Source organism: Anolis sagrei, chromosome 6, assembly GCF_037176765.1.
Source record: "Anolis sagrei isolate rAnoSag1 chromosome 6, rAnoSag1.mat, whole genome shotgun sequence".
In the NCBI taxonomy this organism is placed as follows: Eukaryota; Metazoa; Chordata; class Lepidosauria; order Squamata; family Dactyloidae; genus Anolis; species Anolis sagrei.
Window position 1 is genome coordinate 27,598,950 of NC_090026.1, and position 274,188 is coordinate 27,873,137.

At 43.6% G+C, this 274,188-nt stretch overlaps 4 protein-coding genes across 8 annotated transcripts; 2 read left to right on the plus strand and 2 right to left on the minus strand.

Moving 5' to 3' along the window:
• Nucleotides 1-12,543: 12,543 nt before the first annotated feature.
• Nucleotides 12,544-24,372, plus strand: LOC132778078 (E3 SUMO-protein ligase ZBED1-like). Its single transcript, XM_060780701.2, has 6 exons — nt 12,544-12,645; nt 15,760-15,825; nt 17,928-18,190; nt 18,952-19,016; nt 20,604-20,761; nt 22,218-24,372. The coding sequence occupies exons 1-6, from the start codon at nt 12,618-12,620 to the stop codon at nt 24,296-24,298; spliced, it is 2,661 nt and encodes an 886-aa protein (XP_060636684.2). The 5' UTR covers nt 12,544-12,617; the 3' UTR covers nt 24,299-24,372.
• A 7,001-nt stretch (nt 24,373-31,373) lies between these two features.
• CLEC11A (C-type lectin domain containing 11A) lies at nt 31,374-66,300 on the minus strand. Its single transcript, XM_060780706.2, has 4 exons — nt 65,981-66,300; nt 55,938-56,151; nt 42,814-43,005; nt 31,374-34,779 (listed from the first exon to the last, which is right to left on the minus strand). Exons 1-4 carry the CDS (start codon nt 66,080-66,082, stop codon nt 34,379-34,381), a joined length of 909 nt encoding a protein of 302 aa, XP_060636689.2. The 5' UTR covers nt 66,083-66,300; the 3' UTR covers nt 31,374-34,378.
• Nucleotides 62,382-220,285, plus strand: SHANK1 (SH3 and multiple ankyrin repeat domains 1). 5 transcript variants are annotated; one of them, XM_060780704.2, is made up of 23 exons: nt 62,382-62,469; nt 115,813-116,055; nt 131,801-132,004; nt 134,991-135,062; nt 136,432-136,567; nt 136,671-136,822; nt 138,040-138,207; nt 138,440-138,556; nt 141,836-141,913; nt 143,269-143,335; nt 144,496-144,781; nt 146,193-146,359; nt 152,226-152,339; nt 158,955-159,030; nt 189,482-189,564; nt 191,146-191,270; nt 194,527-194,662; nt 198,198-198,284; nt 201,301-201,357; nt 203,906-204,021; nt 205,265-205,367; nt 205,937-208,412; nt 213,281-220,285. In XM_060780704.2, the coding sequence occupies exons 2-23, from the start codon at nt 115,846-115,848 to the stop codon at nt 213,846-213,848; spliced, it is 5,598 nt and encodes a 1,865-aa protein (XP_060636687.2). In that variant the 5' UTR covers nt 62,382-62,469; nt 115,813-115,845; the 3' UTR covers nt 213,849-220,285. The 5 variants fall into 5 exon arrangements, 3 of the variants coding, with proteins under 3 accessions (XP_060636687.2, XP_060636686.2, XP_060636688.2); XR_009631735.2 differs by lacking the exon at nt 62,382-62,469 and adding an exon at nt 77,787-78,125 and having other exon boundaries at nt 205,937-208,490; nt 213,281-213,368; XR_010910150.1 differs by lacking the exon at nt 62,382-62,469 and adding an exon at nt 77,787-78,125 and having other exon boundaries at nt 205,937-208,495; nt 213,281-213,360.
• Nucleotides 220,286-227,094: 6,809 nt separating this feature from the next.
• On the minus strand, nt 227,095-235,998 carry C6H19orf81 (chromosome 6 C19orf81 homolog). The gene is made up of 5 exons (XM_067469500.1): nt 235,884-235,998; nt 233,428-233,518; nt 231,108-231,228; nt 229,166-229,305; nt 227,095-227,302 (listed from the first exon to the last, which is right to left on the minus strand). The coding sequence occupies exons 1-5, from the start codon at nt 235,996-235,998 to the stop codon at nt 227,095-227,097; spliced, it is 675 nt and encodes a 224-aa protein (XP_067325601.1).
• Between the last annotated feature and the right edge of the window lie 38,190 nt (nt 235,999-274,188).

Consider the following 274,188-nt stretch of genomic DNA (forward strand, 5'->3'; position numbering starts at 1 on the left):
TTTTCCGTTCCCCTTTAAACTCTTTAAAACTTATAAATCACAACTCTCTCTCTCTCTCTTCTCTCTCTCTCTCTCTCTCTATTGCTTAAAGTGATCTCAAATGGTGTCAATTCTATAGAACAGATACAGCCTGAAGCAGAAGCTGTCTTTAAAGCAGAGGTCTGGTTCACAGGCTCTCAGGCTGTGCATGTGTGTTTGTGTTTGTGTGTGTGTAGGGGCGGGGGGGGGGGGGGGGGCACGACTATAGTGTGAAAAAAAATGAACAAATTCTTATGCACACTGCACAGAAACATGAACGAACAATACAATGTTTAAAATGAAGAACAATTTGAACAATTTGAACCAACATAAACTTGCCAGTATTTCAATGGGAAGTGTGGGCCTGTTTTTGGTGAATTAGGATTGTTGTGGTTGTTTCCCTGCAAGTCGTTTCAGACTTAGTGCAACCCAAAGACTAAAGTTTAGGGCAGGGCCAGATAAATGACCTCGGAAGGCCACATTTGGCCCACAGGCCTTAGTTAGGGGACCTCTACTCTATACATATTTTGAAAAGCAGGATCTGCACAATAAAACTATACCAACTTGTGTCTCTCCAGATTCGCTTCCAAATTGACAAAAAATGCACAAAAGTCTCTTCCATCTGTTAAGGAAAATACATTTCAGGAGGAAACAGAAATTGGCAGGATGCAGCCGAGGTCGGTTCCTGGCAGACCCTCCCAGAGAGGCGGACACACCAGGCCACAGACAACCTCAAGGGCAACCAAAGACAGTTTATTCCATACTATGCATCAATTATAAACTATAAACGAGGGGGATGGGCAAATCGCACTCTCTCGCCCTCAGAGAAAGGCCATAGCAGACCTCTGCTGGAAACCTGCTTGAAAAGAGGCCGGAGTGCCCTACCAAGGGAAAATTTCTCAATGTGATGAGGTGGTTAGAGGATGAGCAATACTCTCTCAGCTTCAGAGGAAGGCCATGGCAAAGCCGTAGAGACTTGCACTTCATAATGACTGTGTGCTAACCGGTTGCTAGCTGGAGCAAATGATAGGGAGTGGGCGACACCCTATTAAAACAGTTCCACTGGCAGCCGATAAGTTTCCAGTCCCAATTCAAAGTGCAGGTTATCACTTACAAAGCCCTAAATGGTTCAGGTCCTGCCTATCTTCGCAACCGCATTTTCCCCTATGAACCGGCATAGATCCTAAGACCCGTCGCAAACTAGCCTCCTGCGGGAGCAAACTGTGCGAGCACGTCCATGATGTCATTTATTTATTTATTTATTTATTTGATGCACTTATTAACCGCCATTCTCAGCCCATAAGGGCGACTCATGGCGGTGTACAGTACACATAAAAGACAATTACAAAAAAGCCAGTTTCAACAACATATAAACTATACAACAATTACAGACTACACTAAACATCCGCTTCGTCTCTTAGTGGAATCATAGCCAGTCTCATATTCCTTGTTCCATTCCAGTTCTCATTACCGTATTGTTTAGCACTTAATTAAATGCCCTCTCGAACAGCCATGTCTTAAGGCTTTTTCGAAAGGACATGAGGGAAGGCGCCTGTCTGATGTGTGCAGGGAGAGTGTTCCACAGCCGGGGGGCCACCACCGAGAAGGCCCTCTCCCTCGTCCCCGCCAGCCGTGCCTGTGAGGCAGGCGGGATCGAGAGAAGGGCCTCCCCAGACGATCTCAAGGTCCTCGTGGGCTCGTAGGCCAAGATGCGGTCAGAAAGGTATTTTGGGCCGGAACCGTTTAGGGCTTTGTAGGCCAAAACCAGCACCTTGAATTGGGTCCGGTAGCAAATCGGCAGCCAGTGGAGCTGGGACAACAAGGGCGTTGTGTGCTCCCTGCCACCCGCTCCAGTTAGTAACATGGCTGTCGCGCGCTGAACCAGCTGAAGCTTCCGGGCCGTCTTCAAGGGCAGCCCCACGTAGAGAGCGTTGCAGTAGTCCAGGCGGGATGTGACAAGAGCGTGTACCACCGTGGCCAAGTCAGACTTCCCGAGATACGGGCGCAGCTGGCGCACGAGCCTGAGCTGTGCAAATGCTCCCCTGGTCACCGCTGAAACCTGGGGGTCCAGGCTCAACGATGAGTCCAGAGTCACACCCAAGCTGCGAACCTGCGCCTTCAAGGGGAGTGCGACCCCGTCCAGCACAGGCTGTAACCCTATACCCCGTTCGGCCTTGCGACTGACCAGGAGTACCTCTGTCTTGTCTGGATTTAGTTTCAGTTTGTTCGCCCTCATCCAGACCGTTACAGCGGCCAGGCACCGGTTCAGGACCTCGACAGCCTCCTTAGTAGCAGGTGGGAAGGAGTGACAGAGTTGGACATCATCTGCGTACAGATGACACCGCACCCCGAAACTCCGGATGATCTCACCCAGCGGCTTCATGTAGATATTAAACAGCATGGGGGACAGTATGGAACCCTGTGGCACCCCACAAGTCAAAGGTTGTAGTGCGGAACAGGAGTCCCCCAATAACACCTTCTGGGTGCGGCCCTCCAGAAATGACTGGAGCCACTGCAGAGCAGTGCCCCCAAGACCCATTTCCGCAAGGCGCCCCAGAAGGATACCGTGGTCGACGGTATCGAAGGCCGCTGAGAGGTCCAGGAGCACCAACAGGGACACACTCCCCCTGTCTAGCTCCCGGCGCAGATCATCCACTAAGGCGACCAAGACCGTCTCGGTACCATGCCCCGGTCTGAAACCAGACTGTGCCGGATCCAGATAATCCGTGTCTCTCAAGAATACCTGGAGTTGTGAGGCCACCACGCTTTCCATGACTTTGCCCAAGAAGGGGAGATTGGAAACAGGCCAAAAGTTGTCTAATTTAGTGGGGTCCAGTGATGGCTTCTTCAACAGCGGCTTTATGATAGCCTGTTTTAGGCTCGCTGGAATCTTGCCTTCCCGAAGGGAGGCATTCACCACCACTGTTACCCACTCAGCCAATCCCCCTCTGGCCTCCCTCAGAAGCCAGGATGGGCAGGGGTCTAGGATGGACGTGGTGGGCCTCATTCCTCCAAGTATCTTGTCCACATCCTCGGGTTTCACAAACTGAAAAGAATCCATCAAAATAGGACAAGCAGGTGCTCTTGTTACATTCTCGAAGTCTGCATCTAACGCGGCGTCCAGCCCAGAACGGATCAAGGCGACTTTGTCTGCAAAGAACCGAGCAAATGCTTCACAGCGCGCGACCGAATTGTCAGGGCTCCCACCTGCAGTGGTGGGAGTTAAAAGACCTCTGACAATCCGAAACAACTCCGCCGGACGGTTCTTTGCAGACGCAATAGTGGCCGCAAAGAAAGTTTTCTTTGCGGCCTTTATTGCCGCGGCATATGCCCTAAGAAAGGACACAAACCGTGCTCGGTTTGACTCGCTCGGATCTGAACGCCACACGCTCTCTAGTTCCCTCTTCCTTCGCTTCATCACTGCCAGCTCCTCAGTAAACCAAGGGGCTGGTTTAGCTCGGCTACTTGAGAGGGGACGTTCCGGAGCAATCATGTCAATAGCCCTGGCCATCTCCCCATTCCAGAGAGCCACCAAGGCTTCGACATGGTCACCTACCGAGGTGGCGGGAAAATCCCCAAGAGCCGTCAGGAATCCATTCGGATCCATCAGCCTCCTGGGGCGGACCATCTTAATAGGTCCTCCACCTTTGCAGAGGTTAGGGGGCGCAGTGAGCCTAAATCTGATCAGGAAGTGGTCGGTCCATGGCAACGGAGAGATGGACAACTCCTCCACACCGCCACCCTGTTCCCATCCCTGGCAGAAAACCAAATCCAATGTGTGTCCAGCACAGTGGGTGGGGCCAGATATTTGTTGGGACAGCCCCATGGTTGCCATGGCAGACATGAAGTCCTGAGCCGCACCTGTGAGGGTCGCCTCGGCATGGATGTTGAAGTCTCCCAGCACAAGGAGCTGTTGAGACTTCAACGCCAGGCTCGAGACCACCCCCGCTAGCTCAGGTAGGGAGACTGTAGTGCAGCGAGGTGGACGGTACACTAACAGAATCCCTATTCTGTCCCGGTCACCCACCCTCAGGTAGACGCTTTCAAAATTTGCGGTCTGCGGGATGGGGCACCTGGTCAGATGGATGGAATCTCTATAGACCACTGCGACCCCGCCTCCCCGCCCTCCGGATCTCGGTTGGTGCTGCATGGAGAAGCCCGGAGGACAAAGCTGGGTCAGATTTACTCCTCCAGCTTCATCCAACCAGGTCTCCGTGATGCACGCCAGATCTGCCCGCTCGTCCAGGATTAGGTCCTGGATCCAGGTCGTTTTTCCGTTGACAGATCTGGCGTTCAACAGCACCACCTTCAGTCCAGAGGGTCCGCTCACCTGGTTACACCAATTTACCTTAGGAGACCCAGTTGGAATTGTTAATGTTTTGGATAAATGGTCCGAATTTGGCCGAATTTGAGGTCTCCTTTTCCCGCATCTCCTCCTTCCCACCACGACCTCTATGGGGGCCCCTCGGCTAGTGGAACACCTCCCCTCCTCCATGCCGCAGTTCCTGACCAGGGTCTTAATCTCTATTTCATCAGATGTTTGAAATGTTGGCGTTTTTTCTTGCCAATTACTTTGGTCTTCTTTGTCCCCCCTCCCCTCCTCATTGTTCTTCACAGGCTCCAGCCCACTTCCTCCCCTGCTTCTTCCACCAGTCAATAGTATCAGAGACAGTATACATAGGAGGGTGGGGGACCACATGGATGGGAACAATACACTTCGGTAGATGGTAAATACAGATGGTAAACGTTCAACCGCAAAATAGGGTGGTCCCTAGAGTGCTAGAGTCTTAAGTGCAACAGTAGTAACAGTAGCAAAATCCACGGCTACAAGGGTAGTTCTTAAAGTGCAGGAACTTAAAGTGCGACAAGATATTAAAGTGCAACAAGCCCAAAACTTGGCCCTCAATGCTACTAAAGTGCGGCAGGGGGACTCGGGGAAGGGACATGAGACTGCGCCTCTCTCTCCGCCTCTTTCTCCGTGCCAGAGTGGTTTTTCCTTTGCTAGGGCAGCATTGCCAGCGTACTCTCGTTGTTGGCAGAATTCAAGTGCAGAGCTTAAACTCTGCACTTTAACCCCAGCCCTGGCCCTGTAACCTGTTTTTTGCAGAAGCCCATGCCCAGCCCTCTCTAATTTTGATCTGCCCACCATATTCCTGGTTCTGGTTATTGAGGTTGGATTTGATTTATTTTAATGGTGTTTTTATACTCTACTGTTTGAATTATTTAATTAGATTGCCATGTGTTTATTATGTTTTTCAATGTGTTTTAACTTAGTTAACTTTGTTGTTATTGGGCTTTGTTCCGCTTGTAAGCTGCCCAAAAGTCCATTCGGGGAGATGGTGGCAGGTCATAAAAACAAAATTGTTTCTGTTGTTGTTGCTGCTGTTGTTGTTATGAGTGTGGCTTAGAGGGCACAACCTCAGGCTCAGAGGAAGGGCCCCATGTCACAATGCCCCCCCCCTGCATCACAGCCAGTGCCCCTAACCCCCCTGCTCCCCAATGAGCCTCACTCTAGGCCTTTCTTATAGAGAGAGAGCAGGATGTCTGGAGAAGTTCCTTGTGTCAGGCGTCCCCTGTGGGCCCCCAGCCCACAAAGGCAGGAGGTTGTGGAGGAGAGGCGGGCCCTCCTCCAAGCACAAAAGGAGAGGGCCCAGGCCCCCCAAAAGCCCCTGCTCCTCAGGGCAAAAGAATTTGTTGCCCTTCCAGGGGGCAAAGAAAGACATGGCACCCCCTGCCTTCAGAAGTAGGGCCCCCTCCAACCTCTCCTGCTCCCCAGGAGGAGGGAGGCGGAGGGGGCCCTGCCCTGCCTGGGCCGCCGCTCGGAAGGAGATCATCGAAGCGGGGCCAGGGCAGGGAGGCGGCGGCCATGCCCACAGGGGCCTTTCTGGGCCCTCCTGGCGGGGAGGGAGGCGGAGGAGGGGGTGCTTCCAGTCATCCTCCTCCCCGTCCCTCCTCCCCACCCAGAAGCCAACACCTGGGGCCCAGAAACCCGCCCCCTCCTGCCACACATCTGCCGGCCCGCTGCCTTACCAACACCGCCCTGGACCCTGTCGTCAGCTCCCTCCAGGCTTTTCAGGTAAGTACACATGCACAGCACCCCCTGCTCTTCCCTTCCCCTTCCGTTGCCCCCCCCCCCCTTGCTGGTGGGGTTTGCCTTTTCACATGGAATGGGAGGGACCTTCCTTGCAGGTTAACTTTGTTGTTATTGGGCTTTGTTCCGTTTGTAAGATGCGCAAAGTCCATGTCACAATGCCCCTTGCCTGCATCACAGCCAGTGCCCCTAACCCCTCTGCCCCCCAGTGAGCCTCACTCTAGGCCTTTGGGAATAGAGAGTGAGGAGGATGGCAGAAGCTTGTCATGCCAGGCGCCCCCTGTGGGCCCCCAGCCCACGTAGGCAGGGGCATGTGGAGGAGAGGCGGGCCCAAAAGGAGGGGGCCCAGGCCCCCCAAAAGCTCCGCCTCCTCAGGAGCAAGGAGTTTGTTCCCCTTTTGGAGCCCCTTCCAGGGGGCATAGGAAGGCATGGGGCCCCCTGCCTCAAGAAGCAGGGGCCCCTCCAACCCCTCCTGCTCCCCAGGAGGAGGGAGGCAGAGGGGGCCCTGCCCTGCCTGGGCCGCCCCTCGGAAGGGGGTAATGGAAGTGGGGCCAGGGCAGAGAGGCGGCGGCCGTGCCCACAGGGGCGTCTCCGGGCCCTCCTGGAGGGGAAGGAGGCGGAGGAGTGGGTGCTTCCCGTCATCATTCTCCCCGCCCCCTCCTCCCCTCTCCCCCAGCCGGAAGCCAACACCTGGGGCCCGGAGACCCGCCGCCTCCTGCCACACATCCGCCGGCCTGTATCAACACCGCCCTTGACCCCGCCGTCAACTCCCACCAGGCTTTTCAGGTAAGTACACATGCACAGCACCCCCTGCTCTTCCCCTCCCCTATACAGCCATGGCAAACCTCTTTCTTTGCTTCTGCTTTTAATAAGGCTGTTCTAGTTTCCATGCGCCGGCAGCCTCCCGAGTCAACTGGGTTAAACTCCACGGCTCTGGCAGCAAGCTTGCAAGTCTGTTTCTTGGTAAACCTCCAATGACTTCTGTCAGACACTCAGGATTGGGCCCATAACCGTATTGTCAGAGTGAGACACCTGGGTCATGCACAGAGTACTTGAGGTTTCCAGATCAATTAACACATTGAAAAACATACATATAATATTTGCAATTATCCTGACAACCCCATGCAGAAGCAGGGCCCCCTCCAACCCCTCCTTCTCCCCAGAAGTGGGGCCAGGCCAGGGAGGCGGTGAATGTGCCCACAGGTGGCACTCCGGGCCCTCCTGTTGGGGAGGCGGAGGAGGGGGTGCTGCCAGTAATCCCCCTCCCTGCCCCCTCCTCCCCGCCCAGCAGCCAACATCTAGGGCCCGGAGACTCACCCCTACCTCCCAGACATCTGCCGGCCCGCCGCCTCTCCAACACTGCCCTGGATGCAAGCCAGGATTCATTCTCGGCTTTTCAGGTAAGCATGCATGCACAACACCACCTCCTCCCCCCCTCTCTCCCCTTGCTGATGGGGTTTGCTTTTTCACATGGAATGGGAAGAACCTTGCTTGGAGGGGCGGGGCTTGGCTCTATGCAAGTGGCAAGGGGAAAAGGGGGAGGAGCCTCACCTAAAGGTGTGGGGCTTCCTTTGAAGCAAGGAACAAGAGAATGGGAAGGGGGGAATCCCTTGGAAGGGGCGGGGCTTTGCTTTATACAAGTGTCAAGGTGAGGGGGCTCCTAACTCATGGAGGGTGGCTGCAGCGTGGAATATTGTGGAATTCTGAATAAAGGATGCTCAGGTTATACACTGCAGATAAAATTGATTTTTTTTTTTGCCTAGATTATGATTCTAGGGACCATGTAAACAGTATACAAATATATATTGTGATATACATATTTTGATAATTAAAATATTTTTGATAATTAAAATCAGAATGTAGAGGGTGGTCAGCTGGTGAAAAGCCCTCTCATGGGAAGGAGTGAGGAGAGAATAGAGTTCACTAGAGGGCACACAAGCACAGAAAAGGGAGGCAGCTGTCACTCTGTGCTCTTTTGACATTACAAGTTATACAAAATATATTAAAATGTCTTTTTTTCTGCAGTTGAACCAGAGGGATCGTCATCGCTCTCCTCCTGAAGAGAACATCCTGCTGGGCTCCTTCTCTGCCAGAGGGGTCGTCATCGTCGCCTCCTTCTCCTCCTGAGGAGAACATCCTGAGGTGCTCCTTCTGCGCTGGAGGGAGGCCTGGCTGCTCCCAGCGCCTTACCATCATCATTCCCCTCCTCCTCCTCCCCCTCCTGAACCAGGCTCGGCTTCTGTGAGAAAAAAAGAAAATACTTGTTCAGGCCTTGGTCAGCTTACGTGTTTCATGTTCTGTTTATGTATGTAAATAAATTTATTTATTTTTTTTAAAAAAGGAGAAACGGAGTCCCCATATTTTATACTGTATATCTTTTTTGTATGTTCCAGGGAGCACTCTTATCGCCAGAGTTGAAGTCTAACACTCAAGCCACTAAACCAGGGGTCCTCAAACTAAGGCCCAAGGGCCACATATGGCCCTCCAAGGTCATTTACCCGGCCCTCGCTCAGGGTCAACCTAAGTCTGAAACGACTTGAAAGCACACACCAACAACAATAATCTTTTCTCATCTGCCAAAAGCTGGTCACACTTCCCATTGAAATACTTATAAGTTTATATTTGTTAAAATTGTTTTTCATTTTAATTATTGTATTGTTTTTAATTGGGGTTTTTTTTTTTTTTTTTTTTTTTGCAGTACAAATAAGATAGGTGCAGTGTGCATAGGAATTCATTGTTTTTTCAAATTATAATCCGGCCCTCCAACAGTTTGAGGGAATGTGACCTGGACGCCTGCACTAAACCATGCTGGCTCATTGTATTGTCCGCTGAGTCCCAAGATGTATCCAGATTTCTTTTTTAAAAAAATTAACCCTTACCATGGGCTTTGCTTATTGCTTCATTTGAACAGCATTATAGAGAGTTTGATACCCTTATTTCAAGGTGATTGCTTGAAATTTTGGAGGCTGAGAGTGAATGCTGAGCAGCTTTCCCTCTTTAGCCTCACAGAACCTTTTCCCACAATCCCTGAACATTGGCCAAAGCCGCTTAGGCTTCTGGGTGTCGAAGTACAATGCTTGCCTCTTTGCTTTGCCAGATCTCCTCTGCTATTGGTCCCAACGTGCTCTTTGGTCGCAGCCAGAAAATGCTTGAACATCATGCACTCCATCAGAGTGGAATGTTTAAAAAAACATTCTGACTCCTGTTCTCACTCATCTATATAAAGTATATGAGAGGATGCTACTAAATCGATTAGGACCTACTATTGAACCCCAGCTTATTGTACAAGAAAGGTTTCAGATCAGGAAAAAACTATAGCCCAAATTCATAATCTGACTGAGCACATCAAGGAAGGATATGAGAAAGGTTGCATTACTGGAACAGTTTTTGTCGACCTTACAGCAGCCTATGACATGGTGAAACGTAGGAAAATGCTGCAGAAAGTCTACCATATTACCCAAGACTATGATTTTACAAAAACTATCCAGACTTCTAGAAAACGTAGCTTCTATGTGGAGTTTCAAGACTGGAAAAGTAGATGGAGGAAGCAAAATAATAGCTTACCCCAAGGCAGCATTCTTGCACCGACCTTGTTTAATATCTTCACTAACGATCAGCCACCACTCACAAAGAGCTTCATATATGCTGATGACCTTTGTCTAACAACACAAACAAAAGACTTTGAAACAGTCGAAATCCAACTTACTAATGCCTTGAAAGATCTCTCCAGCTATTTCAAAGATAACCACCTGAAACCTAATCTTGCCAAGACACAAGTGTGTGCTTTCCACCTACACAACTGCGAAGCCAACAGGAAATTGAAAGTCACCTGGGAAGGTCAAGGTTGTTTTCATCCTAAATATCTTGGTGTGACCTTAGATCGAACACTAGCATATAGGAAACACTGCTTGAACACCAAGCACAAAGTTGCTGCACGCAATAACAGCCTGTGGAAACTTACTGACAGCACATGGGGTACAGACCCAAAATTAGTAAGAACATCAACCCTAGCATTGTCTTACTCAACTACCAAGTATGCCTGCCCTGTTTGGCATAGGTTTGCCCATGCAAAGCAGGTGAACATAGCATTGAATGAAACATGCAGAATAATCACAGGATGTCTTAAACCTACACCTGTTGATAAACTCTACAAGTTAGCTAGCATTGCCCCCCCCCCCCCAAATGTGGAATGGGAAGTTGCTGCTAAATGTGAGAGAGAGAAAGGTTGAACACTGTGAAAGCCACCCACTGCATGGCTACCAGCCTCCTCCCAGTAGACTCAAATCAAGGAAAAGCTTTCTGAGAACTACCACTCCTTTTGGCGTCCCCTCAGCAACACCAAGGGTATCCCTCTGGGCAGCTAAACCAGGAAACCCCAACTGGATGCCCCCCCCCCCCAGCGAGGGTCTTCTTCTAGGGGCAAACCAAGAATGGGCCACTTGGAAGTCCCTGAACAGATTCAGAAGTGGAGTGGGCAGATCAAATGACAACCTGGCAAAATGGCACTACCTAAAAAAAATCCCAAACCTTGTGTGACTGTGGAGCAGAACAGACAACTCTACATCTGTATGCTTGTCCAGTATGCCCTGCCTCATGTACAGAGGAAGAATTGTTGGAGGCTACAGACAATGCCATTTGTTGCGGTTTGTTAGTTTTTATATTGAAATTACACAGCAGTCTTCCCAGCTCCAGGCCCCAAGCTGAAGTACACAGAGTATAAAAGAAAAATGTCTTTACTCTGGAGTAGTTAATACATGTAGCTTTATAAAGAAAAATACAGTAGCCTTGAAAACACATTGTCCATTGCAGAAGGAAAAAAACTTACAAAACAATGCATTAATCTGCTTCTTTCCAGCAAACCTTGTAGCGTAGTTCCATCTCTGATTACTTCATTTCACCCACTACCTGCATCAAGAAAGCTTCACCTGATATACATCCTAATCAGGGAGTGGTTCTTCCTCAACACACACATATAAGCAAGAGATGATTCTTGTCAAGACTTACAAAATCATATATTTAAAATGATGCCATAAAAAGGCAAAGGTAGTCCCCTGACATTAAGTCCAGTCATGTCTGACTCTGGGGTGTGGTGCTCATCTCCATTTCTAAGCCGAAGAGCCAGCGTTGTCCGCGGACACCTCCAACGTCATGTGGCCGGCATGACTGCATGGAGCGCCGTTACCTTCCCACCGGAGCGGTACCTATTGATCTACTCACATGTGCATGTTTTCGAACTGCTAGGTTGGCAGAAGCTTGGGCTGACAGCGGAAGCTCACGCCGCTCCCCGGAATCGAACCTGCGACCTTTCGATCAACAAGCTCAGCAGCTCAGTGCTTTAACCCAGTGCGCCACCGGGGGCTCCTATAAAAAAAATGATGCCATGTTGTTGTTGTTCATTCGTTCAGTCATCTCCGACTCTTCGTGACCTCATGGACCAGCCCACGCCAGAGCTCCCTGTCGGTCGTTACCACCCCCAGCTCCCTCAAGGTCAGTCCAGTCACTTCAAGGATGCCATCCATCCATCTTGCCCTTGGTCGGCCCCTCTTCCTTTTGCCTTCCACTTTCCCCAGCATAATTGTCTTCTCTAGGCTTTCCTGTCTCCTCATGATGTGACCAAAGTACTTCAACTTTGTCTCTAGTATCTTTCCCTCCAGTGAGCATTCGGGCTTTATTTCCTGGAGGATGGACTGGTTGGATCTTCTCGCAGTCCAAGGCACTCTCAGAACTTTCCTCCAACACCACAGCTCAAAAGCATCGATCTTCCTTCGCTCAGCCTTCCCTAAGGTCCAGCTCTCACATCCGTAGGTTACTACAGGGAATACCATGGCTTTGACTAGGCGGATCTTTGTTGCCAGTCTGATGTCTCTACTCTTTACTATTTTATCGAGATTGGACATTGCTCTCCTCCCAAGAAGTAAGCATCTTCTGATTTCCTGGCCACAGTCTGCGTCTGCAGTAATCTTTGCACCTAGAAATACAAAGTCTGTCACGGCCTCCACGGTTTCTCCCTCTATTTTCCAGTTGTCAATCATTCTTGTTGCCATAATCTTGGTTTTTTTTGACGTTTAGCTGCAACCCAAACTCTGGGCATTTAAGCGTTTTGGACTACATCTCCCAAAATCCTTGAGCATTGGTTGAGGCAGCTGAGGCTTCTGGGAGTCGAAGTCCAGTGCACGGCTCTCCGCTTTGACATATCTCCTCTCCTATTGGTCCCGCCCCCTCCCGGCCGAAGAATGCTTGAACAACACGCACTCCATTATCACAGTGGAATGAATCCCGTGAATTCATTGGCTACGACTGTACAAAGCCCCGCCTTTGGGAGTGGCGAGAGAAATTTCCTTGCCTACTAGGTCCCCCTATTGGTTTAAGGTATCACCCCCGGCAAGGCTCTTATTGGCTGCAACGTTGAGCAGATGAGCTCTGATTGGCGGAGTGTTTGGGAAAGGTGTCACTGATGTAGAGAAGGTGTCTGCAGCAGGCTTGGTGTTCAGATGGATGGTGGCCGCGGATGAGAGCGGGGTTTCCTAGCTGGACAGGTGCGCTTTCCAGGGGGGACTGGCTTCTTCCCTCTTTTCTTTCCTTTCATCCGTCGCGACCCCTCCTTCCTTCTCTCCCTCCCACAAAGGCGCCCCGTCGTCCGGAGGAATTGCCGCAGCAGCATCGATCCAGCTCCACCCAAGCAGGGCATTGAAGGGAAGGAAGGAGGGGTGCAATGGGGAGAGATGGGCTATCAGCCATAGCTGCATCCACACTGCAGAATCAATGCGGTTTAACACCGCTTTAACTGCCATTGCTCAATGCTGTGGCATCCTGGGGTTTGTAGTTTGGTTCTTTATTTATCATATTAGGGGGGAAACCAAGGGTACAGTTGTATTGTATTTAAAAAAAACACAAAGTTTGAAAACTTGGCATTCTATTAAATGCATCTGGTGTTGCTATGAGAAGGTCCTCCCTTGTGCATGTGGCAGGGCTCAGACTGAATTGTTGCAAGTAGTCTGTGGTTTGCTCTTCTCCACACTCGCATGCCGTTGACTCCACTTTTCTTAAGGTTGACTCTGCATCTCGTGGTGCCTGTTCAGCGCCAAGTCGCCCACTTTTCTGTATGCCCAGAGGGGAGTCTCTCATCTAATATCAGCCATGGCTTGAGGTTCTGAGTTTTAGCCTGCCACTTTTGGACTCTCGCTTGCTGAGATGTTCCAGTGAATGTCTCTGTATATCTTAGAAAACTAATTCTTGATTTAAGTTGTTGGTGTGCTGGCTGATATCCAAACAAGGGATGGGCCAGAGATTTCACTGTCTTGGTCCTTTCATTACTGGTTGCTACTTCCCAATAGTTTCTCAAGTCGCTCCTGACACGACTAATAATAATAATAATAATAATAATAATGATAATAATAATACTTCCCAACAGATGTCAGGTGGTGCAATACTGGCTAAACAGTGTAATTTCTCCAGTGGTGTAGAGCACAGACACCCCATGATAATACGGCATGACTCATTAAGAGCCACATCCACTGTTTTAGCGTGGTGAGATGCAGGGCCATAGTCAGAAAAAAATATTGAGAGGGGGTTAAAAATGGGGGGGGGGGGGGGAGGTTGAATCCTGCCTCCTAGCTCACACTGAAGCAAAGAGCACAGCAGGGGGTAGAGCAGTCTTCAATAGCCTGCAGCTCCACACTGGGCATGCATACCCAGCAGCAGAGTAGCATAGTGCAAGGGCAGATGTCTTCACTGTATCTGGTTGTGATCCCCAGGTTGTGCCAGTCAGCTTTCGTAGGATATTATGATTTTATCTTGACGATCTGGCTTTATGTATTTATTTGGTTTGTATTTTAATGTATTATGATGTTATTGTGTTATTAGTTTATTTGTGTATGGATTTTCTGTTGTTAGCTGGCCTGAGTCCCTCTTCGGAGGTTGAGAAGACCGGGTTATAAAAGTTCTAAATAAATAACAATAATTGTTTCTAGCACCCACTTTTTGCTTGATATTCAGGCAGTGCTTCTTGTAGGTCAGAGCACGGTCCAGGGTAACTCCTAGGTATTTGGGTGTGCTGCAATGCTCCAGTGGGATTCCTTCCCAGGTAATCCCCAGAGTGTAAAATGCTTGTCTGTTCTTAAGGTTTTGGGGGTTTTTTTGGTCGTGTCAGGAGCAACTTGAGAAACTGCAAGTCGCTTCTGGTGTGAGAGAATTGTCTGTCTGCAAGGACGTTGCCCAGGGGATGCCCAGATGTTTTGATGTTTTACCATCTTTGGCTTCTCTCATGTCCCCGCATGATGTGCTGCAGCTGATAGAGGGAGCTCATCCTTGCTCTCCCCAGATTTGAACCTACAACCTGTTGGTCTTCAGTCCTACTGGCACAGGGTTTAACTGCAAAATTCTGTGCAGCAGCATACAAAAGCCATCAGGGGATGACTAGTCCCAAAAGTTAACTCTGTGTCCAGTAATCATCTTCCCTGGATCTATAATTTGCTGATTGACCTGTACATTGTATATTTTTACCCTGTTTCCCCTTCCGCTCCCTCGCCCCTATTGTGCTTCAGTATTTATATTTATATTTTTAATGTACTAAATGTACCAAGTTTGTATGAAACTGTGACTTATTTCCTGTGCTGGTCTATGACCGAAATAAATGATTTGATTTGAGGGGTTTAACCCATTGCACCACCGGGGCTCCTGTTCTTAAGGTGAAAAGCACATGTCTGTGTTTTAGATGGATTAGGAATCAGCTGGTTTCCCCTGTCATAGGCAGTAAGAGCACCTAGAGCAGGGGTCCTCAAATTTTTTAAACAGGGGGCCAATTCACAGTCCCTCAAACTGTTGGAGGGCCGGATTATAATTTGAAAAAAGTGTGAATAAATTCCTATGCACACGGCACATATCTTATTTGTAGTGCAAATGACATTTAAAAACAATACAATAATTAAAATGAAGAACAATTTAAACAAATATAAACTTATTAGTATTTCAGTGGGAAGTGTGGGCCTGCTTTTGGCTGATGAGATAGGATTGTTATTTTTGTGTCAGACTTAGGTTGACCCTGAGTAAATGACCTTGGAGGGCCATATCCAACCCATTGTTTGAGGACTCCTGGTGTAGAGCTTTGGTGAGGTGAGGCACCAGCACTCTTTGCCAGAAAAGTTTAATACCATGGGACACTACAACTCCCAGAACTCCATAGCATTGAGCCATGGCTGTTGAAGTAGGATCAAACTGCGTTCATTCTTTATTGTGATGGGGGGATCAGCATAGGTGCATAAATGTAGTGTCACATGCAGGGACTTTGCATGCAAAAAGGAGGAAGGGATGCTTACTTCCCAATGGGACTTTGCTGTGTCCTGGGACTGCTCATCTGCAGAGTGTAAGTGCATCCACACTGTAGAATTAATGCAGTTTAACATGACTTTAACTGACATGGGATCATGGGAGTTGTCATTTTCCCAAGGTCTATAGCCGTCTGGTGCCTCAGCAAGCTACAACTCTGCTGCCATATAATCCAATTACTTTCGTAACTGCAGTTTCCAAAATCCTCTCAGATTGTTGGTTTTGCACTCTCTGAAAACCTTCTCAACATTCTGGAGGTGCAAAGCAGTGAGGGAAATGGGAGGATCTAGCCTCGGCTCAAGTAATTCCTTCCTATTGCATTTCAGGCCCATCAATGCAAGCCATGCAAGTAGCTGAGGACGCTCGCACCCATTTGGAGGATGAGCTGCTATGTGAGTAACAGTAAAATGGCATTTTTATCTTGTCACAAATATCAGAAGTCTCTTTCCCTTGGATGTTATCATTCCAGTGCTCACAGATGCCTGGGTGAGCCATTTTTAGCCTGACATGACAATAGATAAGAGAACTGCAAAACTTTTCAGCTGATCACCAGGAGGTGCTTTTTACTCATCACAAGTGAGCAGCTGTGTGACGCTTTTTCATCTTGTCTTTGTATCTTCTTCAGTATGTATTAAGGAGTAATGTATTGTCGAAGGCTTTCATGACCAGAATCACTGGGTTGTTGTGAATTTTTTGGGCTGTATGGCCATGTTCCAGAAGCATTCTCTCCTGATGTTTCGCCTGCATTCATGGTAGGCCTCCTCAGAGGTTATGAGGTCTGTTTGGTCACTAGGAAAATGGGGTTTATATATCTGTGAAATGTCCAGGCTGGGAGAAAGAGCTCTTGTCAGCTTGAGGCAGGTGTGAATGTTGCAATTGGCCACCTTGATTAGCATGTAGTGGCCTTGCAGTTTCAAGGTCATATATTCCATTTCAAAGCAGAAAATGTTGGATTTTCTGCCTTGATATTCTGGAATATAGGGCTGTGTGGAAGGGCTCCCAAGTAGCAGCAGTTAGAACAGACTATGGAATGACACACTGGTTCAAGATTAGGAAAGGAGTATGGCAGGGCTGTATACTCTCACCCAACCTATTCAACTTGTATGCAAAACACATCATGTGACATTTGGGACTTGACAAATCCAAGACTGGAGTTAAAATTGCTGGAAGAAACATTAACAACCTTAGATATGCAGATGATACCACTTTGATGGCTGAAAGTGAGCTGAGGAGCCTTCTAACCAAGGTCAAAGAAGAAAGTGCAAAGGCTGGGTTGCAATTAAGCATAAAAAAACCCAAGATTATGGCAACTGGACTGATCGATAACTGGCAAACAGAGGGAGAAAACGTGAAGGCAATGACAGACTTTGTATTTCTAGTTACGAAGATTACGGCAGACGCAGACTGCAGCCAGGAAATCAGAAGACGTTTGCTTCTTGGGAGGAGAGCAATGACCAATCTCAATAAAATAGTATTTTGCTGTATTTGTGACCTCATGGACCAGCTAACAAAGATCTGCATAGTTAAAGCAGTGGTATTCCCCTTAGTAACCTACGGATGCAAGAGCTGGACCATAAGGAAGGCGGAACGAAAGAAGATAGATGCTTTTGAACTGTGGTATTGGAGGAAAATTCTGAGAGTGTCTTGGACCACAAGAAGATCCAACCAGTCCATACTCCAGGAAATAATGCCCAGCCGCTCACTGGAGGGTAGGATATTAGAGGCAAAGTACTTTGGCCACATAATAAGAAGACAGGAAAGCTTGGAGAAAAAAACGATTCTGGGGAAAAGGGAAGGAAAAAGGAAGAGGAGCCGATCAAGAGCAAGGTGGATGGATGTTTTCCTTGAAGTGACTGACTTGACTCTGAAGGAGTTGGGGGGTGGCCACAGCCAACAGGGAGCTCGTCCATGAGGTCACAAAGGATTGGAAGTGACTGAATGAATAAACAGTGTCAACACTCCTTAATGGTTGGAGTACAGTTTTAGTTTGGTCGGTAGACATGTGAAAGCTCCAAAATCATGTTGGGTTAGTTAGTGAAATTAATACCCTTGTGCTAAAATGTGCTGGTATTTTTGTTTTCATCCTTACATTGTTTAATCCCTCTCACCCCTGAATTTCATAACCATATTTGGCCCTCCTAAATTCATCTACAACTGGCAGATTTGGACTGACTATAATATTGGTACATGTTTTGCTGTATTGTAAATTCTTAATAAATATGTGAAATTGTTTCAGTCTTTAAATTTGGGCTATGGTGTTTTTGTCAGTTGATTTCTTTTGTCTATATCAGTGAAATTTAAAGTTATTTGTTGTGGAAGATTGGCAATTTTATTTAGCGTTTATTTTTCATTCATGGACTATCACTTTGGTCATTCCTAGTACTTGCAAACCTCTCACCACTTGATTCTCACAACTATTTTGTGGAGTGTTTGACTGATCCATGAGGGTCCAGCAGGAGCAGGTCTATAAACACCTCTTTTCTCCTCTCCCCAGTCTGTGAAGAGTGCCGCCTTTATTTCCGAGAGTCCTGCCCACAGCACGGTCCCCCTACTTTTGTGGCCGACTCCCCTGTTCCAGAAAGGGCTCCGTCGCGGGCCTTGCTCTCTCTGCCGGAAGGACTTGTGGTCAAGGATCGTCTCCAAGGAGGCTTTGGCGTCTGGAGCACTCTCCCAGTTCTGCCTCAGGGCTGCATCTTTGGGCCCTATGAAGGTGAAGTGGTCCGAGAACACAGTGACTGCACCCGTTATTCCTGGGCGGTAAGAGACGTTTGTTCTCGGAGAACCTATAACCCTGCAAGGCAGCTTCTGTTACTATCCAGTTGTCTTGGGTAATGTCTTCATGCTGCATGACATTGGTATAGCTATGCCAAGATAGGCTTGGCAACAGGAGGGGAAAAGCCACATGAAAATAGATAGTAGCTCCCCAAAAACTAATGACTCCAGACTCTAAAGTGTGTTCCAGTGATCCTCCTGTCTACCCGATTTCCTGTTTGGGTTCACTTTATATAAAGGGCACCATTTTACTGCACCATTGTTACATAATGGGACATGAGCATCCACAGATTTTTCTATTCATGCCACCATCAGAATTGTTTGAGTTCCATTAAAGACAATAAAAAGGTATATGTACAAGCCTAACATCCTGTTCCTGCTTAAAGTGATTTTTCCAAATCTACTGTAGATGGCGCTTCTTTACCAGTTCTGTCTTTGTTGGTCTTGCTTATCTAGAAACCCAACTAAGAGAGTAGAAAGGGCTTTGGGGGTTGGATGTACAGTCGATAAGCCTAATAGGCAAACTTTTCCAAAACCCAGTTCATGACACATACACAATTTGCTTTCGACCCTGTAACTTAGACTCATCTCTACTCCACTTTTCACATCATTTCCATAATGTTCTGAAACTTCTTAGATGAGGGCGGGGAACAAAGCATGGAATAATTACTTTCTATCAATTTTTCCAAGTTCTGGGAGAAGCTTTGAGATTTTTCCACTTGATGATTGTTTCATCCCCTCTTCAGGTGCGAGACAGTGGCTCTTATTTCTTTATTGATGCATCGGATGATTCCAGATCCAGCTGGATGAAGTGAGTATTTTAAGAGGAAGAGGCCTCACCCACAGCAGTAAAAGAATTTGCACAATTGGAGCTTAATGGTTCAAATGTCACTTTGATAGCCACATGGATATTTTCAGGTGTGGTCCTGAAGGTGCTTCTCAACCTTCCTCATGCCGTGACCCCATAATACAGTCCCTCATGTTGTGGCAACCCCCAACCATAAACTTATTTTCATAGCTAATTCATAACTGTAATTTTGCTACTGTTATGAATTGTAATGTAAATATCTGATATGTAGGATGTATTTTCATTCACTGGATCAAATTTGGCACAAATACCCGATACGCCCAAATTAGAATACTGGTGGGGTGGGGATTTATTTTGTAATTTGGAAGTTTTAGTTGCTGGGATTAATAGTTCACCTATAATCAAAGAGCATTCTGAACTCCACCAACGATGAAATTGAACCAAACTTGGCACACAGAACTCCCATGACCGATATATAATACTGGAAGGGTTTGGTGGGAATTGACCATGAGTTTTGGAGTTGTAGTTCACCTTCATCCAGAGAGCACTGTGGACTCAAACAGTGATGGATCTGGACCAAACTTGGCACAAATATGCACTATGTCCAAATGTGAACACTGGTGGAGTTTGGGGAAAATAGAGCATGACATTTGGGAGTTGTCGTTGCTGGGATTTTTATAGTTCACCTACAACCAAAGAGCATTCTGAACCCCACTGAGAGAATTGGGCCAAACTTCTCACACAGAACCCCCATGACCAACAGAAAATACTGTGTTTTCTGATGGTCTTTGCTGACTCCTCTGACACCCCCTCACGACCTCCCCAGGGGTCCCGACCCCCAAGTTGAGAAATGCTGTTCTAAGGCTAAGATGTTCTCCTTCTAATCTAGTGCCATGGGATTATTCATTATGGGGGGCTAGGGGTTGCATTAGCCCCTCGGGAGGCCTCAGTGGGCCACTCACACCCATTACAGTCACTTCAATAAATAATTATTATTTCAAAATACTATATAGTAAGTTTGGGAGGGGGTGCATTTTAGTAGTTGGAAGGGATAAAATTCACTTCCAATTTTAGAAATAAAACAAAGAAAATGTGTGCCTTGTAGAGGTCATTAAAAAAGGATTTTAACCCCTGGGAACCTTAAAAAGTACACTAAGCACTGGTCACAGTTTGCCCATTCTTGCCCAACAATAGGCAGAATTGCCCTCCTCTCCCTCCTCTAACTTATTTATTTATTTATTTATTTATTTAGCAATTTTGTATACCGGCCTTCTCCCCTCTATCAGGGGACTCGGGCCAGTTTCCAACAATAAAATCACAAAACAATCATTAAAAACATCATATAACATATTCAATTAAAACATTATAACAGCAAAATGCAATCACATAATAACAATGGTCAGTCGTCATAGTGAATTCGTTGTCCATCATTCATAACTTGGACTCTTGTTCAGAAGAATTTCACAGGTGCATGAGGACTGGGGGTTCACCACTCACTTGAGCTGTACAGAGTAGTTACACTACTTGATACATCAGTCAGAAAGTAAAACATATGTCTAAACCCCTGAGTGATTTTTTTCTCCTCTCCAGATACGTGGCATGTGCCTCCACTGAGGATGAGCAGAACCTCACCGTTTTTCAGCACCGAGGCTATATCTACTACCGGGTCTGCCAAACTATACCTGCTGATACAGAACTGCTGGTGTGGATTGGAGAGGAGTATGCCCGCACTCTGGGCTTGCGCTTAGGTAGGCACAAGAAGGGAGGGAGACGATTTTTTATTTATGCTAGCAATCTTTCTTGCCTTCCTTTTCTCCCATCAACCCTGTAGGTTTTGGCCATATCACAGAAAACCACCTTACACCAGGTCAAAGTGTATATTTATTATTTATTAAGTAATTAGTAAAATGTATAGCCCACATGTCCTCCAGTTTGCTGATGACGAGTAACAAGACATCCCTCTTCCCTGTGTTGTGCCTAGAGCGAGATTGTGAGATACATCAGACTGATTTGGTCCAAGATTACCCAGCAAATTTTGGGAGGGAACAGTGGTTCTGAACCTAGATCATCCCAGTCCAGCATGCTAACAAAACCACTAATAGCATATTGGTGCTTCTAGTTGACAATTGGCACCAGGTGATTGCAGGGATGGGAATAACATGACTCTTACATTTGTGTAATTGAATATACATCACAGAATGTGTTTAACAATACATCTCATGTACAAACTAACAACTCTCGTATATTGTCTTTTGGCTCTTCTGCTAGTCACAGCCATAAAAGCAGAACTTGGCCATTTTGCGGACAGAAGTTCAGGGAAGTGTAGCCCACAAAAGTAATTTCCTGGACATAAAGTGGTGGCCATGATGACTGGGTAGTTCCATAACTTGTCCAAAAAGTAACTTTAACAAGTTCTGTGTAAAACATTACATCTTGGAAGCATTGTGTATGAGCTCATTTCTGCACAATATGTACAGGAATATTGCACTTACTTAGCCTGGCCTTTTCTTAGATCTAAAAATCACCCATTAAAAGCCAAACAACCCTCTGAGAGAATAGAAACCATCCTGTAATCACTGTAGTCTCCCAGCATTTCTATGGTTAACCATAGCCTAATACCATCCAGTTGATGTAAGGTTTTATATGTTGTGCCCCATTTAAAAACTGATAAACATCTCTTTGGAACAAATCAGCCAAAAAGCTCATTTTTTTTCTCCAGGCAATGACAAATATTTCTTCTGACTTCGGTAGTAAAGAAAATGCCTGTCCAGTTCTTCTGAACTTAGAGTCAAGAAAGGGAACATGGCTAGTCATATGAGACTATGCATTATGTCCCAGTGGTGCCTTGAGTATTCCTGGAGTTCTGGCATGGTGTCACAAACAAACCAAAAAGAAGAGATGGAAAACTATGGCACCCCCAAATCTGACCATGTAAAGTTTGTGTATCCCTCTTATATAAGTGACCGCAATGAACTTTGGAGCAGAAGCAAGGTTTGCTCAGCCAGCTGCAAATCGCATTTACTTCATTAATATGTAGAACATTGTCTCATAGGCCAGACTTTGTCTGGTATGATAGCGTCTCCTTTAGAGGTGGTGAGCTTTTGGGTGTTTTGACCTACAGCTCCTAACAGAACCAGCCAGCATAAACAATATTAAGGTATTGTGATGCCTCTCATGCATGTGTTGTTCTCTCTCTCCTCCTAGGTGAGCACTTTAAATATGAGTTTGGCGAGAAGGAGCTGTTGATGAAACTCTTCCAAGAGCTTCGCCTGAAGACCCCATCCTCCCCGCCTGTGTCCTATGCCCCTTCCTCACGGACGCAGTACCTGTATGGGGATGCCACTGCTTCAGCCCTACCCCTCCACAAGCCAGGCCTTCCACCACCAGGAGCAAACACCTTTCCCATGCTGGAAGGGACACAGAATCTGGTGGGGTTGGGAAGGGCCCAAAGCCGCTACTGGACCTTCTTTGGCTTCCAGGGAGATGCTTATGGCCGCATCCTCGACAAGAGTAAGATAATTTGCAAGCTCTGCGGGGTCCGGCTGAGCTACAGTGGCAATACCACCAACTTGCGGCAGCATCTCATCTACAAGCACCGTTGTGAATACAACCAACTGGTGGGCACTCAGACCACCACTCTTGATAAAAGGATGGTAGGGATGGGTGAGTTTGGACCTTCTCGGACTCCCATACCTGGCAGGACCACACGAGCTGTGGCAGATTTCATTGTGCTGGACCTAATGCCTGTAGAAGTGGTGGAAGGGGAAGGTTTTGGGCAGATGCTGGGCGTCTTAGATCCCAGCTACAAGCCCCCCAATGCTTCCTCCCTGGCTCATACTGTGCTGAAGGACATGTACACCCAAGTAAAGGGGAAAATCTGGGAGTTGGTGCAGGTCCTGCCCCAATGCTCCCTCAGCCTGGACATATGGTGCCACAGCAGCAACCTCACCTACCTCACACTCACTGTGCACTATGTGGATGACTGCTTTGAACCCCGCACATGGGTCCTTTCGAGCCACCCCATCCCTGAGGAGCCCAGCACTGAAAGCTTGGTTGAGGCCCTTGCTGAGGCAAGTAAGGAGTGGGGGGTGCGTGGGAGTACCTCATACATAGTGGGAGGCTTCAGAGGAGCCGCTATGCAAGAAGCCACAGCAGCTCTTGGCTGGACGGCTCTGCCTTGCATCGGGCAGGCCTTGCGAGCGGCCATGGAAGCTGTGCTGGGTCAGCCAACAGTACAAAGGGCATTAGAGCGGCTTCACCGCTTGGCCTCCTGGGCTCTCACTGGGGCAGGGCGATCTGAGAAACTCTGGATGCAGGAGCCACTCTTGCAGACTCACCTCAGCCGCTTCCTGCGAGACGGAGGCAAATGGCACAGTGTCTATGCAATCTTGCAGGGCCTGATGGAGCACAGTGAACTTCTGGCGGGGCTTGGCCCAGATGGGGAAGCAACCCTGCGTCCTCAGGACTGGGCCGCCCTTCAGGATACTGTCAAAGTCCTCAAACCCATGGCCATTGCTACCTCAACATTTACCAAAGATCCTTTCTCCAGCCTGTCCCTTGTCAAACTCGTGCTAACCAGCCTCCTTTACAAGCACTTGGTAGCCAGTGAATGGGATTCGGCCCTAGCCCTGGAATCCAAAGCAGCAGCCCAAAAAGAGCTGAACCAACAGTTCTCCAATTTGGACGTCAACCAGGCCCTCAATCTGGCCTGTGCTTTGGACCCTCGCTTCCGTGGCCTCGATTTCCTGAGCCATACTGACCGAGTGGAAACACTGCACTTGCTCAAGACGGAATTATTGTGCCTGGCTGAGGCGTCCCCAGGACTGACTGCTGGCCTGCCTGATGCCACCTCTTCCTCCCCGCCTGCAAAGCTGCCCAAGCAGGACACTGGCATCGAGTTCCTGCTGGGAGACCTGTACAGTATGCGCAGTGCCACAGGTATCAGTTCTGCTCATCAGCAGGCCGAGCAAGAGACAGCCAGCTTCCAAACCAGCAAGGCCTCTGCCCTTGGCCAGGAGCCATTGCAATGGTGGAAGACACACCACACTCAGTACCCACTGCTGGCCCAGGCAGCCCGCAAGCTGCTTGGTGTCCCTGCTACCTCCGTCCCTGCCGGTTGGCTCTTCAGCAATGCTGGCGATGCCATCTGTGCAAAGCGCAGAGCCCTGACATCGGAGCATGTGGACATGCTGGTCTTCCTCCATGGCAACCGAGCCATGCTGTATGAAGACTTGCCAATGCCAGGTGGGCAAAGCCTTCAACATATCTGCCAAGAGACTCTTTAGCCACTTGTACCCCAAACACACACAAAGGACATACAGAATAAAAATGGAGAGTCTTGTTTCCCCTTCTAAGAAAATGGCAAGGGTTTCAGAAATCTTTTTTTTTTCCAGACTACAACAAGAATCCCCCCTAGATGACATGATTGGCAGCTTGTGGGACTTGTAGTTCAAAAAAGTGACTTTTCTAAGCTTTCAAATAATTACGTCTGAGAGAGAGACATGGTCTGTGTATTTTGGATTTAGTCTTCCCTGAACCCAGCAGTGGGAGTTATTTCCTTATGTCAAAATAACCTGGAAAGCGGTGGGGGGATGAAGTCTTATCAGCTAATAGTCATTTTGGAGAAGTAGAATGGTCCATCTTCCATACAGAAGGGGAGGCTGAGGAGAAAAAGAGCTTATGATATGATTAGGTGAAAGGGATGTGAAGCTTGAAGTGCAGGAATATTCCATATGTGCAAGGGAGCAGGGTGAACATAACAGAGAGAGTTAATATATGCATGGTGTGTATATTAGAGCCATCCGTTATTCCTTTGTTTGAAAGTGTCTGCACACTGCATAGGACAGGGATGGTTTTGGAAAGGAATGGAAGACGAGAGCATTTGAGGACAGGAATGGTCCACAGATGAGGCAGGGGAGGATATGGAGGAATAGATGCAGGGCTGGTGTACTTCATATGTGCAAGCGGATAGGTGGAGCTCTGACTACATAGAAGAGGTGGCAGCCTAGAGGAACAGAAGTCTATATAAGAATTGAAGAAGCAGCAGAAATAGTGTGGGAGGGCCATTGGAGCTCATCTTCAAGGGAGGGAAAAAACAGCATGGAATACAAGTGGTTCTGAATTTTTATTCATTATATTATAGAAGGCAGAGGTATGGTTTTCCATGTTAAATATGAATGTTCCTCATACTCCCTTTCCTAAATATATATATATGAATATGCGTTACCTCTGGTTAAGAAGAGTACTGATCATTCAACATTGAAAGACCCAGGAAAGCATATAAACATCATACTGTTCTTGTTCTTTGGGATAAGGGTTGATGAGAGAGAAAATAGTATGTATTGTCAAAGGCTTTCATGGCCAGAATCACTGGGTTGTTGTAGGTTTTTCAGAGGAGGATACCTGCCATAGATGCAGGCAAAACGTCAGGAGAGAATGCTTCTAGAACATGGCCATATAGCCCATAAAACCTACAACAACCCAATATCAATCCCCCTTTCCAGATTCTCCTTGTGAATGGGATGAATGTCTCTGTCTTCATTTCTTCTCCACTACCATGCCCTAAGGTACTGTACTCAAGAAACCACTCCAAAAAGTTATGGTGACATCAGGCTCTTCTTGGAAATCTGGGATATTCTTTGGCCATCCTGACTTTACCACTCTGGGCCAGTAAGGCGACAAGAAACCAAAGAAAGCATTAGCCACTGTTTGACTACTCTTTGTGTTCCTTTTCCCAGAGTCTCCTTCATATACATCCCCCCCCCCCCCAATCTTCCCCTTGTTTGCATGTCACTGGAAAATTAAAACCTATAAGGTAAAAGATGAAGAAATGTAATGGAAAATAGGAACAGAATCATCCCCAATATTATCACCCTCTACATAGGAGCGGGACCCCACCCTACTCCAAGACTGCAAGCTTTTGGGGGGCTTTTGTGTTGTAACCTCAAACCTTCAACAAAAAAATAAAAATGCTTTATTTTAAGAAAAAGCTGCCTCTTGTTTTAATTAAGGGTAAGGACAGGGGAATAGGGCAGCTGCGTAGAGATTTATCTACCAGAAAATAACAGAAGATTAACGCCTCGGGGCAGGCATGTAGGTTTCCAGGGAGGAATATGCAGTAGGTCAACAAGGATTTCCGACTCTCTTGGTTGTACAACAATGGCGACAATAAAAGAGATGAATTTGCCTTAGTCGGGGGATCATTTGTGTACAGGGGCTGGGTTCTCAGTTCATTTCTAGTACTGGAAACAATCTAGGTTCAGAGGCAATCTGGTGTTTAATGCAGACCTTTTACTGCTGGTTCAGGATGATAGATCTTGAAGTTTTAGTAAAAACCAAAATGAAGCCAACTGATCTAAATATCCTAGTCCTGCCTGAGGGATTTGAGTTTATTTGATGCTTTAGGCAGGCAAAGAGTTCAAGCAGACTTCTTTTAGAATAACAATGTTTGTTGACTTATAACTCCATGTATTTAATGATACAGGCACATTTCTTTTCAGGGTTAAAAACGTCAAAAATTTAAACTTTCTTCATGAATTATGTTGCTTTACATAGTTCTCTTTAAGAAGAGTTTACTTTCAAAGGAAACACAAGCCTCAACCATTTACTAGCTTCTAGCATTGGCTTCTGCACACTAAAAGGCTCCTACACTCAAGCTGATTCCAAACTCAATGAACGTTCTCTAACAGGCTCAGAGCTCAAACTGACATTTTGAAACCCAACTGACATTTCTGTTCAAACCTGAACATTCCAGTGGTTCTCAACCTGGGGTCCCCAGATGTTTTTGGCCTTCAACTCCCAAAAATCCTAACAGCTGGTCAACTGGCTGGGATTTCTGGGAGTTGTAAGCCAAAAACATCTGGGGACCACAGGTTGAGAACTACAATCTAAACTGTCATGGAGTTAGTCACGTGACCTGCAGTTCCTCCCACTGGTTTAGACACATAGAGGCATGGTAACTGAAAACTACAAATCGACATATACTTCAGTTTATAAAATTACATAGAGTCTCTTTAATCCAACCTTCGCTCATCCAACGGTCTATTATCCTACGCAGTCTGCCTCCTGCCCTGATCCATAGCTGTTTCAATACATTTCTTTTTTAAAAAAAAATATTGGTTTTCTTGGAATACATCAATACTTCAATACTCTTATATTCCATCCTCAATTCGTTACATCAACCATAGGTGTATATATATCTAGTATACTTTTTTTTCACCTCTCTGCCCCCCCCCCCCCCCTCCTTCTGAGCCACTTCCATTTGCATTCTCTTTCCAAAATACCATTTCTTCTTGTGGAGGTAATTTCCCGTCTACTACTTTTAAGCCATTCTCAATAAAATTTTCCCCAAACTTTATCAAAATCGTTTTTCTTCCATACCCCTTTCCTGACTCTTAACCTACATGTCAATGTATAATTTATTGCTATTTTCCATAATTCTTTATACCATTCTTCAATTGATATATTTATTTTACCTTTCCAATTCTTTGCTATCAGTAATCCTGCTGCAGTTAACATGTTATCTATTGCATCTTTCTCTGTTTTTTTTTTTCAATTTCTTAATATATAGTTTGGAAATGGTACTTAACACCAGTAAGAGAGTGTGGATATGCTATTGTGTGTGTTGTTTGCCAGGGGGGAGCTGCTTTTGCGCATGCGCTGTAGTATCTTTTTTGTTTGTTTTTTACTTTTAAGTCCCTTCTGCTGTGTTTTTCAGAATTTTTATGAGTGATGGTCACTCGTTAACCTGATAGATATACTGTGTCCAAATTTGGTGTCAATTTGTCAAGGGGTTTTTGAGTTATGTTAATCCCACAACGAACATTATATTTTTATTTAGTTGTCTCCTGCCACGCATTGCTGTGGCCCAGTCTGGTGATCTGGAAAATAAAGTAACATGAAATTGTTGGTTTCTAATATATGTAATTTCTTTCTGCTTGTGGGTAAGGAGTATTTCTTGCTGTTTGTTTGTCAGTGTTGATGTAGAGATTGTCTGGTTTGCCTTCTCTGGAACAGGCAACATGTTCTGTTTTAGGGGTCCCTTTCAAATCTAGGATACTACATCTCTGTGTGTGTTAATCATATCTATCTATCTATATCTATGGCTGGATGGCTCTTTGTCAGGAGGGCTTTGATTACAATTTCTTGCCCTGGTGAAGGGAGTTGGACTGGATGGCCTTAAGTATTTTCCGTTGGTCATGGGGGTTCTGTGTGGAAAATTTTCCCCAATTCTGTTGTTTGTGGGGTTCAGAATGCTCTTTGGTTGTAGATAAACTATAAATCCCAGTAACTACAAATCCCAAATGTCAAGGACTATGTCCCCCAAACTCCATTTGTGTTTGGGCATATGGAATATTCGTGCCAAGTGTGGTCCAAATCCAACATTGTTTGAGTCCACAGTGCTCTTTAGATGGATGTGAACTTCAGCTCCCAAACTCAAGGTCAATGCCCACCAAATTCTGGTGGAGTTCAGAATGCTGTTTGATTGTAGGTTAACTATAAATCCCAGAAACTACAACTCCCAAATGACAAAATCAATTTTTTGAGTGATGGTCACTCGTTGGCCTCATAGGTGTCTTGTGTCCAGATTTGGTGTGAATTAGTCCAGCGGTTTTTGGGTTATGTTAATCTCACAAACGAACATTACATTTTTATTTATATACTAGCTGTCCCCTGCCACACGTTGTGTGGCCCAGCCTGGTGATCTAGAAAATGAAGTAATTAGAAAGTGTTGGTTTCTAATATATGTAATTTCTTTATGCTTGCGGTAAACGGGATTTCTTGCTGTTTCTTTGTCAGTGTTGATGTGGAGATTGTTTGGTTTGCCTATTCTGGAACAGGGAACACAGAATTGTCCTTCTTTAGGGGTCCCTTTCAAATCTATGATATTATATCTGTGTGTGTGTGAATCATATCTATCTATAGCTATGGCTGGAGGGCCTTGTTGACGTTTTCTTGCCCTGCTGAAGGGAGGTGGACTGGATGGCCTTAAGTATTTTCTGTTGGACATGTGGGTTCTGTGTGGGAAGTTTGCTCCAATTCTGTCATTGGTGGGGTTCAAAATGCTCTTTAATTGTAGGTGAACTATAAATCCCAGTAACTACAACTCCCAATGTCAAGGTCTATTTCCCCCAAACTCAATTTGTCTGCATATTTGGGGATATGGAATATTCGTGCCAAGTTTGGTCCACAGCACTCTCTGGATGTAGGTGAACTACAATTCCCAAATTCAAGGTCAATGCTCATCAATGTGCATGTTGGTCATGGGAGTCCTGTGTGCCGTGTTTGGTTCAATTCCAGCATTGGTGTAATTCAGCATTGGTGTAATTCAGAATGCTCTGAACTATAAGTCCCAGCAACTACAACTCCCAAATGACAAAATCAATTTTTTGAGTGATGGTCACTCCTTGGGTTAGTAGGTGTCTTGTGGCCAAATTTGGTGTCAATTTGCCCAGTGGTTTTTGAGTTATGTCAATCCCAGAAATGAACATTGCATTTTTATTTATATAGAGTAGCCGTCCCCTGCCACGCGTTGCTGTGGCCCAGTCTGTGTGTATGTGTGTGTGTATATACATGTGTCTTATGTGTGTGTGTATGTGTGTATATGTTTGTGTATATGTGTATATAAGTGGTTTTGTGTATGCGTTGTAATGCATTTTTTATTTTTTGGCTTTTTAAGTCTCTTCTATTGTGTTTTTCAGTGTTTTTATGAGTGATGGTCACTTGTTGGCTTCATAGGTGTCTTGTGTCCAAATTTGGTGTCAATTCATATAGTGGCTTTTGAGTTATGTTAATCCCACAAACGAACATTACATTTTTATTTATATAGAATATTTGTCTGTTTTTTGTAATGTGTTGTTTTATCACCTGAAGTATATCTCTTATTTATAGTTTGCAGCTACCATGGCTCTATGTACCTAAACCAGTGGGAGGAGATGCAGGTCACTTGACTTAGGGCCCTTCCGCACAGCCCTATATCCCAGAATATCAAGGCCGAAAATCCCACAATATCTACTTTGAACTGACTTAGCTGAGTCCATACTCAGATAATGTGGGATTTCCTGCCTTGATATTCTGGGACTAGGGCTGTACAGAAGGGCCCTCAATGGCAGTTTAGAATGCTTGGGTCTGAACAGAAATGTCTGTTGAGGTTAGAAATGTCAGTTGAGCTCTAATTTTTTTGACCAGGGACCATTTATCAACATTAGTACCAAAAGGATTACAAATCAGTTTTTGGTCAACTTTAGTTTCGGTGGTGGTGCAGTTGATTAAACCACTGGGCTGATTGCTAGGTCACAGATTCGAATCTGAGCAGGATGAGCTACCACTGTTAGACCCCAGCTTCTGCCAACCTAGCAGTTCACAAACACACAAATGTGAGATCAGCAGGGACCACTCTGGCGGGAAGATAACGGTGCACCATGCAGTCCACATGACTTTGGAGGCATCTATGGACAAAACCGGCTCTTCGGCTTAGAAATGGAGATGAGCACCAACCCCCAGAGTCGGACACGACTGGACTTAATGCCAGGGGAAAACCTTTACCTTTACCTTAGATTCGGTTTGGTTATTTGGGGTGCCGATTCAGAAAACTACATTGGATAGACCACAACAGCTCTAGTTTCTGATACAGAACATATGCCATCCAGTAGTCACCATATTTAATAATCAAGAGCTGATATGATCTTTCCAAGGTGGTGGGGAGGGTCAGCAACAGGGAAGGAGTGGCAGCCGGCGGGAAAGGAGTGGAAATAAAATAAAATAAAAAGGAGGCTCACAGACCAAATTTTTGTCGTTGTGGCCCACTGGTGGTCTGCGGCCCACAGGTTAAGAACCACTGGTATAAAGCAACATAGTTAATGAAGAAACAGTTAAAGTTTATAAGTTTTAAGATACAAACTCTCCAAACGTTTTTGAAGTTTTTAACCCTCAAAAGAAATGTGCCTGTATCATAAAATACATGGAGTTATAAGTAAACAAACACTGTTATTCTGAAAGAAGTCTGCTTGACTCTTTACCTGACTAAAACATCAAACAAACTCAAGGAATACTCCTCTCAAACCCTGCAACCCTTGATCCCCAATAGGGTTTTCTTGGAAAGATTTGTTCGGAAGAGATTTGCCATTCCCTGAGGCTGAGAATGTGTGTCACTCACCCAAAGTGAGTTTCATGGATGAGCAGGGATTCGAACTCTTATCTCCAATGCTCAAGCCACTACACCACACTGGCTCATTGTATTGCCCACTGAGTCCCAAGATGTATTCAGATTTCCTTAAGCCATTTTAACCCTGACAAGGTGGTTTTAGCAATCCATGGGCTTTGGTTCGAGTGAGAAAAATCCACACGCAGTATTAATTACAATTCACGGTTCTTTCTAAACTTTATTTGGCAATGTGAGAAGGAAGGCGAATCTGCCCTGTGCTGGCCAGCAACACAAGACTGCTTACACGCTAGCCTGAAAACCTAAAGTGGAGTGGGCAATCTGCAACCCTATAGATGTGGTTGGACCACAACTACTATTAGTCCTAGCCAGGATGGCCCATTGGATGATGGGAGCTGCAATCTAACAACATCAAGGAGACACATACTTCCCAGCCCTGTCCTAAATGCTGTACTAAGTCAGCCTTGTCTCTTAAGGGTTTAAAAAAGGGGATAATCATCCAGGAGAGAAACATATCAATTCCCTGCATATTTGCCTATATAAGGGGGAGGCAGAGAGTAGACTTTTTTTTAATACCTTGTGGTGTTCAGGGGACAAGATGTCTATCGGTTTTCTACATGATAGGATTTCTGAAAGGGTCCATAAAGTAAAAAGCATCTTAGAATTAAAACCATATGTTTCCTTAATGTGGAAGGCATGCTCATCTTAATGTTAGAAGGCATGATCATCAAGTTTGCAGATGACACCAAATTGGGAGGGATAGCTAATATTCCAGAAGGCAAGAGCAGAATTCAAAAAGATCTTAACAGATTTGAGAGAAGGGCCAAAATTAACAAAATGAATTTCAACAGGGATAAATGTAAGATACTCTCCACTCAGGCAGAAAAAAAATGAAATGCAAAGATCTAGAATGGGGGACGCCTGGCTTGATAGCAGTACGTGTGAAAAAGATCTTGGGAGTCCTCGTGGACAGGAAGGTGAACATGAGCCCACAGTGTCATGCAGCAGCTAAAAAGCCAATGGGATTTTGGCCTGGAGAAATAGTAGTGTCTAAATCCAGGGAAGTCATGCTACCCCTCTATTCTGCTTTGGCCAGACCACATCTGGAATCACACTTGAAGGGAGATGTTGACAAGCTGGAATGGTTCCAGGGGAGGGCAATTAAAATGATCAAGGGCCTGGAGAACAAGCCCTGTGAGGAGCGGCTTAAAGAGCTGGGCATGTTTAGCCTGAAGAAGAGAAGGCTGAGTGGAGACGTGATGGCCATGTATAAATACAGCATGTGAGGGGAAGTCATACAGAAAAGGAGATTCCACCTGAACATTAGGAAGAACTTCCTCACTGTGAGAGCTGTTTAGCAGTGGAACTCTCTGCCCTGGAGTGTGGTGGAGGCTCCTTCTTTGGAGTCTTTTAAATAGAGGCTAGATGGCCATCTGTCAGAGGTACTTTGAATGTAATTTTCCTGCTTCTTGACAGGGGGTTGAACTGGATAGCTCACGAGGTCTCTTCCAACTCTATGATTCTATTATTCTAAGTGATGTGAGTGATCATCAGAAGACTTATCTTGAATGTTTCTTATTCCAAAACAACTGTATTACACTTAATTTTTCCCCAGTACAACTGTTTTTAGCCCGAGCTCTTTTTGGACTATGACATCCAGAAGTGTCCTCTGGTATTCTGGGATTTGTAGTCCAAAACTGGGACTCTTCCATGCCCTAGCTTTCATGGAGACTGATTATCATTAGCAGACAGAGGCACAGATTAAAATTCTCCTCGTTACATCACAGCTCCAATCTGTTTAGGGATCCCAGACTGACTCAATGCTAGATACATACTGGAAAGAAATGAGGCACGCAAGTCCCGTTTTGCCCTTGGTTTGGAGAAGGATAATGGTGTTTTCTCTGCAGCAAAAATAATTCTCTATGTGGACCTTAGCCCCATCATACAATCCAATATGAAACAGACTGCAGGGTCCCCACGGGGTCTAAACAACAGGTTCTGGAGCTTTGAAGTGCATTAAATCGCTTTGGGTAATTTGGTTCCAGATAGATCCTGTTAAACCGTGTGAGTACTGCGAGCATCACCAGGCAACAGAAAAAGCAAAGCCCTGTGGAACTGAATTATTCTTTGCTTGCAACTGTGGGGGGTATATCTTCCTATTGGAAGGGGACTTTATCACAGCTTGGAAAAGCCACTCTTATGGACTACAAGTCCCAGAATCCATCAGTCAAGATAACAAATGGCCATGCTGATGGAAAATTCTGAAACTTGTATTCTAAAAACAACTTTTCCAAGGTCTGTGCTAAATACAACTTAACCTTGTGGTTAGAAGGGCTACCAAATAAGTGGGATATGGTACGATCCCCATATATGAAGGGAGTATATTCCCAGTCAGACTGCAGTTATCTGAACTATGTGTATGACAAACATCATTCAATTATCTTCCTTTTGGTTCAGCATACCATGATCTCTCTAGGAATTTGCTAGGTCCTCCAGTGCAACTTCTGGGACAGCGTACCATTGAGCATACCATTAAATCACTTTGAAGACCTAGCAAATTTTTCCCAAAGCAAGTGTAAAAGAAACCACATATATGAATTCTGTGGTTATAAGGATCACAATGTACTTTTAGACAGGAATGGAGGGAGAGTAACCCTCCAGATATTGCTGAACTCCCATCATGCCTCACTATTGCCTAGCCTGGCTTAGTCTGATCAGAGCTGAAATCCTCCAACCTCTGGAAAGCCACAGGTTCCTCCTCCCTGAAATAAGACAACAAAACAGGACCATTTGCAGCTGCATGTGCCTTTGGGTAGGGCAGAGATCGGGAATGTGCAACTCTCCAGGTTTAGTTGGATTACAACTCCCATAATCGTTGCATGGAACAAAGAAAGTCGCTCTTCACATGCTATGGAGATAACCATGATGTTCTATTTTAGACACAATGGGGAGGTGGAAAATGAAGTCTAATAGCACCTAGAGGGATGTGTATTCCTCTCCACTGGGGAAGAATATTAGGATGCATTGGAAGAAGAAATAGGCACTCATACATACATGCAAAAAATGGGCAAATCTACTGCCTCCCAGAAGTTGTAGCCAATCGCTGCTTAGATGGGCTAATCATCATTATACTGGTAATGGAAGGGCATCCATTCAATGAAGCACACAAGGGCCTGAACCTGACCAGAAGCAGATGCCTCCATCCCTAAAGACGATACTCGCAGATGTAATACATGCGCCGCTCACAGTCATTGTCCCACCATTTCCCGTCATCTGAGCTGAGGGAGACACAGTTCTCACGAGCACCACCGTTGGGTTGAGTCACTAAGTGGTCGCGGTACCAGTCAAAGACGGAGACACGATGCCCGTTCTCAAAGAGCCACAGCCCTTCAGAACGGCGGTCGTGGATGCCCACCCAGGCTGGCCAGTTGTAGGGTTGGAAGGCATCATGGAGGTAGCGGCGGAGGACAGCCAGCTCGGTGGCATCAGCAGGCATTGCCAGGTGGCCTCCTCTGACTTCACAGAGTTTTTGGGCCGCATCGTAGACTTCAAAGTTCTTGAAGATAAGGAAGCATTTGGTCTGAGTGCGTCGGCCCCGCAAGCAACCTGGGAAGGCACAGAGAGGAAAATGATGTCTATTATACATTTTGTTAATGACAGCCAGCCCTCCGCATTCACTGAAGTTAGGGGCACAAGGCCCCTTTGAAAGTGAAAAACTGGAAATAACAAAATTGCTTTATTTATATAAAAAAATCTCTCTAAAAAAATTCTGCATGTTCCAACAGGACTTTGTTGTCAGCTTTCATTGGAAGCTGGCCACAAAATTGCATTGGAAGACTGGGGCCCCTTCTACACTGCCATATAATCCACATTCTCTGCTTTGAACTGGATTATATGAGTCTACACTGCCATATTATCCAGTTCAAAGCAGATAATCTAGAAGAAGCCCTAGACCAGTGGTTCTCAACCCTCCTAATGCCGCAACCCCTTAATACAGTTCTTCATGTTGTGATGACCCCAACCATAAAATTATTTTCATTTCTACTTCATAACTGCAATTTTGCTAATGTTGTGAATTATAATGTAAATATATGATATGTAGGATGTATTTTCATTCACTGGACCAAATTTGGCACAAATATCCGATGTGTCCAAATTTGAATATTGGTGGGGTTGAGGGGGGGGGGGTGATTTTGTCATTTGGGAGCTGTAGTTGCTTGGATTTCTAGTTAACCTACAATCAAAGAGTACTCTGAGCCTAGTCCAGAGTACTGTTTTCTGATGGTCTTTTGTGACCTCTCCAGGGCTCCAGACCCTCAGGTTGAAAAACATTGCTCTAGACATTCATAGAAAAGTCTAGATCAGTGGTTCTCAACCTGGGGTCCCCAGATGTTTTTGGCCTTCAACTCCCAGAAATCCTAACAGCTGGCAAACTGTCTGGGATTTCTGGGAGTTGTAGGCCAAAAACATCTGGGGACCCCAGGTTGAGAACCACTGGTCTAGATCCTCCAGTGTGACCTTTAAGTTGATGACAGAATTACACTACAGGATCTCAAGTTTCCTGGATATAACATTCTTAATCAAATCTGTGAACAATGATATCCACAAAAGTCAAAACCATAAACTATGTAACTATCAACATGCTTGAGGTTTGCTTGAGAAACAATGATTTACTTTATGAACTACAAGCAGCCACTGGCCATGCTGGTTTATGGATTCTGGGACCTGAAATCCAGAAATAACTTTTCCAAACGGCAAGATAAATAGTTCTATGTGGCCAGAGAAGAACTATTGACTAAGTAGAATATTTTAAATAACAAGACAAGGATGGAATTACAGCTCCCATCAGGACTGTCAGCTTTGCTGGCCAAGATTGATGGGAGCTGATGTTTCCTAATATCTGGAGGTGCACAGATTCTGTACCCCAAGAAACACACAACCTCAAATTCATTACAGAAGAGGCAACGGACTTCTTATCTCAGGCTGAATCTACACTGTCATATAAAACTCAAATTATCTAGTTTGACCTTCATTATAAGGCATTATAGACTCATATGATCCAATTCAAAGCAGATATTGTGGATTATCTGCTTTGATAATCTGGATTATATGGCAGTGTAGATCCAGCCTCAGAGGTGGGTGGGGAATACAGTCTATGAGTTGGATGATTCCCCACTTTTGTGCCCCCAAAGTAATAGTAAAGGTAAAGGTTTCCCCTGATGTTACGTCTAGTTGTGTCTGACTCTGGGGGGTGGTTCTGATCTCCATTTCTAAACTGAAGAGCTGACGTTGTCCGTAGATACCTCCTAGGTCATGTGGCTAGCAGGACTGCATAGAATGCCATTACCTTCCCGCCGAGGCAGTACCTATTGCTCTACTCACATTTGCATGTTTTCGAGCTGCTAGGGTGGCAGAAGCTGGGGCTAACAGCAGGAGCTCCCCCAGCTCTTCGGATTCGAACCACTGACCTTTCGGTTAGCAAGCTCAGCAGCTCAGTTGTCTCCTAAATCCCACAAAATCCCCCAAAAATGTTTAGGCCAATTTAGAGGTGATTTTACATTGCAAAAGCAAGATGGCAGGATTCCGCTCCAATCCCTACACAATTGTTTTTAATAAAAAATCCAACAAAAACTGCAATGTAATACCACCTCTAATGCCCTTCTGCAATAGGGGCTGCAAAAACGGTGTGTCTACTTCAATGCTTTTCAGCCTGGTGCCTTTCAGCTGCGCTGGACCATATCACCAATAATTCCCATGGGCTGTGCTAACTAGGAATTATTTGGAAGCTATAGCTTCAAATATCTGGATAGCACTAGACTGGGAGTAGGGCTATAGCTCAGCGTACATGCTTTGCATGTAGATGCAAAGCCTGTTGTTTGGGGGCTGGAAAAACAATCCTTCCTGAAGCCTTGGAGAGCTGTTATACTGAGCTACATGGACCAAGGGTCTGACTCTACGAGGTGACTAATATTTCTCTCACTGTAAAACCCTTTCATTTTTCTCCCATTGCAAGCCAAGCTCGGGTGTTGACTTTAAATACCCTTGATCTTTTAGCTCCTTCTGCCATGCACACAGTACAAAATCCTGGCTCCTTCCAAAAGGATCCCTCCACTACGACTCCTCAGGCTTAAAAGCGCACAGCTCTGAGCTTTCCCTAAAGAAGGGAGGGATTCAACAGCTTTCCAGGAACCCAATTGAGCTCTCAGCATGGCCTCCCATTTTCTTAACAGCTTCTTCCCTTGCAAGCTGAGAGGCAAAACCAGCAGTGATGAGGGAGATGGGATCGATGCGCCTGATACATATTTGAAATAGCGTCTAGGATTTTCTCCATTGCTGTTTCCTCCCAGCCCAGCCTGACTTCCCCCATCAAGCATCCAGTGGATGTGCTGGACTACAAACTCTATTATCCACTGCGAAGATAGTACGTACATAAATATGGCATGCACACACAAACTGTAGAAGTTTTAAAAAAATGTTATTATGCGGAATAAGTAGTTGCCGTCGTCTCTGCCGCCACCAGTGAAACTAAAAGGTTGAATCTACACTGCTATTCAATGCAGTTTCGGAATGCAGACTACTACATTACATGGCAGTATTGTTGTTTACTCGTTAAAATAGTGAATGTGGCTTTTAATGAGACATGCTGCATTATCACAAGATGTCTGCACCCAACACTGCTGGAGAAATTATACTGTTTAGCCAGTATAAACATCCATCAGGAAGTAGCAGCCTATAACGAAAGGATCAAAGCATTGACACCTCCAGCATCTCCGCTCCATCCTCTGTTTGATATCAGCCAGCAAGCCAACACCTTAAATCAAGAAATAGTTTCCTAAAATCTACAGAGATACGCGCAGGAACAGCAAGCAAGAGTCCAAAAGTGGCAGACTAAAACCTGAAACCTCAATCAGTGGCTGATACCAGATGAGAGACTCCCTCCTGGGCACACTGAAGAATGGGCGACCTGGAAGGCGTTGCACAGGCTGCACTCTGGGACCACAAGATGCAGAGCTAATCTTAAGAAATGGGGCTACAAAGTAGAATCCATGACATGTGAATGTGGAGAAGAGCAAATCACAAACCACTTACTACAATGTAACCTGAGCCCTGCCACATGCACAATGGAGGACCTTATTATAGCGATACTAGAGGCACTCCAAGTGGCCAGATTCTGGTCAAAGGACATTTAGCATAATGCTAAGTTTTTAACTTTGTTCATGTTTTTAATTACACTATAACGGTACCCTCAATTTGCTTCTGACACGATAAATAAAAAAGCCCCCAAAAGGTAATTTTCACAGGATCAGGAAAATGGACGTGCAGGGAATGAGTTAAGAGCATGAACACTGTACCAGAACCGTTGCTTCAAAAGGAAAGCATCACACTCCTCGCAGCTGCTTGAAAGATTTGTTCTGTTCATTTATTTATTTATTAAGTTCAAAAGAGATCATACTGCAAATCTGCCAGGCCACATCTGTTTTGTCCCTGTGGAAAGAGGGGCCCTTTTAACTCCCTCCTCCCCAATGGAAAAAAGAACACTTCGGCAAACCATTCCACAATATATAAGGGGGCACACATGCAGCATGTACGAACACACATACATACACAAGACTGAAGCCCCATCTACACAGCCACATAATGTGGGATAGGAAACAGATTAGCCTGAGGTCCCTTCTACACTGCCATATCAAAACAGTTAATCATCTGCTTTGAACTGGATTATAGAGTCTAAACTGCCACAAAGTAGCCCCCAGGTGGCACAGCAGGTTAAACTGCTGAGCTGCTGAACTTGCTGAAAAGTTGGCAGTTCGAATCCGGGGAGTGGAGTGAGTTCCTGCTGTTAGCCCCAGCTTCTGCCAACTTAGCAATTCAAAAACATGCCAATGTGCGTAGATCCATAGATATTGTTTCTGCGGGAAGGTAATGATGCTCCATGCAGTCATGCTGGCCAAATGATCTTGGAGGTGTCTACTGATAACACCGGCTCTTCAGCTTAGAAATGGAGATGAGCACCCCCCCCCCCCCCGAGTCAGACATGACTAAACTTACTGTCAGGGGAAGCCTTTATCTTTACTTTATACTGCCACATAATCCAGTTCAATGAAGCTAATCCGCATTCTGAAACTGCATTATATGGCCATGTAGATCCTGCCTGAAATAGAGCAATGCTCTAGGGCAAGGCTTCTTAAACTGTGAGTAATATCAACATTTGGAGTCCCCAAACCGAATCTCGGGGTCGTAAAAAATATGTGTAGCTTGTGACCTAGTTGCTGTTTTAGACATTCACATGAATCCAGGAGAAAAAATGGAGAGCCAACAGAGTATATTCTGCCACATGAGGCTACAAACCAGCACGGCATGAAAAATGTGGAAGATGCTTCACACCCTACACTATCAAATATTCAGCCAAGATTTAACTCTTTATGTCAAAATGAACAAGTACATCCATCACATTAGTATGCAAATTTGCTCTTTTCTCCCTTGGAAGACGCCTGTGTGTGGATTTTTTTTAATGTGTGGAGGTCAGTGCACACTGATCAACACTCAGTCTTCACAGAGTGAGGTTCCTCGGGTGCGGGTGACATAGTTTACCAAGATGACTGTGGCTTCTCGATCTGTTGCAGCCTTCTTCCGCCTTCACAGCATAGACACTGAGAACCGGGAAGCCCTGGCCCTTGAGCACTCCAGTTGGCGGTCAGCTGTGACCAGCAGTGCTGCAGAATTTGAAGAGGCAAGAATGGAGGGCAAAAGAGAGACACGTGCCAAGAGGAAGGCGCGTCAAGCCAACCCCGACCAAGACTGCCTCCCACCTGGAAACCGATGCCCTCACTGTGGGAGAAGATGCAGATCAAGAATAGGGCTCTACAGCCACCTACGGATCCACCCCCAGGTTACCATTCTTGGAGGACCATCATCCTTGGACTATGAGGGATCGTCTAAGTAAGTAAGTAAGTATGCAAATTTGCTTTCATCTTTGGTCAATGGTAAAATTACATGTATCACATGTTTTAAAATAAATATCTTTTTGATTTAGGTTCAGTAAATGTTTGATTTGTATACCTATTTTATATACCTATATATAATGCCTATAATGCCTATTTTATATGCCTATATATATACATAAAATATGCCTATATATAAAAAATGCCTATATAGCTGGGGTCACATAAACATTTATTGGGTGAAAGGGGGTGGCAAGAAGAAAAATAACAACAAAGCCTGCTCTAGGTCAGAGATGGGAGACTTCCAGCCCTCTTGGTGGTGGCTAGACTGGAACTCCTACCTGTCATCACCAATATAATCATTGGTAAGGGGTCATGGGATTTACAGTCCCATAGTATCCAAAGGGCCATGCTTTTGCTATCTCTGGTTTAGATTAGGGCTGAAGAAACTCCCCACACCACATATTTACATGAGGAAATCGAGGGTATTTATGGGAATTCTTATAAAGGCACCAATCCTGCCTGATCTTTGGAAGCAAAGCAAGGTTAGTTCTGGTTAGTACTAGGATGGGAGACTGGCAATGAAAACCTGCTGATGTAAACAATATTTCAAAGTTGAAGCTCTTTCACATCTCATTGGTGGTTATGCTGGTTTCAGCCCCTTCTACACTGCTCTGTAATCCAGATTAACAAAGATGATAATCCACATTATTTTTGAACTGGATTATAAGAGTCTACACTGCCATATAATCCAGTTCAACACAGATAAACTGGATTTTATATGGCAGTATGGAAGAGGACTCAGTCAAACCACATCTGGAGGTCCACATGTTCCCCATTTCTGCTGCAGTAATTGCTTCATCTGAAAAGCATTATAGAGAGTTTGATGCCCTTATTTCAAGGTCATTTGATCCTTGATTTAAATTTTGGAGGCTGAGAATGAATGCTGAGCAGCTTTCCCTCTTCAGCCTCACAGAACCTTATCCCCTGATGTATCGATTTCCTCTCTCTGAAAAAAATATGAACTCAACCCAAATTATCTTCCCCAGCAACCTCTCTTTCCAAGCCTCTATCCTTCAGTCCCTCTGACTCCCTTGCTTTTGAGCAAGCAACTTCTCTTTAAATGGCTCTTCTGCTTTATCTTTCAGTCTAATAAACTGTTCAAGAGTGAATTTGTTAGAGACATTGCTTTTTCCCCATTCTATTCTTCTCATTTGAGCAGTGTAACATATGAACAATGAACACTTTCAGCAGCGGCAACTTCTGTCATCTTGAGAGCACATCTCGAAATATCTGTATTTGCAGAAATCACTGCAACTGAAGTTCATGAACTCCGCTAGATGAAAAAGAAGACAAAAGTAACACCTAAATTGGTACATGCTTTGCTGCATATCTAATTACTGTGGGGTGCTGTCTGTCGTATTTGTAGTTGCTGTGGTTAATACATCGGATCACGTCTTCTAGTTTAGGAATTCAAAACAGTAAAATGAAAAAAATAAGTGACCATCTTCCACTTGGTTGAGGCTTTATAAGATGGTCACCTGGACCATCTCTAGTTGACCAAAATAAAGCGGACTCAGTGCTTAGCTGCTACAGGGAGTCAATACACCACACATGGTTGGATTCACAACAGACACACTGCATCCAGCCATTAAGGTGAGTCAATGGAAGGTGGGATTTACACTGGATTTCCCAGGAGTTCTGGAGATATGGGCAGATGGATCTGGTTGCGTCCACCCTACTCCAATGTCCATACCGCCAATGGACCTACCATTAGTTCGTCACCATCAAACAGCTCTATGGCAGAGACTTTTAGGATAACAGCAAGTCCTCTTCTCTGAAGCAGAGGTTGGATGGTCATCTGTTGGAAATACTTTGATTATGTGTTCCTACATGGCAGGGGGTTGGACTGGATGACCCTTGTGGTCTTTTCCAACTCTATGATTCTATCTCACCAGGGCACCAAAGCATGTAACCAGAAATGCCACATTGACAGCAACACTCTGCAAGGGAACTACTTCCTGGTGGAAATGTGGTGTCTTTGGCTTGGCCAGCCATGTGACCATCAAAGGGCTCTGTAGGTACTCTTACCATATGTAGTGCTTTAACCCCTGTTTATCAGGAAAGTGTAGACACAGCCCTGGATGAGCAATCAGGAAAGTAGTTATTTAGTAAAGCTGGGAAGATGAAAATATTTACTAGAGTACAACTCCCAGAATCCCCTGACTATGTTGACTGGGATTCTTAGAACTGTGGTTCAAAAGGTAATTTTTTCATACTTTGATTTTTTATTTTTTTTAAAAAAGGATGGAGGCGTCATCAGCCACATGCAGAGCTGTAAACCACACCAATCCTCCACTGCTGACTCCAGAGCCTTCTGACTTAGTGGTCCATTCTCTTCCCACTCTTCTCCTCTCTGTCAGCAACCATAACATGCATAGCACCTCAAAACCTACTGAGTCTAGAGAGCCAGTAAGCACAACTTTGCAGCTCTATCTCCATCCTTCCAAGCAGGCGTCGTATTATCTTCCTCCGCCATCATCTAGGCCAGTAGTTCTCAACCTGTGGATCCCCAGGTGTTTTGGCCTACAACCAGTTTACCAGCTGTTTGGATTTCTGGGAGTTGGAGGCCAAAACATGAGGGGACCCACAGGTTGAGAACCACTGATCTAAGCCAACCCCATCCTCCTTTCCTCACCATCAATGCGTCCAAGCTCTTTCTGGTTGCGTGTGGCGACTTCATTCAAGGAGGCGAGGGATTCGCGGGTCTCAGCCAGGCCACCCTTTAGTTCAGCCAGGCCTTGGGAGAACTGGGAAACTTTCAAGTCCATGTGGTAGAACTGTACGTTGAGGCGGTGGACAGCTGCATCCAAGCTGTTCAGACGCGAGACTGGGGAGGAAAAAGAAGGTACATTGTACATTGTGAATGTTCTTGAATAAGGCGGATGTAGAATTATACACTGTAGAATTATAGCAGCTTGACAGCACTTAACTGCTATGGCCCAATACTATGGAATAAAGAGATTTGTAGCTCGATGAGGTACCAGCACAATTTGGCAGAAAAGACTAAAGACCTGGTAAAATTACAACTCCCATGAGCCATGACAGTTAAAGTGATAAATCCTGAAACAGAAGCAACCTCTAAACCAGAGGTCTGCAAACTTTTTGAGCTGAGGGCCTGTTCACAGTCCGTCAGACCATTGGGGGGATGGGGACGGGGACTATATTTGAAATAAACATGAACAAATTCCCATACACACTGCACACATCTCATTTTATAGTGCAAAGAAACATGAACAAACAATAAAATGTTTAAAATGAAGAACAATTTGAACCAACATAAACTTATCAGCATTTCAATGGAAAGTACAAACCTGTTTTGGCTAATGAGATAGTCACATTAATTAGGATTGTTGTTGTTGTTTCCCTTCAAGTAGTTTCAGACTTTGTGCGACCCTAAGTCTAAAGTTTAGAGCAAGGGCTGGGTAAATTACCTTGGAGTGGCCCACATTCCTTAGTTTAGGGATCTCGGCTCTAAACAGATTTTGCAAAGCAGAATCTACACAATAAGACTGTACCAAACTGTGTCTTTCCAGATGTGTGAGAATTCCCAGTATTACTCAACCAGCTCTACATAACTGAATATTCAGACATAATAGGATTACAATTTCCACAGTCACGCAGCAGGCCTTCTCTGACCAGGACTGATGAGTGTGGCAGTCCAACACTACTTGCAGGTTTCTGCTCACTCTCTGTTACATAAGCTGCATAGAGTTGCGTTTGATAATTAGCAGGAGTATATCCATGATGGGTTTGCATGCACATATGTGTATTTTCATTAGGGATGTAGCCACCAGGGCGCTGTGGTTTGAGCATTGGATCATGACTCTGGAGACTAGAGTTCAAACTCCTGCTCAGCCATGAAACCCACTAGGTAATCTTGAGCAAGTCCCACTCTCTCAGCCTGAGAGGTCAGCAAAGGCAAACCCCCTCTTTACGGATCTTGCCGAGAAACCCCCTTCACATAGATTCACCATATGCTGAAAAGATGACGGCATAAAATAATAATAATAATAATAATAATAATAATAATTTTATTGTTATACCCCGCCACCATCTCCCCTAGGGGACTTGGGGCAGCTTACAAAGGGACAAGCAAAAACATTACAAATAAGACAAGACACAATTAAAATCATCAAATAAAAATAATAAAAACATAACATAATCATAAACATCATCATAACACAATATTGCTGAGAAAAAAGTTATAGATTTTCATTAATTAACAAGATCTTCATTAATTTCAAAAGTTTTCTCCCTCGTGAATGATAGGTTTATTGTGTTTTCGTGAGAGGTGTATTTTCCAGGACTTTTAAATATGTGTGTGTTTTGCAAAATTTTGTTTGCACAAAACTCCTTGCTTCCTGGGCAAAAAGCATTACAGTTGCACAGAACTAGTTGTTTTTGCTGTATATCACTTCCAGAGTTCTGGTGGGCAAAGAAAGGACAAAGAAACAAAAAAAATGGATCATCTGTTCCAATCCAGATCCCACTGTATATGTTAGGACTATTCTACCTATTGACTTCTGGATGGTTAATTGGGAATAAGGAACCCGGAAATCTGACACATCAGAAGAACCTTGAATGTATCAGAGGCTGGAATTGAGTCCATTGCTACATACACCATCCTATTGGAACTGCTTTTATTGCATGCACTGGTATCCTTTAAAAGAAGATTGGATCCTAATAACATAAGGACACTGTGTTCTCCTTCTCTCCCATCACTCCCCTCCACTCTGTATAAACAGTGAATTACCACATCACAAAACCATCGTTCTGGCTGCGGTCAAATATAAATACCAGTATCCTATCTGAGCTTGGGATCAAAATTACCAGAGAGGTGAGGATAGATTCCTTTGGTTGGATTAACAGGAATATGGGGAATGTGCCGGACTCTTTAGGAGTCTGTTTGTCTCTTAGCATCCACATAAACTCTCTCTGTGTAATTCAACAGTGCATTTACAGTGTCAAATTAATGCAGTTTGTCACCACTTTTAACTGCCATGGCTATGGAATCATGAGAATGTAGTTTTTCAAGATCTTTAGCCTTCTCTGCCAAAAAGTGCCGGTGCTGCAACAAACAAAACAAAAAAACCCCCAAACAAACAAACAAACAAAACCCAGCTTTCAGCCAGGGTAGTTAAAGTGGTGTCAAACTGTATTAATTCAACAGTGTGGATTCACCCAAAAGGATTGTTTGTGTAAATATTGAATACTGATGGAGCAAGCATGCTCCTCTGAGGAAGTTCCATCTGCTTTTTTGCACTGGGACTCAACAAAAAAGCTCCTGTTTTGTAGCAGATTTCCTACGAGGCAGGTGAGATGACAATCTTTTGTGATATTAAACATTTTTCTCAGGAGTAGGTGATGGTTTACAGTATCAAAAGCCACTGACAAATCTACGAAGACATCCCCTGTGATCTGATGCCTTTCAAAGCCATCTTCTATGTGCTGTAGGGTTCAGCACTTGTGATATGCAGCTTTTGGCTTTCCTGAAGCCAGTTTGCTGTGGAATCAGACATGGGTCTATTTTTTCCATAACTCTATACGAAATAAGTCTCTCCAGAACTTTGTAAAGATGGCACAACAAGGAGATTGGTCTATAGCTTATTGGAAAATTATCGTCTTTGCTGGGTTTCAAGATGGCTATGACTCTTGCTTTCCTCCTTTTGGGGATCTGACAGGATGCAGTGCAGTTGTTCATCAGCTCTAACAGCCAGCACCTTGCTTTTGGTCCAAAGTTTTTAATTTGTTCCACCCATAGATCATCCAGGCCAGCTGCTTTGCCATTTTTACACGACTTAAATCAAGAAATAATTTTCTAAGATCTACAGTGACACTCGCTGGAACACCTCAGCAAGTGAGAGTCCAAAAGTGGCAGGCTGAAACCCAGAACCTCAATCAATGGCTGGTACCAAATGAGAGACATCCTCCTGGGTACACAGAAAAATGGGTGACTTGGAAGGCGCTGAACAAACTGCACTCTTGCAACACAAAATGCAGAAACAACCTTAAGAAATGGGGCTACAAAGTGGAGTCCACGACATGCGAGTGCGGAGAAGAGCAAACCACAGACCACCTATTACAATGCATCCTGAGCCCTGCCACATGCACAATACCAGAGGCACTCCAAGTGGTCAGCTACTGGTCAAAGGACATTTAATAGAATACCAAGTTTGCAAACTTGGTGGGTTTTTAAAAAATACAATACAATTGTTTGGTTTGCTTCTGATACAATAAATAAATACGATAAATAAATACCCAAAAGGATGGATAAAACAGGCTGCTTCAGGTGTTTGTGGAGAGATCTAGGTGTCTGCAGCTTATAGAGTGTCCATGGCATTGGATGGGCACTGTGACCTAATGAAGTAGAAATCAGAAGAATGGGGGATATGTGCATGACACCACTAACAAGAAAGAGGAAAATGTGAGAGGCTAAAGCCAAGCTAGACATGATGCTCAGCATAGATTTGCATTTAAGATGCAGGCTTTATGAAATGCAAATTACATCAACTTGCAGTGGAGGGAGGGCTTATCACAACTAATTGAATCAGAGAAGGGATGAAGAAGGACTTTAACCCTATCCATTTTTGTTGCACTTCTGAAATATCTCCTCCAAATGTAGTGTTTGGGATGCAAGACTCGAATTTTGGGATAGCACAGTTAAATCCCTGCCCAGCCATGGAAACATATTGGATGACCTTGGGCAGGACATTCTCTTAGGCTCCACCATTTAGCGGCAAGAACAAACCTCCTCTGAATAGATCTAGCCAAGAAAACTCTAGGACAGGATCACTATAATAAGATTCAATAGGAGGGGACACAACAATAACAACAACAATAGTCTCCCATGTTGATAGGGAACTTCTCCCCCTCCAAGAAAACATCACAGCAAAAGAAGAAAGGCTTTAATTCTGTGTGCCTGCTTTGATTGCCTTATTTGTTCGCCGCTGATGAAATATGCCTTTTCATAAGGTGCAAATGAGATGCAAATTAGCAATTGATCCTAGGTGTACAGTCATTTGGCCCTTTTAGTCGGCAGGGAAGATGAAAAGAGATACGGCACAAGCTTCCTCCCCAGCAGAAATGTGCCCTGTAACAAATGGGCAAAGCAGAAATTGATAAAACACATGGGTATTTCCCCCCTTATCTAGCTGTCGGGGGAGATTACCAGCTAGCTTTACAGCAACTGATCTGGTCCAAAGGCAGCATAAAGAAAAGAAAATATTTAAACAAAGGAAGAAATCAAACTGGAATAAATGCCACACTCTCATTTGTATCAAATTGAGTGCTTTCTTCCACGACAGGTCCCACCATTTAGCACATTAGGGCAAGCACTTAGAATCATAGGGCCCTTCCACACAGCCATATAGCCCAGAATATCAAGGCAGATAATCCATAATATCTGCTTTGAACTGGATTATGAGTCCAACCTGCCATATAATCCAATTCAGCACGGATTTTATACAGCTGTGTGGAATGGGCCATAGAATCATAGTTGGAAGAGACCACAAAGGCCATCCAGTCCAACCCCTTGCCATGCATGAACACATAATCAAAACACTCCCAACAGATGGCCATCCAGCCTGTGCTTAAAAACCTTCAGAGAAGGGGACTTCGCCATGCTCCAAAGCAACATATTTCTCTGCCTAACAGTGCTAACAATCAACTTCTTCCTGATGTTTAGGTGGAACCTTTTTTTCCTGCAATTTGAATCCATTGCTCTGTGTCTTCGAAGCACAGAAAACAAACTTGCCCTCTCCTCAATGTGACATGCTTTCAAATATTTAACCATGGCTGTCATGTCTGCTCAGCCTCCTTTTTTTCCAAGCTAAGCATACTCAGCTCCTAAAGCCGTTCCTCGTGGGGCTTGGCTTCCAAACCTTTGAACATTTTGGTCGCTTTCACTGGACACATTCCAGCTAGTCAATATCCTTCTTGAATTGTGATGCCCAGAACTGGACACAGTATTGCAGTTGAGGTCTGACCACATTAGACTAGAGTGGGGCTATGGTTTTCCTTGATCTTGACACTATATTCCTATTGATGCAGTCTAGAATCATATAGCTGCTGCACCACAGTCTTTTTTACATGTTCAGCTTGTGATCTTTTTTTTTTCGTGTTGGAAGTGATTTGATAAACTGCAAGCCGCTTCTGGTGTGAGAGAATTGACAAGGACTTTGCCCAGGGGATGCCAGGATGTTTTACCATTCTGTGGGAGGCTTCTATTATGTCCCCATATGGGAAGCTGGAGCTGACAGGCAGGAGCTCACCCCTCTGTCAACCTTTTGCTCAGCAGTCCTGCCAGCAGAAAGGTTTAACCCAGTGGTTCTCAACCTTCCTAATGCCGTGACCCCTTAATAAAGTCCCTCATGTTGTGGTGACCCCCAACCATAACGTTTTTGTTGCTACTTCATAACAGTCATTTTACTATTGTTATAAATCATAATGTAAATATTATATATGCAAGATGTATTTTCATTCACTGGACCAAACTGGGCACAAATACCCGATGTACCCACAGGTAATTGCTAGTGGGGTTGGGGAAGGATTGATTTTGTAATTTGGGAGTTGTAGTTTCTGGGATTTATAGTTCACCTGTAATCAAAGAACAATCTGAACTCCATCAACGATGGAATTGAACCAAATTTAGCACACAGAACTCCCATGACCAACAGAAAATACTGGAAGGGTCTGGTGGGTATTGACCTTGAGTTTGGGAATTGTAGTTCACCTATATCCAGAGAGCACTGCGGACTCACGCAATGGTGGATCTGGACCAAACTTGGCACAAATATTCAACATGCACAAATGTGAACATTGGTGGAGCCTGGGGTAAATAGACCTTGACTTTTGGGAGTTGTAGTTGCTGGGATTTATAGTTCATTGCAATCAAAGAGCATTCTGAGCTCCACCAATGATGGAATTAAAGCCAAAGTGGCACACAGAACTCCCACAACCAACATAAAATACTGGAAGGGTTTGGTGGGCATTAAACTTGAATTTCAGAGTTGTAGTTCACCTACATCCAGAGAGCACTGTGGACTCAAACAATGATAGATCTGGACCAAACTTGGCATGAATATTCCATGTGCCCAAATATGAACACAGATGGAATTTGGGGGGGGGGGGGGGGGGGAGAGAGAGAGAGACTTTGACATTTGGGAGTTGTATTTAGTGGGATTTATAGTTCACCTACAATCAAAGAGCGTTCTGAACCTCACCAACGATAGAATTTGGGCAAACTTCCCACTCAGTACCCCCACAACCAACAGAAAATACTGTATTTCCTGATGGTCTGTGGCGACCCCTCTGATACCTCCTCGCGACCCCCCCCCCCCAGGGATCCCGACCCCCAGGTTGAGAAACACTGGTTTAACCCATTGCACCACCGGGGGCTCCTATTGAGACTCCTAGATCCCTTCCACATGTACTGTTTTCGAGCCAGGCGTCACCTAAACTATACCTATGCATTGTATTTTTATTGCCCAAGTGTAGGACTGACCATTTCTCCCTGTTTATATTCATTTTGTTAGTTTTGGCCCAGCTCTATAATCTGTTAAGGTCATTTTGAATTCTCATCCTATCCTCTGGTTCAGGAAATACAACACCAAAAAGGCTTTAGCCTGGGTCCAAACGTATTCCTAAACAAACAGCAGTGTTTCATTCTATAGTTCCAGCTCTCCCTTCCTGCACTTCACTCCTTTTTTTCATCCGTTCGAATACAAAACAAAATGGATCCTGCAAGTCTAAAGTCTGCCTCTTCCTGGCCTAGTATGCAGAAGCACATTTCAGGGGCGCAATGACGGTTTTATAATAAGACATATTAATTAGAATTTCCCTTGTATAGCTGCTCGCTGGCCATCCAAGCTGACATTCCTTCAGGAGGCTTTTTAACAAGAAACCCAAGGCTGCTCCTCCCATGCTTTCTCTCCATAAGGCTAATTAAGCCCCCGTAATAGCGTCTGCAGATGGGCCCACGTTGTTCCTCTAGCTTTATTGCTAAACAGAGCATTGCTTGGAAGGTTACTTTTAAACAAGTAATTAGTCGCCATTATAGTTCTGATCATTTTGAAAGCCCTTCTCAATGCAGTTCATTACCATCATATTGTCAGGGTTTTTTTTTTTAAGTAACTGTTCATGTTCCTGTTTCTCAAAAGTTAAAAACAGTTACTTTTTATGAGTTTTCCAGGCTGTATTGCCATTTTCCAGAAGCATTCTCTCGTGACGTTTTGCCTGCATCTATGGCAGGCATTTTCAGAGGTTGTGAGGTCAAGCCTTACAACCTCTGACGATGCCTGCCATAGATGCAGGCAAAATGTCACGAGAGAATGCTTCTGGAACGTGGCCATATGGCCTGGAAAACTCACAGCAACCCAGAGATTCCGGAGTCCTTGGTGGACCAATGGGTTTAACCCTTGTTCCAGCATCACTGAAGGCCAACAGGTCAGAAGTTCAAATTTGAGGAGAGTGCAGACGAGCTCCTTCTGTCAGCTCTAGCTCCCCATGCGTTGCCTCGACACTATAAGAGGGTTGCGCAAGACCAGTCAATCTAATTGCCACATGATTTCAAGGCAATGGTGTAGTAATGGTGAGGCCGTGGACAATATTTTCGTTCTTGCAGACCACTGGTGGTCCACGGACCACAGGTTGGGAACCACTGATCTACACTGTAGGTATAATTCAGTTCAACACCACTTTAACTGTCACTGTGCCATGCTATGGAATCCTGTAAGGTATAGTGGGGTGAGACACCAGCACTCTTTGGCAGATGAAGCTGAAGATGACGCAAAACTACAACTCTCATGACTCTGTAGCATTGAAAGATGACACTTAAAGTGGTATCAAGCTGCGTTACTTCTACAGTGTAAATCAAGCATCCCCGGTGGCGCACTGGGTTAAACCCCTGTGCTAGCAGGACTGAAGAACGACAGGTTGCAGGTTCAAATCCAGGGAGAACGTGGATGAGCTCCCTCTGTCAGCTCCAGCTCCCCATGTGGGGACATGAGAGAAGCCTCCCACAAGGATGGTAAAACATCAAAAACATCTGGGCACCCCCTAGGCAACATCCTTGAAGATGGCCAATTCTCTCACACCAGAAGCAACACGGTTTCTCAAGCCTTCGACAATACATCTTTATTTTTTAGTGTATATACACACGCACATATACACACATATGCACATACACACACATATGTACATATGTACCTACATATATACACACACAAGCACAACCCTTCACTTTTGGTAGGGTTAGAGCAGGCATGGGCAAACTTCAGCCCTCCAGGTGGTTTGGACTTCAACTCCTACAATTCCTAACAGCCAGTAGGCTGTTAGGAATTGTGGGAGTTGAAGTCCAAACACCTGGAGGGCTGAAGTTTGCCCATGCCTGGGTTAGAAGCTCAGGACCATCATGAATATAGAAAAAAATGTAAATAAACAACTCTCTATGACTGGATCTAATCTACACTGCAATTTAAAATCCAGATTATCTGTTTTGAATTGGCTTACATGGCAGTTGTAAACGCATACAATCCAGATGACGTGGATTGTCTGTCTTAATACTCTAGATTATATGGCAATGTAGATGGGACCTAAATCTTCTATGAGCAATTTCCAGTGCAAATTGACCATAAGGGTGCACTGGAGGACCCTAAAGATTCCTAGAGAGAACATTTAAATCAAATCTGTGAATAATCAAATCTGTAAAAAAAAAACCCAAAACACCAAATGTGGAGGGCTGACTGTGGCTGGATCCACACTGCCATATAATCTAGATTATCAAATCAGATTATCTGCTTTGAACTGGATTATATGAGTCTATACTGCCATATAACCCAGTTCAAATCGGATAATCCGGATTTTATTTGGAAGTGTAGATGGGGCCTGTATTACATATCCAACTACAATCAAGAATGTTCAAACAGTCAAGAAAAACTAGGATTTTAAGATTACATAAAGATGGAAGCAACTGATGCTGTGAACAAACCTGACATTGGAAAAGAGTATAATCAAAATTGCCTTTCTTTGTTCATTGCACTCTTGTGATGGCTTCCATTTAAACTCCTCTATTCAATATAGCTGGTGCTACACGTCACCAAAATGTAACTAAAGTGCATGTGTTTCTGTGTCTCACCTTCATGCTGAGAAAAAAAAATACTGAGTTCCAGGAATGAGACATTTCTAGGAGCTGGTAAATGTCTTAGAATCTCTTTTTAGGTGATTATGTTTTCTTTTCCAGGGTTGGGTTGTTGTCGAATCCTTCTACAGAAAGTCAACCAAATTAAACATAGCTCTGCTAAAATTTTATCCTGCACAGTATTCATTTCCTCTCTCAGAGCTTGGCATTGATTCATTATGAAAAACAACAAGGTAGACCTAAGTTACATTTCTACTGTAACATAACATTAAATAACTTTACTTTGTCTGCAATATAACCATAATGTGTTGTCAAAGGCTTTCATGGGTTGAATCACTGGGTTGCTGTGACTTTTCTGGGCTGTATGACCATGTTCCAGAAGCATTCTTTCTTGATGTTTCAGCACATCTATGGCAGGCATTCTCAGAGGTTGAGGGGTCTGTTGGAAACTAGGCAAGTGGGGTTTATATATATGTGGAATATCCAGGCTAGGAGGAAGAACTCTTGTCTGCTTGAGGCAAATGTGAATGTTGCAATTTGCCACCTTGATGAGCATTTAATGGCCTTGCAGCTTGGCTGATTGCTGTCTGGGGGAATCCTTTGTTGGGAGGTGTTAACTTGTCCAGACAAGAATCAACCAGGGCCAGCTAATACCTCCCAACATTCTCCCAGGCAGCAACCAGTCAGGTTTTGAAGCTACAGGGCCATTAAATGCTAATCAAGGTAGCCAATTGCAACATTCACACTTGCCTCAAACAGACAAGAATTCTTTCTCCCACCCTGGACATTCCACAGATATATCAACCTCACTTGTCTAGTTTCCAACAGACCTCACAACCTCTGAGGATGCCTGCCATAGATGTGGGCAAAATGTCAGGAGAGAATGCTTCTGGAACATGGCCATACATCCCAGAAAACTCAAAGCAACCCAATAACCATAATGGTTTTCAGTTATTCTTAGGGTGCACCTACACTTTAGAAATAATGCAGTTTGACATCACTTTATTTGCTATGGCTCAAAGTTATGAAATCCTAGAAGCTGTAGTTTGATGAAGCGCCCGCACTCTTTTGGCACGGGAGGCGAAACTTCATCTTTATGTCAAACTCCAATAACCTATTTAAAAGGTGACCGACCACCCATGGAGGCAATTTACCTCTTATTTTTTCCAGAAAAAAAGTTTGGATGCAGAGACTAAGATGGTCAAAGATCACTAAAACTGTAGGTGAGCCCACCTTTCCCACTAGTCTATACCTTTCTAGGAAATGTCTAGGTCCTCCAAGGTGACTCTAGGGTAGCTTCTGGCAGAAATCGTTCATTTCTGTAGGGTTATTATCCATGGTTTTGTGTAGGTATGGGTGACACATTATATACAGATTATTATTATTATTATTGTTACCTAAGGGGTTAAATTGTGTTCAGTTACAGTGGCCCATAGAACTCAGAAATGGGCATACACAGACTGAATTCAGAAGGATGGCAAGGATGAATACATCCTGAAGTTGCTCAGAACACAGAAAATAGTACATCTTTTCCCAGAGTCCGCCAGCCAAGATGGCCATGGCTATGCTAGCTAGAGACTTCTGGAAGTTGTACTCGAGAAAAGAAACTTTTCTACCCTCCAAATTGATGCTGAAACATTTTGTTGCAGATTCCATTCTAAGTACCTGTTTCTGGGGATGCAATACTACAAGGAAAGGGCTTGCATTTCTTTCTCTTAGCTTCCAAAAGCATTTTACTAAAAATCAAATACTGAAGCAGATGGATCTTTTGGGATGATATAGAAAACCAATCCTGTTGCTCTTAGCATTTTCTCTTAAGGCTGGATCTTCTAAGATGCCTGAAATGTGGGAGACAGACCAAAAAATGCCTGATCTCTTATAACCTCTGTAAATGTTGAACTCCAGGCAGGTGGCAAACTGAATTAAAAAGGCTTTTCAACAAAAAGCTGAGAGTTTAAAGAAATCAGTCAGAAGGAAGGCACTGATGGGAAGGCTGAATGTTGCGTCCTGTCAAGACCAAAGAAATCAAGATTTATGTCGGGAATTGATCTGGGTTCAATGTAATTGCCTTCTGTGCCTGAGGACAAGGGACGAAACAAAGAGCATTCTATGGAAGAGAGCAAAAAAGATTTATCATTTGGAAGCTTGGGATAAAATGTAAGGGAGGGAAGGCTCGAAAAACGGGGATGTGTTGAGCTTCTCCAAACGGCTGCTAAGGGAAGACATAGCAGCACTTTGCAAATCAGTTCATGGCTGAACTGGGATTCAAACTCAAATCTCTGCAGAATAAATCCAAAGATTCTGCAGAGGCCTTCCATCCAAACAAACAAACAACCCACCTCCTATTTTTAAAAGGAGCTGGTGCACAATGTTCATCAAAATGTAGAAATTGGAAGACGAGCCTTGCTAGATCTGGCCAAAACTATGTTTTTTAGGAAGCCTATAGTGTGTATGTAACACAACAACTTGCCCTCTAAAAGAGTGGAATAGCCACAACAAATCTTTAGCCACCTGAGACAACTGTCTTACTCTGACCAGTGGTAGGACTAGCTATGGATTAGACCAGCGTTTCTCAACCTGGGAGTCAGGAATCCTGGGGAGATTGTGAGGGGGTGTCAGAGGTGTTGTGGGGTTCTGTGTGGGAAGTTTGGCTCAATTCTATCGTTGGTGGGGTTTGGAATGCTCTTTGATTGTAAGTGAACTATAAATCCCAGCAACTAAACTCCCAAATGTCAAGGTCTATTTTTCCCAAACTCCACCAGTGTTCACATTTGGACACAGTGCGTATTTGTGCAAAGTTTGGTCCAGATCTATCATTGTTTGAGTCCTCAGTGCTCTCTGGATGTAGGTGAACTACAACTCTAAAACTCAAGGTCAATGCCCACCAAATCCTCCCAGAATTTTCTGTGGGTCATGGAAGTTCTGTGTGCCAAGCTTGGTTCAATTCCATTGAACCAAGGAGTTCAGAATGCTCTTTGATTGTAGTTGAACTAAAAATCCCAGCAACTACAACTTCCAAATGACAAAATCAATCCCTCCACAATCCCGCCAGTATTCAAATTTAGACGTATTGGGTATTTGTGCCAAATTTGGTCCAGTGAATGAAAATACATCCTGCATATCAGATATTTACATTACGATTCATAACAGTAGCAAAATTACAGTTATGAAGTAGCAGCGAAAATAATGTTATGGTTGGGGTCACCACAACATGAGGAAGTGTATGAAGGGGTCAAGCATTAGGAAGGTTGAGAACCACTGGATAAGACAATATCTCCCATTCAGTTATCAGCATACAAACACACCCCTTTAAATGTAGATGGAAAATATACAATATATTTTACACAAAACAATATAATATTATATAATATAATACTAATATTATGAATGATGTATTAGTACAATGCTAATAATGAAGTATGTTGTATGTACATATGACTTGTAAGCCGCTCTGAGTCCCCTTTGGGGTGAGAAGGGCAACATATAAATGTCGTAAATAAATAAATAAATAAATAAAATGCATTGGAGAGGTTTCTTTGAGGCTGTGAATGCTCTGGAACCTTTTTGAATATTATGGATTTACTTTTTGAAAAGAGGCAAACTGGCTATTCTGCTGTACTCACAGACATAGGTGAAACCATCCTCCTCCTCTTGAGCTGGTGACGCTGTTGTTGGGGTCAACAGAGTGGTGCGAGGAGGCATTTCCTCTTCTTCATCCTCCTCCTCTTCCTCAAAAATCTCCTTGCCAGCTGAGTCTTCCTCTGTCTCCTTCAAGGTGACCTCTTGCACAGGCTCCTCTTCTGTCATTTCTGACAACTCCAGGATCTCCTGCAGGTGCTAGATAGAGAGGAATCATAGCAAATCATGAAAGGGGATGGCAGCTGGACAAACGGAGGCATTACCACCAGGGAAATTCATCCAGGACCTCATACCCATAGTGACTGAAGCCTCACTAAAAGCTTGGAAAGCTGAGGTTTGAACTGTGATTCCCTGTATTCCTGAACAGGTCCTGCTGGTTGGTGATTATCCCAAAAACTAACCTTCCCAGCCGTTGCATCTGCATCGCAGAAATCTCTCTCTTGGAATGTATCCACACTATACATTTGCAGTGTTTCAGCACTTATATTGCCATGGTTTTGTCTTATGAACTTTTGGAATCTGTTATTTCCTATGGCACTTAGAATTTAATGATTCAATGCTTCTAAAATAGATCAGTGCACCTCAGGCAAACGGATGCAGAGTAGTGACAATTATTTTCCTTATAATGCACCCTATTTGAACCCATTCGTGACTATTTCTTTCCTGAAAACTCATGGTGGACTGGCAACCAATAACTTGCAGGCAAGCAGTAGTCCATGCACCACCATTTTAGTAGCACTGAGGTAGTGCTTTCTAGTAGAGAACTAGAAAGCACTAAGTACTTCACCAAACTACAAATCCCAGGATTCTGTGGCATTGAGGCATGATCATTAAAGTGTTATCAAATTGTTATATCAGTACAGAACCGATTATCCTTCTCTATTTGTGCCCAAGCAGAAAAATAAATGCTGAATGCTAAAAATCCCCAAACGCCCTCCAAATTCTAGCCCAATAAAGAAACTTCCCAAGCTCTAGACTACTGTCCTTCCTTGTAACACTGTTCTCATCCTTGAAACATGAAAACGGAAGAGAGAGTGACAGGAAGAAAAGCAGGAGTATCAGGATATGTGGACCAAAACAGAACCAGGGACGAGCACCCTGCCGAGCCTCAATTGGTCTGATCAATGTTGTCTCCTGCTACCAGACCTAAATGCTTTCAGGAAAGTGTGAATGAAATTTTTAAATATATCATCATAGGAACCCTGCCAAACAGGCTAGGAGGAAAAGTGAAGAAGCAGGAGTTTATATAATGTTATTTGAGGTCCACTCTGTGCAGAAACAGACCTAGATACTTTGCTGCCTTAGGCAGAGCAGCAAATAGTGCTCTCACTACAACTTTTGTTATTGTATGCTTTCAGATCATTTCTGACTTATGGTGACCCTATCATGTCAAGGGGCTGCGGTGGCGCAGTGCGTTAAACTCTGAGCTGCTGAACTTGCTGTCCAAAAGGTCAGTGGTCCAAATCTGCAGGATCTGGTGAGCTCCTGTCATTAGCCCCAGCTTCTGCCAACCTAGAAGTTTGAAAACATGCAAATGTGAGTAGATCAATAGATACTGCTTCTGGGGAAAGGTAACAGCACGCCATGCAGTCATGCTAGCTACATGGCCTAGGTGGTGTCTATGGACAATGCTGGCTCTTCAGCTTAGAAATGGATATAAGCTCCACTCCTCAGAGTCGGACTCGACTAGACTTAAAGTCAAAGGGAACCTTTCTCTTTTATCATGTGATTTTCTGTGGCTGAGAGTGTATGACTCACCCAAGGTCCTCTAGAAAGCGGGGAATTGAACCAGAGTCAGAGCCCAATGCTCAAACTACGACACCACATTGGCTCCCATTACTACCGCTTACCCAAGTCAAAATGCATGCCAGCTGAGTTCTTTTGGCACACGAGGCAGAAAATCCCATATGGGCCTCTTCCGATCTTTGGCAGTAATAACCATGTAAATAATTGACTGTCTGCTGTCGCTGCTTTTGCATCACATCCCAAATCTGCTTCAGGGGAGGTAGCACCCCCTAAGGCTGTTTTGTGACCCTCCACCCCTTCAGATTTCATGGATTTTGCCCTTGAAAAAATAAAGTGAGTTTCCTCTTCTAGACATTCCCTGGAGCTGCAAATTGGCTGCTAAATAGGTTGCAGCTCTTCATTCTGTTTATTTTAAAAGCCTATTTTTACATTCAATTTTTTAGCCATTTTAAGCAGTTATAACATTTTGTAGATGAAAACAATGAGCCAAGGAAAATCAGAGTGTGGTGAAAATGGCAAAAGTTATTAAGGAAGATGAACAGACAAGCTAGGATCAGATGCAGCAGTTTGATTTTGCCTTGCTTTACTGGGCAGAGCAAGATTCTGCCCCTCTTGTCTTTTCTCTTTCTTGCTAAACTCATTAAGAGAAAATTGCGAGTGCACTGTGAATTCAGGTTGAAGCAAATGAATTAAACTGAGGACAAAAGTCCTGAGGAAGAGAGAGAAACTGACATTTTCAAAGTGGACGAGAAAGTGGAATGGCAGCAGACTACTCCTCATACTAGAGAATGAATCCACTTTAAATCCGGTTTGTGCCTCCTGCAGAATTCTGGGGTTTGTAGTTTAGTGAGGCTGTTAAAGGCTCCTCCCTAAACTACAAACCCCAGAATTTTGCAGGAGGCAGAAACCAGATTTAAAATGGATTCAATCTCTAGTGTGATGAAGTAGTAATTGGGACTATCTCTTCCAAAACAGGATAGTTGGAGAGTATGTATTTAAAGCGGTTTGTTAGAAAACTCTGACTCTTTCACCTAACTACAAATCCTATGATTCTGTAGGACAAAGGCATGCTTTCTGTGGTTTCACCCCAGGAAAACATGACAGCAACTGTTTGAACTCATTTGTGCTACAATGTGAAAAACACTCAGCCCCCACATTACATTTATTTTATTTGTAAGACAATGTTTTGATTCCAACACGCCTTTGGCTCATTTGCTAGCTGACCAGATGCCACTGATGCTGTGTTGTTGTGACAGACGCCTGGAACAAAGCCTGGATTTTGGGATCTTGTTTGATTACGAAAACATATAACTCTTTTAGAATCATAACCAAGTTTTGTGAGTTGGCTTAGCACTTTCAACTGATGGCCAAGTCAATGTTTATGTCTGTGTTTGTATTCTTTTAGTCCGTCATTATTTGTTTGCTTTCTATCTTAGCAAGTATCTAATATTGTGTTTGGGTAGTTCCTAAAATTCTGCCTTTCCATTCTTTCCACAGCTTTTCCCATTTATTTATGTTTTCACACAAGTTCTGGCTGATCAAACTGAAACCAGCTTTTTAGTTTCCTGAGTGGTTGCTGCTTGCGTGAAACGGTTCATTAAGGCTGGATCTACATTGCCCTGTATTCCAGGATCTGATCCTAGATTATCCACTTTGAACCAGTTTACATTAATCTATACTGCCAGATAATCTGAAATAAGAAGATAATCTTAGTTAAGATCCTGGGATATTAGGCAATATATATCCAGCCTAAGTAGAAAGATTTTACATTAGATTGAAAACTCCTCCTAACATTGATTTAAACTTCAGCTGCATCTGTAAGCATATATGTTTTATACACGTTGCATGCCGTACAGTCGGCCCTCCACATTTGGAATCTGACTTTTGTGGATTTGATTATTTGTGGCTTTGATGAATATGTTATATCTAGAAATTTCTTGGTCCTTTATGGGCAACTTCCACCAGAAATCATGCTGATGGATGTAGAGATTCCTAGATAGAATACTTCTCTAGACATTTTTAGGTTCTTGCAACATGAGTCTATCTTCACCTTCCAGATTTGCACTGGAGGACTGAGAATTTCCTAGAGAGATGTTTTCTCAGATTAAAAAATATATATACCGTATGTTTTATTTGCCTATTTCCCTTTTTCATTTGTTGCAAATTGAGTTCAAGATCCAAAGTGGTATGGACTCTGCTCAACAGGGGAGAGAAAGGGATGAAATCTTGTGTGTCGCACTCTAGCACTGAAATACCTTTTCACCCAGCATTTCACTGAAATACCTTTTCACACAGTAATATTATCTAGAAGTGTTTATTAAAGGAAGCAGGTACAAAGGAAAAATGGGCAATTCCAAAAGTGTTAGTAGAATAGAAATCCAAAAGCAGGAAATACAAAATAGCAGTAATCCAAAAATGGCACCATACATAAAGTCAAGAGAACCAGAATCCAAAGCAGTTATCCAAACATAAATCCATAAACCAGGAAACAGAAGCTTTTTCCAAGGCAAACCCTTACAGGAACAAAGACATGAACCAGATCAGGAAACCTGAATCATGAACTTGAGAGCAGAAACAGGAAACAGGAAAACCATCCTTAAGTAATGCTGTCTCCTCTGAGAGGCTTGAAACCAAACTACTTAATTTAGTGTTGGACGGGGTTACACTCCCCCTGAAGCCACAGGTCCGCAGTTTGGGAGTCCTCCTGGACTCATCGCTTACGCTTGAGGCTCAGGCGTCGGCGGTGTCTGGGAGGGCTTTCGCACAATTAAGACTCGTGCGCCAACTGCGACCATACCTCGCGAAGGCTGATCTGGCCGGAGTGGTCCATGCCTTGGTCACCTCTAGGGTGGATTACTGTAATGCGCTCTACATGGGGCTGCCCTTGAAAATGGCTCGGAAATTCCAACTGGTCCAACGAGCAGCAGCCAGGATATTGACTGGCGCTCCTTACAGAGAGAGGTCAACCCTCCTGTTCAAGGAGCTCCACTGGGTGCCGTTTATTTACCGAGCCCAATTTAAGGTGCAGGTGCTTACCTACAAAGCCCTGAACGGTTTCGGACCAGCCTACCTGCGTGATCGCTTCTCCGTCTAAGAACCCACACGCTCTCTTCGGTCATCTGGAGAGGCCCTGCTCGTGATCCCACCTGCGTTGCAGGCGCGTTTGGTGGGGACACGAGACAGGGCCTTTTCCGTGGTGGCCCCCCGGCTCTGGAACGCCCTCCCCAAGGATCTTAGACAGGCAGTCTTCAGAAAGAACTTGAAGACCTGGCTGTTCCGATGTGCCTTTCCCGAATAGGAAACCTCCATTACCAAGTCCTACAAGCACTTTATTAAAGCCAAGACCGCCGCACACTGCACACTGCACTTGTCCATAAGCCTCATTTCCACCTGTCACATCAGCACTTTTAACCTTTGTACCCTTACTCTGGCCTGGCCCAGTTTTATTGTGTCTTAGTGGATTGTTCATTGCTTGTTGTGTTAAATTGCTTTAATTGTTTTAATTTGCCTAGGTTTTGTATTGTTGTATTGTTTGTTGAGGCCTTGGCCTTTGTGAGCCGCATCGAGTCCTGCAGGAGATGCTAGCGGGGTACAAATAAAGTTTAATAATAATAATAATAATAATAATAAGCCCATCCAGACACCCATGACATTTTGCTGAACACACCTGGACTTAAGGTCTTCCCACAGCTTCTGTGAGAATATTTAACTCGTCTGTGTCGTATTCCCTCTGTTCTCAGACCTAATCTAGTTTCTCGGGAAAACTCCCCATCAGCCCAAGGACTTTTAACTTTCCCCTATTGCCTGGGAACCAGCATCGGAATTCAAAACATCCTCCGCCTTGGCTTATCTGTCTTCTATTCTCTCTGATCTGAGGTCTGCAATTTTCTCTGATCACACACAAATCCTTAGGTACTTGCTATACTCCAACATTGTGCTTCCCAATAAGTTCAGGCAAAAGCAAACTACAGCAGCATCTCCTGATTTGTGTGATCTTCCTCATTAATAACTTTTGCCACCTTGGCCTGTTGCTGGGCCATACATGACTGAGGTCATGTGAAATGTTGGAAAGTACACAAGCCTCCAAAGTAAGGACAATGAGGACCATCAAATATGGTGAAGGTTCAACCTTCCCCATCAGACTTAGGCCCTGTCTGAGAACACACCAACATCCTATATTTGGCAGCACTTCTTTGTTTTTTAGCCCATGAAGGGTGGCAGTTACTTTGGGAGAAAAAGTGGCAGCAAGTAGGTGTCAAGCATCAATGGGTTTCTTTATTTCTTTAGTGATCTTATTGTGCTGTTACGTGTGTTCTTGCGCTCTCTCTCTCTCTCTCTCTCTCTCATCTTTTTCCCCATGTTGCTGCTATTTTTAACTGTATTTCAACAGAAAATAATATTCTGCAATTAAGAAACGAAAGGAAATTCCAGTAAATCACATCCCTGCCTGCTTTCACATACACACACTTTCCACAAACTCACTCTAGCCTTGAATCATTCCTCTCTTTGTTCCTGTGGTCTGGTAGAATGTGGCAAACAGCTTGGACCCCTTTGTTTCTAGAGTTAGCAACGTTACTCTTAAAATCTCCAACTCCCAGTATCCCCCAGTCAGCAAAGGAAATCAAGCCGTTGCCTTCCCCTCCCCAATAATTCTGCTTCCCTGAACAGATTTTTCCTTCAGTCTCCAGATTTCTAGCTTTGCAAAAGATAAGACATTGAAAATCATTCGCACATAGAATTCTCCCATTTGCTGAGCTTGCAGTCCCTTGGGTAAGTTTGCCCCTGTTCTGGGGATGCATTACTAAATTGAAATAGATTTGTCTGTAATGAGAATGAGATCTAGAGAAGAAAGAAGCTCAGAAAAAGAGAACTGATAAATTATAACGAACTATGCAGTGGATATGGAGAAGCAATGCCACAATAATTCTATGGTTGGGTTTTCTTTCTTTGTTGTCTGATTTGATTTTGTAACTTTGGCATTGTGTGTTGTTTGTTGAATTAGCATAAAATGAAAATAAAAATAATTTCTAAATGTTCAACTGAAGATATAGGTAACTGCAGTGCTAGAAATTTGGGGATTGAATCTCATTACGGCCAAAGACTACAGTCACCCAACAAAGGATTCCTCCAGGCTGGAAGCAGCCAGGCTTTGAAGCTGCAAGGCTTCAAAGCCTGTTACCTATATCTTCAGTTGAACACGTAGAATTAATGCAGTTTGACACCACTGTAACTGCCATGACTCAATGCTATGGAATCCTGGGGTTTGAAATTCGAAATTTGATGAAACGAGCATTCTTTGGCAGGCAGAGGTAAAGACCGGGTTATTGTGAGTTTTCTGGGCGAAAGAGAAAGAACTCTTGTCAGTTTGAGGCAAGTGTGAGTGTTGCAATTGGCCACCTTGATTAGCATTGAATAGCTAACTAAAGACTCTAAAATCAGGACAGTAAATAAGACAGTTAATAAAGAGCAACACTCAGAAAACAGGGGAATTCCAGACAGGAAACAATCAGAGCCAGCCAACACCTACCAACAAAGGATTCCCCCAGGCAGCAATCAGCCAGGCTTTGAAGCTGCAAGGTTATTCAATGCTAATTAACCATAAGGCTGATGTGGTTCCCAATTAAATGAGTTTGACACCCCTGTTATATTGGATGGGAACAGCACTGTTGGGCAGTGGAACCATCACAACATGAATCTGGGACAAGCATCCAGAGCTTCCACTCATCAGAAGGAGCAGAGGTTCCCCAAGGCAGAGTCTCTTTCATAACTAGACAGTTATGGCACTTTGATGCCACTGTAATTGCCATGGCTCACTCCCATGATCTGTAATTTTGAGAGGTATTTAGAATTCTGTGCCAGACAGCTCTGGTGTCAAGAGACAGGAGAGAAGGCTTATCACATTTTTGAAGGGAAGCAATATACCTTAAGATCTAAAGAGGGGTGGGGAGCAGGACGGGGCCCATATGCTCAGCGTCTAGAATAACTGAACAACAAGACTGGAAATGGGAGCTTTCCCAAGAGATTTCAAGGTAAACACCAGGGATTGCGCAGCGTTTTTCTAGGTGAAAACAAAGTGTGGGACCTTTCAGATCAGAAAAGAGAAAGGAGCGATTACTCCTCAGTTCTCCTGACAAAAGTTTTATGAATGTGTAATCAGAAGGAATGGGGGTGCTTTCTCGTTTACCCAGCATATGGGAAAAAACTACTGACTAGGTGGGTTACCGGTAGGCTGTTAGGAATTGTGGGAGTTGAAGTCCAAACACCTGGAGGGCCGAAGTTTACCCATGCCTTCTCTAGGCACTCCAGCATGCTCTATTATCAATTTATAGTGTTTGTTGACCATAGAATTGTACTGGAGGATCTACAAATGCCTACAAAATCTCAAGATCCTCCAGCAAGCTTCTGTGGCCAACTTCCAGCAGAGTTAGACATAAAGTCACATTGGAGAACATAATAAATTCCTAGAGATAGCATATTACTCCGCTCTGTAAATAATCAAATGCACAAATTCCAAGCCCACAAAAGTGTAAGTCCAACTGTATTTGATGTTTCTAAAACACCTTGGTTTCAGTGGGAAGGTATAGACCAGGCTTGGGCAAACTCCTGTCCTCCGGGTGTTTTGGAATTCAACTCCTAGAATTGAATCCCACAAAGTGGGAGTTGAAGTCCAAAACACCCGGAGGGCCCAAGTTTGCCCACGTCTGGTATAGACAAGCCCTAGATTCAAAGTCTGGAGGAATTACTTTTTTGGGACTCCAACCCATAGCTGGCTAGAAGTTTCTCATCCAGTCATGTTTCAGTGACAACTCTGGGTCAGGTTACCATTCTGCTTAGAGAACAATGGAGGAGCTATTGCAGAAGCAAAACAAGGTGTTATACCAGTGGTTTTCAACCTTCCTAATGCCATGACCCCTTAATACAGTTGATGACCTCCAACCAGAACATTATTTCCGTTGCTACTTCATAACTGTAATTTTGCTACTGTTATGAATTGTAATGTAAATATCTGATATGCAGGATGTATTTTCAATCACTGGACCAAATTTGGCACAAATACCCGATACACCCAAATTTGAATACTAGTGGGGTTGGGGGTGGGGTTATTTTGTCATTTGGGAGTTGTAGTTGCTGGGATTTATAGTTAGCCTACAATCAAAGAGCATTCTGAACTCCACCAATGATGGAATTGAACCAAACTTGGCACATAGAACTCCCATGATCAATAGAAAACACTAAAAGGGTTTGGTGGGTATCGACCTTGAGTTTTGGAGTTGTAGTTCACCTACATCCAGAGAGCATTGTGAACTCAAACAATGATGGATCTGGACCAAACTTGGCACGAATACTCAATATGCCCAAATGTGAACACTGGTGCAGTTTGGGGGAAATAGACCTTGATATTTGGGAGTTGTGCTTGCTGGGATTTATAGTTCACCTACAATCAAAGAGCATTCTGAACCCCATCAACTAGAGAATTGTGTCAAACTTCCCACACAGAATACCTATGACCAACAGAAAATACTGGAGGCATTTGGGAGGAATTGACAGTGATTTAAGGGAGATGTAGTTCACCTATATCCAGAAAGCACTGTGAACCCAAACAATGATGGATCTAGACTAAATTAGGCAGAATTTTGGTGGGAGGATTCACCGTCTGCTTGCAAAAAGGTAGAGAAGAACAGGCAGAGATATATTCAGCCTTCTCTGCCAAAGGTTTCCTAAGGCCATCAGAAATATGTGTTTTCCGATGGTCTTCAGCAACACCTCCGAAGGCCTCCTCGCAACTTCTCCAGGGGTCCCAATCTACATTTTGAGAAATGCTGATCTACACTGTACAATGGATGTCGTTTGACTCCACTTAAATTGCCAGGGCTTTTGGAAGCTGCCGTTTTGTGAAGCACCAACACTCCTTGGCAGAGAAGGTTAGATACCGTGCAAAACTCCAACTCCTAGGATCCCATAGCCTTGAGCCATGGCAGTTAAAAGTGGTGTCAAAGTGAATTTATTCTACAGCAGGCATGGATGTATTTCAGCTCTCTGAATGTTTTGGACTTCAGCTACTGGCTGTTAGGAATTGTGGAAGTTGAAGTCCAAAACACTTGGAGGGCCCAAGTTTGTCCATGGCTGCTATAGATGCATGCCTGGTGTACAGTGTGGGTGCAGCCCCAAAGTGGGGTGCCACCCACACTCCCAACTGTGGTGCCCCATTTCTGCCCCTGGGGCTTGGCAACCAGGCTTCAAGAGCCAGAAAGGCCTAAGGAGCTTTGTCTCTTTTTCTCACCTTGAGCATCAGAGCCTTTCTTTCCTCTTCGGAGCTCAGCTCGTCCCTTTGTCCCTGAGTTGCTGAGGCCAGCAGCAGCCCCAAAAGCAGCAGCTGGATCATGACTCTTTCTCCTCTTTCTCCTTGGATCTTGGGGTCTGGATTTAGGAAGGAAGACAATCTCTCAGATCCTCTGAATTTCCTCAAAATCCCTCTCCGGGAAACACAAATGTCTGTCTTGTTTCCCCTCCCGGCCAAAGTCAGGAAAGAAAGAAACTCTGAGGGAGGGAAGAAAGGAGGACAAGAACTTCAGCCAGCCAGAAGCCAGGAAGTCTAATCTGATCCAGATGTTTGAGAAGCCCAGCCAAAGCCTCACCCAGCCTGGACTGAGCGAACTCCTTGCCTTCTGTGTGGCGTTGTCATCTGGCCAGCTTTCATCTGTTTGACTGGACTGTGATTTATTACTACACACTTCGGTACCACAAATGTTAGCCTCCTTTCTGGGTATATTTGACTTGCTGATTCCAAAATTGCTACCCGTTTTCCCCTATCAGTTCTGCTTTATGAGATATAGAACATATGCCCTACACAGGCAGTCCCTGAGTTACAAACATCTGACTTACAACCAATTCATAGTTACAAACAGGGGTGAGGCAACAGGAAGTGAGATAAATCTTCTAGGAAGGGAAATTTACTCCTGAAAGGGTTATCATGGGGAAAAGGGGTCTCCACTGAAGCTTCCTTACCTATCCTTGTGTCCAAAACAAGCCAGATTTTTCAATATCTAATTATGACAGAGACAGAAAGTGAGGTGAAATTTTCTAAATAGAGGCACAGGCAGCAAAACAAACACCACAGCGGTATTAATCCTTCCCTGTGCTATCCAACTCTCTCTCTCTCTCTCTCACTCTCTCTCTCTCTCTCTCTCTATATATATATATATGGCTGGAGTTATACTTTTAAAAATATCTGTCCCGACTTACATACAAATTTAAGAACAAACCTACAGAACCTATCTTGTTCATAACTTGGGGACTGCTTGTGCCAGTCTTCATCTACATACCTACAGAAAACCATGATAACCATATCTAAGAAGCTACAGTTGATGTGGTCTATCCAATGCAATTTTCTGAATCAACACCCCAAATAACTTCAGGAACACCAAGAATGTATTTTTTCTGCTGCTGCTGCTGCTATTGTTGTTGTTTTCTTACCGACCTCTCCTCAAGCCTCCAGGCAGGGTACAACATAATTAAAATACAGAGATTTCTTTCTTTTTCTTCATGTCAGGAGTGATTTGAGACACTGGAAGTCACTTCTGGTATGAGAGAATTGGCCGTCTGCAAGGATGTTGCCCAGAAGACACCTGGATATTTTACCATCCTGTGGAAGGCTTCTCTCATGTCCCCGCATGAGAAGCTGGAGCTAACAGACAGGAGCTCACCCCGCTCCCTGGATTAAAACAAGGTTAGCAGTCCTACCACTGCACGACCAGCAGTCCTACCACTGCTCCTTAATACATAGATAGAAATATTAAAAAGAAATCTGGACAGTAAATAAAAAACAATACTGAGAAAACAGAGGAATTACAGACAGGAAAATATCAGAACCAGCTAACACCTCCCAACAAAAAATTCCACCAAGCAGGAATCAGCCAGGCTTTGAAGCTGCAAGGCTATTCAGTGCTAATCATAGTGGCCAGTTGCAACATTTACACTTGTCTCCACCGAGCAAGAGTTCTTTCTCCCACTCTGGACATTCCACAGATATATAAATTTCACTTGCCTGGTTTCCAACAGACCCCTCAACCTCTGAGGATGCCTGCCATAGATGTGGGCGAAACATCAGGAGAGGATGCTTCTGGAACATGGCCATACAGCCTGGAAAACTCACAGCAACCCAATTCTGGCCATAAAAGCCTTCAATAACACAATAAAAAGGAAATAATAAGAACAAGCCAGGAGGCGTGATATAGCACTTTTATTTATTTATTTATTTATTTATTTAGGTATGTTAATAAGTTTTTAATGGTGTTAATAGTTTTAGCTGTTTATTTTTAACAGCTTTGATGTTTAATCCTATTGTCTTTAGGTTTCTATAGTATGTTGTATGTTTTTTAAGGTTTTAAATTTTATATTGTACTGTCATTAATGTTTTTAGCGGCTTTGGGTCTCTTTTTAGGGTATTAAAAGGGAATATTAATAATAATAAAAATACCATTAAAACATGTATACCAGTATTAAAAGGCATAAGGTACATCTACACTGTAGAATTAGTGCAGTTTGACCTCACTTTAACTGCCATGGCTTAGTATTATGGAATCATGGGAGTTGTGGTTCAGTAAGGCACCAGTTCACTTTGGGAGAGAAGGGTAAAGACCTCATGAAAAACTACAACTTCCATGGTTCAATGGCAGTTGAAGTGGTGTCAAGAAGCCTTAAACTCTGTATTGTAGATGCACTATCGACATAAAATTAAGACAGATATTAATTTACTCTAACACCCTAGTTAGAAATACCAAAGTTTAAAAGGAAGGATACACTTCTATGAACTCCAATTAATTTTTTTCAATGAGGAAAAATACCTCTCCCCGACTCGAAAAATTAACTTTTTTTCTGATAGGGATCATAGTATAATGGTTTGAGCATTGAACTATTACTCTGGAGACCAGGGTTCGAATGCCAAAGGAGCAGAGAACCCACTGGGTGACCTTGGGCAAGTCACACTCACTCAGCCTCAAAGGAAGGCAGTGGCAAATTCCCCCAACAAATCTTGCCAAGAAGACACCACAATAAGGTTGCCTTGGAGTCATTGACTTGAAGGTACACGTAACAACAATGACTGGGTTTGTTTTAATTGACTTTGAAAATAAATCTTCCCTAAACCCCCATGCAAGAGCTTAGAGAAGAGGCAATGCTTCCATTGACTTGAATTAATTTCTTTCAGGTGGAATTAGATAACTTTTCTCTGAGGACATTGTGATGCGGGAAGTGAAAGCCTTTTCTTCCTGCCATCAGTCCAACACGTGTGGGTGTTTTTTTGTGTTCTTTCCATACAGCACAATGCAGATACAGTGCATTTTATGCCTGTGTCTGTGTCACTCAACAATTGCATATTTGCTCTTCCCTGGAACAAATCACTCCTGTGTTTTCTGTTCTCTTTTTGTTTCTCTCCAAACACATGGCACTCCTGATCCTCTTTTTTCATTCACTGTGAACGATAAGCCTTATCTTTGTGGCTGAACACTGGATTAAATGTACACAGGTCTCAACCCAGAGGGCTTAATCTGTTAGTCTGCCTACCTTCCTGACATTTGATTTAATGTAATAGAGTTATAGTCCAGGAAGGAAAGTGGCACCATTCCTTTTTCTTTTTAATGCAAATATATAGTAAAATCTTCTAAAATGACCCATTCTTCAAATGTGACTTTCGTTGAATGCTTTTCTAGTTATAGAATTATTGTCAACATCATAGAATCATAGAGTTGGAAGAGACCTTGTGGGCCATCCAGTCCAACATCCTGCCAAGAAGCAGGAAAATCGCATTCAAAGCACCCCCGACAGATGGTCATCCAGTCTCTCTTTAAAAGCCTCCAAATAAGGAGCCTCCACCACACTCCAGGGCAGAGAGTTCCACTGCTGAACAGCTCTCACAGTCAGGAAGTTCTTCCTAATGTTCACGTGGAATCTCCTTTCCTGTAGATTGAAACAATTGTTCTGCATCCTAGTCTCCAGGGCAGCAGAAAACAAGCTTGCTCCCTCCTCCCTATGACTTCCCCTCACATATTTATACATGTCCCTCATCATGTCTCCCCTCCACCTTCTCTTCTGCAGGTGAAGCATGCACAGTTAGTTGCTCCTCGTAAGGCTTATTCTCCAAACCCTTGATCATTTTAGTCACCCTCCTCTGGACACATTCCAGCTTGTCAATATCTCCCTTCAATTGTGGTGCCCAGAATTGGACACAGTATTCCAGGTGTGGGCTGATTAAGGCAAAATAGAGGGGTAGAATGACTTTCTTGGATCTAGACCAGCGTTTCTCAACCTGGGGTTGTGACCCCTGGGGGGGTTGCAAGGGGGTTTCAAAGGTATTGCCAAAGACCATCAAAAAACATATATTTCGGATGGTTTTAGGAATCCCTTTGACAGAGAAGGCTGAAGATCTCTCCGCCTGTCCTTCTCTTCCTTTTTGGAAACAGACAGCAAATCCTCCTACCAAAAGTCCTCCTCTGCTGTGATTAGTCGGCCTCTTAGCCTCTCGGCCAAGGGAAGAGCTGTTTCTGAGACTCCAAGTGGGAAGGGGAGAGCAGGCATGTTTGGCGCATGGCAGCATAGTGTTCATGTGCAGGCGAGGGAGCATGTGAGGCTGGAGGGAGGCTCACACCAGCGAGTGCCTTCAAGGCATGGGGGTTCCGTGTGGGAAGTCTGGCCCAATTCTACCATTAGTGAGGCTCAGAATGCTCTTTAATTGTAGGTGAACAATAAATCCCAGTAACTACAACTCCCAAATTTCACAGTCTATTTTTCCCAAGCTCCACCAGTGATCATATTTGTGCATATTGAGTATTTGTGCTAGATTTAGTCCAGATTTATCATTGTTTGAGTCCACAGTGCTCTCTGGATGAACTATTTATTTATTTATTTATTTACCATATTTGTATATCGCCTTTCTCAGCCCAAAGGCAACTCAAGACGGTCTACAGTCGGCAACAATTCAATGCCCCAACACCATAAAATACAATTAAAACCATTAGCATGCAATATAAAACCATACAAAACCAATAAAAGCATATAATAAAAACTACAACTCCAAAACGCAATGTCAATACCCACTAAATCCTTTTAGTGTTTTCTATCAGTCATGAGAGTTCTGTGCGCCAAGTTACTACATCTCCTGATGCTAATGTGTATCTAGCTTTTTTCATTTCTTCCTTTGGTGGTTCTTGGGATGGCCCTTTAGATGACAATGCTTGCAATGTGTTCATGCATAGCAGTGGTTCCCAAACCTTTGGCCCTCCAGTTGTTTTGGACTTCAGCTCCCACAATTCCTAACAGCTGGTAAGCTGGCTTGGATTTCCGGGAGTTGAAGTCCAAAATACCCAGAGGACCAAAGATTGGGAAACACTGATGTATAGGAAAATAGCTGGATGCATTATCATTGATCCCCTTGCTCTCTGACAACCCTTTGTTGGGGGAATGCACAGCTAACAAGGAGGATTGGAGGTGTTTATTGCATGGTTGAAATTCTTTTTTTTAAATACATTTTTATTGATATTATATTTTGCTTTGTGAGCATGGTTGGAATACTATTACATTTTTACTTTTCCCCACACAATACTTGAGAAAGTGGGTTGTGATTTCATAAAATGGTCTTAACAACACCATAGCTTATTAACTAGATGTTGGCTCACAGCTGACAAACTGTCTAGTGTGGGTAAATCATATTCCCAAGTGACAATCCCACCCAGGCTTCCATGGTATTCTCTCTGTCCAGACGGATCCCACAATTGTATATCTGACTCTTTAGTGGAGTCATCCAGACTGAGCCGCAGAAATCCATCCAGCAAACGTTGCCAGGTTTTCAGAATGACAATAAGAGACAGCCAAAATTCATAACTTGAAGGGCTGACACTCAGAAAGTAGTTATTAACAGGCCGGGACTCTTCCTAAATACCAAATGGATGTATTGATTTTGCCGAACATAGTCGTGCATGTCTCTGTGAAATTAACATATTGTCTACATTCATCCATTACATAATTCACACATGCCTGTCTTTATGAAGGGCCTACAGCTAAAAATGCAGAATTGTTTTGGCCTCTTGTTCAAGTCTATATAAAAAGAAAAGCTTTCCAACTCTCAGAGAGGGGGCATCCTTTACAAATAAGGGACAGCTCAATAAGGGGCACTATTCCAAAACACAAATAAAGGGCATCCTTTATCATAAGGAATATCTGGCAGACCTACATCCCGCAGATTTCTTTTTTAATTCTTATGGAAAGCTCCCTCACATATAGGTGTTAAGCATCTGTGCCTTGGTTTGCTGCAATGAACAACCCAGCTATATCTGAAACACACACAAACACACCCCACGCTGCAAAACCAGAGGGAGAGGAGGCAGAAGGCACAATTAAAGGCACAATCAGCTTCATGGAATTAAAATCTGAGATAGGAATATATGATTGCCTATTCCGCCCATGCACAGCTAACATGCTCCTTAAGTAATTAATTGGATGAGTTTATTTATTTCCTTACTCTAATTTCAAAGCATGTAGTTATGTTGCAAATAGATCTAGTTATGTCACAAATTGATTGACACACGCGATAGAGGTTTACATAAAAAAATAAGCATTATACATAGTGGAAGCTATAACTCTCATGTCAGTGGGAACGAGGATCCTTTTCAGGCATTTGGCGTCCTTTGAAGAAATTATCTGAGATGTTGGACCTCTCTAGGCTGTCCTTTAAAGCAGGGATCCTCAATCTTTTAAAGCAGAAAGCTGGTTCATGGTCCCTCAGACCGTTGGGGGCTGGACTATAGTTTGAAAAAAGAGAACAAATTCCTATGCACACTGCACATATCATCTATACCAGTGTTTCTCAACTGGGGAGGTTGAGACCCCGGGGGGGGGGGGGGGTCACATGGGGGTGTCAGGGGTCACCAAAGACCATCGGAAAACACAGTATATTTTGTTGGACATGAGGATTCTGTGTGGGAAATTTGGCCCAATTCTATTTTTGGTGAGGTTCGAATACTGAGCATTGCCAAGCTTGGTCCAGATCCATCATTGTGTGAGTCCACAGTGCTCTCTGCATGTAGGTGAACTACAACTCCAAAACTCAAGGTCAATGCCCACCAAACCCTTTTAGTGTTTTCTGTCAGCCATGAGAGTCCTGTGCGCCAAGTTTGGTTCAATTCCATAGTTCATGGGTCTTCAAACTAAGGCCCGGGGGCTGGATATGGCCCTCCAAGGTCATTTACCTGGCCCTCGCTCAGTGTTAACCTAAGTCTGAAACGACTTGAAAGCACTCAACAACAATGATCCAATCTCATTAGCCAAAAGCAGGCCCACACTTCCCATTGACATACTAATAAGTTTATATTTGTTAAAATTGTTCTTTGTTTTAATTATTGTATTGTTTTAAAGTGTTGGGTTTTTTTGCGCTACAAATAAGATATGTGCAGTGTGCATAGGAATTCATTTGTGTTTTTTTCAAATTATAATCCGGCTCTCCAACAATGTGAGGGACTGTGACCTGGCCCTCTGTTTAAAAAGTTTGAGGACCCCTGCCATAGTTGGTGGAGTTAAGAATGATCTTTGATTGTAGGTTAACTATAAATCCCAGCAACTACAACTCTCAAATGACAAAATTAATCCCCCTCAACCCCACCAGTATTCAAATTTAGGCATTTTGGGTTTTTGAGCCAAATTTGGTCCAGTGGATGAAAATGCATCTTGCATACCTGATATTTATATTACCATTCATAACAGTAGCAAAACTACAGTTATGAAGTAGCAACAAATATAATTTTATGGTTGGGAGTCACCACAACATGAGGAATGGTATTAAGGGGTCGCAACATTAGGAAGGTTGAGAACCACTGATCTATACACATAACAAAAGTGAAAATATGTATGTATGTATGTATGTATGTTGCTGGGGTGTCCACTTACACAGACAGGCTCCCACTTCCACAAATAGGTATAACTCCAACTACTCAGGAGAGATCAATGCCTTCCCTCCAGTGATATTGCAGGTTATAGAGAGTGCCGTAAACACGTACAAGAGCCCTGCCAATGTCCTCCACAAACATCATACTGCCTACCACCCAAGTGAAGGCTTTCATACGGGGACAATTTCATCCTAGATTTTATGTTTTTCCTCCACCACAGACATCCCAGTGTTCCTTACTCTCTCCATTAGTGTGGAATTTGCATGACCCCCACCCACTGCCTCTCCCATAACCTTTTCCTATTCTTTCCTATGGCACACAGCAAACAGAGTAACTGAACATACATAATTTATGAGTTGTAGGTACTGCAATGTATAGTTCACCTGTAATCTAAGAGCACTCTGAATTCCACCAATGATGGAACTGGAGCTAAATTGGCACACAGAACCCTCGTGACCAAAAAAAAATATTGGAGGTCTTTGGAGGGATTTATTGGAGTTGTAGCTCACCTATATCCAAAGCGCACTATGAACCCAAACAATGATGGGTCTGAACCAAACTTGCAATACATACCCAATATGTCCAAATTTGAATGCTAGTGGGTTTTGGGGGGAATTGGCCTGGACATTTTGGAGTTATAGGTACTGGGATTTATAGTTCACCTTCAATCAGTGAACACCCTGAACTCCACCAAAGATGTAATTGGACCAAACTTGGCACACAAAGTCCCCATGAGCAGCAAAAAATATTGGAAGTCTTTGGGAGAAATTCATCTTGATTTGGGGGAGTTGTAGTTCATCTAAATCCAGAGAGCACCAAACATCAATGGATCTGGACCAAACTAGGCACACATAGATATGTTGAAAATTGATTACTGGAGGGGTGGCCAAAGTAGTACATAATAAATTGCAATCTTATATTATCATAATTTATATTTGTATGTTGGTATATATTGGTATATTGGTACCACACATAAATGTATGTATTTCAATACCTCAGGCATCTTAGACAAAGTGCTTCATATCTATGCGTATCTGTGGTGGCTGCCATGTCAACATGGTTCAAGTTTTAGTCCACAATTCAAGCAATCTATAAAGATGTTGTCTAAATACCCTAAAGATGATAGATCCCCTCTAATCTTGGAATGTCAGTAGAGTCAGCCCTGGTTAGTACTCAGATGGGAGGCTGCCAGTGAAAACCAGTTGATGTAAGATGTATTTCATAAGAAGGACCATCTTTATTCCTTGCCTGAGAAAACACAATGTCATTCATGGGGCTGCTGTAAGTTGACAGGTGGCTTGAAGACACACATCTAAGGTGCGAAATGCTATCCCCCAAAATAAATCCAGCACTTTGGATAGATCTTTTAAAGTTCAGACTGAAGCACAGATTCATCTATATTTTACACTTCGTTGTCTTTTTCCGTGCACCAGCAGGCCAGGACTTGTTTTTCTGACCTTTTTTGGAAACAAATTTAATCCTGCTGAGTAACTCCTTTTTAAAAAAAAATGCTTCTTATATGATTTTGTGGATTTTAACTCATTTAGGTATGCATGCTTTCTTGTTTTTACATTTTTGCACATTGGTTATAAACCTGTTTTGGGAACAAAATTGAAGGGCAGTATAAAATAATAAACAGCAGATCTCTCTCCATGAACCAGCCTGAGCTCTTAGATCCTCAGGGGAGGCTCTTCTTCTGCCCTTGACATTAGCACAGGCCCATCTTGTAAGCACAAGGGAGAGAGCCTTCTCCTCTGTGGCCCCCCAACTCTGGAACGCATTGCCTGGTGAGACTATGAAGGTCCCCACCTTAGAAATGTTCAAGAGTGATCTCAAAACCTGGCTTTTCCGGTGCACTTTTGGAGAGTAGCCATATTATCATACACAGTCGCTCCCCCTCAACGGTTTTTGTCCCCACCTGTATGAAGGTCTATATTTATGACCCCGTTTCTTTATGAGTTTCTCCCCCACAAACAATCTGCTCCATCCCTATCTCATCCTGATTTTAGTATTTTTAGTATCTTAGTTTTTATCTTGCACATGCAGCCCGCTCATTGTTATGTTATTTTATTTTTTGTGTCCATGATTTTGCTTTATCGTTTTTTTTAAACTCATATGTTGTATGTATTTTACTGTGTTGTTATTGTGTTCTGGTTTTACTTTTTTGTAATATGCTGTTGGGCTTGGCGTCATGTAAGCTGCCCCAAGTCCCCATTGGGGAGATGGTGGCGGGATATTAAATAAAGTTTATTATTATTATTATTATTATTATTTCCAAAAAATCCCAACAAACAAATACTCAAGGATAGCCATGTGCAGTTATGTATCTCATGCATGCATAAAATGTATCTTGTTTTGGAGCATTGCTCTTATTTATTTATTTATTTATTTACCACTAGCTGTCCCCTGCCATGCATTCCTGTGGCCCAGTCTGTGTGTATGTGTTTTGTGTGTATATATATATATGTATATGTGTATATATGTGTGTATGTGTGTGTTTGTGTATATATGTGGTTTGCACATGCGCTGTAGCGTCTTTTTGCTTTTTTGACCCATTAAGTCCCTTCCGCTGTGTTTTCCAGTTTTTCATGAGTGATGGTCACTCGTTGGCCTGAGAGGTGTCTTGTGTCCAAATTTGGTGTCAATTCGCCCAGTGGTTTCTGAGCTGTGTTAATCCCACAAACAAACATTGCATTTTTATTTATATAGATACTAGCCATCTCCTGCCACACGTTGCTGTGGCCCACATGGGGGTTCTGTGTGGAAGATTTGGCCCAATTCTATCATTGGTGGGGTTCAGAATGCTCTGTGATTGTTGGTGAACTATAAATCCCTGCAACTACAACTCCCAAATGTCAAGATTCTATTTTCCCCAAATTCCACCAGTGTTCACATTTGGGCATATTGCGTATTCTTGTAGAGTTTGGTCCAGATCCATCATTGCTTGAGTCCACAGTGATCTCTGGATGTAGGTGAACTACAACTCCAAATCCAAAGGACACTGCCCACCAAACCCTTCCAGTATTTTCTGTTGGTCATGGGAGAACTGTGTGCCAAGTTTGGTTCAATTCCATCGTTGGTGGGGTTCAGAATGTTCGTTGATTGTAGGTGAACTATAAATCCCAGTGACTACAACTGCCAAATGACAAAATCAATTGTTTGAGTGAAGGACATACATTGAACTGTTAGGTGTCTTGTGTCCAAATTTGGTGTCAATTCGTCCAGTGGTTTTTGAGTTCTGTTAATCCCACAAACGAACATTACATTTTTATTTATATAGATGTATATTCCGCCTTTCTCAGCCCAAAGGTGACTCAAGGTGTCTTACAAATTGGCAGCAATTCGATGCCACAACAAACATAAAATACAGTTTAAAAACACCTAGAGCAGTGGTTCTCAACTTGTGGGTCCCCAGATGTTTTGGCCTTCAACTCCCAGAAATTCTAACCGCTGGTAAACTGGCTGGGGACCCCATCAACCTAGAGCAAGGCTGAAGTTTGCCCATGCCTGATCTAACCTCTGAAGCCTTCCAAGAGGGTCCATGGTTCATTTCAGGAATGTAATTTTAATCAAAGAGCCATAGCCTAGAAAGGAAGGGGGAAAAAACCCCGCAGGATGGAGCTGAGGATGGTGGGCATTGTTGAGGAGGGGGATAGTGTCAGTCTTTCCTTTCTGGAGGTGCTAGTGCTCAAGAGAGGGATGATCAGAAAGGAGGGGCTGGGCTGGGGAGGGATGTCCTTCCAAGGCAAGACGAGGGTGTCAAGCCGGTTCAAAAATGGAGCTCTTTAAGGCTGCAAAGGGCGGTGGGGGCGAGGAGTGGGGCCTGCGTGGGGTGGGAGAAGGGAGGAAGTGAGTGGGGTGGGAGTGGGATGACATATAGCGATGAGGGAATGAGGGAGAGTGGATAGGATGCTTGCTATGTGTGTGTGTATATATGTGTGGATGCTGGACCGCTTTCCCTCCCCCTCCCTTTCCCCACCCTCCCCTCCCCACCACCCACGTGATGCTATGAATGGGAGGCGGGGGGGGGGGGCAACGGTGTGCATTCCTGAACAGCAGGAAGAGAGAGAGGGCGGGGGGGGGGGGATAAAAAGAGCAGGGGAGGGGGAAAGGGAGAGGAGAGTGGGAGGAGCTTGAGAGCATCTTCGTGGGAGGGGAGGAGGAGGGTGAGCAAGGGAGGGAGAGGCTGGGAGGGGCGCATCCTCGGGAGACGGAGACACCCCCTCTTCTCCATCCATCCTTCCATCCTTCCTTCCATCCCTCCTTTTGCCTTTCCACACTACATCGCCCGCCGCTCCTCCCTTTTTCTCCCCCGTGGAAACCGCTGGAGGACCTCGCCTCCCCCTCCCCGCCCACTGCAAGGCGTGGAAGAAGAAGAGGAGGAGGAGGAGGAGGAGGAGGAAGGCCGAGTTTGGGAGGGAGGAAGGGGGGGACCGGGTCCGGAGGGTCCCCCCCGAAGAGGACGAGGCGCTGAGCGGCTCCCACCCGTGGCAGGTACCAAGGGGAGGGGGCGGAGAGAGGAAGGGAAGAGAAAGGGGGGCTCGGGCGTGGAGAGGGGGGTTCCCACAGCCAGGCGAAGGGGCTGCTGCCTCCGCCACAGCCGCCACGCGTAATTTTGGGGGGGAGGAAGCAAGAGAGGAGGCATCAGAGCAGCATGGCCGCGGGAGGGGACCTCGCCGGACCCTGCCACGCCCCCCTCCGCAGGGGACCCCGGTAAGGGCTGCGTGGGGTGTGGGGACGCGGGGGAGACAGGGCTCCCCACTCGGGATCCGCGGGATGGAGCGTGGAAGGGTCAGGACTTTCCCACCGCCTTCCTTTCCTCACCTTGCTCTCCCTCCCTTCATTTCTCTCTCACACTCACCTCTATACAGATATCAATATAGCTATCAATAGATCATAGCTATATTGATAATGGGATTGGGATTCGGGGAAGGAATGTGCTTGCCCGAATCCCTCACCTTTCTCTCCACCTCTCACTCAATTATCCATATACCTATATCTATCTACACCTACATCTCTATCTATAGTGGTGGTTTCTCTATGTGATGGGGCTTCAGGGAAAGAGAGCACATGTCTCTCTCACACAGGATCCACATGTGTATCTATGGTGGTCGTTTCTCTGTGATCGAGGTGGGGGTTCAGGGAAGGAGAGCACATTTCTCTCTCACACAGGATCTACATCTGTATCTATAGTGATAGTTTCTATATATGACCAGGTTATGGGAAGAGAGAGCTCTTTTCCACCTTCTTCTCCCCCTTACCTTTCACTCACACACTCAATTATCCATACCTATATCTATACCTACATCTCTATTTATGATGGTAGTCTATATGATCAGATTATGGGAAAAGAGAGCACTTCCCCACCTTCTTTTCCCCCTTACCTTTCTCATTATCCCACCTTTCCCTCATACACTCAATTATCCATACCTGTATCTACACCTACATCTGTATCTATAGTGGTAGTCTCTCTATATGATCAGGTTATGGGAAAAGAGAGCACTTCCCCACCTTCTTTCTCCCTTACCTTTCTCTTTATCCCATCTTTCTCTCACACACTCAATTATCCATACCTGTATCTACACCTACATCTGTATCTATAGTGGTAGTCTCTATATGATCAGGTTATGGGAAAAGGGAGCACTTCCCCCCCTCCCCCCCTTTATCTTTCTCTTTATCCCACCTTTCCCTCATACACTCAATTATCCATACCTAAATCTACACCCACATCTGTATCTATAGTTTCTCTATGTGATGGGGCTTCAGGGAAGGAGAGCACATGTCCCTCTCACACAGGATCTACATGTGTATCTATAGGGGTCGTTTCTCTGTGATGCAGGTGGGGGTTCATGGAAGGAGAGCACATTTCTCTCCCACACAAGATCTACATCTGTATCTATAGTTGTAGTTTCTATATATCATCAGGTTGGGGGGGGGGGGGGGAAGCACTTTCCCACCTTCTTTTCTCCCTCACTTTTCTCTCCAACCCATCTTTCTCTCATACACTCAATGGTACCTATAGCTACACCTACATCTGTACCGACAGTTTCTCTATGTGATGGGGGTTCATGGAAGGAGAGCACACAGGATCCACATCTGTATCTATGATGGTGGTTTCTATATATTATGAGGGGCAGGAAAAGAGAGCACTTCCCCACCTTCATTTCTCCCTTACCTTTCTAAGCCAACTTTCTCTCATACACTCAATTATCCATACCTAAACTACACCTACATCTGCATCTATAGTTTCTCTATGTATCGATGGTTCAGGGAAGGCACATGTCTCTGTCTCACAGGATCTGCATCTGTGTCTATGGTGGTCGTTTCTCCATGTGATCCGAGTGCGGGAAATGAGCATTTTCCCACCTTCTTTTCTCCCTTGCCTTCCTCTTTACCCCACCTTTCTCTCTCACACTCAATTATCCATACCTATATCTCCACCTACATCTCTATCTATAGTGGTGGTTTCTCCATGTGATTGGGAAAAGAGCACTTTCCCACCTTCTTTTCTCCCTCACCTTTCTCTAATCTACCTTTTCTCTCACACTCAATTATCCACACCTATATCTACAGTTACATCATCTATAGTGGTAGTTTCTCAATGTGATGGGGGTTCATGGAAGGAGAGCACATTTCTCTCCTACACAGCATCTACATCTGTATCTGTAGTGGTAATTTCTGTATGTGATCAGGGTACCGGAAAAGAGAGCACTTTCCTACCTTCTTTTCTCCCTTACCTTTCTCTCTACCCCACTTTTCTCTCACACACTAAATTATCCATACCTATATCTATCTCCACCTACATCTCCATCTATAGTGGTAGTTTCTATATGTGATGGGGGTTTGGGGAAGGAGAGCATCTGTATCTATGGTGGTCGTTTCTCTATGTGATCCGGGTACAGGAAAAGAGCACATTTCTCACCTTCTTTACTCCCTTACCTTTCTCTCTACCCCACCCTTCTCTCACACAATTATCCATACCTATATCTATACCTACATCTCTGTCTATAGTGGTGGTGATTGGGGAAAGAGAGCACTTTCCCACCTTTTTTTCCTCCCCCACCTTTCTTTTTCTCCCCCATTTCTCTCTCTCACACACACTCAAATAGATTGTTTCTATATGTGATGAAGGAAAGGCAAGCAGTAGAGACAGAGAGAGAGAGAGAGAGAAAGGAAGGAAGCGCGGTGCTTCTGGGGCTCAGTGCAGACATGTGTTTCCTCCCCCTCGTGCAAAGAAACTGTGCAAACTGGGGCTGGTGGGGAGCGTGCACTCGCCTCCTTGCACACGCGTGGGAAGCCATGCTGAAGGGCTTCTCATATATATATATATATATATATATATATATATATATATACACACACACACACAGACAGACACACACACATACACACACACGTGTGTGTCTGTGTGTGTGTGCAGTTTTGGTACCTGTGAATCGCAGAAGAAAAGAGGGAGAAAGGACATGGGAGAGAGGGAAGGAGCCAATGGTTGGTGTGGGTTTCATGGTGTGCTTGCCTTTTGCTGGGTATATATACCATGATGTTCACCATTGTGACAGCTCCTCTCCTTGCGAGCTTAATCTGCAGGCAGGAGATTGTGCATGCATCTTTTCTGTGCTCGCAAATCTCATCTTACTGCTTATCCCTCATGTGGATACATCTCTGTAAATTTGCACTAGAGCATGCATGCTTCGCTTTCCCCAGTGGCTGCACATTTTTCCCCCAGTTGTGAATAAGTGACAGATAAGCACCTGTGTGGCCATGCTTTGAGTGTTCACTCTTTTCAAAGTGTATCTGGATCTGGCAGGAAGGCAACTAAGGAATAAACCCATCCACCTCGCAGCCATACACTACACATGTGCAAGGATGCTGCTCTGCATCTCTGGGCGTGCATCATTGATTCCGTTGCACAGGGGCAGAGCCCATTTTCCCTCATTTCCCCCGGAAAGCATGCTCTTAGTCCTTCTGGTTGTGAATTGTGCCCAGTGTGGGAATGTGTGAGTGTGGATGAGCTCTTGAAAAGGTCTAGAAATCATAGTACGCTTGAAGCAAGGCATCCCATTTCCATCTTGGTGGGTGGGGCTTTCATGCTTTCGATGCTCCCTCCTTATGGCCGCTCATCTTTCTTCCCTTGCTCTGCTCCATCCCTTCTTATCACTCCCCTCATTATTTTTCTTTGGATAAAAATTGTCATGGTCCCTTGAAAAATGGTATTGGATTTTGAAGCAGACGGATGGCGGTATTGGATTTTGGAGAGGAGGGATGTATTTTATATTGGATGCATATCTGGGCAGATGAACTGAATGCCTTTGGATTTCTCTCTCTGATGGCATACTTGTCTAGCGTTCACACAATTGAAGTGGTCACCTTGCGGGATGTACATTAATCTGTATGTTCATATACTGCCGTGTGGGCGTAGTCATGAGGTCTGCATGTGCTCGTCCCCCTCACATTATAGAGGGAGGGGTGGCTGTCACAGTCCAGCCAGGCGCAGGCACACAGAGCAAGGTCCCCGAGACACGCTGCCTCTTTGGCACTCATCTGCGGCAAAAGTCATGGCTGGGTTGTAAATTTGCCTCCATGTGGCTTCTTTAGGTGCGCGTGCATGATTTTCCCCACTACGCCCAATAGGCCTTTACTGAAAGAATGCTCTCCTTGGCTGATACTATGCCATAATGGATCTTTTTTGGTTGTCGTTGAACTGAAACATGAGCTAAATGCTGTCTTACAATAAAATTCTCTATGCATTGATCACTGAGTTTACAGTCAAATATTTCTTTTATGTGGATTTCTTTTAATTGGTCAATTTGAATATGCATTTCTGTCTCTTCATTTGCATGAACCACACATAATTCCAGACCTTGTTGTACAGAATGTGTGAATCAGTGCTATATGTAATGCTTTTCAATCTGGATTGGGAAATCTAGATTGAAGTTGCTGCTTGGTGATGGAATTCACTGGTGACCTTGGGTCAATTACTTTCTCTTAGAGTGCATCTACACCTGGCATGGGCAAACTTTGGCCCTCCAGGTGTTTTGGACTTCAACTCCTACAATTCGGAATTGTGGGAGGTAAAGTCCAAAACACCTGGAGGGCCAAAGTTTGCCCATCCCTGATTTTTTTTGTGTGTGTGTCAGGAGTGATTTGAGAAACTGCAAGTTGCTTCTGGTGTGAGAGAATTTGCAAGGATGTTGCAAGGATGTTGCCCAGGGCACGCCCAGGTGTTTTGATGTTTTACCATCCTTGTGGGAGGCTTCTCTCATGTCCCCGCATGGGGAGCTGGAACTGACAGAGAGAGCTCATCCATGCTCTCCCTGGATTCAAACCTGCAACCTGTCGTTCTTCAGTCCTGCCGGCACAGGGGTTTAACCCAGTGCGCCACCGGCGGTTCCATGCTTGATCTACACTGTAGAAATAATGCAGCTTGATACCACTTTAAGTGTCATCGTTCAATGCTACAGAGTCGCGAGAGTTGTAGTTTTGCATCATCTTCAGCTTCATCTGCCTAAGAGTGCTGGTGTCTCACCCCACTATACTTTACGGATTCCATAGCATGGGACAGTGACAGTTAAAGTGGTGTTGAACTGAATTATTTCTACAGTGTAGATCAGTGGTTCCCAACCTATGGTCCATGGACCACCAGTGGTCTGCAAGAATGAAAATATTGTCCATGGCCTCACCATTACTACACCGTTACCTCGAAATCACGTGGCAATTAGATTGACTGGTCTTGCGAAACCCTCTTATAGTGTCGAGGCAACAGAGATGTCAGGAGGGGAGAGACTGACTACCCACAAAAAATTACAACTACCACATCAGCTCTAGATATTAAATATGGTTTTCTGTGGGATGGTGACTACTGGATGGCATATGTTTTGTATCAGAAACTAGAGCTGATATGGTCTATCCAATGCAATTTTCTCAATCAGCACCCCCCAAATAACCAAACCAAATTTAAAGTTGACCAAAAACTGATTTGTAACCCTTTTGGTAGTAATGTTGGAGAGTGGTCCCTGGGCAAGTGGTCCCGGATCAAAAAAAAAGGTTGGGAACCACTGGTGTAGATGCATTCTTCATCTAACCTACCACATATGGCTGTTGTGAAAGTATATTTGGGAAGGATGAGATCCATGTACGCCACCTTCAACTCATCTGGAGGACTGGCAGGATTTGAAGTACAAATTCAATAGGTGTTAACCCACTTCCAATCTTTAAAGGAAGTATCCAACATGCCAAATCTGTTTTGGGAACAATTGTGTACAAGAAGTGTACAATTGTGTGTGTATTTCTTCTGCACTTCTCTTGGTGTGTGTGTGTTGTGTGGGATCTTTCGCTTTCTTGCACAATTAGATTGGGCCCTCATTTTGATTCGTTTTTCTATAACAGAGATAATTTGTGGCATGTGTACAGCACAGCCCATTTGCACGTCAACTTAGGGCTCTTCCAGACAGGCCCTATATCCCAGGATCTGATCCCAGGTTTTGTGCTTTAAACTGGATTATATGAGTTCGCACTGCCAGATAAACTGGGATAAACAGAAAACCTGGGATCGGATCCTGGGATATAGGGCCTGTCTGGAAGGGCCCATAGAATTAAGTCTCAGAGCCTTTTCACATAGCCCTATATCCCAGAATATCAAGGCAGAACATCCCACATTATCTGATTGTGGACTCAGATCACTCACTTCAAAGCAGATATTGTGGGTTTTTCTGCCTTGATATTCTGGGTTATAGGGCTGTGTGGAAGACCCTCACTGACCTGAATGGGTATTTTACTCAGACCCCTTCCATACAGCTGAATAAAATCTCAGGTTATCTGCTTTGAAAAGGAATATATGGCAGTGTGGACTCAGATATCCCAGTTCAAAGTGAAGAGAGAGGGGTCCAGGAAGATAGTTCCACCTTGTCTCCTGTGCAATATAATATAATATAATATAATATAATATAATATAATGTATATACATATAATATTGATAATATTGTAATGTAATACAATATAATACTACTAATAATACAGTATTATAATTATAAATTTTATATTACATGTAATATTACTAATAATTTTACAATATAATGGTATAGTATAATATAGTAATATATAATATTGATATTGTACTATGCTAATAATATAATATATTGTATGTATACAGATCTTGTAAGCTGCTCTGAGTCCCCTTCGGGGTGAGAAGGGTGTCATATAAGTGTCATAAATAAATAAATAAATATTGTGGGATTTTTCTTCCTTGATATTCTGAGTTATATCCCTGTGTGGAAGAGCCCCCACTTACATGGACATACAGTTATAAGGTGCCTAAATCCGACTATATTATCATACAGTTTGAACTATGGGAGTACATTGTTCATCCATTACTATACTTATTTCATTATTTCTTTTTTTTCCAGTAATGATGCACAGAATGGGCTGTCAGGCTGCAATTCCAAAACACACTGAGGGCCCTTCCACACAGCCATATAACCCAGAACATCAAGGCAGAAAATCCCACAATATCTGCTTTGAACTGGGTAATCTGAGTCCACACTGCCATACATTCCAGTTCAAAGCAGATAACGTGGGATTATATTCAGCTGTGTGTAAGGGGCCTAAATTGAGCTGAATTAGACTTGCTCCTGGGGAAACTTGCTTGGGATTCATTGCCAATCAGATTGCCATGATAGAAAATGAGGGCAATGAAATACATGATTTTTTTTTTAAAAAAAGGAAAAAAAACCAAATGTTATGTATTAGGGCAGGGTAACCACAGAAAAATTTGTTTCTAAACTCGATTCGTTTTTAGGGGGTTTTTTGCGTTTCGTTTTTTAAAAGAATTCCGATTTTTTTCTTTAAAAAAGTTCGAAATATACGAAATTTCGTAAATTACGAAACAATTACGAATCGATTCGTTAATGGCGGACGCGATTGCGCAATATGCAAAAAAAACCCCTCCAAATGGGACAGGGGGAACTTCTGAAGCTTCCCTCTCCCTCTGTTGTTGACTGTTGGTGTGATAATTTATTTTTTATCACTGATAAAACAAACAACAACCCTAAAACTTGCACCAGACATATGGAAATAATAACGAAACAATTTCGAAACGATTTCGAAACGATTACGAAATAAATTGAAAAATTGCAGGGTGCATATTCATAAGTAATCAGGCAATACTGGCATGTGTGTGTATGTATGCTCCTGCATGGCTCAATATCAGATCGTAAGCTAATTTAAATACGAATCAATAACGAATTACGAAATTAACGAACGAAACCGCCCAGCCCTATTATGTATAGATGTGAATGTAGAAACAATTGTTATAACTACAATAGGGGAAAAAATGTTATCAGGAGATCTGTGTGCCTGCATGGTCTGGTTTTCTGGTGAAACGTTGCCAATATTTAAATTGGTAAATAAAAATTCAAATGTCAAAAGGAAATCTAATGCTTTTTTGGGCTTGTTTAAACCTATCTGGAAAGAGGACAGTGAAACAGAGGGCTGTCCTTTTATAGTCCTTCAGAGGAGTGTCCTTTGTAAGGCAGGATGCATAGTCCCTCTAACATTGTTCTGGATCCAAAATGCTTTTTAGTAGAGATGTCACAATATCTGATCTTGTTGCATTTTTTTTGCATTCCCACCTGCATTTCTTCATGTACTTGTGTCTTAGAATATTGTGAGACCTTGGAACTGTTTCCTTTCCACATGGAAATATGTACAAGGTTTGATTTGTGATTCTCCCAATCAACACACTTTTTCTTACTGCAGAAAGCCTGTTTGTATCATTCTGACAGTTGTCCAATTTGATTGTTCACTTCTATATTGCCCCTAATTCAAAAATGGGAGGGGGAATTTGGCTTCCTCTTGACCAGCTTTTCTCAACCAGGGGGTCGGGACCCAAGGGGGTGTCAGTGGGGTTGCCAAAGTCCATCAGAAAACTTAAGCGGCTGAGTGGGCAAAGGAAGGGACCTGAGGCTGTTAGGAATTGTGGGAGTTGAAGTCCAAAACACCTGGAGGGCCTAAGTTTGCACTTGCCTGATTTACAGTGTATTTATTTAGAGGTGTATTTTTGTAACATATTTGTTTAGTGCTGTATTTTTTTTAAAGGCATCCAAGGGATGGGATTAGTAGGAGTAATTGTAGTAATAATAATGGTAAATCATCATTATCAATTATTTCAGCTACATTACTTTCAGCAGAGGTCAAACAGATTTCCTCTATTCTATTGTAACGTCTTAAAACTAGTCCTGTATTGTTGTTCAAAAGGCAGGGCTACGTAATAGCCAACTTGGCATTCTATGCACATAATTAAGTCATTCACTGTTCTCTTTTCTGGGGCATTGTAACAAAAAGAATAATGCACAAGCAGTGCTTATTTTTTTGTATTTAGTGAGATGGTTTTGTGTTGCTTTCATGGGCTGTTTCAGAAGACATCTCTGGCAGGGAGCATATTCATTAGTAATCAGGCAATACTGGCATGTGTGTGTATGTATGCCTTCTTAAAGGATGTAGTTTTTTTCGTGTCAGGAGCGACTTGAGAGACTGCAAGTTGCTTCTGGTGTGAGAGAATTGGCCATCTGCAAGGATGTTGCCCAGGGGACACCCAGATGTTTGATGTTATACCATCCTTGTGGGAAGCTTCTCTTATGTCCCCAAATGGGGAGCTGGAGCTGACAGAGGGAACTCAACCCACTCTCCCCGATTTGAACTGCTGACCTGTTGGTCAGCAGTCTGGCTGGCACAAGGAGGCTCCAAGGATATAGCTACTAGGCATCAATAGGAAGACATCACCTCCCCCAACCCCCAATAATAAAAATTCTGCCTCTCAAATTAAATTTGCCATCAAATTTCAAGTATCTGAGGGAGCAATATACTAAAAATCACTCACACCTAGAACTCCTGTAATTGCTGTGTTCATGTTCCCTTGGTAACTATATCTGCCCCTTGTCTTTGGATTCCTAAACTGTATTTCTCAATTCTCAACTCTCAATTCTCAAAGTTTTAGATTGCGCCTACTCTAGAAGTGAAATTTCATTGAAGGTCAGAATATCTTTGGGAAAGGCACCTCTCATTTATTTGCAGTGACACAATGGGTTAAACCACTGAGCTGCTGAACTTACTGATTGGAAAGTTGGCAGTTTGAATCCGCAGGACTGGGTGAGCTCCCACTGTTAGCTCCAGCTTCTGCCAACCTAGCAGTTTGAAAACATGTAAATGTGAGTAGATCAATAGGTACCACCTCAGTGGGAAGGTAACGGCGCTCCATGCAGTCATGCCAACCAAATTACCTAGGAGCTGTCTACGGGCAACACAGGTGCTTTGGCTTAGAAATGGAGATGAGCACCACCTCCCAGAGCCATTGTTTCTAGGCACTGAATGTTTGCCTTTGTGTTTGTGTATGCTGGAATCTGCCCTGAGTCCCCTCAGGGAGATAGGACGGAATATAGGTAAAGGTAAATGTTTCCCCTGACATCAAATCTAGTCGTGTCCAACTCTGAGGGATGGTGCTCATCTCCATTTCTAAGCATTGTCCAAGGTCATGTTGCCAACATGACTGAATGGAATGCCGTTAACTTCCTGAAGAAGTGGTACCTATTGATCTACTAACATTTATATGTTTTCAAACTGCTAGGGGCTAACAGCAGGAGCTCACCCTGCTCCCCAAATCTGAACTGCCAGCTTTTCGATCAGCAGGTTCAGCAGCTCAGCTGTTTAACTCTCTGTGCCACCAGGGGCACCAGGACAGAATATAAATATATTATTTATTTATTTATTTATTAACTACACATGTGGGTGATAATGGATTGTGCATCCAATGAACTGGTTGCATGCTTAATTCTGCACTTCAAATAAACTACTATTAAAACTATCGAATACTATACAAAAATAGATCAATTGCCTCAGATTTTTCTTTTAAAATTTGGAGTAAAATAAGGGGCTGGTGTATTGACATGGGAGACACTGGTTGCTCCAGTGGCTGGGATTGATTTTGTATGTCTGGGGATGACATCAGAGTCAATTGATCTCACCAACATGGGGGGCTCCAATAAATGTGGAATGGACCGATTTCCTATGAATCAGATTAGCAAATATTTCCACACCGACACATGCCTATAAATACTAAAGGCCCTTCCACACAGCCACATAACCAAGAATATATAAAAAAGATAATCCTCAATATCTGTTTTAAACTGGGTTATCTGAATCCACACTGCCATATATCCCAGTTCAAAGTGGAAAATGTGGGATTTTATTCAACTGTGTGGAAGGGGCTTTAGTTGCCATTTACATCAAGATACAGCAAACGTAAGCCAACCCGGGTTTTTTGGCTCCTGAAGCAGAAAATTCCCCGAAATATCTCTCCCCATTCCTGGCAGTATGAATTCAGTAATAAATTAATAACAAACAATTTGCTGCCCTTTCATGGCACCAGAAGGCTGCCACTTGACAATCTGCCTCACTACCTAATGGTTGGGCTCGCAAAACCGCAGTTGTACCAAAGGCATGCTTCATTACTTGTGGGAAAGTGTTTTAACATGAAGGGGAAATGGGATTTACTCCCAGGTAATAAATGCATTCCCAGGGATTTATTCCCATGTAAAAACACACACTGGAATTGGCAGGGAAGTGAGATTTGTTACACATGGGAAGCCTGCATATTTTAAAGAATGAATACTGTCATTTATTAAATGAATGGAAGACAGGGTTCATTATTCGCAAAGGCTATTAATGTGTTATCATTCAGAGTTCTAGGAGTCAGGCAATATTTTCATCATGGGTCTCTGGTGCTAGAAAGCATGCTAAGCGTCAAAATTGGTAGAAATGACATCTCTTGGAAATGACATGTTCTTATACCCATGTTTATAGTAGTATTAAAAATACAGGAGAGAGAGAGTGTGTGAGAGAGAATGTGTCCACATGTGTGTGCATGTATTTGTATTTTTAAGAAAGAATTGACAGATAGGAGAAGATTCCCAACTCTTCTAATGCTTTCTAAGGCTGGATCTACATTGCCAAATAGCGCAGTTTGAACCTCATTATATGGTCACTGTAGACCAGGCATGGGCAAACTTCAGCCCTCCAGGTGTTTTGGAATTCAACTCTCACAATTCTTAACAGCCGGCTCGGGAGTTGAAAACCAAAACATCTGGAAGGCCAAAGTTTGCCCAAGCCTGGTCTACAGTGACCATATAATGCAGTTCAGTGAAGTTCAAACTACATTATGTGGGCCTAGACCAGTGATTCTCAACCTGGGGTTTCCAGATGTTTTGGCCTTCAACTCCCAGAAATCCTAACAGCTGGTAAACTGGCTGGGAGTTGTAGGCCAAAAACATCTGGGGACCCCAGGTTGAGAACCACTGGCCTAGACTAACCATATAATGCAGTTTCACCTTGACATTAAGTCTAGTCATGCCTGACTCTGTGAGGGTGGTGCTCATCTCCATTTCTAAGCCCAAGAACCTGCGTTGTCTGTAGACAACTCCAAGGTCATGTGGCCGGCATGACTGCATGGAGCACCGTTACCTTCCCACTGAAGCAGTGCCTATTGGTCTACTCACATTTGCATGTTTTCGAACTGCAGGCTAAAAGTGTAAAGGTTTCCCCTTGGCATGAAGTCTAGTTATGTCTGACTCTGAGAGGTGGTGCTCATCTCCATTTCTAAGCCAAAGAGCCGGCCTTGTCCATAGACACCTCCAAGGACATGTGGCCGGCATGAGTGCCTGGAGCACCGTTGCCTTCCCGCCCAAGCAATGCCTATTGATCTACCCACACTTTCATGTATTTGAACTGCTAGGTTGGCCAAAGCTGGCTCTAACAGTGGGAGCTCATCCTGCTCCCTGGATTCTAACCGCCGACCTTTCAGTCAGCAAGTTCAGCAGCTCAGCTGTTTAACCCACTGCACCACCAGGGGCTCCATAATAATAAATAAACCCTAACCAATTACACAATCAAAATAAACGCAAGGCAGAGCAGCATATAAACCACTATAATAAAACAATAAACAAATTAAACAATTAGACAATAAAAACCATTTAAATAATTTAAACTGCAGTTAGTGTCCAACACTTTGCATTAATCAGAATATGCCATAAAATCAGTTTAAAAGTTAGTGCAAAGTTCTTACATAATACCATTGTCAAAGACCTGTTTGAATAGTCAAGTTTTCAGCTCCTTCCTGAAGGACGTCGGTTGGGGGCTTGCCTAATATCCCTGGAGAGAAGGCCCTCTCTCTTGTTCCCACCAAATGCGCTTGCAAGGTAGGTGAGGCTGTGAGGAGGACCTCCCCAGCAGATCTTAAGGCCTGCACAGGTTCATAGGGGGAGATGCAGTCACGTAAGTAGATTGGAAAGGACATTTGAATGTTTGAAGAAGTCAGAGTGGTGACAACTAGCCTAAAGCTCGTTCAACTGGAAGCATCTGATAAAATAATTCATACCTTCCAGATCAAAAGCCACCAGTTTTCTAATTTGGCAGCATGTTGAATTGAAGGGTTATATATGATTCTATACAAAAATGACTTGGAGAGATGTAAATCGCACGCACATTTGAGTCAGTGTGATGATTATGGAGAAATATGGATGGGTGTGTAAAAGAGATCAGAGCGACCAAGCCTATATAAACATCTGCAAATGTGTGTATGAATGCATTTTTGAGAACACACTATAGAAAATGAGAACAATTGTGCTCAAGTTCAAGAATCTGCGTGTTTGGATCTGTTTGAATAGCAAGCAAGTTAAGTGTGCAGGTGTCACATTACAGAGAGTTGGACTCATTTGGTCTCATTTCACATCTAAGTGGCACTAGAGGGATATAAAAAGGGCTGAGGAAGAAGCGTGTGCACACTCACACTCTGAACAATTAACATTGTTGGCAGGTCAGCTCTCTCCAGCCTGTCTGGAGAACAGCCCCTCACCATGCGCCGAGTCTTGACAGTGTGCTCCATGTGATTCTCTTTGCATGACTCTTTCTCCCTGCCTGCATACCTTGGTGCAGCTAATCAATACCAGCCTTTGCGTTCTGTAAACTAGCCTGTATATCTTTGCTTGCCCTTCTCTTAGACTCTGTAGTCACAATGTCTTCCTTCCCTTGCATTGGGCTGATGAAGAAAGCAGTGCCCAGCTCAGAAAGGAGAAGAGCAGACAGTATATCAGCTCTTCTTCTTTTCTTCCCTCCCCATTCTCATTGTCATCTCTTTCTCACACCTCTCTGTCTAATTCTATTCTTGGATATAACTCTGATGAACCCCTTTTATGAGAAGTGGGAACTTAGCAGGTTTTTTCTTCCCCCCACAAGCCACCCTTTGTCACCATGGATGGAGTTTCTGGTATGTGTGTGAGTGGAGGGGGAGGCCATCTCTTATCTCTATACCCCCCATTCCCAGGCTGGCATTATTCCGAACAGCGCCTGCGTTGCCTCTCCCCCGCCCAGCTGGGCCTGGCTATTCTTAGCTTCCGAGTCTTTGATTCATGCTTCTGAGAGTATTTCTGCTGGGTGTGCAGAGAGAACAGCTACTGCGGTGTGTGAGGGAGGAGGGAATTGCACATGCTTGGTTCAATGGCATGTGAGAAGGTCCCTGTGCCAGTCTGTGAACATGGACATGTCCCCATTTCTGTCAAGGAGATATCTGGTCCTGCTTGAATGAGAGCATGCATATACATGGAGGTCCTCATATGTTCATAGATATGTCTGAATATGTGTAGCTGGGTGTATGAAATGACTGAGCATGCATGGATGTCCCCTAGCATACATGTGTACTTGTGGGAAGGCTAAACATGCCTGAATGGAGGCTTCAAATTGCAAACATGTGCAGCACTGGTGAGATTATGTATGCGTAGCATCTATTTCATATGCAAATCTAGACCTCTACGCATGTGTCAGAATAAATATATGTATCCTGCAGTGGAGCCTCCGGTGGCGCAGTGGGTTAAGCTGCTGAACTTGCAGACCGAAAGGTCAGTGGTTCGAATATGGGGAACGGGATGAGCTCCTGATGTTAGCCCCAGCTTCTGCCAATCTAGTAGTTCAAAAACATGAGAGTCTGAGTAGATCAATAGGCACCACTCGGGCAGGAAGACAGGGGCGCTCTATGCAGTCATGTCGGCCACATGACCTTGGAGTCATCTATGTACAAGGCCGACTCTTCAGCTTAGAAATGGAGATGAGCGCCACTCTCCAGAGTTGGACACAACTAGACTTAATGTCAAGGGGAAATATTTACCCTTTTATCCTGCAGCATTTCCACATGTGCACACAAATACTTTCATGACCGTGTGCATATGTGTATGAGAGAATAAGGACAGTGGTGCAAAAACTGTGAACATAGATGGTTTATATTTCGGAGATTGTGGGTGGTATGTGAGATTATAGTCACTTGAATCAGTGGCTCGTTGGAAGTAGCGGATGCAGAAGCATTTTCAGACTAGCGCATGGCTGCATATATCTGTTAGAGTATATGCATAATATATGACCACATGAGTGCAAAGAGCCGCTCACCAGCTCTGAGGAGTTTATGCATCTGCATGCCAAAATTCATTCAAGTGTACTAAGACAGTTACAAGCTTGAAGAGACCATGGGCAAGATGTCCTTGTAGGCATAACATTGCTCTGTGCATCAACATAGATGAGAATAATATTCCTGCCTGCAACGGGTGGATGAAAAAGGGCTCTCTTTATCAGCAGAGTTGAGCCCTATTGCTTTTGTCTACTAACATTGGATTTGTGACTGCAAGCTCACCTCTGGGTTGATTTGACACTTGTGTCATTCATGCCCCTTTACAGCTGGGAATAAGAGAACAAAGAGATGGGTGAAGGAGTTAGGAAGAGTACCTGTGTACTCTTTGGTTCCCATACCCCCATGGAGACCAAAATCTGTGCATATGGGTGGGAAATGTGTGACCAGGTTACCTGTGTCTGCTACTATCCAAGTGCTTGAAAACATCAAGGCCTCTACCTGCTCTCCTTTCTGGTGGTTCTTTCTTTATCAAATAAACTCAAATAATGAATCCTTTAAAGGATTCAGGTCTACCCAGCTCTTGGTGTCTTCACAAATGCCCTGTGAAGAAGATTAGGTCAGATCAGTGGTCTTGCAGAGTCCGCAAGGACTAGAATATGGTCTGCGACCTCACTATTACTACACTATTGCAACTAGAGTGACTGGTCTCTCGAAACCCTCTTATAGTGCTGAGACCTATTAAATATGGTTTTCTGTGAGTGAGCAGATGGCAACTCCTGGATGGCATATGTTCTGTATCAGAAACTGAAGTTGATGTAGCTTATCCAATGCAATTTTTTTCATCAGCACCTCAAATAACCAAACCGAACATAAAGTAGACCAAAAACTGATTGTAACCCTTTTGGAGCTAATGTCGGAGAGTAGGCCCTGGTCAAAGTGGTCCCTGGTAAAAAAAACAACAACTTGGGAACCACTGGGTTAGATCAAGAAACAAGCAACATTCAGGTATTCATCTGAACCATGAGGGTGAGAAGTGGGCAGAATGATGTGGTTTACCAGATGTTGATTGTATCTCCCAGCATTCCTTGCCATTGGCTATGCTGGGAAAGGCTTACAAAGCTGCAGTCCATGACATCTGGTGACCTTTTGATTCTCATCCGAGATGCTTAGGGATGGGCCCATACATAGTTTGTGCGCCCACATTCTCTCAGTTCCTAACTTCCTAGCTCCTTCCACACAGATGAATAAAGTTCCACATTATCTGCTTTGAACTGGGATATATAGCAGTGTGGACTCAGACACTCCAATTCAAAGCAGATATTGTGGATTATTTTGCCTTAATATTCTGGGTTATATGACTGTGTGGAAGAACCTCTAGAATGCTTCATGTATATGGGCACACTAGGTCTACAATTGTGCTTATTTTTCTACCTGTGTAAATAGAGTGCCTACATAGACCTCCTTGTTCAGCACAGGAAGATTACGAACTGGGGAGCAAGGTCCAATATGCACAGGGATTCCCATCTCTTCACCCTTTTCTTCTCAAATTCTTCATTCATACAGGGATATTATGCCAGACCAGAGCATTCTAAGTACCTAACAATACTACAGATCCTGGAATTCCAGCAAACAAAACCATTACAAAAAAGTGGTATCTAACAACCATAACTTTTAATCTTAAAAGATGATGCTGTCAAGGTGATGCATGCCATTTGCCAGCAAATATGGAAAACACAAGAATGGCCATCAGACTGGAAAAAATCAACTTATATCCCCATACCAAAAAAGGGAAATGCAAAAGACTGCTCCAACTTCCGTACAGTGGCCCTTATTTCTCATGCCAGTAAGGTAATGCTCAAGATCCTGCAAGGAAGACTCCAGCAATACATGGAGCGAGAGTTGCCAGATGTTCAGGCTGGGTTTAGAAAAGGTAGAGGAACAAGAGACCAAATTGCCAATATCCGCTGGATAATGGAGAAAAGCAGGGAGTTTCAGAAAAACATCTACTTCTGCTTCATTGACTATTCTAAAGCCTTTGACTGTGTGGATCATAATAAATTGTGGCAAGTTCTTGGTGGGATGGGCATCCCAAGCCACCTTGTCTCTCTCCTGAGGAATCTGTACAAGGACCAAGTCGCAACAGTCAGAACTGACCACGGAACAACAGACTGGTTCAAGATTGGGAAAGGCGTACGGCAAGGCTGCATCCTCTCACCCAACCTTTTTAACTTGTATGCAGAACACATCATGCGATGTGCGGGGCTGGATGAATGCAAAGCTGGGGTGAAAATTGCTGGAAGAAACATTAACAACCTCAGATATGCAGATGACACCACTCTGATGGCCGAAAGCGAGGAGGAGCTGAGGAACCTTCTAATCAAGGTGAAAGAAGGAAGCGCAAAAGCCGGGTTGCAGCTAAACGTCAAAAAAACCAAGATTATGGCAACAAGAATGATTGACAACTGGGAAATAGAGGGAGAAACCGTGGAGGCCGTGACAGACTTTGTATTTCTAGGTGCAAAGATTACTGCAGATGCAGACTGTAGCCAGGAAATCAGAAGACGCTTACTTCTTGGGAGGAGAGCAATGTCCAGTCTCGATAAAATAGTGAAGAGTAGAGACATCAGACTGGCAACAAAGATCCGCCTAGTCAAAGCCATGGTATTCCCTGTAGTCACCTACGGATGTGAGAGCTGGACCTTAGGGAAGGCTGAGCGAAGGAAGATCGATGCTTTTGAACTGTGGTGCTGGAGGAAAGTTCTGAGAGTGCCTTGGACTGCGAGAAGATCCAACCAGTCCATCCTCCAGGAAATAAAGCCCGACTGCTCACTGGAGGGAAAGATACTAGAGACAAAGTTGAAGTACTTTGGCCACATCATGAGGAGACAGGAAAGCCTAGAGAAGACAATTATGCTGGGGAAAGTGGAAGGCAAAAGGAAGAGGGGCCGACCAAGGGCAAGATGGATGGATGGCATCCTTGAAGTGACTGGACTGACCTTGAGAGAGCTGGGGGTGGTAACGGCCGACAGGGAGCTCTGGCGTGGGCTGGTCCATGAGGTCACGAAGAGTCGGAGACGACTGAACGAATGAACAACAACAACAACCATAACATTGAAAATGTCTGGCACTCTGACTGGCAGGGTTAAAATGTATAGGTTCAGCATTATCTAGAATCTGAAATACTCCAAAATGTGAAATTGTCCACATAGGTGGCTGAAATAGTGACACTTTTCCTTTCTGATAATTCAGTGTACACAAACTTTGTTACATGCACAACATTATTTTAAAAATGGCAAAATGAAGATTATCTCCATGTGTATAAGTATATGTGATTTTTATATTTCATATATACTTTATATGGTTAAACCCTTGTGCCAGAACTGCTGGCCTGAAGACCTGAAGGTTGGCAGTTCAAATCCGTGACACGGGGTATGCTCCTGTCTGTCAGCCCCAGCATCCTGTGTGGCGACATGAGAGAAGCCTCCAATGGCCTGGTAACACATCCGGGTGTCCCCTGGGCAATGTCTCTGTAGATGGCTGATTCTCTCACACCAGAAGTGACTTGCAGTGTATTCTCAATTTGCTTCTGACATGATAAAAAATGTTTATACTTGAGTCTGATCTCATTATGGAAATGTGAGCATTCCAGAATAAAATAATACATCCATAATCTAAAATACTTCTGGTCCAAAATAATTGGAGTATATTTGCAAAATGGTAGAAGAAGGGTCTGCAAGCAAATCTTTATGTATATGGAAAAGAGTTCAGCAAAGTTTGATGGTACAACCAAGGAACCGAAATGCTCTCACCCAGAAAAGAAATGATCAGGGAGGTGGCAAAACCATCTTTAGAAATTCCCCAGAGCTGGACTTCCTACATGAAATAGAGTGGTAGGCTAGGGGACCAAAAGGCCTGCTCTAACTCTGTGTTTCTCTTCCACAAGGATTTTTTTTTTTTTTTTGCATAAACCCCTTGAAAGCTCAGTTGCTCACAGTCGCTTTATCTCGATTTCCTTAGGATTATCAATGGTATGGAGGCAAATTTTGAAGTTTAGATGCTCTTTATGACAATCCCTGTATTTATGCCCTGAGGTGGGAGGCAATCAAGATGTTATTGCACATGAATAATGTATGATTAGCCGTTTTCCCTTCTACAAGATTTCTTCAAATATAAGGGCCTCAGTAATCTGGTGATAGTTGGTAGCTTCCATGGACTCAATATTTCAGTCCGAATTTTAAAGAAGCTATCCAGTGTGCTGATTGCACCACCTTGAATAGCGCATTTAAATTTTGTGCTAAAACCTTGAAGAGATTTCCAGTCTAAAGCAGATTCATCACCCCACCTTCACTTTTTTTCCATGTCAGGAGTGACTTGAGAAACTACAAGTCGCTTCTGGTGTGCGAGAATTGGCCGTCTGCAAGGACGTTGCCCAGGGGACGCCCGGATGTTTTGATGTTTTACCATCCTTGTGGGAGGCATCTCTCATGTCCCTGCATGGGGAGATGGAGGTGATGGAGGGAGCTCATCCGCACTCTCCCCAGATTTGAACCTGCGACCTATCGGTCTTCAGTCTTGCCGGCACAAGGGTTTAACCAGTTGTGCCAACAGGGACTCCACCAGATTTTTAAAAAATCTGTCAGAAGTGAATTGAGACTATACTACAAATCATTTCTGGTGTGGGAGAATCACCTATCTACAAAGACGTTGCCTGGAGGATGCCTGTCTGTGCATGGGAAGCTGGAGCTGACAGACGGGAGCTCATTCTGTCTTGCGGATTTGAACTGCCGACCTTCAGGTCAGCAGGTCAGCTTTTATCATGCATTTAGTCAGTTTTCACTTTCAAATCATGAAGCCAAAAACAATGCACAACAAATGCAATATATGCAAGTAAGGAAAACCATGTGCTATGAAAATCAAACCTCTTTCAACACCTAATTCCTGTGCAAAAAATTAAAACCTTGAGGAACTCTAGGAGCCAGAAACAGAGTTGCAACCTGAGGGAAATCTGGAGGAGGAGGAGGTTTGGGTTGCACCTATTGTTTTTCAAGCTTGAGATAATGACAATGAAAACCTGCATGCTTTTGATACTTTGTTATTACCTCTTTATTCCACCCACTTTCCTGTTCATTTTAACTTTCAGTCGTGCAGTCAAAGGCTGGCTACCCCACTGTTTGAAACTGTTCAGGGCAAGGTTAGATGTAGAATATTGAGACAGAGTGAGACAGCCTGCGTCACACAGTAGATTTAGAGGTACTATTAAAGAGAAACAAATAGTCTGTTTGTTTTCCAAGTGAAATCCTATTGGGATTTTGCAATTCAGAGATCATTATGAAGTTCGTGTTTAATAAGAAGGCTCACTCTGTGGACAGGATTGCCCTCCAGATGAACTCTAGTTCCCATCAGTCCTGATGAGCCTGCCCAGTAGAGAAACATAATGGATGTAATTCTCCATCAAACTCTGGAGTGGTTAAAGCTCACCATCTTTGCTTGAGAACCAGTGGAGGCACTAAGCTGGTTTAAGTTAACCATCATTTGACCGTAATTTTTACTGGATAAACCAGGATCCATAGTATCATAGTTTGAAGGCAAACTGTGGTTTGCCTCATTTGAATCTACCACTGTATTGTTTGCATAAACTATACATTTTAATTGTTATTACATTTTTATCTTGCCTTTCCTCGGGGAAGCTTAGCATGATTTGCATAGATCTGTTTTCATTACTATTATTATTTATTTACTATATTTGTATTCTGCCCTTCTCAACCCTGAAGGAGACTCGGAATGGCCTTGCAATTGGCAGCAATTTGATGCCATCAAAAAACAATAGAAATTAGATGTGTGCATTAAGACAAAAATCAAAAAGCAATATAAACATTTAAAATCACGTAATCCGAGGACATAGTCAAAGGTCATTCCAGTCGTTATTGCACATAATTCTAATTATTCTGTTATATAGTTATTATTCTGACAATAACCCTCTGATATAGGATCATCTGAGAGAGGGTAACTGACCCAAGAGTCTGACATATTATGGTCTGCTCAACTGAAGGAGGGAGGAAGAGTAACAAAACATACAAAAAGCGGAGAGAAGGTTATGTTTTCTCTATCTCAGCCCTCCATCTGTAATACAGGTTGAGTATGCCTTATCCAAAATGCTTAGGATCAGAAATGTTTGAGAATTTGGGGCTCTTTTTAAGAACAGTATTTGCATTTATGTCCATAAAAAGATATTTAGGTTATGGGACCCAAATCTAAACGCAAAATTAATATATGTTTCACATACACCTTATAAGTGTAACTGAAGGTAATTTAATGCAACATTTTAAATACTTTTGTCCATGAAACAAAGTGTATACAAAGGTATCCCTATTTTAGCCACCCATGTGAAAAATTTTGGAGTATTTCAGATTTTGAAATCCGGATCAGAGATGCTTAACTTGTACTTGGGTTAATGATACTGCCCTACTTCACAAGATTGCTGTAAGGATATAAGAGATGATGTTGCCCCTAACTCATCATCTAGATTGTAAGTGAAGCATGGTGATCACTCCAATGTGTGCTTCAAAAATGCCAGATATTGTTATTGTCTGCCAAAGGCTCCAAGTTTCAGGAGGGATCCTTCATCATTTCTGAATTTTGCATGACTGCCCATCGTTCCGACGTAGCTTCTAGTCCCACACATTCACATATCAAACCTTATTTGTTTGCCCAGCCTCCTGCCTGCCTGCTATTGCTCTCTTCTGCCACAAATCCTAGAAAAGAAACTCGCTGATGTCAAGTTCAGAACACAGAATGCTAATAGAGCCAATTTATGCCACGAAAGCAAATATCCATCAGTTTGATTGTTTGGCGAAACCTGCTTTGAGTGCAACATTTTAATTTTCTAAGTCGAGAATGCTGCGTCGGTGCAAAGAAGGAACAGCTATAGTGGACTGGCAATAAGCCAGAGCTGGCTCAAGGTGGGTGCCCTTTGCATTGTCCTGCTTGTGGTGCTTCTTCCATTCCTAGGAGAGCCATATGTCCCACTTTATGGAAGATGAACCTCAATCTAACAGATTTCTCTATTTGAAGGAATATCCTGTCCAAGTTCTGTTTAAAGATAAATAATCGTAAGGGTGAAAAGGCAGAGTCTTGAAGTTGCTTATCAATCATTTGCCATTGGTCAACAAATTGAGCAAAGGGTTAACACAAGCCATTGGATTACAGCTTCCTCTGCTTTATTCCTGTTTCATTGGGTTTAGTAGTACAATGATGTATTCCTGTTTAACTGAGAGTAGTGATGTCTGAATTTGAGTATGCAAATGTATGCAACACATGAGAATACATGCAAATTTGGACATGTAGCGCAAGGACAAAGAAGACTATAGTGAATTGCATAATGATCGCATGGCAAAGTTTTATACAAACCACTGACCCCCTTTGTCTTCTTTCTGGTTGGTGCCCTACTGAATTGCCTGTATGTCTGGAATGATGTTGGCTTAGAGCAGGGGTCCACAAACATTTTAAACAGAGGGCCAGGTCACAGTCCCTCAAACTGTTGGAGGGCCGGATTATAATTGGGAAAAAAAATGAATGAATTCCTATGCACACTACACATATCTTATTTGTATTGCAAAAACCACTTAAAAACAATACAATAATTAAAATGAAGAACAATTTTAACAAATATAAATTTATTAGTATTTCAATGGGAAATGTGGGCCTGTTTTTAGCTGATGAGATAGGATTGTTGTTGTTGTTGTTGTTGTTGTTGTTGTGTACTTTCAAGTCGTTACAGACTTAGGTTGACCCTAAGCGAGGGCCGGGTAGATGACCTTGGAGGGCCGCATTCAGCCCCCTGGCTTAGAGAGTTCATAGTACAATGTTTCCTCTGTAAACCAAATACCAGAGGTAGCAGATCCATGCACCATCTTTGTCCTTTCCATCTCCCTATAACATCAGACTTTTATACTGCTTCCTCTTATGTCACTGGTCATGTGAATAACTGGCCCACACCTAGTCATTCTATATCTCAGACATAGGATGATATATCTGCTCCCCAGTTATTCCGTGTAGAGAAGCTGTTTAGATTGGTAATCAAATTCCATGACAGCTGGGTAGTGAGTACACTCTGGGCTTATCTTCATTTTAAAGCAGTAGTTCCCAGCCTACTTTAAAATAAAACATGGTTGGCAGCCTCACCATTACTACACCGTTGCAATGAGAGCAATCGGTATCGTGAAACTCTTATAGTGCTGAGGCTTATTTAATATTGTTTTTTGTGGGTGAGCAGATGGCGACTACTGGATGGCACATGTTCTGTATCAGAAACTTGAGCTGATGTGGTCTATCCAATGCAGTTTTCTGAATTAGCACTCCAAATAACCAAACCAAATTTAAAGTTGACCAAAAACCGGATTCGCAACCCTTTTGGTACTAATGTTGGAGAGCATAGTGCCTGGTCAAAGTGGTCTCTGGTCAAGTGGTCCCTGGTCAAAAAAAGGTTGGGAACCACTGTTTTAAAGAAAGTCCTAAAGCCCAAAATAGAACCTTGGATAGTTCCTCTAACAATGCACCAGCAATCTCTTCCCTATGCATCTGACACCAAGGCATTGACCTCACTTGATCAAATAGTGGGGTTGGCTTTAGGTATGTAGAATAAATAGGAGACAGTATATTAAACCAGGAATTCCCTTTGTTTTGGTAGAGAAATCACTCCTGGATGGCAGTCGCCAGCTGCCATACAGAGCCAGCACACCCATGCTGACTGGATGAGATTGCAGCCCATCAAATCTGGAGGGCATCAAATTAAGTAGGGTAGCAGTAATAACAAGATGGGTTGTAGGGCAGCTGGACCATCAGTACAAAATAATGTGGTTGTTATGCTTTTCAGTAAATATTTCTAGTCAAAAATATAGAGTGTACTATAGAGAGAGTGCAAAATTAGATAACAATTAAGAAGCAAATAAAGCAAAACATTCTAATACAATCGCCCTGCCTTAAAGCTATTGCTCAAAGTCTTCAGAAATAATGATACATTTCTATTCATATGTTCTTGGGTTCATTTATTGTTGTTCTTTTTAAAATGTGCTTTATCTGATATCTGTTTCTCTCTACAATGGATGTTATGTGGTCGTGCCTTTGAAAAGTAGAGCTTTTGTATTTAGGAGGGGAAATGAATAACAATTGGATGAAATCCATCATTTCTTAAGTAGACTTCTGCTCCTGCAGTGGAACATTTCCACTCTTTCTCTCCCTCCTGCAAGACCCACTGCCCCCTAAATCCACTCTGAATGGTCTCCTAATACCAGTGGAAACTTAGGGACAAAGAGAGATTATTCCCCTCTTTATTCAGCTGATGGAAGCCTTTTGTTGCCAGAAGGGCACTAGCTGAATTTCCTACTGGAATATTTCAAACAGAAGAAAGAAAATACTATAAGCATAGAATCCTCTGAACCCTTCTGAAGTACTAAAAGAAGGAGCCCTGCAAAACCTATTGGGAGAGACTTTTCAAGTGTTTGTTAGTGGCACCAAAACAGCTTCATCTCTAGTACCCATCTCATAAATCCAGCTGTAACTGGCAAAAGAGTAGGAGTTTGAAGCTGATCTTGGATAGATGTCATGGTTTAGTACTAAAGGGCAATTTCCATGTTCCACTAAGGGACCCACTGTGTCTCAGGAGCGCTCCGATCTTATCACGCTTCTTCATATAGTTGGGCTATTCTCCTGGTTTAGTCCAAATGAAAGTAGTGAGGAAAAGCAACCTGCATATGCTTTCCCTCACATTCTGGGCCCAGCCTGTACCAACTCTGCTGGAAAGAGGATGAATAGGGGCCCTTCCACACAGCCCTATATCCCAGAATACCAAGTCAGAAAATCCCACATTATCTGAGTGTGGACTCATAACCCAGTTCAAAGCTGATATTGTGGGATTTTCTACCTTGATATTCTGGGATATAGGGTTGTGTGGAAGGGCCTTATGATAAACCAGGAGAACAGTCCAACTATATGAAGAAGCGTGATAAGATCGGAGCACTCCTGAGAGAAAGGCAAAGAGAGTACACATAAGGAAGAGAAAGAGATGCACGCCAGAAAGGAACTTGCTCCAGAACTTTAAAAAAACAACAACTGGGAACCAGCACTGAGAAGGCAAATTAATACTGAAAAAGACAGTCCGTGACTTGAAGGTTTTCTTAGGGCTCTTCCACATAGCCATATAAACCTGGAATATTAAGGCAGATAATCCACAATATCTGCTTTGAACTGGATCATCTGAGTCCATACTGCCATATAATCCAGTTCAATGTGGAATTTATACAGCTGTGCGGAAGGGACCTTAGGCTCTTAAGGTCCACCAAGTTGCTTTGCAGAGCATTTGGGGCCATTCTGGTTGGGAATTCTGAGAAGCTTGGAAAAATGAACTTCCCCAAGCTGTAATCTAACAGTACTTTAAACCAAGGTTTCAAATGGGTGATCAGTGCAGTTGATACAGATTTAAAGAAGCCCCAGCACTGGCATTTAGCATCCTTGGGCACCTGCCAGGTGTCTTGGGCCTGCCAGATCCAGTGCCTGAAGCCCACTTCATCTCCCATATATCTATATCTATTTACTACTCAAAGCACCAACAGGGTGGATCTTGGGCTGTGCCAGTGCCTGAAGCCCACCCCATCTCCCATACATCTATATATCTATATCTATTTACTACTCAAAGCACCAACAGGGTGGATCTTGGGCCATGCCAGATCCAGTGCCTGAAGGCCACCCATCTCCCATATATCTATATATCTATATCTATTTACTATTCAAAACACCAACAGTGTGGATCTAGCCAATCTTTTAATAGCCATGCAGTATCATTCTGTGACATGGTAGGAAATTAAAGCTGTGACTAACACCCACCCACCTGGTGTTGTTATGAGGGCTGCTACTGTGGCCAAGTGAGGCCACCAGGTTTTTTGGACCAGTGCCCCTCAAATGCAGAGCCTAGTCCTGGATGGGAATTATGCAAGGGGCTTGTTTAGACCATTCCTTTTTCAAGATCAAATATGGTTGTCTGAAAGTAGCTCTGTCCAGTGTCCATAGACATCTTAAGCCTTTTTATCTTGGCTTATTAGACGCTATCTTGTACATCAATACAGGGTTAAGAGATACACTTCTAAGTTGGATCCAAAATTCATATTAAGGTTGAAAGGCTTGCTCTTGAATATATTCAAATTAAATTAGAAGAGGGACAGTATAATTTAAGAAAGGGTTTTTAAAAATATATCTCACAATAATTGCCAACAATAGTGATGCTTCTGAGGAATATATTTCATTGGGTTAGATGTGGTAATTTTCCTTCTTAAGTGTCTCCTTTACACTGACTAAGGCTTTGCTAAGTTAGCATTTTCTGACAAAAATACCAGTTTTGCCTGCAACAAGGCTAGCAATGGGGAAAATTTCATCTTGCCCCCCAAATCTGTATATTCCTAAGGATTTCATTGCAATTTAGCAGAGGAAAATGGCCACAGAATATGCACATTTTAGAAAATGGATGACTAAAAATGTATCTGTTTCAAGAACACGGAAAGATACTCTATAATGTCTGGGGAAAGTGTGTAAAATGTACATTAATTAGTAACAATGCAGACATTTTGAGAACGAATGCATGAAAAATACATAATTCTGAGCAGGGAGGACAAAATGGGATGGGACAAGGATGCTAATAGGTTTCAGAGCAACACAACCAAAATGGGACTGATAGAATTTTCCCTCCAGGCTGTTAATCTCCCTGACAAGCTCTTAGGAAGAGAACCAAAGTGATGCTTTTCTTTTTTTCTATAGTTATCTGGAACATAAGCCTTTTCTTACAGATATATAATTATTCATTGATTAGTTGATTTCTATTTCCTGGGTACATTCTATCTTAAAAATAAACACACAGGTCAAACATTTGGCATGAAAACTTATTTCTAATTCGTTTTTCTGAACATTTTGAATATTTTTTCAAATTAGGCCCACACCAGCCCTTTGGCACCACAACAGAAACATGGCACTATTTGACCTATGTGCATAAGACACATGACTCCTGTATATTTGACCTATAGCATTAATTGGCATTGGCTTTTAGAAGGAATGTGGATTCCATTCTAACATTGGAATCAAGGTAATACCAAATTTAGCAAGATACAGAGGAAATCCATATCTGCTGGGAATAGAACCTAGTGATCCACAAGAGCTTTGTGCAGAAAAATGTGTTATACTTTAAGATGCAGTAGAAGTCCTAAACATTGTTGATGCAAAAACAGACTAACATAGTAAATGCTCATAGAAACAGATTATTATAGTGTTTTGGCCCTTGCATTTCTCTCTTGGTATAAGTAACTGTGATTAGTAGTTCTTGAAAGCGTATCATACAGGGAAGACCAAATCTGTCTCTCACCAATCTGACCTGGATGTCACAGGGCCCTTTCACACAGCCATATATCCCAGAATATTAAATCAGAAAATCCCACAATATCTGCTTTGAACTGGGATATCTGAGTCCACATTGTCATATATTCCAGTTCAAAACAGATAATGTGGGATTTTATTCAGCTGTGTGGAAGGGGCCATAGTAAGCCAATATTTCACAGGAATCCTGGTTTATGGCATCCTAGCAAAGTTGTATTATACACTGCTCAAATGGATGAATCAGCTATAGCCCTTTAGTCCCTGAGAATAGATGGACCTGTCAATCACCTGCTCTCTGCTTGATTTTTGCCTGACCAACCAGAGGAAAAAACATGATTTTTTGTGCGGATATTTCTTTGATTTGTTGTCGAGGAGACAAACCAGAGAACACAACTCCTGTGCATCATTATAATCTTTGGACTAAAGGACCAGGTTGATCTGTTTCAAAGCAATCTAAACACATGGTTATTTCCACCTATACACATGCACATATGTATCCACTGGGGTGGCTAACAACCTTACAGAAAATGAATAGTAGAAATCACAAATGCCAAGTATATAAAATCACAAGTCTAAAATCTGGAATTATACATTCACTAAATTGGCAAGCATCTGAAATCACACATTCAAATTATGCACTAAAATACTCTAAAAGTAAACAGCAGCGCTCTTGATGTCAGGAGGATGGTGAAGGAGAACTGGAGAAATACAATCTTGTGTTTTGTTGGAGCAATTTTCTGTAATAAAAATTGCAACATTGCTTTATTTGGGAATAAACAGGATTCTGCTGCAGCTGATCCTACAGAAGCCACATATGCCAACCTAAAACAGGCCAGGTAAAACAGCAGCTGCCTTCTGAATCTTTTCTTGAGTATCCATGAACAGTGAAACAGAGAAAAGAGGGGACAGGAGCCCCCAGTGGTGCAATAGGTTAAACCTTTGTGCCGGCAGGATTGTTGACCTGTTGATTCAGTGGCTCAAATCCAGGGAGTGTGATGAGCTCCAATTTGTCAGCTCCAGCTTCTCATACAGGGACATGAGAGAAGCCCCCACAGGATGGTAAAACATCTGGGCATCCACTGGCCAGCATCCTTGCAGATGGCCAATTCTCTCACACCAGAAGCAACTTGCAGTTTCGCAAGTCGCTCCAGATAGGGAAAAACAAAACAAAATATATCCTCCAGCATACTAAGAAAGCACAGAGTTACACCAGGCATGGGCAAACTTTGGCCTTCCATGTGTTTTGGACTTCTACAATTCCTTACAGTCCAAAACACTTGGATAGCCAAAGTTTGCCCATGCTTGAGTTACATGCTTGGCCATCGGAATAGGAATCATGAAAATAATCACCAGATGCATTTTGGAAGAAGCTTTCAAGTGGTCTATAAAAGGTTCATAATCCTTCTTTTACTTATGCAAGGCTTATCTGACTTGATAGTTTCATTTTACATGTGCATATTGTTAATATGTAATATGTAAATAGGAAGTTTGCTGAAACACATTTCACTATTCTTTTTTGTTGTAATAATAATAATAATAATAATAATAATAAAGAAACCATCCACATACTTTTCTATCTCTTGTACAAAATTTTCTATTAAGTAATGCCCAATCTGTGTTGTTTACTAAGGTATACCTATAGTTGAAAATAGTCAGATATATATCAGGTGTCTGTGTATGTGTTTGTATGTGTGTGCAGATGTGTTCATGTTTGCAGACTAAATTGCTTCAATGTAGTTTGGTACCCTGTGGAAAAAAGGTTTTCCACCCATTCCAATGTTGTCTTCTGGCAAGGCTATATAGTAAATGCAACTATGGATATTAATTATAAACTGTAGAATTAATGTAGTTTGATACCACTTTAATTGCCATCAACGGGGGTTGTAGTTTTACAAAGTCTTTAGCCTTCTATGCCAAAGAGTGCTGGTGCATCAACAGACTACAACTCCCAGGATTCCATAGCATTGAGCCAAAGCAATTGAAGTGGTATCAAGATGCATTAATTCCGCTTACTGTAGAATTATGTTTCCTTCTTCTCAGAGTTTTTCCCAGATTGCTCACACTGCTACTCAGCCCATAAGAATGCATGGTCAGTCTTGTTAATGCAGATGTAGTAAGAGAGGAAAGGCTGTTGTTGGTAGAATTTGGAAGGTGGGAGTAGAAATGTACACAGTCACACCTGAGCCTCAAGCTTTCTCGAATCGTTTTCCTTCTTCAGAGGAAAGAAAATGAGAGAAAAGAAGAGGTGGATTGAAAGTGAATGCATAAGTGAATGAATACACGAATGAATCATTCAATAAATGGAGGTCTGCATAAGTAAGTGAGATGAAAGAAAAGAGAATGTGAGATGGTTCTAGACCAGGCATGGGCGAACTTGGGCTCTCCTTCCAGGGGTTTTGGACTTCAACTCCCACAATTCCTAACAGCCTCATGCCCATTCCTTTCCCCCCTCAGCCGCTTAAGCGGCTGAGGGGGAAAAGGAAGGGGCCTGAGGATGTTAGGAATTGTGGGAGTTGAAGTCCAAAACCCCTGGAAGGAGGATCCAAGTTTGCTAATGCCTGATCTAGACTGCAGCCTAGAAATATTACTTTTTTCTCTACAATTCCTAGAATGCACCAACCAAAGGGCATTGCTGCCTGCAGGATGTTTGGGACTATAGTCCAAAATATTAAGACTCCCAAGCTCTGTTCAAGAATCATCCATCTTCAGTTCTAGTCGCAGCTGAGGTCTTGAAGATTCTCAAATGTTGTCACTTTAAGCAGCTTCCACTTTGCATGTAATCATGTCACTGTAATTCTTCTGCTTCTCTCATTATTTGTGGGATAAAGTGGTGAATAGTCACAAGTACAACTTATAAATTGGTTAGTCTTGAACCACAACTCCCAAAATTCCCATCATCCCAGCTATCCCAGCTTATAGTCCAAAAAAATTTCCCAAGTTGGTAATGTATAGGTGCCAACATTTCAACATAAGTGCAGATGCTATATAGCCAGTATTCTCAGTGTGTCACACTGCCTCTCAGTTTCTGGGTATTCTCTGCAAATGAGTAATTTTGCCCTAGCTTGTTTGATTAGACACAGCCAGAGAGTAGAGATGTTTCAACAGATACTAGCAGGGTAGTGAAATGGGAATCTCCAAGCACAGAAGTGGCATATTTTAAAATGTGAGATGCTGATAGAGAGTAATAGTGGGAAGAAGTTAATGCATGCTCTCCATCATGATACCCCGGTGGTGCAATGGGTTAAACCCTTGTTCCAGCAGAACTGAAGACCGACAGGTCAGACGTTCGAATCCGGGGACAGCGTGGATGAGCTCCCTATGTTTTGGATTCCACAGTATACCTATATTTATTGGCTTAACACAGCAGAAGTCTCCCTAGTATGTAAGTGTTCTTTGCATGTAATACATGCCTCCAAGTATAAAGGTAAAAGTAAAGGTTTCTCCTTACTTTAAGTCTAGTTGTGCCCAATTCTGGGAAGTGGTACTCATCTCAATTTCTAAGCCTAAGAGCCAGCATTGTCCGTAGACATCTCCAAGGTCATGTGGCCAGCATGACTGCATGGGACGCTGTTACCTTCAAGTATAAACATGTCATTTAATGCTAAAGTCAGGGTTGTCTGTACCACCATGTTTCCAATTTCTATGTATGGTTATGGCATCAAAAGTAGGTACTGTTGGGCGTTTACCAAGGTCCATACCCTGCAGGAGCTCTGTTGCTAATACATTATTGACTCTGCTGCTAATTCTTCATGATATTGCTGCTTTCTCTGAGCATCCAAAGACTCATCTAAAATCAGAACCAGTAGTTTCCTCTGGCCTGTCTCAAACCCCCTAAACTAACCCTGAGGGACCTTCCACACAGCCCTATATTCCAGAATATCAAGGCAGAAAATCCACAGTATCTGCTTTTAACTGGGTTATCTGAGTCCACATTACCATATATTCCAGTTCAAAGTAGAAAATGTGGGATTTTATTCAGCTGTGTGGAAGGGGCCTTAGTCGTTCTTCCCTTGACATAACATTCAAATGGTGATCTAGTCTACACAGAATAGCGGCAGACACCATGTGGTTATTTACCACAGACAGCAAGTCAGAGAAGGCCAATCTAGATTGGAGTACTTTCAAAGAAATTATATAATTCTGTGCTGTGTGTCTATCTGTGCCTGCTTCTCTCTGTGTGGTCTCTCACTTACAGCAATGTCTTACAGTACTCATAACACTTGAGGTGTTATTCAGATGTATGTATGTGGTAAAATGTATGTGCACATTTTACCACATTTGTATTAAAACCATTTAACACCAGAGTAATTAATGTTTGCCTAAGTGTTTACAGTTAACGTACAGCTCAGTAAATACCAGTGAAGTATGGCATGCATGAGACTCGTGGCCCATCTGGATCACACTGTTGAACCAGTTTTATGAATGTTTGAAAAAGTTTCTCATCCAAGCATGTCAGTATCTCTGGTTTTGGAACCTGCTTTGGAGAGATAGTTCCAAGCCATATTGAGCCATGAAAGGGATCACACACTGAGCTGTTCCCAAGATGGATTCTGAATTCATTGTGCTTGTCCTACAGAAAAAGAAAAAGAAAAGCCAACTTCTGTTAACACTTCAAAACAGGGCACATTTTTGTGCAATTTGCCCTCTGACCTCATCTGCACTTAGTTGGTTTTTCCGGCATTTGATATCTAGTATCCGATTATGGCTATTTCTGATAGATCAGAAGAAAAAGAGCACTTTGACAAAGCTTCATGTCTGTGGTCACAGAGTATGGTTTCCATGTATCTTACCAAACAAAGGATCTCTGTCTTAGTGTTCAAATTCCAGGGTCATACGAAGACATTTTGGTGCTTGAAGCAAATGATAGTAGGGCATGCTTTCCCAGTTCCATGTACTCATGGACACCTGAGCCTTGCTTTAGGACAGATCATATAATAGATTCCTTCTCCAAACCTAAGAGCAGTAGATCTGTTATTGAGACTGGGATTGGGGGGGGGGGGGGAGGTGACTGATTCACGTGACATACATAGCTCTTTTCTCTATACTAGTTCTAAAAATTGTGGTCCCTGTACTGGTGCTGATCCACAAGCCTTTGGCTGTTGGGTCATATAGAATTGAGTTGTGTATTTTATGTTTGTATGGCACAAATACTTTATCAGTCCTGGAACACTCCAAAAAACAATTGTTCCCTAAACCAGATAGCCTGAGAAGTGTTGCTCAATGAAAAGAAAGACCAGGAGATTCAAGAGGAAACAGCTGGAGTGAGTGTCTGAGATAGCTGCCTCACTCTGTCTAATATTAGGGCTGCTCTTGCCCATCTACAACTAAACATCCCAACAATTCCTCTGATTTGAAATGTAAAACCTAGGCTACTAGGCTTTAGAGGACATTACAACGACTTAAATCAAGAAATAATTTTCTAAGATCTACATAGACACTCGCTGGAACACCTCAGCAAGCGAGAGTCCAAAAGTGGCAGGCTCAATCCCAGAACTTCAATCCATGGCTGATACCAAATGAGAAACTCCCCCCTGGGCACACAAAAAACTGGGCGACTTGGAAGGCGCTGAACAGACTGCGCTCTGGCACCACAAGATGCAGAGCCAACCTTAAGAAATGGGGCTACAAAGTGGAATCCACGACATGCGAGTTTGGAGAAGAGCAAACCACTGACCACCTACTACAATGCAACCTGAGCCCTGCCACATGCACAATGGGGGACCTTCTTGCGACAACACCAGAGGCACTCCAAGTTACCAGCTACTGGTCAAAGGACATTTAATCAACTACCAAGTTTGCAAACTCTGTGTTTTGTTTGTTTGTCTGTTTGTTAAAAAATGCAATGTAACTGTTTGGTCTGCTGCTGATACGATAAATAAATACAACAACAAAACAACCTGCCCTAGTTGCAGAGATGGCCAGATGATTCCATGAAAGTCAGTGGTCCTTAACCTGTGAGCCGTGGACCACAGGTGGGCTGCGAGGATGAAAATCTGGTCCGCGAGCCTCCTTTCTCTTTCTTTTCTTTTCTTTTCCAGCTTCTTTTGTGCCACCTGCCACTCCTTCCCTTTCATTGACCATGGCATATGTTCTCTATCAGAAACTAGAGCTGATGTGGTCTAGCCAATACAATTTTCTGAATCAGTACACCAAACCAAATCTAAAGTTGACCAAAAACTGATCTGTAACCATTTGGTACTAATGTTGGAGTGAGGTCCCTGCTCAAAGTGGTCCTTGGTTGAGTGTGTTGTGCTTCAAGCGGAATTCAGTCCCATCCAACAAAGACACAATAACTTTGCACAGTTGCAAAAGGAAAACCAGAAAACTTTACTCTTTTCAGCAGATTCAAACCATAAACTTGCAATGTTACATCAAATACAGATTTTAAGAGTGGACCCTGGTCAAAAAAAGGTTGGGAATAATTGATGTAAGTGATATGATATATCCATTCTGGGATTTGTTAAATGCTATGTAAGATACTGAACCTATCCTGGAAAAAGGATTTGGGGCTTTTGATATCTTCCCATTTTTGTCATTGCTATTTGCTTTCAAGTTTACTTTGATGCATGGTGACCTTACAAATGTCTGGAATACATCCCAGAGTAAATTCACTACACCCCTATTATCGAAACCATCAACAATCCTTGACTGTTTTTTCCCCCTTTGTACTCAATTCATTGTGTCACTTTTAACCTTTAAAGATCTAAATAGCTTGGGGCAATCTTAAGGCCCGTAGTGATGGTTCCTGGACACATGCTGCTCCATTAGCCAGTGGCTGCCACTCTGCAGATGCTTTCCAGGAAAGAAACAATTGTAGATAATGATCACAGGTATGGTGATAGTACCTGGCACATTGTTTTTCAAAAACTGCCTGTCCTCTTCATCTAAGGAACTTCCTGTCTCACTATAAACCAGCCCTATTATTAAATTCTGCTCTCTTGCAGAAGACTGCTTATTGGGAATTTAGGAATGGCAACCTGTGTTGCACCCAAACAGTGGAAAACTATCATTTTAGAATAACCTATTAAAGTAATGAGTTATTACATGAACTGAGTCCACCAACTGGATTCTGACCTGAATAGCTAAATTACTCAATGTTTCGCTCCCAAAGAACAGAAGCATTGGAAGTTGCCTTGTGTCAGGTCAAATTATTTACCCATCTAGCTCAGGATCATATAGTTTCGACAAGGAACAGCCCTCTGGGGTTTCGGACAGCAAATAATTTTCCTCTATTACCTTCAGCCCTAGTGTATATGAAGATGCCAGGGCTTGAACCAGGGCACTTCCTCATACAATCACATGGTTTGCCTTCAGTCTGTGCATCCCCCCAGCTCCTCTTGTCTCTTCAATTTGCATGTCTGAGATATCTAGCAAATGGGATCAGAACAAGTATGGGGCAGGGTCACTTGTGTCCTTTTGGGCTAATTATAGGGCCTTTTGGCAGGTGCCGAAAGTGGGGCAGCCGTCCCAGGGCTGTTCTGCTTTCTGGGACGTCTTGTGCTGCTTCCAGATTGCTTGGGCCCTGGGGCCGCCTGGAATCTGGGACGCAGAGCACAAAAAGTCAGTGAAGGAGACCAGGGTGGGGCGGAAAGGAGCACTTGGCAGATGTGTTTGGGCAACGGCCGAAGGTGAGGAACGAATTCTACCCAGATCATTGGTGAGGGGGCAAATAATTCTGATTCATCTATAAATTAAGAGAGTAGATCAGAGTGAGATGAAGCAATGAGTAGGGCAAAAAGGGGGCAGGAATAGAGAATATAGAGAATCCTTAGCAAGATGCCCTGGACAGGCCAAGGAGGATTGTGTTTTTGTATTGTTGAAGGCTTTCGTGGCTGGAATCACTGGGTTGTTGTAGGTTTTTTGGGCTGTATAGCCATGTTCTAGAAGCATTCTCAGCCTCAAAAACCTACAACAACCCAGATTATGTTTGTATTTATGCAGATTTATAGATGTGCGCATATTCACTGTGTGTGTGTATGTGTGAGAGAAAGAGAACATCTGGGACCACTTGTAAAATAAAAGCTATTTTCCACAAACATCTGGGAAGCATATTTCAATGCTAATGCAAGATATATTACTGCCTGAAGCAAAGAAGGTAATGGCACCCCAGCCCACCCTAAGTAAAGGTATATAACAACCTTGAGCATACACAAGATTGATTTCAAAGGAATGTTTTGTTTATAGGTAGAGTAAACTTATTCCACAGAAGCACATGAAGATGGGGCTTTTTGGACAAGTTCCAAAATTCGCCTGCTAGTATGCCTGCTGGCCATGCTAGTTAGTGCATTCTGGGAACTGTGGTACCCTCAAACCCTTTTCCATGCTCTGCACACGTATTCGTTCTTCTTCATTTTTCCATAAAGCCAAAGGTTTGGTCTTCTCTAACAGGAAATGTTTGATATAGTATGGTAGGGTGAGTGGGCACATGCAGGACTTGTCCAAGAACTTTTACTGCATGAAGCAAATGACAACATGGGAGGCAGAGACCCTTCCATGTACCATCTTTCATCACCTGTCAAAGCAGTGGGCTTGGTAGGGTGAGTGGGTAGGAATGGTTGCTTGAAGGACCATCTGAGCTGTCTAGAAGGCTCTCTCAAGATAAATCTCCTCGGCATCTGTTGCCTGAGATGTTCTAGCTATATCCCTGCTCCATTTTTTGGTACTGCATTCACCCTTAGGAACTTATTTGTCCAGTCTATGTTGCGGAGGCTCAAGTGGCATGGAGGAAGGCAGCTATGGATACCATCATCTTCCTCCCTGAAGTCGCTGCCCCACTCTGACTAATGGTTGGGCAGGCCCTGCTCTCCTAGTTCGCAATTAATCCACCCGCGTCAAAAAAGTGGCATGAGTCTGTAACTATTATATGTGCACCATGGGCAGTCTGATGAAATTGCACACAACGCCTTAGTGTGTAAATCTTGACAAATTATTCTCTACTTAATCGTTTTCATGGAGGGGGCAGGGAGTGGAGGAGGAAGAGAGTGGCAGCAGCAGCTTGCTGATAGTGGTTTTTGAGCATTCGAGCATCATATACGTTGTCTGGGTAATCAGGCCCAATCTCAGCAGATGAAGATGCAGGGATAAGGCGTAGGTTATTGCACATGGATTGAAAAGGAAGCCCAAAATGTCTCCATGTGCCTCCATTTGCATATATCTTCTTTCCCATCTGTTTTTAATATATATAAGGGATGTAGTAAGTGTGTGTGCATATGTATATACAGAAAACAGTGTGTGTGTGTGTATCTCAGAGTATATAAGCTGTAGTCCTCAGCCTGAACTCACTCAGTCCTCTGTAATCCTCACCTGAACTCACATAGCCCTCAGCTCATTTCAAAAGCCATCTACAAGCCATCTTGGCTTTGGGAGATCTTCTTCCATTGCACTTGAGAGCAGCAGGGTAGGTTCAAGTGCAGGCTAAGTGGCACACATACTGTTCTCTTCAACACCCTCATTGCCCTTCTCTGCCTCTCCTGCTTGAGGCGAGTGCCTCATTCCTCCTAATGGAAGATCCTGTCCTAAGCTTCTGGAAGAGCGCTTTGTCCTTTCTAGGAAAGTGAAGTTCCTAGATTTGTTTAATCCTTATTTTTTAAAAAGTGTGTGTGTGTGTGGGGGGGGGGGGGTGTTTTGAAATTAATTTTACACAAAAATAATGAATTTTGCATCAATATACAGGGTTAGTCAAAATGCATAGGCCAATAAGCCATTCAATTGAATGGCTTATTGGCCTATGCATTTTGACTAACCCTGTATATATATTTGTACAAAAAGAATCACTAAAAAGTCCCCAAATCAAAAAAAAATCTTTACAAAATATGCAAAAGCCCTCATTATCTCATCTGGTGATAAGAAGATTCTGCTTGACAATCAACTAGTCAAAGAATTAACATCACTTGCCTGAAATTCTGCTGGTTAGTACCCAACTAGAGTAGACCCATTGTCTCAGTTGTTGAATCAACACAAAGGTCGATTCAATTGAGTGAATGGCCCTACTCTTGTTGGAACTAAATTAGATTTAGGAACTAGTAGTAGTACTTAGACCACAATACCTATCCAGTTGAACCACTAAATGGAGAGGAGGGGAAAAAAAGGTTGGCAGAAAGAAAGAGAGGAAAGTGGCATAGTGGAAGCAGAAAGGGATTGAAGTCCACATGTGCTTGTGTGTCAGTTAACTCTTTGCGTCCGGATGCAAGATGTCGTGAGCTAAACATGAACTTCAGTAACTGTGTATGTTTGTGTATTGTAGTGCTGTGTTCCAGACTCTCAAAACTAATATTTCCTTCACTGCACCCCTTTGTGAGAATAACAATGAATATTTGTCCCTCTTATTTTTAGTGCAGCCAGTGATGGTGCCCAGCACCCCTGACGATGCCCCAGAGCCCCGAAACAAGCGCGGAGGAGGAGGAGCACCTCTCCCAGTGCCCCGAGGGGGAGTCGGGCTCGGAGAGCTCCCACGAGGGGCCCAGCCCTCCGGTCAGCCCCGCTAACCCTACCCACAGTCACCCCATGACAGTACCTGAAGACGCGCACTTCAGTATGATGGTCTTCCGAATTGGTATTCCTGACCTGCACCAAACGGTGAGAAGCTAAGTGGAACCTGCGAGAAAGAGTACATGTGAAAGTGGGTGGGTGCAATCTGAAGAGTCATGGGATTTAAGGGTGGCAAATCTTATCGGGTCCTGACCAATTTCCACCAATTCACTAGAAATTGATGTATACTTTAACTATGCGAAACGACATGACTCATTACAAAATATGATAGTCACGGTAACGTGGAAGATAGTAAGGCCACTTCTACACTGCCATATAAAATCCAGATAGTATGCTTTGAACTCCATTATATGGCAGTGTAGACTCATATTATCCAGTTCAAAGCAGATAATATGGATTATCTATTTTGACAATCTGGATTATATGGCAGTAGAAGGGACCTCTGACTGCACTAGATGGATTTACTCAGTAGACCTGAGCATAATTGTTAATAACAGGATGTCTTGGATGCTTCTTGAATTGTCATAGATCGAAGTCAACTCAATGGCAGTTAATAACAACAGAAATTATTACTTTCTCAGATTTGTACAGGAGGTAAATTGGAAGTGTACAATTTTAAAAAGCTTAAAAACATAGTGAAACTGCACACACAAATATCAGAAAGTGCTCATGGAAACTTAAAAATATCGACTTGGGGACCAATGTGGACTTCACTTTCCACATTTTTCACAGCTTGTGAGCGTTTACTTTGCAACCCCCAGTGGCACAGGTTTTAAACCACTGAGCTGCTGAACTTGCTAACCAAAAGGTCAGCAACTTGAATCCGAGGAATGGGGTGAGCTCCCGCTAGTAGCACCAGCTACTGCCAACTTAGCAATTTGAAAACATGCAAATGTGAGTAGATCAATAGGTACAGCTTCTACAGGAGAGGTAATGGCACTCCATGCAGTCATGCCGGCCACATGACCTAGGAGATGTCTACAGACAATGCTGGCTCTTCGGCTTAGAAATGGAGATGAGCACCAGAGTCGGATGCGACTAGACTTAATGTCAAGGGGAAACCTTACTTTGCAGAGCAGGAGTTGACAATTTTGTGGGAACAGGGGGCACATTTCCACTACTACATTGGCTATGTTTTGTGCTTTGGGGGAACAAGTAAAAAAATTAATAATGAATAGAAAAATAGAGAGGAAATAACTAGAAATGACTTTATCCTGAGGGGATTGCAATCTATAATTCAACATAAGGGTGACTATGGAGGAAGGGAAAAGATATGGAAGCAGAGATAAATGGAAGAGCTTGTGTGTTTCATTTGAGTTAAATTTGCATAGGTTTAGTTATGATACAGTTGCATTTCCAGGTCTTCCTATCAGTGGCCATGCTTGCTTAGGATATTGTGGTCTAAAATGTGGAAAAGCATGGGCTTATGTATATGTCTTGAAGATGATAAATTATTTCTGACATCAGGTAACTTTCCTGGGACACAGCTCCGTGTTCACTCCTTTTTTCCCCTATCTCTGGCACTGTTACAACTGTACAGCATATATTAATTGAGAAATGGACAAGTTAACATGCAGTGAGGTTTGCGGACAGGGTTGTGCTTTGCACTCTGTGACCTTGGCTTCGGATCCTCATTTGTGAAATGCCGTGTGAGCCACAAAGGGAATGAAAGGCGGCGGAGAAGGGGAGGAAACGCTGTCGCTAATGGACTAAAGAAAATGGGGCTTTCCTCCTTAGCTGAGCTCCACCCCACCCCAGCACCACCACCTCAGTCCCTCGAGGGGTAATTAATGCAGAACTGGATTCATCCTTAGCTCAGCACTAAATGGAATTCATTCCTTTCTCCCTTCATTAGCAATAAAACCAGGCCACTCAGCAACACATATATACAGACACTGCTACCAGCACCGGTCCTTTCATCCCGCATTCCTTTGATATGGAGAGCCAGCTGCAGATCTCGGCAAAGTGTACCTCCCTCCTTCCACCTATCAACTTTTTTGAGTAGCTGCATGCATGGCAGCCCCTATCACATTGGATGCTTCAGTGCAAACAGGGCCAATTTGACCACTAGATAGAGTGAAACCATTGTGTTTTAGATGTTTGGTGATGTAGAGTCTAGGCAAAACTGCCTCCTGGCTATTCCTCACAGTTGGAGAACTGTGTGTCCCATATAGTCTATCTCATAACCCTTTGCTGGCCTTCTGGCCTCAGGTCAAATGGATAACTGAAAGTAAAATTCAACTGCCAGTACAGCTACGTTCTCTAAATGAAGCCGCAGAGTGATGGCCCTGTCTCTTACAAGGCTTGGGACCTCATTTAACTGCAAACCTGTGCTGTCATAAATCTGTCCATGCCTTAAAATCAATATTGGATGCTTTCTTTTGACTCTCTCCTCCAAGAATGGCAGCAAAAGAGAAAAGTCTTTTTCAGTTGCTTCCTCTCCTTAATACTCTCCCCAGCAAAGTCTGCTTGGCTTCATTAACATTACCATTTTGACAGCAGGTTATGACAGTTCCCTGCTCCTGAACATTTGACAGGACGTGATCGCCAACATTATGTCAATTCATTATCCCTAAGTTATGCTAGTCTTGGGGAAGGACAGTGTACCTTCACAGTAAAACTACGCTTGCATTATTTTTGTTTTTAAACTCATTAATAGTATATAATGTTCTTGATAATTCATTAAAGAGTGCATCTTAATTTGCGTATGAAGCTCCTGGTGGCACAATGGGTTAAACCCTTGTGCCGGCAGGACTGATGATCGATAGGTCAGTGGTTTGAATCCGGGCAGAGCGCGGATGAGCGCTGTCTTTCAGCTGCAGCTCCCCATGTGGGGACATGAGAGAAGCCTCCCACAAGGATGTTAAACATCAAACTTCTAGGCGTCCTCTGGGCAACGTCCTTGCAGACGGTCAATTCTCTCACACCAGAAGTGACTTGCAGTTTCTCAAGTCGCTCCTGACATGAAAAATAATTGCATATGGTAGGTTTTATTGATGTAGACTGCTAAATCATATCAGATAGATTGATAGATAGGAAGTGGCAGGTTTTAAAATGAACCTGAAATGTAAGTTGCATTCAGTGCATCCTGACTAGCTTCCCCTCCAATCACACCTTGAAGGATTACACTTGTATTTTTAGGTAGATAAAATACATAAAATGTGGACTTTCTATGGTTAGGAACACCACAAACTCTTGGAAAAGGATGGTACAACAAAATATGACCTTTGGTTGTCCCAAGACATTGCACTGACTGGCATCCCTGAAGGAACATTTGTCTCTACTTGGGAATTTAGGTTCTTTTTTAATCTTCTTCAGTGGTGCAGTTATTGTGTCTCAGGGCATCACCTGAAGCGCCAGAGATTTCCCACCTCTGTTCGGGAATGTTAGGAAACTTTACAATGGTAACTACTGTACCTAGCCAGTCCCTGGCTACTGCAAGAAAGCTGGAAGAATCATCTTTCTAAAGGATGTGCTGCTGCTGCTACTAACAGTAGCAGTACTAAGGTAAAGGTAAAGGTTTCCCCTTGACATTAAGTCTACTCACGTCCGACTCTGGAGGGTGGTGCGCATCTCCATTTCTAAGCTGAAGAGCTGGTGTTGTTCTTAGACACCTCCAAGTCATGTGGCTGGCATGACTGCATGAAGCACTGTTACCTTCCAGCAGAAGCAGTACCTATTGATCTACTCACATTTCCATGTTTTCGAACTGCTAGGTTGGCAGAAGCTGAGGCTAACAGCGGGAGTTCATTCCTCAGATTCAAATTGCCAAACTTTTGGTCAGCAAGTTCAGCGGCTCAGCGGTTTAACCCTCTGCACCACCAGGGGCTCCACAGTAGCAGTACTAGTAGTGGTTTAGAAAGCACACCATATATAAGTGCTGAACAAAACTGAGAGTTAATAACAAGTTCTCCCCATAGTTTTACCATCGAAAAACCATGAAAGAAAATTGGCTGAACCATTGTACAAAGTATTTGCTCTTTCTGTGCTTCTGTTTGTGGATAGTTGATACAAAATCTCTTCTTCATTTCTCCTCTCTCATATCTTGTTATTTAAGACACCTTCCCCAATATATGCATAAACTGAGAATTCTCTCCTCTCCCCCAAACACTGCATACCTGGCGTTGAGTGGGAAGAAGTGCTTAAAACATGAATGTCCATGCCACATTAAGTTATTATAAACCTCAACTTTGTTGTCCGGCATCAGTTTGGAGGAGATGGCAGGAGATGACAGCATGTCTCATGTCTCTCCTTGGTCTCCCCCTACCAACATAGTTTCCTGCTTCTTTAAATTCACTACACCCCCCACCCCTTGCATTTTGGGTCCCGTTTCTGTTCACAGGGGCAACCATGGAAACGGTTGCTAGAGATCACAAATTGCCGTGGCCATGGAAACAGGGATGGAGCTGACAGCATGTGCTTGGCTGGTTGTCCCTTCCTCATCCTCACACACCCCCATCTGACCCTGGAAGTCTGTGGGGTGAGGAGAGGAGGAAAAGATTGCTAGGAAAGTCAGAAAGAATGAAGCCAAAGCCCAGAAAGGTGTCTGGAGAACTCTTGGGGAGACATAGGGCCCATCCAGACAGGCCTGAAAATCGTGACCTGTCTCAGTTTTCGGGCCTGTCTGGATGGGCCCTATTGTCTCCCCAAGAGTTCTCCAGACACCTTGCTGGGCTTTGCCTTCTTTCTTTCTGACTCTCCCTGGTTAGTTCTGAATTAAATAGATACCCCATTCAATTCAGGGCTTCTTGAAAGGCCCGGGTCTAATGGGGTATTGGGTCTGTGATGACTCACTAACAGGTAGTCCCAAGAATACCTGGGGGCAAGTCCCCATTGTCATCTCCCTTCTTTGGGCTTCCAAAAGCCCGGAGGAGCAGGATGGTGACTACCCCCTCCCCCACAGCCAGCAACTTACCCTTAAAAATAAAGTAAAACTTACCAGGCCATCAGAATTTTCCTCTTCGTGCAAGGAAGAAAGTTATGGCAGCCAGGTAAGTTTTATTTTATTTTTAGGGGTAAATTAGAGGGCTTTGGGCTGGCATGTAGGAAAGCTCAGGGGTTTTGGGAGGGACTAAGGATGGAAATCTATGCTAAAGCGGGTTTTTTAAACCCGCTTTGGCACGGATTTTGGCACTGACTGAAAGCACCCATAGTGATCCATAGTGACTCAGGAACTGGCATCTATATTCCTTTTAAATATACCTTGTATCTGCTATCTCTGCTTGCCACTGCAATCTTGTACTTCCGAATCCTCAAAATGCATTTTCTGTTCCTCTTGGTTAAATGCATCTCCCAACCATTGCTTTTACATTTTTAGTTCACTGATTCCCTCATGAGTGGCACATGACTTATAATTACCTCCCTCTGGTTTATGCGGTGTCTCATGCAGGTTGCTATACTGACCATTTAATACAGGGCACTTCAAGACAGAGCCAAAATCTGGGTTTAAAATGGCAAGTAAAAAATCCCGGGACCTGACTGGAGGTCACCACACAGAACTGTTAGTCCTGGGATTGGCTCCCCCACCATCCTCACAGGCTTCTTCTGTATCAGAACAAGATGGAGGGCGGACAGGAGATATCCGGAGGAAGGTTTTTTTTTAAATCACTCTGCTATGCACTGCACTGTATATACGCACATATGAATATCGTAATATAAATATGTGGATTCACATGTATACCTATGAAGTCTAGCACATAACTGAGATATTTTTGTTAAAATATACCTTCTATGGGATCTGTCTGTTCCCCCAATTGTTAATTCAACCTCTGTTTAAGATTACAAAGTTTAAAAGAGTTTCAGGGAGCTCTAATTGTTTTCCACCTATGCTTCCCTTGAGCCACCTGTGTGTCCGTTTGACAGCTGGATCAGCTGTTTCGGACTTTCAAAAAGCACATGTGAATGGGAGCTGTCTACACAGGGGGGAGGGAAGGAAAACACATTTCACATGACTGCAGAAATATACAATGATGCAAATATGCACAAACCTTTTAACACGTGTTTTTCATCTGTTACTGTGAATCAGCCAGCGTAGATTTTGAACTATCATTAGCCCCCCACCCCTTTTAACCTGGTAACTTCCGCATTTTGGGACCTGAGTAAAGGGCCATAGTTTGAAATTGGCTTCAAACTGCGGTGGCTAGACAAAAGTGCATGAAAGAAAGCTCTTAATGTACTCTATAGTTTTGTGTAATCACCATCTAGGCCTCAAACTGGTTCCAGAATTTCCTATGTAATTATCTGAACCACAAAACCACTTTCTTCAATACTGACTTTAAACTGCATTAAATGGTCAGTGTAGCTGTGTATGTCTGAGGCCAGAAAATATTTCCATATAGAGGTGGCTTACATTATGTAGCTCATATAAACCAAACCACTGTGACAGCCCAGTATTTAACTGCTGGAGAGAAGTGACAGATGCTCAGTAGCAGCACGTCACAGTGACTTAGAGTTTATATCTAGAGCAGATATGGGAAGGGTGTAGATTGTAAGATACAAACTCCAATTTGGGTCCCTCCCTACTTAGAGCTTTCCCTGTTTGAAATTTAATTTTTTGCTTTAACACTATGCAAAAACATGACAAACACTATCCCATAATCCAGTACAACATGCGCATCCCTGTTGTGAATATCTGAAATCCAAAATACTCCAAAATGCAAAATTGAGTAATGACAGTGACATTTTTGCTTTCTGATGGTTTAATATGAGCAAAAGTTGATGCAGAAATATTAAAATACCATTTATAAAACTACCTTTAGGTTATGTGTATAAAGTGTATGTGAAACATAAATATATTTCATGTTTAGACTGGGGCTCTGTCTCCAATATAAGCCCTATGCGCCCACAAAATACTTCCTTCTTTCATCTACTCCTATTGCCTTAGCATTTTGTATAATGTAGTTGGTTTAGAAATAAAGAGAAAACATTGTAAATGGAACCATCAACATTTATTTTGGTACAGGAACTTATTGGATCTGTACCTAAAGTGATGAATGAAATTGTTTCCTTTCGTACTTGAAATAATTCTGAAATTGGGCTTTATCTCCGACAGCTAAATACTAGGCCTGTGCGGTTTCGTTCGTTAATTCGTTATTTCGTTATTAATTCGTTATTTTTACCACATCCGACGCGATTTCAAAACACATTTTTAAACCCGGAAGGGTTTAAAAATATCGAAACAGCAGCCCCATATATTTTAAGAGCTTCAGCTCGTGTCGTTAATGGGATGGAGGCTGCTGAGTGCTGCTGGTGCCTGGGAGCCAATCCGGCGCTCCCAAGCACCCCAGCAGTAAATGGGGCGGGCGGGGCGAAGGGGCAGCGCGAGCGCACACCCAGTGAGCCAAGCACCGCCCCTGCCTGTTGGGCGCCCGGCCCGCGCGCGCTCACCCTTACAACCGGCCTCCGCGCACCATCCAATCGGCTCCGGCTCCTGCGCCCTCCTCCTCCTCCTCCTCCTCCTCCTCCCAGCTGTGTTGCAGCCAGGAAGTGCCAGGAGGAGGAGGAGGAGGAGGAGGGCGCAGGAGCCGGAGCCGATTGGATGGCGCGCGGAGGCCGGTTGTAAGGGTGAGCGCGCGCGCGCCATCCAATCGGCTCCGGCTCCTGCGCCCTCCTCCTCCTCCTCCTCCTCCCAGCTGTGTTGCAGCCAGGAAGTGCCAGGAGGAGGAGGAGGAGGAGGAGGGCGCAGGAGCCGGAGACGATTGGATGGTGCGCGGAGGCCGGTTGTAAGGGTGAGCGCACGCGCGCCATCCAATCGGCTCCGGCTCCTGCGCCCTCCTCCTCCTCCTCCTGGCACAGCTGGGAGGAGGAGGAGGAGGAGGAGGGCGCAGGAGCCGGAGCCGATTGGATGGCGCGCGCGCGCTCACCCTTACAACCGGCCTCCGCGCGCCATCCAATCGGCTTCCTGCAACACAGCTGGGAGGAGGAGGAGGAAGAGGAGGGCGCAGGAGCCGGAGCCGGAGCGCAGGAGCCGGGGAGGGGATTCCTGCAGCGCCGGCTCTGCCTCCGTGGCCCGCCTGAGACCAACAATACCATCTGATTGCCACAAATTGAAGGCTGCATCCATCCAGGCTCTTTTGCTGTGAGTTTTCAGGGCTGTATGAGTGTATGACCATGTTCCAGAAGCATTCTCTCCTGACATTTTGCCCACATCTATGGCAGGCATCCTCAGAGGTCTGTTGGAAACTAGGCAAATGGAGTTTATCTATGGAATGTCCAGGGTGGGAGAAATGAAAGCCATTCAATGCTAATCAAGGTGACCATTACTGCAACATTCACACTTACAAAATGTTTTGTAAATATTTACGAAATTTCGTAAATAACAAAACATTTTTTTGGAAAGTTTTGTAAATATTTTAAATATCGAAACAAAAAAACACTCCAATTACAAATCGATTTTAGAAACAAATTTTTTCTTGATCAAACAGGCCTACTAAATACGTAAATCCAAGGGCAGCATCCAACATACTCTTGAATTTGTATAAACTTATGCTGAAAAAACTATTCACATTGATAGGTAGACAGAGAGGGAAGCATTGGTCAGATAGCCTTTCCAGCTACTGACAGCTATACGTCTATCAGTTGTACTGAAAAGTCATTCAGTGGCACAGATTCAAGTTTAGTTTTTAATGCAAAGGTGCATTGACTTTCGATGAGATCCTCATACTCTGCCACGGACTTTGAAAACAATTTTTCATGCAAGAGATGCTCTGGAGTTTGTAGGTTGGTGAGGCACGATTCGGGAGGTGAAAGACCTTGTAAAACTACAACCCTCATGATTCCATAGCATTGAGCCATGGAAGTTAACGTGGTGTCAAACTCCATTAATATTGCAGTACTTACTTATTTAGGAGATCCCTCATTGTCCAAGTAAGACTGTCCTCCAAATTCGGTGTACTGGAGGTGGATACGTGGGTGACTGCGGAGCCCTATTCTTGACCTGCATGTTCTCCTGCAGTGAGGGCATCGGTTTCCAGGTGGAAGGCAGTTCCGGTCGGGTTTGGCTTGATGCACCTTCCTCTTGGCACGGTTCTCTCTTAGCCCTCCATTCCTGCCTCTTCAAATTCTACAGCACTGCTGGTCACAGCTGACCTCCAGCTAGAATGCTCAAGGGCCAGGGCTTTCCAGTTCTCGGTGTCAATGGCAAGGTTGACTTTAAGCCCATCTTTAAATCTCTTTTCCTGTCCTCCCAACATTCCATTTTCCATTCTTAAGTTTGGAGTAGTGCAACTGCTTTGGGAGACGGTGATCGGGCATTCGGACAATGTGGCGGTCCAGCGGAGTTGATGGCATAGGAGCATCGCTTCAGTGCTGGTGGTCTTTGGTTCTTCCAGCACGCTGACATTTGTCGGCCTGTCTTCTGAAGAGGCAAAGCTGATGGAATCGTTCCAGGAGTTGCATGTGACATCTGTAGATAGTCCGCGTTTTGTAGGCATATAGCAGGGTTGGAAGGAGAATAGCTTTGCAGTGTAGGTACACCAGGCATTTTGGACTTCAACTCCCACAGTTCCTAATAGTCTCAGGCCCCTTCCTTTCCCCCATCAGCCGCTTAAGCCTAGAAAGACTTCAGAGGCTATATCAGGCATGGGCAAACTTTGGCCTTACTCTAGGTCAGTGGTTCTTAACCTGTGGCTCCCCAGCCAGTTTACCAGCTGTTGGGATTTCTGGGAGTTGAAGGCAAAAACATCTGGGGACCCACAGGCTGAGATCCACTCCTCTAGGTGTTTTGGACCTCAACTCCCACAAGTCCTAACAGCCTCAGGTAGGTCTCTTCCTTTTCCCCCTCAGCTGCTTAAGGACGAGACCTGAGGCTGTTAGGACTTGTGGGAGTTGAAGTCCAAAACACCTGGAGGGCTGAAGTTTTCCCATATCTGAGGTACACCCTAAGACAGTTCATATAGCTTTAATGCCTGTGTAGAAGCAGGAATTTCAGCAGCTGTTGCTTGCCATGCAATCAGGTAATAAGCAACACCTGCTGAAATTCCCACCACTATACAGCCATTAAAAGTAATGGAGCCCTGTCTAGTTTCCTACGTTGAGGCACATTACTAGATTATTTTGATATTTGAAGAAAGAAATCCCATAAACACCACTCTCTCCATCTCTAGAAATTGCAATACAACAACAACAGTTTTTAAAACCACTTCATTGCCTTCACATTACACCATAAATTGTCCGCCTGAGGTGACAATTGGATAGGTCTTGAGTAAATTGGAGATACAGGAGTTATAGGTGCTGGATTGGTCCTATTCTTATCAGGAGTTTGGGACACGCATCCAGGGTCACATTGAACAAAATGAGCAGAAAGGACCACAAACACAACAGGCCTGATGTACCTACATGTTAAAATATGCGCAGCAATAGACATTGCGGCTTCAAAAACCCATCTATGTCCCTCTCCCCCTCATAAGACCATTCTGTCCAGGATCTAAAATTACCCACTGCAGCACTCTGCACAGGACACAGACGTCTCCTCCCCCTCACAAGCCACTATCTAGTTCATTTTAAAGGTGGATGCTGAATTCCTCAGCCGCTCAGTCTTTATAACTCTAGTTTGTCTCAGGTTTTGTTAGAATTCCTGCATTAAAAGAAACGCTCAAAAACAAGGGTTGCTCCAGGCCATCGCTGCAGGAGGCCTTCGGGGGCTTTGCTCCCTCAGGGAAACGTCAGACTCCTTGCCTGCGTTGCAGCTTTCAATTAAAAATACAAAAGCAGATCCTTGTCCCTTTCATTTACAGAGATATGAGGGAAAATATGAAGGCTGTAGTCTTCAGAAAATGTTCCGTAAGAGGTAAACTTTCTATGGCGTGCAAAGATCCTGAAATAACCAAAAAGAGTAGGCATTAACATTGTATAATACCAATATGCAATACCCGTAAATACGGGTATCCAAAATGCTTATCCAAAATGCTTGGCATCCAGAGTGTTTGGGGTTTCATATTTTATTTATTTATTTATTTATTTATTTAGGAATGACTTCCTTATTTATTTACATTGTTTTTATACTTTACCAGCTTGGGACCCGGCGATGCCCGGGTGATATGACAAAGGCATTGTTTGTTTTGGGAGGTTAGGTATTATCACTTAAGTTCTGTCCAGATCCGTCATTGTCTGGGTTCAGTGCTCTCTGGATAAGGGAGAACTTCAACTCCCAGATTCCCAGGGCAATTGCCCCCAAAACCCTGCCAGTATTCAAAGTTGGCCATTTTGGGTCTGTGTGCCAAGTTTAGTCCAGATCCATCGTCGGCTGGGTTTAGTGCTTTCTGGATAAGGGTGAACTATAACTCCCAGATTCCCAAGGCAATCATCTCCAAACCCTATCTGTATGCACAGTTGGCCATATTTTGGTCACGGGGAGTCTGTGTGCCAAGTTTGGTCCAGGTCCTTCATATGTGGGGGTCTCAGTGGTCTGTTGAAGTGGGTTCTGAATCGAGTGAACATACTGCAAATCCTATCATCCGTGGTAAATCCTCCCCCAAACTGCACCAGGACACAAAATACATAATGGGGAGGGCCCGTGTGCCAAGTTTGGTCCAAGTCCGTCATTTGTAGGGGTTGCACTGGCCTATAGAAGTGGCCACACCGCTGCATACATACATACCCACATACATACATACATACATACATACAAACACTGACTTTTCTCCCCAAACCTCTCTAGCATGTTCAGTTGCTGATCAATTCCTCTGTTTCCTGTGTGCCATAGAAAAGAACAGAAAATAGTTAAAGGACCAGTGGGCAGGGTCATGTAAATTCTACACCAATGGAGAGGATAAGAAACACTGGGATTTCTGTGGTGGAGGTAAAACATAAAATCTAGGATGAAATTGTCTCCGTATGAAAGCCTTCACTTGGATCGTGGGCAGTATGATGTTTGTGGAGGAGATTGGCAGGTCTCTTGTACATGTTCATGGCGCTCGATATAACCTGCGATGTCATTGGAGGGAGGGCAACTGGTGTCTCCTGAGAAGTGGAAACTATAGCTGTTTGTGGAGGTGGGGGCTTGTCTGTGTAAGTGGACATTCCAGCCATATACACACATACATATTTTCACTTTTCCCCCCTTTTTTTAAAGAAAAATTTTATTGAATTTTATATAAGATACAGCGAAAGAGTGAGAACAACAAAATATAGGAAAGTAAGAAAAAAGAGAGAGAAGAGAAAAAAATATACAAATAAAAAAATCATGAAAAAAGTCCTTAAAATCCCTTTAAAAATGGAAACTACAAAAATACATCCACACCAAAAAAAATGACTTTCATTCCATCTTCTTGGTTATTGTTTTCTTATTACTCAAAAATATTACTCAAAAATTGTCTCTCTTGTTATTTATTTTCCCAAGTTATCCAGATAGTCATGAAGATCGCCCCAATTTGTTCTTCTTATCATCTTGCCTGTGTTATTCTTTAACAAAAAAGTCAGTTCATCCATGTCCTTTATTTCTCTAATTTTCTCCACCGATTCGTGTATGGGTGGGGCTGAGTCTTGTTTCCATTCTCTAGCAAAGACAATTCTAGCGGCGGCATATTTTCACTTTTATTATGTGTATAGATTTTATTTTCTCCCAATATAGGGACCCAATGCAGATTAACAGCTAACATGACACCATACAAATTAAAAGCAGAGCAAATGCATGCAAAAGTAAATATAATTTTTTAAAAAATATTTTGTGTGACAAAGCATAAAAATTAAAATGCAATTAAGAGCAATTAAATTACAATTAAAAATACAGAGCTCTTTGTATTTTGGAACACAGGTGCTTCTATATGTGTACCTAATAAGATATGGGACCAAAGTGTAAACATAAAATGAATTATGGAACTACTTGATAACGCAATGGAATAACAATTTGACATGGAGACACTCACAATAATGTTTTAAGGCTTTATACAGTTTTTATATTTTTTTATATCATATGCTATTGTTTTTAACAGAATTTCGTGATTGTTTTTACTTGTTATAATTGTTGAGGCATCTGATTGTTGCCAATTTGTGAACCGCTCCGAGTTGCCTCTGGGCATAGACGGGGTGGTATATAAATATAGTAAATAAATAAATATATACCCTGTACTCATAGCCTAAAGGTAATGTTATACAACATTTAAAGTATTTTTGCATGAAATGAAATGTGTGTTCTTTGAACCATTGGAAAGCAAAGGTGCTTCTATCCCAGCCACCCTTTTGGATAATTTCAGATTTTGGAGTATTTCAGATTTTGGAATTCTGGGTAAGGGATGCTCAACCTGTTCTTTAAAACATAAGCGACCTCTACTTTAACTCTCATTATTTTGAAGCTTTCTTGGCTTTGAGCAAGATTCTGTGTATTAATCCATACAATAGTTATCTCAAAATTTTAGTTCATTGATTGTTCGAGTCCGGTTTTAATGAAATTTAAGAGTTTACTTGTTTATGCTTTAAGGTCTTTTTGGTTACTTTAATGGGGGATTAAATAGAAAAGGCTAACTTCTAATAATGAGAGATCATTTTAGTGAACAGTGTAGGATTTCTTAAACTTCCTATCCCTGGAAGGTAGCTGTAGCACATGTTTCATAATACATATCACCCAGTGTGATTGACTGGGATAAATAGCAGCTTAAAAAAGTATTTGAGGAACTGAAGAGAACAGAAGTGCTGGGAAGGGTAAACCGGTGCTAATATTAGATGCTGTATCATAGAAGGCAGTGTGGCGTAGTGGCGAAATTGTGAGATTAGACTAGGGAAACCCAAGTTCAAATCCCACTTAGCCATTAAATTGAGTGACCTTGAGCAAATTACTCAGTCTAATGCAGGGTTAGCCTACTCTTAACCCTGGGCAGACAGAGACACCCATCTCATGCAGTTCATTGTCATAGTTCATTTGGGGGAAATGAGAAGCTTGGTGATCAATTAGCAATGTAAAGCTCGAAAGCGATTGTATTGGCTAAAAGCTGGAAAACCGGAAACTAAACCAAAAGGGGAGCACACCAAAGACTCATCTGAATTTAGGGAAAAGGCTTTGTCTCTGAGTGGCAAGGCATGCTTTTATGAAGTAGGCCATTAACAGTTATATAGCATTTGCTGCCTGCCTTATCTATGGGATCTGATTGTTCAGTGCAAGTACTAGGGTTGCATCAACAGTTGTAATTGTGCCAAGCGTCTTTCCAAATACTCCAACCCTATTAGTATGCCCATGGGAGACTATACACCCATGTTGAAAGGCAACAGCTGCCGCTCTCATGGCCATTTCTCCTAAAACTGTGGGCTTTTCCCCTGTAAAGGGGTTAATCTTCACTGTAAATGAAATTTGACACCACATTAACTGTTAAGACTCAATGCAATGCAATCATGGGGATTGTATTTTGGTGAGACACAAGCACTTTTAGCAGGAAAGACTAACTCATAAAACTGCAGCTCCCTGGATTCCATGGCAATGAATGGTGGCAAACTGCATTAATTCTACAGTGTAGATGCAACTTTAGAGAAGTGAGGTGTTTATATTACATAGGGTTGCCAAAGTGAACACCAGAGAAGGATTCTGTTTCTTTAATGCAGCGTTTCTCAAACTGTGCTCCTCCAAGTGTTTTGGACTTCAGCTCCCAGAAATCCCAGCCAGTTTACCAGCTGTTAGGGATTGTGGGAGCTGAAGTCCACAACATCTGGAGGAGTACAGTTTGAGAAACTCTGCTTTAATGTAAGTGTTAAAAAATACAAATTGAAGGCTACATATGGCCTTGAAGACCCAAAAGAAGACTTCTCCAGCCCCATCCAACTCTTTATTTTAAATTTGGAGGTGAATGATGAGGCTGTATTTTCCCCCAAAGGGGCCAAACGTACTACAAAATGCAACATTTTTGTCATCTTAACTTTGCTAAGTCCCCCTAACCCAGTGGTTCCCAACCTTTGGTCCTCCCAAGTGTTTTGGACTTCAGCCCCCACGATTCATAATAGCTGGTAAGCTGGCTGGGATTTCTGTGAGTTGAAGTCCAAAACACCTGGAGGACCAAAGGTTGGGAACCACTGCCTAAACTCCTCAAAACACACACAGGAAAAAGAGAGAGAAAATCAATCCAGTACGGTTGCAAGAATTATATCCACATCACTTTGGGTTCACTGAAAGAGCTGGAAAATAAAATCTCTACCACCCCCTGTGTAGTTGCCACCTTTACTTTAATAGGTGTATAGAAAAGGCAATTTTAGCAGGTGTTGCTTGTTATTTAGTTGTGTGATAAACAGTGCTTGATGAAATTTCCTCTACAGAACCTTTAAAGGTATAGGAGCCCTTTATAGTTTCCGGGCTGGCAACCCTGTTCCCTGGCTTGCTACCCCAATCTATCCTCCTGTCCTTGATGTGGTGGATAACACTGTTCCATTACTAATGGCAAAATAAGTTTTGATTTACAATCCAGTTGACTTCTGTATGTGAATTAGAGGTGGGGTGGTATCTTGAGTTGGTTAGCCTTCACAGAATTGATATTATTTATTTATTATTTATTTCGGACATTTGTATCCCATCCTATCTAGACCTCCTCTGAGGGATTCAGGGCGGCTAACAACCGGCACACAATGGTGCCCACAACCAAAAGCATAAATATACAATTTAAATAAAAGCAATATAAAAACAGTATAAAAACAGTCAAACAGTTGACAATTTTAGTCATCATTCTAAAAGCAGTCTGTTTTGTAGGAATAATAATGGAATTAACAGGAAGAAATGACCGCACTGCTTTGTGTCTGTTAAAAGATACATGTAAATAAAGACCTCTGTATTAGAGCAATCTCTGAAAGGATGTTGCTTTGTGTTATTGTAATGCATTCCTTTTGTTCTCCCCATTCCCCTACTGTGTTGGTCTTATTTTAGAAATGCCTGCGTTTCAACCCTGATGCAGCCATTTGGGTGGCAAAGCAACAAATTCTTTGCACCCTCAATGAAAGCCTCAAGGATGTGCTCAACTATGGGCTCTTCCAGCCGGCCACCAATGGACGGGATGCCAAATTCCTGGATGAAGAGCGCCTCTTGCGTGAATATCCACAAAGTTTTGAGAAGGGAGTGCCCTACTTGGAGGTAGGTCTGAAGGTCGAATTGGATCTACAAATAGATCTCTGAGTGATTTATATTAGATCGCCAGGGTTTCTCACCGTATCCCCCAGTTCCTTGGGGCATCTCCTGGAACATTATGGGATGTGTCTCAGAGTGTACCGGGATCAACAGAACTCTCATGCCTCATGCAAGCAGAATAACTTTCCCTTAATGCTTGGTAGGAGAATGAGATATTGATCAACTACAGCACCCATTGTCCTGTATTGCTTAGGCTGATGTGGTCTGATGGGAACTGCAGTTCAGCAGCATATGAAGGTCACACATTACCCATCCTTACAGAAGTATAAAGACGCTGTTGAATATTACCCATAGTGTGTTGGGTCTAGACATTAGTCAACATTAGTCATGCTTGGGTCCCACTAAACTCAGTGGGACTTAGGTTAGCAATGATTTGCTTCCTCAAAATCCGACTTAATATGTTTACACTGCACAATATAAAACATAAGATTAGCTGTGATGAAACCTTGCCCACAGGCTTGCAATCTAAGTAAACAGACACTGGAGGCAAAGAAGGTGGAGGATAGGGGGAAGGGAAGGCAGCAGAAGGAGAGCGACAGATTCAGCAAATTAGAGAAGGTCTCAGAAAATAGCTATGTCTTGAGGCACTTCTTGAAGAGTAGGTGGTACTGAATCATATGAATATGTGAGATGACATTCTTCCTTCTGATCTATAGGAGTTATATCTGTGATGAAGGGAGGGGCCAGACACATCTTGTCTCTAGTCACAGACATCCATGGAAGAACGTTTATATAAATGCTAGGTACAGCACAGTGTTCTAAAACAGAGGAGGTGGGCAGATAGTAGATTGGGATCTAGTGGCAGATCTCTGGGTGATCTGAAGTGCATGTATTTATTTCTTGAGCTTTTGGACCAGCTAAAAACCAGAATTTGCTGAATGGCATATTATAATTTTTTAAAAATATGAAACACAAACAATAAAAAATTGACTGGATTGGAAGACTTTCTATCTCATAATTGTTTCATAACAGTAAACACCCTTTCCACCTCTACCACTCAGTGAGGCTGCTAGGGGAGAAAAGCTTGGAGAAAACAGAGAGATGTGTGTGTGCATGCATGTAGACGTCCACCGTGTTCTCATTCACTTGTGTTTTCAAGCCATGGATGTTCCAGGGCCTGGAACCCTTATAACCTGAAACTGGGTTATCTGAAACACACTCTCCTGCCATATGGACCTCTCCATTTCCTACAGTTTTTAGGAATGGGGCTAAGCACCTTCTTAGCATAGCCACTTACACATAACCTGTAAAAAGGAAATGCATAACAAAAAAGGGGCAAAAGAGGATACAAAGATGCTTTTGCAGATTTATGTATTATGAGTACATCAGTGGGGAAAACTGTAACCAGAGCACACAGTTGCCTTGTCAGTGTGCTATTCAAGTGCTCACTCTTGATGGACAACTTCAAGGCCCCTTTGGCTTTCTCTTTTTGGGCTTCTTTGTCAGATCCGAACCAAACAGCCCTTCCAATAGAGCAGTGGTGTCAAACCTGAGGTCCTTCAGGTGGTTGGGCCTCCAAATCCAAAAGCCCTACCCAACTCGACGGCCTGGAATTCTGAGAGCTGAAGTCCAAAACACTTGGAGGACCACAGGTTTGACATCACTGCTGTAAAGGATGCCTTCAAAAAGGATCATCTGGACAGCAAGACATTGGATCACTCTCAAAAGAAAAATGAGCTCAGTAGTATGGAAAATATATTCTTAGACTGAGGTTAAGAAATTTAGAAAATCCCATTCATAGCCATTTGGAGATCATTACCCTTTTGGAAAAGCATGATCTTTCAAAGAAGAGCCAGAAACTCGTTTGAGTATAACCTTCTCAAGTGGTACGCAACCACGTGTAATTATGCAAGGAAATTGGCTTTCAGTTGTTAGACTGAATTAACCTATTGTCTCTGATCTGTTAAGAACAGAGAATATGCCAGAGCATAAAAAATAGCACTTCTTCAGAAGTGTTTTTCAGTGCCCAAAAATATATCGACTCTCTCATAAAACAACTTGTTTTATATTATGCAGTTAAGAGACAAAATAAAATAGACTTTGGTAAAAAATAACATACAGTATTTGGTTTACTCACAACTTCATGTCTTCAGCGTACACAGGCACATAACTTATCAGTCCAGTTACAGATATGTTTGCGATAGTTTCTCTGTGCAGATGGCTCAGGGCATCTTTCTTACAACAGCAGGCAAGCATTGGTCTGAGCAGTCCCAAAGTCTAATGGAGTCTGAGCTCTGTGCTCTTCTTGCAGCAGATCATGTGGTCTGCAGCCCCTCCCACTACTTCTCAGGAAAACATAGAGTAAAGGAAGAAAGCTGCATATTGGAACATATATACAATAAGGTAGCAACAGGATTGTAGATAAACAAATTACTAGAGGAGGCTTGATGAAAGTTGTCATTTCCAACAAAGAATGCTACTCAAAGGCTGGTTGCTCCTTCGTTCTCAATGTCTGTCTGTCTTGCCCTTTGAACCCGCCTCCAGTTCTAATAAAGAAAAACAGATTCTGCAGGCTTAAAGTCTATTCAGCCTTAGTCTAAAATTCTTCATAGGATGCAACCTCTTAACATTCTTCAAAGGATGAAGTTCACAAATAATATAGTATACTTTAATTATCAGAGGCTGAGATTGAAAACATAATTGTTTCTAGCTATACTTCTTATATCCCTAGTTTGCACAGAAATTTGGGGATTCTGGTCAAAAAGGTAACATTCCTAAACTTTGAGTTATTTGAACTAAAAGAACTAGCTGTAAGGCAATATGCCTTCTGCCGAGTCCCCTCTTCTCTTTGTGAGCCTTTGCAGATTTTCTTAACTGCAGGGACAGTAGTGACAAGGTGGTATCTTTTTAGAAACATCTCTGAAGATGACTAAACACCATTTATGCAACCACAGTAACTTTCTCTGCTGTTCCATCATCACATATTTTCCAGTTCCGTTACAAGACTCGGGTTTACAAGCAGACCAACTTGGATGAGAAGCAGTTGGCGAAACTCCACACTAAGGTGAGAAAAGTTTCCTCAATAGGCATGAATGAAAACTTGAAAAAAATCTGTGTTGAGTGAGAGCTTGCACTTAGTCTGAAAAATCTCAGCTTTTGTAAAGTCACAGCATTCACATTCTCTGATCCTGCCTTTTGTTAGCAAAATATTGTAAGAATAGTGGTGTAGTATATTTTGAAGAGAAGACACTCATTATGACAGCTCCCTTAGCCAGGCCCCCTACTGATAGTTCAAAAATGTCAGGCAGCTGTCTTGATCTCTCCATAAGCCTTTTGTATAAACTCATGGGAGTGAGTTGCTCAGTCAAGACCAAAGATAAAACCACCTCCAATTACTTTGCCTTACAACAGGGAGAGCTCACAACTATATGTTGTTTCTTAGAAGATACTCCGCTTCCACTCCTCTGTCTTAGCTACATTCATACCCAAAGAAGATAGGGAAGTTAAGAGGAGTAGAAGATGACAATACCACCCTGATAATCTAAAAGTGCTGTGCGTCTACCCTACAAACCCCAGCTCCACTATACCACCATGTGTGATGTAGAGAGCTTCTGAGAGTATATTGATTTACTTGATTCCATGCCTTCCCTCTTCTTGCGCCAGTATGAAAATGGAAGCTATTTTTCTCTTTGCTGGTTAGATAAGAGGCACTAGGGATGGAGTGTGGTATAATGATTTGATCATTACAATTCTGGGACACCAAAATTCAAAACCCCACTGAGTCATGGAAACCACTGGATGACCTTGAGCAAGTCACTTGCTCTTAGCCTAACAGAAGGCAGTGTTAAATCTCCTTCGAATAAAGCTTGCAAAGAAAACTAAAGGAAAAGGTCACCCTAAATTATAATTGATTTGAACCCACCTAATCACAATAACGGGAGCGGCGTGAGCTTCCGCTGTCAGCCCTAGCTTCTGCCAACCTAGCAGTTCGAAAACATGCAAATGTGAGTAGATCAATAGGTACCGCTCTGGTGGGAAGGTAACGGCGCTCCATGCAGTCATGCTGGCCACATGACCTTGGAGGTGTCTACGGACAACTCTGGCTCTTCGGCTTAGAAATAGAGATGAGCACCACACCCCAGAGTCAGACATGACTGGACTTAATGTCAGGGGACTACCTTTACCTTTTTAATCACAATAACAACAAATATTTCTAGGTCTATTTACAATGTTGTATTAAGAAACCACAGTATAAAGGCATGTGCTCATGGGATGCTTCCTTTTCGCTGAGGAGGGCAGGGCAATTTGTGCTGAGCCTGGAAATTCCTCATGCCCATAAGAAGTTCTGGGTGGTTTAAGAACTAGGCCCAGCTCCTCTGTGTTCCTCTTTTCCACCCGCAGTATTCTGTCCCCTCCCTTCCCTGACTCTCAAGGACTGTCACTGGCAAATCTTTCCCCAGACGGGGTTGAAGAAGTTCCTGGAATATGTCCAACATGGAGCAGCTGAGAAAGTGGCACGACTCCTGGACAAAGGGCTGGACCCCAACTATCATGATTCTGACACTGGCGGTAACTATCAAGGGGATACAATTGGGGAGGGGAAAGTAGCCTTGGGTGCCAGTTACACAACCCACAAATGCATCCCAATAACAACCCTGTGCTTTATCTGCAGAGACGCCTTTGACATTAGCAGCCCAGTTGGATGGGACGATTGACGTGATCCGGCTGCTGTGCCTTGGTGGAGCTCACATAGACTTCCGTGCAAGGGATGGAGCCACAGCATTGCACAAAGCCGTGTGTTCTCACCATTATTCAGCCCTGATGGTAATACTAGCAGCTAAATGCTACATTCTCTTGGCATTAAAATCATGTAACAATTAAGTTCTGAGAAAAGTGAGAGCAATACATTAAGATACCAGTAGTAGCCACATATGGTATGTTTTATATGATGCAGCGGGTTAAACCACAGAGCTGCTGAACTTGCTGACTGGGGAGCGGGAGGTTGTGTGAGCTCCCACTGTTAGGCCCAGCTTCTGACAACCTAGCTGTTCAAAACCATCCAAGTGTGAGTCGATCAATAGGTACTGCTTCTGCGGGAAGGTAACGGCGGTTCATGCAGTCATGCTGGTCACATGACCTTGGAATGTCTATGGACAACGCGGGCTCTTCAGCTTAGAAATGGAGATGTACACCACCCCCCAGAGTTGGACATGACTAAACTTAATGTCAGAGGAAACCTCTGCCTTTAATATGTGTCATGAAAGGTTGTGCTGTCTTGTGCTGTGCTAACATGTAATGCCATTAATGTGCAGTGATTTAGAAGCAGTGGCATAGCTACAAGGGACCAACATTAAGTCATTGCTACTCAATAAGAATCCCAACTCCCAAATGACATTTACCTTCAGTGCCCAAATGTGTGGCATTGTTGTAATTTAAAACTTTCAGTTGTGCATTTGGAAATACAGTTTAAGGTTTCCAAATAAAATGGGCAGACAAAGTAACTAAGAGACTGTGGACACAATGGTTTTAAATGTTTCACTCTCTAAATTGTTAGACATTGGGGGGCTCAGGGCAAATTTATTTGGGGGTTCTAAATTCTTACTTAGAAGGGGTTTTTGACCTCATTTTGCCCTGTCACTCCAATCGCTAGACTCCTGTTTAGAAGATTCAAGAAATAGCCATCTGAATAGTTTTCAGTGGTATGCTGAAAGAGATCCCTCCCTGAGGACCTTGTCAGGATTTGTACTTTGTGCAGATCTGTGTGCAGACAACAAGCATAATTTGATGTGGTGGGCTCCATGCCAGCTTGAGTTTGCAAGGCAGTAAGTCATGGAAGAGCTGTAGCGGCTTTCAGTCTGCCATGATATACTTACAGTGATTTCAAAATATCAGAAATGCCATGGAACAAGATTGCCTACCCCTGATTTAATGTGTTATTGTCGATACTGGTCAGCATACAATAAGCCATTGTGGAAAAACAAATTTTAATTTACTTCGGGCTGAGAAATAGCTGTTCATATCTTCCTGTCTGCCTTCCACAGGCACTCTTGGACTTGGGGGGCTCCCCCAATTACAAGGATCGCCGTGGGCTGACTCCACTATACCACACTGCCATGGTTGGAGGTGACCCGCGCTGCTGTGAACTTCTGCTCTACAATCGAGCTCACATTGGAACTATTGATGAGAATGGCTGGCAGGAGATACACCAGGTAAGGTATTAGATGCTGGTCCTCACCCCTCCAGGCACTGTCAGATTCCATGTCTGGTAGCCCCCAATGTTATGGGCAAGATAGCTAGCGACCCATATTACATCCTATGTGTGTTTCCTGCCAGGGCTGGCTCCAAGCCTAAAGATTGAGGGGGGTGGCTGTGACATGCACCTGTCCATCTGACCATCTAGCCCCACCATGCATTCCTGACCTCTGCTTCTCCACGTACCAGGCCTGCCAACACGGACACTCCCAGCACTTGGAACATTTGCTTTTCTATGGCGCTGAGCCAGGTGCACAGAATGCCTCTGGGAATACAGCACTACACATCTGTGCACTCTACAACAAGGTAGGTGTGATGAGATTTATTATTATTATTATTATTATTATTATTATCCTGATGTTGACCAACAGCACCATTCAGAGATTCAGGAGTTTGGGACCAGTGCTAAGGAACCCCATTACTGATCACTGCTCTAGGTTTTATTTCCCATCCACTTTCCCAGTTTTATCCCACATCCCAATTTGTTCTTATTGTAGTTAACTGGTATTATCCAGAGAATTCTTTTGTTATGGAAGTCAAATATCATTGGGGGGGCAGTACCAAATTTCTAAGTGATTTGTATTTTACTAGCTTGATAATTTACATTGGAAGTGGAATTTACTTCACAGTTGGCCCAGCCTATATTCCATTCAGGGCAGGAGAGCTGTTTTTAGTCTTCTCAAATTACCATAATGTTGTGTTCTTTGGAACCATGTGGATCAGGATATTCAAAACTGCATGGTGGTAAGCTATCCTTTGTGTTCTATGGATATTTCACAAAGATTGATTAAAACCTGTGATCTAAATCCAAAGATAGCCCCAACTAGAACTGACCTGTTGAATCCATGAGAATTTGACAAAATAGTGATGGAAGTTCTATTGGTTTAATAGGTTAGATTCGCAGAACACCTCTGAAAATACAACACTAAACCTGATGGATCAAAAATCCCTTATGCCTAAATTATAATGATGGATGTAGACTTCTATCATCTATGCTTTAGAAAAGGAAACTTATCTTTTCTCTAAGAGTGAAGCAATCCATCTCAAAAAAGCTTTGAAACCATCCTCCTTCAAACAGCCGGATAGCAGAGATCATCCTTCCTTATCTGGTGTCCTCTAAATATGTTTGACTACAACACCATCGCCAATAGCCATGGTATGGTTCACCATAACTGGTTGGCAGCCCACTGTGGTTCTTTTTCATGGAATACATTAAAAAGGAGATCCCACCATTAAGGAAAACCATGTTCCCAGGCTGTTTTCACAGTATGTAATGGCAAAGATCCATTTTAGAAAAGAATATTGCCATCTAGAAACAGCCTCACCTGTTCAGTCCCTTTTACTTCAGTCCAAGTTCTTAAATGATGTTCGATTATGTTATATTATCTGTTATTGCTATTGTGTTACTGTTATGCATTTGTATGTTGTGTGTTTGCACCATTGAGTGCTTTTGTGAGTTGTGGCAAATCCCTTCAGGGAGATGGTGGCTTGGTATAAAATTTATTATTATTATTATTATTATTATTATTATTATTATTAGAAACACCACAAGATTAGTGCACAGCAAACAAGATCGCTATGTTGGCTGTTCTATTGGATCACACGTTGGACACTTCCTAATGATGTATCGGTGAATAATGCATGCTGATCCGAGTAGGGTGGCTTTTTGCAGCTGACAGATGGTAATTTTGTCAGTGCCAATTGTGTTTAAGTGCAGGCCAAGGTCTTTAGGCACTGTGCCCAGTGTGCCGATTAGCATTGGGACCACCTTTACTGGCTTGTGCCAGAGTCTTTGCAGTTTGATCTTTAAATTCTTATATTGTGTCAGCTTTTCCAGTTGTTTCTCTTCAATCCTGCTGTCACCTGGGATTGAAACATCGATGATCCATACGTTGTTTTTTAACATGGTTGTGAGGTCATGTTAAAATTATTGCTATTATTATTATTATTAATAATAATAATAATTAATGATAATGATGATAATATCAATAATAATAATAATAATAATAATAATAATAATAATAATAATGAGTCTGCATACGACTGGTATAGAAGTCAACATTTCAGGATATCTGCCAAGAATGGGCTCACTGCCAAACCCTACAGACCTCTGGCTCTACTATTCTTCTTTTATGCTGTGCTGCCTGTTCATTTAGCTTTTTCAAGTGAATTACCAGCAAAATTAGCAATGATAAGGAGGATCAGAAAACTCTGCTCACTTTGACCTCTTCCTTTTAGTGATGGAGAAGACTGGGCTCAGAGGGATATGGGGAAACAAAGGGAGAGCTATGGTTGTATTAATGAGGAGGTGGAGCTACTCAAAGAGGAAGAAACTGAGGGCATCTTGCCCAAGGCATTCCAAAACCAACACTGGTTCTGCAAATTTGAATCAGCAGACAGTGTTGGACAGCATCGCTGGTGTTACCTGCCAGCTCTCAGAGTCACATATGATGGCTTAGCCAGGCTTACACTGTAGCTGAGAACACCCATCTCCACTCTTAGGAGTAGGAAACCTTTGGTCCTTCAAGTGTTTGAGGTGACAGTTTCCAAATTCTTTACTATTGACCATGACTCTCATTTTTGGGAGGATAGGATTCAATTTTAAACATCTGAAGGACCAGTGCACAAAGGCTGGGATTCATGTTACCCAAAGCATTATCTCAGTGCTATAATTCCCAGTACAGGTACACTTTCATATCTTCAGGCTTTGATCTTTTTAGGTTACTCTCAGTAGACCCAAGGGACTAGAAACTTAAAACACTTTTCAAAAATGGCACAACAGATTTTCCAGGGTTACCATTCTGTTTCAGTAGCTGAACTGCATGTTACATTAATTAATTAATAGTTTTTAAAAAGTACTTTCCGATACCTGCCAAAATTCTTTTATGAAAAGCTTGTGTTTGGAAATATTTAAGCCAAATTGTTTTTGTAAACAAAGAATGAAAAAAGAGAAATGCTTGTTATGAGTATTGAGGTGGCAAATGTAAAATATATGAAAAGCAGGCTTGTTGAAAGGATGTAGGAGAGAGACAGAAACTTGAATCTATGGGTTTACACTTTCTGGAAACATGGAATAAAATATCACCCGGAATTCTCTCTGGGTGGCCATGGGTTTTAAAGGTGTATTTCGATAATGAAAGGCTGCCTTTCACGCAGGCAGAGGTTAGAATAGGGTGTTGACTTTTTGCCTCAAAGATCTGTTCTGCTCTCTCTATATTCACTTGAAAAGCCTTTTGCAGTCATTTGTCTGGCAGCCTCAAAACCCCCATCTGTATATTGGGAATTATCTTTGTAGTGGGAAGGACACCATGTTCTGCATGAAGACTACATTACAGTGAGGATGAGTGCAATCAAAAAAGAATCTCGTATATCCACTTTGGGATTTAAAGATTGGAATACATTCTTGATACTTTCTCATCATTGCAGATATGCCCCCTTTTCCGTTGAGAGTGTCATAGGCGGACACTGCGCTTTTTTCATCCCATCTCTCCCTCTTCATTTCTTCTTCCTGGCCCTCTCCTCCCCCAACCCCATCTACTTCTCTTTCTCAATCTTTTTCCATTCTCTTCCTTCTCTATTTCCCAGGAGAGCTGTGCTCGTATCCTGCTATACCGGGGAGCTAACAAAGAGATCAAGAACAACCACGGGCAGACTGCTTTTCAGGTAAGTGGTGAGTTGCTTCCAAGAGAAAGTAAGAGTGAGGCACGCTGACCCAAAATGTAGCCAAGATGTTTCAAGGCTGAAACCCTGGACCTGGTTTCAGTTGTGTGTGTGTGTGTGTGTGTGTGTGTGCCAGGAGCTTCTGGTGTGAGAGAATTGGCTGCCTGCAAGGACGTAGCCCAGGGGACACTCGGATGTTTGATATTTTACCATCCTTGTGGGAGCCTTCTCTCATGTCCCATCATGGGGAGCTGGAGCTGTTAGAGGGAGCTCATCCACGTTCTCCCTGGATTTGAAGCTGCGACCTGTTGGTCTTCAGCCCTGCCAGCAAAGGGCTTAACTCGTTGCACCACCAGGGGCTCCTAGGGTACAGGTTAGTTTGCTACTTCTGCACGAAGAGCTGGAGCTGACAGTGGGAGCTCAACCCACTCTCCTTGGATTCGAACTGCTGACCTGTCAGTCATCAGTCACCAGTCCTGCCAGCACAAGGGTTTAACCCATTTCGCCACTGGGGGCTACCTGTTTTCAGTGCCAGGTGTCAATGACTGATCATGTGAATATGGGTGCTTGTGGACTCAGGCTCAGGTGTGTTAGAGAAGAACCATTCTTGGCCTAAATTTAGTTGACAGTCCCAACTGAAGTAGTCATATCGAATCAGTGAAACTTACGTAAATGTTAACTTAACAAAGTTTTCATTAATTCAGCGAATCTGATCTAGCTGGGACTAACAACTGAATTTTGACTCAAATCATTCTGGATATATTACTACATGTTCTTTGGGATTTCCTTCAAGGAAATCAGTCCCCTTTTCACCTAACTTCTGCTGTCACAGTCTAAAGTGTGGAATCTAAGACCTATTCCTTAGCACTGGTTTAAGACTGAATCATAAATGGCTATAGGAAAAGAGAGTGCTTAGGAGTGCTGATGGAAAATAGGACAAAAGCAGATAAATTGAGAAACTGGCTGTTTCTTACTGATCTGTGAAGAGGCCACAGTGGTGCAGTGAGCTAAACCACAGAGCTGTAGAACTTGCTGACTGGAAGGTCGGTGGTTCAAATCAGCGGGACAGAGTGAGCTCCTGTTGTTAGCCCCAGCTTCTGCTAACCTAGCAGTTCAAGAACATGCAAATGTGAGTAGATCAATTGGTACCACTTTGATGGGACAATAAAGTTGCTCCATGCTGTCATGCCGGCCACATGACCTAGGAGGTGTCTATGGACAACGCCGGGTCTTTCGCTTAGAAATGGAGATGAGCACCACCCTCCAAAGTTGGAAACCTTTACCTTTATACTGATCTGTCAGCAATTGAGGAGGGATGACTGTCATTTATGAATGCATATATGTTCTCTCTGTACAAGGTGGCGGTCATTGCAGGAAACTTTGAACTGGGAGAGCTGATCAAGAGCCACCGAGATTCAGATGTGGGTGAGTTTGATGGGAGAGAGAATGTCATCAAAATGTTCATACTATAAATGGAAACAGATTCTCAGTGCAACCCTAAGGATGTCTGATCTGAAGGAAGTCCAAGTAAATTTAGGATAGCTTGCTGCTAGTTAGCTGAATTTCATTCCCTTCTACTGCCTCTCAGACTAAGCACCCTGGCATCCCTTGGTTATCTATGGGTCCCCGGTACTCTCCGTCATTAACACCTATGGGAAAGAAGAGTGGAAAAAGGAATGGAAAGGCATCATGTGGTCAGTGGCAGTGAAAAGAGTGGGCAAACATGCGTAAATTTCACTGTTATAAAATGAGAGCATGTCTTGCACTGGGGGTATGTTGCAATTTAACATTAGGTTTGGAGATCAAAACTTCTTTGTAGGGACAATAATACTGGTATTTTATACTTTCAGTGGGCTGTGATCATTTTCACACTAATACTTCATAAGCAATATACTTTGGCTGTATCCTGAAAAGATTATACCAAAGCAGGAAACACTATACAACATGACATTACATTATACAAAGTGTGTTTTGATTTTGATATATTTTATTTCCAGAACAATTGTGTATTATTTTCCTTCATAATGGGTATTAAGGTGGCATGGAGCAATGCCACTATGTTGCCATGTCAAGGTAGAGATACATCATTCAATACAATGTTAATACTTCTTTGCAAAAGTGATATTTTGAAGTTGGTGGGGGGAATAGTGAAATGATAGCTTAGCAACCCATTCTATTTTAAATAATTTTGTTTATCATGGTATGAAAAAAATCATTATTGATATCAGGAACAGAGACTGAGTAAATTGGAACAAGGACTGCCTTGTTTGGATTGCCAATAAAAATTTCCCATGTCCTGTTTAGCCCAGTTTAATTTATTCCTGGCTTAGCAATTTGCTTTTTCTTAAATAAGGAAAATCAGTATTATTTGAAAATTAACAAGCACACTGTATGTCCTTTGGCCTACATTTTGCCTGAGTTAGCTTCAAACATGCACACATATCTGCACCAACCTTACTCATACCCTATTATGTGTTTAGTGGCATGGCCCTTCCTACAAAGTATGGCCTATAGGAGCCCATTTCTCCAGATTTGCCATCATCATCCTATTCTTTCTTTTTCTTTGACATCGTTGTCCAATTCAGTCCCTTTCCAGGAGACCCCACAATATGCCAGCCGACGCCGAGATGGCTCCCAGGGCCTAACGGTGCCCCATACCTTGCTGAGAGCTAACAGTGACACCAGCATGAATCTCCCAGACTGGATGCTTTATGCCCCTCCTTCCACCCCATCTACCACTGTGGCTGTACAGGGACAGAAGATCACCACAGGAACCTTGCGCAGTTCCAGCAGTCCCCGTGGTGCTCGTAGCCGTTCCCCGTCACGTGGGCGCCACACGGATGAAGCAAAAAAGCAGCGTGGCCGCCCCAGGTATTTTTCGTACTGGATGCTTCAGGATTGGCTTTGGTTGAATAGAAGATATCTGGCCTACACACTGTAACAATGGGATAAGACAATGGTGCAACTCTGAACTTAATGTCTTCCCAACTCTAGATTACAGTGTACATCACTTACGTTTTAGAGTCGTCTTGTGTTCATTCTCCTGAATAGGGCACTGGACATTTCTTCAAAGGTCTGAACTGATGGGCATATTGGAAAGAATGCCTGGTTCCTAGTTTGCTCTGAGGAAGTTGGGATTTAATGGGCAAGGGAGTTGGGATCTAAAAGGCTGTATCCATTTGGTGAAATCCATTTGACAAGTGTTTGACAACAGTGATAATAACCACACAGATGGAGAGCAGTCCCATATTAAGTAGCTCTGAGTGACATTGCACCTGTAAGGTGACTCTCCCTTGCCCAGTCCAAAAAAGAACCGTGCCAAGCCTTTCCCCTGAGTTCTGTGTGTGCTGTACAAACATCTACAAAGAAAGGATATCTGTGTGTACTGTTGCAAATGCACAGGCCTTCTATCAAGGGAGACCCCTATAGCACAGGCTTGCATGAAGAATCTTGGGAGATTCCTTCTGTTCAGGCATTTGTGTGATACCAATGGGTGTCACGGGGAGGGGTTACATTATATACATGATACCGAAATAATAATAGTAATAGTAATTATTATTATTATTATTATTATTATTATTATTATTACTTCATTTCTAGACTGCCCCCTCTCCTCGGAGGAACTCAGGGCAGTATACAAATAAAAAAGGCAAACATTCAATGCCTCGAAATGGGTACAAACACATAAGGTGATAAGGTAGCCATTATTTGTGGTTACTTTTGGTGTACATTAAATGCCAAAATAGAGTTCTGAAAGCCAGCATTTTTGTGAAAGGGAGGCCATTATGGCAAAAATAAATTATAGAATCTTAAATTGGAAGGGATCACAGCAGCCATCTTGTATAATCCTCTTTCATGCAGGAATATACAATTGAAGCATTCTGGAAAAATGCCCACCCAGTCTCTGTTTAAAGACCTCCACAGTTTGAGAGTATAGACATCTACTCTTGGATATTTAAGAATTTCTAGTTAAATGTGGATGTGATGCTGGAGACCCGGAACTCCCATCCTTGATTTTAATTAGTTATAGAAGAGCAAAAGCACAGGATAATTTTTGAACCTGGGGGTGGAATCACAAGGAAGAAATCATGTGAATTTGAGATAACATTATCTGACAGTGGGTCATTATATAACCAAAGCAGCACTAACCACACACAAGAGGGAAGTGTCAGCAAGAACCCTAAGGCTTGCAGAAGTACAAAACATGTTTGCATTCATGTTTGGGACTCATGCATTATACTTGGCTACGTCTTGGCCTCTCTTTCACTATTTCCCTTGGCAGTTCCAGTGGATATCAGAAGGAGTCTGCTGGAGGGAGCACGCTGAGCAGCCGGGGCGTGAAGCGGAAACTCTATTCAGCTGTGCCTGGCCGCACATTCATGGCTGTGAAACCCTACCAGTCCCAGGCCGAGGGTGAGCTCTCCATCAGCAAGGGCGAGAAGATCAAGGGTACGTTGGTCTCTGTGCACACCCTTGGATTGCCCAGGGGTTCTCCCTGAGTCCACGGTGCCTGGATTCTTTGGGAGAGATCACTGGACTTTGTACAAGGGTTCTCAAACTCTGTTGTAGGCAGCCTTTCCAGTTGAAGAAGCAAAAAAAAAATGTGCATCCCACAAAGGACATTTTTTTAAAATCCTATAAGCTTCCCCTCTCCTGTTCTGATGCCAGGGAGAGAATGGAAATGATGGGAAATAGAAGGCAACACTAATGTGACTCATTTGCTTTGGATATTCCTAGATGATGTGTCATAGGACTCACAGCAGGCATATACACAATTCACACAACGCAAGCCAGGAAACCCAAACATCACACTGAATGGTACTTGGGAAAAAGGAGCAATCAAGATTTATACTGACTGCAAAGAGCAGGGTATATCTATTTATGGGGAGGCTGATCCCTACGTCACACTTTGAGAACCTTTTGTTTGGCTGGTATACGTAGAGTTGAGTGTCTTGGTAACTGAGAGGCTTGTTTTGTGTTGCCATGTGTTGTCTTTAGTTGGTGTCTAGTATGTCTTGGTGTGTATCTCTCAGGCACATGTGAGTGGTTTGTGGTCTTTATTTGTGTTTGTTTGTGTCCAGAGAAGAGTTTCCAAATCAGAAGTTTGTTAAAGAATTGTATATTTGAATTGTGAAATGAAGTTATCTCTTACACCCAGAGCTTGAAATGAACCACATATAAATAATTAGTTACTTATCGTTAATTCATGTTTCCCATTTAAAATGTATCTCTATATTCCATTGCAAGTATATATTAATGAGGGGCAACCTGACTTCTTTTGCAGTGTTAATGTAAATTTTTAGTTGTTTTTATAGTCATGTCAATTTGTCCGCGGTAAATGAGGAGCATCAAGTGCTGGTTTAGGCTATGCCTGGTACCATTGTCTAGGACTCTATGGTGAGAGTGGAGAGAACAGCAAGCACATGAGAGGAGCATGGGTTCTGTAACATGGGCCAGCAGCTTGTAATATTCTACTGATTATGTTGAGGGGTGAAGTGTGCCGTAATATATTTATTTTTGGTAAGGGATTTATTTATTGCATCTTGGCCTAGCACTTATTAGTTACAATGAGCTACTTTTGTAACTTACAACTGTAAGTAATTGCTTTTAAAAATCACCTCCAGTCCTCTAGTTATGCAGAATCATGGGAAGCTGCCTGACTTTAGCTTAGGATATTTGTCCATTCAGGGTGCTTCTAGACAGCACCAAATCACTCGTTTTAATTAGGAGCAAAACAAAAACAAAAACCCAGGACTTCAGAAGAGGTCCACATACAGACCTGTTGGTCCCAGGATTTCTGCCTCCATCGTCCACACTTGCTGCTTCATTGCAGAATTTAGAGGCTTCCAAGATGCCCGCCTGAGGACTTCTGCCAGAAATTTTGGCATTTTTTTTAAAAAAAACTTAAGATGCGAATGTGCAAAGATGCAAATCACTGTATAAGTTCCATTCCTGTTATATAAACTGCAGGGCCATCTGTGCAGACAGGGTGTTGTTCCTGGGTTATACATGTCTGCTCCTGATTCCTCTTATTGTACAACATTGACTAGGGGGTCACAACTTTGGCCTGGCCAGAGAAATGTGCCCTCCACACGCTTCATAAAGTTTCTGACACAAACAAAGTTTTTGCATTCTACACAACTGTTACCTTTTTTATAAGAACCGACCAATCAGGAACAAACACCTAAAACCCAGGAATAAACCTAGATAAATAATTCCATGATTTCCAAGTGCAGAGACATACATACATTCAAAGATGCAGATTTTTGGTTCAGAACTGGGATATTCCTGCACCTGAAAATTGCACATTTTTGCCGTTTGTAGCTATTGCTTCTGTGTTTACAGGGAATGGCATCTGGCCACCCTACTGTTTGCTGCGGAAGCTCCTGGGATAAAGATCATTTTTGGATGGGCCCTCAGTCTAGTCTGATTTTGAGTAGTTCTCCAGAGCCTCTGTCAAAGGTTTTTTGCTCCACCTAATCCTTCAAATGAAGATGCCAAGAATTGATGTTCAGCCCATCTACATGCAAATCAAGAATTCCTATCACTGATGTTTCCTCTTTTAAAGGAATAGATATAGAAATAAGAGGACATCTATGCTGCCCCATTGAACCTATGCTATTCTAGGACAGTGATTCTTCAGTTATGTTATATCAGAAGCCACAGTTGTAGTTTGTTTCTTCTGTGAGGACATCCTTTTAATGATCATAGCTCTGGAAGAGGCTTTAAAGGCTTCTGTGTTTTAAAAAAGTTATTTCTGTATTCCTGGGCAGGGCAGATTTTCTGATGATTGGAATCAAGCCAGTGTTGAACACAGCCAGAGTCAAAAGTATAGTGCGCTCCCTTTTTCCTGTTCTCTCTCTCTCTCTCTCTCTCTCTCTTTGCCCTCATAAATTGATTTTCTCTCTCCCTCTCCCCCTTCCGCCTAGTGGGTTATCAGGGGAGGAACAGATCACTCTTGCTAGAGGCTGAAACCAAATTTTCAGAGAGTTTTTGAAATTAGGCTGAGGCCTGCACATTTTCTATCTCTGCTCAGTCTAAAATAACTGAAGTATGTAGAGAATAGCCAGTGAAACCTATATAAGGAGACATATGCCGGTATCATTAACAATTTTATTACAGACACAAGAATTTCTTTACAATCAGGCCACTTAGAGGAGCACAGTCATCTGATCTAGTATAACAGGGTGACATCTACTAAACAGTAACATAGAGAATGTAATGGCAAAGAATTCAGAAATAGCAGTTCAATTGTCCAAGTAATGTTATGTTTCTTAAGTTTGTCGCTCACTTTTCTTCCAAACTGTGCTCTATCACAATTATTCTAATTTAGTAATTAAAACAATCAAGTACAAACTTAAGAAAATGTAAGAAAAATACGAACATAATTTAAATTATAATTTAGGGACAAAAAGCCTCTCTAAACAATAGTGATTGAGATCCTGCCTCAAACATAACGTTGTAGGTATGTTTAACCCCCCATACAACTCCTGAAACCCACATTAAAAGCTAGTCAGCTATCAAGAGTGATGAAAGTCTGTTCTGGTGACAAGCAGGGCACTGCAAGAGGATGTGACCAGTCCCTTCTGCTGGTGAATGATGCTGCAATGCAATCAAGAATTGCAATAGGTTCCAATAAGGTCTTTGCTTCTGTTTCTTGTAATTAACCCAGAAGATGGCTGGTCGCATCTTGCAATGCCCTTCTCACTAGCAGAACAACTCTGGATGGCTGACAGGCTTTTGAGGTTGATTTCAGGGTCACTTGTAGTCAAGGCCGTAGTGTCACAAATGAGAATATAAAGCAATTAAGTTGTTAACTGACTGACAAAATGTTAGCCAATGTGTTTGCCTGCCAGCAGAAGAACATTAGAGATGGACCTAGTTGAGTGTCTTTTGGCAAAGAGTACTAGAACCTAAAAGCAGCCTTCTATTCAGGTTCCACCAAATGTGTTCAGATGTTGAAAGAAGAACTTTCTTCGTGGTCTTCAAGCCCCCATCTCTATGGCTAATGGTCAGGATTTCTAAGAGCTGGTCCAAAATATCTGGAGGACCAACATCTGGGAAACACTGTTTTAGATCATACCCAGCTCAATAGAAGGATGTTTTTTGGGCCTGTTTTGAGACATTTAAGCAAGGTTGCTTTGAAGGTCAGTGTATTGAATACTTGAAGGTACCAAATTAGCAGCCAGAGGTTGGTTGATGTGATTTTCAAAAATTCTTCCCCCAAATTTGACATTTATTAGCAGTCTCTGAATGTTAGGAGATCTCAAGAAAATATGAAGGACATAAATTACCAAGTGTGGGGAGAGATTGAGAGAGACAACCATCCTAGTTTTTGTATGGTAAAGTCTTTAATTTCATTGATATTCTGAACAAGCATGTAATAGTAGGATGAGATGGGGTTGTTTTTTAGTAGAGTGTAGCCAGGTGGAAATAAGAGGTCAGAGCCCCACTATCTTTGAACAGTTGTTCAAGCAGATGTGGCTTGGCAGATCTTCAGCATACTGTTCTCCATGCCCAACACCAATTTATTTTTATTGAACTTGTGGGATATAAAGAATGCTGGCTGGTGACTCTCATGTTGATGGAACATTGAATCTTTTCCTGAGTTTAGCACAACCCTAAAAGGAGTTACCTAAGGCCCTGAACCCTATTCATTAAAACAGAGACTACCTTTAAAGTTTGAACCAAAAGCTAAGAGCAGTGGGGAGAAAGACCACAGCAGTGGTAGTAGTGATGCTTATCTTGTAAATCCCAGAAAGTACTTCAGGGCATGTTGGTTCATTACAAGAGAGACCCAAGAGCCAGCAGTGATGGGTTTTTGGCAGGTGACCAAGGAGAACGTCTGTTGACCTCGGAGTTCATGGTTTCATTTCATTTAATTATGAACACAATTCCAGCAACCATGATAAAAAGGGCTTCTCAGATGGACCCCAGTTAAGAATCACTCTTCTAGGATAGATGTTTACATTTCCTTCCCAGGATGAATCTACATTGTAGAATTAATGCAGTTTGATGCCATATTAATCACCATAGCTCAGTGCTGTTGAATTCTGGGAGGATGTAGTTTTACAAGGTCTTCTCTTCCAAGAGTGCAAACTACAACTCCCAGGCTTTTGTAGCATTGAGGTATGACAGTTAAAGTCAAACTGTGTCAAACCACATCAATTCTACAGTATAGATACACCCACAGCATCTCAAAGGCAATATAAGTATTGCTCCTGCACATACCATTAAAATTATTGCCTCCCAAATATTTATGTGGTTCTCCAACTCAGTGCATTAAGCCAGAAAATAGAAAGAGAGAAAGGGAAAACATTGCTGTATTATCTGAAAGAACTTGATCAGATTTCTTCGACCTGGTGCTCCAGAAATATTACATTATACCTCTCATTATCATCGAATCATAGAATCAAAGAGTTGGAAGAGACCTCATGGGCCATCCAGTCCAACCCCCTGCCAAGAAGCAGGAATATTGCATTCAAATCACCCCTGACAAATGGCCATCCAGCCTCTGTTTAAAAGCTTCCAAAGAAGGAGCCTCCACCACACTCCGGGGCAGAGAGTTCCACTGCTGAACGGCTCTCACAGTCAGGAAGTTCTTCCTAATGTTCAGATGGAATCTCCTCTCTTGTAGTTTGAAGCCATTGTTCCGCGTCCTAGTCTCCAAGGAAGCAGAAAACAAGCTTGCTCCCTCCTCCCTGTGGCTTCCTCTCACATATTTATACATGGCTATCATATCCCCTCTCAGCCTTCTCTTCTTCAGGCTAAACATGCCCAGTTCCCTAAGCCGCTCCTCATAGGGCTTGTTCTCCAGACCCTTGATCATTTTAGTCGCCCTCTATGGTTGTACTGCCTGGGGATAATGGAATTTGTAGTCTAGTACTTCTTGGAGAGCATTGCTTTTAGAGAAGTCTACTTCAGAACATTTTTTATCTGCTTTTAAGAAAATGGAAAGAGAGAAGCAAACAATGAGAATTAAAGTCCACACTGTGTGGCCCAACAGCTAAAGTGTGTTTGTTCATTAACTGGCATGGTCATGTTGGCAGAATTCCCAAACACAAGGAATATTTAAGATGTGCTCAGGAGACAATTTACTAGTGCTTGCCTTCAAAACCTCCAGGAAAAAAAACAGTTGCACATTCATCTCAGCTCTTTATCTAGAAGTGAGGCCATAGGATGGTGGATATCCCTCAGTTGTGGTGGAGATTCAGTCTTGGTTTTCTCACACCTTGCTGACTCTGGGTAAGGTGAACGGTTCTCCCACTTTTGTCCATAGATGTTTACACCAGTAACAATACTTTCTTCTTTTCAGTGCTGAGTGTTGGAGAAGGCGGCTTTTGGGAAGGACAGGTCAAAGGTCGTGTGGGCTGGTTCCCCTCAGAATGTGTCGAAGAAGTGCCCAACAAGTCACAGGAAGGGAAGCAAGGTAAGTGTTTCCAATATACACACAGATACATGAATAGCAAGCATATTAGCCACACTCTGGGTAGTAAGCTATGTAGCCAAAATAAAACCATCTGCTCACTAATCACTTCATCACATTAGAGAGAAAAATCCACTTAAAATCCTGTTTCTGCCTCCTGAAGAATTTTGGGGTTTGTAGTTTAGTGAGGCTGTTAAAAGCTCCTCCCTAAACTACAAACCCCAGAATTCTGCAGAAGGCAGAAACCGGATTTTAAGTGGATTTTTCTCTCTAATGTGACGAGGCTGTAAGAGGCATTAGAAGAGTTGTTTGCTAACACCTATTTGCAGAAATACTTCTCTCAGATAGTGTGTAGAAGAATCCAAAGGAGACTAGTGAGGACAGAGCATGCTCAGAGATCATTGAATGCTGATTATCTGGGCCGGAAGAATGGAAAATAGTGAGAACTGGCAACATGCTAGAGAATTCTGGAAGAGAGAGCAAATGTGTAGCGGTTTGAATGTTGAACTTAGACATCGTTCAAATCCCTGTTCAGCCATGAAAGCTCACTCAGACACTTAGCCTTACAGGAAGGCAGCTACAAATCTCCTCTGAAAAAATCTTGCCTAGAAAACCCTATGAGAGTGTCTCTATAAGTTAGAGTCAATTTGAAGGAACATAACAACAAATAACAACTAATCCCGGAAGAGGGCATGGCTGCTTGCAACCCTGAAATAGTGCTGAGCTGAAAGTAGCTTCCCATCTTCACAGTTTCATTTTCTTCATGTGACCATGAAAGGTTGGGATGGATAAATTCTTTTTACTACATCAGTGATGGATGAATAACATTCAACATCCAACAGCAAAGACATCCTCCATATGCTTTTAAAAAGTTTTTTAAAAAGGAAATGCTCTGTTATGTCAGAAAACTGAGTATTTTTCTTGCTCATCCCGTGGCTCTTCATAGGTGTTTAAAGGTCAAGGTTTTCCCCTGACAGTAAGTCCAGTCGTGTCCAACTCGGGGTTGGTGCTCATCAGTGTTGTCCATAGACACATCCAAGGTCATGTGGCCAGCATGACTTCATGGAGCGCTGTTACCTTCCCGCTGGAGCGGTACCTATTGATCTACTCACATTTGCATGTTTTCGAACTGTTAGGTTGGCAGTTACTACACAATATTACATAGTGTCTGTTTGGGACACTGTTGGGGACAAAATGGCCAACCCCACTCAAGTAGATAAGGTGCTCCCTACCTGTGAGAAGAAGTCATCATGAAATTCATCCTTGAACAGAGATAGTGTGTCAGATAAATGCTCTTGAATGCTATTGTTTCTTGCCACTGCTTCCCCAACCCTCCCCCCCCCCCAAATTAATAAGAAAGATAATGAGTGAAGCAGGGAGGCTTTCCTATCAGACATGAAATTTAAACATGCCCTCTTCTTCTTCTTCTTCTTCTTCTTCTTCTTCTTCTTCTTCTTCTTCTTCTTCTTCTTCTTCTTCACAGACTTTAAGGATGACTCCATCCTATAAATATTGTAATGTTTTTCTACTACTTTTTCATTCCCTTCCCCAATCTACGTTTACGCCAACATGAATATGCTGAAAACATTCTTAAGGCCCTTCTACACAGCCATATAACCCAGAATATCAAGGCAGAAAAATGCCACAATGTCTGCTTTGAACTGGGTTATCTGAGTCCACAGTGCCATATATCCCAGTTCAAAGCAGAAATGTGGGATTTTATTCAGTTGTGTGGAAGGGGCCTTTGTGGAACCTTTGGTGTAATGTTATCCTTGAACCATAACACACCATTTCTACTGTCTGTTGCAGATCTCATTTCTTTTCTGATTTTCTAGTGCTGATTTCCTCACAAGTCTGTCTTATTTCTTCTGTCATTCAGTTTTACCATTCTTCCCTCCGACACCACTTTTCCGCTTGAACATTAATTAATAATCAGTGTGTGCAGCTACATATTTTTCCAGTGGCTAAAACACAGACCTCCTTTGGATGTTTCATTTCCATGTGAGTGTATATGAAAAACATATGTACCAAAAATGAATGGAGAAACAACCAGAATATAGTATGAAGCTATGCTTCGTTTAATTCCCTGATCTCATTAGAGATTTTCTTTTCAAAATCTGAGAGCTTCTCCTTCTCCTTTTTTTGTAGCATGACATCCAAGGCTTGCTGGGGTACTCTCCTACTGGGAATTGCCACTTCTGTATTCATGTAGCTCCTATTTTCCTTCTGCTGAAGATTATCATAGTGTTTGGAATAGTTCTTTTTGTCTTTTCCAACTATATGATTCTAGGATTTTATCATTGACTGCATTCTGTCATAATATCATCATGTTTGTCATGAAATGTATTTTTACACAAACAAATGTCACTAAAAAGAGTTGCACTGTTTTAAACTAGGAGTATTTCTTTCAATTGCTGGATGCGTTCCACTTACAGGATGTAGTCTTTCTCGCTGCTGTATTGAATTTCCCTTTCAATCACATGCATCCTTCTACATTTCACAAGAAAAACCAGGAACAACGAGTACATTTGTAATACTTCTAATAACTATTTCAGTTAAAGCAATTGTATTTCCCATAGTAACCTATGGATGAAAGAGCTGGACCATAAGGAAGGCTGAGCGAAGGAAGATAGACACTTTTGAACTGTGGTGTTGGAGGAAAATTCTGAGAGTGCCTTGGACCGCAAGAAGATCCAACCAGTCTATACTTCAGGAAATAATGTGCAATTGCTCACTGACTGGAAGGGTATTAGAGGCAAAGATGAAGTGCTTTGGCCACATCATGAGAAGACAGGAAAGCTTGGAGAAGATAATGATGCTGGGGAAAATGGAAGGAAAAAGGAAGAGGGGCCAACCAAGGGCAAGATGGGTGGATGGTATTGTTGAAGTGACTGGCTTGGCCTTGAAGGAGTTAGAGGTGGAGACGGCCGAAAGGAAGCTCCTGGTGTTGGCTAGTCCATAAGGTCATGAAGAGTCGGAAGCAACTGAACAAATAAACATCAATACTTCTATACTGATTTGAATCACATAAATCCACCAAAAATTTATATCAGTGGAGCTTTTCTCCATATTTATGACCTCTGCACTAACTTACCTTGGGATGCTTCAATATGGGGTTTTAATTGGACTGTTCACAGAATTTTACAAAATAGTAATCAAATTTTACAAGAGGAGATCCTTCCTTTCGATATTTTCCCACTGCTTCGTCAGTCCTTTAAAAAAATCCATGCATGCCTGAGCACACATACATTCAGGAGGGAAAGGCAGGAATAGCTGTGCAGTGTTTTTAGATTGGTAGCACTAGGAGTCCTTGATATAAAGCCCCCCGGGTGCTGATTTCTAAAGCAGGTTATATTTGTAAGCGGCTTAGCAAATTGGCCTAACTGTTTTCCTTTTTGTTAAATGTAAAGCATTGAATAGACTGTTCTAATGTTATATTGGCTGTCTTCATGAGCAATATAGAATAATTACAGTTCAAAATGCACTCATAAACAAGAAGGCCTTGAAGGGAGGCAGTCTACACATTACCCTTTTGTGTTTAAGCAGCAGCCAAGAGATTCTTGACCTTGGGGGATTTCAGATGAAGCTTTTATCCCTCAGTCATCTTGCCGGAAACACAAAACCCTTCTAGGGAGTCCAGAGCATGATATTTTCCACCTGTAACCCCCCTAAACTTTTTCTTACCTTCTGCGTCGTTTCTTTTAAAACATACTGCTAGAAAAGAGAAACAGAATGACTCCTCAGGGACTTTTGATCTGTAACACTAAGCATCCTCAATCTGAAAGCCCCATCCTAGATCAGGGGTTGTGATTGAAAAGCAAAAAGGGTGCTATACTGAATTTGGCCTACAGTATGTTTTTACACTTGACAATTCAAAAGGAGTCTCACCAGCTGCAAAGTGTGAAACGGCAGCCTGTGCACTTAACAGTGCCAATGCTCAGGGCTGATAGAAAACAGCTCTCCTACGGAAAGTGTGCAGAGTGACAGACAGGACTGAATCATCATTGTCATCATCATCATCATCATCATCATTATTATTATTATTATAGTGTATTGTCAAAAGACTTTCATGGCCGGAATCACTGGGGCACTGTGAGTTTTTTGGGCTGTATGACCATGTTCCAGAAGCATTATCTCCTGACATTTTGCCCACATCTATGGCATGCAAACTCACAGCAATCCATTATTATTATTATTATTATTATTATTATTATTATTATTTATATTATTATTATAAACACAACAAGATGAGTCCACATCGACAATCCATACTTTATTGTTTAACACAATTGTGAGGTCAGGAGTATTGTTCTCCAAAACTCTGTCTGTCTGAATTCAGAAGTCCCAGAATAGTTTGATGTGTTCATTTTCTGTAACCTTTTCAGGCTTGTGATCCCACCAGTTCTTTGTTGCAGGCAGATAGTATTTGTGGCACAAGTTCCAATGAATTATCTGAGCAACGGTGTTATGCCTCTGCTTGTAGTCTGTCTGCGCGATCTTGCAGCAGCTGAGTATGTGATCTACTGTTTCATCTGCTTCCTTGCAGAGTCTACATTAGGGATCTGTCACTAACTTTTCAATTCTGGCTTTGATGGCATTTTTTCTAATGGCTTGTTCTTGGGCTGCCAGAATCAGGCCCTCCGTCTCCTTTTTCAAAGTTCCATTTGTGAGCCACAGCCATGTTTTTTCTTTGTCGATTTGTCTCTCAATTTTTCCCAGGAACTGTCCATGGAGAGCCTTCTTACTCCATTATTATTATTATTATTATTATTATTATTATTATTAAAACTGCAGTTCTATGAGGTTCGTTGAGTTGTGTCATGGTTTGGTTACATGAAGATCACCAGAACATCCCAGGTTCCTTCTATCCTGGAACTATTGCAAGTTGTTGTTGGATGCATAAAGGGTCAGACTTGAACAGGATAAGGGCGCATTATGTCTCAATTTGTTGTCGAAGGCTTTCATCACCAGAATCACTGGGTTGCTGTGAGTTTTCCGGGCTGTATGGCCATGTTCCAGAAGCATTTTCTCCTTGCATTTCACTCACAACTATTATTGTTGTTGTTGTTGTTGTTGTTATTGTTATTATTATTATTGCTGCTTTCATCAACATCATTGCATTTTCACCATCACCATCACCATTATGTAAATCAGCCCATAAAATCTACAAGCCTGAATTGGCAAAGTAGGGCTGATTGCATCTCCTCTTTCTCATCCGGTGTGCTGTATTTATATCATAATTTCATAGCAACAGAATCCGGGAAGGGTACTTTTTTTGAGCTATAATTCCATCAGGGTTACCCATCAACAGTTTGAGAATAGAATGATAAGTAATACAGTTGCATACATTTTTCCCTTTTTTGTAACAAAGCTGTAGCAATGTCACAGTTCAAAGTAATATGGTGTGGTTTGCAAGATTTACTTTTAGAGATAATTTTTTAGAATCATTTTGAGATGAATTTTTCAAGTTTATCTCATACTCTTATAAATCCTAAATCTTTTCCATGTCAAAAAAGGTAACTGAATGTAATAGAAACAAACAGGAGAATGTTATTTTTTTCAATCTCATGTGGAGTAACATCATCAAATTGGCTTACTTTAGGTTTTCCAGGCTGTATAGCCTTGTTCCAGAAGTATTCTCTCCTGACACTCCACCCACATCTAAGGCAGGCAGGCTAACACCTCCTAACAAAGGATTCCCTCAGGCAGGAAGCAGCCAGACTTTGAAGCTGCAAGACTATTCAATGTTAATCAAGGTGCCCAATTGCAACATTCACACTTGCCTCGAACAGACAAGAGTTCTTTCTCTCACCCTGGACATTCCACAGATATAGAAACCCCACTTGCCTAGTTTCCAACAGATCTCACAACTTCTGAGGATGTCTGCCATAGATATGGGTGAAACATCAGGAGAGAATGCTTCTGGAACATGGCCATACAGCATGGAAAACTCACAGCAACCCAGTGATTCACAGCTTAAGTGGCTGAGGTGGAAAAGGAAGGGGCCTGAGACTGTAAGGAATTGTGCGAGTTGAAGTCTAAAACACCTGGAGGGCCCAAATTTGCCCATGATTGTTTTAGCATATATGTATGCAGTAATAGAAATATAAGGGAGGCAAAAAATAAAAATGGGGACAAAATAGGATCAAAGCAATGCTTTACTATAAGATAGTGTAGGATATATTGTCAAAGGCTTTCATGGCCGGAATCACTGGGTTGTAGGTTTTTCGGGCTATACGGCCATGTTCTAGAGGCATTCTCTCCTGATGTTTCGCCTGCATCTACGGCAAGCATCCTCAGAGGTAGTGAGGATAGTTTGTATAGGATAGTTTGAACATAAAACAGTTGGCTTTCTTTTTCTTCTGTCTTCTGTCTGCCTCTTTCTTCCTTTTCATGAGGACCTCTTCCTTTTCTGGAACAGGCATGCCTCTCAAACACCAAGCCTTCTGCTGCCACTCAGTGGTTGCTGGAGGAAGTGGTAATAAGAATAACTACTAACATTCAGTTGCTGCAGTAATAAGAACTGGACTTATTACCACAGCAATTAAAACAGATATGCTTGTATGTACCAAATCCTCCTGTCCCTAATCCACACCCCGTTTCCTTTTTGCTTTGCAGAGAGCCGTAGTGACAAAGCTAAGCGACTCTTCAGGCACTATACAGTGGGCTCCTATGACAGTTTCGATGCCCCTAGGTAAGTGAACAATTCCCAACAATTAATCTGTCTGCGATCTTGTGTGAGAGATAAGCCCCATGTGAGAATGAGGCCATGAAAAGAGGCTTGAGTGTATGAAGGTCCTTTTCCTTTGTTGTATTGATCAGGGTTATCAATGAATACCAATGTGTTCTGGCTAGACTGAATGGCATGGCTTCTAGTCTTTGAAAGTTTTTTATTGTATTGAGTTGAGAATATAGTGCAAGTCACCTCTGGTGTGAGAGAATTGGCAGTCTGCAAGGACATTGCCCACGGGATGCCTGTGGGAGACTTCTCTTGTGTCCCTGCATGGGAAGCTGGGGCTGACAGATGGGAGCTCACTCTGTCTCATGGATTTGAACTGCCAACCATCAAGTCTTCGGGTCAGCAGTTCAGCCGGCACAAGGGTCTAACCTATTGCTCCACCATGGCTCCATTTGTGCAAGTGATATCTCTTGGAGCAAAGAAATGTGTTAATTTATAATTCAAGCAAAACTGTTGTAGGAGCCATCTCTTTTGCTATTTAGAATGCTCTTAGCATGAGTACCAATTAATAAACTACAAGTAATTATTAATTTTCTAAGTTTGATTATTGGAGACATACCATAAGTCTGTGAAATTGCATGTTCATGTTATAGAAACAAAGGATAACACAGAGATCGAAACACCTCAGTACATTTGTGAAGGATGTCATGTGATTTTTCTACTTTGATGGCATAGCAAAATTTTATTCTATTTGTTCTTTGCTTTGTTTTGCTGTTCTTTAATATTTTCTTTGTGGCCTCAGAAGTACGCATAGCTTAAGAGAGAATGTTAGGGTGGAGTTAATTCACCTCCATAAATGACCTTTTAGGATAGTAGTTCTCAACCTGTGGGTCCCCAGGTGTTTTGGCCTACAACACCCAAAAATTCCAGCTAGTTTCTGAGAGTTGAAGACCAAAACATCTGGGGACCCACAGGTTGAGAACCACTGTATTAGGAAGGTATGGTGAGGCTATAGTCCATCCTACTCTTACATGAAAGGTAGCACTTAATTCCTAGTAAACTTGCACCGCAGGGAGAGAAAGATGCATTGTTTTGAAGAATCCAACCATATGTTTCAAATATGGGTTATAGAATCTAACCTTTGTTGTGAATGTATCTTGTCTTTCTTGTATCCTGTTATAGCAGGCATGGGCAAACTTCAGCCCTTCAGGTGTTTTGGGCTTCAGCCCCCATAATTCCTACAACCTACTGTTAGGAATTATGGGAGTTGAAGTCCAGAATACCTGGAGGGCTGAAGTTTTCTCATGTCTGCATTATAGGATGTAGCTGGGCGAGTAATCTAGTGAGATCTAATCTACAGACATCCTACTGTGACGCATCCTCATTGTTCTGGCTCTCTGCCTATGCCATACTTGAGCCTGAATTATGAGAGCCTGGGGTAGCAGACAGGCAAGACACAAATGTGTAAAGCAAAGCTGGGTTGAGTGATTCTCTAATTGCTTCTAGTTTGTTTGATTCTGTCAGAGGTCTTGAAGTCATTACAGACCTTTCCAGTCGCAAGTGTGATTTGAGTAGTACCTGCTGATGATGAGGAGGCTTGTATTAAAAATCTGAAGAGTGACCAGTAGAAAGAATACTCTGTCAAGGTCCAAAGTAAAGTGGAGAAAGGCGAATCCATCAATGTGGTGGAAGCTCCTTCTTTGGAAGCTTTTAAACAGAGGCTGGATGGCCGTCTGTCAGGGGTGCTTTGAATGTGATTTTCCTGCTTCTTGGCAGGGGGTTGAACATGAGATCTCTTCCAACTCCATGATTCTATCCCATGAACCATCATTATTAACTATGTGGTCCAGAACTAGTGAGAACTACAGTACAATTACATCAGGAAGGCACGTTTTTTACTCCACGTAGTGGCCATGTCTGTCAGGTGTAGTCAAAAGAAGTGTGTTGTGACAAGTTAAAGGTCGCCTGATTTATTATGATGTAAGGCTTTTTTGATCTAGAATTTGGGTCATTGAATGCGAAGGGATGAAGGGACTGCGATCAAAAGATTTCACACACACTAGGTACCAAGGATTATGGCTTTGTGTTTCTTTTGCCTGTTTTACTAGGAATCATTTTGATTCAAAAATATTGAATTTCCAAAGAAATTGTCAAAGCTCAACATTAAGAAAGGTTTTTTTAAGCCAGAAGGTTTTTTTTTTAAAAAAAAAAAATCATGTCAGAAGTGACTTGAGAAACTGCAAGTTGCTTCTGGTATGAGGGAATTGACCTTCTGCAGAGACATTGCCCAGGGGATGCCCGGATGTGTTTCTTGTAGGAGGCTTCTGTCATGTCCCTGCATGGGAAGCTGGAACTGGCCAACGGGAGCTCACCCCATCTCATGGATTCATAGCGCTGACCTTCAGGTCGGCAGTTCAGCCAGCACAAGAGTTTAATCCATTGCGCCACTGTGGCTCCTGAAGCCAGAGGTAACAACATGACATTTATAAAATTCTCTCTTGAAATTAAAATAGCAGCAACTCTACTCTTTTAGCAGCAACTCTACTCCTTTTCACTGAGGGTCCTTCCACACTGCCCTTTTATCTCAGGATCTGATCCCAGATTGTCTGTTTATCTCAGGTTATCTGGCAGTGTGGACTCATGCGTTCTAGTTTAAAGCAGATCATCTGGGATCAGATCCTGGGATAAAGGGCTGTGTGGAAGGGCCCCGAGTTACCGTGTTACAATTAGAGGGAAAATGTGCCCAAAGTCTAACACACATACATGAATTCCCTTCTTTCTATCATATTTCTATGTCCAAATACTGTATGTAGTCATCCTCATCTTCAGACACATACACTACTTCTGATCCACTCAACCAAATTATCTCATTAATCCTCATATTTTTAAGATACTGCAATATTATTGCCCCATATGGAGTGGGGACCAAAGCTTAGACACGTGTCATATTTATCCTCTTCTCCCCCTTGAGGAGTTCACAGCAAGACACAAAGTTATTTCCCTGTGTCAATGCAAACATTTTTATCTTTTAGGAGCCCTGAAGGAAAGCAGCTGGCACTGCTTCCATTGGAAATTCACGGTTGAATGGAGATTTGAATCAGGAATTTCCTTGGGCTTAATCTGAGACTGCTGATCATGTTGTTCCCAACCTGTTTCCCCTAGATAAATTGGGTGACCATGTTGGCTAGGATGATGAGAACTGTATTTCAGCAAACCTGGGGGAACCAGGGGAAGCTGCTTCAACTGCACTGCAGCGACTGCATAGTGGTTTGCCTAAAAGTCAAACCAAACATGATGGCAGATGATCTTGTGAAACTTTGGGGTAAAGAGGGTCTGAAAGAGTTTTTTGACATATAGTGCAACAAGGTTGATAGTGCGAAGATTCTGTAGTCTTTAGGTTAAGGTTTCCCCCTTGAAATAAAGTCTAGTTGTGTCCAACTCTGGAGGGTGGTGCTCATATCCATTTCTAAGCCAAAGAGCCAGCATTGTCCATAGATGCCTCCAAGGTCATGTGGCCTGCATGACTGCATGGAGAGCCATTACCTTCCCATCGGAGCAATACCTATTGATCTACCCACATTTGCATGTTTCCAAACTGCTAGGCTGGCAGAAGCTGGAGCTGACAGCAGGAGCTCACTCTGCTCAAAGTTCAACAGCTCAGCGGTTTAATCCACTGCACCACTGAACTCTCCTTGTAGTCTTTATCTATGTGCTTATTTTGCCTCCTCTCCGTTTTCTGCATAATCGTTGAAGATATCTCTTGTCCATCACATATAGTCATGGCTTAGCTTCTACATTTGCTATGTTATGAGGTGAAAGTATTGTCCTCCAACTTGCTGCCTTCCAGATGTTTTGGACTTCAACCCTATTTGCCCATGTCCAGAACGCCTGGAAGGCTACAAGTTGGGGAAGGCTAAATCAAAGCAGTTTGGCATGGTTCTGTACTTGACAGACTCAAAAATCAGTGACCCAAAAGTTAAACCTCATTAAACATCAGAGGAGGAGCCATGCTTGATCAGATCAAAGACTATCTGGTCCAACTCTTATTGTTTCTGTAGCTATTGGCCTGGGAAAACATTCTGTTTCACCCCAGAACCTGTGAAAAGACCTATCATTCTCTCTGAATTCACAGATGCCTGCTGCTTGTGGGGAGTGTAGCAAAATAATATCTGTATTTCTGTTTCCTACATGTGGAGGAGGCAGTCAATTTTTCAGTTCTCTATTAGACTAATTATGGTAGCACCCACAACTTCCAGATCTAGTTACATTAATCATTTGCACAGCATTCAGAATGCACAAATTGCTTTATTATCTTTACCTTGATTAGTCTGGCAAGCAGCCTGACAAAAGGAGAATTGAAAGTCTTAACTGTCCCAGGACTTCCCAGTGTGCAGAGGTTGGAGTTTAGGCTACCCTAGTTCATATTCAAACAGACGTGTGTTCAAATGTGATCTTGTTCTGCTGTTCTACCACTCAATGTTCCCTTAGAGACCTTGGCAAAGAATCCAGGTTGCAAATGAAGATTAACAAGGAGTTAGTCAGAAATCACTTAGTTAACCTAAATTAGTTCACATTGACAAGGTCAGATGAACTACAACCCAAAGTATTGAAGCAGCTTGCTGACATACTTGCAGAATCACTTGCCATCTTTTATTGAGAAATCTTAGAGAATTGGCAAGGTGCAGAGGACTAAAGACAAGCAAAGGTTTCCTTCCCTTTTAAGTAAAGGTAAAGATTTCCCCTGACGGGTCTAGTTGTGTCTGACTCTGGGGGCTGGTGCTCATCTCCATTTTTAAGCTGAAGAGCCAGCATTATCCGTAGGTACCTCCAAGATCATGTGGCCAGCATGACTGCATGGAGCGCCATTCCCTTCCCCGAGGTACCTATTGATCTACTCATATTTGCATGTTTTCAAACTGCTAGGTTGGCAGAAGCTGGAGCTAACAGCAAGAGTTCACCCCACTCTCCGGATTCGAACCACCAACCTTTCAGTCAGCAAGTTCAGCAGTTTGGCAGTTTAACCCGCTGTACCACCAGGGGGCCCAATCCTTCCCTTTTATGAAAGGCAAAAAAGAAGATTCAGAAACTAAAGGCTTGTCAAGCTGACCCCAATACCAGAAAAAATATTAGAATCTGTTTGCAAGTATCTAGATAGCAGTGTAGTGATTAGTAGGAGCCACCATGGGTTTGTCAAGAACACATCCTACCAAATTAATATTAAATCTACTTTATAGTAGGCCACTAGTTTAGTAGGTAGTAAGAATGCTGTGGGTGTCATTTATCTGAATTTTAGATAAGGTCCTCATGATGTTTTGATTAGTAAACTGATTAAATATGAAATAGGCAGAAACACCATCAGATGGATTGGAAAATTGGGCTCAAAGAGTTCTCATCTGCATTGCCTGTACTTCAAGCTAGACAATGATCTCAAGTGGAGTACTGCAGGGTTCGGTCCTAGGACCGAGCACTCTCTTATACTTTTTATCAGTCATTAAGATGATAATATGGAGATAATCCATACTGAATTTGTGGATGATACAAAACAGGGAGGAGTAGTCAACACATTGTGAGATAGGACCAGAATTCAAAAGGATTTTGATTAACTAGAAAACTGGATAAAGCTGATAAAATGAAATTCAGCAGAGACAAATGCAAATTTCTAAATTTAGTCTATAAACATCAAATACATAGGTATAAGATAGGAGGGATAATTGGCTCAGCAGTATGAGATTGTTATTGATCATAAATGAAATGGAACCCGGCAGTGTAAGGCTGTAGCAAAGAAATCAAATGCTTTATTGGCCTGCATTAATAGTACACAGTTTCCAAGTCAAGAGTAGTAATAGTCCCACTATACTGTTTACTGGTCGGGCCTCATTTGAAGTACATTTGAAATACACTCAGTTCTGGATGTCTAAGAAGGATCTAGAAAGTTAGAGGGAGTTCAGAGAACAATGGAAATGATGATAGGTATGGAGAACAAAATATATGAGGAAAGGCTGACGGAGATGGGCATATTTGGCCTGATGAAGAGAAGACTGAATAGAGGCATCATAACATCATGTAAATACTTCAGGGGCTGCTACAAGGGGGAATGAAAGCTTGTTCTCTGTTACCTAGGTAGATAAAGCTAGGTTTAATGGTCTTAATATCCAGGAGGCTAGATTTTGTTTGAACATAAGAATGGATTTCTTACCCTTGTAAGAGATTTGGCAATGGAACCAATTCCTAGAGGTCTCGTTTCCTGGATCTTTTTAGCTGGAGATTCCACATTAAGCAAGGGACTGGATCTGATATCTAATATGACCACTTCCAATTGATGCTGTAATTCCTCATTCTCAGCTCCTCCTCCATATTCATACCTATACCTGTTAGATCATCTCAAAAATCTTGAGCTGTAATGTGCCATCTATTAAAAAATCCCCCTATGTCCCTCCCTTGTCAGAGTTGAACCAGGATCCTTGGCTTGGGAACAGCCTAATAAATTTTGCTGCCAAATGCCACCCCTCTCATTTCAGTTTTATGTACAGGCATCATCCAATTACCAGTTGAACTTTCTTTCAACACTGGTGACAGGATAGCATTCTCCAGAACACTTGATGGTCATAGGTAGTTATGGGCAATATTAATGAACAGCCCAAGTGTTCGCCACAGCTCTATCCAATTAGTGGGAGAGGGTCAGAAGAACCAGAATGACTATCAGTGCTTCCCTCATCTCTTTTCCTGAAATTGTCTTCTAAGGCTCCTTCCACACTGTCCCTATATCCCAGGATCTGATCCCAGGTTATCTATTTATTCCAGATTATCTGGCATTGGAGACTCATATAATCCAGATCCTGGGATATAGGGCAGTGTAGAAGGACCTAACTCTGCCTAATGGAGAGCTTTAACATTTGAGGGTGGGTTTAGATGTAGGGATTTTAAAAATTGAAGCAAGTCTTGTCCAGATATGGTCTCCACGGGTAACATAATGAGATAGTGGGTGTGTTTATATCACTTCAAATCACTGTTCTGTCTAGGACAGCTTTATCTCCAATGCAATTGATTAGTGGTAAATTTGAAGTGTAGGCACTCTGTGTGAAAGGCCTATGGACACCACTCCAATACGGGTTCAACAATATAAACAGCTGCAGATATTGCTGTCAACAAAGCAAACATTGAAGCGTTCAAGTCCACCAGAAGAAGATTTTTTAAATAAAAGAGACTAAAATCTCCATTCAAGTCAAAGCCATTACATAATTTTCAGGATACGATAGGGGATGGCTTTTGGCAGTGCCTTGTTGCTGGGAAGATCTATTTCCCTCCCAGTGGTTTTAAGGATTTCAGAAGGAAGAAGAGAGTCAGAGGTGATGGCAGATGATGTCATTGTTTGCCCTCATCATAGGCTCCTTCCACACAGCTGAATAAAGTCCCACATTGTCTGCTTTGAACTGGAATATATGTCAGCATGGACTCAGATAACTCCGTTCCAAGCAGATATTGAGGGATTGAAATTGTGGGTTATATGGCTGTGTGGAAGGGCCCATAATCATCCTTACTTGACAATAATTTTTTAACGTTGTGAAGCATTAAAAATCATGTGATCACATACTGTAGTCTAAATTCAGAGAGCTCATTTCCCTGTGTTCCACATTTAGCCAGGCCAGCATAAGCATGTAGCATGGTTTTTGTCGGAATCACAGACACCTTAAAGGGCCAGACTCAGAGTGAGTTCCAAAACAGAGTTTATTGAAACAAAGGAAAAAGACTCAGAGACACTTAACTCAATGCCTCTGGTCAAAACTCAAAGGTAAAACCAGTCCTGGTTCAAAAGATAAACAAAAGTATAATCCAGATTAGCCGGATAAAAGAACCGAATCAAACACAGTTCTCTGAAGTCACATAAAGAAAACACAGCATGCAACTGGTAAACAAAAGCAGAGAGGCCACAGGGAGAGAAGCGTATTCAAGCGAAGTCCAGGGTCATAGCAAGAGAAATCCGAAGAAGCAATGTTCCGAAGTCCACAGAAGCAGCATTGTAGTCAAGCCGGTCCAAAGTCAAGGAAGGGGGAAATCCACACTCACGAGAACCCAATCCGAGTCGAAAGCACACATGAACAGGAGCAGCAACCTGCAGATCCCAAACCCAATGCCGAACACCAAACAGGCAGCGACAAATCCATACAGTACCCAATGCACAATCATATACCAACACCTTGCCTTCTGCAAAGAGTCCCCATTTCTGAACCCATTTTATCTACACATCCTCATCAGAAGATGAACTGACCACCGCTCCATGATTATCCCTTACAGCTGCTCCCAACTCTTCACGTGAAGTCCTACGCCCATCCCTCCATCTTCTCCATCTCCTGTCAAGACTTAGACCCCCCCCCCCCCCCCCCCCAAGACTCAGTTGTATTCCCCAATTACCAATCTTCACTTCCAGGGAATCCCATAAATGTATCACTAGATGTTGGCTCCGCACAAATAGCTTGCACTTACTTTACCTTAGTCCAATCCACAGTGTCACCCCTGTTTTCCCCACTCTGTGACCCATCATTCCCAGAGAAACCCTCAAATGATTCCTCATCTGTAGGTGCCGTAATTATATCCCGGATCCTCTTCCTTTGTCGCTCCTCATCTGATTCCTTCTCCCAAGTAACCCTCTTTCTTCCTCTATTCCCATCCATTGTGTCTCCCTCCTCTCCTTCACACACCGACCCTTCATCCCCATAGTTTTGTGTATTCATGTGAATTTTGAGAACATGCCTCTTGCAATTATGGGGATTGTACTGTATTAGGATCTCAGGAACTTCAAAAGTCTCTGGCAATGGTCCTTTCCTTGCTATTTCTTTCCACCATTTTAATTTCCCACATAATGCCAGAGTTATGGCTCTCCAAGGCATTTTGAGAAATTTAAAATAGTGACTGCCAAATGCAGGGATGGGATAAGTATGCTCCATGGGCACACAAGCCTGAAACCAAATCCCAGTGGATGCCAAGGTCCCAATGTAGTTGTCTTGGCTTCTAGGGAGAGTTCAGGCTTGATTTGCTCCTTTTACTTGCTTTTTAGCAGTCCAATATATTGGCAGAACTCTTCTCCAGTGCATTTCAAATTAGTTTACTTTTTTCCTGTCCGTTTTCTCCACAATCCAACTTTCACAAGCATAAACAACTTCCGCATTCAGTGGTACATCTTCACACTTCAGATTCTTGTTGGTTCCTTTAAAGCTGCATTTCCAAGTTGTAGTTCTTGACTGCAGTTTTTATTCTGATTGATGATGATAATCCTTAACTTTCAATGTCTTCCTCATCCACTCAAGGACAAACATGCTTTTTAAATCTCAGAATAAGAAGAGCAAACAAAGATTTGAAATTGGTGATTGAGGAAACTTGTTATCATTATTTTAAAAAATCTGAACTGTGCCTTCTGAGGGTTATTGGGCCACAGTTATAAGCTTTAGTGTATGATGTGTAGTTTTTTGCAAATTGTCACTGAGACAGCATTTTCCTTTCTTTTGCTAAAATTAATCTTTTTTCTAAAATCCATCAATTCTGTCACCACAACAGATTATTGGTCCATCATGCCTGATGATGCTCACTTCTTTCAACTTCTCCTGCTCTAGAAAAGGACTCTAGAAAAGGGGGGGGGGGGGGGAAATGCCAAAGAATGATCCTTGCAGTTTCCATCTCCCTTTTACTCTAATGTTCATGTCATCTGTGTGAATCAGACAGGGGCGTAGCTTGGGGAGTAGAGGAAATTAAGCTACATGTTGTTGAAGGCTTTCATGGCTGGAATCACTGGGTTGCTGTGAGTTTTCCAGGCTGTACGGTCATGTTCCAGAAGCATTCTCTCCTGACGTTTCACCCATATCTATGGCAGGCATCCTCAGAGGTTGTGAGGACAATAAATAAAGAACAACACTAAAAAAACAGGAGAATTCCAGACAACAATCAATCAGGGTCAGCTAACACCTCCCAACAAAGGATCCCCCAGTCAGCATCCAGCCAAGCTTTGAAGCTACAAGGCCATTCAGTGCTAATCAAGGTGGCCAACTGCGACATTCACACTGGCCTCCAACAGTTCTTTCTCCCACCCTCAACATTCCAGATATATAAACCCCACTTGCTTAGTTTCCAACAGACCTCACAACCACTGAGGATGCCTGCCATAGATGTGGGTGAAACGTCAGGAGAGAATGCTTCTGGAACATGGCCATAGAATCTGGAAAACTCGCAGAAACTCAAATTAAGCTTTGCTCTCCATGTAAGAATTGTGCCCCTCAAAATGAAAATTTCTGGAATCCTCCAAAACTATAGCATTGCAAAGAGGGAGACTTTGAAAATATCTCACATTTAGAATTTGATGTGTTCATATTCTCATTTTAACATTGCTTCCCCTTGTCTTTGGAGGCCTAAATTGGATTTCTAAACGTTTCGCTGAAATTTTAAATAACAGCAATGCTAGATATATGAGCTGAAGAAAATTGTATATAAGGGGAGAGAATTCTTATTTGAGGGTGCAATCCTGTGTTTCTTTACATATTTTTTCAGTGATACCTGACAGTTTCATAGTAGCCCTTGATTTCCTACCCCCACTCCTTACCCTAGACCTACCTTTTCCTGTCACCTGCGATGCTGCCCTCCTTTCTGACCCATATGCCACAAGGAACACCTTGGGTGAGTTCAGGACATCCTCAAATTTCCTCCACTCTGCCCTTGGCCTCTGCCAATGATGCTCAATCCGAACACACCAGCTTTCAGAGTTCAGTATGGACTTCTATCCTCCACCGCTCTACCGCCACTGCTGCCGCCCTCCCCGCCGCCCTGGATCCTTTCATTTGGTTCTCCTTCCCCAGCGGACCTACTTATTCCACGCCTGTGTCTCTCTGGTGCTCTGATTCACACTGTGCTGCATTCAATGCTGCCGGCAAACGTCCTTGAGCCTAGCAAGAGGAGGCAGTGCATTTCAGGCCGAGCCAACACTGAATCTGGAAACGGGGCCTCCAGATCCAGAGCTGCTGTGGGGTCCGCACGCCCATGTACACGTGCACCTCCTCCTGCTTCTCACAACGGGGCTGGCACAGTTCCTGCTTAGGATTCTCCCAACCAAGTGGCTGGATAGGCTCAAAACCTCTCAGGGCAATGACCTTTGCCCCCAGGCAGAAAGTGAAGATGGGACATACTGGAGCACCGCCAGCCACGTGAACCGGTTGAGCAGCACCATGGGGTCAGATGGATCTGGGTGAGTGGGGCAAGTTTGAGACCCAGGGGGCAGAGGAGGGGGAGTGCTTTGGAAAGAGGTGGAGAGGGAGGAAGAGGAAACAGAAGGGGGTCATAATGCATCGCTTCTTTCTCCAGTGATGACCTCTTTAACTTTGGCTGTGTCCTAGCTAGAGTTGCTTCTGGGATAGTCCCTGCAGGGGAAGGGACACATCCTTGTGATGCGTAATCTTCAATTGAGAAAAATAAGTTATTGAGAAGTATAAGGTTGACAACTGGGCAAGTGTGACTGAAGAAAAAACATTGACTGATCTATTGTGGAATAATGATCCCATAGCACTTTGTCCTCCAAAGCACTTTACATTTTTAGGTCTGCTTGTATGTTTTCCACAAACACCCCATCACTTTTTTGCCCATGTTCCAGCATTACTTTCAATTTTAATTTTACATTTGGCCTTCCCATAGTTTTTAATCGTGTGGTCTTATTGTTAATGTTGCATTATTGTATTGTCCATGTGTTATTTTTAATTGCTTGTACTGTTGTATTTGGGCTCGGCCTCATGTAAGCCGCACCGAGTCCCTTGGGGAGATGGTAGTGGGATACAAATAAAGTATTATTATTATTATTATTATTATTATTATTATTATTGTTATTGTTGTTGTGGAAGGTTTTCATGGCTGGAATCACTGGGTTGTTGTAGGTTTTTTGGTCTGTACGGCCATGACCTCACAACCTCTGAGGATGCCTGCCACAGATGCAGGCGAATCGTCAGGAGAGAATGCTTCTAGAACATAGCCATATAGCCCAAAAAACCTACAACAACCAATTTACTGATCTGTTGTTTTGGAGAGCTTCTATTACTTGTTAGTGTTACTTGTGCATCAATACTTGGCCATAGTCATGTGAGGTTAAAGGTGAAGGTTAAGGTGTTAGTCAGGAATCACCTAGTTAACCTTAATTAGTTCACATTGACAGGGTCAGATGAACTACATCCCAGCGTATTGAAGCAGCTTGCTGACATACTTGCAGAATCACTTGCGATCTTTATTGAGAAATCTTAGAGAGCGGGTAAGGTGCAGAGGACTAAAGACAAGCAAATGTTGTCCTTTCCTTTTAAGTAAAGGTGAAGGTTTTCCCCTGACATTAAGCATAGTCGTGTCTGACTCTGGGGGGATGGTGCTCACCTCCATTTCTAAGTTGAAGAGCCGGTGTTGTCCGTAGACACCTCCAAGGTCATGTGGCCAGCATGACTGCATGGAGCGCCGTTACCTTCCCGCAGAAGCAGTACCTATTGATCTACTCACATTTGCATGTTTTTGAACTGCTAGGTTGGCAGAAGCTAGGGCTAACAGTAGGAGCTCATCCCACTCCCTGGATTTGAACCGCTGATCTTTTGGTCAGCAAGTTCAGTAGCTCAGTGCTTTAACCCACTGCACCACCGGGGGCTCCATCATGGAAGATTACTGAACACATTTGCATTTGTGTGAAAGAACGAATGAGAACTTAATGCATAGTTTGGGTGTTGTCCCATTTATCCAGCCAGGGGCAAAAAAGAGTTTAATATTGCAGTAGTTGCAGTGTTTAATTTACCATAGAAAGATTCTTACTTACTGGTGAATTTATGAGAGTAAACATGCACCTTGAATGTTCCAGAGGGAAAAGCAGCCTGTCTGTTTGTGTCAAAGGGAGAAAGAGAGCAGAATGTATGTAAGAAAAAGAACAATGCTGGGGCAGAGATTCATAAAGTAAAATGTGAAGGGGAAAGGTTATGCACACTCACTACATTGCTTCTGTATTCAAAATATACCTTCTTGAAGCTGCTTTTCTTTTGCATTTTTTCATTAGAAGCCTTGTAGGGCTTCATTGTCTAACATACGGCTGCTTTGTGTGCTCCTCTGCACTTAAATATAACTATAGCAGATTATGCAGACATTATTGACCTTCTAAAGGTGAACGCTTCATAGCTGTACATAATGGCGGTTAATATATAATGTTATAGTAGTGTTTCAAGTCCGACCAAGCAATGTCTTATTCTAGAACAGGTGTGGGCAACTTTTCTAACTTGGGGGCCAGATGGCAGGCCAGAGTAGGATGGGATGGCCGGGCCGGGAGGAAGGGGGTTCTCCTCAAGTCCCCTCCCTGCCCTTTCCTCCCCTTCCTCTTCTCTTTCGGAGGCAGAAAGTGAAGACGGGAAACGTTTGGATTCCAAAAGGTTGGCCTCCATCAGGATGAGATGGTGGATGGGAGAGAAAAAGTGTATCCATTAGACCCCGTATTGCCTACTTCTGATATAGAATTTTAGAATGAGAAGAGACCCCTATCCAGTCCAACCCCCTGCCATGCCAGAAGGCACAACCAAAGCACACTCAATTGACAGCCTCTGCGGAAAAGCCTCCAGAGAAGGAGACTCCACCACACTCTGAGGCAGCCTATGCCACTCTTCAACAGCTCTTACTCTTCCTAATCTTTTCAGTTGAATCTCTTTCCCTGCCATTTGAAACCTTTGCTCCTTTGTGCCCTGGTCTCTAGAGCAGCAGAAAGTCAGTCCCCCCCCCCCCTCTTCCTCCTAAAAGGGACCCCCATCAAAATCTTGAAACATGGTTCTCATGTTCCCTCTCTACCTTCTCTTCTCCCAGCTAAACACCCCCCAGGAGGAAAGGAAAAAAGACAAGAAGGGAAGAAGAGAAGGATGGATGGAAGAAAGGGTGGAAGGGAAAGGAGGGAGGGAGGAAAGAGAGAAGGAAGGAAAGACAAAAGGGAAGGGAAGGGAAGACGGATTGAGAAAGAGAGGGAGGGAGGAAAGAGAGGAAGGGGGGATGGGATGGTGTGTGTGAAAGAGGGGCTGAGAAAACAGCCCAAGGGGCCCCGGGCCTGGGTTTGCCTTTACCTGTTCTAGAACAACCTCTGCATATTTCTCCAAAAGAGGTTATAGGTCTACATAATTAGCTATACTGCAAGTACATAAGCAAATTTAAGAAAAAATGGACCAGAGGAATGGGGAAGGTGGCAAGAAGAGGTTTGTTCATTATAGGGGTTTAGGACCAGAACCCAGTGGTTCACCAGCTTTGCCTTAAATTCTAACTTTGTTTAGTAACTCATCTACTCTTTCAGTGTGCTTGTCAAGGGATCCTTGTATTCCGAAAGAGTGCATTCCTTTATACAAAGTAAGCTATTCCTTCTCTTCTTGTATTGTCCCATGTTCTGTGGAACCTGCAAAGCAACAACTGTGTATCACAGCTTGCAAGCAACAACTTTGTAAACCCTTGTGTCTACACCAAGCATAGGCAAACTTTGGCCCTCCAGGTGTTTTGAACTCCAACTCCCACAATTCCTAATAGCCTGGCCTACACAAATGCCTGGTCTACACCCATGCATGTTAACCATCTGTGGCTTTTTTTTTTTAATGCCAACTTTGGTAGAACTATCTCCATAGGGGAAGTACTTTCAAATAAGCAGAAATTATTTCAAGTGGTGGTTTACAAGCTTGCCTGCTTATCTGTATGAATGGTAACTGCAATAATAACATAACTGTGCATGGATAACAATAATACATGGTTATTGAGTATGAATACTCTTAACTGAACAAGATCTACATATTTCAAATATGGATGAGAAAAGAAAGGTTGTTCTATAGCTGGAAGAATATGACAAAGAAGACGAGAGGACTGTTGCAGTAATAAACCTTAACCTCACTAGCAAGTGTGATTTATAGCCTCATTAAAAATAGTGCAATTTTCTCCTAAGTCAGTTGCCACAACAGAACTGTAGCTCAGAGCCACAACCCTAGAAGTCATTTATTTGAAAGTAAATATCACTCTCTGAAGCTGTATTGACTTGTAACGCAAAACATTAGGAGTGCTGTGCTCTCTTTACTTGGGAACAAACCCCATGGCAGGCTCATAATTCCTAAACATATTAAGCCATTATTTTTGCACTAAGCACATGCTTATTTGGGGTAGGATGCATCAGTGCAAGTGTTCCCAGGTTAGTGACAAGCAGCTGCCAAACCTACAGAAAACCAAAAGATCCTTTTTCTTCTTTGGATTGTTCTAGCTCACACATGAGCAAGCTTTGGCCCTCCAAATGTTTTGGAGTTCAACTCCCACAATTCCTAACAGCCTCAGGCCCCCTTCCACTTAAGTGGCTGAGGGGGGAAAGGGAAGGGCCTGAGACTGTTTGGAATTGTTGGGAGTTGAAGTCCAAAACACCCGGAGGGCCGAAGATTGCTCATGTCTGCTCTAGCTCCACAGCTTGGAAAGAGATTCTTGGACCACGCCTCCCGGAATCCTAGGGAATTTTGGGAACTATAATCCAAATGATTACATGTTCAATGCTCCATCTTATCACAACAATGCATAGCTACTCCTGTTGCCATTGTTAGGATAAGGTAGCATTTATTAAGCCCCAACTATTATTTTTAGTTATGTTTCAGTGCTTTCAAGCAGAGGGGTGGATGGAGAACTCATGTCCCCTCTGGCTGCTACTGCCTCCCATTTTCGTTGGTCTCGGTTTGGTCAGGAATGATAGGAAGCTCTCTGCCATTAGGCTCAGGACATCTGTCACCTGATTCTAAAGACAATTTGATTTTCTCAGCTGTCTTCTTCTAGAGTGAGTACTACATGACCCCATTTGAAAAAGAAATCCCCACACATGGAATGAAGAAACCTACTCCCACATATCCCTGAGTGCCACAGACAAGAAGTCTTGGGTGGGAAGCTGTAGAATAGGACAGGGAGATACATAGGTCTCTTTTGCAGACTGTGTTCGTTGTTATGTACCTTCAAGTTGTTTCCAACTTACGGCAAACCTAAGATGACCTTATTATGGAGTTTCCTTGGCAAGACTGGTCTATGTGTGTAAGGGGTGGTGGTGGTTGTGCATCCATTTGAAGCTGAAAGAGTGTGAATTACCTAAGGTCACCCAATGGGTTTCCATGGCCAATAAGGGGATTTGAACCCTGTTCCTTAGAGTCCGAGTCTGACACACAAACCACAAACCACTACATCATGCTCACTCTCCTTCAATGGAGAAATGGGTATATCATAACTGTTGTGAGTTTAGCTTTTCCAGATGTGATTATGGATCGTTCTCCCTCCTGAGTCCTCCAGATCCACTCTGAGGAAGGAAGACTCCATAGAGTTGCATGGAGGACAGAAATATTTCTAGAGGGAACCTGTCTCTAGCCCAATTGTTCTCAACATGTGGGACACAGCCCAGCAGTGGGCCGTGAGAATGAAAATCTGGTCCACAAACCTCCTTCCTCTTTATTTTATTTTTGTTGTTGTTGTTTATTTGTTCAGTCACTTCCGACTCTTTGTGACCTCATGGACCAGCCCACGGCAGAGCTCCCTGTCGGCCATCACCACTCCCAGCTCCTTCAGAGTCAAGCCAGTCACTTCAGGGATACCATCCATCCATCTTGCCCTTCGTTGGCCCCTTCATTTTCCCCAGCATCATTGTCTTCTCTAAGCTTTCCTGTCTTCTCATTATGTGGCCAAAGTACTTCATCTTTGTCTCTAATATCCTCCTCTCCAATAAGTAGTCAGGGTTTATTTCCTGAAGAATGGACTGGTTGGATCTTCTCGTCGTCCAAGGCACTCTCAGAATTTTCCTCCAACACCACAGTTCAAAAGCATCTCTCTTCCTTCGCTCACTCTTCCTTATGGTCCAGCTCTCACATCCATTGGTTACTACTGGGAATACTATTGCTTTAACTATGTGGACCTTTGTTGCCAGTGCAATGTCTCTACTCTTCACTCTTTTATCGAGACTGGTCATTGCTCTCCTCCCAAGAAGTAAACATCTTCTGATTTCCTGGTTGCAGTCTGCATCTGCAGTAATCTTTGCACCTAGAAATACAAAGTCTGTCATGGCCTCCACGTTTTCCCCCTCTATTTGCCAGTTATCAATCAGTTTGGTTTTTTAATGTTTAACTGCACTTTCTTCTTTCACCTTAGTTAGAAGGCTCCTCAGCTCCTCCTCGCTTTCGACCATCAAAGTGGTATCATCTGCGTATCTAAGGTAGTTAATGCTTCTTCCAGCAATTTTAACCCATCCTTACATTCATCAAGCCCGCACATCACATGATGTGTTCTGCATACAAGTTGAATAGGCCGGGTGAGAGTATACAACCCTGCCGTACGCCTTTCCCAATCTTGAACCAGTCTGTTGTTCCATAGTCAGTTCTTACTGTTGCTACTTGGTCCTTATACAGATTCCTCAGGAGAGAGACAAGGTGTTTTGTTTTGCCTTTTCTAACCGCAGCTTGTACATCTGGCAACTCTATCTCCATGTATTGCTGGAGTTTTCCTTGCAGGATCTTGAGCATTACCTTACTGGCATGTGAAATAAGTGCCACTATACGAAAGTTTGAGCATTCTTTAGCATTTCCCTCTTTTGGTATGGGGATATAAGTTTATTTTTTCCAGTTTGATGGCCATTCTTGTGTTTTCCATATTTGCTGGCATATGGCATGCATCACATTGACGCATCATATTTCAAGATTTTAAGCAGTTCGGCTGGGATCCCGTCGTCTCCTGCTTCCTTGTTGTTAGCAATGCTTCTTAAGGCCCATTCAACCTCACTCCTCAGGATGTTTGTTTCTAATTCACTCACCACACCACCAAAACTATCCTTGATATTATTATCCTTTCTATACAGATCTTCTGTATAGTCTCGCCACCTTCTCTTGATCTCTTCAGCTTCTGTTAGGTCCTTGCCATCTTGGTTTTTTTCATACCAATTTTTGCCTGAAATTTACCTCTGGTGTTCCTAATTTTCTGGAAGAGGTCTCTTGTCCTTCCTATTCTGTTGTCTTCTTCCACTTCCATGAGTTGCTTGTTTAAAAATAGTTCCTTATCTCTTCTGGCTAACCTCTGGAATTGTGCATTTAATTGGGCATATCTCCCCTATCACTGTTTCCTTTCGCTTTCCTTCTTTCTTGGGCTACTTCCACTGTCTCAGCACACATTTTGCCTTCTTGGTTTTCTTTTTCTTTGGGACATACTTCGTTGCCGCCTCCTGTTGCATCCTTTCTGGGCTCCCCTCAATTACACTTCTTCTATTCCTACCTCATCCAGGGTTTTATCATTTTACTTCCTCCTTTTGGCCTGACCATTCTGTTCGATGTTATATTGTGTTGATTTGCTTTATTTATTTTATTTTGCTACTGTATGTATTTTATTCTCATGTAAATTTGTTGTCTGCATTCTGTATTTTATGTTATTGTATTGTATCATTGGGTTTGGTCTCATGTTAAGCACCCCGAGTCCCCTTCGGGGAGATGGTGGCGGAGTATAAATAAAGATTATTATTATTATTATTATTATTATTATTATTATTATCTTACTGACATAAAAAGAAAGGGCGTATGTCACAGTAAATTAGATATATATGCTGGATTGTTATTATTATTATTATTATTATTATGTTGGGGAGGGGTCCCTGGTCAAAGTGAGCCCTGGTCAAGTGGGCCCTGGTCAAAATAAGGTTGGGAACCATTCCTCTAGCCTTTGGAGGTCCTCCGGAAATTGAATATAGGAAATTGAATGACCTGACAATAGAATTGGACAGTGCTTGAGAATAATGAAACGCTGATGATGTTGCTTTTATTGCTTTTGTGATGTCTTACACTGTTTAATGTTTTTTTTATCTATTATGTTTTATGTATACTGATTTGTTGGAAACTGCCTTGAGTTGCCAATTGGCTGAGAAGGGCAGTATACAAATACAGTAAATAAATAATAAATAAATAAATTAGCAACTAGCTTTGGGACCCGGCTGTGCCCGGGTTATTTGAGAAAGGCATTATATGCCAAGGTTGGTCTTTATCAGTTATTTATGTGACTCTCAGTGGTGAAGATACTGAGAGTCCCATTGTCCGTGGTCCATCCTCCTCCAAACCGCAGTAGGATGTAGAGTGGGTCATGGGGGCTCTGTGTGCCAAGTTTGGTCTTTATCGGTCTTTGTTGGGGGCCGCAGAGGTCTGTGGGAACCGAAGGGTTTGAAAGAATTGTACAGGAGGCACAGAAAATTGTTGACGAATTGTTCTCTAATAATCTCCAGGTCTTTCAAGTGGTTGACTGGTAACCAGAATCCCACTAAAGGACTTCTTTTTGTCTGTGTCAGGAGCAACTTGAGAAACTACAAGTCGCTTCTGGTGTGAGAGAATTGGCCATCTGCAAGGATGTTGCCCAGGGGACGCCTGGATGTTTGATGTTTTACCATCCTTGTGATGCAGCTGGCTGGGAGTCACTACTGACCGAAAGGTCATGAGTTTGAAGCCAGAACGGGTTGGAGTGAGCTTCTGACTATTGTGTAGCTTGCTGTTGACCTTTGCAGTCTGAAAGACAGTAGCATCTGTCAAGTAGGAAATTTAGGTACCACTTATGTGGGGAGGCTAATTTAACTAATTTATGATGCCATAAAATCTCCAGCAAGCAAGCGAAAGAATGAGGAAGTACTCTATCAGTGTCACAAATGGACAGTGAAGTGATAGCTCCCCTGGTGGCCAGAATACCCTCATAAAAGCTGGAAAAGTTAAATAGCCTCTGTGTGTTTGTCTATATATGTTGTGTGTCTATGGCATTGAATGTTTCCATGTATATGTACATTGTAATCCACCCTGAGTCCTCAGCGGGGTGAGAAGGGCGGAATATAAATACTGTAAATAATAAAATAATAATACTACAAATCTGGCCATAAGGTTTTAAATTCTCTGTGTTATTGTGTATATGTGAGTGATATTAATTGTACTGTCTTATTTGCTTGCTGTTTTGTTTTTACTGATGTGTTGTTGGGCTTGGCCTCATGCAAGCCACCCCGAGTCCCCTTGGGGAGATGGTGGCGGAGTATAAATAAAGTTTTATTACCATTATTATATTATTATAAATCCCATCATCCTTTGTCCATGCTCCCCCAAACCTAACCAGGACGTAAAGGGGGTCATGGGGATTATGTATGCCAAGTTTGGTCCAGGTCCATCACCCATGGAGGTTGCAGTGGCCTGTGAAAGTGGGAGCCAGTCTGAAAGCTGCCACATACCCACATACATACATACACTTGACTTATATTATATAGAGATCAGTGGTTCTCAACCTGTGGGTCCCCAGATGTTTTGGCCTTCATCTCCCAGAAACCCTAACAGCTGGCAAACTGGCTGGGATTTCTGGGAGTTGTAGGCCAAAGCACTTGGGGACCCACAGGGTGAGAACCACTGATATAGATAGAAGATGTTGCTGTTCATTCATTCAGTTGTCTCCGACTCTTTGTGACCTCATGGACCAGCCCACGTCAGAGCTCCCTGTCGGCCATCACCACCCGCAGCTCCTTCAAGGTCAGTCCAGTCACTTCAAGGATGCCATCCATCCTTCTTGCACTTGGTCGGCCCCTCTTCCTTTTACCTTCCACTTTCCCCAGCATAATTGTCTTTTCTAGGCTTTGCTGTCTCCTCATGATATGGCCGGAGTACTTCAGCTTTGTCTCTAGTATCCTTCCCTCCAGTGAACAGTCGGACTTTATTTCCTGGAGGATGGACTGGTTGGATCTTCTCGCAGTCCAAGGCACTCTCAGAACCTTCCTCCAACACCACAGCTCAAAAGCATGTATCTTCCTTCGCTCAGCCTTCCCTAAGGTCCAGCTCTCACATCCGTAGGTTACTACAGGGAATACCATGGCTTTGACTAGGCGGATCTTTGTTGCCAGTCTGATGTCTCTACTCTTTACTATTTTATCGAGACTGAACATTGCTCTCCTCCCAAGAAGTAAGCGTCTTCTGATTTCCTGGCCACAGTCTGCATCTACAGTAATCTTTGCACCTAGAAGTACAAAGTCTGTCACGGCCTCCACATTTTCTCCCTCTGTTTTCCAGTTGTCAGTCATTCTTGTTGCCATAATCTTGGTTTTTTTTATGTTTAGCTGCAACCCGGCTTTTGCGCTTTCTTCTTTCACCTTGATTAGAAGGCTCCTCAGCTCCTCCTTGCTTTCGGCCACCAGAGTGGTGTCATCTGCATATCTGAGGTTGTTGATGTTTTTCACCCCAGCCTTGCATTCTTCAAGCCCCGCACATCGCATGATGTGTTCTGCATACAAGTTAAAAAGGTTGGGTGAGAGTATGCAGCCTTGCCAAATGCCTTTCCCAATCTTGAACCAGTCTGTTGTTCCCTGGTCAGTTCTTACTGTTGCAACTTAGTCCTTGTACAGATTCGTCAGGAGAGAGACAAGGTGGCTTGGTATCAGGCCTGTAGTGAGGGGGTGGTTTTAGGGGTTCAACACCCCCCCCCCCCAAATGTTCGAAATGTTTCAGATTTTTTTTTAAAAAAACTGGTTTACTCATGAATTTTAACTGGTTAACCAAATCCCCATGCTAAGTCTATGAGATGCAAAAACTTAAGAGTCCCTCCAGAACTGTAAGCACTATGTCAAGCAAATATTGGTAATTTATTCACATTGTCATTACTTGCAGCAATAGCTGATGTAGTGAAGCAACCAAGTTGGGGGTGTGTGTGTTGAATGCTCTCATTAAGGAGGCCAGACTTGGTGGAGGTGGTTGACAGGGGTGGAGCTGCAGGCTATTGAAGGTTGCTCTGCCCCCTGCTGTGCTCTTGGCTTCAGCGTGAAACCACTTCACGCTGGAGGCAGGTTTCAACCCCACCCCCCCCCCACCCCAAATTTTCAACCCTCCCCAAAATTTTCACACACCCCCCCCCCCCCCGCCCGAAATTGTCAACCCTCCCCGAATTTTTTTTCTGGCTACGGCCCTGCTTGGTATGGCCATCCCACCAAGAACTTGCCACAATTAGAAGATAGAAGATATCGATTGTCAAGCAACCAGAAACTACATTAACTGAGTGCCTGCTGTAATGTCATCCATCAATGCAGTCAAAGTGAAGCCTGGAACTTAACGCGCCATGGATATGTGGAAGGGAGAGAGCTGCGTGCCTTCCTTCCGCGCCGGGCACTCTGCACATGCTCAGAGGCGCCTCGAGGACTGAGCCTGCTGGGCCTGCTTGCCTTGCCTGCCTGCCTGGGGCTTCCTGCAGTGCCTGGGTGCCGGGTGCTGGTGCTGCTGCTGCTGCTGCGCGGAAGGGGTTAAGCCAGGCAGGCATTCAGCGTGCCGGCTGCTCGGCGTGCGCTCTCCCGCTCGCTCCGGCGGCGGTGGCGGCGGCGTTGTCGGACTCGGCTCCGGCTGCCCATGAACCAGGCCGGCCGGCGGGCCTTCCTTGCCCGGGATCTCGGCCTTGCCACGATGTGAGTGAGGATGGCGCAGCCTTCCCGCCGCCGCCGCTCCTGCTCCTGCCGCCGTTGCCATCATCCCACCCCGGCGCGCCCCTAGAATGTGGCTGGGCCCCACGGAGGCGGCGGGAGCGGCGGGGGGAGCAGCAGCAGCGGAAGAGCCATGGCCCGCTATGAGAGCAGGAGTCCGCAGCACCACCACAACCACCAGCAGCAGCAGCAGCCGGCCCTCTCGTCCAGCTGGCCGGCCTTGGGGCCAAGGCGCCGGAGCGTCTGGTACATCTACAGGTACGGGCGGCAGGAGGCAAAAGGAAGAGCACATACACACACATGTATAGATCATATATAGTGGGGCCCAGCAGCACTAGCTCTGTCTCACTCCCCCCTCCCATGATTAATCCCTACCCCATTCATGCTTCTGCCCCATTCATCCTATGTGGGCTTTTTTTTTTTTTTTTTTGCCTCGCGCCCGTCCTCCGCAGCCCATTCACGCCCGCGCGCCCGCCATTCATGCAGCCATTCAGCCGCCCCTCCACTGCTCCATGTATATAGAGATAGGTATAGATATACGGCCATTGAGCCCGCGTGCGCCCTCCTGGATAGATGGATAGATAGATAGAGATAGGGATGGATGTGGAAGGAGAAAGAGAGAGAAGGGGAGAATTGAGAGAAACGATGATGCTGGGTGGGTTGGCTTTGCAAAGCGCTTGCCAAACAAGACTGGCTCTCGGGAGCGCGCGCGCGTGCGCCCGTCCGCGTCCGCGTGCGCGCCGGCGGCGGCGCAGCAGCCAGGGAAGGAACATGCCTCATCTGGAAAGGTGTGTGTCTATCTATCCATCTATCTATATGTGTCTTCCTGAGAGATTGTGCGTCAGTGAAGGCTCTCTCTCTTTCTCTGTGTGTCTGCATCCTGGTTGGTGTGTGTATGTGTGTCTCTCTTTCAGGCATCTGTTCTATGCTAAGGAAGGGCAAGAGTGCTGGTGGGATGGTTTGCACAGGGATGTGTGCATGCTAATAAGCGGCTCCCCAATGGGGTGTGGTGGTGGTGGTCAAAAGGATGGCCTTTCTGGGTCTGCTTTGCTAAGGAAGGGCAAGAGTGCTCCTGGGATGGTTTGCACAGGGATGTGTGCATGTTAATTAGCGGCTCCCCCATTGGGGTGTGGTGGTGGTGGTCAAAGGGATGGCCTTTCTGGGTCTGCATGTTGGGACCGGCCAGGGCCGGAGGGAAGCGTGTGCCTGCCTGAATGCCTGCTGTGGGTGTGAAGCTGGGCTTGGGCATGCACAGGCGCCATCCACTGCAGACAGCCTCACTATTGATTAATGATCCTGCCTGCGCGGTAATGTACTCTGAGATTACTATGGATGGTCAGGCATTCTAGGAAGGCAAAGCGCCGTCTATGTTGTGTGTTGTCGAAGGCTTTCATGGCCGGAATCACTGGGTTGTTGTAGGTTTTTTTGGCTTTATGGCCATGTTCTAAAGGCATTCTCTCCTGACGTTTCGCCTGCATCTATGGCAAGCATCCTCAGAGGTAGTGAGGTTGTGTGTGTTTATGGGGAGGGTGTCCTTAGTCTCGCTGGACAGGATGCCAATCTGTCCATAGGTAAATTGAAGAACATGGCTGATAGGTAGCTGGACCTCTGAACCTGAGGCCGGTCAGCTTTGGACCACATGATGATGAGGACTAAAAGCCATTGAGTGTGCAATATACACACATTCCTGGCAAGCGTTTTTGTGCCTGCATGCTTGTGTTCAGTTTCACATATCTCTTCGGCTTGTGCCTGTTCTGTGCAACTGAGTATGTACAGGCTGCACCAGAAGTCACAAAAGGATCCTGCATATACTGTATATGATGCTATGGTGTTGGATGACATTTACGAGATTGGATTTTTCACATGTAATGTAAATTTGTGTCCTCTATATACTGTATATCCAGCATGGGCAAACTTTGGCCTTCCAGGTGTTTCGGACTCCAACTCCCACAATTCCTAACAGCCGGTAGGCTGTTAGGAATTGTGGGAGTTGGAGTCCGAAACACCTGGAGGGCTGAAGTTTGCCCATACCTGCTGTATATAATTCTATGGTATTGTAAATTAAAAACAAAAATGGAAATCAATATTATATATTGAAACCCCTTTGTGACCTTTGGCCCACCTTGCACTTAGCTGGGATGGTAGGCTGTTAGGAATTGTGGGAGTTGGAGTCCAAAACACCTTGAGATTTGCCCATGCCTGCTGTATATGATGCTATGGTATATGATGATATGGTATTGTAATATTCCATATATAAACATGGTAATCATTATCATATATGGAAACTCCTTTGTGACCTTTGACCCATCCTGGACATTTGAAACATGTACTCTGTTGGCACATATATGTAGTTATTGTTGTGCCTATCTAGTGTTTGCAAACAGTTGTCACACAAGGCTTTGAGTCGCCTGCAGGCTGAGAAGGGTGATATATAAATATAGTATATAAATAAATAAAAGTTATGCATGTGTTTAGTATGTTTTAAATATGATAAACCATCTTCCCCTCCCCACTTACATGAGGCTTCAATATTCATGCAAAGCAGGCATGGGCAAACTTCGGCCCTCCAGGTGTTTTGGACTGCAACTCCCACAATTCCTAATAGCCTACCACCCCAGCTAAATGTAGGCTGCTAGAAATTGTGGGAGTTGAAATCGAAAACACCTGGAGGGTCAAAGTTTGCCCATGTGTGATGTAAAGGTATGTGTCACTGCATATGAGATATATTCATCCAGATGCAAATGTACATACTCAAATGCATAGACATAATATGACTTCTAGTATATTTGGTGCTGTGAATGAGTCTATATTGACTTGTGAACATTTCAGCGTGCCAGACATGCTGTTGTGCACACCCACATTTGAGGTACGTGCAGGTTTTTCCTGTCAGAGCATTAGCCTACCCCTGCATATATTGTATTCAGCAGAATAAGGCAGTCACTTTCCTTTTTTAATTAGAAGATTGAGATCCAAATCCCTTTACTCTTATACTGCAGTGGTGAAAACTGCAGTTCTATGAAGCTGGTTGAGTTGTGTCATGGTTTAGGTTAGGAATCCAGGCTAGATGTTTCCAAGGCCTTGCTTAACCATGGGCTTTTGTAGAGAACTTGCGAATGGCTTTGTGAGAAAGAGAGTCTTAGGCATTCAGTTACAGTTTTCAGCGTGCCCCAAATGCAAGTGAAAGATAGAGGTTATTTCTGAAACAGCTCTACTGGCTTCTTTGTGAGGCTGTATCCGTGGCCATTTCCCATCATGATCTTGTCTTGATTTTTTTTCATGTCAGAAGTGACTTGAGAAACTGCAAGTTGCTTCTGGTGTGAGAGAATTGGCCATCTGCAAGGATGTTGCTCAGGGAATGTCCAGATGTTTGATGTTTTACCATCCTGTGAGAGGCTTCTGTCATGTCACTGCAAGGGAAGCTAGAGCTCGACAGACAGGAGCTTACCCCGCTCCCTGGATTCGAACTGCCACCTTTTCAGTCAGCACAAGGATTTAACCCATTGCACCACCGGTGCTCCATATCTTGTCTTGATGATCATCTTTAAGATCAGGTTTGGATGGGAAAACACGTGGTTAGCCTCTGAATGCTTTAGCTGTCTATTATTCCAGCTAACATGTCAAGAATTGGGGCAATAAGCGTTGTAGTGCATCGACATCTTGAGGAGTATTTTTTTTTATATTTTTCATATTTTTTATATTGTGTTATATATCTGGTTGTCTTATATTGTTTTATGATGCTGTTATTGAATTTTAATGTGCTATTTTAATTATGTTGTTGGGCTTGTCGCCATGTAAGCCGCTCCGAGTCCCTTCAAGGAGGTGGAGGTGGGGTTCAAAAATAAAGTTGTTGTTTTTGTTGTTATTATTATTATTTGAAACACAATAAGATGAGTCCACAGCAGACAAGATCACTCTGCTGGCTGTTGTATTGGATCACACGTCGGACACTTCCCAAGTGTCTAGGACTGTGTGATGTACCAACGAATAATGCATGCAGATCCCAGTAAGGTGGCCTTCTGCAGCTGGCAGATGGTAATTTTGTCAGTGCCAAATGTGTTTTTAAGTGCAGGCCAAGGTCTTTAGGCACTGCACCCAGTGTACCAGCATTGGACATGATTTTACCTTGGTGAATTGGCTTATATGTATTTTATTCTATATTTATTTTACTCTATTGTTGTTGTATGATGTTTTAGACTGTATTGTTGGCATCGAATCCTTGCTGTTAGCCGGTCTGAGTCCCTCTACAGAGAAGATCGGGATACAAAAGTTTTAAATAAATAATAATAAATATAATAAATACCGATCACCACTGGGACCACCTTTACTGGCTTGTGCCAGAGTCTTTGCAGTTCGATCTTTAAATCCTATTATTATTATTTCCCCTATGTCTGCTAAAAGATAGGAGCATGGTGCAAGGATTTCCCCATTCTTTGCACCATGCTCCCATCTTTTAGCAGATATGGGGAAAATAATAATAATTTATTGTTACTGGTTGGTTACATGAAGATCACCAGAACATCCCAGGCTACTTCTAACCTGAAACTATTGCAAATTGTGGTTGCCTTCTCTTGATGGAAGCATAAAAGGTCAGACTTGAACAGGATAAGGACGCATTATGTCTCAATTCATTGTCAAAGGCTTTAATGACTGGAATTACTGGGTCGCTGTGAGATTTCTGGGCTTTATGACCATGTTCTAGAAGCATTCTCTCCTGATGTTTGACCCACATCTATGGCAGGCATCCTCAGAGGTTGTGAGATTTGATGGAAGCTAGGCAAGTGGGCTTTATATATCTGTGGAATGTCCAAGGTGGGAGAAAAAACCCTTGTCTGTTTGAGATAAGTGTAAATGTTGCAATTGAGTGCCTTGATTAGAATTGAATAGCCTTTCAGCTTCACAGCTTGACTGCCTACTGTCTGGGGGAATACTTCGTTGCGATGTGTTAGCTGGCCCTGATTATTTCTTGTCTGGAATTCCCTTTGGGGTTTGTTTTTTTTTTAGTGTTGTTCTCTATTTACTGTCTGATTTTAGAGTTTTTAAAATATTGGTAGCCATATTTTGTTCATTTTCATGCTTTCCTCCTTTCTGTTGAAATGGTCCACATGCTTGTGGATTTCAGTGGCTTCCCTGTATAGTCTGACATGGTGGTTGTCAGAATGGTCCAGCATTCTGTGTTCTCAAATAATATGCTGTGTTCAAGTTGGTTCATCAGGTGCTCTGCTATGGCTGACTTCTCTAGTTGAAGTAATCTCCAGTGATTTCATGTTCCTTGATTCGTGTTTGGACAATGCTGCGTTTGGTGGTCCCTGTGTAGACTTGTCCACAACTGCATAGTACACGGTAGACTCCTGCAGAGGTGAGAGGATCCCTCTTGTCCTTTGCTGAACATAGCATTTGTTGGATTTTCTTTTTCTAATGTTATGAATCGTCTGTAAATAGCCTGTAGATATCTTTCAGTTGTCACCAACTACTCAAAGCCTTCTTAACCTAAGTAGTTCTGTGGATTATGTGATGGAGGCAGACAGACTGGGATTGTAGTATGCTTTCAATTTTGAAATATTTGGGGTGTTCGGCATCACAATGTATTCAATGAGAAGTGAATTGGTGTGTGTGTGCTTTTGAGGAATTCTGTGGGTATGCAATTGGCCAGAAGTGCTTAGTTGAGAGCACTGTGAACTATCTATATATAATGCAGTATATATATTCCTTTGTAACAGTTATTCATGTGTGCTCTGTGTCTTGGGAAATCACCCTTTGTTAACCACAAGAGTTACTGCTTGTAAAGGGCATTATCGCACATCTATGTGCTTTCTGTTTGGGCTGTATGTGTTTTTTCACTGTTCAAAGACACGGCACTCACATTCATATGGGCATATACGTTGGGAGTCCTTTGATTGGGTATTATTGGGTTGGATGGCCTTTTGTGGTTTCGTCCAACTCTATGGCTCTACTACTCTGGGGACACAATTTCTTGAGTTGCTCAGACTTGAATCTGCTATCATTTCTTCTGCCATTGCCTTTGAGGAGTAGGGTTATTTGAGGTTAGAAATCTTGATCTTGTGGGGTTGGCAGGTGTCCCTTATTATAAGGAGTGCCTCCTAATGAGGGTTGGAAAGCTTTTCCTGTTATATTGTCTGAATGAAAGGCTAAAAAAACCCTATAATTTGATATGTGGGCACTTCATAAAGACAGAAATATATGCATTCTGTCATTTATGAATGCAATAATAATACACTTTATTTATATTCCGCCCTTCTCCCCATGGGGACTCAGAGCGGATTACAGCATTAACATACGTAGGCAAACATTCATTCAGCCATATAGACAATATGCCGTTGAAGGTTTTCATGGCCTAAATCACTGGGTTGCTGTGATTTTTGGGGGCTGTATGGCCATGTTCCGGTAGCATTCCCTCCTGATGTTTTGCCTGCATCTTTGGACCTCTGACCACAAACCTCTGAAGATGCCAGCCACAGATGCAGGTGAAATGTCAGGAGAGAATGCGACTGAAACATGGCCATATAGCCCAAAAGACTCACAGCAACCCAGTGTAGATAATATGTTAATTTTACCGTGAAATATATGGCTAAGTTAACTAAAATCAATACTTTCATTTGGTATTTAGACATAACACAAACTTGTTCCTGATTGTCAACCTTGCATGCCATGAATTTCAGCTGCCCATTATTACTGTTTGAAAATCTGATAACATTATTGAGGATGAGGGCATGTTGGGTCATTTCATCTCACTGCACTGTGAAATATTTTTGTCCTATATAGTGAACTTCACTTTGTATAATTCTTACAAAGCTTGCATTTGCTATTATTATGGACAGCGGGCACTACATTTGTAGTTTGGAAGGATTGTTCCAGTGATGGCTGTTTTTGCAATTCCAGAGGTTTGTGCACTTATTGCTAGAGCGACTGGCTGCTTGTGCTTCTTACTTTGTGGCACTATTTCTGCAGTATGCAGAAGGAAGACTATACAAAGCACAAGTGTGTTTCGTATTGGCAGTACTGTTTTGTATTGGTAGGAGGTCCTATATTTGCAAGTGCAAATATTCCTATAATCTTTGTGTTCGGACAATCCTATGAAACCCACACCATTTTGGTGCAGCTTCAGAAAACGTACAATATAGCATGTGTTACAGAACTGTTGCCTGGCACAATAAGCTCTATTTCCTATGCCCTGCTTATAACAAATTCTGTGCACTAGCCACTGCACTTGGCGAATGTGCCTTTGCAGTGTTTTCTGTATTGGCCAATCTTCTTTCCTGTGAATGAGACTAATAATGGTAGAACCCTATGTGCTGGGGCTCTATATTGATGAGGATGTATGTGTAATGGGAAGTTTAAGCTCTGGTCTTTATCTGAGCTGTGGAAAGGCAACATTGCCCAGTGCATTCCAAGCAGGCCGCGTTTTTACCCTGTGGACTGACCTCTGTGTTTGCAGTGAAAGGATGCTGCTCGCCTCTGCTTGCCAGAAAGCTCATTGCAGTGTGTTCTAGACTTCCAGTGCCTCTGCTATGTGCAGCAGAGAGAGGTTCATATTTGCATTTGCAGTGTTAGGCTCGTACAGCAATAGTATGTTCATTATCTTCCCAATTTTGCCTTATGGTTTCCCTTTGCCAAGCCTTCTGGATGCCCTTTCAGAATCTTGATGAGCGTGTTGCCCCTTGCAGTGGGTTTTCTGGTTACAGTTGAGTAAAAGATGCTCTACTTGCAGCAGCTGAGGTTTGGACCAGCATGGGAGGAGGGGAAAGGATGGGTGCTTTAGAGCCAACAAGTTGTGCAGACCTGGCGCACCACGGATGCCCTGCATGAATGATGTTATCTTGGCAGCATGAGGAGTGTGGGGGCAGTGTAATATGCTCTGGTTATTCTCTGTGCATTGGAAGAGAGAGAGAGAGAGAGAGAGAGCAGAAGAAAACCTGAATTGGAAATTCTCTTTGAAATCTTGCTGGCTCCTAACCTATCTTTATTGTCTTTTTTCCTTTGTAGTGACTACATCATTAAAGAGAAGACGGTGCTGCTGCAGAAGAAGGACAATGAAGGCTTTGGCTTTGTGCTAAGAGGGGCCAAGGGTGAGAGGGGGAGTTTGTGTTACCCTTGGAGATTAAGACTGCTAGGGTCTGTCTATCAAAGAAGTCCAAGTCTCCACTTGACTGCTTGCCCACCTCCACCTGGCACATCCTCAGAATTAGTTGATGAGGGTTGGCTAATCTGTCATGACCCTCCCTGCACCAAATGGGACAGAGGGAGAGTTGGTTGAGGAGAACAAGAGCCCAAAAAGGAACAGTACCATCCCTTCTTTGTCCAAAGCTGTGGGATGGCAGGAAAATGGTGACGAGAGTGGGTAGCAGGTTTTACCACCCAAATGAATGATTTAGCTTTCCAGCTCTTTATCTGTGGCTTGCATTATATTTGAGCATCAAGGGTTAGGTTGTGCTCAAAAGCAAGAGAGATTGGTGCTGAAATTCATCTCCAAGATGTACCTTGACTTAGAGCAGTGCTTCTCAACCTTCCTAATTCTGTGACCCCTTGATACAGTTCCTCGTGTTGTAGTTATCTCCAACCATAACATTATTTCCGTTGCTACTTCATAACTGTAATTTTGCTACTGTTATGAATCGTAATGTAAATATCTGATATGCAGGATGTATTTTCATTCACTGGCAGAAATACCCAATATGCCCAAATTTGAATACTGGTGGGGTTGTGGAGGGATTGATTTTGTCATTTGGGAGTTTTAGTTGCTGGGAATTATAGTTCACCTACAGTCAAAGAGCATTCTGAATCCCACCAATGATAGAATTGGGCCAAACTTCCCACACAGAACTGCCATGCCTTGAAATGACTTGCTGGCGCGAGTCTTCTTCCAGCCTTATATGCTCTCCCTTTCCCGTACAGGTGCACCATACTGCCATGCGTTGAGCACGCCTGCTCTCCCCTCCCTGCTTGGAGTCTCAGAAACAATCCTCCCCTTGGCTGAGAGGTTGGCTGATGGTGAATCCTCCCTTTTGGTGGGAGAATTTGCAATCTGTTTCCAAAAATGAAGAGAAGGACAAGCAGAGATCAGCCTTCTCTGCCAAAGGGATTCCTAAGACCATCTGAAACATGTATTTTCGATGGTCCTTGGCGACCCCTCTGAAACCCCCTCACAGCCCCCCCCCCAGGGGTCCCGACCTCCAGGTTGAGAAACGTCGACCTAGAGGTCTGCCTCCTACTCTCAGATATGGATATCCTAGACCTCCTAGGCTGTCTGCTTTCTTCAGGTGGAGTAGAGGACCCAAATCTCTTACCAGTCTTGATGGAAAGGTTCTGCTGCCAATCCATTTGGCTTATGCATGTAGACTGGAGTCTATATGTGTTTGGGTCAGCCCTTCCAACTGTGATGTCTTAGCAATGCATGGGAAGAAATGGTGTTTGGTCTAAAGACTTTTGTGAACCCTTCTCAAGTTCTGTTGCCACTGTTTGCCTTTAAAATAGATTGGGGACCTGTAGTGAATCTTTAGAAGCTTTCCAAAGTAGTAAATGCTATAGAAATGCCAAACAAACCCAGAATCCCTTGTCTTGCCATCCTGTCACCATCTCACCTCCATGTTCCCGATCTGACAGATGCTTAGCTCCCAGGAGCATCATTTAACACATCTTTCTCTTTACAGCGCAGACCCCAATTGAGGAGTTCACACCCACCCCTGCTTTTCCCGCTCTGCAATATTTGGAATCAGTGGATGAAGGTGGCGTGGCCTGGCGTGCTGGTCTCCGCATGGGGGATTTCCTCATTGAGGTAATGGTTTGCCACAAGTACTTCCTCCATGTTTCTTCTTTTTTTCATTCTTAGTATTACTGCTGCTGCTTCTACAATGACTGTTGTTACTATTAAATGATGATGATGTTATTTTTCCCACTTCTTCCCAGTGGCTTACAACAAACTGAAAAACATATAATTAAAAATCCACAATATAGAAAAGTTAAAATGAGATTAAACAACACATTAAAACCAGATTTAAATATGTTTCATTAAAACATGCATACACCAACACAACAGTTAGCAGATTCAGCACATTGTTTGGTGGGACAGGTCTCATATAGACCATCGAATGCCTTTCTAAACAGAAAAGTCTTTCAGTTAAGGTAAAGGTTTCACTTTGAAGTCTAGTCATGTCCAACTTTCGGGGGTGGTGCTCATCTCCATTTCTCAGCTGAAGAGCTGGCATTGTCCATAGATGCCTTCAAAGTCATGTGGCCTGCATGACTGCATGGAATGCTGTTACCTTCCCGCAGAAGTGGTACCTATTGATCTACTCACATCTGCCTGTTTTTGAACTGCTAGGTTGGCAGAAGTTGGGGCTAACAATGGGAGCTCACCCCGCTTCCCAGATTCAAACTGCCAACTTTTCAGTCAGCAAAGTTCAGCAGCTCAGTGGTTTAACCCACTGTTCCCCTTGTCTTCAAAAAGAAAGAATAGTGGGTGATAGTGTAACTTCTTTGGCAGGGACAACCACTAAGAAGGTCCTCTTTTGTGTTTCCATCAGATATACCTGTGAGGATGGTGGGACAGAGAGGAGGCCTTCAGATAATCTGAATCTGAGCTTTATATGGCTTAATAGGTCAAAATCAGCACTTTGAATTGAACCTTTATTCTTTTTTATTGCATCTTCTCCCCCATATTGAAACAGAAGGGATTTTTCAGAGTCTAAAACCATATAGATTAAAAGTGTACGATAGCATTTTAAAAGTTATTTTAAAAAAGTATTTAAACAATATACAAATATTACTTTTATTTCTAATATTATAGTAGTATCAATGCTATTAATTCAGCTCCTAGGAACCTTAGGAGCCCCGGTGGTGCAGTGGGTCTAGGATTAACCTGCCATTTTGGGAATAAGTGGTTGGGCAAACTAATGTGCTTTCCCCACTTTTCACTATTTTCCTTTTCATGTGTGTTCAGGGAGGGATTCTGGATTAAATTGCAGTTTACCTTTGCCTGATCACATCCACACAGCCATACAAGGAATGGATAGAATAAAACCCCATTCATTCCCAGCTCAAACTTGATTCCATTGTTTAATGCATTTTAGAAGTCTAGCTAGAAGGAGGACAAGGACTGGGCAAGATTTGTAAAAAGGAACTTCATTGTCAGAGGCTTTGTTTACTGGGTTATGCCTGCATATCATGAAACCCTTACCTTTTGATCTGACAAATTATTGTGTAAGACAGCCATGGGTTAAGTTTTTCATATATTTCATATATTTGAGCTCCCAGTGGTGCAGTGGGTTAAGCCACTGAGCTGCTGAACTTGCTGGCCAAAGGTTGGTAGATTGAATCCAAAGAGTGAGGTGAGCTCTGCTGTTAGTCCTAGCTTCTGCCAACCTAGCAGTTTGAAAACATGTAAATGTGAGTAGATCAATAGTTACCTCTTCAACAGGAAGGTAATGGTGCTCCATGCAATCATGCTGACCACATGACCTTGGAGGCATCTACGGACAACACCGTTTTTTTGGCTTAGAAATGGAGATGAGCACCACCCCCCAGAGTCGGACATGACTAGACTTAATGTCAGGGGAAACGTTTACATTTTACTTATGTTTCCACAGTTTTTCCTCATCCAACTTAGAGATTTGTCATTTTGATGACTCGTTTTAACAATTGTTTTCATGTAGAATTTCATTGAATGGTTCATATTGCAAACATATAAGTACCATTGTGTTTCTTCAGATACCACTACCACCACCATAATATTTTCACTGCTGTGACGAATAATGGCTGAATTGTGTTGACGTCATCTGCTACAACCACCCCAGCTTCCTTTTCCCTTATAAGCTTAACTTGAGTTCTAACAATATTTAAAAGGGAAATGAACAGATTTTCCCAGAAATAATATATGATTGTGAGTTGTTCTTGCAGTGCCAAATATTTCATGTTGTCTGTTTTATTAAGACCTATTTGCTCTACAAAACATGCAATCTTACTCAGGATGAACAGTGCTAGGCCTGGTCTGTACAATTTTACAAGTATAATGTCAATGCTCCATACATCAGAATGAGTAACAAACTAAACATAAATTTGCTGCTTGTGAAGTCAGTCCGTTGAACTGAAGAGTCTGTAGAGCACACGACCAGTTTTGTCTTTTTTAATCTTCCTCAGGAAACTATGTTTAGAAATATTGTAATTCATTAGCTGGAGCATATGCCATTTTCATACAAGTGCATTTCAGTCAGGTATGAATACTCACAATTATACATTTCTGTAGCAGTCACTTAATATTTCTCTCCCAAGTAGTGTTCTATGTCTTTTTTCTTTTTGTAAATTCTATCAAAGGAGGGTATTTATTGATTATTGACCTATACATACTGTTATGCACTGACAAGACAGGCAACTGTGCGTGTGTATGTATGTATGTATGTATGTATGTATATATATAGATAGAGAGAGAGGCTTTCCATCTTCAGCATTTTGGAGGCTGTGGGGGTGCTGTCGCTTCACTTTCCCTGCTGAAGAGCTTTTTGTTCGTAAACTTCCTCCTTGATCGCTTTTCTGATATTTCCTAATGGGTGCCTTAAATATCTCCCCACTTAAGCAGTACCTATTTATCTACTCACATTGCTGTTTTCGGAACTGCTAGGTAGGCAGAAGCTGGGCTAAAGGTCAGGAGCTCACCCTGACCTCGACTTCGAACTGTCAACATTTCAGTTGGCAAGATTTACTGCAGCTGGTGGTTAACCTGCTGCACTAAAGCCCAGCATTGATAGCCATTGATTCTCATTGATTTGATTTTACCCTTTTTGAAGCCACTTGAATCTGTATCAACTATCCCATCTTAAGACACTGAAATCTCTCAATGAATTGTGTGAAACGTACTTATCATTTGTCTGTCCTGAATCTATGGCTATCTTACTGGGTGGCCCCAGGATCTTTAACTGCTCTGTTGTTCACTGGGAGAAACATGGGGATCTTAGTGGGAGAGAATGACAGAAGCACTGCGTTTAGAAATAGCAGACCTGATTACACACCCGCCACCTAACCATATTCTTTTACTTCAGGTAAATGGACAGAATGTGGTGAAGGTTGGTCATCGACAAGTTGTCAACATGATCCGGCAAGGTGGCAATAACTTGATGGTGAAGGTTGTGATGGTCACACGGAACCCAGAAATGGAGGAAGCTATGAGGAAGAAAGGTACTACACCACTGCTTTCTGTGATAAATAGTCCTCTGCCAGTAGAGATGGGGAAAATCTATTGTGATTTCCAAGACCTAGAAGAGCTACGGGCAAACTTCAGCCTTCCTCCAGGTGTTTTGGACTCCATCTCCCACCATTCCCAACAGTTCAGGTCCTTTCCTTTTCCCCCTTAAGCTTAAGTGGCTGGGGGGGAGGGGAGGGAAGGAACTGAGACTATTGGGAATGGTGGGATTTGGAGTCCAAAACACCTGGAGGAAGGCCGAAGTTTGCTCATGCCTGCTTTACATGGATATTGAAGGGTCATGCAAGTGGTGAGGGGAAGATTTCTTATCAAATTTAGCACATACTAAACACACATAGGGTACCTTATAGAGCAGGCATGGGCAAACTTGGGCCCTCCAGATGTTTTGGACTTCAACTCCCACCATTCCTAACAGCCTCAGGCTTAAGTGGCTGAGGGGTAAAAGGAAAGGGCCTGAGGCTGTTAGGAATGGTGGGAGTGGAAGTCCAAAACACCTGAAGGGAAGGCCAAGTTTGCCCATGCCTGAGCTAGCATGATCATAGCCCTCCCACAACATAGCCCTCCCTATCCTGGATGGCTGAAGCTTGCTCATACCTGGCCTAGAATGATAAAGGGAGGAGTGCTCATTAGTGGTGCAATTAAGTAATTTTAGACCTTGGACCTGATTTTCTTACATCACACTCTAATATACTTTAGGACAATGGTTCTCAACCTGTGGGTCCCCAGATGTTTTGGCCTTCAACTCCTAGAAATCCTAACAGCTGGTAAACTGAGATGTAGGCCAAAACACCTGGGGACACACAGGTTAAGAACCACTACTTTAGGAGGTAATACTTCAAATAATTATATGCCCCTCTAGACCCTTACTGTAGATGTCAATATATATTTGTTCACTTATTTCAAAGTCAGTCCTGTATTTGTGGGCTCTTGTGCTCATTCCACTGTGCATCTACCTCAAAATCTGCTGTGATGGCACTAATTAGTAGCAAATCCTCTATATGGGAAATAGAATTTTCCTTTTTTTGAGAATTCAGTGGAAGAGAATACAAGCAGTATTTGGAGGACAGTTTGAGTCTTGTGGACTTGAGAAGTAGGATGTCAGCCGTTTGGACAGGGGTAAGTCTACGTTCAGTGATGGGTAGCAATTCTGTATTTCTGGCAGGAAGCTGCATGATAAAAGTTCTAGTGTGGAAACAGTCAGGATATATGAAACAGTTTTGCTTTTCCCCTTGCCCTTGAAAACTGAAGGTTTTTGGAACTGGGACACATGCATTCTCCCTGAAATAAGCACTGCCCTACATATGTCAGAAAGGGCCTAAATACCCTAAAGGCTCCAGATTCTGTCTGATCTTAGAAGCTAAACAGGGTCAGTACTTAGATGGGAAACTACCAATGAATGCCAGGTGCTGTAGGCTATATTTCAACCTCTGAGTATTCCTTGCCGAAGAAAACCCTATGAAATTCATGGAATAATCACAGGTCGACAAGTGACGTGAAGACATAGACACAAACATATGACAAGTCCCTTGACCTCTCAAGTTTTACTGCATGAAAGGGGGCTGGACTAGATGACCTATGCGGTCTCTTCCAACTTTGTAGTTGCAGGGATTTATTGTTTGCCTACAATAAAAGAGCATTCTGAGCTCCACCAATGATGGAACTGAACCAAACTTGGCACACAGAACTCCCATGACGAACAGAAAATACTGGAAGGGTTTGGTGGGCATTGACCTTGAGTTTTGGAGTTGTAATTCACCTACATCCAGAGCACTGTGGACTCAGACAATGATGGATCTCGACCAAACTTGGCATGAATACTCAATATGCCCAAATGTGAACACTGGCAGAGTTTGAGGAAAATAGACTTTGACATTTGGGAGTTGTAGTTGCTGGGATGTATAGTTCACCTACACTCAAAGAGGATTCTGAGCCCCAGTAATTATAGAATTGGGTCAAACTTCCCACACAAAACTCCCATGACCAACAAAAATACTGTGTTTTCTGATTGTCTTTGGCAACCACTTGCGACCACCTCCCAGAAGTCCTGACCCCCAGGTTGAGAAACACCAATATATAGGATTAGAACAGGGAAAGAGACTTCAGAGATGTGCAGTGAATATCCTAGTCCCCAAGGCAGGGGGTAATTAGAATTGCCTTATTTGTGATCTCTGCTATCTCTGAAAGGTCTCCCTTGTCTTTGCCCTAATGCAGGGGCGGCCAACCATGTGGCCTTCTTGGCACTGAACTCCAATCCACATCAACCCTAGTCAGTGACAGTTCAGTGACATCTGACAGAACGCACGTTGGCTTCATTTTGAGACAGGATTGACACCTAAGAGGTCAGGATTAGGGATGGAAAGTGTATTAGTAACTATTTGTCCCCAGGTCGAAAAATACTAAGAAATGGGGGCATCTGGTTCAATAGCAGTTAGTGTAAAAAAGATCTTAGAGTCCTCATGGACAACAAGTTAAACATGAGCCAACAATGTGATGCGGCAGCTAAAAAGCCAATGGGATTTTTGCCTGCATAAATAGGTGTATAGTGTCTAGATCAAGGAAAGTCATGCTAGCCCTCTGTTCTTCCTTGGTCAGACCACAACTGGAATACTGTATCCAATTCTGGGCACCACAGTTGAAGGAAGATGTCGACAAACTAGAATGTCTCAGTTCTTGTGGGTTTTTTCGGGCTATATGGCCATGTTCTAGAGGCATTTCTCCTGACGTTTCGCCTGCATCTATGGCAAGCATCCTCAGAGGGTGAGGTCTAGAATGTGTCCAGAGGAGGGTGACTAAAATGAGCAAGGGTCTGGAGAACAAGCTTATGAGGAGCGGCTTAAAGAACTGGGCATGTTTAGCTTGAAGAAGAGAAGACTGAGGGGAGACATGATGACCCTATATAAATATGTGAGGGGAAGTCATATGGAAGAGGGAGCAGGCTTGTTTTTTTGGTGCTCTGGAGACTAGGACGCGGAACAATGGCTTCAAACGACAGGAAAAGAGATTCCACCTGAACATTAGGAAGAACTTCCTAACTGTGGGAGCTGTTCAGCAGTGGAACTCTCTGCCCCAGAGTGTGGTGGAGGCTCCTTCTTTGAAAGCTTTTAAACAGAGGCTGGATGGCCAACTGTCAGGGATGCTTTGAATGTGATTTTCCTGCTTCTTGGCAAGGGGTTGGACTGGATGGCCCACGAGGTCTATTCCAACTCTATGATTCTATAATTCTACCCTTGGGACAATCTAGTAGGATTTTTTTGCAGTTTTTTTTCTGTAGCATAATCTCTCCCTGTATTCAAAAGTTCATTTTAGAACTTTTGAATACAGGGAAGAATATACATTTTGTCCTGTGGTAAGGGGGAAATTACCATATTTTTTTTTTGTCTTTTCATGCAAGGATGAAATAGTTGAGGATTTCCACCTCTAATCAGAGGAAGGGCTAATGATGGCATCCAGAGGTTGTGGGTTTGTTTAAAAGGCAAGATCTCACAACTGTTTGTTTCTTTTTCATTCCAGCTGCCGCACCACAGCAGGCAAGACGCCTGCCGCCTCCAGCCATCTCCTTGCGTTCAAAATCAATGACTTCTGAATTGGAAGAAATGGGTAAGTGTGGTAGGGGGTTACTATTTCCAGTTCAAAAGATGTGCAGGAATTTGTCCTCCCTGGTGTAGCAGTTTGAGCATTAAACTAGATGACTCTGGAGACCACGGTTTGAATCGCCACACAGTCATGGAAACCCACTGGTGACGTTGCGCAAGTCACACTCTCCCAACCTCAGAGGAAGACAAAGGCACCACCCCAAACAAATATTTTCAAGAAAACCGTATGATAGGGGTTACTGTAAGTTGGGAATGACTTGAGATCCTATAATGACTATAGCAATCTTTGTGCGGGGAATGACTTTCTCCACTGGTGAGCCCTCATAGATATGAAAAGACATTCTCAACAAAGGGGAGGAGGCAGTGCACTGCAGAGATCTGAAAAGTCACTTTTTGAAAACTGCATCTCCCTAATTTACCAGCTAGCACAGGCATGGGCAAACATTGGTCCTTTAGGTGTTTTGGACTTCAACTCACACCATTCCTAACAGCCTCAGGCCCTTTCCTTTTACCCCTCAGCCACTTAAGCAGCTGAGGGGGAAAAGGAAAGGGCCTGAGGCTGTTAGGAATGGTGGGAGTTGAAGTCCAAAACACCTGGAGGGAAGGCCAAGTTTGCCCATGCCTAAGCTAGCATGATCATAGCCCTCCCACAACATAGCCCTCCCTATCCCCTCCTTTTGTGGTATTGTTATAGGAGGTATTATTTGCTTCTTTTCTGTTTAATTTTTCTTTCTGTCCATCACTGCTGCCCGGGACTCCCAAACTGTGACTTTCCCAGTTGAGAAAGGTGAGTTCTTGCTCCGTCAATTGATCCCCCAATATTGCTGCAAAAATAATCAAACTATTTCCTAGATAACGTATACAGACATGTGAACATATGCTGCTCTTTTTTCTCAGAAATGGAGAAAATCCCCCTCCCTTTTGTGTTGTTGTGAGTCAGCTCATTATTTAAGGAATAAATAATGATCCCTGATCCACGACCTCGTTCTATCTAGTGTTGTCAGCCTTCCTATGTTTGGGGGGGGGGGGGAGGGGAAGCTTTAGCAAGAAGGCCTTTAGGTAGAGCTTTTGTAGGGTGGGGAAATAAGGAATTATTTCAGAATAGCCAAGCCCTATAGAGAAGTAACTTGAGCTATTTACTATAAATGACACTTCGGTACAAGTGCCTGCAGGCTTTTCTTTAGATCTCCAGCCAGAAACACAGAGATGGGGAACATGTAGTCCTCCAGTTGTTGGACTGCAACTCCTGTGATTCTATTGGTTTTTCTGGCTAGACTTGATGGGGATCGCAGCTAAAACAGCAATTGACCCATCCACCCACCCTTTCCCTCCAGGTTAAGAGACTATTGGGCTTGTTCTTAATTTTGTTATCATGAATTATATAACACTTAGATCAGGTATGGGCAAACCCAGGCCCGGGGTCCGGATGCAGCCCCATGGGCTCTTTCCTCAAGCCCTCCTCTCTCACACCATCCTATCCTTCCTTCCTTCCTTCTCTATTTCCTTCCTCCTTCCCTCCCACTTTCTCCTTCCCTTGCACCCTTTCATCCTTCCTTCCTTTCTCTTTTTCCTTCTTCCTTCCCTCCCTCCCTTCCCTCTCTCTTTCTCACTTCCTCCTTCCTTCCCATCCACCCTTTTGTCTTTCTTTCCTTCCCTCTCTCCCTCTTTCTCCTTCCTTCCTTCCTTCCCTCCCTCCCTCCTTCCTTCCTTCCCTTTCGTCCTTCCTTCCATCTCTCTTTCCTTCCCCCTTCTCTTCCTTCCTTCCACCTTCCCTTCCACCTTTTCATCCTTCTGTCTCTTTTGTCTTTCCTTCCCTTTCCTCCCTCCTTCCCTCTCTTTCTCTTTCTCCCTCTCTCCATTCCCTTTCACCCTTTCATCCTTCCTTCCCTCTTTCCTCCCACTTTTCCTTTCCTCTCTCCCTCTTTCTCCCTTCCACCCTTTCATCCTTCCTTTCGTTTTGACCTTTCCTCTTTCCTCCCTCCTTTCCTTTCCTCTCTTTCTCTTTCTCCTTCCCTCCATTCCCTTCCACCCTTTCATCCTTCCTTCCCTTTCGTCATTCCTTCCCTCTTTCCTCACTCTTTTCCTTTCCTTTTCCTCTCTTCCTCTTTCTCCCTCCCTGCATTCCCTTTCATCCTTCCTTCTCTTTCGTCCTTCCTTCCCTCTTTCCTCTCTCTTTTCCTTTCCTTTTCCTCTCTCCCTCTTTCTCCCTCCCTCCATTCCCTTCCACCCTTTCATCCTTCCCATTCGTCCTTCCCTCTTTCCTCCCTCCTTTCCTTTCCTCTCTTCCTCTTTCTCCCTCCCTCCATTCCCTTCCAGCCTTTCGTCCTTCCTTCTTTCTCGCTTTCCTTCCTCCTTTCTTCCTTCCATCCTTCCTTCCTTTCTTCATTCCTTCTTTCCCTTTTGTCTTTCCTTCCCTCTTTCCTCCCTCCAATCAGTTCTCCTAGCACGGAGTGCTAGCATGCAGCTCTCAAGTTAGAAAATTTGCCCATGCCTGACTTAGATTGTTTCAGAGGAAGCTATAGGTCTGCCTGTGCTTATAACACTGAGTAAGGGAGTTGCTTGCCCCACATCCACAGCTTCAGTCAGGAACAGATGGCTTCCTGTCCCCAGTTCTTTCTTCCTCTAGCATCTTCTACCCGTTGTCATGCCCTTCCTACTGATTTCATGGTCTAAAGGGAGGGCTTCAAGCCTCCTTCCCAACGGTCTGCCCCCCACACAAGTGGCAGTGCTAATGTCTTCCCCTCTTACTATCTCCCCCCCACTATCCAGTCTCCCCCTGGAAGAAGAAAACAGGTGAGTGCCTCACATTCCTCACCCCCCTCCACACACTCACGGACCCACTTGCTTCCCTCTCATTGCCTCCTACCCAAGCCTGCTCTGCACTCTCCCACCGATGCTCTCATTCATACTGCCACCCACTCCCCTGCGAGCAGCCTCACAAACCTGCCCTCCCTGGTGCACCATTACCGATTCCCACCCCCTGCACCCCCTGTTATCCTCCCCTCCTGTTGTCTCTGCAGATTATGAGCCAGCGATGGGCACTGATAAGAAGCGGACTGTCTATCAGATGGCTTTGAGTGAGTAAAAACGCATGTTCCCCCCTGCCCTGGAACCTGGTAATTCTGTCACTAGGTAGGAGGATGTTTTTGCACACATATGATTGAGTGATCCCTAAAGCTGGGAAATGCTTAAGAGCTGGAATGTTATTTATTTAAATATTTATTTGTATGCCACCTTCCTGGGTTACTATCCAGAGCCTGGTTACAACATATTAAAAATAAGCTTCATTATTTCATACTAAGATCACCATCTATACCAAACACGGGCAAACTTGGGCCTTCCAGATGTTTTGGACTTCAACTCCCACCATTCCTAACAACCTCAGGCTCTTTCTTTTTTTCCCCCTTAGCCACTTATGCAGCTGAGGGAGAAAAGGAAGGGGCCTGGGGCTGTTAGGAATGGTGGGAGTTGAAGTCCAAAACATCTGGAGGGCCCAAGTTTGCCCATGCCTGTTCTAACCTATAACCTGGGAATGTATGGATATATTTTCACTGTACCTGATCCCAGTACAAAAGATATCTTTGGAATATCTGTGCCGGCTTTATTTATTTATTTATTTATTTATAAGTTTTATATACCGGTCTTCTCAACCTCAGAAAAGGGACTCAGGCCGGTTTACAACATGTATTCATATACAGTAATATAAAACAGTACAGTGCATCATCATTATACATTAAAACATAAAATACAGTAAAATACAACATCACATTACACAAGCCAAGTCGTCAAATGCAGTCACAGTTCATCGCCATCCTTCCGTGTGAACAAGGGTTATTGACTCAATCCTCAAATGCCATATTCCAAAGCCAGGTTTTTATTAGCTTTATAAAAGTCAGGAGGGAGGGAGCAGATCTAATTTCCAGTGGGAGGGAATTCCAAAGCCAAGGGGCCACCACCGAGAAGGCCCTGTCCCTTGTCCCCACCAGACGCGATTGCAAGAGCTGGGCCCCTCCAGAAGATCTTAATAACCTTGATGGTTCATAGGGGAGAATCCGTTCGGACAGGTAACTTGGGCCGGAGTCGTTTAGGGCTTTATAGGTCAGGACCAGCATTTTGAATTGTGCTCGGAAGCTAATTGACAGCCAGTGGAGCTGGCGTAACAGAGGAGTCGTATGCTCCCTGTACCCCGCTCCTGTTAGCAATCTGGCTGCCATTTGTTGGACTGATTGAAGCTTCCAGGCAGTCTTCATAGGCAACCCCACATAGAGAGTGTTGCAGTAGTCTAAACGGGATGTAACCAGAGCATGGACCACCGAAGCCAAGTCAGACTTCCCAAGGTATGGGCGCAGCTGGCGCACAAGTTTTAATTGTGCAAAAGCTCCACTGACCACCGCCGAAACCTGGGGTTCCAGGCTCAGCGATGAGTCCAGGATCACTCCCAAGCTGCGAACCTGCGCCTTCAGGGGGAGTGTGACCCCGTCAAGCACAGGCTGTAACCCTATGCCCTGTTCGGCCTTTCGATTGACCAGGAGTAGCTCTGTCTTGTCTGGATTTAGTTTCAATCTGTTGTCCCTCATCCAGTCCATTACAGAGGCCAAGCACCAGTTCAGAACCTGAACATCTTTGATCTCATTCTTCAAGAATGTACACTAAAGTTAACTTGGTTAGCTCTCCTGGATCTTACATATGCTTTCCTTTGGCATAAATTTATAACAGAGTGGTGATTCTAGAGGGATGAGTCCTAAATAATAATAATAATAATAATAATAACAACAACAACAACAACTTCTTTATTTTTATACCCTGCCAACCATCTCTCCTAGGGGATTTGGGGCGGCTTACAAAGGGACAGGCCTGAAAATACAGATAAAAACAGAGACACAATTAAAATCAATCAATAAAATAATAAAACAAACACAGTCATAACAACATCATAAGAACAATATGGCTGAGATAAAGGGACATAGCTGAGTTCAGGTTCAGTGAGTGCAGTAATTCCTAAAAGTAGCCAATTTAATGAGAAGGATTAATGAGAAGGATTCTAGAAGAATGAGGAGTGATTTAATATTAAAAGACTACCCAAAAGACAGCTTGTTTTTAGTGCACAGAAAATCCAACTAAGATTCGTAAATTCGATTTACTTTTGAGACTGCTCCAATCAAGAAGAATATTGGGTTGCTGTGAGTTTTCCAGGCTGTATGGCCATGTTCTAGAAACATTCTCTCCTGATGTTTTGCCCACATCTATGGCAGGCATCCTCAGAAGTTGTGAGGCCTGTTGGAAACTAGGCAAGTGAGGTTTATATGATCTGTGGAATGTCCAGGGATGGAGAAATAACTTTTGTCTGTTTGAGGCAAGTGTGAATGTTGTAATTGGCCACCTTGAAGATATCTGCCATAGATGTGGGCGAAACATCAGGAGGGAATGCTTCTGGAAAATGGCCATACAGCCCGGAAAACTCACAGCAACCCAGGAATTCCAACCATGAAAGCCTTTGACAATACAAGAAGAATATTGGCTGAGCCTAAGGGTTAGGGTTGCTCCCTATGAGGAACTCTACTGTAATGATTAGGGTCTTGGCTCTTTTATGATGAGTTACCTCTTCTTGCCTCTCTCTCATTGCAGACAAATTGGATGAGATCCTGGCAGCAGCTCAACAAACAATCAGTGTTGGTGACAGTGGAGGGCTTCCTTCCTTGGGAAAATCCCGGGGCACCGCCAAGAACTATTTCTCTGCTGAGGTAGGATGGGGGACTATGGCTGCTGAATGCACCCAGTGATGACTTTGAAAGAAGACAATAATAATGCCTGGCTATTGTCATAGCAGTAACATTTCCTAATCTTTCACCTTCCAGATGTTCTGTACTACAACTCTGTTAATGGAGGTTGTAATCCAGCACATCTGGAGTACAACATTGTTTTGAAATGTTTAATCATTTTGTAAACTGTCCCTGCTTTCTATTTTTAATCCTTTGTTATTGTTGTTGTTTATTTAAAAATACCTTTTTGGCGGGTTGGCATTCTACCTCTGCTGCTCTGGAGTAGTTGTCTTAGCAGGGGTTTTTAAGCCCCAGTTTCACTATCAGAGAGAACTAAATTGGCTCAAGAATTAGCAATATATATATATATATATTTCTAACAGGAGTATTCTTATTTGGGATTTGAAATGGTCACTCCAAGTAAGGCATTCCAGTTTTCTTCACTGTTCAGTTTTGGCTTGTATCAAGAAGAGTATAGTTTCCAGGCTAAGAGAAAGAGTAGTAGCAATGTATACTGCTTTGCTCATACATCACTATGAGGAATAGATTAGGAAGTAGGGTATGTTTAGCTTGGGAAAGAAAAGATTAAGAAGTGACAGAACAGCCTTCTTTTGATACAGGGATGTCATATGGAGAAATCTTATTTTCAGCTGTTTCAGAGACTAGGACATATACAAGAGAAGACAAATTGCAAGAAAAGAAGTTCCACCTAACATTAGGAAGAACATCCATTACTCAGGAGAGCTTTAGTGGCCTATTACTTCATGCCAGGATATTGGACTACATGGTCCTTTTGGTCCTTCTGGTTCTACCAGAGTTGGATTAAGACATACAGATTTTGAGTAGCATTGTATTTAAGACACAAAAGTGCACTATTGTAGCAGAAACAGAAACATAGATTTCTTTTGTTTTTGTTTAGAAGCTCCTCATAATGCATTTAGAAGCTTCTCATAGTCTGGTAAACTGCCATGTAGCTTGTGCTTAAATCTAGTACTAATGACTACTCAGCATTTCTAACCCTCACTTAGCTTTCAGAGTAAGACTTTTTCCCACAAGCCCTTATCCTGCTTTTTTTTTTTTTGAGGGGGGGGTCCTTTTTACTGCTTCAAGTGTTGGGGTCCCAAAAATATGCCAATCTTTGTTCCTTTCACTTGCTCTTGATGCCTTGTTTGCTGGTTCTTTGCTTTGTCTTTCTCTCACACACTTTTTCTTTCTTTTCTTTCAGCCCAGTTTTGAACAGCACCGTCTTAGTCAAACCAGCTATGAGCGCCCATCATACTTGCCAACCAGTCATCCGCCAGGCATGATGCTCCGTCAGAAATCTATTGGTGAGACAGGGTTTGGAGGGAGTCAAATAAGGCCTGAGGTAAAGAGGAAAAGTGGAGGAATTAAATTATTTATTAAGGGAACCTTTCACAACCTGGATGGATGTTTTGGCCTCCAATCCCCTTAAAGCCTTGCCATCTGGGTGTGGGTTTGATGCAGTTTGTAGGCCAAAACATCTGGAGGGTACTAAATGGGGGACTTCACAAATGAAGTTTGGTGGGAAATGGTCATAGTTTCTTTTGTCTGAAGCATTCATCATACAATGGCTTACTATGGCATGTTGGAGCAAGTCCATTATTGAAGCAATAACTTAGTAGCTATTTCTGTGGCAATAAGTATTAATGGAATTAATAATAATGTTATTTATATTTATTTATTTATTATATTTATAATTTTATTTATAAGTAAATGTTTACCCATGAGATGAGTTTATTATGTTTACATGTTTAATAAAATTTCACAAAAATAAATATGGAGCAATTGAACCAGGTTAGGAGCAGGATCATTCTGGTTCTTTAGACATTGGAGAGAGAGAACAAGTCAATCACGGTTGCATTGCTTTCCTCCGCAGGAACTGCTGAAGATGATAAGCCCTACCTCGCTCCCCCTGGCATGAAGTTTAGCCGCAGCCTTTCAGTCCCTGGTTCTGATGACATCCCACCTCCTCCAACCACTTCCCCACCTGACCCTCCCTACAGCAGTACCTCACCCTCTGCTTCTGGACGTGTTACTCCCTCAGCCCGCTCGACCTTCAACCCTAGCACCGAGGCCAAGTTGTATTCAGCTTCGCTACATCAAGAACCACCCTATGAGCCGCCACCCCGCATCCGCGACAAGATGTCTCTTTACCGCCAAGAGTCTGAGCAGGGAGCAGAAGGGGCAACTGCCCGTGGCTGGCGAGGCCATACCCCTGACCTCCGCTACTACAACCTGCCCCCGCGAGCAACCAACACCGCCATGTACGTCCCCACTAAGCCCATGCGCCGCAAGGGGCCTTTGGTCAAGCAGACCAAAGTGGAGGATGAGCAACGGCAACAGCAGCAACAGGGCAGTACACCCCCCTCGCCCATGCAGCCATCCTCCTTGCAGCCCCCATCATCTGCGCCACCTGAGAAGAGCTCTATCCCAATCCCCACTATCATCATTAAAGCTCCGTCTACCAGCAGCAGCGGGCGCAGCAGTCAAGGAAGCAGCATGGAGGCGGAGAGCCAGCCAGAGCCAGTAGTGCCTGTCCCCTCCCTCCAACTTCACAATAGCATGGATTTCACCAGTCAATTCGGCGCAGCCCTGGTTGGTGCTGCCCGCCGGGACCGCGAATGGTACAGTGAGGCTCGCCGCAAGTCCGCCCTCTTCCTCTCCACTGAGCAGCCTGATGATGACTCCCAGCAGACCCCCATGCCTCGTCTTCGCCACTCCAAATCCATTGATGAAGGCATGTTCTCTAGCGAGCCATACATCCAGCTCAACATGGCTCCCAGCTTTGGGGGCAGCACTGGTATTGGTAGCAGCTCTGCTTACCTTCAGTCTCGTGCCGCTAAAACATATGGAGCCAGCACCACCAGCGCCTTCACCTCTGTGTGCTCCAGCTTCCTGCCGCACTTCCAGCCCCATTCGACTCCTCTCATTCACCCCCTGACAGGCAAGATTTTAGATCCCGGATCCCCTTTGGGGCTGGCGTTAGTGGCTCGTGAGCGGGCCTTGAAAGAGTCTCAGTCCCATCAGGAAAGCCGAGAAGATAGGCACTCGCGTCCATGCTCACCCCGGTTTGGAGAGTCACCAAAGACTCCTGAATCTCCTGGCAGCTCTATCTTGCGTCTCTGGGGGACATCAGAACAACAGCAGCATCACCACCTCCATCAACGTCCAGCATCACCCCGGAAAGAACCAGAGAGCCCCCGACGTCATTTGCCTGAACAGCAGCAGCCACCCCCACCACCAGCCTCAGCCAAAGCTGCGCCTTGGGAGAAACGGCCTGAAGAAGGGGAGAAGCTGGAACTTCATGTGCGTTTTATGGAGAACTGTCGCCCAACAGAGGAGGAAGAGGAAGAGCAGGAAGGAAGCCGTGAGAGTGGAAAGGTGGAGGTTGCTGCTGCACCAATGGAGCGGGTGGCCGAAGCAAACGGACTCCCGCTACTGGTCTTGCCTCCACCAGCCCCTTCCATTGACGTTGATGATGAATTTGTCTTCACTGAGCCACTTCCGCCCCCCCTTGAGTTCTCGAATAGCTTTGATAAACCCGAGTCTCCACCTAAAGGGGCAAACGAGTTGCCCACAGCAGTAGCACCTACAGCTGCTCCCCCGGCCCCTACCACCTTAGATTCCACCGCTTCCAGCTTAACCTCCTATGACAGTGAGGTGGCTACTCTGACCCAGTCTGGGACCTCTGAAACCAAGGAGGCCCCTCATGTTAACTTTTCTTCTGTTGTCTCATCAATTGCCATCCCTGCAGCAGAGGCTTCAGAAGCCGTGACGGACTCGGGGATCGAGGAGGTAGATAGCCGAAGCAGTAGCGACCATCATTTGGAGACCATCAGTAGTGTATCTACATTGTCCAGCATGTCTGGGGAAGGCACAGAGCTCTTGGACACCTACATCACCTATTTGGATGGACAAGCCTTTGGGGGAAGTAGCAGCGCAGGAGGCGGAGGAGGAGGAACTGGCAGTGGTGGTAGTGGCAGCAGCACCACAGACAAGAGCCCATTGCAGACAAAGCTGCGCTCCCGGCCCTTCCCAGGCCGCTTGCCAGTGGCCACCCCCACTAGCTCTACCATCTCAGTTTCCGCATGTACAGAGAACATGTTTGCCCTCACGCCTGCCCCACCCTACCACCAGCAGCCAGCAGCCCCTGAGCCAGGCAAAGAGCTGCCACAGAAATCTCCGCTGCCCTGGGAGGAGCCTAAGGCCTCCCCCTTGTCCACCATGAAGGCCAGCATCATCAGCGAGTTGAGCACCAAGCTGCAGCAGATGGGCGGGGTGTCGTGGTCACGGCCACCAGATGCGGTGGCCCCCTTCGGCTCTGAGAGGCCCAGTTCCCTACAGAGGCAAAGGTACTAGGCGGCTGGAGCAGGAGGAGGAGGAGCAGGAAGCAGGAAGCCAGCCCCGTGCATGCTGCATCTCGTGTTTCAGTTGGGTTTGTCTCCTTTTCTCATTCTCCCGTCAATGCTTGGCTTTTCTTTTTTAATGATTTTTTTTACTACCATTGCTTCATTTGGTGTGCTTGCAGGCACAGGGCAAAAGGATCACCTCATGTGTCATTCTGATTGGGGGAGGGGAGTGTATTCACAGCGTATGCGCTTGCTATATCTCTACTTACAGACCATTCCTTGTTGCTCTCCCATGCATAAATTGACTGATATAGGAGCACATCTTGTCCATTGTGTGACAAACCATGCAGTCACATCCAAAAAAACAGCTCCTTATTAATGTATGTGAGGGGCCTTTGAGTCTCTCTGTGTGTGCATTCTACAAACAATAAACCTGGCCCCTTGTGTAATGTGTCTAGACTAAAAAAAAATCATGCAAGTATCTTCAGAGTGGTAACTAGTTTGGAGTCTTCCCTTAATGTTGAACAAAGAACTTCTATCTGCTAAAGCTCTTAAAGAGTCAGGGGAGTGTTTTGAAACTCACATAAACTAACCAAAAATCCCCTGGCAAGTGCCTCAGGGAAAATGCACTTGGTGAAAGTTCCCTGCTGCAGCTGTGCTTCTTTAAAGGTATGCATTTGAATCTTGTAAACAGTTGACTGATTCAACAAAAGTGGTAGGAGCTCAAAGCTGGTAGGTCTTCCGGACCTTATCACATTAGAGAATGAATCCATTTTAAATCCGGTTGATGCCTCCTACAGAATTCTGGGGTTTGTAGTTTAGGGAGGAGCCTTTAACAGCCTCTTAATTCTGCAGGAGGCACAATCCGGATTTAAAATGGATTCATTCTCTAGTGTGATGAAGTAGACACCTTCTCAGTCCTGTCCTTCTGGAGAGATCATATGACAGCCTGTGTTCTTCACCAAGCATGGAAACATTTTGCTTTTTTGATTCCCTCTCATTTTCAGGGAAATTCTCCTGATGTCATAGTGTTGTTTTATATAATTATGACATTTTCCCCTGATTCTTTGGATCTCTGGCTTTATATAACTAGAGAAGCCATCATGCTTCATTGTTGATGTTGATGAGGATGCTAACTGACAAAACTTTTATCAAACTGGAGTCTCTTTTACACTACAAAAAATAATATTATAGTACTGCCTTAACAGCTATGGCGGCCTCCTATGGAATCCTGGGTTTGTAGTTTGGTGAGGCATGAAAGTTTTCTGATAAGGAATTCTAAGTACCCCACCCTAAAGTGCAAACCCAGGATTTCATTGGATGTTGCCATGGACTTTAAAATAGAAACACAGTGTGCAAATCTATCAATTTTATTCTCTCCCACATCCAGACTTTGGAAGTGTGGAAAAAGAATTGAAGCAAAATTCTCATCCATCCCTAATCTAGCGTAATGTTCTGTTTCCACAGTGGTCAACTAGATGACTCTGTGAAGGGCACGAGCAAGACATTTGATCAATTTCACCATCTCTCCCAGTTGTGCTTCCCAGTCAAAGGAAATCGGAGACACACTGCCTCTGAGACTGAAAGAAATGCATTGCTATAATTGCTTTTGCTTCTCATGCAACTCAAGAATTGTAGAAGGCTGCAGAGTACATTTGAGGGCACTCTCCATTTCGTCAGGGGCTGATTAAATGGAGGTCTACCCAGGTTTTGGAACTGGACTCTGAATAACCACTTCTTCTTCTCTGACACATCAGTGCTCAATTAACTGATCTCTCCACCCAGTCCATATCACTACACACAATGATGATGGAGTCTGGACCCCAGATTGCTGAGGGCTATCTAGATTTCCTTAAATACAGTCTGAAGCCTACTTATTCTAGAGTGTTGTAGCAGAAGGAGTTTTGGCTCTTAGAGGCATGGTCTTAGGAGATTTGCAATCTAACTCTTTCACCATCCACTTCGGTATCATGGTATCTGCAGTGCCTGGTTCATCTCCTTTTTTTGCTGAGGTTGCTTTATTGCTGACATCCTCTCTGCTTCCAGAAGGGGTTAAGATGGCCCCGATGCATTAAACACTGCATGTGTACATGTACCAGTGTGAGTATACATGTGTTGTGGGTAAACAGTCCCCCCCCCCCAACCTCCATTCTCAATGCAGTCACATTGCTGAGTTTTATTTGCTCCATTCTGTCATTCATCTGCAGTCACATCTGTGCCGGGAGAATTTATTGTCGTTCCTCCAATGATGTTGATTTAAGCAACAGAAAGACAGATATCTTGCACCTGACACCCAATCAAGGCATGTTATCTTTGGAGAGACTGCCTGGGCAACAAGACTTTTGCATTTCTGGGGAAGAGCTGGGTTCTTAACTGGGGTGTAGCTTTCAAGGACTGACAGACTATAACAGGAGGAGGCATACATTCTGAGCTCTTTGAGAAAGTGGAGGTGGTTGTTCAATGGTATAGAATATGCACTGGGATAAAGAAATAGTAGTCATTGGTAGGCGAGAAATCGGTGTTCCTGAATCATTGTAGATTAAGAAGGGAGGTGACAAAAAATATCCTTGCAATCTCTCTCCTCATCGAAATCTCACTGGGTGCCTACTCAGTATCTCTTTCCCAAAGAGACACTGAGTAGGCAAGTTTTCTTTGATCCATCCACTCAAACCGACTTGCAGTGAGACCTGGAATTACTGACTGGTTATGCCTGATCTTCCCCAAAACCTGAGATGATGGTGCAAATCCCCCAAGGAAAAGCCATAAAGTTACACATCTCAGAGATGGGTTATTATCTTGAAATGCCTTCCTCTTCTCAGGCACTGTAGAGGAGAGCCTTGAACCACACGTGACCTCCTGTCAGTCTTGGAATTGGTCTGAAAAAGTTACTTTTCCCTCGATGAGCATAATCAGGGGATGGCTTTGGAAGCACCTATGGTGATGCCAAAAATTCTGATGTCTTTTGGGTCATTTAAAAAAATGGAAATGAATTTGCTTGGAGAGAGATACAACTCTTGCATTTTGACCGTGCAGGATTTTTTGTGCCACATAGGTGCTGTGATTCCACTTTAACTTCCATTGGCTGAGAATTATTATTATTATTATTATTATTATTATTATTATTATTATTAGCTTTATTTATAACCCACTTTTCTCCCCATGGGGACTCAAGGTGGCCAACAATCCCACACAAGACAGGTTTAAAAAGTGCAGTAAAAAAGTTTTAAAACAATTAAATGATAATAGTGTTAACACTGCAAATCCCAGGAATCCTTAGGATGCAGCCATGGCAGTTACATAATGTGCAGCATGAAAGGGCCCTAATCTACAGGCTGAATTCAGCCCTAGTAGGGTCCATTAAAATAAGGACGTGTTTGACAAAGGTTCGGAGGAAGGTATAAGATACTCTTAGCAAGGAGTTCTGGCTGACATTTTTCTATTCTTCGCTGGAATACTTGTTCTGTTTCCACATGCAGCCCCCACCAGATATCAGAAGGCTAATAAACAGAACCTTCTCTGCCCCAGTCCCTGAAATGCCCCTACCATCTCTATGGGGGAAAGGGGGATTTCATCATATGTTTGCTTTTTCAGGTTCAGGAGAAGCCATTTTTTAACAGGAGAGGCCATTTTCTGGTTTATTTCCAGATTATAAAAAGTTAAAGCAGGGCAAAACTACTCCCATGTCCCTTAAGGATTCAAGGAGCACTTTTGGGGAGGACCTACAAAAATGAAAAAGGGATTTGAGACTCTCATACATAGTCTGGGTAAGCACTTTGCACCTCATGGGATGCACTTGATTTGCATACTTCCTTTTACTTTATGGCATTCCTTGTGTAATTTGCACCATGGATCATTACTCCCAACCCCGGGATCCTAGAAAGACTTCCCATACTATCTACTGCTGGCAGTGTTTGTCAGTGGCAAGACCACTTACATGGAAGCCATATAGGCATGGAGAGCAGAAATAGAGAGGCGACTTTCATCATAGATAAAGTAACATATAGAGCTTGGTATCCTCCAGATGCAGTTGGCTAATACCCTTACATGATGCCCAGGGACAACGGGAATGATAGTCCAACAACATCTGGAAAGTGCAAGGTTGAGCAAGACTGATACAGATAATAATACAATCTTTAGTTTTTCCTGTTCTTCCAAAACTAACAGGGAAGAAATATCTGTTGGGTGTCATTTTATAAGGAATTTTAATACTTTGTGCAGAAGTGTTTCCCTCTTGTTCAGAAGGCTTATGTGAGTTAAGATATATATAGTGCTCTGTCGTGTGGATATTTTCACTCTGTTTTGTCTTCTTGCTGCTTCGTTCATCTAAGACAACAGAGGGAAACCACAATCTGTATTTTGGTTTGGAGGACAGGAATTAATATTTTTTTTCCTGTAAGTCGTTGTGGTGAAGTAAAAATTGCCCTCACTGTTGTCCAGGAACAGAAGAAACAGTTTGTTGCAGGTGATTTTGATAGAAGAGACCCACAAAGCAATGGAGAACTTCGAGTTCACACAAACTTTCCACAGCTGCTTTAAGGTTTATATTTCTGTGAAGGTTTCAGAAATCCAAGGCTTGTGATGGGTATGCAAACAGGACTTATAGGGCAGTTTTTTTCCAAGGTGATGCCCTCAAAATGTTTTGGACTCCTTGTTTGAGGATTATGGAAAGCTGCAGTGTAGTGCACTTGGAGAGCACCTGGTTGGGTGAAGCCCATCAAAGAGAGTGTTGCATCAAAGAGAGTGAAGCCCATCAAAGAGAGTGTTGTGGAGAAGCACCTGTCTCGTTCTGATCGTTCCTTCTCCTGTTATCTTCCAGAAGGGAGCACTGTGGATGCTAATAAGTCTCTCATTCCTTTTCTCCTTTCCTGCAGGCTCCCCGATGAGACATCCCCATCACTGATCTCCTCCAAGCCTGTAAGCAGCCTTTTCCACAACTGGCCCAAGTCCCCCCAGGGCAAGCATCCCAAAAGCGTGGAGTTTGATATTCGCCCAGCCCTGCGGCGCGCCCCCAGTCCAGCCGCCCTGCCCAGTGAGCACAAGATCAGCCCCACTCCAAGGCCTTCTTCCCTTCCCATCCTGCCTTCTGTGCCCATATACACTGGCGTATTTGATCTCCGTGGTTCTCCCACCTCTGGGGGTGAGCACCCTTTCCCGGGCTTCCCTTCTGGCAGCCGTTCCTTGTCTCCTACCCACTTCTTGCCGCCAGCCACGGACAAGCCCTTTGGCTCCAAGCCGCTGCCTTTCTGGACCAAATACGATGTGGCCGACTGGCTAGATTACCTGAAGCTGGGGGAGCACCGCGACCGGTTCCTGGACAACGAAATCGATGGCTCTCATCTACCGTCCCTCACCAAGGAAGATTTCATTGACCTGGGTGTGACACGAGTTGGGCATCGCATGAACATCTCCCGTGCCCTCAAGTTCTTTCTGGAGAGGTGATGGGGGAAACCGCCCTGCCCCAGGGAGCCTCTCGCCTGAATGTACAATGGATCTCCACCACTGGGGAGAACAAATGAGGTGGAGGGGTCACAGCTGTGGGGCTGGGCGCAGGGGAAGCTGCAACGAGAGACCCTGTGGGTCAGGGTAGGGTGGGGATCCCCCCCTGGCAGAGAGATACTCTGAGAAGCTCACCAAAGCCTGCCTGGGCACCCTTATGGGGGTGTGCACTTTCCTCTTTTGCGTTGCCATGTAGCAGTTTGCCCATTCCATTCATCCAACCAGATGCCGCTGACACTAGCGCTTGAACACTTGATGTGTGTAACCACTTCCCAAGCTATATATACACCTACGCACAGATGTATATACACACACAAATGTTTCTGTGTGTGCATGTATTATCTCTACATATTTCCATATACTAATGTGTCATTCTCCATTGGCATATCAGCTTGCTTCAACAACCTTGCAGCTCATTTAGGTCATCCAACTGTACAGCAACTTATATCTGCATATCTATGCCACCCACCATCTTGCTGATTGCACTTCCTTTGCAGCTGCTGTTTGCCCATCATTGTAAAAGCTTGCCTGCTGCATTTTCACAATTACTGGGGTTGTTAAGTACTCTGCCTTTCAAAGAAAGAAAGAAATTGACTTCCTTTCAGAAGGGTTGCATTGGCATATATTTCTTTACTTTGCAAAATGAATTCTATTTTAGTTCATGTTAGGGAGGGCATGAATCCTATTTTCCCCAGCTCATCATAAATCTCAGTGAGATACTCCTACTTCCAACCTTTGAAGAGTTTATTAGACATTGTCTGCACTCATCCAAGCTTGCCTCAAAGCCATAAGTCAGAACCTTTCTCCTTGAAAATGGAAACAACCCTTTGGGATGCAGTGGAGCTTATGTAGAGTGCATCCACAGCTATAGCTCCCATCCTGAGTATATTACTAGCTCACATTACTATCTGCCTTGTGCAATAGTTTACCTTTTGATGCTCCAATCGAGGGTAATTTAATGTAGCAGGAAATCATGCGGTGCTGCTGCTGAGCTCTAAAGCAGTGACAATGCTCTTGGGTAGATGGCTTACTGGGTTTGCAGCTCACAAATCAAGGGTAGCAATGAAAAACACCTCATCTGTTACTTAAGTGGTGTGCCCACACTTCTTAACCATTACCTGGATTGCATATCAAAGAATATTCTGAAAGGTTAGGATCCCTTGGTGTAGAATTAGGCCAGCATGAGCAACCCAGATCTGTGTGATGATGGCACAGGCCGTACCCTGTATCTTCATGCTATTTCAGCATTCTTGGACCAGCCACAAGGAAACATCAACTATAGGATAGAGGGGTAGACAAAGCTTCTCCAAAGTGACCTGGACTGTGCTTTATGACTATTTGAGTGGGTTGAGATTTGGCTAGCTGTGGCTTTTATTGCAGAAGCAATAGATTGATACACTAGTGAAGCCACAGAAAATTTGGTGACCTGGAATTGAGGGGACTTCCAGATGGTGAGCTTCTGGCAATGTTGATGGACATAGGAAGTCACCAAGTCAGAATATTGCTCTGTATAGACGGCTATTATTAACTGGCTTGTAGCAGTGGCTTACCAAGGTAACTTCCAAGTTCCACCTGGAGACCCCTGGCATTCCCTTGGTAAACAAGCCAAACCTGCTTAACATCAGGCTGTGTGCATTTAGGGTAAGGTATTCCATCTTTTTCTCATTTTTTTTCTAACAAAGAAAGTGGTGGGAAAGTACAGGTGGATTGTAAATGGATAACTGGACATACAGTATGATCCTCATATCCACAGAACTGAATTATGTGGTTTCACTTAGGGTCTCCTTACAAGCTATGCCCTTTACTCAATACTTCAATTGTTCATCACATTGACAAAATTCAGGGTTTGCTATTTTGTTTAACGTTTCTACATTAGTCCAGGAATGTGTCTTCCATGGATTGGGGGTTGGGGGGGGGGGGGTGCACGGGTAATACTCTACATTTAAAAAAAATCACAACAAAACAGTGCAATTGCCCAATAGAAGATTTCATGTGAGTGTCTTACTAGTTTAGCAGGGATTCCTCTAGAACAGTGCCTGTTTATCTGAACCAGTGTGCTCTGACTTGTGCAAACCAAGCTTTGCAGTGTTGGTGAATGGCTTTATACTGCAGTTGAGCAGGGGATATTGTGTTGGTTCATGCAACATTGGGTATGCTTTGAGAAGAACCCACCAGTGGCTTTTCAGCCTAGTTGCATAGGGAATGGGACATTGTATACTGTACTGGCTTGGGGCTGATGGGCTCAACAGCCAGACACAACTCAACACCAAATTGTTTGTATTTGGAATACTATGTTCTGTACAAAGCCGCAGTATAATAATTGGTTACAGTTCAGGTAGATATAACTCCTGTAAAAGGAATCCAATATGTAATCCATACAGCAGCAGCCTTAGATGAATGCAATTTATTTTTACTTAGCTTGGCCAAATGTAGTTTTCCACAGAGAAAACCATATCTTTGATTTGAAGTAGGAACTTTTGGTTTGCACTAAATTGAGGAACTGACACTGTGCCCAATGTCCATACACTGCCAAAGGAAATCACTCCGTCCTCTTCCAGTTTTCCAGAGTATACACAGCCCTGACTTCAACCGTCTGTTTTGGTCTACATACATATGCATTGGTGCCATCATGCTTTCGCTTGCGGCTTGCATACTCAGGGTCAGCCTTCATCTTGTTTTCATGCCAGAGCCATCTTCATATATGCATGTTTCATGTATTTCTGCACTTCCAGAATGGAGAGATCTCCATACGAGCATTTCCCCTGCAAAGTTGGGAAATCTCTGTGTCCTTCTGCCAGAGGGGTATCTGTGGCCAGCAAGCATTTCAGCTCCGGATAGGTAGATGCTATAGGAGCTGGAAAGAAAGGGGGCAGAAAGAAAAGGCATGGGCAGGTGCTCCCACTCCATGTCTCCCTGCTGTCTCCTTCAGCGTCATCCCATGCTCCCACTGCCCCGAATTCCCAGGGAGAGGGGGTCTTGGATACTGACCATATCTGTGCTATGGATGGAGCGTCTGTCCCCCTTCTCTTCAATGCTCAGCTGCCAAAGAAACAAAAAGAGCCCAGCATATAAGGGGGTGCTGCCTAGCGTGTCCTCCCCATTGCAGCCATTTGGACGCCAGGACCCAATGGGCGGACTCCTTTTTTTTCCAGGACACAGGCTGAGGGGGAGGGAGGCTCTTGCCGCTGCTCATTGCTGGGATCCTCAGAGTGATGCTCCGTCCAATGGGAGGGGAAGGGGGGAAATCCCTTGACCCCTTTCCTTCCCAATCTCCACATCAGGGATTACGAGCTGTGGGGAAGTGTGTGGGGACTTGTACTATGACTGTAGGCCTGTGGCTGGCCCCATTTTACCACCTCACCAGTGCTGTGACTCTTTAGATCTACAGCTAGCCACCGCCAGCCCACCATGACTGTGCCATGCAGCCAACCCCACTCTCGCGCCTCTGAAACCGTAGTTCTGTGCCATATACAGCTAAGTCTCCACCTCCCATGACCATGTGGCGTAACGCGCTGCACCTTTTTTCCCCCCTCTTCTTTATTTTTGTAGAGCCACATCACATTTCTTTTCTATGTGGCTCTGGTCACCCACGTGCCCACGCTCCATGACGTTGGGTAACCTTATTCATCTGACACCTGTCAAGACCAGCAATGTACCCTTTCCCTTCATGACCATATGATTAACCCAGGCATGCAAAAAAAAGAGAAAACAAACAAAACTTTAAAAAAAGAAACCCAACTGGTGACAGGCCCCAGGCAAATAAAATGTTTACGTGGGCAGCCAGGATATTTTCAGAACCTTAAAATTTCAGCTTCGCTTTTATTAAAACAAGGATAATCTCTAGCCCTTGTGGTTGGGAAATGCAGGGCGGGGGTGATTCACAAAAGACAGTCAAGACTGCAAGTGTTAACGGCTTACAAGGCAGAATTCTTGGGGTGGCCATTTTCCCAGCAAGCACATTAGCATCCCTAGCCCAGCTTTTAAAAATACAGGATTTGAGAAATCCATGCTGGCAACATCTTTTGAGAGGGGATGTCATGGCTACTTGCAGCCAAAGTAAGAGGCACAGGCACTGGATTCAGAAGACCTCGGGTTAATTTGTAGGCAGTTGGCAGAAATCACTACAAGAAAAAGGCAAGGTAGCACTAGTCTGTAGAGAGATGGGGCCAGCAGTGATTTGATTGAGAAGGCTAAGGCACAAAGAGCAAAAGGACTAAGGACTTAAGCAGTGTTTCTCAACCTATGGGTTCCCAGATGGTTTGGCCTTCAACTCCCAGAAATCCTAACAGCTGGTAAACTACCTGGGATTTCTGGGAGTTGTAGGCCAAAACACCTGGGGACTCACAGGTTGAGAACCACTGGACTAAAGAGATATGAGTGATGAAGAGTTTAGTCCTTGCACAGAAATAGTACCCAGGTGCTGTTGGGGCAAGTGGGCTATCGGTTGTGTTGAGTTGGGAGTTGATTGTGTTGAGTTGGGAGTCACACATCTTCACCCAATTTGCATGGCTGGGTTAACCCTTCTAGTGCCCTGGCTCTGTGCCATGTGGCTCTGCGTGCCTCCCTCTCAGGATGCCTCTTGCCACATCACTCTTGTCATCCTGTGTACCCACGCCTCCTGTGGTGCCCCTTCTCCATTGCTGCCACAACCTGACTGGCCACGTGGCTATTCCCATTGTGCCTCCAAAGCCACAACTCCATACCCATGTGGCGTCGCTCTGACCCATCTCCAGATGTGGCTGCTCTCTGCTCCTTCACATCACAGCAGCCACCAAATGCCACATCCTAGTGCCACATGGTGAAAACTCCGTCCCCTCCTTACTGTGTGGCTAGTGACATGTGCCGCTGACACTGCACCTCAGTGCTGCTGGTTGGGCAGCCATATTTTTTCTTTCTTTCTTTTTAAAGAAAAGGGCTCTTGTCTCGTCTCGTCAGACTGGCCGCACTGGCCCCTCCCATCCACAGGCCCCAAGGAGGGAGCAAAAAGAAACTAACAAACTTTAGAATGTCTTCCAAAATGATGATGATAATGCGGGGAGGTGGGAAAGATGGTCTCCTCTCCAATTTTAGGCAGGGGAGGGGGTCTATGCTGCTGTTCTCGGCTCCTCACTCAGGCAGCCCCATAGATTCATGTTCCAGCTCTGAGGAAAAGAACATAATGGGGTGTATGAAAAGGAAAGGATCTGGGAGCCAGGTCTCTTGGGGGGCTGGGGAATTTATAGTGATGGGGGAAGTATCCAGGTCTTCTGGATTCTTGAACGGAAAACTAACAGTCCAATGATCTCACAAAGAAATAATGTCTGTAGGGTGGAACAGAAAGACTAACGAATGTATGGGACTCATGAAATTAGGCAGGATAGAAATTGGAAATTCAAGAATAGCAGCAGCAAATGCATGGTCAAATTTTGGGACACCATCCCCAGACGTGTCGTTTGTGGGGGTTCTCTTGTCTCAGACCAACCAAGTCATCATTTTCTTATTCTGAGGAGACCCCAGCTTTGATATTGTAAGAAATTGAGGGTTGTATGGAAAAAAGGGAAGATGCTGCACCAGGTACAGTTTACTTCTTGATGCATGATAGTGTAGGCACGGGCAGCTTGTGTCCCTCCAGATCAGTCATTCTCAACCTGTGGTTCCCCAGATGTTTTGGCCTTCAATTCCCAAAAATCCTGACAGCTGGTAAACTGGCTGGGATTTCTGGAAGTTGTAGGCCGAAACACCTGGGGACCCACAGGTTGAGAACCTCTGCTCCAGATGTTGTTGAACTGAGGTCTCCACCAAGCTTGGCCAAGGATAAAGAAGGACCGCAAGATGATCATGGACTGGCACCTTATCATGGACTGGCACCTTTAAGAAGCATTTGTCCATTAGTTATACTACTGTTATTTATGGATTTTCTAGTTTGAATGATGGAGAGATTTTTCCTGGGCCTGTCCCATTGCTTGAAAGCTGGAGACAAGACTACAGGGCCTAGGGTGGGTTGGAACATGTGAAGGGACATGGCTATTCAGCTTTCTAGAAAGGCTGATATTTTTTTAAAGTCAAAATGGAGGTGAGGGTATTGCTACTAGTTCAGATTGTACACCCCATATTTGGGGAAGAGAGTGGGATTGTTGCCTTAGATGAAAGAGAACAGGAAGCTACACAGGGACACCTGTGTTCTCCAAAAAGATATATTTTGGCTCAGTGGTTTAATGTGTGCAGGAATTTGGAAAGACGGGGGGGGGGGGGGGGTTAAGATTCCTGCGTTGTTCTCCAAACAGGAATGAGAAAAGTTGCAACTGAGTTTGTCTAGAGGTGGACTGGTCCTGGAAGGGTTGAGAACTGCAGCATTGGATCCTCTTGCCTTAAATGTACTGAAATGAAGTATGTAATGTTGACTTTGTGCTTCAGGGATCTGTTCCCTGGGATGAGGGGTGGGGGTGGGAGTTGGTGGGGTGGGGGATGGTAATGCCTGCATCTGACAGGGTTGTGTTTTGATTTTTGTGACTGCTGGGTGGGGACGGGCTACAGGGAAGGGAGTCGGTACACTCCACCCCATTTAATCCTCTGATATAAGTCTCTGGGGGAGGGATCCTTGCCTTCCCCCAACACCTGGCCTTGTAGCACCCAGGTGTCATGTATAATAGACTTCTCCCCTTTGTCCCTCACCCATCTTTCCTTCTTTTCCTTTGTTTTTGTTTTTTTCTTGGAGAGAGCTGCCAGAATTTCATTGCGTAGATTCCAGTCTCCATCCTCGCTCTTACACCCTTTTGCAAAAAGCCAAGTTGGCTCCTGGGCCACAAGATAGAGCCACCCCATTTCCCGTCTTCAAGGCTCTGAAAAGACTAAGTTGGGTCTTGGCCCAAGAGGCCTTAAAAGGTCCATAATCACCCATCTGTTATGTCATCCCATTAAGTTCCCCTAGGTGTGTCACAATCCTCACTCAAGAGCCCAGTCTGGTTTCTTGCTGTGCTGGAAGGATTGGCTCCTGTCATTCTAGAACATGCCCTCAGCTCCTTCTACCTGCTCTACAATGCACTTCTACTACATCCCTTTCCTGGGATTTAGGATGTTTTATGGAGGGGGACAGGAGTGCCACTTCTACTCTTAATCCCCAGAGTGACACTTGAACCCAGGAATCCTGAACGTCCATCTTCTTCCCTATCAACCCTCCTAAAACCACATCTCTCGGAAACCTCATCTTGTAGGCAGAATCTCCCAAGATGAATGTAATGAACTCTGTCCTGCCTAAGCCCATCCTTTGGCATTCAGGCAGATCTGCCTAAGTCTCTCTCTCACATGCATAAACTCACACAGAGACACACACCTCTTATATGTTCCTCTACCGAATCCCCTTGTCCTGTCTCTGCCTCCAATGCCTGTGCAGAGCCACTAATGTAATTTACTGATTTTATTTGCAAATATAAACTCTATGGGATACAGAGGTTTCTCCCCAGGTGTGTTTGCATCCATGATATGTGTTATGTTGTGGACAAAGAAGAAGAAACAAAACTTTCCATCAGATGTTCACTAGATTTTCACTACAGATGACAAATAATTGCCAGGTCTGCTGGGAATTTACTGAACATTGGGACAGAAGGGGAGAAACAATGTGGAAAAGACATTTGATGACAGCCTAGCCACTGGGAGTCTTGTCACAGCCATCGTCATCTGAGGTCAGTTATGATGGCACTCGGGTTCACCTCTCACAAAATTACAGATATCCTCCAGTGCCCGCTGCCTTGATAACCTGTGGGGCTTCTCCCTTTTCTTTTTGGAAACTTTGGAAAGTTGTGTAGGTAAATTGCTTCAGCAACTGGGCTTCCAAGCAAAATTTAAACCAAACAGAAGTCACAATAGATGGAGATTTCAGCTATGCTTCTGATTCAAATTTGGATTTCCCTATCTTCAGGTAAAAAATGCACTAAAAATTAAAATATTCTTACCATTTGTGTCACATATCCGTAGACCTTAGAAAAGATGACCAGAATGTTCTCATGTAACTTACACATGTTATGTAGGCTAGTGAGTAGAGATTGTAGGGGTTAAACAAAGATTCACTGAGTAGCATCAGAACTACTTAGCACATATGTAAATCCCATACCGGATTTTGACCAGCAAAATCGAAAATAATAGGAGTTCTGTGAAAATAAAATTTGCAGAACTCCTTGGAAGTAAACCCATTGAATCAACAGGATTTAGCAAAGTGTTGACTCATCATTGCACCTTTGATTCTGTGGATCTACTCTAGGTGGGATTAATATTCTGGTCAAAATCAAGTGGAGTAGATGACTGCTTCCTTTCTCTTTGCTTTATATTGCACCTGGTCACCTAGTTGGTTAACCAGTGGAAACTGAAACAGATCAGCAAACCTGAAACCTATTTTTGGTTGATCAACAGTTTTCTGGAAAACTTGGGCTGTGTTCTGCATACACACGGTCATAAATATGTGGCTGTTCATAACAAGTTTAAGAACAATGATCTTACACTTCATTTCACAGGTATCGTGGCAGGGAATGGAAGCCACTGGTAGCCCGGTTTTCCTGAACAATATGTCTTTCTGAGTAGAAATGCTTTACCAGTAATGCAGTGGCACGTACTCTGAAGATACATGATGCAGCACACAAGCTGAAACTAGGGCCCCTTCCACACGGCTGCTTTGAACTGGGATATATGGCAGTGTGGACTCAGATATCCCAGTTCAAAGCAGACATTGTGAGATTTTCTGCCTTGATATTGCAGGTTATAAGTCTGTGTGGCAGCTCCCTAAGTCCCCTTCCACACAGCTGCAATTCACATTAAACTGGATTATATGTCAGTATGGACTCAGATAATCCAGTTCAAAGCAGATTTTGTGGATTATCTGCCTTGATATTCTGGGTTATACGGCTGTGTGGAAGGGCCTGAAACTGCTGCTCTGAATCCATTCAGTACCTTGATGTGAGACTGTCTGGGAGTTCAGCATGCCTTCACCTGAATTCTATGCTGGAAAAACATTCAAATGGATCAGAAATGAGAGCTGAATGAGGGAAGAGAATAAACACTCTGCAAAGCTGCTCCAGATCCAAGAGGATGGACCAAAGTGATGTGTTTGCCAGAGGCTCCAACCACAAACAGAACCCAAGAACATCAGAAACATCCTCAGATAAATTCATTCCAGCTTTCCCAATAGTTTACCAAATCTGACAAGAGTAGCCTACCAAAGTATCCTACCAAAGGTTTCAAAAAAAGTAGCCATGTTAGAGCCCAGCAAGATAAAAAGGAGGAAGGAAGGGAGATAGAAAGAGAAAGAATGATGACACATTAAAGATTAACTGTTTTTAAATTTATTTTTAGCTGTGCTTTCATCGATACAAACCCACTTCTTCAGGTGCCTTGTACTGTATCCAAAGAAGTGGCTTTATATCCTTGTGAAAATAAAAAGAAGTTAGTCTTAAAGGTACTACCACATTCCTGGTTTTTTTCTCTCTCTCCTCTTCCTAACTCCTTTTTATGCTGCCCAACATTCTAGTTTTTTTTTTACCTCCCTTTAAATCCTAGAGCCATGGGGCATCATCCTTTGCAAGTATAAGGTTCAATATTGGAGCCAGTGGGGGAGCTTTTAATGTGGGAATTCAGGAATGTAGGAGGCTGGCAACTACAGCTGTACCTAAACTCATTCCTATAATTAAATCGACATATGGATCCAAGCCAAAGGAAATGTGTGGGATACACGTCCTGGCTCTTGCAATGCCGCTGTGCATCATCCTGCACCTCGACATATGCCAAAGTTTCCCTTTATAAGAGACGGAGTCAGGAAGCATAAGTGGGTCTGTTCAAGACATTTTGTTGCCTGGAATAAAATACCTCCTTTCTGTGCACACAGAAATGCACACATACAAGGATCAAGTAAAGGTAAAGGTTTCCCTTTGACATTAAATAAGGACCTCATCACAGTAGAGAATGAATCCCTTTAAATCCGGTTTCTGCCTCCTGCAGAATTCTGGGGTTTGTAGTTTAGGGAGGAGCCTTTACCAGCCTCACTAAACTACAAACTTCAGAATTCTGCAGGAGGCAGAAACCAGATTTAAAGTGGATTCATTCTCTAGTGTGATGAAGTCCTAAGTCTAGTCGTGTCTGACTGGGAGGTGGTGCTCATCTCAGTTTCTAAGACGAAGAGCAGACGTTGTCTGTAGACACCTAATAGATCATGTAGTTGGCATGACTGCATGGAGTTCTGTTACCTTCCCGCAGAAGTGGCACCTGTTGATGTCACATTTGCATGTTTTCAAACTGCTGGGCTAACAGCAGGAGCTCTCCTCAGATTTGAACTGCCAACCTTTTAGTCAGCAAATTCAGCAGCTCAGTAGTTTAACCTGCTGTGCCACCAGAGGGTTCACGGATCAAAAAGAGGTGCGTAATGCCCCAAATAAGTAAAATTCTTGTGGAGCAGAAAAACTCACAAGCACCTTATCCTATCCTGTGCATCAAAATAATAACTTGCCTTTTCATGATACCTAAAATCACAAACTGCCTGAGACCATTGTCTCATTGCCTAAAGAATGGGTGGCAAGACAAAACCATGAATGGGAAGCAACAAGGAGAAAAAAGTTTGTGATAGTAAAGAGGGCAAGTCATTTAGGTTCGAATCCGGGGAGAGTTCCAGCTCCCCATGTGGGGACATGAGAGAAGCCTCCAACAAGGATGGTAAAACATCCAGGCATCCCCTGGGTAAAGTCCTTGCAGACAGCCAATTCGCTCACACCAGAAGCACTTGAAGTTTCTCAAGTTGTTCCTGACACGAAAATATTTTATAGGATTTTCTTAGGCAAGGAATACACAGAGTTGGTTTTGCAAGTTGCTTCCTCTTAAATGGACCTACAGACCTGGAATTTATTAGAGGCTTCCCTTCCAAATACAATGCTGCTTAGCTTTCCAAATCAGACAGGATCAGGGTCCCTTTGCTATCAGTCATCACTAAATATTGGAGCCCCGGGTGGTGCAATAGCTTAAACCCTTGTGCCGGCAGGACTGAAGACCAACAGGTCAGTAGTTCGAATCCGGGGAGAGTGGGTTGAGCTCCCTATATCAGCTCCAGCTTCCCATGCGGGGACATGAGAAGCCTCCCATAAGGACTGGAGCATCAACTTCCAACATTTCAAGTACAACATCCGGGCATCCCCTGGGCAACATCCTTGCAAACGGCCAATTCTCACACCAGAAGCAACTTAGAGTTTCTCAAGTCGCTCCTGATTCTCTCTCTCTCTCTCTCTCTCTCTCTATATATATATATATATATATTCTACCAGAACAAGCAAATCTGGAGTAGAGCTCAGAGCATTATGTCTTGAACAGTGGGATCTTGAGTTCAAATCTGCAAAACAAAGAAATTCTAAATGGCCTTAGGCTACATTTTCTCAGCCAAGCCTACTCCACAGGGTTACTTTTAAGGACAAATCTGTCCAGAAATGAAGCTGAATTTCTTGGAGATGAACCACTTCATATCCTCATTCTTGCCCTTTGGCTCTTGTAAAAGGTAACGGAAAGATTAAGCACATAAGTAATCCAGAATCTCCAAAATAGTATAACTGGGTGCCGCCTTTTGGCTTCCAGACAAAAATCTACCTGCCTCATTTATGGGATGGGGAAAATTATCTATTCTTGCTATTGTGCAAATCCTGCTAAGATAGGTTATAGCACTCAAAGAGCATTTTGGCCCTCTTCAATGAAGCAAGCCCATTCTGCTGCATAGAATACAAATACGGATTCATGTGGTGCGGCAGAAACTCTGCAGCAGGAGATCTTTCCAAATTCTCACGAGAAAACTACGTTGCTGGGATGAGTATTCATTTCAGCTGGAGCATCAACTTCCAACATTTCAAGTACAACATTTTTTAAGCCCGCTTTGACGTCATTGTTTATATTTTCTCTTTTGTAATTCTCATCACATTGTTCACCTCTTTTTTCTTACTCTGTCATATTTCTTTGTTGTTTATTTTCATCCATTTTACATCTCTCTTTTCCTTCTTTCATCCAGCCTATTCCATCTCTCACCCTCTGTTGTTCCACAACCCATTTTTGCATCCTTTCATTCTCTCTCTTCCCCCCCCCCCCACCCCCTAGCATTTTCTGTCATCTTACCTCTCTCCCCAATCTCTCATTTCTTTCTTCCTTCACTGGTTCTTTCCTTTTCCTTCTCTCTTTCATTTCCACATTCTCTTTCATTCTCACTTTTCCATTCTCTCCTCTTCCTTTTTTTTTTTTTGCGCCCCTGGTGATGCAATGGGTTAAACCCTTGTGCCAGCAGGACTGCTGACCAAAAGGTCAGTGGTTCAAATCTGGGGAGCGGGGTGAGCTCCCGTCTGTCAGCTCCAGTTACTCATGTCGGAGACATGAGAGAAGGCTCCCATAGGATGGTAAAACTTCAGAGTGTCCCCTGGGCAACATCCTTGCAAAGGGCCAATTTTCTCACACCAGAAGGGACTTGCACTTTCTCAAGTCGCTCCTGACACAGAAACACGCATCCATTCAGACACTTCTATTGCTCTCTCTGGTTGCTTTTCTTCATCCCCCTTTAATTCTCCCTCTTCGCATGTGTGTACACAACTGCATATATACTTATTTTAAGAAAATCCTTTTTTAAAAATCCTGACCAAAGCAAAAGTTGGTGGTGCTACCATCAGTTGATGACCCACTTTAGGTCAGGATATGACCCATTTGCAAATCCCAAACAGCCAATTAAAGACCAATGAGCTTAGTAGGGCATTCTGAAGAGCCAGCCTCAAAACACCTTTTGTAGTGGCAGGGCAGAGTGTTGCTGCTTTTCCTCTCCTCCCTGAGGAATGGCAAGCAGCTTGTCCCAAATTTAGAATTAGAAGGAACAGCTCCTAGATCAAAAGGCCCAGCTTGCATTCTAGTTACAGAACATCAGCTACGCCTCCTCTACCCCCTCCATCCACTTTTGGCTGGAATTGGAGCGGAGTACCTAAAGAAAAATGAAGATATGCCTCAAGGGGGCGCCTTGTCCCCAAATTTGTTCTCGCCAGAAATAGCTAGTGTGTCCTGGACTGGATTGTTAATGCTTGAAAAAAGGAAATAGGAGATAACTGAGTTGGTAGTCCTAAAGTTTAAAGTGGGGAGAAGTATGAAAACAGATGATGGACAATAGATATGAACACAGCCAAACACCATGTTTTTCTTTGCTGGTGATTCGTTTAGTCTCTGGACCTCATATCCCAGCCAAGCGATTTCCATCCCATGAATCACTGAGAGTGTCTAGGAGCCTCTGGCGTGCCAGTGACCTTCGGAGGTGCATGCGATAGTCCTCCATCACCAGATCATCCCAACGTCGCAAGACATAGTGGTCCTGGCCCAAAGTCAGTCCTGAACACAAGAGCTGGTTGCGGGTCCGGAAATCCGCCACTGTAAGCAGCCACCTACAACAAGAGAGAGAGAGAGATTGGGAATCAGAGGGAGGAAGATTGAAATGGATGTTGAGTCTGTTAGGCGAGTGACTTATTAACAAAAGACTTTCCTTATAACTGTACAGTATTAAAAAGAGCAAGGTTTCCATAACACAAATGAAGTTCAACCTTCACATTGGAACTTCACACACAAGACCTTCTCATACTGAGGCCTACCTCACAATCAGGCCTATGAAAAATGAGGACTATTATTCTTCCACTGAGACGATCTCTCACACAGAGAGGCTTCTCTCAGACAGAGGTTTACCTCACACTCCTCAGGACGACACTAACTTTGGCCCACTTATTTATTTATTTATTTGGAACATTTATATCCCATCCTTCTCTCTTTTTAAAAGTTTATTTTAGTTATGGGACATAACAGAGCAACAAATCATAACAAATATAGTCAGGTAACAATATTTTTGATGTATACATGCCTATCTACCAGTTAATTCTGATATTTGGTACATTTTATTATCAGTTACTTAACTTAAAACATATAGGCTTTCTATATCTACATGTTATGGACTTTCAACCTTATGAAGTCGAAGAGGAATTTGGAAGGGTCTCGCCCTGAAGGAGAGACCCTGCGGACCCACCAAAGAGGGCTCGCTACTTTGGTGAGCAAAAGAAAAGAAGCCACAGTTTAAAAGATTTCCCTAAGTTCCCAAAAGAATCTCACCAAAGCTGAAGGAAGCGACACTGAGTTGATTTTATTGAGATCCAGCTGGAAAGGATGCAAAGCCGCAATAATTCATCAAGCAAAGCATACATTAAATACAAAATAAAGCCTTTTTATACATATACAGAGCTGTCTGATTGGTTGGTGCTCTACAGCTGGGAGGAGGCTTGGCCGCCTCTTGAGCTCCTTAACCAATGGGTGAGCTCACACCACCTCGGCCTCCTGGCCAATCAGGAGAGAAGGGGGCGGGACAAGAGGGAAACAATGAGAACTGGAGTGGATTATGGAGATATGTAGTGTCCAAATGGCCGAAGCGTCGTCAGGGGGCCTTCTAGCCAGACAGCCTATTGTCTTTGATTGGTGGCATAAACGTTGAAGTCTGGCAAGCCTGCCAAAATCTAGATTTTCCTGGTGCTGAGATATGGGAACAATGAGGCAGTCTTGGCTGAAGTTTCAGTGGAGGAGGGTTTGAATGGGCAAACAGATCCGGCAGGAAGGTAACGGTGCTCCGTGCAGTCATGCCAGCCACATGACCTTAGAGATGTCTATGGACAATGCCGGTTCTTCGGCTTAGAAATGGAGATAAGCACCAACCCCCAAAGTCGGACATGACTGGACTTTATGTCAGGGGAAAACCTTTAACTTTACCTAAGGAATAAAAATATGCTACATGTCAGGACTATCAAAAAGCCCTGATAATTCAGAGCCCAAAACCTGTGATCTCAGGAAAACCTGATGTGGTATCACGAGAGATTATTCCAGGGAAGATGTTACGAAGGGAAACCTCTGATGACATTAAGCATGATTCCTTAATTATCAACTACAGCTTCACAGAAGATGCCATCCAAATAAAAAAGGACCAAGTCTAATAAATGAAGAAATGTATACACAAACATAAACATTTTAGGTCAGCACTCTTGGTCTGAGATTCATTCTTCTTCTTCTGAGGATTGCAGAAAAGGACCCAGTGCTGAGACATGGGAATCCAAATTAGACCAAGGGGATCTGCTCCTCCTGGGACTATTACGATTGTACCCCAAAGCATTTGACAAATGTATGGAAGGGAAACTGCAACTCTTGGCTTTTCTGGGAACACAAGGCAGGCATGCAATGAGGTCTAGTGGGTGAAGGCAGAACATGAAAATCCAAACCTGTTCTTCCTTCCAGCGGTCCCGCAGATCACATTAATGTTCTCAAACTGAATGTTGCACAGAAGGCCTGTTTCAAAGGCATCAGGAATGACTGCCTCTACGGCTGCCAGGACTTCCGCATGGTTCATCTCCTTTTCAGGCTGAAAGGCAAAACAAACATTCAACTGTCAGCTTTCATTGCAACTACTCCCACCAAGTAGGAACTACTATTTTCTTCCTAAAGGAAATCTGTAATGTAGGTTTGAAATAGCTTTCTTTTTAATGGCTCTTCGGCTGCATTAAACCCCACTATAGCCTTTCACAATCTGAATCATACTAAAACTACTGGCCCATATGGCAAGGCAGAAGGCTCAAAAATCACTCAAGCATTGCCTCAATCATATTTCAGGGGCATCAACAGTCTGCCAGAATGCATCTAGCAAAACAGGTTGAGCCATCTTCTGCTCTTTGTCCCAAGTATCCCATACTAATAGGTACAGTAGCCCTGCATAGGGAGATTCTGTTTAGCTATCATAGCCCTATTTTTCACAGAGCTGGCCTCAATAATAGGCACAGTAAAATAACTGCAAATGCTGGGGACAGCAATAAACTTTTCTAATCCATATTTAACCCAATCATGCTTAAGGACATCAAAACATATGTTTTTTGGGATGAAACATGTATTAATGCAATTACATATATAACTGGGGGTAACGTTTTTGTGCTGCAACATGCAAAATTCCCATTATTATTATTATTATTATTATTATTATTATTATTATTATTTCATGTCAGGAGTGACTTGAGAAACTGCAAGTCGTTTCTGGTGTGAGAGAATTGGCCATCTGCAATGATGTTGCCCAGGGGACGCCTGGATGTTTTGATGTTTTACCATCCTTGTGGGAGGCTTCTCTCGTGTCCTCACATGGGGAGCTGGAGCTCACAGAGGGAGCTAATCCGCATTCTCCTCAGATTCGAAATTGTAACCTGTAGGTCTTCAGTCCTGGCAGCACAAGGGTTTAACCCATTGTGCCACTGGGGACTCAAGGAGGAGGAGGAGGAGGAGTGTTCTTTGTACTCCATCCAGAGGCGGCCCTAGGTAATTTTCAATGGTAAGGAAACAGTATTTTGCCCCCCCCCCCCCCCCCCCGCCCCCAACCAATCACTGATATATATTTTCTGTTTTTCACGGGAGTTCTGTGTGCCATAGTTGGTTCAATTTCATCATTGGTGGAGTTCAGAATGCTCTTTGATTTTAGGTGACCTATACATCCCAGTAACTACAACTCGCATATGTCAAGGTCTATTTTCCCCCAAGAGCGCCTCAAGAGCGCCCCTGGGCAAAATCAACTCTACTGCAAATGCTTACTTTGTGTAATGGGTTAAGCCGCCCCTGACTCCATCCCCTCCCTCCAAAGGGACTCAGGGTGGCTTACACCAATCAACAGATACAGAAAATAATATAAACAATAAACAATATGGCTAGTGTGGACTTCAACTCTGGAAACCAGGGTTTGAGTTAGGACAACCCACTGTTTCACCTTGGGTGAGTCACACATTTTCAATCCCAGAAAACCTCCTTAGGGTTGCCATAATTTGGAGATGACTTGAAGACACATGACAACAACAACATAATCAACAACAACAAATGTTGGGCAGAGGTTTCTGGCATCCTAAAGCAGCTGCCAAAAGAACCTCCCACAAAGTATGCCATTCTTTAAGAGTGGAGTTGGCATTCCACTTGATGCAATATTATACTGAGGAATAGTAGGGAATTAAAATGTCAGGCTTCCACTTTAGATCCAAACACTTGATACTACTCAGAGTACTTCCTCTCCTCCTCTTTGCTGTTATCAGGGCACCTCTGTACAACAAAGGTGATCCACCAGGACAAAAAACCCCCAAAAAACCCCAATGTGGAGCCAATCCTGATTCTGTCACTTCCCAATGAGTCTGGACTAACCGGACTTTCCAGACAGAGGCAAAGAGGACGGGCAGCTGGGGGTCTGGGGAACTTGCGGATGCAGGGCATCTCCATGTCCAGGGCCTCATATTCAGCAATGATGCGCTTTAAGTATTGGCGCCTGGAGAAAAGAAAGAAAGCTGAAATCCTGGTGTAATTTTTCTAATACACACACACAGAGTCAGCCCTTCGTATTCATGGGGCTAAGAGCGCAAGACCCCGACGAAATTTGAAAAACCATAAATAAAGAAACACATTTTCTTAGCTTGAGAGAACTCGTGTCTAACTCTCTAGGTCCTCCACTGAAGCTAGATGGTCAATCTTTGCTAGAGTTGCTAAAGAGACCATATTAATAAAATCTATGAATAATTAAATTATTAGAAGTTAAATCAGCAAACATGAAAGGCCAGCTGGAGTGCTTCAAATTGAACTAAAATTGACAAAGTAGCCTGCCCTCAAATTAGCAGGAAAGAGAGGAGAGGTGTTGCACTCCAGGCCTGGAAACACCTATGACTCCTGCACCACACAAGATTCCAGGAATATAAGAAAACTGTTTATTGTAAATCACATAAAAAGCATATCAAAAAGCAGGAATAAGAAAGGAAGACATAAAATCCAAAACTAAGGCTTGACTTGAACCAGGAACAAGAGAACTCAGGCTTAGCTTCTCACTCTAAATGCAGTGTTGCCTGAACTGACTTTAAGGTAAACAACTTGTTGTTTAATAGCAACCCATGAAAGCATTACATCTCCCATGGAGTCCCCCCCCCCCCCCCACATAATCTTTCAGGCCCACATAATCTATTTTGATCTCTGTAGCTGCAGGTGGTCTCGCCTGGGAATCCTCGTTATCACTCAGCTCTTTGCCTGATTCCTTATCTGCTGTTACTCCTTCTGGCTCCTTGAACTGACCTTGAGGCCTTGCACTTTCTGAGCCAGTTTTCTCACAAAGAGAAACATCATTTCCCAGACCTGAATTTCCCAGACTTGAGCCCTTATCACCTTGTGCCACAGGGAAGCCCACAAGCCTTTCTAAATAATCAATGAAACTCTCTACTTCTGGCTGATCTACAACAAGAGGAGAGGACATTGTCTTGCTTTTCCTAAATGGATCAGGCAAAAGCAAACTGCTATCACTTCTCCTAATTTGTGTATTTTTTTCTCAATAACAAATTTTGCAGTCTTTATCATACTCTGGTGTTGTTTGGCTACATGTGTCTCGGATTTCACCTATAAAATGTTGGAAGGTATGTATTGGAACGGGATTTTGGATATTGAATTTTGCCCTGTTAACTGCCCTGAGTCGCCTACAGGCTGAGAAAGGCGGTATACAAATACAGTAAGTAAGTAAGTAAGTAAGTAAATAAATAAATAAATAAATATCTGGGATCTGGCATCCATTGTGTCATCAGACACACTTGATGAGCTTGAGCTCATTTTTTTTCTCTCACTCTTCTTGCTCCCTCTTCACCTTTCTCACAGGATTGATGTCAGAATAAAATGGGAAGAAGGAAAACCACCCTGAACCATCTGGGGCAATAGCACGATATAAAAATAAATAATGGATGAATAGGGAAGAAAGAGCAGGAACAGAGTGAACGCATGGACAATTCTCCCAATAGAGACCCTCAACTATTTGTCTTGGCACTTATCCTTTCTATCTCCTCCATAAATATCTGGAGCTGGAGAAATCAGTGACATCACAAAGTGTGTAAACAGCATCAAACAAGGCAAGGAGTGAGGCAGAAAATGAACAGAGATAATGAAGATCTCAAAAAAAAAAAGATTGCTAAAAAATCCAGGAGTGAGTAATAAAATGACAAATGCAGTTTAAGATTAGTAAAGCGATGCATACTGGCCTGGAAAAACCCATGTACTGTACACTGATGCAGCCCAAACAAGTGATATTTACCAGAAGAGGCATTTAGGGATTGTGAGCTTAGCTGCCTTTGCATGCCTATACTCCATAATTTCTAATTTGCATATTTTCTATGGGAGTTAAGGACGGAATATATTTATGGTAACTTCCCATTTATTTGATTCTACCACATCCACTTGCTTTCTGCATGACATAACCTCCTGCCGTTTTTTCTCTTCCTCTCTGCCATAAGATTATGTATTTGTTTATGCACAGATTTCTGCAGATAAATCTATTTTATATGTGTCACAAAAAAGATGACTTTGTTTATTTTCTTTCCTAGGCATCTTACATCTTATACTGCCTTCCCCATTATCCATTCCCCTGAAACACCTGCCAAAGCCTGCCAAATGATAGCTTCAGCCCTGACAACACTTTAACTCATCCCTAAAGTGTACTTACGAAGTTTTACGTGGAGGAGGGGCAGGCTGCTCCATTTCTAGGAAAAGAGGACCGGTTCCCCCTTCATTCTCGGGGTCCAGGGGGGGTGAACCTGAAAGTAAGAGAGACAATGTGGAAGACATTAAAAAGAAGAAAAAACCTCTATGGTGTGGTTAGTAGGCTCTTGGAGTTTTGGGCTTCACCAGAACTCAAAATCATAGAATCATAGAATTGGAAGAGACCTCGTGGGACATCCAGTCCAACCCCATTTTGCTAAGAAGCAGGAAAATCACATTCAAAACACCCCTGACAGATGGCCATCCAGCCTCTGTTTAAAAGCCTCCAAAGAAGGAGCCTCCACCACACTCCGGGCCAGAGAGTTCCACTGCTGAACAGCTCTAACAGTTAGGAAGTTCTTCCTAATATTCAGGTGGAATCTCCTTTCCTGTCATTTGAAGCCATTGCTCCGTGTCCTGGTTTCCAGGGCAGCAGAAAACAAGCTTGCTCTCTCCTCCCTATAACTTCCCCTCACATGTTTATACATGGCTATCATGTTCCTCTCAGCCTTCTCTTTTGCAGGCTAAATATGTCCAGCTCTTTAAGCCACTCCTCACAGGGCTTGTTCTTTGGACCCTTGATCATTTGAGTCACCCTCCTCTGGACACATTCCAGCTTGTCAACATTTCTCTTCAATGACAATGCCCAAAATTGGACACAGTATTCCAGATGTGGTTTGATCAAGGTAGAATAGAGAGGTAGCATGACATCTCTGGCTCTAGACATTATGTTCCTATTTATGCACGCCAAAGCCCCATTGGCTTTTTTAGCTGCCACATGACATTGTTGGCTCATGTTTAACTTGTTCTCCATGAGGACTCCAAGAACTTTTTCACATGTACTGCTCTCGAGCTATGCATCCCCCTATTCTGTATCTTTGCATTTCAAGTGGCTAAATGGCTTATCTTGCATTTGTCCCTATTGAACTTCATTTTGTTAGTTTTGGCCCATCTCTCTAATCTGTTTTGAATTCTGATCTTATGTTTGGAGTATTGGCTATTTGGTGTTGTCTGCAAACTTGAAATGAACCAGGGAACAAAGCCATTTCTACATTGAAGAAGTTGCTAGGGTATGGCTGAGTAACTTTAGACTGAATGGAACAATTCCGATCCATCTGCCGCATTCCTTACTTGTGCTGCACTGTCATGTTTCAACGTGCCAAAAGTTATAGTGTCATTTCCCAGCTGTTGCTTTGCCAGAGTTTGATTTTGTGCATGTGTGGTTTTGCTTTTGGGGAAATGGGGGTCCATGTTAGTAAACCACTCATTTACAAATAGTGTGGAGTATTTGGGTTTCTTTGAAGATGAAAAAGTGCCTTGAACACTTATGAAAAAAGTGAATTTAGAGAAGGCAGCATGGAGGGTTTCAGGGATTTTCTGAAGACAACACGTTCAAGTTCCAAGGCCCTACTTTGCCCACCTCTGTGCTAGAGCAAAGGTAAGAATATCTTGCTGTAGCGGAGATGACAAGCAGCAAATCTTATTTATGTCTCTGTGTCTCTCTGGAGAGGAAATGGAGAATTCAGAAGGTTCAAGGAGCAGCCTAGGTGCTGCTAGAATGGCATAGAGATTAAAATTCAGTCTATAGGGTGTCTGATCCTCACCTTTGATCTAAGGAGAATTGCTCTATGAGACCATCATTCCATCAAGCCCAGCATCCTAGCTGACTCTCTGTCTATCTATCTATCTATCTATCTATCTATCTAACCATACACATAATAAAAGTGAAAATATGTATGTGTGTATGTGGCTGGGGTGCCCACTTTCACAGACAGGCTCCCACTTCCACAAACAGCTTTAACCCACAGTGCTGAGGAGCCACCAAAAGCCCTCCATCCAGTGACATTTCAGGTTATAGCGAGCGCCATGAACATATAGCCCAACCCCCTACCAGTGTCCTCCCCAAGCACCATACTACCTACAACCCAATGAATGCTTCCTTTTGGTTACAATTTCATTCTAGATTTTATGTGTTTCCTCCACCACAGACATCCCAGTGTTTCTTACTGGTGTGGAGTTTGCATGGAGTTTGCATGATTCTGCCCACTGCCTCTCTCTTAACCCTTTCCTCTCTGCACAACAAACAGAGCAGAACTAATCAGCAACTAAACATACTGGAGTTTGGGGGATTGACTCCACATGATGGAAGTTGTAGTTCACCCTTCATCCAGTCAGAGCGCTGTGATCTCCACTAATAATGAATCTGGACCACATTTTGCACTCAGAACTCTCATGACCAAAGAAAAATACCGAAGAGATTTGGGTGGAATTCACCTTGATTTATAGCATGATGTGAGTTGTAGTTCACCCACGACCTTCTGCATTTTGTAAAATTTAAAAAAAATACTTTTTCAAATAACCCAAGCAACATCAGGTACCCAAGCTAGTAAGAAATAAGATCCACATTAATTACTAGAATACCTGGAAAATTGATGGTGTGGGGAGAGGACATATCATTACCGCCACTGCATAGCCTCTCCCTTTTGTCATTATCTGCCTCCCAAGGAGAGATGTGAAGGAACTTGTTGAAAAACATTTAATTTGAGAAGAAAACCTCTTGGAACTGAAGCTAACTGGACTGTTGTGCCCCACTTTAGAATACAATCAGAGTCTAGAGTTGCTAGATTAGGAGTCTCCCAGGCCCACAAAAGTCTGAGCTCTGGGGATGGCCTCCTGGTGATGTCACAAGGAGTAAGGCTAAGGGAGGTCACAGCAGGAAGGCCCTGCTAATGATACTAAGCATGGTGCAGTACGCAGTTGCTCAGAGGAGCTTGTCGTTCATTATGTCTAACAAAGGGGAAAATACTTCTCTGGTTGCAAATTAAGAACCTTATTACATAAGGCAGGTAAAATCGCAATTATAGCAGGCTAACTTTGGAACTTATCACATGACTCTGTTCCTCCTCTTCTGTTCTTCTCCCCATTGGAAAGCATTTCTTTACAAAAGGAGGTCATTAAAATATATTTTTTTTTGTATGGAAAAGAAATGCTTTCCAAATGGGTAATTGCCAGACAGTAGTATCCTGCTGTAATTGCCTTTTACTTGCCTTGTGTGATATGCTCATCACTTAAACGAGCTCTACATTAAACGGTAAACAAAACCATTTTGAATAGAGTATATTAATCGAAGAAAAAAACATCCTTTTTTCAAGCAAAAATATTTTTTTCTAATCTAATTCTGCTTTTCAATGCAGCCCACATTAACCAGCAATCACCACCTTCCTTCCTTCCTTCCTTCCTTCCTTCCTTCCTTCCTAGTCAGTTTGCAGTATTCCCTTTTTCCTAAATCACCACCACTGTAATCTACTACTGTATGTACATGCGCCTTTAGAGGGTTTTCTTAGGCAAGAAGCCTCTGGTGGCGCAATGGGTTAAACTCTTGTGCTGGCAGTACTGAAGACTGAAAAGTTCGAATCCAGGTAGAGCGTGGATGAGCCCCCTCTGTCAGCACCAGGGGACATGAGAAAAGCCTCCCACAAGGATGGTAAAATGTCAAAACATCTGGGCGTCGCCTGGGCAACGTCCTAACCGACAGCCAATTTTCTCACAGCAGAAGCTACTTGCAGTTTCTCAAGTCACTCCTAACACGAACATAAGGCAAGGAATACACAGAGTTGGTTTTATGAGTTGCTTCCTCTTAAATGAAACCTACAGACCTTGTATTTATAGGAAGCTTCCCTTTCAAATACAGTCCTGCTTAGCTTTCTAAATCAGACAGGATCTGAGTCACTTTGCTATCAGTCATCACTAAATATTGGAGTCCCCGGTGGTGCAATGGATTAAATACTTGTACTGGCAGGACTGAAGACCAAGAGGTCAGTGCTTCGAATCTGGGGAGAGAGGGTTGAGCTCCGTCTGTCAGCTCCAGCTTCCCATGCGGGGACATGGGAAGCTTCCCATAAGGATGCTAAACATCAAAGATCCGGGGATCCCCTGGGCAACATCCTTGTAGACGGCCAATTCTCTCACATCAGTTTCCCAGTCATTCCTGACACCAAAAATAATAATAATAATAATTGTGAGGCAGGGATAGAATCTTGATTATTTGTCCCTTTTGATAAAACTGATTCAACCCACATGCATTACGCAACAGCAAACAAATCACATTGGAGCTAGAGTAGAAATATGGGAACCGAACTCAGAAAATTAAGAGTGGCAGAAAAATCCACAAAGCATCAAACTGCAGTACTCTTTTGACACTCCTGAGGCAGTGCATACTAAGGCATCTCAGTATTTCCTAGCGGTGATGGCACTCCTTTCACAGAGCCAACTTCAGTTTGAAATACTTTGAGAGTGACAAGAGGAAAGGAAATGGGGACACATGTGAGCAAGTAGCATCAAAGTATGGTCAAGATAACAAACGTTATTAATGAGGAAGAACAGACAAGATAGGAGAGCGTGCAGCAGTTTCATATCCACTTCCTGGAAAGATTTCAACCCATCTGCTCATGTCAACCTTGATGAGTTGGGGGTAGACTACTTTTGCACTTCAAATTCAGTTTGTAGCAATTGAAGACTAAGGCAAAGTAGGAAGGTGAAAAAGTGGAACAACAGAAGATTAATTGAGACTGCCTTTGCAAATTGGGGAAATTGGAGGATATGTCAAATTTCTTCTCCAGATTTTAGGACTGGAGAAGAGGGACAGATTGTAGGAGTTGTCATCCATTCAAAGTTACTTTTCTCAGCTCTGCTTGAAAGTTTGATCCAGAGCTGCATCCATCCCACTGCAGTGCTGCATTGCTTCACTTTATGATTGCAGCAAGGTGTCCGCAAGAGTTCGTGCCTCCTTGAATGGTTATGCTGCAGCCCCCCACCCCCACCCCACTGGCTGCTCTCCCCTTCCTCCCCATTGCCTTTGTGCACTTCTCCTGGCATGCATTTCAACTGAAGTGCATTTAGAGATTGGATAATTACGTTAAAAGCTGGAACTGGCAACTTCTTCTGATGGGCTGCCACAGGATAAAAGATGGGTAAGGGAGTGGGGAATGGCAAGGCCCTCAGTCTCATAGATCAAGAAAACAGGGGCAGTGGTGTGCTGTCATGGTCTTCCTTTGGGCCCTTACCTGGATCCCATTGGTTGCTGGAACCAGTACGCAATTTGGCACCTTCGTTCTCATCCTCCTGCATCCTTGGGGCAGAAAAAAGAGTCATTGGTTCTTTTGGAAAATGTGAATCTTCGTAACCATTTGGGAAATGGGATTCATAATCTTTTGTCAAAATGATGCCATAACCTTTTTGGTTGCCCCAAAAAACATCTACTCTCCCTTAAAATATATTTGCCTTTAAATCATGCTCTCAAGAGACAAAAATAAGCAGACTTCTTTAAAAGTAACATTGTTGGTTTACTCACAAAATTTCATGTATGCAGCATACAGGTACTTTGCTTATCAACCTAGTTACAAATAAGTTTGAAATAGTTTCTCTATGTGGGTAACACAGGGCATCCTTTTACTTCTTTACTGAAGTCTTAACTGTACTTTTCCTGCAGTCTTCTAAGGGCACACAATTCCTACTCAAATCTAACAGCCTCAGGCCCTTTCTTTTCTTTCCTCAGCTGCTTAAGGAAGGGCCCTGAGGCTGTTAGGAATTGTGGGAGTTGAAGTCCAAAACACCTGGAGGGCCAAAGTTTGCCCATACTTGGTCTAAAAAATGTGTCACTAACATGAAATATCTGGAAAGCTCTGCTCTAGGACATAGGCCCAGTTCCTGAGATATAGTAACCCTTTGCTTCAGTTCCAGCAAACACTGGGCAATGGTGGACAATGACAAGGGTTATAGCCATGACAGAGCCATGCATTCTCTGATCCTGCCAGAAAATATGCCAGAAAATCCTTCTTCAGATCCCATCCTATCATCCCCTGCTCTCACTCACTCCACTCCAATTCAAGCCTTTGTCTTGTGCCAGCTAACCTTCAGCCTTGTTGTTTTTGGGTGCTTTCAACCTCCCAGTCGACCAACTGCAAAGATTCAAAGCCAAGATTCTGGAATCTTGATTCCATAGCTAAGATGGAAGACATGCTTCCTGCCAGAAGGACTCTCAATTTGTTTCCTCACCCCAGTGGGGCTGCTTACATACCCCCACTTCCCAAAGAAAGAAGAAATGAATGGTCAAATATAAAATACAGAATTTTGTTAAATTCACACATGACAGTTCATAATATAAATGCAAGTGCAGAAATGATTTCTGAGATTTAAGTCAGGGGGAGGGTCTTCTCTCTGGTGCATCTGCACTGTGGAATTAATGCAGTTTAGGAGCACTTGAACTGCCATGGTTGAATGCTATGGAATCCTGGGAGCTGTAGTTTTACAAGATCTTTAGTTTTCTCTGGTGCCTCAGCAAACTACAATTACCAGGATTCCATAGCACTGAGCTCACTCATCCGGTGGGAACAAGGGAAAGGGTCTTCTTGGTGGTTGCTCCCAGAACTTGGAACTCCCTCTCTAGAGATTTCTCTGCCATCAGGCATTTATAAATGGATGATAATCAGGCTTTTAAAGCTGGTGTGATTGGGATTTTAAAGTGAGTTTAACATTTGAATACATTTTAATATTGTTAATGTTCAATGTGCAAACATGTCATCATGAATTTTCATTGTTGTTTTTTTAATTTTATGTGCATATTTCAATGTACCATATTCACAGCCATAATTCCTCACTTCTCGTGCCCACCCCGTTCCACTTTAGAGAGAGAAAGGAAATTTGATGACGTTCATTGTGAGATTAGCGAAATTAATTCCCAGCGATGCTGGGAACTGTCTCAAGACCTTATCAATTCTTCATTGTTCAGAAAATGTAACCTTCATGATCATGCCATGATTGACTGTGAAGAAGTCTTTTATTTCAAACATTTCCTGATAAGACAGTACTGGGAAAACTGTGAGTCTAATGCATATGCTGTAAATCCTTAATATGTCAGGGTCATACAAATGTATAGATATTTGCCTTCTATTCATACATCATTCTTTTCATCTCCAGATATGAAATAGCTTGGCCAATTTGTTCAGGGAAGGAGAAGAAACTCCTTAATCAAAGACTCTCCAAAGCAGTGGTTCTCAACCTGTGGGTCCCCAGATGTTTTGGCCTTCGACTCCCAGAAATCCTAACAGCTGGTAAACATCTGGGAGTTTTAGGTCAAAACACCTGGGGACCCACAGATTGAGAACCACTGCTCTAAAGTCAGCATCTTTGGTTCAGATTAAAATGGCCTAAAGGAGAGCGTTTGCAGGTAAAGCAAATTTGTAAAGGACCTCTCCATGGTTCTGGATTCCCTGACTGCTACACAAACAAAAATTCCTAATTGTATTGTCGAAGGCTTTCATGGCTGGAATCACTGGGTTGTAGGTTTTTCGGGCTATATGGCCATGTTCTAGAAGCATTCTAGAACATGTCTATATAGCCCCCCCCCCCAAAAAAAAACATTCAACAACCCAGTAAATTCCTAATTGCAAAAAGTAGTTAGACTCAACTCAACAGATGGACTCCGAAAGGTGCAAAACCATAACATTCCCAGGAAACAAGTAATCCTCTGAAATAATGGGATGGCAAAGAATTAATCAGGACTGTTGTTGCCAAATTAGGACAATTGGTGGATGGGATTAGATATCTACCCAACCTGCTGTGTGCTAATTCTTGGAGGATAAATCAAGGCCCCTTTCTGCTCATTCTTCTTTTCCCTTAAAAGGAATGTTGGGGTGATGGATCTTCAAAAAAACAAAATTGCCTTCTATTCATTTGGATATGTGGCTATCCTAATTCTAATATAGTGGTTCCCAACCTGTGGTCCATGGACCACCACTGGTCCCCAAGAACTAAAATGTGGTCCGTGGCCTCACCGTTACTACACCGCTGCAACAAGAGCAACTGGTCTTGCAAAACCCTCTTATCATGCTGAGGCAACTGAGATGTTGGGTGAGGAGAGGTTGACTACCCACGAAAAGTGTGACAACCATCCTCCTGACTACTGCTTCTCCTCCTCCTCCCTCTCCCTGAGTGGAGCCATTCCGTGTGGCACCTAAAAGCAGGGGAGCCTTGCTATCTTCTGTTTTAGGCCTGTTCCTAAGTTATTTGGGGTGGATAGATCACATCAGCTCTAGATTATTAAATATGGTTTTCTGTGGGCAAGCAGATGGCGACTACTGGATGGCATACATTCTGTATCAGAAACTAGAGATGATGTGGTCTAGCCAATGCAATTTTCTGAATCAGCACCCCAAATAACTGAACTGAATTTAAAGCTGAGCAAAAACGGATGTGTAACCCTTTCAATATGGATGTTGGAGAGTGGTCACTGGTCAAGTGTTCCCTGGTCAAAGTGGTCCCTGGTCAAAGTGGTCCCTGGTCAAAAAGAGGTTGGGAACCACTGTTCTAACAGCATAAAAAGAGAAAGAGAGTAGATGGGGAGAAAGACAGAGCTGGAAGGAAAAAGACAAAAATCCAGCAATAACCTCCAGTCAACCCCAGCTATTCCCTGCCTTGCCATTAACCAAGGCTGCAGAGATGTTAATTAAGTTGATTTTTGGAAGGGTCTGATGCTGCAGCATCTCCTTATAGAGCTGAAATGCACAATACTGAAATTGCTGTTTGGAGACCCGGCTAATATTTGCCGTTCCATCCGCCAGTGAGCTCATCTTCTGTGCCAAAGAGAAGCCAATAACTAAGGATTGCTGGGAAACAACTTTTGAAAGAAAAAACCCCAAACAACCATGCCAAAAACCATAGGGATAATTTAGATTTCAGAATGGTCCTTGAGATGCATCAATTCAGCCCAAAGTGAGAGGTTGTTTATATAATGATTTTTTTTAAAAGAAAAGGGCCAAACAAGCAAAAGGACTGTCCTTCCAAACAGTCATTGATTTATATTGAGAAGGCTAAGGAGACTGAACAATTATATGTTAAAAAAAAAAAAAACATTGGCAGAAGAACCATTTTTCAACAGGCATCTTTAAGATGCTCCCTTTCAGCAATAAAAAGGCTCTCCGGTGCTTATTTTCCCCCTGCTCTTCCTTTGTCACATTTTATATCATTCAGTATTGACTGAATGACCCAGTAATTCTCACAAATTTGTGTGATTGACCAGTATTCACCACTTTATTATATTCTCATGTATGCTCGATGTAGTGAGAAAGTGAGTTAGGAAAGTAGGTTTTTTCCAATGGCTAAGTTGCTTTAAATAAATATTTGAATTGAATACAATTCTACATACAATAAAAATGACACAGGATCTACCATGCAAATATACAATTCTACATACATACACTATGTAGGAACAAAGCACAACAAAAATGCTTAAACACATATCTACACTACCTAAGGGGATATATATATATATATATATATATATATATATAAAACACTGTAACTAACATAATTTTAAAAATTAAATAATGCCCAATGATCATTTTTTGGTATAACTGTAAACTTCTACCTCTCTCAACTTCAACTGTAAGTCACACGTCTCTATATTGCTTCGTGCTTATTTGTTGTAGTCTGGCAAGCATCAGAGGATTTTTCTGACTGTTCAGAGGATGAGTCAGCCGGGGATGATAGATTTCAAAGTGAAGAGTCTGCGAGTGATCAGGGGAAATTGCAGACAGATGAGGCTGATGTTTTGGATCCTTCAGTTCATTCCCAGACAACAGGGGAAAATGAAAGTACCAGTTCCCTGGATAAATGGCCTTGGGCAGACAGGGAGGTTTCAAGGGAACTTAGATTAGACTGAGAACTCAGGGTCTTAAAAGTCAGCAGTTGAGATTTTCTCAGAGGCTCAGAGATAAGGCTAAGAGATCCAGGTCTATGAGGCATGATGTCATGGGTGGCTTGGAGGGCTTCAATTAGTGAGTTGTTTTCCGGTCTTTCAGAGGAGACAACTTTGCTAAAAGAGATCGTTCTCTGGTTTCTGCTCTCACGTTCTTGGTTCAAGTATTCTCAAGTTTCCTGTTCTTGTTTATGTCTGTGTTTCTTTGGAGAATTTACCTTGGGGAAATTCCTGTTTTCATGTTCATGGACATATCTTTGGATTATTGCTTTTGGTTTTCGATTCTTTGGCTTTATGTTCCTTGGCATTTTTGGATTACTGCTATTTTGTATTTTCTGTTCTACTGACCCTTTTGGATTTGACCTTTCCCCCTATTTTATCTACCTTCTTTAATAAACATCTTTATACTGAATTAGTGGACTCTGGTGTGGTGCTGGGTGAAAGGGTGTTCCAGTGCTAGAGTGCAACATTATTGATAACAATAATTATATCACCATATTTCTGTTTCAAAAGGTTAATCAGAAGTTTCCAGTTCTTCCAAAACCTTAATGCTTTTTCTTTAATCAAAATGGATAGTTTTCTCATTTCTCATAAATCATGAATTTTCAGTGATCAGTCCTCATTAGTAGGAAATAAATCACTCTTCCATTTCTTAACATATAATATTCTAGAGGTTGTTATCATGTACTGAAATATTATTCCATGGCTCTTTCCTAATTGGTCATCCATCAACACTGAAAGAAAACTTCAGGTTTTAATTTAACATTAATCATTTTTTAAAAATGGAATAAGACTATGTGTTTAGCCTTTTCACAAGTCTGCCACGTGTGATTAAAAAAACATTTCTTGCTCAAGATATTTCCAAAAGGCATCCTTTAAGCATCTTTGCTGGTTTCTCAGGTGTCAATGACTAACAATATATCATTTTATGAAAGTTTTCTTTTAAATAGAAACATAAAATCATGCTAAGCCTTTTAACTGCATTCTTTCCCACTGATCTCTTTGCATATTATAGCCAAATTTTCTCACCCATTTTATCATACAATCTTTCACCTTTCCTCTATCTTAAATTTTAATAAAAGCTTATGCATTTGTGCTTACTTGTTTGTCATTTGTACATAGTTGAGTTTCAAATTCAGGCTTTACTGACTCAAAGCCATGATTTCTGTTATGAAGTTGCATGTACGAGAATAATTGAAATCCTAATGTTTCCATAATAACTGTTAGTTGGTTTTCTTATTACATTCTCCTTGGCAATTCACCAACATATCTTAATATCTTAACCACTTTTCCTTACCAATTATTTCTTTTCTATACAAAACTTTATGTGTTGGGATTGTTAAACTTGTATATGATTGGTCAAGGTCTTTTTGTCTGTCCTGAAGTAGACTATCAAAGTCATGGTCTGTACCTGACATTCAAATATATATATAAATGGAACCAGCAGGAAAATGTGGCAGTGTGAAATGTTCCTATTATCTATTCCAGTCACCAGCCATACCTCTTTCAGGACACAGTCATCCCTTCAAATTAAAAAAACAACCTATTTTTATTACCTGCAAGGACATCTCTCTAGAAATCTCTATGCCTTCCAATGTCAGTCTGTTGAGTGATTTTAGCTATCCACTAAGATTGGGGTTCAGAGCCCGGTGTGCTTCGCTACTCCAAAGGTCAGATTAAGACACAAACTTGGTTTGAAAACAACAAGAACAGTGGTGTATTCCTTAGGGCCCAAAAGAAGGTCAGAATAGAGTTTCAAATATTTCACTTAACCCCCTGGAAAATACAGAGCTTGTTTACTCACTTTGACAGCTATTTGTGATCCCCACACCAGCCTCTGATTGGTTGGAAAATGGTGCAGCTAGGATCTGGGCTCCCGTTGGCTGGGGATTCCTTCTAATGTCATCACTGGTTGGTGGTTCCCCATGGTGGGAAAAATAAACAGCTGGCATTAGTTGGTTTGAAGTCTGGGTCCATTTCCAATTCTGCCCTCAAAAGGGGCTCAACCCCCAGGAATGTGGCTGACAAATGCAAATGAGTCCCTGATTGGTTTAGCAGTTCAGGTTGAGTGTACACAAAGTTAAAAAAAATCTGGTCAACGTTAAGAGAAGTTGTGAGACAAACAGTACAACAGGTAAAGTTATCCGCGGACCTTGTTAGTGGATGTTGATAGGAAGTTGGAAAATGCCCTCGCAACAGCAAGAAACATATCAACGAGGTCTTTTGTCAGTGGGTTTAATATGATCTTCAACTGTGATAGCTGAATGTGCCTAGAGACCTCCCCACTTCTGCCTCTGATCTCATTGTGATAGGATAAGGCAAACCGAGTGTGCCAGCACAGATGTTCCCAAGATACCTTTTGTACTGGGATCAGGTACATTGAAAATATATTCATACATTCCCAGGTTATAGGTTAGAACAGGCATGGGCAAACTTTGCCCCTCCAGGTGTTTTGGACTTCAACTCCCACAATTCCTAACAGCCTCAGGCCCCTTTCTTTCTCCCTGCAGCCGCTTAAGCCTGGAGGGCCCAAGTTTGCTGTGCCTGACTTAGAATGTGAAAAGGGGTTTGGACCTTGTTTGGTTCCTCTAGGCTGGTGACCCATTGGTGTTGCAAAATTTCAGACGAAATATTTAAAAGGATTTGTGAATGAGCCTTTTTAGATTTATGAATGAATGCAACAGGGAAGACTGAGAGTTTTGTGAAATGGAATTTTCCTATGGACATGACTATCTCAGATTGATGGGGTATTTAGCCATTTCCAATTCAGCTGAATTTCCTGAGGGCAATAAGAAGATTGTGTAAATTTATTTTTGTGTGTGGCTGGTCTGCATTCCAGGGTGGGTAAAACGAACGAGGAAAAAGCCGAGCCAGAGTGAACAGACCCTTGGCCGTTTGAAAGACCAATTCATAATAGTAAAGGTAAAGGTAAAGGTAAAGGTAAAGGTAAAGGTAAAGGTAAAGGTAAAGGTAAAGGTAAAGGTAAAGGTAAAGGTAAAGGTTTCCCCTGACATGAAGTCTAGTCTGGTCCAACTCTGGGGGGTGATGCTCATCTCCATTTCTAAGCCAAAGAGCCGGCGTTGTCCATAGATGCCTCCAAGGTCATGTGGCTGACATGATTGCATGGAGTGCCGTTACCTTTCCATCAGAGCGGTACCTATTGATCTACTCACATTTACATGTTTTCAAACTGCTAGGTTGGCAGAAGCTAACAGTGGGAGCTCATCCCGCTCCCTGGATTCAAACTCCTGACCTTTTGGTCTGCAAGTTCAGCAGCTCAGCAGTTTAACCCACTGCAGCACCAGCTCAGTTCCATAGTTCATCTAATTCATATTTTGGGAAGTATGACTTTTTGATAACATGTTGCCAAAAGATGACCATAGAATCAAACTAGAAGAATTCTAAATCCCCAGAAAAGTGCATATTACTCGAAATCTCATATCACTGTGTTCAATATCCAATAGAAGTTGACCATAGAATTGTACTGGAGGGCCTCTAGATAGCTAGAATTTCCTAGGGAGAACATGAATCCACAAATAATCAAATACACAAATATTGCAAGTATTGAGTGCTGACTGTTCTGTCTCTTTTTCTGTCTCCCCATTTAGTCAAATTTTTCCATTGTCAGTCAGCATTTCATGGCCACTGAGCATGTTCAGAACTCCCATTGCATTACACACACCCACACCGAGTTATTGTTTGTTTGTTTGTTCAATTGTATTTTGCTACTTTTATAAACAATAGGGACTCACGTCGTGTGCTAATGCCTGTTCCTTGTGCATGCATTGTTTTGTTTGGACTAGGTAAGGGTTGGCACTCAGAACGTGTTTACTATTAATAGATATAGGGCTTCTGGTATACATGGAGGTTCCATTAGCGATCATGTCTAATTGACGTGATGGATTAGATCCCACATTTCCCTCCATGAATCCTTTCAAAAAGCCATCAAAGCTAATGGCTTCCACCACCTTCTTGTCATAGTACATCCCACCTATTAATCGTGCATTTTATAACCAAGTCAGCTCTCAGCTTTTTGCCAGTTGGCTTGCAGCGTTTTAATACGGAAAATGGAAGAAGGTTACCTTGACCTCTAGATGAGAAGGAATCAGAGTCCTTGGATTTGGCCCAAGTGGTAGAAAGTACTTTAAGAAAGCAAGTATCTTTGAAGAACTGAGGAACCTAATATGGCTCTCCGGGTATTGTTGGATTCTAACTTCTATTGGCCACTCTAGTGAGGAAAGAGCTGGAAAGTATAATATTTCCAGACTGGAATACCCAGAAGACAGTGATTACATTGGTTAGGTGATAATGGGAGTTGTGATCCAAAAGTACTTTTTCTGAGCCCTTTTCCTGCTTCTTGGCAGGGGGTTGGACTGGATGGCCCACGAGGTCTCTTCCAACTCTATGATTCTATGATTCTAGGGGTGGTAAGAATTCTACTCAACTCAGTAACAACTAAAGCACTAAAAAAAATGGTTTATCTCTATCCTAAAGTAACTAGAGCGCTTTTTGTTCCAGGAATACAAACAGAACCCAAAAAGAGAGATCTGTCATTGATGCAGACCAGAATTACAATCCTTTCCAATCTTAGTAAGGATGGAAAGAATATTTGCAAATATTTACTGCAAGTCCCAGGTGAAAAAGGAATGCCACAAGTGTCAGGAAACCATGATCAGAAGAATCATCCATGGACAAGAATCTTTACTGTTCAAAAGCTAGTCCTTGTGGGATTGTTTATATGGAACATGGCATTCTCTGCAAAGAAATACAATTTTCTATGCAGAAAGCAAGCTCTCTGTGTCAAAACAAACAAACAAACAACAACAACCAACTCAAACAGAAGATATGATTTTATCTTTTAGAAACAGCATATTTTCAGATTTATTTGTTTGTTTGTTTGTTTGTGATAATGCTATTTTCTATGCAAAAGTGTTAGGGAAAACTACCCTAAAACATAGCAGAGAGTCCAAAAGCAAACAGGTTACAAAAGTTGAGCATTCGGCTCATTAGCGAGAAGAGCGTGAAGTGTCATGTGATGTGGCTGTAAAGAATTAAGAGCTTAGGAGGCAAACATGCAGAATCCAAATTTTAAACATCACAAAAGGTTTATTTAAAAGTAGCCGTCTCCTGCCACGCGTTGCTGTGGCCCAGTCTGGTAATGAGAAAGTGTTGGGTTTCTAATATATGTAATTTCTTTATGCTTGTGGATAAACAGTATTTCTTGTTGCTTCTTTGTCAGTGTTGGTGTGGAGATTGTCTGGTTTGCCTACTCTGGAACATGCAACATATAAATGTCCTTCCTTAGGGATCCCTTTCAAATCTGTCATACACACATATATGTGTGTGTGTGTGTGTGTGTGAATCATATATATCTATCTATATCTATGGCTGGGTGGCTCTTTGCCAGGAGGGATTGGATTATGTTTTCATGCCCTGATGAAAGGAGTTGGATTTCTTAACCTGGGGGTCGGGACCCCTAGGGGGAGGTCGCGAGGGGGTGTCAAAAGGGTCACCAAAGTCCACCAGAAAGCACAGTATGTTCTGCTGCCCACGGGGTTCTGTGTGGGAAGTTTGGCCCAATTCTATCGTTCGTGGAGTTCAGAATGCTCTTTGATTGTAGGTGAACTATGCAACTCAGTAACTACAACTCTCAAGTGTCAAGATCTATTTCCCCCAAACTCCATCTGTGTTCATATTTGGGCGTACTGAGTATTCATGCCAAGTTTGGTCTAGATCCTTCATTGTTTGAGTCCACAGTGCTGCAACTACAAAACTCAAGGCCAATGCCCACCAAACCCTTCCAATGTTTTCTGTTGGTCATGGGAGTCCTGTGTGCCAAGTTTGGTTCAATTCAATCATTGGTGAAATCCAGAATGCTCTTTGATTGTAGGTTAACTATCAATCCCAGCAACTACAAATCCCAAATGACGAAATCAATTTTTTTTTTTGAGTGATGATCACTCCTTGGGTTAGTAGGTGTCTTGTGGCCAAATTTGGCTACAATTAGTCCAGAGGATTTTCTAACAGGGGGTGGAAATAGCTAAGTTGTTCCAAAGATTGCAATGTGTGAAGCTGCACATCCTCCTAGCTCAAAGGGTTAAACATTTCCTTGGGTGGATCAGGCACCTGCCTCTGGATGGAGAAACTTCTTTTGCTCCTTTAGGCAAAGCAACAGCTTGCCCTATTGATAAAAGTATTATTTCCTGGAACAGGGTCCTTTTTTCCTCTGCCAAGTCTTGTCTCTCTCTGTGTTCGAGCCAGCATACATATCCAACCCAGTGCCGCACAAAGGTGGCTCTGCAAAGAGATGCCGCACACGCTGAGACCAGCAACACGCATGCGCCTGTTCCCCTTTGTACATTCTTCCCACAATTTGGTTTCTAATAGTGCAGAACACTACTTAGACTGCTTTGGAAGAACTTATACTGTAACGCAGTTAATAAATGCAGCTTTCTATGGCATCAGGGCTCAATGGCTTCAATCCAATTAATCCCAAATAAGATTAGACCCAGGAAGAATCTACACTGTGGAATTAATGCAGTTTGACCGCATTGTAACTGAATGCATATAACTTGCTCTGCACCATCCCTGTATTGATGGAGAAAGGTAAAACTTCCAAAATAAAAGTTTTTAAAAAACTATTTATTTTAAAACCTTTCAAACCCCAGACAACAAAATTATCTCTGGACAACTTGGATGTGTGCATGGGCCACATGGATTTCAGGGGGGGGGGCAAGGAACACACAGAAATGGTTTTGCCATGTCCTTTCTCTGAAATATAATCTATAGGACCTGGTATTCATTGGCAGTCTCCCATACAAGTACTAACCAGGGCTGACCCTGCTTATCTTCCAAGACCAGATGCCCCTTTAGGACATTTAGGCCTCTGGTGTCGGAGAGGATACTTTCACAAAACATGGGGTCCCTCCATGTTTTTCAGTTACGGTATTATTTCTCTTCAACTGCCATGGCAACATCCTATGGAATATGGGATTTCAGTTTAAGGATCTCATGACATGGAAGTTCCCCCCATTTCTACACACTTCTAAAACAATTCATAGACGAAGCAACATGAATCCCATAATACAACACAAGGGGACTTCCACCTCTCACACATGCTGCTTCGTCTGTGAACTGTCTCTGAAGTGTTTTTCATCGGCAATGACTCCTGTCTGGGTCTGATTGTCTTCTAAGTGTAGTGTCTTGGCGGTGGGTCCATAGGTGACTGTAGAGACCTATTACTGATCCGCATGTTCTTCTGCGGCGAAGACATCAATTTCCAGGTGGAAGGCGGTTCCAGTCAGGGTGGCTTGACATGCGTTCCTCTTGGCATGCTCCTCCTTTCACCCTCCATTCGTGCCTCTACAAATTCTGCAGCACTGCTGGTCACAGCTGACCTCCAGCTAGAGCGCTCAAGGGTCAGGGCTTCCCAGTTCTTGGTGTCTATGCCACAGTTTTAAAAGTTGGCTTTAAGCCCATCTTTAAATCTCTTTTCCTGTCCACCTACAGTTTGTGTTTTTCATTCTTGAGTTGGAAGTGTAGTAACTGCTTTGGGAGACGGTGATTGGGGATTCAGACAACGTGGCCAGTCCAGTGAAGTTGATGGTGGAGGCTCATCAATTCTGGTGGTCCTTGCTTCTTCTAGTACACTGACATTTGTCTACCTGTCTTCCCAAGACAGGTAGTTGCGTATGACATCTGTAAACAGTCCATGTTTCACAGGTGTATAGCAGGGTTGGGAGGACAATGGCTTTATAAACAAGAACCTTGGTATCCCTATGGATGTCCTAGTCCTCAGATACTCTCTGCTTTATTAAGAAAAATGCTGCACTCACAGAGCTCAAATGGTGTTGTATTTCAGTGTCATCGTTGACTTTTGTGGAGAGGTGGCTGCCAAGGTAGCAGAAATTGTCAACATTTTCTAACATTACACCATTAAGCTGTATTTCTGGCATTGCAGAGGGATTGGCTGGTGCATTTCTCAATGTTCAATGAGAGGCCAAGCTTTTCGTGTGCTTCTGCAAAGGTGACTTTCAGGTTTTCTTCTGAATGAGCACAGATTACATTATCATTTGCATATTAGAGTTCTATAACAGATGTTGTTATGACCTTGGTTTTGGCTTTCAGTCTACTAGCTTAGGAATTGTGGGAGTTGAAATCCAAAACACATGGAGGGCCAAAATTTGCCCATGCCTGTTAGAAAGAAAGAAAGAAAAATATAAGGAACTGAAGCAAAAAAAATCTTCATGATCGAACAAATAATATAAATCAATGAGTAGAGTCGTGTTTGTTCTCGGAGTAAGAGAGAAGGGAAAAATTGATAGGTATAAATAATAGATGTATAGAACTGTAATAGATAAAATGTGATCAACAGAATGTGTTTTATACAGTAAATAGTAATAATATATTTTGTGTGTCTGCAGTTGTAACAATTGTTACAAATACTTACATCTAACTAATAATTTTTAAAAAAACAAATAAAAAGAGCTGCTATTTGTATTTCTTGAGCAGACACCTCCGTAGGACTCTGGATATTCCAACATGACCTAATGGTCAACCTCTGCTGGACGTTGACCATAGCATTTCACTGGAGGACCTGGATATTCCTAGAAATGGGTTTCACCTAGAAATCTTGCGGTCCCCCAGTGCCACCAGAAATTGACCACAAAATCACACTGGAGGGCCCATCTGGGCCCTCCAGTGTGATTTTGTGGTCAATTTCTGGTGGCACTGGGGGACCGCAAGATTTGTAGGTGGAACATTTTAATACAATCCATAAATAATCAAGTCTGCAAAAGTCAAACCTGCAAAGGTGGAGAACTACATGAAGTGCTCCAGGAGAGATGCTCACCAGTTTCTACCACCATTTTTCAGGCTTAAGAAACTATGCTTCCTCACTTTCTCTGATTCAAACATCAAACCTTGTTCTTCTTTTGTTTCCTTTTGCAGGAAGCTGTAAATATAGATTCTCTGAGCCAGGGAAGAGGTGTCCTCCCTGTAGGTATTTCCTAGCCTTTGTTGCAGAAGGCTTTTGAGAGTCATCAACCCATTTAATTCATTCCCATGGCAACACTGCTCCTACTACAGGAGTAGTGGAACCAGGTCTTGCAGGATTGGAGCTCTAGCATTTTAAAAAAATCAGATATTGGTTGCTATACAGATACACACATATATGGCTTTTCGTTTTCCTCTAAAGCAGTAGTTCTCAACCTGTGGGTCCCCAGATGTTTTGGCCTTCAACTCCCAGAAATCCTAACAGCTAGTAAACTGGCTGAGATTTGTAGGCCAAATCTGGGAGTTGTAGGCCAAAACACCTGGGCAACCACAGGTTGAGAACCACCTACCAGCTACTTTTCACAGTAGGTGGTAGGGACAAAAGTTTCTCTGAGCAACAATATAGAACTGTGAGTTATCCCTGTTGTGCTGAACAGTATTGGTCTTCAACACATCATCAAGATCCATTAACTTTACAAAAGACCTGCTCCTCATTTAGGTTAACACTACTGGAATTAGTTTGACAATTACATGGGCCTACCAAATTGAGAATCACTGATTGCATTAAATTATTACTGAAATTAGTACTTACTTACTTAGGCGATCTCTCGCAGTCCAAGTAGGATTGTCATCCAAGACTGGTGTAGTGGCAGTGGGTCCGTAGGTGACTGTGGAGCCCTATTCTTGATCTGCATCTTCTCTCGCAGTGAGAACATCGGTTTCCAGGTGGAAGACGGTCCCAGTCGGGGTTGGCTTGATGTGCCTTCCTCTTGTCACGTTTCTCTCTTTCGCCCTCCTTTCGTGCCTCTTCAAATTCTACAGCACTGCTGATCACAGCTGACCTCCAGCTCAAGGGCCAGGGCTTCCCAGTTCTCGGTGTCTATACCAGAGTTCTTAAGGTTGGCTTTGAGCCCATCTTTAAATCTCTTTTCCTGCCCACCAACATTCCGTTTTCCATTCTTGAGTTCGGAGTAGGGCAACTGCTTTGGGAGATGGTGGTCGGGCGTCCGGACAACATGGCCGGTCCATGTTGGAGGACCATCGCTTCAGTGCTGATGGTCTTTGCTTCTTCCAGCACACTGACATTTGTCCGCTTGTCTTCCCAAGAGATTTGCAGGATTTTTCAGAGGCAACGCTGAAATTAGTAATGGCATTTGTGAAAGGGCTGGTATGATATTTCTATTGTGTAGGAAGCAATGATCTGGTCCAGGCATGGGCAAACTTCGTCCTGCAGGTGTTTTGGACTTCAACTCCCACAATTCCCAACAGCCTCAGGCCCCTTCCTTTTCCCCTCAGCCGCTTAAGCCCATGCCTGATCTAGTCTAACCATGTCCACCCCAAGTTTTCTATCCTTCCTCCTGGGCAGAGTGATATGAGAAGAAAGTTGGGGAATAATTAAAGCTTGGCATCAGAGTGTTGGATTCAACACTCTGAAAGTATTATATTTCTCCCAATCAACCATGTTTAGCCCAAACACTGCTCATGTCTACCAAGAGCAGGACTTCTGTAGGACTAATGGGTCTTTATTACCCATGTAAGGTAAAGGTAAAGGTTTCCCCTTGACATTAAGTCTAGTCGTGTCCCGACTCGTGGGGGGGGGGGGTTATGCTCATCCCATTTCTAAGCTGAAGAACAGGTGTTGTCCATAGACACCTCCAAGGTCACGTGGTCTGCATGACTGCATGGAGCACTATTTCCTCCCCGCTGGAAATATTAATCTACTCACATTTGCATGTTTTCATGCTAAAAGGTTGGCAGAAGCTGGGGCTAACAGCAGGCGCTCACCCCGCTCCCCAGATTTGAACCACTGACCTTTCAGTCAACACGTTCAGCAGCTCAGTGGTTTAACCCGACGTACTTTTCATTAAAATATGATGATACTAGGAAAATCCATTATAGTATTTTTAACCTGCCCTGTATAATCTGGTCTCTGAATGTGATATATGCAATAAGACCACCTGAAAAAAGTCCTTTAAAATTCAAACAAATTAAAATCTCCAAAACGATGGACTGAAATCCAATCCACAGTCTATCTAGACCTAGAATGTTTGCGTGAATAGCCAGGTTTTTATTTTGATGCCAAAGTAAAGCAAATATTGGGAACTGAAAATGGCGTCAGATGGTTTTCATACAGTGTCCCTGTGCCAGCTGCCCATATTGCATTCACTGCAGCCTCTGTATTGTCTTCGGCAGCAGCCTCACAGAGGGTACACTGCAGTAATCTAAACAGACATTTATCATGAATGCAATAACTACCGTAGCTAAACTGTTCCTGTCCAGGAACGGTTGCAGCAGGCAGCCAAACTGTAACTGGATCTGGATAGCACTGGACATTAGTCCAGTTGGGAATACAATGATAAATGTGGATCCCGGAGTACTCTCCAGATTGGCACCTAATTCTCCATAGAAGTGAATGCAATGGAATCCTGGGAGTTCCGGTTTTACAAGGTCTTTATCCTTCTCTGCCAAAGAATACTGGTGCCTCACCAAGCCACAACACCCTTGATTACATAGCATTGAGCCATGGCAGTTAAAGTGCTATCAAACTGCATTAATTTTATAGTGTAGATGCACCCAAAGTCTTCAATCTGCCCCAATAGTGGCCCTAGCTACACTTTTTAATTGGAACCAATGGGTACTGAACCTGAAACATTCTGAATACAAAGAATGTGGGTGCCTCACCAAACCACAACTCCCTTGATTATATTGCATTGAACCAGGCAGTTAAAGTGGTATTAAACTGCATTAATTTTATAGTGTAGGAGCCCCCGGTGACGCAGCGAGTTAAACCACTGAGCTGCTGAGCTTGTTGACTGAAAGGTCGCAGGTTCAAATCCAGGGAGTGGCATGAGCTTCCGCTGTCAGCCCCAGCTTCTGTCAACCTAGCAGTTCGAAAGCATGCAAATGTGAGTAGATCAATAGGCACTGCTCTGGCAGGAAGGTAACGGTGCGCCATGTAACCATGCTGGCCACATGACCTTGGAGGTGTCTATGGACAACGCCGGCTCTTCAGCTTGAAAATGGAGATGAGCATCACACCCCAGAGTCGGACACAACTGGACTTAATGTTGGGGAAAACCTTTACCTTTTTAGATGCACCCAAAGTCTTCAATCTGCCCAATAGTGGCCCTAGCTATAATTATTAATTGGAACCAATAGGTATTAAACCCAAAATCTTGTGGAAGGGACACCTTTCTCTCACATTTCATTGGGTGCTGGCTGCATTTCCCCCTTCTCTTCTCCCCATCTCTTCTGCATCAGCACTGCCAGATGTGGAGGGAGAAGTGACTGATTGGTTGGCCTGTTGCCATGGATATGGTTGCCGTGGCAATAATGGTCCATATTCCGGCCCCGGCCCCATTCATTCTGAATTCTTCAGAGCACAGACTCTGGTTTAGAAAGGTGATAGGGTGAAGAGAGAGGTGTCAAATTGCATTAATTCCACAGTGCAAATGAACCACCTGTCGGCACTACAAATCTCAGGATCCATAGCATATTGCCTTGGCATTTAGAATGGAATCGCAGCACTATACAGTACTATAACATTATATAGAAGTTCTGCAGTGTGGAAAGGTCTGGGAGAGATGTTGAGAACAGAGAAGGGTCTATGACACATCCCCTGTCATGCCCATAAGACAGAAAGGTGGCCTAAGGGCCAGGGAAAAGGCAGCTCGGATTCCTGTCTTCCATAAAAGAGATGGATACATGTCCAAAAGCACCCTTCTTGGCATAGCAGCCATCATCCCTGGCCAATATATTCAGAGCAGGCGCAATGGTAAGGTGGTAAAGAAGAAAATGAGCATACATCCCCGGAGACGTCGGATATTGTCCAGTTGAGCCCAGCTCCCTTCTCCTGCCCATTCTGCCCTTTTTCTACTCCTGGATTTTCCCTCATGCTCTGAGTAATTGCTCTTTCCTGTGGTCGCCTCACCCGTCAGGCCCGGTTGTCGGCTGCGATTAGCTTACGATGTGCTGAAAGGGAACCAGGCAGCGGTATGACAGCAATGGACAGTGACAGGCAGGTGCCCATGGCCAAAGAGCAGCCCATTGCCCCCTCCTTCAACAAAATGGTCCTCTCTCACTGCATGCCTGGAATGATGCGTGTATACATATACATAGTCCTAGCGCGCTGGAGCAAGTGCATCCAATTGGCACGCTCGCATGCACTGGTCTTCCAAGTGTGTGCAGGCAAGCAGGGCACTTAGCCTTTGCACTCTTGGATCATTGTATCACCCAAAGTATTGTCAGCATGGCTTTCATAGAATCATAGGATCACAGAGTTGAAAGAGACCTTGAGGGCCATCCGGTCCAACCCCCTGCCAAGAAGCAGGAAAACAGCATTCAAAGCACACCTGACAGATGGCCATCCAGCTTCTGCTTAAAAGCCTCCAAAGAAGGAGCCCCCACCTTACTCCTGGGCAGAGAGTTCCATGGCTGAACAGCTCTCATAGTTAGGAACTTCTTCCTAATGTTCAGGTGGAATCTCCTTTCCTATAGTTTGAAGCCATTGTTTTGTGTCCTAGTCTCCAGGGCAGCAGAAAACACGCTAAACATGCCCAGCCACTCTTCATGGGGCTTGTTCTCTAGACCCTTGGTCATTTTAGTTGCCCTCCTCTACTCTCCAGCATTGTAAAATTGTAACAGTAAATAAAGAACACTCAAAAACAGGAGAACTCCAGACAAGAAACCATCAGGGACAGCTAATCACCTCTCAACAAAGGATTCCCCCAGACAGTAACAAGCCACACCTGAAACTGCCAGGCTATTAAATGCTAATCAAGGTTGGCCAATGGAAATATTCACACCTACCTCAAACAGAGAAAAACTCTTCCTCCCACCCTGGACATTCCACAGACATATAAACCCCATCTTCCAAGTTTCCAACAGACCTCACAACCTCTGAGGTTGCCTGCCATAGATGCAGGCGAAATGTCAGGAGAGAATGCTTCAATAATACATCCCAGAAAACACACAACCCAGTGATTCCAGCCATGAAAGCCTTCGACAATAAGCTATATTATTATTATTACTACTACTACTACTATTATTATTATTATTATTATTATTATTATTTCTTAATTATCATTAGCAAGTATTCCCAGTGTTTCCTATTTTCTGGTAGTAATATGGTATCATCTGCATATTTTGCCCTGGCATAATGTTACACTATGCAACTGGTAAATAGGACTTGAGCTAATGTTTAATGCAGATTGCAAAACTTCTTTGACACTATAAAAGCTGGTGACTCACCACAAAACTTTGAGAAAAGATAGTGTCTTTACATCCAAATTGCCAAGCAAACAAAAAATCCAATGGCCTCATTCTGTAGGTTTAGAACTAAACCTCAGCAAACTCTTTTGAGCAAGGACGGGAAATGTCTGGCCCACTGGCTGAATATAATTACAGAGATTCTCTAGCAAGCTTCCAACAATTTGCAAAGCCACACCTCTTCCCCAAAAAGTCTCGTAATCTCACTTGGTTTCCTATGGCTCAATAAAAATGCAAATACTGATATCAGAATTCTATTTTTTTCTCAATTCAAATCTTTGTTCCCAATCCATGGCTCAGTCTTGATTTAAACAAACAGCAGAGCTTCCTGAATGTGTGGGGATTGTTTTCTGTTTTGGGTAAAGGAAGAAAGTCCCTGCTTAATAATGAGGATTTGGATATATAGGTTTGCAAACAGAAAAATTTCTAGGCAGACTTGTGCTCTGGCCCTCCTGGTATTAGAAATCACATATGCACAAACACACACCAGGGAGGTGGCCTGTGGGCACATGAGTGAGCATAGCCCTGTTTCGCAGTCATCCTGATTCATATTCGACTCTATCTTCTGGAAGTCGCAAAGCGCATGACTACAGAGAATGGCCAGGCAAGAGAATGGCCATATGTTGCAAGTCAGCAGAGCCCAAGGGCTGTCTTTGCACAAAGAGACAGGGCTAGTATGAGCAAGAGACATCTCTGTTGAGTCTGTTCATGATGAGAAATAAGGGAATGTATGGAGAATGAGGCTGGGAGGGTATGTATGGGCAGAGCGTGTGCGCACTCTCGGTGTGCCTAACAGTGCAGTGGAAGCCCCATTTTAGAAACCGCAAAATCCAAACTGTAGATTGGAGAACTGAACTGGAAAGACTGCAGCAAACGTACATCTCCAGCTTTCAATCTCCAGATTTCAAATTTGCCATTTTAATAACAGCTGTCCACATTTTGGGCCAGATACAGCAAAGACATCTGCTCTTGCGCTTTGCTACTCTTCTGCTGAGTACGCATGCTCAGTGTGGAACACATCTCACCATGCTAAAACAGTGAATGTGGCTCTTAATGAGACATGCCACATTATCACGGGGTGTCTGCGCCCTACAGCACTGGAGTATTGCACCACCTGACATCTACCAGGAAGTAGCAACCAATACTGAAAGGACCAAGGCGGTGACAGCTCCGGCCCATCCCCTGTTCGGATATCAGCCAACACATCAACAACTTAAATCAAGACATAGTTTTCTAAGATCTACAGAGACACTCGCTGGAACATCTCAGCAAGCAAGAGTCCAAGAGTGGTAGGCTAAAACCCAGAACCTCAATCAATGGCTGATCCTAAATGAGAGGCTCCCTCTTGGGCACATAGAAAACTCGGTGACTTGGAAGGAGCTGAATAGACTGCGCTCTGGCACCATGAGATGCAGAGCCAACCTTAAGAAATGGGGACACATAGTGGAGTCCACGACATGTGAGTGAGGAGAAGAGCAAACCACAGACCACCTATTACAATGCAACCTGAGCCCTGCCACATGCACAATGGAGGACCTTCTTATAGCAACACCAGAGGCACTCCAAGTGGCCAGCTACTGGTCAAAGGACATTTAATAGAATGCCAAGCTTGTAAAAGTTGTGTTTATTTAGTAGAATACAACTGTTTGGTTAGCTACTGGTATATAAATAAATAATATTTTGGGTCCCATGATATCTGGTAGGTGAACCAGTTTTAGGGGTCATTTTTTGTCTGAACATTTGAAATACAGATAATTAAGAATTGAAATACAGATATATCATTAACCTCAGAATGGATTGAAAAAATTTAACTTTGTGGAACTTTGGATGTTTTGATTGTGATTTTCCTGCTTCTTGGCAGAAGGTTGGACTGGATGGCCCAAGAGGTCTTGTCCAACTCTATCATTCTATGATTACGTTTTGGAATCTAATTTTGAATTTGCTCTTTGTGCCTTTATACAACACGTGCACAATGGATACATGGCAAAGCACAAGTAAGCATATGTATGCATATGTATATCTAGGTCAGTTATTTCTGAATTGTTCTGGAAACTTTTATTGTGAGATTATACCCTCCTTATGTTTTTCGATTGCACCTCTCAGCATCTATGATAATTGGGGATGCTAGCTGGGACTGATGGGGAACATAGTCCAGATCATCTGGAAATCCCCAGGTTAGGGAAAGGCTTGAAAATTTTACTAGTTCTTGAGCTGAAAACAAAACAATTGCAGTAATAGAAATTGTTGTGCTTGAAACACATCAAGTTTATTCTTCTAATCATAAATCAAAATTGCATAAATTCCTGATTATCTCCTTGTTATTTGTCTCCTTCCATTAGTTCCCACTATTATGCAAGTTGAGTCAAGACCCCTTTCCTATTTTCTTTCTATGGTGCACAGCAAACAGAGGAATTGATCAGCAACTGAACACACTAGAGAAGTTTGAGGAGAATTCACCACGATTTATAGGAGTAGTAGGTCATTGGATGTACAGTTCATCTAAAATCTAAGAGCACTCTGATGGACCTGGATGGACCTGGAACTAACTTGGCACACAGAACCCCATGACCAACAAAAATACTGGAGGTCTTTGGAGAGATTTATAGGATTTGCAGTTCACCTACATCCAGAGTGCACTATGAACCCAAACAATGATGGAACTAGACCAAACTTGGCATGCATACCCACTATGCCCAAATTTGAATACTGATAGGTTTTGAAGGGTATTGACCTGAATATTTTGGAATTGTAGGTACTGGGATTTATAGTTCACCTGCAATCAATGAGCACTCTGAACTCCACCAAAGATGGAATTGAACCAAACTTGGCACACACAGAACCCTCATGGCCAGCAAAAAGTACTGGAGGTCTTTGGGGGAAATTCACCTTGATTTGGGGAAGTTGTACTTCACCTACATCCAGAGAGCACTGTGAACGCAAACATCGATGGATCTGGATCAAACTTGGCACACATACCTGATATGCCAAAATTTTATTACTTGAGGGGTTGGGGGGAACTGACCTTCCTTTCTGGGAGTTGTAGTTCACCCACAATCAGAGAAACTGTGACCTCCACCAGTGATGGACCTGGACCAAATTTGGCACACAGAACTCAACCTACTGGAAGGGTTTGAGCGGACTGACTCACCATAGTGGGATTTTTAGTTTACCCTACAGTCAGATTACACACTGAACACCACCAATGATGCATCTAGAGCAAACTTGCCCATCATAACAAACATTAAGCACTGATGGAGATTTTTGGGGCTAACCTGGAATGATGTGAGTTGTAGTTCACCCGCAACCTTATGCATTTTATACAGTTAAAATTGACTTTTTCAAATAACCCAGGCAACACTGCGTATTCAAGTTAGCGTGTATATAAACAGATATGTTGAAAAACTCATTAACCATAAAAAGCCTGATTTCAGAAATAATAATAGTTTTATCTGTACTTAGTAGGGGCAGAATAATGAAATATGAGTATGTCTGAAATATGTACATATGTAAGTCAGGAGATAGATTGGTATATGGAGAGATGGATGGATGAATGGATGAATAGTGAAATTTTACAAGGAGGTGCTCAGGTATGCATAGAGAGATTAAACGACAGAGATAAGACTGATGTGTCTATGGATAAAGACTGATGGCACCTGTAAGAGAAGGAAAAATGTATACTGCACATGGATATATAAACTCTTTAAAATTGAAAATAGCCCATGTGACTCTGCTAGATAAAATAAAGGCAAGTCGTATGTATGTGCATTAAGCAACACAAAATATCTAATGTGGCTTACAGAAAATTTATATATTGTGTAGAACTAAAAATGTATTGTTTACTCATCGGTTTCATTCAAAGCATAGGTTACACATAGCAAAGATATAACTTGTAGAGCAAGCTAGTAGTACTAGGCAGAGTTCAAAATGTCACCTTTTCATAAGCAGATAATGAGAGCAACAACCTTCATGAACCTTTTACATTTGCCGATATGGAAATGGCTCTCAATAAATGTAAAAATGGCAAAGCAGCTGGCCTGGGTGATCTGCGAATGGAACAAATTAAGCCCAAAAGCAAGATGCTGGCTGCTGAAATCGATGAACAACTGCATTGCATCCTGTCAGATCCCTAAAATATGGAGGAAAGCAAGAGTCATAGCCATTTTGAAATCAGGTAAAGATCACAATGATCCAAAAAGGTATAGACCAATCTCCTTTTTTTGCCATCTTTATAAAGATCTAAAGAGCTTAGCCTGCACATAATTCTGGAAAAAACAGAACCATTTATGATCCCACAGTAAGCTGATTTCAGGAAAGGGGAAAGCTGCACATCACAAGTGCTGAACCTGACTCAACACACAGAAGATAATTTTGAAAAATAGCAGATTATAGGTGCTGTCTTCATAGACTTGTCAGCAGTTTATGACACTGTAAGTCATTGCCTCCTCCTGAGAAATCTGCTACAAAACAGGAGCTTTTTGTTGTGTTTCAGGGCCAGAGAAGCAGATGGCGAAAACAGAAGAACAGCTTGCCTCAGGGGAGTGTGCTTGCTCCATCAATGTTTAACATCTACACAAATGACCAACCACTGCCAGAAAGGATAGAGAGTTTCATCTATGCTGAGGATCGTGCCATCACCACTCAAGCAGTGAGCTTTGAAATGGTCAAACAGAAGCTCTCTGAAGTTTTGGGTACTCTTACTGCTTATGACAGGGAAAACCAACTGATTCCTAATGCATCTGAAATCCAGACATGTGCTTTTCATCTTAAGAACAGACAAGCATCCTAAGCTCTGAGGATTACCTGGGAAGGAATTCCCCTGGAACTTTGCAGCACACCAAAATACCTGGGAGTTACTCTGGACCATGCTCTGACTTATAAAGAAGCACTGCTTGACTATCAAGAAAAAGTGGGTGCTAGACATAATATCATACGAAAGCTGACAGGCACAACCTGGGGATCACAACCAGACACAGGGAAAACATTTGCCCTTGCACTTTGCTACTCTGCTGCTGAGTATACATGCCCAATGTGGAACACATCTCATCATGTTAAAACAATAGATGTGACTCTTAATGAGACATGCCGTATTGTCACAGGATGTCTATGCCCTACACCACTGAAGAAATTACACTGTCTAGCCAGTATTACACCACTTGACATTCACCGGGAAGTAACAGCCAGCAATGAAAGGACCAAGACATGGTCATCTCCGGCCACCCTCTGTTTAGATATCTGCCGACATGCCAATGACTTAAATCAAGAAATAGCTTCCTAAGATGTAGAGATACTCATAGGAACATCTCAGCAAGCAAGAGTCCAAAAGTGGCAGGTTAAAACCTGGAACCTCAATCAGTGGCTCATACCAGATGAGAAACTCCCTCCTGGGCAGACAGGAGACTGGTGACTTGGAAGGTGCTGATCAGACTGCACTCTGGCACTACGAGATGCAGAGCCAACCTTAAGAAATGGGGCCACAAAGTGGAGTCCACGACATGCGAGTGTGGAAAAGAATAAACTACAGATTACCTACGACAATGCAGTCTGAGCCCTGTCACATGCACAATGGAAGACCTTCTTACAGTGACACCAAAGGCACTTGAAGTGGCCAGCTTCTAGTCAAAGGAAATTTAGCATTATGTGAAGTTGGACACAGATTCAGGGTTGAACTGGTGTTTGAACATAAACATGAATTGTGTTGTGGGCATGACCACTAATCTTCACTCTGATATTTGAGTGTGTGTTTCAAAAACAATATATTTTCTTCTTTTGCCTCCTCATCCCATTTAAAAATGAGAGGAAGGGTCCAAACCTTGACTAGGAAAAAAAACGATCCTAGATATACAAAATCCCCCAGATTTTGTACCCCCTCTTAATGCTTCCCTGGCTTCTTTAAACATGCATGCAATGTTGAAATCTCTACCCAAGGTGTAGTTATGGAAGAGATAAAATGAGGCCATTGCCTAACTAAATAAGAATGATGGTCCCTGAATTTTTCCTTCAGTCCATGAATTTAGCATTGCAGAGACACTAAGATTGGCTGTATTTGCGTCATTCCTTCAAATATTCTGCCTGCCCCTTTTCTTTTGATCCTTAATTGGCATCTCTGAATGCTCGACGGAAGCTTTAAGTTATGATAATGCTAGAAATTTGGGGACTGAAGGGGGAAAAAACGACAGGGAGTTTAAATCTTTATTGGATTTTGCCACACTCCACCATTGCCACATGCCAATCTCGCACACCAACATTGGTTCAAGTATCCTAGGGCCCTTCCACACAGCAATATAACCCAGAATATCAAGGCAGGGGTTAGCTGAGTCCACACAGCCATATAATCCAGTTCAAGGTGGATTTTATGCAGCTTTATGGAAGGAGCCTTAGTGATCATGGAAACATGACATTGAATTGTATTTTGCACCATTATTCTTCCTGATAAATGAGGACAGAGTGTGGTTATGCAAGCTTGAAACAGAGAATGCTGTTCTGAACATGTGTAAGACATTCGAGTATCTCAATTTTCTACGGAGCTGTGATGTTACACAAAGTGACAAAGAAGCCAATATAAACAAATTGAAGGCCATCCATGTGTGTTAAACCAGAGACTTCAGGGTATCCTTAGCATAGCAAATCAAAAGTTGAAGGATAATGAGAGCTGTATGTTGAGTAATGAAAATCACGCATAGTTCACGTTTTACCAGTCCACACACTGTCTTGCCAGAGAAAGAAAATATACAACACAGATGATCAGTAAATAACATGGAGTTTACTCTTTGTAATGCAGTAGAGTCTTGCTTATCCAACATCAACAGACCGGCAGAATACTGGATAAGCAAAAATATTGGATAACAAGGAGGGATTAAGGAAAAGCCTATTAAAAATCAAATTACATTATGATTTTACAAATTAAGCACCAAAACATCATGGTTTTACAACAAATCAACAGAAAAGGCAGTTCAATACATTGTAATGTTATGTACCAATTCCTGTACTTACGAATTTAGCACCAAAACATCGCAATGTATTGGAACAGCTGTGGATCCAGGCCGGAGGCAGATTGCGTTGGATAATACAGAACGTTGGATGAGCGAAGATTGGATAAGCAAGACTCTACTGTATATACAATCACATGAACAGTTGCATTGTCTTACACAATGTCCTTTTTTGAGAGATTCAAATGGTATTTTGGTATCCATGTGGAAAATCTTCTTCCAGCAGCACATGAAGCAAGAACTTTCTCTCTCTCTGAGCTTCTGCAAAGAGGAAGCCTAAAAATGTAACTGTTGCAAAAACTCCCAGGCTCAGCTAGCTCCTCAGGCGTGGCCCAACCAATCAGCTTCGTGCTTTGCATTTTCACTTAATACACTCACCAACTGATTTTACATGCCCTTACACTGTAGTCTTAGGCCTCTTCTACAATGCCATATAATTCAGATTATCTGCTTTGAACTGGATTATATGAGTCTACAGTGCCATATAATTCTGGTCCCTTCTACACTGTTATATAAAATTGAGATTATCTGCTTTGGACTGGAGTATATGAGCCCATACTAGCCATAATATGCTGTTTCAAACCGCATTATATGGCAGTGTAGATGTGACCTAACATAACCAAGAACAGGCAAGAAAAAGGACGCTGTGAATTATGATGTGGAATTGGTTAAACACAGTATTTTCAGCCACTTGCTCTTGATATTATAGGCATCCTTGCCATCTTTTAGTGTTGATCATGTTGAGAGAAGGCTTCTGGCAGTTATAGTCCCCAAAAATGACATTTCCAAGCTTTACGGAGTATGATTGCTTAGGCAAAGTCCAATTAACTGGATTTCCAGGAGGGCTGATGTTAAACTCTGCTTTCCTTCTTTGTCTCCTTTTCCTACCAGTGAAACGTTCACTGGGGAAGCCGAGGAGAAGCAAAGCACAAAAGAGCTGGCTTCTCAGGGGAGCAATTGAATTTTATGCCCAGTCCCACATCCAACATGTTCCTTCCGCTTCCTACAGCCCAGCTTTGTAGATTAAGGCCAGTGATATAGCTTCAGTCCTAGCAGGGGACTCTATGTGTGCATGACGGCTGGGGATGGCCATCTGTGCTGGCACCACATGCTCTCGTTTTATGGTACATTGAGAAGCCACCTGGGTGTTTGTGCACCATGGAATAAGCAACTGTTTGACTGCTTGCTTTTCAGTATGGGCAGAATTTATGTGGTGAAAGACATTTAAGGCATAGTAGGGAAAAACAAGGCAGGAAAAGCAGGATCCAAGATCATTTGCATCAGGCATGGGCAAACTTCGGCCCTCCGGGTGTTTTGGACTTCAACTCCCATAATTCCTAACAGCCGGTAGGCTGTTAGGAATTGTGGGAGTTGAAGTCCAAAACACCCGGAGGGCCAAAGTTTGCCCATGCCTGATCTACGTTGTAGAATTAGTGCAACTTGACACCACTTTTATTGGTATACCGTGAGGCTAGAAGAATTGTGGGAGTTGTAGTTTAACAAGGTATTTACTTTTCTCTATCAGAGTGTGCCACTGCAAATCCCAAGAGTCCGTTGCCTCGAACCCTGGCAATTAAAGTGATATCAAACTGCATTCACTCCACAGCATAGATACACCCTTAGTATATTTTACATTCCATATCAGATCGTAATACAATTTCATTCAACTGCATAATTGATTTAAATTTTAATTAAGAGCTACGATAGCAGCAAGTGCTTGTCAGTCATCCCTAGTTTGTTTTCAATCGGAGGCCAGAAAGCTGGAAAATAGGAGCAGGCTCATTTCTTACTAAATAATTGGATGGAATACAGCTCAACCGCAATTTTTTTTTTACATTCCCATAAACGTCAGAGCAAGATCTGAACAGAAGGAAGAAAGAATTAAGGCAGAGAGGAGAAATATAGTCTCCCAGGGCACTTTCACAGAGACATATAATCCAGAATATCAAGGCAGAAAATCCCACAGTATCTGCTTTGAACTGGAATACAGTATATGACAGTGTGGACTCAGATAACCCAGTTCAAAGCAGATATTGTGAGATTTTCTGCCTTGATATTCTGGGTTATATGGCTGCATGGAAAAGCCTCTGGGCTCCTTAAAAATGGGTATAAGGCCTTAAGAGATATAGTTACAGGAGGAACAAAACAAAGTCATTGCCCATCTATATGAGAAATATTCCCACTCAATTAAATATTAAATAAGTTTCCAAATTTCTAGTACTGCAAAGAGGGCCCTTCCACACTGACATATAAACCAGAATATCAAGGCAGATAATCCACAATATCTGCTTTAAACTGCATTATATGAGTCCACACTGCCATATAATCCAGTTCAATGCAGATTTTATATGTCTGTTTGGAAGGGGCCAGAGTGAGACCTTGCCACCTTGTGGCTTCCTACCTTATAATCTTGCTAAAGAGGCCAATCCTTTATCAAATTATAAACCGTTTTCTGGGCCAATCTGATTGTGTTGACAAGAGAACTCTGCCATTGTTAGTGGTGCCTGCAAAGACATGTGCAACCCAAACGGCATGAACATCACCTCTCGCGTCGCACGGTGCCTTCACTTCTAAAGCACCACACACATTACTTAGTCCAGCCTGTCAAAGTAAAAACAGTGGTCAGGTTCTTGCGTTACGCAGCACGGCATGTGTTGTCATCCTGCATGTATGTCACAACATTGCGGTAACTTTTGAAGTGGAGGCAGTCATTGTGACAATCCCCTGTAGCCATGCTCTAAAGAAGCATCTAAAAATACTGGTCGCTGTGTTTGTCCTCAAACAACAAAGTAATTGTACCGTTTTCACCTCCATCAAGGAGCACGGGCCCTTTATTAAAAGACTGGATCAGCTTCTTCCAATTACATGAGAGATTTAGGAAGGACATGAAAGTAGGATTTGCCTCAGAAAAATCAAGAGTTAGAAAGTATCTTTGAGAAGGACAACAAAGGCCTAATCTCCAGGCTCTACAAATATATAGACAACCAGATAAAAACTGTTATGATTACATGGGCCAAAGATTTGGAAGAATGGGATCATCTTTGGAAAAAGGGGTTTAAATTTTCAGTGGCCGGCTCAATTACAGAAAATATGTTTAAAATGTTTTATTGAACTTACATAACTCCAAAGCAGTAGTTCTCAACCTTCCTAATGCCGCGACCTCTTAATACAGTTCCTCATGTTGTCGTGACCCCCAATCTTAACATTATTTTCGTTGCTACTTCATAACTGTAATTTTGCTACTGTTATTAATCATATTTTTGTCGTGTCAGGAGCGACTTGAGAAACTGCAAGTCGCTTCTGGTATGAGAGAATTGGCCATCTGCAAGGACGTTGCCCAGGGGACGCCCAGATGTTTTGATGTTTTTACCATCCTTGTGGGAGGCTTCTCTCATGTCCCTGAATGGGGAGCTGAAGCTGATAGAGGAAGCTCATCCGTGCTTTCCCTGGATTCTAACCTGCGACCTGTCAGTCTTCAGTCCTGCTGGCACAGGGGTTTAACCCACTGCACCACCGGGGGCTCTGTTAATCATAATGTAAATATCTGATACGCAGGATGCATTTTCATTCACTGGACCACCCGATACGTCCAAATTGGAATACTGGCGTGGTTGGGAGGGATTGATTTTGAAATTTGGGAGTTGTAGTTGCTGGGATTTATAGTTAACCTACAATCAAAGAGCATTCTGAACTCCACCAATGATGGAACTGAACCAAACTTGGCACACAGAACTCCCACGACCAACAGAAAGTACTGGAAGGATTTGGTGGGCATTGACCTTGAGTTCTGGATTTGAAGTTCACCCACATCCAGAGAGCACTGTGGACTCAAACAATTGTGGAACTGGACCAAATATTCACAAATATTCAAAATGCCCAAATGTGAACACTGGTGGAGTTTGGGGAAAATAGAGTTGACATTTGGGAGTTGTAGTTGCTGGGATTTATAGTTCACCTACAATCAAAGAACATTCTGAACCCCACCAATGATAGAATTGGGCCAAACTTCCTACACAGAAGCCCCATGACCAACAGAAAAGACTGTGTTTTCTGATGGTCTTTGGTGACCGCTCTGACATCTCTCGTGACCCCCCCAGGGGTTCTGACCCCCAGGTTGAGAAACACTGCCCCAGAGTTACTGGCTAAAATAGAGAAAACAAGACGAGGGGCTTGCTGGAGATGTAAGAAGGGATTTTTTTCACATATGGTGGACCTGTAATATAGTTCAAAAATTCTGGAAAAAACTGGTGAAAGAAATAAACAACATAATTAACACAAAGCTCAAGAAAAATCTGGAAATGTGCTTATTAGGACTATTTAGAAGGCATATTAGCACAGGAGATGAAAAAAATTGTCAATATTGCTTTGTTGCTGCGAGACTAATGGTAGCCAAAACATGGAGGGGGGGGGGGGGAGAGTTAACTATTAAAGATTGGAGAGATAAATTAGTAGATTATATCCAAGTGGCAAAACAAACAGCAGGAGAGGAGGAAATAATGAAGAATTTGTTTAAAAAAATGAGGTTGGCATTTGGGTATATGGAAAAGAAGACAAAAGCAGATTTGAAGATCACCATAAAAGGGATTAAGTGAAAGAAGACATAGTAGTGGATTAGTTATGTGATCCATATTGAGGACTGCCAGAGGTTATGGGGGTTTGGCTTATGGGTGTGGGGTTAGAGCAGTGGTTCTCAACCTGGGGTCCCCAGATGTTTTTGGCCTTCAACTCCCAGAAATCCTAACATGGTAAACTGGCTGGGATTTCTGGGAGTTGTAGGCCAAAAAACATCTGGGGACCCCAGGTTGAGAACCACTGGGTTAGAGGGACAAGAAATGTTAAGGTATAATATCTGTACAGTCAAATTTGATTTTTCACATGTTTAACAAGCCCTGGCTGTATACCATTTTGTAAACTTGCTTGCTCTTTTGTATATCTTTTTTTTCACTTTTTGGTTTTGTTTTACTCTTGTCTGCTTTGTGTACACTATAAAACAATAAAAATAAAGAAAAGAAGCAGGAGCTCTTTCACATGACACAGTAGTTGTAGTAGTAGTAGTAGTAGTAGCAGTAGCAGCAGCAGCAGGGTCTGAAAAATTCTCAAAAGCAAGCTCATTGGAGGCAATACCATCAAGGCCATAAACCCCTGGGACATACCTGTCATAAGATATACTGCTGGCATCATAAACTGGAGGCAGGCAGAACTGGACAATTTGGACAGAAAAACAAGAAAACTCATGACCATTCATCCTCTCATGGTACGATCAGGCCTGTAGCCAGGATTTTGTTTTTTTTTGGGGGGGGGGGGGCTGAGTTTGGTTCAGGGGGGGCTGAGTCTGAGTGAAAGAGGGTCTACCCTAGCAAACCTTTTGTATCATTACCCCAATGCCCTTATGCATATGAGATATATTGAGCATGGTGATCAGATCATGATATGAATAAACATAACAGTTTAAATAATGTAACAGTAAGGCCTTCTTGCGGACCACCATGAGAATTTCGGGGGGGGGGGGGGCTGAAGCTACATGCCTGGTATGATGCTCTGGTTAGCAACCTGGCCAACGATCTCTGAACTACTTTCCTAACTATCTTCAAAGGCAGCCCCACGTAGAGAGCTTTGCAGTAGTCCAGATGGAAAATAACCAAGGCGTGGACTACCGTGGCCAGATCTGGCATCTCAAGGTATGGGTGCAGCTGGCACACAAGTTTTAATTGTGTGAAGACGCTCCTAGCCACTGCCAGCAACAAAAGGCATGGCCAGACTCACCTGGCCAAAGAAGTTGCGGTGCTGGGCGTTCCCCACCGCCATTCTTGCCGGAGGGGGCTTCTTCCTCCCAGAAGCCCCCTCGGATGGCGGGAAGGTTTCCCGCCGGTGGGGCAGGGGGCCAATGGGGGCATCTGGCCACGCCCACCTCAGGTGAGGCCTGAGCTGGCCTCACCCTCCCGGGGGCAGCCTTTATAAGGTTGCCCCTGGCTCACAGGCAGGCACTCGGCCTGCAACAGCTGATTGGAGCTGATCAGCTGTTTTCCTGAGCGAGAGGAGGAACGCAGCAGCGGCAGCAGCGGCACAGCGGCAGCGACAACACACCAGCGGAGGCAGCGGCATCCCCAGGCTTCAGGAGCACCATTAAACGGTTGGCTAACTTCCCTCTGCTCCTCTGCTGGCAGGATGGCTCCCACGGGGCCCGGCCGGGCTCCTGCTGTGCCCGCCTTCTCCTCGGGGACCTTGCTCCTGCCTCGGGGCCAGGCCTTCTCTCTCAGGCCGACCCCCTCCCCTCGCCCCCAGCCTGCCCAGGACCGCTCCGACTGCCGGGTGCGCCCTCGCCGGGCCCTGCGCCAGACCGGAAGTGGCTAAGGCCTACTTCCGGCACGGCGCCGGGACGGCGGCCCCCCAACCTCCTGACTCCTTCGGAGGGGGGGGAACCCCCCCCCCCTTGCGTCCTGCCGGAGGATCGCTCCGGCAGGCCTGTGGGGCACCCGCAGGGCCCCGCTCTGCGCCGGAAGTGGCCGCGGCCCACTTCCGGCGGCGGCCCTGAGGCCGCCCCGCCGACTGCCTGCTCCGGTGGCGGGACCCTGCCTCCCGCTCCGTCGACCTGCCGGAGGATCGCTCCGGCAGGCCTGGGGGGGCCCTCGCCGGGCCTCGCACCGCGCCGGAAGTGGCCGCGGCCTACTTCCGGCGGCCGGCCCGAGGCCGCCCCGCCGCCTGCCCGCCCCGGAGGGGGGAACCCCACCTCCTGCTCCCGCGTCCGGCCGAAGGATCGCTCCGGCAGGCCTGGGGGGGGCCCTCGCCGGGCCGCGCGCCGCGCCGGAAATGGCCGCGGCCTACTTCCGGCGGCGGGCCTGAGGCCTCCCCGCCGCCTGTCTCTTCCGGAGGGGGGGAACCCCGCCTCCCGCTCTCGCGTCCTGCCGGAGGATCGCTCCGGCAGGCCTGGGGGGGGGACCTAAATCCCAGCAACCACAACCCCCAAATGTCTAGGTCTATTTTCCCCGAACTCCACCAGTGCTCACGTTTGGACATGAGTATCTGTGCCAAGTTTGGTCAAGATCCATTATTGTTTGAGTCCACAGTGCTGTCTGGATGTAGGTGAACTACAACTCCAAAGCTCTAGGTCAATGCCCACCTCCCCACTCCAGTATTTGCTGTTGGCTATGGCTGTTCTGTGCAGGAAGTTTGGGCCAGTTCTTTCATTGGTGGAGTTCAGAATGCTCTTTGATTGTAAGTGAACCTAATCCCAGCAACTATAACTCTCACCTGACAAAATCTACCCCCCGACCAGTATTCAAATTTGTGAGTAATGGGTATTTCCGCCAAAATTGGTCCAGTAAATTAAAATGCATCCTGCGTATTGGAGATTCATATCACAATTCATAACAGTAGCAAAATTACAGTTCTGAAGTAGCAATGATAATAATTTTATGGTTGGGGGTCCCCACAACAGGAGGAACTGGCACATGCAAGCAAGCAAACACTGGCACATGCAAGCAAGCAAGCATCTAACAATCTAGTATTTCTTGCAATTGTTCTTTCCACAGCAGAGATTTTCAAACCCAACCCAGCAGCCTGCAGCTGGGCCGCTCCAGCGGAGAGCGTCATCCCTGATTTATCTTCCCTGCCGCCATGTTCCCTTATGCCAGTCGCCCAGCAGGGCTGAGCTAGCTGGCCGCTCAAGCGAAGGAGATGCGCTGGGCGGAGCTGCGCTGGGTCAACCCATTCGGCCACCCAGCTGGACAACTGCAGCCTGCAGTGGCAGCAGCCGTCCCTTATGGGCACTGCCATGTGTGCGCCTGCCCTCTGGGGCACTGTACCCCCCCCCCTTTTTCATAGCTGCCGCTAAACGGTTGTGGTTTCTGTGCAGTTCTGTCCCATAGGACTCCATCCGCATGGCTCCTAAGAGGAAGTCGGCTACGAAGGCGGCTGAGACCTGGACAGCGGCGTTGGCTCCTGCACGGGCCACCAGGAGAAGCAAAGATGTGGAGACTTCAGGAGGGCAATCGGTGCCAGCTGGACCAGCAGCCACCCAGGCCCCTTCAGGGCGCGTGGCCAACCAGGAGGCCACTGTGCTGGAAGGGATCTCCCAAAACATGGAGGGGATCTCACAGAACATTGCCACCATTGTGGACAGGCTGGGTAAGCTTGAGTCTAGGGTGTATTCTCCACCAGGAACTGCATCTGTTTCCCAGCGGGGAGGGGACCACCAGCGGAGTAAGCGGAGGAGGCGCAAGGACACCGATGATAACACCTCAGCTGACTCGGGGCCCAGCGACCAGGCATCCAGCGAAGCATCATACAGCGACGAGGGGGGAGAGGTTTCACCAGGTTCATGACAGCACCGTCGCAGGAGCAGGCCGAAAGCTAAGAGACGTAGGTCTTCCAAACGCTGTCACCACTACTCCTCAGACAGCGACTCTTCGGAGGGTGAGTATGCCCTGGCTGACTCGGTAGACAGGGATAATTACTGGAGGTCGGAGGCCCTCGTGCCGGGCCTCCCCGAGTGGGCCATCAAGTGTAGGTCAGAGACCAGCGACATCACAGACCCCCCGTGCAGGGCTTGCAAGTCCTCTGCCCCGGCCCTTCCCCCCCCCTTCCAGGACAATGAGGATCCGCCTGGCTCCCACCTCTCCCCGCGCCTCAGGAGTAAGATCCTGAAGGGCTACTACGTTGATATTTTCACCTTGTTAAAGCCTCCAGGGGAAGAGGGCCGGGAACCCCCTTCCAAGAGCAGACATCAGAAGAGGGACAGGAGCAGGCCAGCTGAGCGGACTTTTGCCAACTGGGTGGCTGGTTATACGGAGTTCGCAAGGGTGGTGACAGCAGCTTTTCCCGAGCGGGGATGGCACCTGCTCAATCACCTGCAGCACGTCACCAGGGCCAGAGAACTGGCGGGCGATGCGGCAGCCTTCGCTTACGACTCAGCCTTCAGGAAGAGGGCATCCCAGAGTGCCAGAGCCAGATGGGACCTTATCAATCACGACATCTGGCTCACAGAGGTGGGGCCCAGCATTAGAGGTAAGCCGGAGTTTAGGAGGTCAGACAGGGCATGGGGCAGGCGGGACTCCAAGAGGGCAGTTTGCTGGGAGTTCAACATGGGGAAATGCCAGCGGGCCCGATGCCGTTTTGATCATGTCTGCGAATACTGCGCGGGAGGGCACACCAAGATGTCCTGCGGTAAGCAACCCGGCACGTTGCAGCCCTTTCGGGCAGGCCGGGCTGGGGCCCAGCCCGGCACCAGGAAGGATACTGGAGGAGCCACCACAGGACAGGGTAAGTGAACCCCTTTCCTGCCACTCTGCCCTAGCCAACACCCCCGTCTCACTCCCACCCATGGTTCCCTGGCTCAGGGCGTATCCCAACAGGAGGGCCGCATCCTTCCTCGAAGAGGGTTTCTCCTCTGGCTTTCGCATCCCTGCCATGGGACCTAGGAGGGCATGCACCTCGGGCAATTTAAAATCAGCGGCCCAGTTACCTGAGGTGCTCAGCGATAAGATCGCTAAGGAACTCGCCGCAGGGAGAATCGCCGGCCCTTTCCATGCCCCCCCCTTGGACAATTTCAGGGTCTCCCCTCTTGGGGTGGTCCCCAAGAAGGCCCCAGGCGAGTTCCGTCTGATCCACCACCTTTCTTACCCTAAAGGGGCTTCGGTCAACGATGCCATCCCTCCTGAGCTTTGCTCAGTCAAGTACGCCTCCTTTGACCATGCTGTCAGCTTGGTGCAGACCAAGGGACCAGGGG

Bases quoted from the DNA above. Each gene is read 5' to 3' on its own strand.
- LOC132778078 (XM_060780701.2), top strand. From the start codon at position 12,618: ATGAGAGCGGGGTTTCCTAGCTGGACAG. The intron at 15,826-17,927 runs GTGAGTAACAGT...TCCTCTCCCCAG, and splicing joins TTTGGAGGATGAGCTGCTAT to TCTGTGAAGAGTGCCGCCTT. The intron at 19,017-20,603 runs GTGAGTATTTTA...TCTCCTCTCCAG, and splicing joins TCCAGATCCAGCTGGATGAA to ATACGTGGCATGTGCCTCCA.
- CLEC11A (XM_060780706.2), bottom strand. From the start codon at position 66,082: ATGATCCAGCTGCTGCTTTTGGGGCTGCTGCTGGCCTCAGCAACTCAG. The intron at 56,152-65,980 runs GTGAGAAAAAGA...CTCTCTATCTAG, and splicing joins GAAAGGCTCTGATGCTCAAG to CACCTGCAGGAGATCCTGGA. The intron at 34,780-42,813 runs GTGAGGAAAGGA...GTGCCTTCCCAG, and splicing joins AGAGCTTGGACGCATTGATG to GTTGCTTGCGGGGCCGACGC.
- SHANK1 (XM_060780704.2), top strand. From the start codon at position 115,846: ATGCCCCAGAGCCCCGAAACAAGCGCGGAGGAGGAGGAGCACCTCTCC. The intron at 141,914-143,268 runs GTAAGTGGTGAG...TCTCTGTACAAG, and splicing joins ACGGGCAGACTGCTTTTCAG to GTGGCGGTCATTGCAGGAAA. The intron at 201,358-203,905 runs GTGAGTAAAAAC...CTCTCATTGCAG, and splicing joins TGTCTATCAGATGGCTTTGA to ACAAATTGGATGAGATCCTG.
- C6H19orf81 (XM_067469500.1), bottom strand. From the start codon at position 235,998: ATGTTTTTCAACAAGTTCCTTCACATCTCTCCTTGGGAGGCAGATAAT. The intron at 229,306-231,107 runs GTTAGTCCAGAC...TTTGCCTTTCAG, and splicing joins GCCTCTGTCTGGAAAGTCCG to CCTGAAAAGGAGATGAACCA. The intron at 227,303-229,165 runs GTTTGGATTTTC...CTCTTGTTGTAG, and splicing joins ACCGCTGGAAGGAAGAACAG to GTGGCTGCTTACAGTGGCGG.